At 45.0% G+C, this 234,238-nt stretch overlaps 3 protein-coding genes and 2 long non-coding RNA genes across 11 annotated transcripts; 2 read left to right on the top strand and 3 right to left on the bottom strand.

Moving 5' to 3' along the window:
* The first annotated feature begins 68,655 nt into the window (after positions 1 to 68,655).
* Positions 68,656 to 70,173, top strand: LOC101793554 (inositol 1,4,5-trisphosphate receptor-interacting protein-like 1). The gene has a single exon (XM_038179466.2). The coding sequence runs from the start codon at positions 68,656 to 68,658 to the stop codon at positions 70,171 to 70,173; it is 1,518 nt and encodes a 505-aa protein (XP_038035394.2).
* A 2,232-nt stretch (positions 70,174 to 72,405) lies between these two features.
* Positions 72,406 to 76,308, top strand: LOC101793737 (inositol 1,4,5-trisphosphate receptor-interacting protein-like 1). The gene has a single exon (XM_021278907.4). It carries the CDS (start codon positions 74,791 to 74,793, stop codon positions 76,306 to 76,308), a length of 1,518 nt encoding a protein of 505 aa, XP_021134582.4. The 5' UTR covers positions 72,406 to 74,790.
* A 13,305-nt stretch (positions 76,309 to 89,613) lies between these two features.
* Positions 89,614 to 97,817, bottom strand: LOC119717178 (uncharacterized). 2 transcript variants are annotated; one of them, XR_011809983.1, is made up of 5 exons: positions 97,517 to 97,817; positions 95,985 to 96,081; positions 94,389 to 94,448; positions 93,208 to 93,419; positions 89,614 to 92,225 (listed from the first exon to the last, which is right to left on the bottom strand). It is a non-coding gene; the product is annotated as an uncharacterized lncRNA (long non-coding RNA). The 2 variants fall into 2 exon arrangements; XR_005266309.2 differs by lacking the exon at positions 93,208 to 93,419.
* Positions 97,818 to 112,113: 14,296 nt separating this feature from the next.
* LOC101792402 (uncharacterized) lies at positions 112,114 to 123,534 on the bottom strand. The gene is made up of 4 exons (XR_003497624.3): positions 123,354 to 123,534; positions 122,026 to 122,147; positions 117,203 to 117,319; positions 112,114 to 117,115 (listed from the first exon to the last, which is right to left on the bottom strand). It is a non-coding gene; the product is annotated as an uncharacterized lncRNA (long non-coding RNA).
* Positions 123,535 to 134,167: 10,633 nt separating this feature from the next.
* Positions 134,168 to 229,964, bottom strand: SYT16 (synaptotagmin 16). 6 transcript variants are annotated; one of them, XM_072038177.1, is made up of 14 exons: positions 229,830 to 229,964; positions 229,167 to 229,268; positions 225,119 to 225,248; positions 223,796 to 223,971; positions 195,920 to 195,996; positions 195,564 to 195,813; positions 192,014 to 192,170; positions 183,437 to 183,613; positions 172,247 to 172,289; positions 171,390 to 172,016; positions 153,031 to 153,287; positions 148,725 to 149,168; positions 147,483 to 147,672; positions 134,168 to 136,851 (listed from the first exon to the last, which is right to left on the bottom strand). In XM_072038177.1, the coding sequence occupies exons 10-14, from the start codon at positions 171,943 to 171,945 to the stop codon at positions 136,538 to 136,540; spliced, it is 1,761 nt and encodes a 586-aa protein (XP_071894278.1). In that variant the 5' UTR covers positions 171,946 to 172,016; positions 172,247 to 172,289; positions 183,437 to 183,613; positions 192,014 to 192,170; positions 195,564 to 195,813; positions 195,920 to 195,996; positions 223,796 to 223,971; positions 225,119 to 225,248; positions 229,167 to 229,268; positions 229,830 to 229,964; the 3' UTR covers positions 134,168 to 136,537. The 6 variants fall into 6 exon arrangements, with proteins under 6 accessions (XP_071894278.1, XP_071894280.1, XP_071894279.1 ...); XM_072038179.1 differs by lacking the exons at positions 192,014 to 192,170; positions 195,564 to 195,813; XM_072038178.1 differs by lacking the exons at positions 192,014 to 192,170; positions 195,564 to 195,813; positions 195,920 to 195,996.
* Between the last annotated feature and the right edge of the window lie 4,274 nt (positions 229,965 to 234,238).

The raw sequence follows: 234,238 nt of genomic DNA, 5'->3' as shown, positions 1-234,238 counted from the left end.
TGTCACCCCACGACTACATCAACCCAAGCATCAGTGCACAAAGATGCCACCATTTCAGACTGTTTTGCCACATTGACTTGGCTGTCTGCAGCAGTAGCTTCTAGTTTTAGCATCCTTTTTCAGGCCTTGTCTCTCTGAAACATTAAAACCAAAAAGGAAAGCAAAAATGCCTGAGATTATTTTCTCAGTTTGTCTTACATGCAAGAAAATATCCAACAAGTACTGTTGGATATGTACTGTATCCAACAAGTACATAAAATGTCTTCCAAGAGACCTAGATTCTGGTTTCTGTGAATCCTCAGATGAGCTAGGGCAAATGGTTTGGTGGCACTCAGGTACAAGCACACCACAGCTTCTCTGCTCATGCTCCACTTGGCCACGTAAAAGCCCCAGGCAGCAACAAGCCCATACTGACTGTAGTGGTGTGCCTAAACTAATAAACTCTGACTTATGAAGTCAGCATCCCCATGCAGTGCCCTACATCCAAATCCACTGGCATGAGTTCAAGATACAGGTATTTATTCACATAAAACATACATCCATGGTGACATGTTATAGCATTCTTTGCCTTGATTTCTTATGTTCCCTTATCTGGAGCTGTGCTGTATATATATGATAACTAAGATCAGAGAAACCTCCAACAGTTTCTGAAGTGCTTCTTTAGTAATACTATCCCTATCTTATTGACAGAAGTTCCATATATAAAATGAGATGTTAAAAATAAAAGTAAAATCAGAAGTTTTTCTTAAATATGTCACCTCCGGTATCATTTACCCAAACACAGCCTAGGAACAACATTACTATAGTGGTAAGAAATGCAAAATACATTAAACAAGGCGTCAGCACAGAGAAAGGACAAGGTGTTGCCAAATATCTTGAGAGCTGATATGGTCCCATTTTGATCCCCACATCAGAAAGTCACGTGTCTAACTTCACACGTGAAATCTTATCTGAAGATGCTTTACTGAAGATATGGTATGATCCCAATTATAAATTCTCCAGACTCTTCTGGGGCCAATTTACAAAGGTTTATGTGCAAACCTAACGCTAGGAGATAAGAACACAATGTTCTTTAATACGCAAAGAAAACCTGACCAGAGTACTATGATCAGATGACTTCAGTTTCAGCAAAGATAAAACATCTGCTGAGTTTGGAGTGAGCAGCTCTTAGAGAGATGTCTTAAGAAAAATTGCTTTTCACGGCTACCTTACACACTACAGCAGACAGCTTGTTACTGAAGCTGATCAAAACCTTTTTCAGCAGAAATCTAGGGAGAGAGGATGTCTTAAAAAGAGAAGATCTGCTTTCCTTGAAAAATTTCCACTTTTTGGAGAAAATAGAAAACCAAAGCACTAGTATTCTGAAAAGTTTTAAGATTTCAGCCAAAAAAATGACATGTGACTGGCAAGGTGTTAAAATGCCACATGCTCTCTCCATTTCTCTGGTCTTTGTTTCCTATGGGAAGTACGGAGGCAGGATTAGGGAGGCTCAGGGAGGGGGACTTTGGAAAGAGGGGGGATGATGCACAAGGCATTGAACTAGAGCTCCCACATTGTGGCTCAGCAGAATTTCTCACCAGACTGGGGGAGTTGGGAAGAAAGTATGCAGGGTGTGGTTGCTTTTTTTGGACAGAAATTTAAAAAAATAGCCCCAGAATTGACAGTTTCTAGTTTTATTGTCTGAAAAGTCAAAAATCTTCCATAGGGAACCCTTCCGCCCCCTCTCTGATCCCTGACCATATTTGTTTGACCAGATTTGCTGGGTACTGGCATACTGGTTCAGTGTTTCTTTTTAGGGAAAAGGAGGAGACCGTAGTCTGTCATATCTTGGGGAACTGGGTTAGAGACTAGAGATGGATGACAAGGGTGATTGGGCATGGTGTTGGCAGGGTGTCAAGGGGAGCTGAGAGGGGGTGGCAACCATCTGCCTGGAGAAGGAGGTTGCTGAGACGGAGGTAAAGGAGGTGGCAGAAAGAGAACAAGTTTGTGGTGTATTGCAGAAAGACTTTTGGTTTAGTTTGAGAGTAGGGTGAGTGTGGACCCACTTCTCATCCAGCAGAGGGAAGTTATTAATGCCACTCAATATGAGCTTGCTTTCATTGAACAAAAGGTGGGTGAACTCACTCTCAGGAAGTTAGCGTTTGCCTTGCCTCACAAAGCTGTGGAAATATTGAATAAAGCTGCAGGGAAGTGAATTTCAGCTACAAAAAGCCTAAAGTAGATGACTCATGCTCTTTCTAGGTATTCCTGCCAGAGGGTCTAATTGTAGGAATCTGAATTGCAACCAAAGATTCATTCCCAGGTTGAAGTTATTCCTTCCCTGTATGCATCATTCATCCCAGTATAAGCAGTGCCAGAGAGAATAGCATCAAATACCCTTGCATCTATAACCCAAAAGGGGAAGGCTGGTAAGAATCACATCTTTGTAAGTTTTCTGGCCTTACAGCAATAGCCTCCAGACAGTCAGCACTCAGAGAATACCAAATATAACATAAGCTTGAGGAATGCACAATTACAGACCATGCAGGAACAAGAGCAGAGTGAAGAGGAAGCCAAATTCACAGAAGCAGCCGATGGAGAAAGTGATGTTTCCAATGACTGTCCAAAATATTCAATGGAATATTAGTGTTCTAATACAAAACTAATATATTAGTGTCATAAAAACATCAATGATAGCAAAAACAACAACAACGAACCATTGTGGAGCTGCAGGACATTCAGCATTATAAAAAAAATGACAATTCCCAGACAAGGACTTAGCAGTGTTGTGACAGAAGCCTCAGGTGGGCCTGCCACAATCCTTCCCACATGGTGAAAAACGGGAAAGCAAAAAAATGAGAAGTTTTATTTATTTATTGCCTCCCTCCAGATGGCATCCAAGCTGACAATTCAGAGAGACATAATACACAGACCAAACCCCATTCCATCAGACTCTGCTCCTTGCATGTTTAGGAACAGAGCAGTTCTTGTTTCAAGTTGAGCTCTGCTTCTACCTATACAGAAACTTCAATGAGCCATGAAATAGTTATGAACACATCTTCTGTCCTGGCACTTCACAGAGCCACTAAGGTGATACCTAGGCCTGTGCCACTCATCTTCGTGGATAAAGGACAATGATAAAGACAGACCCATAGGGGAATTTTTCCGAATGCAAGTGTAGCCACAGAAATACAGGTTTGCTTATTTATCCTTCTCAAGCAAGGATGAAAAAATATTGAGGTTCAACACTCTGAGTCCACCTGGTTCTCAGCCAAGCTTCTCCCATCAGAGATCTCTGACTCGGATAGAGCACAGACCTGGTCCTTTCCAGCCCAGCCAGAGTCCCAACTACTTTTTGTGGAGTCTTAGTCCTTCCTTCCCTTTCTGCCTCTCAGAAGAAAATATCATTATAAATACCTCACCTCCATGGTATGCTGTAGTTATGAAGACATACCATTTAATCAAAATGTTCAAAATTAACTCTATTTGTGAACTTCAAATCAGCATAACGTTCAATTAGATGCTGAAATCCTATTGAGGTCAAACTACTCAGTACAGCCTACTCTGTTGCATGAAATACCTTAAGTATTTGCATTAAATAAAATTAGACTAAGGGTGACAAGCTTATATGTGTGGCAACTCATTTCTCCTCTTTCTGAAATCTGTAAAACACTTCCCCATTCAGCATTCATGCTTTTAAACAGATATGACTTTTCACATTTTGCTCAAGAAAAAGACCAAGTGAGAATGACAGAGAAGGAAGACATAATTTTCATGTGATATGAGTTCAAATGTATGTTATTATGCTAGGTTATATAACAAACATTTGGACTATCTCAGCTTTAAAATAGTGAACTTCTTTTTACTTTTATCAGAATCTGAAATATACTATGGGAAGGGGAGAGAGGGAATAACTAGAAGTCTCATCAAATCCCCAAAGATAAGATCTACCAAAAACTATCTTTGTTCCACTGAGAACTAACAATGATTCCAGGACACCAGCTGGATATAGACATGTTGGATGGTGTGAGCAGGTCTACCTGGAGAAGACAAGCTAATTGCTGTCATGAAGGCAAACACAAAATTTCATTGTAAGAATAAATCCAAGCACCCACTATGTACGTTTTAATTTAATAGGTCCAGATCCTGTCAGTATATCTATACACCTTTCTGGCTGTTGAACAGAATCTGACCTCTCCTGCAGTAATCCAGTAAGGTAAATGCATTTTCAGGGCTGGTGTCTGAAGCATGCAGATTTGGAAAGAACTGGGGCTGCTGGTATACACCAGCATCAAAACAAAGAAGTAACCCCAGCTTATTGCTTGTAGCGTAATAAAAAGTAGTATGTTTCAGTTTGGGTAAATCATTTGATCAACACGTACAGAAATGAACACTTCCTCTTGCATAAGGGGAAGCAATTAAAAAAGAAAAGATTAAATTTGTCAGGTAATTTGCTCTCAATGATTAATTCAACTAACTCCAAACAATTCCATTATTTAGTCTTCCAGAGTCCTACTAATCTGGATCTCTTTCCCTCATCTCCCAAGAAACTCTATGCAAAAAAAGCAGAGGAATTATTAATTTTTTAGCATTAGACAGCCTGACCTTGCTCTCCATTAAGCAGAGTGTTTCCATAGTTTCCATGTAATTTGTCATGGACGAGTTCACCTACGTATCAAGCAGGCTCTTTATATTACCAGACTTGCACAGGAAATAAAATCTGAATTGCTGCAGTTTAATGAAAATAAAAAAACCCAAAGCAAAACTGTAATAAATAAATAAATAAATAAATAAATAAACAAACATTCATATTTTCTGCAGAAGGTCAAATGCCCACTATGTTTTTAGGCATGTCCCTGTGAACTTGCAGTGCTTTTAAACCAGAGGACAGAACACCATGGAGTCCTTAGCATTTCTGAGAACGCAAATGAAGCAAAAGGACCTTAGGTCAAAGCCCAGATCCACTGCAATCAACAAGATTCAGGCCACTGATTTCAAAGGATCACAAGGCTTCTTGGCAACTTGTTAAATTTTTATTTCAGACCTTTAATTAGGGGCTTAGTACCAGAGGTCCCATTGCTCAAGGCAGATGCTGAAAGCTGCAGCTCGCCTAAGGATTTACAACCATGTTTGCACTTCTCCTTTCTGCTATTGTGAAGGCAAAAGCTCTCCTGAAGATGCCAGGACAGCCCAGATCAGCAAGCTCCAGCATCCCACCCCACTGAGGTGCGGCAGATGGCTGGAGCAAGCTGATGCAGAAACGGAGCAAAGGAAAAAAGCTGCAGCAACATGGGTTTGCTCAGGTGAGGCACTGCGTGCTGAGCACAAGCTGTTTGCTTTCATAACATGGACAACAGACCTGATAAGCTGTGGTACACTGCACTTGCCAGCATCAGCTGGCAGCAATCCAGAGGTGTCACAGGAGGATTAGAGAGTGGCTTTGGGATGTGTTCCCCTCCCCCCCCCCCCAAGTGCAAATGAGAGATGCTGGCAAGCAGGATAAAATGTTAACTCAAAAACTTTCCACTCTCTTGGCAGCTAAAAAGGCTTAATACAGTTTGCTGAAAAGGTTTTCTAAATTGGCCAAAGGACCTGGCTGTGAAAAAGTGAGCAAGAGAAGTTTTTGATCTAAAATAAAATAGCTCTTTCTTGTGCCGCAGTCCACACTTAAAGAGAGGGGTTAGGGTTTTCTCCCTTATACTTTTTATATCTACTTATATACTTTTTAAATACACTAATCTACTGAAGAAGAACAGTTCATGGTGAAATACAGATGAATACAAGCAAAAGCAGAAAGAAGTTTCTGTGCAACCATTTTCATATATCCAGGTGTGTTCTTCCCATATCTCCGTGTATGAAACTTGAATGGTCTTGCCTGAGCAACCTGCCTGAAAGTACACAGCAGCAGTGAGAACATCTGAACTCCCAACATTGTAAGTTTCAAAGGAAAGGATTAGATCATATTTGTAAAGATAACAGAACACATTCTGACACCCTTTCTTTATGTACTGTTAGTGGATGTAAAAGACATAAGTTTACTACAGTCTTCAGGTGCAGCTCCAAGCTAGATGAAAACCCCACTGAAACTTGCAGAGCTGATGGCAAAGGAAGTATTTCTGCATTAGAATCATTCCTCAGGCAGTGTAAAATGCCTTCATTTCATTGATTTCAAAAGAGCAATGTCACTCTAATCGGACAAAGATTGGTACCGAGCAGAATGCTGCAGGTCCCCTAGGTAGGTGCTTAGCTGGAATTGCCCCAGCGGGGTGTCAACACCATTTGGAAAAGTCATAAACAAGAAATTGCTATTGCTATACTTGGGAAAGAATAACTGTGACTGTTTTCTTCTCTCAAATCTATTCGTCTTTAGGGACAAGCAGTAACTAATTTTCTGCTGTCCTTGAAAAAACAGTGCTTGTTATGCTAATTCAAAGGCAGAACCCACCACAATGTACATGTTTATCAGCACTCTTAAAAAAAAAAAAAAAAAAAGAAAGAAAAGAAAAAAAGCCATCCTGCAAAGAACTAACTTCATAGAAACTGAATTAAGAGAAATATCCCCCCCGCAAATTGTAAGACCTTATCACCAGTTTTGATGTGATAAACTTACACAGATGAAATAAATCTGTGCTGTGAGAGTGCATGTGTTCACCTCTCTCACTTTATTCTGGTTATAGGTCCTGCATGCCATGGTGGGGAAATGATTGATATCAGTGATGGTAACTCAATTCTGCATCTGCATAGTCGTCAGTCTTTTGGTGCTCTTTAAAAAAAAAAAAGAAAAAAAAAAAAGCCTGCGTAATGTTCTATTGATGTTCTGTAGAGTTTCTCCTTTCTGATATTATGTATTATTGCTGCAGCTTCCAAAATTGTAAAGATTTTCATTGTTTACAAAGTGAATTATGCTCTCATATCTTTTGCCTCACTGTTTCCTCGATTGCTTAGCAACAAATCTCCAGAAAGAAAGAGGAAAAAAAATTGCATTTTTTCTCTTTCATGTTATGCATCAGATGCATCTCTGGTGCAACCCCAGCATCAGCCAGCTTAACACCCAGGGCGCGTTTGGTCCATGTTAATCCTGATGTTCTGTAAAGTCTCTACACGTCAGTATTTAAGTACTGCCTCTCTGCATCTGTGACTGTTCTAGCCCTGGGGCTACAGCTTCATAAACACTATCTTCCACATTCAACTTTTCTAAGACCGCTACCGATTTCCAGTTGTTCCTTTTCAACTGAAATCAGCGCAGTTCAGAACCTCAGGTACATCAGACTTGTGCTGGGTTGAACAAAAAATGATCCATCCAGTCCTTATGCACAATACTGGAAACAGACTTCTGCAGCTTTCACAGACATGGTTTTTACAAAATGAGTGTCACTGACATTATTTTAGACTTAAACAGCCTCAGCGATGTTTACCACGTAAGAAATATCTATTTGTACCTCAACAGCTACCTCTCCTTTCTTTGGCTTAGTATATGGAGTTAAATGATTGAGTCCAATACTCTGAATTGACTATTGTCATATGCTAGGTAGAAGATCAATAGGTATAAAACTATTTATGTAGGTAATCCATGCTCCCAAAGGAATGAGGAAAGAGATACTGAGTGATGACTGTGTACAAGAATCACAGGGAGCAATCAGAGAAAACATCCCAATAGCACCTAAAAACAAATTACTGCTTTGCATAACAGCATAGAGGGTCACACTGGTACACAAAGGAGGTGCCAGTCCTGCATTGCCAGGGGGGAAGCACTGCATTACCTAATGCTATTTTCTGTCTTTAATTTTAATGAACTTCAAGCTGCTGTATCCAATGAAATGCGTTCCCAAATGGGAAAGTTAAATAGGTTTACAGAGTTATATTAGTTTTATAGTGCACTGAGTCAGATGACTTCCAGGAGAGGGTAGTGCAACTCAATCAACCTTTATTATAATTCAGGAGATGCACAATAAAACCACAACAAACACGCAGTGTGTGCACAGAGGCCAGATCACCTGTGCATTGCTTTAATAAGCTTGCAAGTTGCTGGAAGTTATAGCTGTAGTCTGCTATGGTATTTCTGCTTAATGAATAGCTTCTGCTACTTAGGTGACAAAAGATGCACAGTTTCCATGCTGAAATCTCCTGCCTCTACTGCCCTGACTCCTTGGTGTCTGTATTCAGCACTGCTTCATTCCACATCCAGACAATAGGGAAAATCCTAAGTTGATTTTCCCTATCGTGGAGAAATAAAGCCATTTCCCTGAAAACCTATAAACATTTTCAAGGCAAGAGAGGTCCTAGAAGGCTGTCTATATTACTAAGAAGCCCAGATTTCCAGTTTGTAAAGCCTTTGACTCAACATTTTGGTTACAGATATCCCATCCCTGCTGAATTAGCATTTTGGTGCCTTTCCAGCATCTGACAGACAGCATTTAAATGGCTTTTGGGAGTGGGTGCATTTTCCAGATGAGCTGCTACTGAGTCCATTTGTCCATTTTCACAGCTCACACTTTACATTTCCAGGTGCTTTTAGTTTGTTTATGCATTGTGAAACTTGCCTAGAAAAAGGGAATGTCCAAGCATGCCAGTGGAATTTGGGTATCCTCACAGGAAGGTTTGAATGTCTTGTGTGCAGGCAAGATACTGAGGAACTAGAAAGATAAAACCTTTTAAACCAAGGAAAGATTTTCAAATCCATTGGGACTTAATCTAAAAAGCAGAACCCATATTTCTTTACCTTGAAATCTGAGCCAATCTCCCCTGAATTCATTCAAAGTGCACAGCACACTGAACGCACAATACATTCTTTGCCACAGTGTAAAAAAATGAAAAATAATTGTAAGGGGTTCTGATGCAAGACTCCGGGACATAATTAATTGCCATTAGTCAGCCCTACTATTGGTTCTTCAGTGCAGAGACTGAAATTTACTTCCCCTGCCTTTTTATGAGTACTATTACTCATATTCACAGATTAACTCATGCTTCAGCTTTGCAGAGTGAAACAGCTATCAAGTCACCCATGTTATTCTATACAGTTCAACTCCAGGATGTTTGATTAAAGGTTGGACAGAGTAGCAGCTCTGGGATATGCTGTTATGCGTTAACAAGCCTCATGTAAGAAACACCCTCAGGTTCTGTCCCTTCAGAAATGCGGCAGAAAACACATTGAACCTTGGAGTCATTACCTCACTCCAGATTTCACCCCCCATTGATGTGCAGAGCATCGCTAATTATTACATTGAGCAATGGCAGCCAAGACTTCACCTGTCACTGCTCAAGGCTCACCCATTCAAAGGCTGGGAGAGCAAGCAAGCAGCCCTGATGAGGCCATGACTCAGTAGGAGAATGAGCACCTAACAAAACAGGAAAGGAGGAGTGCCATGCAGAGCAGACAGGGGAGCATGAAAAAGGTCAGCTCAAGATCATGCAGTGATGCTATGCTGTTTGGCACAGGTAAAAGTCGTGCTTCGTCTGAACTTCCACAGCCTGAATTTCAGTTGGAGAAAGGTCTAGAGCACAGAGGTGGCAGGTGGAAAGTGCTCTGTATTCTGGCAAGTGAAGATGATATAAACCTGGAAACAGATGTGGCCAGTCCAGAAGAACAGCTTTCAGCACGGTAGCTGTTCTCTGCATTATAAAAGATTCTTGAACTATGAAAGACTTCACTGGTGTCAAGAGAACCAAACGCTTTTGGAGGCCTAGTTCAAATCACCGTTCAGCTGTGGATGGGCTGCACAAACTCACAGAAATTGTCTGGATCTGACTGGGATCTCGGCTTCCCTGACTGGAATTGAAGGTAATCACTCACTCCACTTCTCTTCCTTGCAGGACTTCGCAAGGCTGAACTCCACAGAAGAGTGCAAGGTGCTACCAGGCAAATGAGGGCCAAAAAAGCCTCTAGACAGATGGACCTCTCAACTCCTATGAAGAGCTAGCAAGAGCATTTGAGTACACACAGTGCAGTTTGCCCCTGCCCATTCTTGTTTCTGAAAAGGTCTCTAGTTATTTATGGAAAGATATATGACAATCAAGGATGTCTTTCAGAAGTACATTAGAGCAAGCCTGGGCACAAGGAGCTCTTCACAGTAGCAAATGCATTTCTAAATTAAGAGAGACATCCCTGCACACCTCATGTACAAGGTAAAGTAAAACAGCATCCTATGCAAACAGGTCATACTCTCCAATCTTTTTCCATATTCTTGAGTACAGGTAAAGGACAGGAGGACTTATTCCAATAGATTGCTTTAGCGATGAAACATTCTTTCAGACCAAAACCTGGAAGAACTGCCACCCCAGGCACATAATACACAGCAGCATTTATGCAGCAATATGAAAGCCAATATCCTTATTTGCAAAGTAATCACAGCTAAAGAAAATATACCTGAAGGGCATGGGCAAGACAGCATGTGAAGATGAATTACTCCCCAAAGGAACATTGAATTCCATGTATATTACTTCTACATGAAGTTGATTACTTTCAATACCATGTACGGAGACCAGCAGAATACCTCAGTGGCTGTTATCAGCGATGATTTACAAGAAATCTAAATTAATTTTTAAGTATTGCAGGTTAAGAAGAAGACAGTGAAGTGCAGCCATCTGCACACAAGGATAGACTTCAAACAAAACAAAACATGGAATTGAGAGCCGCAGCTCCCCCTTGAATTGATCCACCTGATAAACAACTTTGGGTTTTGCTGCGTTCAATAATTCAGCCCTGTTTTTTCTCACTTCTGTATGCAAGCGCAATAAGCCTGTGTAGATTCCTGACAGACTAACTGATCAGTCATTGCATATATAGTAGGCCAGGGTCACGGCTAGTCCTTTCTTCCTCAAGCCAAGAACTCCTTGTTGTCTTTAATGTTTCTTCAGCATGATAAACAAACCTTGACTTACTACAGAATAAGGCTTCCTATCCTGAAAGATCAAAAGATGGTTAGCAGAACAACAAACAGAAGAAAACCCACACCCAACAAGTATTTCAGGTACCCAATAATTGCTCGCTCATGTTGAAACACCGACTCCTGCAGGGCATACACAGCACTGTACGAATTTAACAGAAAGTGAGGAGTTTTACATCAAACTGAAGACTTGGAAGAAATGTACTGAGAAAAATGAAGGCATACTGAGACAGCAAAGCATGGTCTGTCATAGGCAAGATCCCCTCACCCATTGAGCCATTGGGCTGCAATGCAGCTCCAGGATGGAAGTAGTCTAAAGACGGTAGCAAATCACTACAACAGCACTAATAAGTCACGCATCATAGCTGGGCTTCCTAATGCAGGTAGGAGTCCCGCAAACTCAACTCCGTGATCTCTGAGCAGATGAATAAGGTCCTGCCAGCTGCCAAGGTGAGGTGTGACTGGCTGCATCTGATGGTATCAGCAGGATGTGTTACCCAAACTGGGTCACCTTCAGACTGCCTGAGACAACATCTAGAGGCACGTAGAGCAACATAATTTTTATGGTTATGGGTTTGCCACCTCCTTTGGTCCGCGACTTCTTCAGGAACATGCTGACCACAGGGATGCCATTCCTAGAGCACTAACTCAGTGAGGAGATGCATTACCTGTTTCAACAGAGCTTTCTGGGTTAACCACAGTTTTTCACCCAAGGCTCCCAGGGTGCAAGTTCAATTCTGCTTGGGTATGGAAAACTGAGAACATGAAGAAATAGCAAAGGTGTTGCTAACCTGAAAACCACTCAGTGTGGCGGGACTGAAGAGAAGCTGGACAAATTTTGGAGAGACATTAAGTTATACCACTTCTGTCCTAGCAGTACTTTGGATAGTTTGTATTTCAGCTTGATGGAGGGAGAAAAATCAGTTGTTGTCCTGATTCTTTGCTTCAGACTGTACTCCACTATAAGTATTAAAGCTGGGTGAGTCATTCAGAAGAAATATTTAATTTGTTTATTTTGACCCATTTCTATTTCACAAATCACTTTTTCTTTTACAGTTCTACAACAGTCTTTCTCAACTTCTGTCAGGGTGAAGTCTGCTCATGAATTATTTACTGTTCAGTACATAGCGTACTGATTTGTCACCAAATCTAGAAGGTGATGCGGAGGTTCATGGGTCAATTACAAAACGAAAGGCAAGTCAAATTCATTGCATGATCTTTTACCTAAAAACTTCCACATGAGACTTTCAGATAGTTAGCTACTTTGTTCTAACCAAAAGGTCTGGTTTATCCGTAAATATAGAAAATTAATTATAAGGTTTGTAAAAACTACAGGAGCAAGCTCCAAGACACATTTGCTGAAATATTCCTTCATGAGGATTTCTACTGTAGATGTGATTGGTAGTCCTTGTCAATCAGCAATTGTATATGTGCTTAGAAATAAAAAAGGATGGCAATAATTCTACATCTGATTTTGTTGTATTTGTATCCAAAATATGAAAGTAATTTTCCAACAATACTGCAAAATACATACCCCTCAAAAGCCTTTATTTTTTTATAACCTATAAAGGGTACAGCCATCAATTTTAACACTTATTTGGTACATTACATTTTTGCCATGTTGCTATCATAATCATAAAATGTGATTGATGTACTGCTATTCACTGTTTCATTTAGACAGGTTTATAGACTAAACCACAAATGCTCAAATTCAAAGACTTTATTTTTTTACAGGGAGATATTCTGTTAGCACATGGTTTAAAATGAAAAATCTATTACAATCTCATTTCTAATCTGAATGTGGCTTTAGAATTAGCCTTCAGACAAAACTTCTATAGCAGTGCATGTGTTGAGTTGTGCTTCAAACTTGTTTCATACTTACACCTTTTAAGAACCCATCATCTGCAGAGTTGATTTATTTTTTATTTTTTACAGCTGTGCCAAAATTCAGGAATAATCTTTCATAAATTATTTATTCTTCTGTTGGCAAGACAATAGATCACGTACCCAGTTTTTATTGCGTATGTAAATATAACTGTATGAGATAATTTGCAGATTCAAAGCAGAACAGCAAATAATTATAATAAAATAATGTTGAGAAAGGAATTTATCAAAGCCAGCTTACTGCTCATGATAACAGCAAGTGATTAGAATCTGGGCTAAAGCAACACTGCAACTTCTGCTTATGGTAATAATTATGCCCTGGTTTTATGGCCATTCATGTAAATGGCAAGATTTCCATAGACAGCAACTGGGAGAAGTAGTAAACTCGGCCTTTTTTTTTTTTTGTGGCAGCAGTGGCAGACAGAGGAGATGGTGATGAGAAGCACACATGGGCATTTCAGGAAGACTCGTGCAGAGGGTGGAAGGAAGAATTCTGCACAGGACAGGAAGCAGGAGATAAAGAAAAGCAGTACTGTGCAGATTGACAGGAGGAACAGCACTGAACTACAAGGTGGACTGGAGAAGCATACTTCTCCTGTGGTGCAATGAGACTGGGGTCAAGATGTACAATCCCAAATTCTCTATATTAAACCACTGGCAAACCCTCTAGACAGCATGAGCTATTCTGGGTGTTACAATTCAGTGGGACTGAATCAGCCCTACCCCCAACCAGTGGGATCAGCTCTCCATCAGAGCAAGCCAGCCTTGCTCCAGGCACCACAGGAGCCTTCTGTTTCACTCTAGCTGGGAATCCAAACCCCAATGCCTATTAGTTCATGCTACATAAAACCAATCTAGTCTGCTGATCAAAGCTTTAGAAGGCTGAGCTCGATTTAAATCTCACCTTTGTATTTTTAGAGGCCAATGAATGCAACCAGAAGCAGCCAGAGGAGAATTAACCACTGTTTTATTAAATTAGAGAGAATACTCGATACATTTCAGTCTCTCAAGTTAATACTGTGCAGAAGCATGCAGGCGAAGGCCCATCTTTCATTAAAAACACCGCACCAAAGTGGAGCTTGATCTATTATTCAATCAATGCTCTTTTGAAGCAAATGGTCATTTTACATCAAACCCTTTTTTCTTCTTTGTTTTCTTTTTAATGCCAAGTCTACTGGGATGTGGGGGCACTCACTACCCTGGACTGTATTCATTCAGCTGCAACAAGAAAGCAGGGAAAGGAAGGGAAAAGTATTTATAAAGCCACAGAAAGCACTGTAGTGGAGCCTTTTGCACTTTCTATGGGTGCAGAGACAGATAAAAGGGCTTTGTTTAAATATATAAGTTTGGATGAGACTGCAAGGAAGTTATTTATTCTTCTCGCCCCACTGGAAGTCCACTGTATTTTAGGTGGGGGTGGCCATTCCCTAATAAAATTACAAAACTCTGCCTCTGCTCTCTGCCCACTATTTTTGCTGACAATAGAGGCCTTGCAGGTGCATCCACCTGCACCTTTACAAGAAGAGAAAAGCTGCAGGAAGCGAACAGCCAGAGCCCCTGACAGTGCAGATACCGAGCAGGGAGAGCCAACAGGACAAATCAATAAGGAGTTTGCAGGTGTCTACAAGACAAAGGCTGCTGCAAAACAAATCGCTGTTGGAAAGGAACAGCATGTTGCGCTTGGATATGTATTAAAGAAATTGGCTGGTGACAACATAAACTGGAAGTCTGTCTTTGAAATGGAAAGGCAAAGAGCTGCCCGTGATGGTGAGGATGGTGGAGTGGGATTAAACGCAAAGCAGTTTTATATGAGGGGGAAAATCTTCCTGACTATGAAAGTATGAAAGGGAGAGATGGCATCAGCGAGAGATTCACATGAGCAAAGACAGGAAAGCAGGAGACAAAACAGAAGGCAGCTTTTTAAAAATAGCTGCCAGTCAGAGATGATGGGCTGGCAGGAATGTGTGTGCATGCATGCACATGCAGTGGGGGAGCTTTCCGTGACAGCACTGCAGTAGTTTTTGCAGACAAACCACTCTGAAGGAGGATTAATGTTCATCCCAAGCAACACCACCAGCTGCCCCAGTACTGGGGAGATTTAGGTCCTTCCTTTGGGGAGACCAAGAACAGCAGTTCAGACCAGATCCTGCCCTAGAGTAGCCCAGGTGGCAGCATCACATCCTTTGCCACTAGCCAGGAAAATGCCTTCTCTTTAATGATCCACCTTTGCCACCAGCAGAGAACAAAGCTAGATTAGGAACTGAAGCCCTGTCTGCAAAAGTCAGTGGGAAGTAACACTTCTGCTGGTTTTAGATAAGGCCTTGATAAAGCACTAGATGGAACATACTGGTGTGCTGGGAGGTGGGGCCCAGATGTGCTGGTTAAAGAGCAGATTCAAAAGTCTTTGGCAGAAAATAATGCTTAACATCATATCTATGGCAATTATTCGTGCGTGCTCAGGCTCGTGCCACTCCACCTGGCTGGTACCAGTCACACACAGCGGACTGGCCCTGCCTGGGCTGGGAAGGCTTCTGACAGCAGAATGGCTGAGGCTGGAAGACACAGCTGGAGATGGCCATGCCCAACGCCTGCTCAAAGCAAGGGCAGCAAAAGCAGGTTGTTCAGGACTGTGGCCAGCTGGGTTTTGAGCAGCTCCAAGTATGGAGACTTTACAACCTCTGTGGGAAACCTGTTTCACTCTTTGACCACTTTCATGGTAAAATTAGATAATAAAATAAAGTATTTTCACTTGTTTAAGTGGAATTTTCTGCCCATTTGTGCCCATAGCCTTTTGCCACCCATGAGAAGAGTGTAGCTCCATCTTCTATACACCACCCTATAAAGCATTCGTATACATTGATAAGTTCCTTTTGAGCCTTCTCTTCTCCAGACTAAGTCTCACTTCTCAAATTCCCCTCATACAAGAGATGCTGCCTACTTTTTCCTTTACTTCAACATTGAATTGCTTGAATTATATGTTCAGATATATTAAATGTGCTTTGGATTTCTAAACCTGAATAAGATCTTTCTTTGCAGGATAAGATTTTTTCAAAACACCACTGAATTTTGCCTTAATATTTCCTGGCCCTCCAGGTGAACTTTCTTTGTTTCCATATACATTTAACTTGGGCTCTTGTAGTCAAAGGTCTAGCCCATATTTTTTTCCTTATTTTTGGGGGGAAGATGTGAGGAGTTACATTTGCAAAAAGCTGTTATTTCAAAGTTTTGAGGTTTAAGTCCCACCAGAAAGCAACTTTCAGTTATTTTTTATGCAAGCCTCCCCCTTTTTGACTTTGTAATTGGGTAAAGGAGACACACTGAAGAAGGGAAAAATTTGCAAAATGCTGCTGAAACAATAGTACCAAAGGTCAATCCACCCAATGAATTAGCTGTAGCATTTTCCTCACATTCTGTAGAAACCTCTTACCAGTCTGCTCCAACTTGTTCCAGATACAAAATCAAGCTGATAAACAGGTCTTTTTGATTTTATTCCCCTACCTTTAATAACGTTTTATTAAAGCATTGACAAGCTTGTGCCTAGTAATTATTTAGAAGCTGCCTCATGGTCAGGTTGTACAGCTTATTGTTGCTGTATGTTTTTCAGTTGTCAACAATTGAAAAAGGGCCAATATTAAAATACCTCATCTAGAGTCTCTTTTCTTATCATGCATTGTGATATAAAAAGAACTGAAAAAAAAATAAAGATTTCATCGCATATTTATGCCTTTCAAGTTCGCAGATTATTGAAGTACGGGAATGGATGAACGAAATGGCATCCTCATTGTGCTGCTTCCTTTTATCATCTGGATGTTCAAGTCAGACAGTGGGATGCATACGTACATCTCTTTTTAATAATGGCTGCTCATTGTATTTTACCACATTACGTAGCGTCTGCTTTAGAAGACTGGCACTTCTTACCTGTCGCAACATAACTGGGGACAAGATTTCAGATACAGTTTAGTTCAGGACTGGAACAAAGCAGCATAACAAGAGTTAGAGACTGGAAGCTGATGTTCGAATATATTCAGGGAAAGAGAAAAGAGCGAAGTGAGGCATGTTAAATCATAGCCCACGATGAAGTGTGCCGGGTGCTACCCTCTATTCTTTTGAAATAGTTCAGTCAAGATCAGGTATCTTTTCTAAAAGATACATTTATCTTTAGAACTCTGGGAGAAAAATGTAGAGGATTTTTTCAGAGTGAATCCTAGTCACAATTTCAAAAGCCTTAAACATCCTAGCTGAACTCAAACATTGCAGAGTCCTAGCATTTTGAGGCCAGAACCCAAAAGGACACAGGCATTATATCAAGGTCTCCAGCATGTGAAAACTAGACATTTTGTTCAAAGAGTAAAAATCGCACGACTTTGTTACACATTGTGCAAGAATTCACACTTCAGTATGCTGAATAAGTGACACTCAGAAGTCAACAGGACATGTCTCAAACTGCCACCCTCTTGGACATAGGCCTGTGTTCTGGGACTGCAGAAGAAAGCATAAGGGAAATCAAAATTGAGGCTGAAGCCTCCTGAACTTAGTGGCTTGCATGTCCATTCTGATTTCTCACTTCTGTACAACAGTATGCAGGTTAAATACCGAAGTCCTCCTACAGCCAAGAACCTACATGTATGAGTTGTAAGGTTGTAAGAACAGCAAAGAGACAAACGGCTCAGTTGTTGTTTGGTAGATACCAGGGAGTCAAAAGATAACAGGAAGATCTGCATAGCAAGTTCTACCTCCTTGGGGAAAATGTTACAGCTCCTCAAAGATATGCCAGACTGAATCGTAAGAAACATTTCAATGCCTTTTTTTTTTTTTTTTTTTTTTTTAAACCTTCAGCGTTTTCTCAGAGTTCACAAAGAATGTTCTTTTATGAGTCTGTTCTCCCCTGAATTTCTGCTATAAGGTGAAAATCTGATGAGTGCTTGACTTCCTGAGCTACCATCCAGCCTGCTTATTGGCTACTTTTTACACTTTGACCAATGCCATTTTTCTCCTGTTTGAAGATCTCTTTGACAAAACACCAAGAGTAGAAAACAAACAAACACACACACACACACCACAAGCCCCTCAATGCATTGCTTGCCTCACCTCCTGACAAGTTCTTAATGTTCTGTGCAAATTTCCTGTTTGCTATTTGCCTGCAGTTTTCCCAGCTCAGGACTGCTTTGATGTTTCTCCTCTCTTTTTAGGGTGTTTCTCCCCAGACTTGCCCTCCAGTTGGGGAGTTCCACTGATGGTGATTCTCCTCTTTGCCTTTTCCTTTGTTGGAGTTCATTGTTGATGCTTTCTAGTATTACACCAAGTAAGCTAACTAACACTGTTGATAGCTTATTTTCTCCTCTTCCTCCCACCATAATTCAAGAAACATCTTATTTTAAAGAAAAACAACAAATCCTTCCTTTTGGAATAGAGGGAACCTTAAAGATGAAAGTAGTGTTGGCTGCATTATGACTGACAGCAACTTTCCTTTGAAAGCAACTTTGAAAAGACAAGTAATACTACTGCATACCCAAACATGCAATGCTTCAGCTGTCCGTCTAAAACACTTTGTCAGCAAAAAGCCATTACCAAATCCTTTTTCCAGGGAGTTCAAAATTATAATCAGTATGTTTAACACCTGCACAGCTGTTGTTGCTGCAGCAACCTTTTTTTCCTCTCCTTTTTCCATCCCTTTCTTATTTTTATCACAAGTTTTACTACTTAGTACAGGCTTCTCACAGTTCTCTCTTGCATAACAAAGTTTTCACCGTAACTCATCACTTCCATCCATCATGGACTTCACCAACCCTGTAGGGTACAGGCCCACGGAAGATTTGCGAAGTTGACCAAGAATCAAGTCTGGGAAGCTGAGCAACTACAGTTCACAGAGGAAAGAAAGGAAGATACATCTTCTTTTGTTAATATTTGAGATCCCCATAAACGCTCATGGAGGCTTTAATAGCAATGTGGGAGATAGCTGGAATGTGGCAAAGTGATAGCTTAGGCAGAAGAAAAAAAAAAAAAAAAAAAGAAAAAGAAAAAACTGAAGACTTCCTGTTTATAATCTGGATCTAAAGACACATTCTTATTCTTGCCTCTCCTTAGCCTGAACTCTACCCACTGCCAAGTCGAGACTGTGCTACTTTATGTGGTGGTGCCCAGGGACCAGGCCAAAGATAGGTGCTGGAAATCAAAGGTGGAGAAGGACTCCTACTCACTCACTGGGTAGAGTCTGTGCCTGGCAACCTTCCAGTACTTCCCCATTCAGAACCACACCTTTTGAAAGGGCCTAGAAATAAGTTCTTGTCCTACGAAAACCTCCAAGAAATAGGATCCGAGAGACTGCTTTTTCTCCCCCCAAAGCACAGCAGAGCTGGTTGGGTTTGCCTTGCCAGAACAACATGTTGCTGGCAAGAGTCTCCAAAGGGCCCCACAGCTTTGTGAGCCTTCCTTCCCCAGCATCAGAAATAGGTCTGGTCCAAGCACCTGCAGCAAGCAAAGCCTATCTTTGCAAGCAGACATTCACTCAAGGCTGGAACCTGACGTTTCTTTGGGGAAACAAAACTTTGAGAAGCTTTTGCAGTAACACAAATGTGTCAGCAAGCTTTGTAACACGGGAAAGCAGACGCTGCTATTTCTGTCTTATAGCTTCAAACAGTAGCCAAGATTTTCCCGAGGTTGGGCAGGGGGGTAGATTTGCCTCCCTTTTGGAAGACCTCTCAAATAAATGAAACCTTAAGAGGATATGGTAGGCACTCCTTTGCAGAAAGGCAACAGCATTTATCCCAACACACATGGGAGGGATCCCAGAAACAAGAGTACTTTATCTTCTACTTTAAATGGCAGTTATAGATGGCAAAGCTCAAACATATATTTTGATTCAGGGTATGGAAAGATCAAAAGCTCTTATAGATCCATCGCTTAAAGCATTGGATATTTAGGAAGTATACTGATATATTAAATAGAAAAGGACGATTGCTTCATAATAATTACTGATACTTTATGTGGAACATCCTTTCAGTTTACCTAACTATTCCAGGTACAAGCACAACTGTGAGGAAAATTTACCCAAATGTTAACTGAGAACTTTGTATAGCACATTACTGCGTTAAACATCCCTCATGTTTTCTAAACATATTTTCAGAGGTGTGAAGTCTGTAACAGAGTACAATTAACTTAATGAGATTTAAATTACACTAATGCAACTCATTAAGAGAAAAAGGTTGTAACGTCTTCAGCAGTTATTTAAAGGCTCATGTTAACAAAGGGAGACAAGTCTCCCAAGATTCCTGTGTAGTCAGTTAAAAGGAGTAGTTTCTCCTAGAGAGGAAGATTCGGTCTAGAAACTTTATTCAGGTGTTCTTATTTAGCCTCAGAGGATCCTGTCTCTCTTCATCAACTCTTAATGATGACTAGAGGTCACCATCCCCAAAAGAGAAGATACATTGCTCTGAACCTGCTGTAGCATTTTAGGATCTACACTGTTATTTGAAAACCTGGTATCTTCAGGTATCTGAAGATATCTGAAATATCTGTTATTATCTTCACTATTATTTGAAAACCTGGTATGGAGAGACATTGTGATGAACTGGATGAAATCCACTGACATATAATCATTTTCCATAGAGCAGTAGTGATCAAAAAAATTAGAAATTCCATTTACCATACTTTATAAGTAGACTGTGAGCCTTATGAAATCCAATAACTGAACTTTTTGTAAAACAAAAGACTGAGTCTTGAGCCAGATTGCTTCTTGAATCTACACAGATAAGGCATAAAGCGAGCCCATTATACCCAGTCTGTAACAGGATTAGCAAAATTAAGCCAAAGCAGGAATCACAATACCCAACTCAAAGTCTTTTGAGTTATTTTAAGAAAGATTTTTTTTCTATTTTCTCTTCTTTACAACCAGAAAACACTTCAGAAGTGAGTAGGGAATTACTTTAATGATGGAAGGTTTTGAAAAGTGGTTCTGTAATGACGAATTTCCCACTACACAGAGAGCAAAGCACAACTTAAAGACTGTAAGCGGGCAGAGTTTGGTATTTAAATATCTATCATCATATGACTGTACATCTATCAGCACTTGAAGCTTTCAAAATTCACGTGGAACATAGCTCCTTATATTTTAATGGCAGTTGTGAAGGACTAAATGTTCTTATGTTCTTTTCTTAATGGCTGCCTTACACTCCCCTCCTCTGAACCGCACCTAAAGACCAAGATCACTCTGTGGGATTTGGTAGCTAGGTGTTACTGTTCTATCGACTTCAGCAAACAATGTTTTTGGACTCTTGTCCCACAGTTTTGGAGGGGGGACGGTGGTGGTTGCTTGTGGTTCCTTCCACCCCATCCCCTGCCACATTGGTCTAGCTTATAGTCTACTATCAAAGCAAAGACAACTCTCAGAACCATGTCACCTCTCCTTCCGCAGACATCCAAAAAGCAATAGTGCCTCATTCCTCTACTGGTGAATGCTTTTTCCACACTAGCCCTTCTTCTGGCCATTGCATTGCTGGCAAGGACTTGCAACCTGAATACAAGCAAGTGTCCAACATCCCATTTCAAAGACCAATATAGCACCTCCACTTACCAAAGGGGAAAAAAAAAAAAAAAAAAAAAAAAAAACATTAGTTCTTTGGTACTATTTAGAGCTTTCCCACCCATTTTGCACTTGAATATCTCCTTACAGTAAAAGACCACGAATCTTCACATCATCTCCTCTGATGGTTGTGCTGCTTCTGAAGTTTCCTATAGCACCCTCCAACTCATCTCTCCATATGACCTTGGTGTACTTACATGCAGTACAAATGAAAATGTCTTTCTGCTGTTATTGTAGCAGCTCACATTTACTCAATCACTCTATATACTCTTCTTTACCATCCAATACCAGACCTAGATCCTAAGAATGATGACCTTCAATGGCTTAGTTTTTGAAAGGAGTTGTCACAACCCAGAAAAAAATATATATGGTTTATACATATAATTTTTAATAGCCCACTATTATTCTGTTGGGCTTGTGTTTAGTATCTCCTTAGTCAAGCTTTACATCATGACACAAATGTTGCTATAGCAAAGACTATCTATGGATGAAAGAACAAGGCTCACAGGGTTTTGTTTTGTTTATAATTAGACTAAACAATCTAACTGGAAGAAATAGACAAGCTCTTTGGCATCCTTAGTATCAAAGGACATGATCCTGTCATCTATCTGATTAGTAACTTCTAATTATTTCTTCAGTTTATTAGCTTATTTCTCAGACTGATAACCCTTTGACTGTTAGGAGGGACCAAAGCTGTAATAGAGAAGTGTGTTAACATAAAACCAAACAGACTGAGCTAATCACCGCCACAAGAATTTTGTTTAAATTAGGTTCAACCTAATCCACAGTGTGTTAGAAACAAGATTAGTAGCAGGCAAGATGCCACATCATCTTTACAAACAGTCCCAAAAGCCCTTTTTCATTTTTGTGTATTCTTATTAACTATGTATTATGCATATAATCTGACAAATATTGAATAGTTAATTGGTAAAGATAAGTGCACTAGTTAGCATCACAATAGCATTGCATTATATTTGATGAATTATGGCAATATTCTACAATAAAAACATTTCTCAATAGTGTGTACATTACCATGGTCCTTTATCTATTAAAATGGACTAGTTTAAAAACACTTGTCCATTGTAAAATTTATCTGCATTCCAGACCTATCACTTCATAGTCTCTTTCCTTCTATTCTTCTATTTTCTTCTATTCAGACATATATTAACAGACATTAGCCATGTCAATGGTAACATCCTTTTCCCATGTATTCTATGTCACACCAATATTAGGCCTCTGCTTTGCTTTAGACTGTAAAGATTGGGGAGTTAAAGCCAGTAATCCATGGCTAACTTCCTATTTCTCACCCGTAAGCTATAAGAAATACTTACGACTCAAATGCTTTGCCATTTTTAAATTAGATTTCTCAGCCTCCAGTGGGTAAGGCTAGCCTTCTGAAATTTTCATAAACAATCCCTTCTTCATGCATTACCCACACAGCAACCTGAAGCTACAACTATAAGCTCAGCCTTTGATTTCCTCTTGATAAGAGAAAAATCTAGATGCTCCCAAATTTCAGTTCTATTCTGCCTAAAATACTGCTATGTGATTTTCCCCAGTATTTATAATTTGTACTCAAGGAAACAACACAAAGGATAAGCAGAAAGAAAAACAGACAAACAAAAAAGAAACCCCAAAATTACACACACACAGACAACAATACCATGAAAGTATCTCCAGAGTGTAAAAGTATCTGGATTGCTCTCTGGAAGCAAGGCTCCTGTGTCCGTTTTGGATTTTAGAGCAGAGAGTCTAAAATCAGTCCCCCGGGATTGGACAGGTCATGTTTCAATTAAAGTCACTCCCTGTTTCTTATATCTAGTCATGTCTGCACGTTCTACAGACAACAAACCTGAAACTTCAACAAAAGGTGAGAAACCTTTGCAACGCTTGCATCATAACACATTTGGCAAAGCTGGAGATGGCAATGGGGTATTGCCATGCATACAAAGTCAATTAAAATAGCATTATGGAAAATGCAGAAGTAAGAAAACACGAGACAAAAACTTAACCTGTACAAGATCCTAAAAGCACTGTCTGAAAAGCTTCCAATTTTTCCAGGTTTAAAAAGATTTATAAAGCAGAACAGCATTTGCAACATAAACAATTAACATGTATATTAGTAACTGAAGAAAAGCACAAGTTTCCAAAACGTTATTTCAGGCTCAGATCACTATCTTTTCATTGGCAATTCTCTGAAGTTGTACAATGAGGAGAATTTTACCAATGTCAGAAGTTGGAGAAGCACAGAGAATGTAAAGATCCAGTCCCCTTCAAGCTTGTGGTGCCAGAAATATTTAGTCAAGAGATTCCCTACAAGCAGGGAAGAAGGACAAAAAAAAAAAAAAAAAAAAAGCTTTGCGTCTCAAAATGCATTGCATCAGCTGGAAATTTATCAAGACATGGGCCAGCAAGTGAGACAAATAGAAGACAGATGCAAATTGTCCCAGGGAATCAGCTGTCATGTTGCAAATAGATTGGGAAAGAAATGCAACAATCAGGTATCTGAGAACACAAACATAATAGATTTCATTGTTTCCAGTGCTGACACTGAACCTTCAGCCAAACACATCCAGATGCAGACAGCAGTTAGTCTGAGAGCCACTGCTGAAGGAATTAACACTTCTACAGTGTATGCAATGACTCAAGCACACTTTACTATGTAGTTATTTGAAGGATTAATTAGTTCCTACTGAAAACCCAGAGAGAAGCTTTTTGTCAGCATGAGACCAAGCACAAAAAAGGTCCCAGAAGGACTGAACCAGCCAAGCTCCAAAGAGCTTCACATTAATAGAGCACCTGTGCACAGGTGACATCTTCCCCATTAGAGGGTTTGCCTGAAGAGGTTGGACAGACTTCTGCAGAGTCTTGACCAAGGTTAGCTGCCCAGCAGGTCTTTCCAGCTCTAGAGTTTTGATTCTTCAGGAATGAAGTCAGTGTTACACTGTCATTGCCATCACGATCATTCTTCCCCAAGGGTCATGCTATTAATTCATCTGCCTGTCTTTACTTCTCTTTAGTAGACTAGAGACCAGGAGGTTTACCTGTAAAACAAAGCCAAGCTCAGGAAGCATTGGAGTGCAAAAGTAGACTCAGAGGTGGCTCTGTGCATGTAGGATCTTGGGGAGAGTTAAGGCAGCAGACACAAAGTCATCTTCCTGTGAGATGAGACCCAAGACAAGGACATTGGACTTCAGTTGACCAGCCTGAGAAAAGTCTTCCCTCATGCTTTAGCAGTAAGATGATTCCATGTACGTTCCAGGAACATGAAGAGTTTGGAGCTAACCAAGATAGCAATCAAATGCAAACATCCAAATTAGAGAGAACAAGTGACAGAGCTGCTAACTGGCAGATCCCCGTAGCTTGTTATGTTAACAGGAGTTCAGCTATTGCTATAACAAGGATAACGTTACTGACAGATCCCCCGCATACAGGGTACTGAAAGCTTGACCCCTGTGAAGTCAGTGGGTGTCTGTCATTATGTTAAATGGGGACGTGACTCCATCAGAACGTGATAATGTTTCTTTTTTTACTCCTCACACATGAATATGTACCCCTTCCCTCAGAAATACTAGAGCCTCAACATAACCATCCTTTTCTGGATCAGTCTTGCGTAGATAACTGAGAGCAAGAAACGTCCTTCAGCAACCCACTTTCTATGTAGGGCTTACAGAAATAGGGCAGCCCAGCCTCTTCAGACAGCAGCACATACCCCCAAGGTTTGCTGAAGGGCTTTTCAGGTGGCTGAAGAAAACTACTGAACAAGCACATCACAGCAAATGGAGCTGCGGTCTTGTCTGCCAGCTTGGGCAAGCAATATGCACAAAGAGAAGACAGGAGTCCAGCACACAGGAGATGACAGGACTGGGGCATCTCACAGAAGTCTCTCTGCTGTCTCTCTTCACCCAGAGGTCCCATCCTTCGTGTACTTCTGCCAGTAACATCACCCTTCCCCGCTTCTCAAGTCATACAGACAGCCCTGAGTGATAACCCAGATCACATAGCTCCAGGGGATGGTAATTGCACACAATTGCCAAAAGTCGTATGGATTCAAGGCCTGCAGTGCCAGACCATGAATCCACATGACTCAGAGCTAGCACAGGGGAACAAAGAGGATCCAGAAGACCCAAGAGTAGATCTGTGGCCTGTCAGGTCTCCTGGGTGCTCCAGAAATTTCTCCTTTCCCCTTCCTTGAATCCACCTATGCTCCCACTGCCAGGGCTCTGGCCTGCTCCAGGAGCTGCTGCTCCTCCAAGTCACACCTGACATGCCCTTAGTACCACCAGTACTGACTTTCTCAGGAGACTCTGAGCAGAACCACAGTACAGAAAATGAGACTTACTACATTTAATGAAATATGCATATTTCCCTGTTGGTTCTATACCAGGTTCTGCTACCAGGAACCAGTTAAAGACACAAAACTGCCTGCCACCCTAGCAGAGAAGCATGGGTAAACTTCTGCTTGTTGTACCTGTACGTGCTGCTCTCTTCTCTTTGTGCCTTTAATCTAAGCCTTGCATAAGAGCAACACGCAGAAGAAATGCCTGCTGTTCGGGCTGTGCTGCCGTCAGTAGTTCTAAAGCATTTGAAATCTGTGGGGGGAAACAAAAGGATGTTTAATTTCTGTCATTCCCATGTAGAGTGATGCCAGAAAGGCCATTCCAGAAGCGCAGTGAAGTCAAAGTGGACTATAAATTTTAAAAACAACTCTGATCCCAGCACCCCGAAGCTGAGCTGGAGACAGCAGCCTTCTAAAACTACTTTTCAAATACACAAACTATCATTTATACCACAGGAAGTTACTACGAAAAAGCATGGCGTTTTTGTCTGGCAGATTCCAGGAGGAAGCTTTACATGGCTGCGTTATTACATGAACCATATAGAGAAGTCCCCAGAGTGTTACACAATTCCAGCCCTCAGCTATGGTTGGAAGCTCTGGTCAGATGCTGAGCAGATTTTTGGGAAAAGAATATTCTTAGCTTTTGAAAACTGAATTTAAGCTCAGATCCTCCTGTGCTCAGGCAAGATAACAGGTAAATTAATACATCTCTCCCCCCTACACCACCCCCAGCTCCCGGAAGGGATCTATGTGTAGAGTATTGTATTAATCACTAAATGCAATCCTCTGCCTTTTGAAGCTAACAGGAAGCTTTCTATTACTTATAGACTCTGTAGCATATTGGTTGTAATAAAGAAATGCAGAACCAGGCAACTGCACAGCTGATTTTTCTAATCCTCCGCTTTTCCAACAGTGTGACACTGACAGCATAGCAATGAAGGTTATTAGTAAATGTTAGTAAATTAGCAAATATTAGTAAATATGCCAGATGGCACACAGTGGAGGGGGCACACCTGAACTTTCTGGCTGTGAACAGGCTAGGGTCCTGTGCCATTCCCTCTCCAGTCTCAGAGATTTTGTCATTCCCAAAGCATAGCCTGTAAAGGAGTTCAATTCATCTATGAGACTGGATTAGTTAACACGAGGCAGGGATTCACAAAAAAGTGCCATTTTTTTTCTTGACATGGTCCCAAAGCATATGCTTTTGACAGCAACGTCTTCTGCACCCCAGCAGTGATTCTGATTTTCATATATCAAATTCAAGCCTTATCATTCAATCTTTTTCTCAGCCTCCACTGCCATTTTTGCCTTCCAATCAGAATTAAACTTACACAGCAGATGCCACCTGGCAGCATGAATACATACATAACTCTCAAAAAAGCTTTGAGCCCCTTGGCCAACTTGTCACAGGATTAAGAGGTCTCAAAAAAGACACTAAGACACCTACAGTTTCAATCATGACATTGCTGAATATAGAAGAAAGACCCCAAAATAGTACCGCCTTCTTATTAGACACCAGAGAACTGACAGAGACCCGCTGAGTTCAGGGAATATCAGGAATGTTTCCTAACACATGAAACATTTCACTTGCTTTTCACACTGTTAGCCACCAAAGCAATCCCCATAAGACAGCAGGCATTAAGGTATAGCCACAGGGGATGAGGAGGGAGCCAGCTAGCTGTCCACTGGAAGTCAATTCCTTCCTTTCCTTACTATTGTGGCTCTTCATCTGTGATACTTTTTCCACACCAGAAATTCATCAACTCTGACAAAAGTCACTGCATACCTGTTTGATTCATTAGTGTATTTAAAGATCAACACAGGTGAAAGTTCAGCTTCTGGAAAACATCAATACAACCAACGCTATCTGTGGTTTGACCAGCCGATGCCCAGCTGGGTCTAGTCTTTCCAAATGGTAGTCCTAAAGTTCAGAGCTTCTCCACTGTTAAATCATAACCTAAATGAAGAGACAATTGTTTGTCTGTCTGTTGTGAACCTCTGATGTTTTCTCCATTCTGATGCCACCCAGGTGTGCAGACACAGTAACCTAAGCAAAATAAAATGCTGGTGCCCAGACCACTCTGAGACCACAGGTAATGTAGGACTTGGCCAATTGAAATGTAATTCTGCACAGATGGGGATAAAATCACTAGAAGCCAGTAAGAAAACTAATTTTAAAAGGCCCATTACCTTAATGATACTTTGACGAACCAGGTCTAAACTTGTCTTCAGTAAGGGACGTAAACAAAGAAAGATGAGCACCTCCTGGACACATGTTCCAAACCCTGACCTATTTGAAGAGGTAGGACTGCTTCTATCAACGCATCCACACATCCAGAGGAAAAGCGCTTTTGTTCTTACTGACCCTCACTCCACATTCGACTTTTTGACTTCTGAAGAGAGACTGGTGTTTCTTTGCAACCCAGAGTAAAACCCCGGCCTTCCCAAGGGCAGTGAAGTGGCAGGAAGCACTAAGAAGGGCGATGTGCTTTGCTTCAGACCGCACGCTCTGCCCAACCACAAGGAGCACAGAAGGCAAGCACTGCTCACCACCACTCTCAATCTCAGAGCCGAAGGGCATCAAAGGGACCTCACCAGCATTAGGCTCAGAGGCAAACAGACAGAAGCAGTTCTCAACACAGCTTAAAATTAAGCTGCATAATGCCCTGTCCCTGGAGCTGCAGACATCAGAAAGATGCAGAGTTCAAAAAGCCACTAGACAGTTTCACGGGAGGGAAATCCATCCTGGGCTGTTAAAGATGAAGACATCACTGATGGCTAAGGGCCAGCAAGCACACAGGGGCCCTTTCTCCTGAGCACTTGTTGCCAGAGGCAGCATAATGTGCCTTTGGTCCAGCACAGCCACTCTTCTGTTCTTTTCCTGGCCTTCACTGTTAATTTTCTGATTCTTTTCCTAAACTGGGTATGGAGTAAATGGGAATAAGAGCTCAGGTACCTGCCTCAGCCACTGATGTTGCTAGGCAACAGGACATCCAAAATTTGGCCATCACAGCCAGGGCCTCGAGCCCTGACGGGGAATTTAGGCCTGGGTTTTAAAGGTGGCCCCCTACAAGCAATCAGCAGAAATGAAGTGCCCGAATACCTTTCCACACGTCAGTCCTAACCGCTGATTTTGCTATGTGTTAGTAATCTTCACAAACCACAGTGAGCTCCTCTGATGTAAGCAAGCAGCTGGGTGGTGCCTTCTGTCAAAGAATGGTATTTTCGGTCCATCTAGGCTCATAACCTGCTCTGCGCTATTCCATCAGCAGCCTGAATAAAAAATAGCATTGCTATCTCCCACTGGATTAATTGCTACTCTGGCCATAAGTCAAGGAAAGAAAACGTCAAAGGTTTAACATGAAGTTTGCAAAGCTAAAACAGGCAGGCAGGAGCAGGGAAAGGCAGAAAATTTGTCTTGACAAAGCAACAAAAGACCACAGAAACTGCCAGGACAGAGAGGGGCAGGCAGCCTGGCTGCAGCTATCGTCACTGGCAGGGCCTGGTGCGACACTGCAGCCATACCCAACTAATTGCAGCACAAACACCAAGATACAGCCAAAATGTTCACTGGAAGGTGCCAATTCCTGGAGGGTGCTCTGCTACATTATTCCACCTTAGGTTTGATGTACTGACAAGGCCATGCATGCAGCAGAGTCCCCACAGATGTTCCTGTTGACTCACGTCCAAGTTTTGACAGGATGAAAGGTGCTTGCTTTGTAGGGCCAAACTGTGAGCCAAACTCATGAGCCAAGAAGACCCTGAGATGCTCACTGTTCCTGTGTCAGCATGAGGCACTGCCTTGCTTTCTCTGCGATAGCCTCCTGGCCGTTCAATAAGCAGCCTCCCCCTCTCAGTGATAATTGCTCTGCTAAGACAAAGCCTAACTAAGAAAAAAAGACAAATGAATGTCTTGTGATTCCAGGTATTGAGTGTCAGTTAGATCCAAACAGTAAAATTCACTTGGCAAACTATCACCTCTCCTCCACACTACCAAGCTCAGCTCTCAGAAGTTTCCCTGTCAGATCACTGGGCTGAACAGCCTCGGATAAGGGCTGTGTTGCTTAGGAGAAGCCCTGTCCTCTGGCTTCTATCCCTCATGGATGCCCATGCCTCCCCAAACCAGAAGACGGGATATGGGGGGTCATCTACAGGGAAGAAGTTACCTAACGGATTTCTGTATTCAAAAGCATGTTTTCGTAATGCGGCTTAACAGAACATCCCAGACTAAATACCACCAGCACTGAGCTGTGCTTGACGCCAGTCCATATTCACTGGATATGGATCTGTTTTCTTTTTCTAAAAAGTTCCACATCTAAAACAGTGCTCCTTTGCTGTTCTGTTTGATCTTGCTCGAATATTTATAACATTCCTGAGCAAAAATGCATACCAATAGTACATGTTCTTTAGATTTCCACAGTGGCAAGAGAACTTTAGAAGCAGATTTCTTTTGTAGCTAGGGCCTTTTTTTCCCCTCATTTAATACAAACAGTGTCTTCAAGTCCTCTCCCTTAATAAAGCTTGTTTCAGGATGAATGTGAAATAAATAATTGCATTGCACTCTTTTTTAAATATTATATCTAGATGGCCAAAATCTGAACTAGCTAATAATGCTCTTGGCAGATAAATTTTTATGCTATTATGAAATAAAAGCAAATTGATACAAGATTAAGGTACTAGCCTACATTTCTTTTAAGGTCTTAATTATTACTTCATTGATTTTTTCTATAATGATATAGAATCATACAATAAAAAAAGGCTCCACAAGCAATACACTCCTGGAATTTTCAGCACCAATGAGAAATGCAACTGTGATGCATGCTCCATTATGCTAAGTGGAAATTAATATATGAGGTCTTTTTGACATTAAACATTTAAAATAAAGGCAGGTAAAAGATGGGCAAGAGAAAAGGATCATCATATCCATTTTAAGAGCAAAAATGTAAAGGGGTAAGTTTAGAACAAGGTGACCAGCTTTTCTGTGTCTCACCAAACCTTAAGTCCTCTCCACCATGCTCCTTCCCACACCACTGGAGCTATGTGTGTGCCAAAGAATTGCTCTTTCTCCATGCTCCATCACCTAGACAGGGTCTCAGAAGACTGCAACAAGCACTTACAACCCTGTCTGTCTGTACCCATTCAGTGTCTCAGCTCAGTTCACAGAGATTTTGAGAAAGGAATGCTCTTTTTTCTCCATGTCATAGTAAAGAGTGAGCCGTGCTGTTGTTTGGTGCTTACCCAAGTCTGGTAATGAGCTTTTTCACCCCCTCACCACACTGTAAAGCAACATATACAAAGTTTATACTTGCAGACAAAAGCATTTTCTGTAATTTGCAGCATGTTTACCAAGAGAACATACATATGCTTTGCACAAGTTTTCTCGATACATCAACTGATGACTCAGCCTGTCTGTCCCAAAAAATGTTTCAAAAGCATCTCAGACTAAAAGTTACTGCTCCAGCAGACAGCTGTGCACTAGCTTGCAATTTATACCACTTATGATATAAACTTGACAAAAGTCCTGGCATTTGGGAAATCCCAAGGTGCACATCCACATTCAGGTGAGTTGATATTGGGTTCCTAAGGAAAAAGTGCTGCCTCACTCACCAAATAAAAAGTGGCCTCTAACACCTGCTGTATCTTCACCCCCCCCACATTTTCCAAGCCTAGCACCTAGTTTGTTGAACTTTATGGTTTAGAAGAGAAAAGCTCACATTGCAGGATTGGGATGGATTTCAGGGTGACCTAGCACGTAGTGAGGTGTTTTTTTCCTGGTGCGTCTTTATCTCAAAAGTATTACACATGGCTTATGTGGCTGAAAAGAAGAGAAGCAGAGACTTGGGGATTTGTCTAGAATAAAACAAAGTTGAGTCACAAAACAAGATCCACAAGCTGCTACTCTATAAACAAAGTAGACCTCTGGGTTGGACTTCCAGCTTTTTCCTCACACCTCCTGGATCCAGGTAAACATACAAGAGCTAGATGAGTTATTTGATATCTTAATTTAGGCAATCAAGGCATTGGCTCCACCCATCCTGAAATGCTTGAACTACTTGAAAACTGCCAGAAGTCCATCTGAGAGACCATCAAATGAAGCATTACATCTCTCTCTGCTGTGTGATTCTGGAGAACATCCATGCCATGCCAAACAGCTGTTTCCCTGGAGCAGTTCGCTTATTCTCTTTCTGGTCACCAGAAGAGTTCCCTGCACATAGCAAGAGCAGCATTCATCACTGCTCTTCCACTACCACAATGCTGCTGGAGGAAAGAGGTGAAATTAGATGCTTCCAGCTGCAGAAAGAAGAGGAAGCAGACCCCAGCTGATAGAGAAGTGCTCACAAACAGCCACTAGGAGGGACCTGGGACGGCTTCAAGCAGTGAGAAGCAACAAAAAGCAGAAAGGAACCTTCTCACAGTCTGTCTCCAAATCTTAAAAGCTGGTAACCAGGAAAGGAGTACAAATCAGTAAGTAGAACACAAGTCACCCCAATATTGAATAAAAACTCCAATACCCAAGAATTACAGCCTAATCACATCTCCCTACTTGAAGGATCTGAACCATGCTCTCTGGGGGCTGGCACAGGCAGGACACATGTCAGACAGCCCCAGCATGCAGTCAGTAGCACTTCTCAACACAAGGGCACAGATCATTCAACCCACACATAGAGATGCGAATATCAGGCTCAATAACACTTCTAAGTCCATACCAACTAAGTTCCATAATGACTGTCTCCTAGCAGATATGGGAACAGCAGAATCAGATATGAAATCACATATTTGGTTAAATGTAAATTCTTGATCTGAATGCCAACGAAAGACTGTTATATGGCACATTCCCTGGAAGATGTGAGGTTGGCACAGGTCCATTACTGTTTAACCACAGCCCACCAGGAGAGAGCTCACAGCAGACACAAAGTTGTGTGAGCTGTGTTCCTGAAGCAGCTTTATTTCTGCCTCCCACATCAGCTTTTGTGAGACTCCTGCCTTCATTTCTGATGATTCCCTGTTTGGCAGTGAGCAGGGGGGTGGAAGAAGGGAGAGGTGGTAGGGAGGGTTATAATTCTGCTAGTTCTCACCAACACAGGCACCCCGTGATAGCCTCAGGTTTGGAAACACTCCTGCCATTAGGAGATGAACCCTTCATGAAATATTCAAGTGCTTGCTTACTGCATGCACAGTCCTCCCATGCAAAGTAAAAGTGCTTTCACCATTCACATCCCAGCATCTTTCCAAGCAACACATTTGGGGGGCAAAAAAGGGAATGTTACTAATGAGCACACACTTTGCATTATTTGCAATGTAGAAACTCTTTTCATATTCCAGATCCCATCAGCACAAACTGATTTGGGACAGACAGGAAGGCTCCAGTCTTCCCTTGTCAAGGAGAGCTGGTCTTGGAGAGAGGGAGCTAATGAATAAAAGGGAAGATTCAGAGGATGTAAGCCTGACTGCTGTCAGCTGAGCCTTGCGGAGGGATGAAGGCATCCTCAGCAATCATTCAATGGACACTAATACTTGGGATAGGCACATCTCTAGTGCTGAGCAGCATTTTGCTAATCCAGCCAGGAAATAAACAGTCGCTCTCCATCACATCTCTCTCAGCTGTATGTTGCTGCAGGCCAAACTGAGTTGGAAATTACACCAGACCAAACATCTGAGCTGTCTTTTGTCACCATAAATGCAACGTAAAATTATGAGCTTTTGTTCTTTTGCCCATGCCCAGCAGCAGAGAAGCACGACCACCTCCGAGGTGCTGGCTGCAGCACTCTGCTGCTCTGGGCACAACCTACACACTTTGCTTTCCCCATGGCAAGCAAGCAGCACGTGAATGCTGCCAGTGTCGCAGATATTCAGAGCAGGAGCACATTCCCTCACATAGGAGCACACACCCCAGCTATTGGCTTATATTCGTATTTACTAGTTTTAGTCCTGAGCATAAGTATGACTGGAAAGACACATGAAGCAAAGAGAGCTTAAACAAACAAAAAAAAAAAAAAGAGATGGGAGCCCAGATAACCTTAGAGCTGATGCGGAGACAGCCTTTGGGCATGCAGGTGAGGCCTGTGCTATGGTTGGTTCAACACATTTCCTGCTTCTTCAGCTGTAGCAGAGAACTGACAGCTCTACCTTGGAAAACCAGACTCCAGGACAGAATAATTACACAAAAGCCTGACAGCTTTTGTCTAGGAAACTGCAGTCCAGCTCTTTCCCTCTGTGTCTCATGGGAAGTGCATTTTGGATCCTTCATAACCCTCTGACTCACGTTCCTACATAGACTGGACTCTTCAGCTACACTCAAAATACATGAACTACAGCCTCTTCTGCCCCAACTCTGCTTATAACTCATTGATATTTCTGCAAGTGCCAGATCAGAGTCTCTGGGCAAGAAGTTGAATGTGTGGTAGTCTTCCCCATCTCCCTCTCCCCAGCCCTCCTTCCCCCCATTTTATTAATATAATAAAGGGGAAGGGGCAGCATTCTGCAGAATAACCTTCATTTAATAAAAACTCATTTGCTGTCAAAATCCTTTTTAATGGATTTTTTTTTTTTAAACAAGCTCTAAGGGTAGCATAATTAACCTCTTGCCTGTAACCTTCTACATTCACATTTACAGCAGTGTTGTGTTGGTGTTTGCTCCAATACAGATCACATCTGCAGCTTTCAATCCTTCAAGTCCAAGACTTATGGCAAAGTGTCCTCTCCCATGCAAACTTCACTTTGTGAAGATTCTTGTAGCTTTTTATTTCCTCAGTGGCTAGTTTCTAAGAAATATCCACATTTTGTACAAAAAATAATGCTGAAGGTTAAGTCAGATTAAAAATAACTCTGTCTTTCCCTTTCTAGAAAGATATTTTTACCTGGATCATTTCTGTAACACAGCATAGCTCCAAAAGACCATATTGGCACAACTAAGGGAATGGGAAAAAGAAACAAGAGAGACAATAAGGTCTTAAGTTGTCTCCATCCTTGCAGCCAGCATCTTAAGAGCCTCCAGTGATAATTTTGCTCTAAAAATCAGGTGAAAACTATTTCCAGCAACTTGAGTCCTCCCAGGAAGAGCCAGACTAGAAAAAAAAAGTGTATTGAACTTCCATAAGCATCCCCCATCTGTATACCTGTTTGGCAGAAGAATGGTATTTCTATTCACCACCATTAAAAACCAATCTGAGTATATTTAATATTAAAGATCACTTCTAAATATTTCTTTGAGCCGCCAGCCAGTTTTTACCTCCATGCACATGCCAAACAACAGGAAGCACGGATACTTTCCCAGCTCTCAGAAGCCTCACTGGACAGCTAATTCAATTGGCTTCTTCACTGCAACACAGTTAATGTCAGCAAGCTGAAAATCCAAAGATATCATGCCTGTATATAAGTACTAAGATAATCCATCTCAGGGTTGTAACTGAGTCATATAATCGATTTCTGCTGAAAGAAGTGCCTGCCACAAGACATCTAGCTTCTCACAGCTATTTCTAAGCATAGCTTGAATAAAGGTCCTGGAGGTATAAGAGATCCATTCAAGGAGAGTAAAACATTAGGAGGAGTACTTTCCTATTTCAAGCATAGCAAGCACTGTAAAACTGGCTGAAATAAAACTAAAGACTAGGAATTGTAATGATGTTAGCATCACGTGGTAACAGGAGACCAATAAACAACACTGTGGTGTTCAAATACCAGGGCTCATATTGAGACATGAAAAAAGCTTGCCCACTTTATCAAAGATGGTGGGGAGGGCACTTTTTTTTTTTGGTTTGCTGCACAAAGCAGCAAGAGCAAAGCACCACAGCATCCCATGCTCCAAAGAAGAGTCCTGAAGGCAGGATTGAATTGAGACTTTAGAATAAAGTTCCTATTCTCGCTCATAGTTGAGGGAAACCTCCTCATTTTTCAAGGTTTCGCTTGCAATAAGCCTCACTAAAGGAAGAAAAAAAAAAAAAAAAAAAAAAAAGAAACACACAAAACAGCACCCTGTTTTGTCTTTCCACAAGTCGCTGAGAGCGGAGACTACTCATTTCTAATACTTGCCCTGTCCTTTGGGTGCTCTAATCTTTACTTAGGCTTCAAGGCAGGCGTTTAATAGAGAATGAGTCATTGATTTTTCACAGGCATGCTAATGTTTATCTAAAATACTGCTAAATTATCAGCTAGTGATACATTCAATTAAACGGACCTTAACACTCCCCCCTTACACCACCACCCATAAGTAGTTGACAAAGCTGCAGATATCAGCTAGGAGTTCCCACCACCCACACAGCACATCTCTGGTCTGCAGGTGGCTATTCAATACAATTCTGTGTAGCACCCTGGGCACTGGAGATGGAGAAACACAAGGTGCTTGAACAAAGAGCCAAATTGAGATCAGAAATACAAGAGAAATTGACTGAAGGATCTAAAGCTCCATTATCCATCTTGGCAGATGTGTAGGATGTTTTCCCTCTGCACATTCACCCTCTTTAATGCAATGAGCATGTAGAACGTTCTCCAGAGAGCTCAGCGTGCACAATTCAGTCCACGCACAACTCATTAGTATGTGGGATCTCCCACTATCTGCCAGAACTGGCCGGAGATTTTTGGATGGAAGAGATTTGCCAGAAAAAGTGCTCCTACAGAAGGATCAAGAGTGTTGCACAGCAAAGCATTGATGCCACTCGTCTTTTGGCAGGCAGCTTTGTCATCAGTTCCAGCTACCCAGGGCCCTCCTGCAGACACTGCCAGCCCAGGCAGCCCACCCACCCACCCACCCTCCTGAGGCTAGAGACAATCCAGTATCTCAGAGTTTCTGAGGGAAGCAAAAGGTTTGAGAAGTGAGCTGTATCTTTGTCTTCTCTGAGTTCTTTGGTAAGAAAAGCACACTGTTTGGTGCCAAACACTAAAACTTGCCATGGCTGAGATTTTCCAAAGCTTCTTAAAGCGTTTGGACACTTAATTCTCATAGCAATCTCAAAGGGGCTTTCAGGAGCCCAGCTGACCTATGCAAGTATTCACAGGCAAGACCACGTTGTCTGTAGAACCAGAAAAGTAAAGGGCAACTGTTTCAGAGCAAGAATCCATAGCCAGTAAGTTTTGTGCCAATAGTGATGAGGGAGAGTGGCGATCCTACTGCCAGGTGTTAGCATCCTTTGAACCAAAATATTGGTTAGAAAACAGAGAATACAAACTTGGGATCCCAGAGCTGGAATTCCAGCAGACAAAATATAAGCAGACAAACTAAGATAGCTGCCTGGGTTCATTTCTAACCAATGAAGAAACAGAAACTTCTAAGTTTCAGTACATCTGACTGATTTTGGAGAGCTGTCATGGCATGAAACAAATCACATCTTAAGAAAAGCCATTTCTCTCCATCAACTTTGAAGAGAGCCCAGACAAGCTGTCAGATGGGCCGCTTGCAGTGCAGATGTCTACTCATTGAAGAAGATGAATCCCAGCTCAGAATGTCACCCCGGCCCCAGGCACTCATCTACAGTACTGGTGGTAAAAGCTGTATTAATCAAACTGGGAGAGATGAGGTATTTGTTTCACTTACAGACAAAGGAAGCTTCCAGTCAATAGCAGTTGTAATTTCTAGTAACGTAAAGCAATCTCACAGTTGGTGGCTTGTTTCCTTGTGAATCTTAAGAGTTGTGGTTTTGCAGACAAGACGTATGGTAAGATGGACATTTGCTCAGCCTCAGCACTGTTATTTTTTTAAACAAAATCAGAACAAGTGTTTGCTGCTGCTTCTAGGAGAACCCTATGATTACTTCAAGTCCTCTAGGGTGGCAAAATTATTACATGCTCCAAAGAAAACCCCACACAAGTGAGAAACTTTCTATTGCAGGCATGACCAACACAGTAAAACCCAACAAGGGGCAGCTTCTATTAGTCTGCTACCAAATCAAGCAAGGATGTGAGAGACAGTTGAGGGATGACATCCTCATCTGGCCAAATGCATCATGTGGTCTAGAACAGCAGTGCTCAGAGTGGATGCCCTAGGACATACAAGCCTTGAATGCACTGTCTCATGCCTCTTGGCCAGCATAATTCTCAGAGCCCCTCTCATTCCCTACCATACCCCTCCCCTTACACACTTTCAATGGAGCCCTACAACCCCCTTAGAAATAGGAGGTGGTCTGCTGAATGGTCATCACACATGCTCACAATCAGGTAAAGCCTATTTTCCCCTCCTGCCTCACACAAAGACTTCAGAAAATCAACAGGTCTCAAGAGATGAATACAAAACCAGCCCGTGGAAAGGTCTCCAGCTATTTCATGAACCACCAGAGAGTGGAACCACCATAAGACTCAAGCTGTATTCCGAAAAATCTCTTACAAACCCAGCTTCAATGCAATTGGACGTATTTTTTTTTAGCTCACATATCAATACCAGGTAATTAAAATCAGCTATGCAATAGTTGCTTTGGGATTTTTGTTACGTGATTTTGTTCCTTAACATTACATTTCCAATGCAAAATATGAAAGCTGAAAAACTGCAAGAATTCCCCCAGCAATGGTCTCATTGAAAGAAAGTGATATGCTTAAAACACTATTGATTTAACCTCTGAGGGATCTATACATCAAAGAAAGCTGACACTCCCAACTCACTGCCAAATTGAAATGAAACTCAGCAAGCCACGTAATGATGGAAGGACAAGGGCAATAAACTCCAGAGGAGTTAGTTAGCCTCTAACAGAGTTGACGTTTTCATAAGGCACCTCCCCGGAGAAGAGAACAAATCCCACATGTTACCCACCCATTAAACCAATAAATATAAATATTTAAACTGAAGACCTGTATATTTGCTTGCTTGATTTTCATTATTGCCCAAAGATGAAGGGCACATGGGATACAGAACAAAGGTTCTGTTGCTTCAGCAGTTACCTACAAGAGATCAACAACTGAAGTACAGTTAATGTTAATCAAAGTAAATAAAGGATTTCTGCCTGAATGAAATTTAATGCCATAAAACTGAAGAAACTCACCCCCTGCCTGATGTAGTTTAAGCTCCACAGGCAAGTGCACCCAGCACTAAACACCCTAGACACCACATTCCCAGGAAGATACAGGTGTACAGATTTCTCCAAAGCATTCACTTTTGCACAGTTTTGGGAAAAAAAAAAAAAAGATGATTAAAAGAAAAATCTCACTTTCAATTGATATTTACTATGCCTGCTATAGTCACTGAACAGATGGTAAGTATACAGTGGCAGTAATAACATTATCTGCAGCAGAAATATGGAAGCAAATATCATCAGCATTGATGCTTCAAGTATCTGTCCAGAAACATACATAGTCATTTATTTAAATAATATATTGACCATACAGACCCTCAAATGTTCTCAAAGATTTATCTGCCTCAATCCTTTGTCTGATTTTTTTTTTTCCCTAAATCAAAGTTACTATTGGATCTTAAGATGTGCATTCTAATTGCTATAAATAAATCATGAATGATTGGCTCAATGTATTTTTCCATGGCAACTCCTGCGTCACAGGCAGTGTTACACTTTTGAAAGAGAGATGTGTTTTTTGAGAGAGGCAGAGATTCACATTTAGGATAGAACTCAGTCCAGTTTTGCAGTTTGACTAGCCATATATTAGTAATGAAATAAAACAGTTTTAGACTAATTCTAAATAGTTTAATTATGCACCCATGCATATGGTAACCTCCACCAGTAGAGAGAGATGCATGGTGAATTCAATATAAAATAAGGTTACTTGATTATTTAGGCACAGATGCTGTGCAACGTCTCCTCAAATATGCAAGAAAAAAAAATCACACACAAACAAAACCCTGTTTTGTTTGTCTTGCATTTAAGAAACCTGTCTCCTGAAGCTTCCAGCATGAAGGGGAAAGAAATTATTTTCCTGAGGTCTATGACCTGGTCCATAGTAAATGGACCAAGCAAAGCATAAGGACCACCTTGCAACACACAGTTTGACCCTGGTAATGCAAAACAAGCAAAACATGAGCAACATAAATTTTGTTTTGTTTGTTGTTTTGTTTTTTGTTGTTGTTTTCTTTTGTTTTGTTTTTAAAGGAAAAAGGAAAACTCAAAGTGCACTTTTCCAACTATTTCCTGAATTGAATATTCAGTAATTTACAGTGCCAACATCAATTTCTGCTTAAGGCAAGATTTGCACACCGAGTTAAAAGTTTTGCTATCTGAAGTCCAGCAAGCTTCCACTATTCACTAAAAAGAAAAGTTTAGAGGAGCCATTCCCACGAGACTGTAACCAACCAATAGCTCATGGGTATGGCTGATATCCCAGGCATCCTGTCCCCTTTCTGAGCTTGATCCAGAGCATCCCAAGCACTTAAGTTTTCAACCTCTCTCTAACCAAACCTGGTCTGGCTTTAAACTTATGCAGATACAAGTACTGTTATCTTGGAGAAACATTAAAAGCATACTTAAAACAGAAGGTAGAGAATCCTATATAGAAGGCAGAGAATCCTGTTTTGAAAATTAGCTGTCAGGACTCTTAATCAAGAAGTAAAGCCCTTCATACAGTTTCCCTCTGAGCAGAGGTTTTTACATTGGTTATTTACTCTGCATTTTCTAAGCAGTGTATATTTATGACATCTACTGCTTACATTACAGAGTGTAATTTCCATTTATTCAGCAGCATTCATGTTTACATTCAGTAACCTGCAGGAGACAATGCATACCTTTGTTAAACACCCATGTGTGGAGTAAAATCTACAGTGATGTACAAACAGGCTCTGTTATTTCCAGTTCATGATGAGCATCAGGAGAGCAGAGTGAATTATCCGTGCTGGGTAACAATTCTGCCTAAACTTTTTCCTAGTAGGAAGCAGAGTTTTCACTCTTATGAACACTTATTATTGTCTGTTTTCCAGAGAAAATGTTGAGCTGTCATTGTATATTTTAGTCAAAACTTTGATGCTTTCATTTTAAAAAGTTTTCAATTTGTTTGAAGAAGAAATCTGAACTTTCAATGCATATGTTTTCATCAACTGTTTCCAAAAGGGAAAAACAAAGATAAATATCTGCCTCTGACAAATTGCACCAGACAGCATGTTCCTTGATATTATCAGTAAAAAAAAAAAGTTCTATTTGACAGGAGGGATTTTTTTCATTATAATAGCCTATGTGGTTTCTAAAGGAACTGAAATCCTGGAATCTCTGAACTGTTCAGTCTTAACTTAGCCCAACTAACAATGCAGTTCCAGAGGTAAAATTCAGATCTTGCATGGATTATATAAAGTCACTTAATAACTACAAGTGATTGTTAACAGCAATAAAGCTATCTGAATAACAACAATCTGGTTAATGGTAATTATTACAGCTATCCTGCTAAGGTACCTTACTGTCTCAGAGCTTCTAGACATAAGGCCAAGTGAGAATGGCTTGTACTTCATCATACCAGTAAATCAAAATCACTTTAATTATTCTCCAGTGGGACTCTAAAGATTTCAAGTCAGCATGGCACGAGCCATATGTTTCCTTCCATTCGGGCAACATTGCTAATTAGCAAAGTTGGGGAAATCCTATCTCAAAGTGATAAACTACAAAGCTCAGCATATGTTTACCTGAGAAAGAGAAGTAATTTTAATTACAATGAGTACATTTGCTGCTGTACTAACAAGGAGGCTTCTAGGTTAAAGTATGAAATGACTTGATTACATCCTCAGCTGGTGCAATGTCGTTTCACAAAGCAGCTTCGCTGAATTAAGCCTTGTCAGGTTGTAGCCAATTGTGTTGTTCATCATTAAGTGCTTATAATGATGTGAATAGCTCAGACCCAATACCATTCTTTCACAGGGGACAGCCTGAAGAGGGACTTGCAAGAGCACCACTTTTAAAGGCTTGATGATGCCTGTTTTCTTTGAGGCATAGCTTCCCTCTCCCCAAGGGAAAAGAAAACATTTCAGAAATCAGAAGATTCCTGTCACAAAGGGGTCGTTCACCACAGCAGACTTTAAGACAAAATTTGTTGACGGTCAGCTTACAAGAGTCTGTTCAAAAAGGGCTACAAATCAAATTATTGACACCAAAGTTTCTAACTTAGTACAAGCTCAAGCAACTTTGGATTGTCCCAGGTCCCCTCATCTTGTGATTAGCACAACTTCACCACCAAGGACGTGAATCTAAACATAGTTCATCTCAGGTAGATTTTTCCAGCCAGTTGCAATATACTGAACTCCTTAATAAATTCAGCTTCAAGATCATGTTTAGAGAGCACCAAGGGAAAGGCCTAACCACACTAAAGCTGTGAGGTTGAACGTTAAGACTGCAAATCAGTAACACCACCACAGTATTCTGTCATGTTATTGTGCAAAGAAAAAGAGGGCACAAGTAGTAAAAACCATCCGTACGGGTTGGAACTGGACAGAACTGACACTCTCTTGCCTGATTTTCTTGATCTCTGTCTCATACTTCAGCTGCCACAAAGGGGTATTTGCAGTTCTGTCCCCTTGTTTCTATTCAAGAACAAAAGCAGAACAAATGAAAGGAGGACAGGGCTTTGCTATTAGCACTGTTGCTTCAGCAACTTCAGAAAGAAGGGGTAAAAAGTTTCAAGGATTTTGAAAGAGCAAATCTAATTTACTCACTCAGATGGAGACTTGTTTTACTTCCAGAAACACCTATGCATGCTAAGGGGCTGGGAGGCTTCACCCATGAGTCCTCTCTTAGCAACTGCATCCCTGTTCCCCAAACCATCAAGATTTCATTGAATTGATGTTTTTGCATGGAAAGCTGTTCCAGCAAGGTCATTGTTCAAAAGCCAAAGCATGATTCCTCCAACATTTTTTGCCTCTAGATTTGCTAGAGCTATGAATGAATACTTTGTTTTCTCCTTTTTGAGATATGAACGAATACTCTTGTTTTGTTTAAATAAATAAATAAATACATCTATTAACACCAGATAATTGCTTGCTTAACTCAAAGTACAACAGATACACAACATAACACTTTCTCAAATTGCAGTCATCAGTACCACTTACCAGAGTGACCTCCTCAATTTATCTTTGCAGTCAGTTCCACCGTGAATGCATCCAAGTATACACAATTTCCCACAAAGCTGCTATTTCCCTGCCTTATGTTCCCTCTAACACCTCCCTGTAGGTAATTCTTCACCTGTAATCTCTCTTGGGATTTTTCCAAACATGTATCTCATGTCCTGCATCTTCTCTCAGAAGCTGGCTGCAAATACCCTACTTTTATCAAGCTTCAAATGAGTGGAAGGGGAGGAGAAAGTGATTTTAAGGAAAGAAAAAAAAACAAACATATCCTTCAGGTTTTTCAGGGCGTTAATTGTAAATTAAAATATAATTTAAAGAAGTTCATATCTGCACTTAGAGCTTGGTACATCTAAATTATGTAGTTATGAACACTACATTAGCATAATTAACAACCTACGCTACAATTGCATTGAAATTGTATGCCAACATATAGCAGATACTATATAGTCACTTTTTTTCTTCAAAGGAACTTTAAACAGGTCTTTCAAAGTTATTGATGTGAAATTGGAATGATTTAAGTCTAGAAAATACTAGGTTATTTTGCAAAACTAAGACTGACCCAATTTAAAACGGGTAAAATAACGATATCTCAACAAGGGTGAAGGAAAATTGCTTCCCACTTAGGTACATTCACCAATGCACTTGCAAGGCCAACTTTCCCCACACATGCTATATTTGCTTTGTTCTTTTTTAAATAAACGCATACATGGGCCAATGCTATAGTCTGAAATGAGCTGCTCTAGCTGAAGTCTCCATCCTAGGAGATATACAGAAGTGAAAGGACCATGTAGACAGGGCTCTACAAGTTTCAACAGTCATTAAAACATGGTTTAAGGTTCTTTCAAAGTCTATCCCTACAACTCTCCACCCCAAAAAAAAAAAAAAAAAAAAATACATATTTGGCTCAAGAACATAACAAAAAACAGGTTTAACAGACTGTGACTCAGTGAGAACACACAATTCTAATGACACTTTATGAGAGTCTGTTACTGTATAGCTAACAAAAATGAAATTGAAGCACTCTTAACAAAACTACATTGTGGCAAACATCAAAGTCTAAGAAAAAACATTAAAAAATGGTTAAAACAAAAGTGGAGAAAGAGAGAAGATGCTTCAAAGAAGCCACAAAGCGTAGCCTTACCTTGTTTGTGGGAACTCTGTTGAAGACACGACATAAGACCCTTGTAGTAAGCTGGTGTATCTTCAGCACAGTATCTTCCACACACCTCTAAGATGTTGTGATGCGAATATATAATCATTTTGCTGTGGTCCTTGCAAGCAAGCAAAAGAAAAATTCATTACTTCCCTATCTCTCTGTTCCAAAGAACCCTCTAGCAAGTATTGTAGCCAACGTATTTTGACCTACATATAAATACTCAGTAACCAATCTACAAAGCATCACTTTACACCAGTTTTTCAGAATGCTATCAGAAAGATTTTAAAAAGGATTTTACAGATTGTATACAAAACTTTCTCTTTTCCTCACTCTTTAAAGTCACTATTTTTGTGCCTGCAGTCTATCTTCATATTTAGTAGCCCTCCCAAACCCATTATAAGCCCTGTTTTCCTTCATAATTTGCATGCATAATTTATTTACGAGGCACAGTCATTTCAGCCCCTCTAAATATTTATTTCCAGAAAGAACAGGTTCTGCTGAGCCATTATTAGTTGCAGTCTTACCTTCATGCTAACCTTCCTGCCTCCACCATGACCCGACAGTAACAGCATCCAATTATCTATGCCCATCTTTTCCTTCATTCTGTGGAAAATGTGTCTTTTAAATTCAGAAGTCTAGCTCTTTCCTTCACCTCTACAGCTTAACATACAAGGTCAAATCTAACATTTAAGCAATTTCTGTTCCCCAAAGTCTATGGTCCTTACTACTTCTTTTCTCCAGAACCTGCCATCTCTAGCATTGCCTATCTAGTTTTTTCTTTTGCAACTTTCATCTGAATTCCAGTATCCCTAGTTTATTGAAATCTTCCATTTTCTAGCCAATTATAACCCGATAGGGCAAGGTACTTATTAGTTCTCTAAATTTGTATACTGCTTCCTGCCTGCTTCAAGTAAAGCATGAATTTTTTACCTTGCTTAAAAAGGATGTATTTCATGATAAGGGATTTGCTTTCTATCTGTGACTTTATAATAATAAACTGATTAGTTACATACTCTCATTTTGGTCAAAATAAAGGACACCAAAATGATGCTGCTCTTCCAAGCTCATCAGCCTCCCTTCAGGGAAATAAGCTGCAGAATTAACCACAGGTGGAGCCCATCCTTATTCTAATTGTTAACTCCCCACACAAGTTTGTGAAAAAGAAGCAGGGATGAGTCTAATGCTTTGGCAGAAGTTACATGATTTGCAACATTTCCTATAATATAGAGAGAAATCAGACAATATGTTTTTCCCAATTTTCTGCAAGCAATATTCTCTCTTTCGCATATGTATGCACACGTTTGCAAGAGAAATAAACACCACTGATCAGCCAGCCAACTCTCCAGATAATGGACCTTGTTCTACCTTCAGACTCTGAACTACCAGAGTCATTGCTGAAAGGTCAGCATTTAAACAGTCACAGCAATGTTATTTAAAGATTCCTTCTTGCACTTGGAAGAGTAATTAATTATTGTAACATGGTTTATTAGCTGCCACCCTTGGAGACCACCTGCTTTATTGCTTTGCCAGCAAAGCTCTGTTGGTAGTAGAATACTCTCCAGCCGGCTGGAGAGTCTCAGACAAACAGCACAAGAAGAAACACAGCCTGACCTGGACTGGCAGGATACCCACCTCCTGTTCCTAGCTCTGTTCTCGATCTCCTCCGTGACTGGAGAGAAGCAGCCTCACTCTGCACTGATTCTGTCTTGTATCAGGGCAGAGACCACAGCCCTGGGAGGTGTCTGTATAGCACCTACCAAAAACAAGGCTCTAAGTCTTAGTATCCAGAACAATGGGTGACAAAATGGTACAGCATATCAAATAAAGTGTCAGATACTGATGTTTTATAGAATATAAGAACTTACTATAAGGGAAAATCATGGCGATCATTTAAAGTCCCATAAAAAAAAAAAAAAAAAAAAAAAAGGATAAAGTTTTCTCATGGAGAATTAGCAGTATTAAATACAAAGCAGTTATTACATTAAAAATACAAATGGATAGATACGAACAAACTGTGAATATACATTTGCTTCCAATGAGGAGCACTATATTCAAATTCTGGATGAATTGCAAGGTGTTTAATGCAGGGATCAAACTCAAACCAAACAAAATACCATGTGTTGATTCTTAGCGTCCAGGAACAACACGTTTGAATACCAACCTCAGCATTTTATGGCGAAGAAAGGGAATGGATACATTTTTCTATAGAAATACAAAACTTGAAGAGCTTTAATATTTTTTGGCATTTATATTCAGTCTGCAATTCATCTACATCAATCACCACCCACACGTGCTTTGAAGACTGAAAGTAGATAGTAAGTCTAGCAGAACTTCATGGTGGGAGTTGCGGGTTTTTTCTATCAAACCTTAAAGTAGGCTTGTATGAGGTAACTTCAAAAATCCTGTTTAATCCCAAGGTCGTTAAAATTTGGAACTGACTACTAATCTTCCAAGCCCTGCCTATAAACAAAATTGCTGGATTCACCATTTTAAGTAATTCTTAACTCAAGACTGTATTATTGTTACTGTTGTTTTAAATAATGGTTTCCTTTACTTCATGTACGTATTTAGATTGGGAAGCATTATGGACTTCATTAAAGAGCAAGTCAGAATAGATGGCCAGTAATTATGCTTTCTAGCCTTGCAGATTTACAAAACCACTGCTGATTTAGAGCAGAGAGAGAGGATGAGAAATTGGTTCTAATTAGACCTTGGATAGAGCTCCATCCAGATAAAGCAAAGACCGACCCTTCAGCTTAGCCACCTGGATGACACCCCATAGAAGTTCATCCAATCACTCATATGATAACCATCAGGCTTTTATTTAACACACAACTTTCAGAAAAAATTACAGTCCCAATTGTTCTACTTCAAATGTTGGAGAATACATCATAGACAATTGCTATTTTTGCTCAGTTGTAGCTAGGGGAGAAAAAAAAAAAAGTAAAAAAAAAAAATTAAAATTAGAAGAATGTGACCAGCACTTAATTTTGGCTGATCTGAATTTCAGAACAAGATGAGAATCAGTTCTTTTTTTTCTACATGGACCTGTACACTAACACCTGATGTGAAAGTTTACACGGCTTAGATTCTAATTAAATTAGTTGTCTTCACACATATACCATTTTGGCAGGCAAAGATCCAAGAAGGCCTTTTGCTGGCATATCTAAGCATCCAAGTCTGAAGAGAGGGCTTTTAGCAAGTCATAGCCATCTACTTAGTATTTTCATTCAGCAGCAATGCATTAGGCAACCCATATTGCCTTCTTAGAGCAACACTGCGAGAAGCCTTCTCTAACTTACACAGAATTAAGTAAGGCAGCCAACTCCCTTGAGAAGTAATCCAAGACAATAAATTCACCCACATTATTGCTGTGAGGCCCCATGACTGCTACAGGCTACAACAAGAGCACACATTGCCGGCAGGTGGTGGATCTTTATGCTTCTACTTATGGAGCTCTTCTGCCTGGGGATGCCTTTGAAGAAGATTTTCCATGTTCACAGTCAGTTGCTAGCCATAAAGCACAAGGTCAATCATCCAAGCAAAAATCTTGATCTGTCTCAGAGCTGGATCCTGAAGATAAATAGTCAAAAATCCCTGAGCTTCTCATTTATATATCGCATATGTGCTCAGATATAACAGTCTACTTCCTTTTTGCTAAACAACAACAAAAGAGCCAAGCAAGGCTGCAGTCTTCTCTAATTCAAACCTCATCCTGCCCCTTCCTGCCAGTGAGCTCTGGACTCTTGTTTCAGACTCATTCTTCAGCCCTGCTGGGGTGGGAACAACTGCTGGAAGTGGCTGCACTGCCTCCCCTCCCCTCTAGGAAGGGCTTTGCTATGGCCCTCACCAGCACCAGCCTGCAGGGAGTTGAGCTTGATTCTAACAATTGCCCAGATTTTCAGATTCCAGTTTTAGTTCCTGGCTGTTGTTTTTATTGGTGTTTTTGTTTCAAGGTGCTTATATACATACATAAAAACACTGCCAAGGTATTGTCATAATAATCTTATGGGAAATAATGCTTCAGAAGCTGGAAGGTATTCTTCTTGCACTCCCACATGCTCTTCTTTTAAAAGGCAAAAGAAGAAAGAAACAAGCAATATACTAGGCACTTCCTCTATTGAGAAGAGATTAGAGGACAAGTTTCAAACTAATGTGAATAAAATGACTGGTTATAAACTCCTTTTTTTTATTGAGGACTTTATCATTAAAATCTATTATTGAATTCACTTGTTTTGGTTTTGAACAAACGAAATTCATCTAATGTGTTTCAGTTTTTGCTTAGGTTTCACCTGCTTAGGTGCCCCAGTAGGTGTGTGAGCCTTCTGTGGGCTTTGCATAGCACAGTAATGCTGTTTTCACTCTCTGATCTCCAATATATTTCTCTGAAAACGTAGACAAACTGAATTATCAAGTTTTGTGTTTATTTGCAGGGAATAATAAAAACATCAAGCACCAGTAACTTTGCAGTGCTTTCCTTGTGTTTTCACTGTTTCCGAACTATACTGTTTTAATCTCTCTCATTGATTCACGATGGAATTAACAGGTGACATTTCTAGTCCTAAATTGCTTACTGTCTCTAGCTATGCAAGACCATTAGGCATGGAAGCAAGCAACACAAGCTGCTTCTCAGCTCAGATAGTAGGAGGTGGAGGAACGATTCTGCTCCAACCCCCCCCTGAAGTTTTTGTCAGCCTGAGAACAGCTCCAGTTCCAGCTTCAAGTGAGGCAGTGCATTGATGAGCTTCGGGACAGCAACAAAAACAGTCAACAACCTTCTGGAGCATACATACCATCTAGTAGTGATGCTCACAAAACCAAGATGAAACGCTGGTAACATTTAGTGGAGTCTGGATTAGGTGGACACAAGAGGAGGGGTGGGTTTTGGAAATTATACTTTAAAAACAAAACAAAAAACTATCAAACACAAACAAACAAGGGATGTGAATTTCTGGCTTTAAAATCTCTATCTTACAGAATATTTCAAAATGGGAGACAGTTTTTATAGCAGCCATACCACAGGAGGAAAGCCTGCACTCCACACTAAAACCCTAAGAGGTATTACAAACTGTGAAGTTTATCCACTACAGAACAGAAGGACAAAGACAAGGTCATTCATTGCGTGTGAGTGAAAGAACAGGACTCTAAAATCTCCAAACAAACAGGGGCAGAAAATAATCTCCTCGGCAAAGTTCTGCAGTATTTGAGCATCGGGAGAGTCAGAAGAAATCTTATTGACTAACGAAGCTGACATTTGGCTACTGGAGTGTTTAATTCTTTTAGTTCCTACTAGACAAAAGGACACCATGTCCATCTCCTAGTGATGGTCTGGCACAGGCAAACAGAATGCAGGCTATCAACATTTTTTTTCCTTAGTGGGTTGAGAAGGAGAGAACAGACCTAAAAGTTTCTCAGTTGCTCATAGCACTTTATCTTGACAAGTTGACTTTGAGCAACACCTGAGGTCAGGTTATGCTAATTGACCATTCCCAGGCATCAAGCAAGAGGCTGCAATGCTGGCTGAACACAGCCTACAAGGCTTATCCAACGCCCATCAACAGTTCAAGTCAAACCAGCCCAGTCTGGAAGAAAAGGATCCAACACGTCTCAGTCTCATGGCACAAGCTGCTAAGAGAACACCAGACAAGTGTGAACCACTTACAGAGAGGCAGCACAGATCAGTCAGCACCTAATAACCGTGGGATGTCTTTGTTGACACGATCAAGGCCCAAAGACTAAGGACTCTAACTAATTATATCCAGTTTTTGATAAAGCTCCAGCTGGGTGGCAATTCATTCTTGGCTATCTGTATTTTATTGGCATAGCTGCATCAGTCTTTCATAATGTTCAGCCACAGACAGCATACCACATCCCAGTGGATCCTTCATAGTAAACTGTTTGAGTCATTCTCCATCCCTCTGCTTTTCTTCTTTGCAAGCTACCTACAAGCAGAATATTTATTTTTTTTTCATTTTATTCTGGGTGTGTTTGTGAAGATTCCCATGCATAATCTTTGATCTGTGGAGTGCTGCACATAATCTGAAGTTCAAAATTTGATCTGCATCAATTGCTGGCAGGGCAATTTTAGCCCTAGGACTAAAATTGCAACTCTCAAGATCAGATTTATGGTGCAAATATTGAAAAAGTGCAGTAAACATTTAAGAAACAGTAATAACTTTTGAAAATTGTGGCATAAAAGTCCCTGGGTCTATTCCTTGGACTCAGTTATTAAAGATCAGTAACTTACATGAGAGAATTCATTCTAGTACTCACTTTTTTACTTTTATTCATTAGCTTTCTGCTCCACCTACCATCTCCCTTTTTTAGAAATTAAGGAAATAGGTAAACTTGGTCAATTTTCTTATGATTTATGACTTCATGCCTTCTTTCCCTGTTCTTCTTAAAACACTCTCTCCTCTCAGTGCTAAACAGCCTCCCTCCAGGCCACCTCCCCCATGGGAAGCTTCTTTGCCTGTAAGACACACTCATTGCCCAGCACTCATTTCCCTTGGTTGGTCCCTTGCACTGGGCCATATTTCCAAAGGGCACAGCATCTCATTAACGAGCATCACATTAGCTGTCTTAGTCCATCTGCCTGTGGATGAGCATCTACATTACAAGCTGTGCTGGCAGTTTCCCAAATGAGCAGCCAGGATGCTGGTGTGACCCTCAGGACCATACGGCCCTGAAAATGGCTCAGGAGGGAGATAGGACAGGTAGGCAGCAGCCAGCCTCTGTACTCACCGGACTGCAGTCCCTGGGCTGTCAGGCTCAGCACCTTTCAGGAAAACTGAATTTACACCCATGTACTTCTCCTTCCCCCCCTCCCAACTCCAGACATTATAAAAAACGCTCCATTCCCTGATGATTCACCAACACCTGGGAGCAAGTTCTGCTTTCTTCATCTCCAACTAAAATCTTTTCTTCCCCTTGGCAACCGAACAACAAGCCTCCAAGATTTAAAAGAAATGAGAACGAGTGTATAAGTGTACACTTGTTTCCTTGGAGCGCATGAAAGGCTAATTACAGAAATTAAATGCTAATTTCTCAAGATTAATATAGGCAAGTAAAAGGCTTTTTGCATTGTTTGCATAAGAGGCTACTTCAAAAGCCTTCCTCCTTTTGCTCCTCACCTGTAGTTTCTACCATTCCTCCCTATGCTAGGTTATTCCAGGTCAGGTTTTTAATTGGTGCTCGTTAGCCAAGCTGGGTTTGCTCCCCTCTGGTCAGTCCCTTTGCCCACAGGCAACTGCTGGCTGCATCTCTGCAGGTTAGGAAAAGGAAAGGAGGACCCCCTAGCCCAGCAACAATGGCACTTTGAGCTCTGGCACCAGCGGGTTTCCTGACACCCTGTGGAGAAATTTAAAGGGGAAAAATATATAATAAAAAAATATAAAATATATTTTAAATATATTTAAATATAAAATATATAATAAAAATATATAAAACATTTTGAAACAGCAAAATTTTGTAATCCAGCTCCTGTGTCTGCCAAGAAGCCCCTTACAAAAAAAAAAAAAAAAAAAAAAACACAGAACACATGCATTCCTGAAGTCCTCATTATTTTAATTATTAGTAAGCCCTGACTTCTACATTTTATTGTCACATTTGACCACGCTCAGTACACCCCAGTTCAACATACCCTTTGTACTGCCCCTTAAAGCTTAGCACCACAAATGCCTCTCTAAGTTGGGGCATTAATACATACATATACATATATATATATATACACACATACATATAAATATATATTTTGTCATACATGCTTTGTCCAACACTAGAGGTCTTCGCATATTGCACTATAATTATAGGTCAGACTGATGAACACATGTAAGTGTAGTTAACTAACATTGTCAAACATAAGAAAAAAAAAAAGTTGAAACTACATTATTTCATTTGATTATCTTGGTAAGCTTTCAGAATATCCATGACCCATTGCAAACTACCACCTGACCATGCTTGAGTAGGGATGATGGCCCTACCAAAAGTAGCAAACCCACATCACAGCACAAGCTGTGTATTTGATTAATGTCCAGGTTATTTTCATCTCTTTCTCAAGCAAGAATAGAGAGGCCCCAAATATATTTGATGGTTGGACCAGATGATGTTGGAGGTCTTTTCCAACCTTAATGATTCTGTAAATGAACCCACTCCATTCTGTGCCAATGGGAAAACAGGTAGTAGGATGAATGTAAAATATATGTTGTGCTGTTCCTAAACCACCTTATTTTTTGATGCACCAATAAAAGTCAGCATTAAGGTTATGTTTATAGTCTTCATGCAGTAAAGGCTATATAAGTACTCCCAGGAACCTCATCTGAGAAAGAATAACAGAACTGCCCCTACTGAAAAGCTGTAATAAGGGAAGGAAAGAAAATGAAGTAATTTGGCATACCTAGTTGCACATATTAATTAAAGATAACAATAATAATTATACACTTGGGAAAGGCAGACAGGTCCTCACAGCAGATCAAGAGGCCTATAAAAGTTCTAGTGAAAAGAACCAAAATCTAAGTAAGAAGGGGTGCAATTATTCCCCACCACCCACCTCTGCTGAGGGTGGGAAGGGACAAAAATCACAAGCAAGAGAAAGTAAATGTCACAGATGGGTAACAGGGACAGCAACTGAGAAATTCTCTGTAAGGTCCTCCAACACTGAACAACTGAACTAAGAGGATACAGCAACAGCACTTAATTGCAGGACTCAGGCAAAGTCCAGGGGCATTTCACACCTCTCCCTCAGCCATAGGAAATGGTCAGGCAGCTCCTGACAAATAACTGGAAAGGGTTAAGGTGGGCAAAAACTGGGATGGATTTTTAGCAGGTTGGTGGTGTTTATATTTCACTTCTTTCAAGATCAGGACAAGAAAACAGAGAGAATCCCCTATATTCCTCACCCTGTTAATGAGCATAATACATCCTCCCTGCAGTATTTCCGCAGCAGATACCATGTTAGAGCTAGGCACGAGAACAGGAAAATACCATAGAGTAAGAGGATTGCATGCTAACATCTTTTGCCTACAGCATAAATGCACGAAACTCAGTAGACCCTAGCCAATAAGCAACACAGCAAGAATAGTTTTAGTGAACTGATATCCTACACATGCCTTTCTACATTAATTGTCCAGTAAGTGCAGCTGGCTGCACAGGGATAGTGAGGAAGCCAGCATCAATCAGAAAGGAAGATGTTTATAAGAAGATACCCTCTGAACTAGGTACAGAACATTTCAGCAATTACTTCAAACCCAACCATATGCATACACCAGGTTTAATTAATGAATAATATATATTGGTATCAATGTAGAACCACCTCAATTGATGTGAACAGTATATAGCTGCTCGAGATATTTCAGAGAGCAAGGAGAGGTAACACAGCCACTGTAAGTGTTTTGGGGACTGCTGTTGTAGCAGAGCAGACCATATACCCCAGCAGTTCTAAAGCACAACGCCTTGAGCTATTGAAGCTGTCATTGAAAGGTGCATCTATTCCCGTACCTCAGGTGTGAGCAAAAGGAAATCAACCCTTAGAATATGAACCTGGGATGTCGAATTGCTCTAATCAAATTTCTGAATAAATTGCCTAATTCCTTGGTGACAAACCTATACACAACGAGCTCCAGCATTTTAATCTTCTTGAAATAGCAGAACACAATTTATAGCTCATGGTTTAATTGAAGAATAGCCTAAACCAATATGAATTGGCCCCAAATATTGCAGAGCAATTCTAAATCTAGAACAAAGTTTGCAACAAAGCAGCAGCACATATTTCTGCTGTTAGACAATCTCCAGTTAGTTACCCAGAGATATTCACTGCAACTTTTGGGCCTGGGCGAACCTCGTGAGGCTCAACAAGGCCAAATGCAAGGTCCTGCACCTGGGGCAGGGCAATCCCAAACTCACAGACTGGGCAGAGAATGGATTGAGAGCAGCCCTGAGGAGAAGGGCCTGGGGGTGGAGGTGGATGAGAAGCTCGACATGAGCTGGCAGTGTGTGCCTGCTGCCCATAAAGCCACCCGTGTCCAGGGCTGCACCAGCAGCAGCGTGGGCAGCAGGGTGAGGGAGGGGATTGTCCCCCTCTGCTCAGCTCTCCTGAGACCCCACCTGGAGCCCTGCACCCAGCTCTGGGGCCCCAGCACAAGAAGGATGTGGAAGTATTAGAACGAGTACAGAGGAGGCCACGAGGATGTTCGGAGGTTGGAGCCCCTCTGCTGTGGGGACAGGCTGAGGGAGCTGGGGGTGTTCAGCCTGGAGAGGAGAAGGCTCCAGGAAGACCTCACAGCGGCCTGTCAGGGCCTAAAGGGGGCCTAAAGGGCAGCTGGGGAGGGACTGTAGTGTCAAGTATCTGGCTGAAGCTATGGCTCAACAGACACTTCCCTGAGAGATGCCAATTAATAATAAACACCCTAAGAACTTTTGGATGCAGGGCACCATGGTGACACATTATACTTTCACAATAGAGACAGATACTTCCAACCAGCTGAATAATACTTAGGAAACTAGATTCTGCATTTAAACATATATGCTGGATCTCCTTAGTTTCCATAGGACCTATTTCAAAACAAACAGGGGAATATGATGCTGGTGTTCAATTGCTCAGAGAATGCTAAAAACCAGAGAGTTCTGAGAAGGATTTCTGCCAGATTACTGAATTGCTCCGCTTCAGATAGTAACTTAGAATCCTTTTTGGCAGTAATTATATGGCATAATGTGCAGATGAGATGTGGCACACATTCTACCATATGGGCTGGAAAAAAGCAGATGTCTAGGGAATATCTTCAACTAAAAATATTGTGTCTTATCTGACTAACAGAATTGTAAATATTTTAAATGATAGTCAGAATATTTAATTGCACTCCTTGGAGTACTGGAATTTACATGCAAAATAAACTGACAATTAAATGCAACACCTTGAAAATGTACTTTCCAGCTCTCTTCTGTGATTGTGTTATGATAAAGATATACTCAACGTGTTAAAAAAAAAAAAAAAAAAAGAGAGAGAGAGAGAGAGAGAACAGAGGCAAAGGGAAATTCTAACTTCTTCCAAGACAAATTTTGGTTGTCTTCAGAAAGGCAGCAGGAAAGGTCTGATGACCCTAAAGGCCAGTGTTCACAAGTGTCTAAGCTAAAATTAGTTTCCCTTGAAAGACAGATGCAGAATATTTGAGATTCCATGACTTAATGCTCATCACCCATATGTTAATTTAGCAGACAAGAAAGATCTTCATGGAGGATATTAGAGTGAGTCACACTGGAAACTAAAAATCACTTTCTACGTGATGGTGCCTCACAGAAACTGACTTCTGCCAGCAGAGTGCCTGGGGAGACAAGGCTTGGTGTACATTATACAGCTCCAAATTTTTGACATGCCAAGTGATATTTGTGCAAACAAGAGAATTAGGAATCTTAGTCATTATTTGCTCAGGCAATGATCTGATTTGCATGTGAAAGCCAATCCTTGTAGATAAAGACATAGGACCAAAGATATTAGTAGACTTCAAAAGCAATTGTAAATGCTTCTGTTATTTCAACAAACAAGCTGGCTGGGAAGGACATTAAGATACATACCAAAATTCAACACTAACTGAACACAACACCCCCAGATCCACACTCTTCCTGTGTACAGTGGCACTGGAATTGTTTCAACCACAAATTAAGTAAAATCATCCCAGCTACCCATCTGCACCATCTTCCCTCTCTAGGGAACCTCAGCAGCGCAAACACATCTATACATTATCATTCTGAAATTATTTTAGCCAGAAGACTTTCTCTTTCCACATGGAACTCCACACTAAACAGCTCAGTATATATCATCGTGTAAAGACTCAGATTTATCCAAACTGAGAAGAATCTTTCCATCACTTTGCCTTTTTTCAAAGCAGACTCCTCATGCGGGAATCCCAACTATGAGCTTTATCTTCTTGAGCTCAGAAGTTTCAGAACAGTGAAGTTAACAGTGAATTAACAGTTATTACTACTTCAGCATGTTAAAATAAAGTCTGTAATATGAAATATATACGCATGTTGGCTAAAAGAATTTAACAGCACATGACTGTAGTTTAAGAAATGCTGTCATAAAAGTACAGCAGCTGTACAAAATACTAAATGAATACCAGAGACTCAGGACAGCAAAAAATGGGATTTAGCATGAAATTCACCCCCTCGTTAGAGTGAGAAATTTCTGTATCACCTATGCTTCCTGCTTATCTTCTGGAATTAATCTGGTTTGTTCGATTCAGGAAGCAGAGACAAAATTTAATTTTGCACTGTGGTTACAAGGCACTCACACCTTTAACTCCAAGAGGTTCACTTGGTCAGACTTTTAACTGAGGACTTTGTAAACAATTTGTTTCCCTCTCTCACCCACCCCCAAACATAATCACCCCACCAGTCAAAAACACAGTTTTCTAGGGAACCAAACCACATTTTTCTTCCTGAACTTTGTGAAAAGCCTGCAGTTTGCTACCAGAAAGGACGAAGCACAGGGCATTTAAAACATTTTAGGCCCTCTCACCTCTTGCATTTCATGATAATGGACTTAATGAACACTCACATTTTCTTCAACAAAATACTCACAAACACATACTTCAGCATTTAGAGATGACTCCACAATTTCATCTTAAAATTCAGAGCAAGTTGGCAAGGCTGTCTGGAGACAGTTCACCCCACATATTGATGAAGGAATATGTGATTTCATAAATTATTCTGGTTTTCATTTTCCTCCTCACAATTCCTGATAAGATTTGCCACCTATTTAAGTGATGTTTCTGAGATTTTTCTGGGATTGGTTTATTTTTTTTTCTAGGTTTCTTGTAGTCTCTGTCTTATGCTGCCATTTTCTGTTCTCTACATTTTTTTTTTATTTTTTTTTCTCCTGCCCCATTAAACTTGAAGGAAAGGCTCTGTTTCTCAAGAAAAAAGTTCTCACTGAAAAATGTTTTGTTATTTAAAAGTTCGGCAGTTCCCAAGGAGGCTTGTCAGCTCTTCAGAGTAAGACTGGACTTCTCTGTCTCTCTCATACTCTAGTGTATAATGCCAAATTCAAGCAGAATCTTAGACCTATTTCTGTGTTGCATGATGCAACAAGCAATGTCATTCTGTACAGCAACAAAGGGGAAATTAATCTCTTTCGATTTCCACTGCAGATCACTGAGTCATTACTTCTCTATTAGGTTTTCATGGCACTAAATTAATGCAATTTAAAGTCATTATATATGAAGTCCAAGAAAACATGTCAGTTGCCTATGTCATTTCTTACTGTATTGGAAAAATCTCAAAAGGCAACTGTATGGAAAAAAGGCTAAGACTGGAGAAAGGAAAAAAAAAAAAAAAGAAGAAAAAGAAAACATCAGATTTCTTTAAGCAGTAGTTGCATGCTTAGCTTCTGGGTTTTCAGTGGCATTTCCATGTTTATGATCAAACGGATGGTTTAATATACTGTGTAAGTCACTTCTGCTGCTGTTACAGAACCACAGAGCCACAGAATGATGAGGCTGGATGGTTCAGGTACTCTTTGTAATTTCAACAAGTCCCTCATCCCATCTTAAGCCAATACAATTATGTTGTTTTTTATTGTTTTGTTTTTCTTGACAGATTAAGAGTGAGAGATCTTAGCACAGGACACTCATCACTTGCTATCGCTACCTGAGATTCATCCATGTGGGATTTGATCACAGATCGCTGAAATCCTTCCTAACCCCTATGGGACTTCTCTTTCACAAAACCTCTTATGTACTTGGTGTCCAGGAGTACTGCAGAACCAAGCTCCTCCTGTAATGGTAATTGCCCTTGTTTCTACATACTACAGGAAGGCAATGCGATCTTGGAGTGTTAGTGGTGCTGGCCTTCTTTAACCATAGGAAGCTGAACCTTAGCATCCACAAATTTTCAGCCAGGAGAAAGAACAATATTTCTACTGGGACAAGATGTATTCATATCTTACTGTTTTCTTCCAAAACTCTCAGTTTCTCTATGTGAGGTAAAATAAGAGGCTCATATTGACTTATTGCTTTCATAGTAAGTACTGAATTTAAATTTATTTATTTATTTATTTATTTTAAAGTGCATTAACTCTCTTGGAAGCAGATTAGGGAGACCTTGAACACACTGCTAACACTTTAAGAAACTGTTTACCTTTGGTAAAAAGCCAAACACTCTCAGTTAGAAGTACCTTTAGCCAGACCACTTTTTGCACTAAATGAGAAGTGATACACACCATTAGCTTTCATTTCAATTATTTGGCAAACTGAAAACTTCCTCTAAAATGCACTTGCTGAGGAAGTTCCTGGCAGGAGACCTTCAGCACTGTATACAGTGTCCCTAAAAAAGGAGTAACTGAAACTAACAGAGCTGGTGGATAGATCATACAATGCCTGTCCAAGAGCATACTGTACCACTGTAGTGCTCCATGTACCCAACACAGCATTTATGTGCTGGCCATCAGTGAATTGAAAAATCACTACGGGTCCTTCCACCACAAGCAATCCGATCATTTGTAATCACAGATCTGGCTTCTATTCCCAGCACGCTTTACCACGTAATTACACCAAAAATCTGCAGCCAGACTTGAGATGCTGTGGGTTTCCAAGTCTTTTCAGAGCTGGCAGTTGGCTGCTCCTTCCTATAAAGGAACAATCGGTCAAACACAGAAGAGTTAATGTACGTCTGCGTTTGAACTTCAAGTCTACCCGAAGCTTGAAGGTGTTCAGATCCAAAGCAATGACTTTATTTGCAAGTGAACAATTAGCCTGGCATTTGTGAGGATCTGATTGATGGAAGAATGTGCACACATGCAGCCACTTTTTGCTAGCTACAAGTTCTTACTGACATCACTTTTCCATGCATTGCAGATAAAGGTATGGATTGTGTTGCCACTGGCCCAGACAGAAAAAAAGGGGCTTTAATCCCTTCACCAACAAGTCATCCTCCTTCCACCGGGAATCTTGTTGCAAAATTTCTGGTGGGAATCAGGCAAGGAAAGTTTTGAATCCTTCCCTGTTCTTAAATCATTAATACTCTTAAGCAAGATATTGAAAGTGTCCTTCTCAGCCATGTGGTATGCAAAAGCTGTATAACATTGCCACAGCTACTACATCCTCTACCTCCTCAATGCTCTGCTGCCAGCTATACCCTGAAAACCAGGGCAAATTTGGCCCCAGCTATGGTCGAGCACAGTATTCACTAGAGGTGGGGGCGGGGGAAGAGCTGAGGAGTTCTGCGTTTTCCATTTTTTCCTGCACTTCTCATTGCAGCAAGAAAGGTTATCAAGAGCTTTAATCACTACATCTTAAAACACATGAAGATAGTACTTTTCCGTACTTCCAGACAATAGATTAGTGCAGCCTGGCTGCCAAACGTGATTAATAACTCTGCAAGGGCCTTTGGACTGTATGCACTATTTGCCAAAAATGGCAGAAATCAGAAGAGAGGAGGGTGCACTGCAATGGCAGTTATTTCAGATCTAGATGACTGTCTGTTTGTTCCTGTGATTAAAGAAAAAAAAAAATACATGAAGAAAACACCATGACATAAGCTCTTCTCTAGTTCCCTCCTCCCCAGGCCCCATCACCCCTTCTTCTTTAAAGTGTTTCTTGGCATTCCTGAGATTAATTTCATGGCTATAAAATAAACACTTCCAAAAATAGTAAGAGGAAATGGTAATCTTCCAAAGTGGAGTTTGTTAGCTTATTTTCCAGAAACCAGGAGCCCAGCCTGCTTGAAACCCTTATTGCTCTGCACAGCAAGGCGCAAGAAGATAAATGACTTTCGGTATCAGCAAAGACCAAACATGCTGCTGTTCTGGTGCAGAGTCTCAGGCTTTAGCGTAGGTGCAAAACAATCAAGTAACACAGGGCTGGAGGGGCTGGGGCAAACCCCAGCAGAGATGGCAAACTCAAGCCTACCAAACCGAGTTCTTCTTGATGACCAGGCTGGCTGTTGCAAAGCTAGTCCATTTTTCACCAGAAGTGGTCTCGCGGCCACACGTTCCCATCAGCATCGACTTCACCAGAAACATCTCCTTGAAGTACACCCTCACTCCCTACCACATCTGACCATTTAAAGTAAGTAAGCACAATCCTAGCACTGCCTGTCACCCCCAACATGAGGTTTTTTTATGTCTAATTTGGGAAAAGGACTTGGTGTGTGATGTCAATCGCTCTGTCCTCCAGGATATTCAGCAATGAGACAGCCACCACTGTGGAAAATGTGAAGGGTGGTATTGAAGAAAGTATGGTGACACTCCTGGGGAGAAGTGCAGCTTCCTGACACCCACAGCCAGCTGCAGCAGCCACCACCCATCACACAACTCCTTCACTCAGAATAGAGGAAGGATAGATAGATAGATAGATAGATAGATAGATAGATAGATAGATAGATAGATAGATAGATAGATAGATGGATGGATGGATGAACAAAAGGGGAAAGGAGAAGGAGAAGAAGGGAGGGAAAAGAAAAAAAAGTGCTACTCTAGGCTGTGATTTCTAAATTGCCTTGTTTCTGTCTCAAAGCACACACAGCAGAGCTTCAGATAAGTTGGGACAATACTTGATAAGCATCAGATTCTTTGGGATGGGGGCTTACATTTTTGTCCAAAGTCTGAATTAAATAACAGTAGAATTACTTCTTCATGGTATTTTGAGGCAGTAGAGAGGATCTGTTCTGCCAATAGAGCATCCCCATCTACTGTTGGAGAGTGGAAAGAGAGCACAAGGAAGCAATGCAACAGAAGAAGAATCTGCCACCCAGCAGGACTGCCAGGAGCCCATCTCAAACACATGGAGGAGCAAGTGCCAGGTACCACTTCGCTTCTCAGCACTGCTGTGGCCTTCAGTGGACCTCTACTCCAGGACCTATCTAGGAAAAAACATTTTTTTGATGTCATTTTAAAAAAAGGAAAATTTTAGAAAACTAATTTTCATGCAAGCCAAGAAAAAAGCATCGGTTTTCTAATCTTGCAAACAGCCTCAAATAATTGCCTAAGTAAATTTGAAGTCTATAAAGGGGAAAAGCTGATAGTGACATTTTAGCTGCTAAAATCCATTTAGATCTTTCACTGCTGCTGATGAAATAGCCAATAAACCTGCAATAGCCAATAAACTGTAGCCAGCTTTTTTTTTTTTTACAGCACTTGTCAAATTTCAAGTATTTCTGGGGGGAAAAAAACAAAAACAAACAAACAAAAAAAACCCTCTTATTTCTTATTTTCCAAAGGATTTCCAAAATGTATCTATACTGAGATTAAAGATTTTAACCTTTTCAGGGTACTGAAGTTTATTGAACTCACGTGCTTATCTTTGGTCATCTCCTAATTGACAAGGAGAACAGAAAATGATCAGACTAACAACTGCACTGTAAGGCATGGATTTAGCAAGGGGCAATCACAAAGCTAAAATTAAGATATTAACAAGCCTGCCTGTCAAAGAAGATGTGGAATGATTCCAGACTAAAGCCTTCAACACAGCTCTCTAATTACAGATTACTCTTCATAGAGGCATGATGAAAACAATCTTGATAAAGTTACCCATTCATCAGTTACTGTCATTTTCCCATAATAATAATTCTGCTTATAACATAGAAAGCAAGAACTCAAGATCTATCACTGGTACAGAAATGAACAGCTCCATAAACTCAAGGGATGTATTCTGAGAAAGCAAGCTATTCATCACTTTTCTATAACCCCTTTTTGTGTGTGTGTGTGAAGTAGAAGTGGGCTAAAAATTAATGAGACAAGACTACTCCCATGCTGCAGAAGTTAAGCACCCACTTTAAACAGCTTCCAAAAAAGAAACGGAATTACTTGCACACTTGAAAAAACTTGCTGAATTCAGGATTTTGATGCTGAGGGATGGTTGAAAGCATCCCCAGAAGATGCCATATTTTTATGATTGATTTAATTCAGAAAAGAATCTTTTTGTCTTTAAAGTGATCCACTTTAGCACTAGGCTTGCAATAGATGTGCATGTGTACACAGACACAGCTTGCAAAGGAATGAGGAGAAATCCAAGCACTATTTTTACTATACAAGTACCACTTAACTTGTTCCAAGGCTATGTTTGGAGGTTTGTGTTTGGAAAGCACTAATATTTTCTTTCTCCTGTTTTATCATGCACTCATGCATTTCCCTTTGGAAAAATAATAATAAAGAGGGAAAAAAAAAAAAAGGCAAAAAAAAAAAGCAGACCTATATATAGTCATCTCGAGGCCAGAAGATGACAGAGACATGTGGGCCAGATTCTTTACTCATTGCTCCTCTTTCTCAAGGATGGAGAGCTTAACTCTGTCCAGGTGATCAAGGAACTAAGTTGTCACTCGTATAGTAAAACAGAAAGCAACTGGCATCTCCTTCTATGTGTAAAATAGAGAAATAAATAACTTTCAGCTCTCCTGAGCAAGAGCATTGCACACCAGTGTCTCTTTGGGCTAGAACAAACAGGAGAACATGTAACCACAGCCTGCTCAGACCTCTTTCCCCTTTAATTATTAGAAAGTGTCCAATGGAGGACCACAAGATGCTGAATGGAGTTGAACACCTTTCCTATGGGGAAAGGCTGAGACATCTGGGACTGGTCAGCCTGGAGAAGAGGAGCTGTGCTTTTATCAGTGGTGCCCAGTGCCAGGACAAGAGGCAATGGGCACAAACTGGAACACAAGAGTTTCAGCAGGTCCTTACTGTGTGTGTGACAGAGCACTGGCACAGGTTGCCCAGAGAGGCTGGGGGGTCTCCTCCTTGGAGGAGACACATCACAAAGTCCCACATGTCACAAACACGTCACAAACATGTCACAAAATTCCACATTCCAATGTGGCCACCTAGAAAGCCAAAAGGCCCACCTCTGCTCCTCAGAGACCTCAAGAGAGAGTCTTTTCAGATGTCTGTTCTGTAGCACACTTTAAATGGCTGCAAGGGCTGCACTGCTCTCCACAAAGACTTTACTAGACCTTGTAGTAGAAAGAAATTGAATAAAATGAAGGACACAACATCAGAAATCTGGTTAACACTTTGACTCCTCAAATGCTTATGCAGGGGTTGTCCCAGTGAAATCAATTAGTAAAATTAAACACATGCATAAATGCTTGCAGAATTTAGGCCTAAGAGAGAGCAAGTACTCACATAGCCTGGGAGATGCATATTCAGCAAAGGATATTTTAGTTTTGAGTTGAAATACATTTCAATAAACTTTCCAATTCCATATAAACATTCTTAAAAGACCATATCCATTTTCTGCTTGAAGGATATAAAAGGAACAAAATAGAATTGAAAATGATTAGTGTATCTTTTTGCCTTAAAATGCATTGTTAAGGGCATCCAAGGAGTTGAGAAAATATTAAGCTCTAAGTTTTATTAAACCCTGAGGGAAAGTCAGGAGACCAGGAGAGACCAAAACAATAGCACTGAGGCAATGACAAATTCCGGGAAATACAGGCACTGGAGATCCGAACGAGCAAGTGTTGGGTTAAAGTAATCTCTCTCCACTGTCAAATCGTGAGGGTTGGAGTAAGGGTGCTGGGGATTTCCAAGGTTTCCTGAAAACGGAAGCCTTTTTGTCCAGAAATGGTGAAACATTGGAAGCATTTCACTCAGGAAAGGGAAAAGAGAAGACCCTGAATCTATAGTGGAGCAAAATTCCCAAGTGATGATAACTTTAGCCCCAGAAAGAGGGCTTCAAAACCAAGGAATATATCTCAGCAAGCTTAGACCAGTATAACTTTGACAAGTAGATGATACTAGTTCAGCGAGATACAAACCATAGTGGAAGTGGGGACCAGGGACAGGGAATGGTCCTAGGCATAAGGCTGCATACAGGGATGTTATGAAGGATAGCATTTACACCAGGCATCCGATGCTTCAAGCACCATGGGAGGTGCCTTACACAGCATAAAAGTCTCAGCAAGGAGTTGCCTTGTGCACTTATGAACTCCACAGAAAACAAAGTCATCACTCTCAAACGTTAACCACTATCACATGTGTTTGCTTTGTGCGAGCAAACTGGTAAAGCAGAAAGGAGACATTGTTCTTTGAAGAAAAATACCATACAGACTGCTTAAAACATAAGATATCAGCAAAGAACTCAAAACAGCTGGGGTGCAATTACCTCCAAATAACAGGAGAAAACTGCACGCAGGCAGATGACGATCTCCTTACTGCAGCAGTTTAGCAGATTGCTTAACCAAGAGTGCTATTTCAATAACTTTGCCCATTAATCCCAACCACAAACACTTCCCAAATCTAAACAGTTTTACTAATGAATAATTAATTAATTTTCATCACATTCTGAATATTCTTAGGGGAATTCTTAATAAATCTTTAACTTGTTAGATACACACTGTATTTCTTGATGAGGAACTCAGTCTCCTAAGGAGAGAAAAAAAGAGGAAAAAAAAAAAAAAGCACAGCGGTCCTATTCTCCTTAAGCCTCATTCAGACCATGAACCATCCCCCACCCAAGGCCACCCTCATCCCAACAAATTCCCACATGAAGTTTAGCCTGGCGAACAAGTATCAGAATTTTCTTCACTCCAGCAACAGCCTTCTTTGGTAAAATCTACCATTTTGATGCAAACGATTTTCTCATGGACAAAGAACCTTTAATACGTAACAAATTCTTGTCCTATCTCCTAAAAGGTAGGAATGAGAGTCGGAGCAATTAGGAGCATGGATGCGGCAGTGTGAATTAAGTCACCATTAATAACAGCCCTCATGCTTGTCTTCTTGCACACTTCCATTTGAAATATGCTTGTCCCCTAAAGAGCAGAGCTGCCACTACAAAGGTCCACATGTGACAGTAACAGCCACAATGGAGCATATGTTTATTTCCAAGAAGAATATTTTTAGGAATGAGAGAAAACCGGACCAAAACCAGAGGATTATTTCTTCCAGCATCCTGTTGCTACTAATGGCAAGTACCAGCTGGTTCAACAGTCAATGCAACAGTGCTAAAGTCTTAGAATAACCAAAGAAAGAAAGGAAGACTTGATATATAAACAAGTTCTATTATATTTTTGCCCTATCCACTGTAATTCTGGTGGTCTCTACAAATGATGTAGCTGTCCAGCATGACTCAGAAAAAGATTAAGACATTATCTTGTCTGCATCCAGGAATATATGGAGTTTGATATATTAGGTGTGCTGTGTAATACAGCCGATGTTCTCAATAACTATGGTATTGTGTCAAACATGATTTCTCTGTAGGTAATGAAAGCCTTGAAAACCAAAGCTTCAGCAGCAGCACAAGATTATTCTTCTAAACTACCAGAGAGAAAAGGCTTTAGATTGTTATGGATTCTGCAGAGTAATTCACCTTTAGGGAGCTCTGCTGGGCACATTAAAATTCACGAATGACACAACCTGTGGTATTACAAACATTAATATTTATTGCTGCCAGAGAGGTAGCAACACTCATATTCAACATAACAATGGTGACTACTATGACCTCTAACAACTTCCACTGACATTAAATGGGAACTGGGGCTTTTCTTCCCCACATTGAGCCAGACCCCACACAGATCTTGCCATTATTTTCAGGGGAAAAGACTTTTATCAGCGATGTTGTAAGTGATGGGGAGTGGAAGTTAGAACGGGACACAGACAGGTCCTCACTCATGTTGATGTTAAGTATTCTAATATTAATCTCTACAAACTGAATTTTGAAAGACAGGCAAAGTGTGGCTTAAGCTGTGTAACTGCAAGGAAGCAGGGGATAGAAATCACTCTTCCCTTTCAACTTGAAATCTCTCTTCAAGCAAGCAGGAGAGCTGGAGGAATGGGGCAGGCTTCGTAAAGCTTTCCAGTCCCCACTGAGATAGACAATGGCAGAAACCATCTGGGGACAAGGCATTTAAGCATGACTCTGGTCATGCTTCATTTTGGTCCTTGCACCCTGGGCTCATGGCAACAGTATGGTCAGGCCCCCACTCTCTGAAGAGCTGGCACTGACATCAGCATGGAAAAAACATAATACAAACCAGCAAGAGAACAGCCACAGCAAGTACTGCTGGCAGTGATGCAGATCATTATTATCAGTTGTGTTTCCCAAAGCACACATGTGCCAGTCCTGTCAGGCTGAGAAACACATACCTGAACCTGCCTTAGGGCAGGGTAAGCCCAGCCCCTTCCAGTTCGGTTCCCTCCCATTTATGAGAAGCTCTGTTAGCACATAAGCAAAAGCAAAACAACTAAAGGATGCCAGCAAGGCCAAAGACAGTAACTGCTCCAGTGCTTTTACTCCCCTTCCCTCTCCAGATAAAGACAGGGTTAATCTGCAAGCCAAAGCAACCCCCATTTCTTCCTTCTTGATAAAGACCCTCAGATGTGCAACTACTGCTTTCATGGTAAGAGTGCCAGTTCTGGTGTGGCTTAATGAAGGGAAGTCATCCAGAAAGGGACGTGGACTCCTGTCAGCCTCATTACTTTTGGATTTCACATGGCATTCAGTAGCCTTTAGGAAAATGAATGTACAATACTCAGTAGCACAGGTTCAGAATACATGGTTTATTTAGTATATTTTCACTGAAGCATCAAAAATAAGCATAGTGTCACCTCATCTAATTAACATTTTTTCTCTTGCCTGTTAAGATCTTCCTTTTTTTAAAGTATTGCTCCTGAACAGAGAAGGGACCACTTCAATGCTCTTTTTTCTTTTTTCCCCTTATATCTTTCTTTTCCAAGACCATAAATCATCTCCAGTAAGGTTTTCAGGCGTCTGTAGACATTTTTCAACATAACTATGATTGGTCCATCTTGTACTACTCAGAGGTTTTAAAGGAAAATTCAATTTCTAGAAAAAGCTTTGCATTTGAAGACACACTAACATCAACCTGACAGTAGTAACTATTCCTTAAATCCATCGGGGATGATGTCACAACATCAGCTGAGAAACTGACTCACTTCTCTTACAAACCTGACCTCAGAAACAAACTGTTTTTCCACTTCTTCCATTCAGGTATCTTAATGCATGCTTTAAATCTGTATTCACTCCAAGTTAGGTACTGCTCCAGTCTGGGTCCCCCACGGGCAGCAGCTCCTGCCCCATCACCTGCTCCTGCGTGGACTCCTCTCCACGGGCTACAGGTCCAGCCAGGAATCTGCTCCAGAAGGGGTCTTCCACAGGTTCTGTCAGTGCAGGACCACCTGCTCCACCGTGGTCTCCTCCACGGGCCGCAGCAAGGAACCCTGCTCCACCATGGTACTCCATGGGCTGCAGGGGGACAGCCTGCTTCACCATGGGCCTCACCACAGGCCGCAGGGGACTTCTGCTCCGGCGCCTGCAGCACCTCTCCCCCTCCTTCTGCACTGACCTTGGCGGCTGCAAGGCTGTTCCTCACTCCTCTCACTCTCCCAGCTTCTGTGTGGCACAGCGTTTTTTTCCCTGTCTTAAATATGCTCTCACAGAGGCGCAAAATAACATTGTTGGCTCGGCTTACTGGCTCAGCTCAGGTCAGCAGTGGGGCCCTTACCAAACATGGGGCAGCTCCTTCTCCCAGAAGCCATCCCTGTAGCCCCCTGCTACCAAAACCTTGCCACGTAAACCCACTGCAACACATTAAATTAAAGATGGTGTGATAATCAAATACACATCTCTTACAAACCAATTTCTCAGTGTTTTGCATTATCTACCTTCCCTGTGTTAAGAATGAAAAGGATGCAAAATTACAGTAAAGGCAGTATGACTGCACGTGCACACCCAAAAAATTCAAGTTTGAAATAGGTCAAAAGTGTCAGTTCTCTTTCTAAGCATTACCACCATATCTAGAAGCCGTGCTGTCATTAGGTGGACTTTTCACCAGATAGTAGTATTGGCTTGTTTCCTTTTGGGCAGATAATGAACTAATCAATATAGCTGTTAGGTAAATTCCATAACAACAAAGTGTTTTCAACAAAGTGTTTTCTTAGATATCAGGTTCCGGTTTTGTTTCATTATCAGGTCTTGGAAAATTAAGAACACACACTTTTTTCTTTTTTTTTTCCTGCATTGGTATGTTATTATTTTACTTTCACTGGAGACTGGGAAAATACTCATTTGGCTGTATCTCCAGGAATACTTGATTAACTACCTTTCTCTTCCTCCAACAAGATTAGTTCAGTTCTTGCTGAGAACATAATGAAAGTTTAATTAACTAGAACATCAGACAAGGCCTCATCAACATCAAACTTTTCACTTTGTTTTTTCTTTAGGTAATAAGATTTATTGTGCTCTCTCTTCTATACACACTTCCACTCCTGCAGACATGTCCTTTTCAACACTTTCCACTTGAAATTCTATTTTGGGAGCTGCTCTAGCACTTTTCACATCCATTTTCAGTCCTGAAATTTCTACCTTTGGACCTTTCAGCTTAGCTGCAGAGGCATCGTTTTCTAATCCCTGGTACAGATCAGAAGGCTGGAGCACCTCTACTGTGAAGAAAGGCTGAGAGATCTGGTGATGTTCAGCCTGGAGAAGAGAAGGCTCCAGGAAGACTTCATTGCAGCCTTTCAATACTTGGTCTTATAAAAAGGAGAAAGACTCTTTACTTGGGTAAACAATGATAAGACAAGGGGGAATGGTTTTAAACTAAGAGATGATAGATTTAAATTAGACATTCGGAAGAAATTCTTCACTGTAAGGGTAGTGAGGCACTGGAACAAGCTGCCCAGAAAAGTTATGGATGCCCAATCGCTGGAGGTGTTCAAGCTGGATGGGGCCTTGGGCAACCTGATCTAACGGGTGGCATCCCTGCTTAAGGCAGGGAGGGGTTGGAACTAGTTTATCTCTAAGGTCCCTGCTGCCTCCTCCCAGCTCCTTCGCCCCTTTCCTACCTGACCCTAGGGGTCTGCAGCTCCTGCTGTAGCTCCCACCCAGCCCCACTGACCTGCTTCTCTCTCACCTCTTTCAGACCATGGCTTTGGCACTTCTTTTCGTCCTGACGTTCCTGGGTTTTGGCCCGCAGAAGGTCAGCGATGAATTAGATGCAGATACAAAGGAGCGCATGCGGCAGCACATGGAGATGCTGCAGGAGCACATGACGCTGTTCCTGTTGGAAATTGAGAAGATGGAGCGGGAGCGCCCCTGGCACAGCAGCATACAAACCGTGCTCTTATCTGTGTTGCTGCGCTGGCAGTTCTGGTTCTGCATTGGCATTCTTGTCTTTTCCTTTTGGTACCTGTGGCGGGTTCTTAAAAGCATCCAAGAGCCTGACAGTAGTAGTGATGAGGAAAGCTCTAGCAGTGACAGCTCCAGTAGTGATGATGACGACCAAGGAAGAGCACTACCAAACCCCAATGATGCAAACGATCTGGCTGATTATGTAGCTCAGCGCATCTACTGGCCACTTCCAAATCCAACCATCATACGCCATCAGGTGTTAGAGGTGGTAGAAGGCCTCCTGGATATTTACGGCTCGGTCATTCAAAAGACTTTCTTTCCGGAGCTGCAGTCAGCCATCGGGGTGGGCAGTGCCTTTGAAGGTTGGAGTCCCCATGAGGAAAACATTGTCTACTGCTTACTTATTCCCATGACGGCCCCCCGTGGGCACTCCTTCCACACAGAGCTGGGCAATGAAGGCGATCTGCTGGCAAGGAACTCCTCTATCCGTGTTGAGCTGGAGTGCACGTGTGAGATAAAGCAGGCCTCTGAGGACATGCTGTGCTTCCTCCACCATTCTGAAGAGGAACTGGAAAAGCAGAAGCGGAGCCTCCTAGACACCCTCTGCACCGACTCCTACCTAGATGCGGAGAAGACTGCAAAGTGGTTCCAGAATTTCGTGAAATCAGCCTGGGTGCTTACGCCTCAGTCGCAGGTTTACAATGTAAAAGTGCTACCTTCCACCCGCTCCTGCAAGTTCCAGATGACAAGTGCTACCAAGAGAAACATCACCATTGAGATAATATTTGGGGTTCAGCAAGGCGATTCAGACATCTTCTTGAGCAGCCAGAGGACGGAGGCCATCTTGACCCCCAGCACAACATGGCCACAGAGCTGTGCTGTTGCAGAAATGAAGTTCATCCAGCACATGACCACCGAAGCCTGGTTCCACACCTTACACCTCAAGTGCATGCAGGTCTTCGCCCGTATGCTGGTGGGCACAAGCATTTCCACTTATTTCATCAAGACTGTTATCATGCACCTCCTGACCATCATCCCCTTGGAAATGTGGCACAGGGATGATTTTCTTCTGCGGCTGGATGATATCGTTCGGTACCTGCAATGCTGCCTGGAAGAGAAACGCCTCAACCACTTCTTCTTTGGCAATGAGATGATACCCGATGTGATTGTCCTGCCACCAGCCTTCCAATTTTCTGGACCAGTCAACCTTTTCGAATACCTGGAGGAGGACACATATGCTTACACCCGCATGCTGGAAGAGCTTCAGGAGCTGCACTGTCGGCTCGCAAGACTGATGATCTTTGGACAATAAAAGAGGTTTTCATGCACAGACAGGGCACTCGGCTGACAGCAGGTGATCTGTCGCGTTAAGGGGTGTAGCTGATTAACCGTTATGGGACCAGTTGGATTCAGGGTACTGAACCAGCTGGATACACCAATAACGCGTTAACCGTCTGGGGTCCAGGTGGATATTCACCAGTAACGGGTTAACCGTCTGGGGTCCGGTCACAATCACAGATTTCACCAATAACACATTAATCATCTGGAGTCCAGTCGGATTCACCAATAACACATTAACCGTCTGGGGGTCCAGTCGGACATTCACCAGTAATGGATTATCCACCTGGGGGTCTGATCGGATATTCACCAATAACGTATTAACCATCTGGGATCCAGTCGGATTCACCAATAACGCATTAACCGTCTGGGGTCTGGCTGGATTCAGAACACTGAACTATCATGGTCACAGATAACCACCCTTACCCTAGTTGCACTTAATGAGAGCTATAACTTAGTTTCCAAAATTTTTTGTTAGTTTTTAAAGCACTTATTTCTGTTTTAGGCAATGTTGCTGAAGACTCTATATTCTGAAACATGCATTTTTATCTTTCAGCAACATGTTTAAATCTACACAGGTTTCATGTCTGGGAAAATTCACTCTGCTCCCTGTTCTCTCCACAGATAATAAAATATCTCCTCCTAAATTTGGCAAGCTCTTGTCAGAACTCTTCACACATTCTCCTAACTTTGGAACCCCTCCATTTTGAATTTCAGTGAAAGTAAAATTTCAGAAATTTCAGTGGCTGCATATGGCAATGGAAAGGTATATTCAGGAATATTTTTCCAGTTTCTGTTTTGGCAAAAGGAATGCCTACCTGAGGCTTCTCCAGACTTCAACATCAGAGAGATTCCAAACGTTCGCTTCTGGAATTTAAGCATTTTAATCTTCATCTGAAGACTTTCCAATTTTACTTTTCTTCCTTCCACAAATCACAGAATCACAGAATTTCTAGGTTGGAAGAGACCTCAAGATCATCGAGTCCAACCTCTAACCTAACACTAACAGTCCCCACTAAACCATATCCCTAAGCTCTACATCTAAACGTCTTTTAAAGACTTCCAGGGATGGTGACTCCACCACCTCCCTGGGCAGCCTGTTCCAGTGCCTAACAACCCTTTCAGTAAAGAAGTTCTTCCTAACATCTAACCTAAAACTCCCCTGGCGCAACTTAAGCCCATTCCCCCTCGTCCTGTCACCAGGCACGTGGGAGAACAGGCCAACACCCACCTCACTACAGCCTCCTTTAAGGTATCTGTAGAGAGCGATAAGGTCGCCCCTGAGCCTCCTCTTCTCCAGGCTGAACAAGCCCAGCTCCTTCAGCCGCTCCTCATAGGACTTGTTCTCCAGGCCCCTCACCAGCTTCGTCGCCCTTCTTTGGACCCGCTCAAGCACCAATGAGCACTAGTTTAGGGCTCCTCATTTAAATTGAAGCTTCTCCTTTGGGATATTTAATACCTTTTTCTTGAATTTTATTTTCATTAGTAAAAAATGACTTTTTTTTCACTAGGAACTTTCTGATTCCACATCGGAATCAAAGTCACTTTCTGACAGTTTTCTTACTACAGCATGAAATTCTAAGTTCTGTTTTTCATGATTTAGTTATCTAGGTATTTTAACTGTAAATTCCTTGTCACCCACACATTTCAGGAGCTAGTGTTTTCCTTCTTGGTTTCAGACTTCTTTTCTCCAAAGAAAAATCTTTATCTAAATTTTCAAAATGTGTTGCAGAAAGATTCACTTCAGCAAGAGATTACATTTTGATTCAGATCCTGGAATATTCACTGGTATTTAGTAAGACTTTCATATCCTTCTGGCAACCCCTGTGTCCTTGCACCTCCCATTCCAAACTGAGAGATCTCAAGCATCATAATCTTCATTTTCAGGCCCAATGCTTCCAGCTTAGCTCTATCCAGAGAGCCTTCAGGAGAGTGCACCTTCAGAACGACAGAGGCTGACAGAGCCATCAGCAAAAAGCAGCTTGATATCAGATGCTGCAAAACTGACATGAATAGCACTGGGCTTGAGATCTAACTTTTCACGTGTCATTTCAGCACTACAAAGCACTTTGTGTGACTGATAACTTTTATTTTGGATGCTTTATATCTTATGTTTAAAAAAAATAAAAATAAAAAACACAAACAGGTTAGATACCATAAGATTTTCCTTTTGAAACAGTGTTTGTCCCTTCATCTTTACCTGGTGTAGTTTCACGGTTATTTTTCTTCCTGCAACACCATGCTCATTCTCAACATTATTTCAATATCAGGTTTGGGAATTGCAGTTTATCCTTTCACAGAATTATCTAGGTTGGAAGAGACCTCCACGATCATCTAGTCCAACCTCTGACCTTTTTAAATTCAGACAGGCTTGGTGCAGTGACTACGTCCCTGGGGAGCCTGTTCCAGTGTGAAACCAAGGGGGGCTAGGACTGGGACACCTCCAGGTGGTGTGGACTGAGCGTGTGGCCAGCTTGAGCAGCAGGAGGCTGCAGGAATGGGCATGAGGGAGTGGGAGCCCCAGTAGGGAGTGGGTGTGGGGGGAGGCGGAACCAGCACACACCCACAGCACAAGAGGGGCCGTCAGGGGGCGGCCTGGACCGTTCTGCTTCACCAACAGGCATAGGCCACAGCCCCAACGGCAACGTGCATTCTGTCAAGTGTGTGGAAGCAAGAAGGCACAGGCTTGGGAACTGCTCATCAGAAAGCCATCCCCTCCACTGCTGTTCCTCCAGCACACCCAGTCAGACCGACACAGCCATCCAGATGGAGCACCAGGCAGCTCACAAAACCAACCAGCCCTCAGGCTACAGGATGCACACTGTGCCATTCCCTGAGATGGAAAACCAGAGCAAGCACACCAGTGCGAGGTGAGCCTCCTTTTCTCCAGGCTAAACAAGCCCAGCTCCCTCAGCCGCTCCTTGTAGGACTTGTTCTCCAGGCCCCTCACCAGCTTCGTTGCCCTTCTCTGGACTCACTCCAGCACCTCCATGTCCTTCTTGTAGCGAGGGGCCCAAAACTGAACACAGTACTCGAGGTGCGGCCTCACCAGAGCCGAGTACAGGGGGACGATCACTTCCCTAGCCCTGCTGGCCACACTGCTTCTTATACAAGCCAGGATGTTGTTGGCCTTCTTGGCCACCTGAGCACACTGATGGCTCATATTCAGCCAACTATCAACCATCACTCCCAGGTCCTTCTCCGCCAGGCAGCTCTCCAACCACTCATCTCCCAGCCTGTAGCTCTGCTTGGGGTTATTGCGCCCCAGGTGCAGGACCCGGCACTTGGCCTTGTTGAACTTCATGCAGTTGGGCTCAGCCCATCAGCCCAGCCTATCCAGATCCTCCTGCAGAGCCTTCCTGCCCTCGAGCAGATCGACACACGCACCTAACTTGGTGTCATCTGCAAACTTAATGAGGGTGCTACTCAATCCCCTCATCCAGATCATCTATAAAGATATTAAAGAGGACTGGCCCCAGTACTGAGCCCTGTGGGACTCCACTAGTGACCAGCCTCCAGCTGGATTTGACTCCATTCAGCACAACTCTTTGGGCCTGGCTACCCAGACAGTTTCTAACCCAACGAAGCGTATGCCAGACCAAGCCAAGAGCAGCCAGTTTCTTGAGGAGAATGCTGTGGGAAATAGTGGAACTATAAACATACACTTTTTTTTTTTTTAATTATTTCATGTAATTACATGTATTTCAACACGTGAGTGAATTCCTGCCTGGCTCAATGCAAGAGCTGCTGCCCAGGCATTTGCCAGGACCCATGACAGCCTGGTCTTTGCCCCACTCTTCTCTGGGCCAGGCCAATTCCCTGATGGGTCCAAACTTCAGCCACTACAATAAATCACACAGCCTTGGGGGACCAGTGTAACTTGACGAGCTACAAGAACAAACCTCGAGATCCAACCCAGTGGGAGCAGAGGACCCGTCTCTCCTTTCCTCCCACAGCCCTCCTGTTCCAGTGATTGTCTATGGGTTACTTTTCCAGAATTTAACATGGAATGGCACACGAGGAGCACAGCCTCCATGGGCTACATCACCCAAATTTCTTTCTGCAGACGGCCCTGAGGGCTCCCATGAGAGGTGCAAAGAGAGCCCAGGGAACTCCTTCCAGATAAGTACCTCTGCATTCAGGTGACACCAGGGCCTGGGCTGCCCAGGGCAGCTGGGAGTCGCTGTGCCACGGTGGGGACCAAGGGCAGGGCAGGGGTCCTGTGACGCAGTGTGGGCGCAGGTGACATCAGAGGACGTGGCACAATGGGGGGGAGGCTTTAACAGCAGCTGCAGGCAGCGCTGCTTCACTTTGGTCTTAGCCATCGGTGAGTACAGTACCCAGGGGGAAGACTGGGCTGGGCCAGGGCTGGGGCACAAAAGCTGGCCCCACGAGGTCTTGCTAAGCCTGCAGCCAGGGCCCAGCTGCTCAGGGCAGGGCTCACGGCTGTCGCCATCAGCACTGCCCACAGTCCCTGCTGCCTCCTCCCAGCTCCTTCGCCCCTTTCCTACCTGACCCTAGGGGTCTGCAGCTCCTGCTGTAGCTCCCACCCAGCCCCACTGACCTGCTTCTCTCTCACCTCTTTCAGATCATGGCTCGGGCACTTCTTTTTGTCCTGACGTTCCTGGGTTTTGGCCCGCAGAAGGTCGGCGATGAATTAGATGCAGATACAAAGGAGCGCATGCGGCAGCACATGGAGATGCTGCAGGAGCACATGACGCTGTTCCTGTTGGAAATTGAGAAGATGGAGCGGGAGCGCCCCTGGCACAGCAGCATACAAACCGTGCTCTTATCTGTGTTGCTGCGCTGGCAGTTCTGGTTCTGCATTGGCATTCTTGTCTTTTCCTTTTGGTACCTGTGGCGGGTTCTTAAAAGCATCCAAGAGCCTGACAGTAGTAGTGATGAGGAAAGCTCTAGCAGTGACAGCTCCAGTAGTGATGATGACAACCAAGGAAGAGCACTACCAAACCCCAATGATGCAAACGATCTGGCTGATTATGTAGCTCAGCGCATCTACTGGCCACTTCCAAATCCAACCATCATACGCCATCAGGTGTTAGACGTGGTAGAAGGCCTCCTGGATATTTACGGCTCGGTCATTCAAAAGACTTTCTTTCCGGAGCTGCAGTCAGCCATCGGGGTGGGCAGTGCCTTTGAAGGTTGGAGTCCCCATGAGGAAAACATTGTCTACTGCTTACTTATTCCCATGACGGCCCCCCGTGGGCACTCCTTCCACACAGAGCTGGGCAATGAAGGCGATCTGCTGGCAAGGAACTCCTCTATCCGTGTCGAGCTGGAGTGCACGTGTGAGATAAAGCAGGCCTCTGAGGACATGCTGTGCTTCCTCCACCATTCTGAAGAGGAACTGGAAAAGCAGAAGCGGAGCCTCCTAGACACCCTCTGCACCGACTCCTACCTAGATGCGGAGAAGACTGCAAAGTGGTTCCAGAATTTCGTGAAATCAGCCTGGGTGCTTACGCCTCAGTCGCAGGTTTACAATGTAAAAGTGCTACCTTCCACCCGCTCCTGCAAGTTCCAGATGACAAGTGCTACCAAGAGAAACATCACCATTGAGATAATATTTGGGGTTCAGCAAGGCGATTCAGACATCTTCTTGAGCAGCCAGAGGACGGAGGCCATCTTGACCCCCAGCACAACGTGGCCACAGAGCTGTGCTGTTGCAGAAATGAAGTTCATCCAGCACATAACCACCGAAGCCTGGTTCCACACCTTACACCTCAAGTGCATGCAGGTCTTCGCCCGTATGCTGGTGGGCACAAGCATTTCCACTTATTTCATCAAGACTGTTATCATGCACCTCCTGACCATCATCCCCTTGGAAATGTGGCACAGGGATGATTTTCTTCTGCGGCTGGATGATATCGTTCGGTACCTGCAATGCTGCCTGGAAGAGAAACGCCTCAACCACTTCTTCTTTGGCAATGAGATGATACCCGATGTGATTGTCCTGCCACCAGCCTTCCAATTTTCTGGACCAGTCAACCTTTTCGAATACCTGGAGGAGGACACATATGCTTACACCCGCATGCTGGAAGAGCTTCAGGAGCTGCACTGTCGGCTCGCAAGACTGATGATCTTTGGACAATAAAAGAGGTTTTCATGCACAGACAGGGCACTCGGCTGACAGCAGGTGATCTGTCGCGTTAAGGGGTGTAGCTGATTAACCGTTATGGGACCAGTTGGATTCAGGGTACTGAACCAGCTGGATACACCAATAACGCGTTAACCGTCTGGGGTCCAGGTGGATATTCACCAGTAACGGGTTAACCGTCTGGGGTCCGGTCACAATCACAGATTTCACCAATAACACATTAATCATCTGGAGTCCAGTCGGATTCACCAATAACACATTAACCGTCTGGGGGTCCAGTCGGACATTCACCAGTAATGGATTATCCACCTGGGGGTCTGATCGGATATTCACCAATAACGCATTAACCGTCTGGGGTCTGGCTGGATTCAGAACACTGAACTATCATGGTCACAGATAACCACCCTTACCCTAGTTGCACTTAATGAGAGCTATAACAATGCAATCTAGTATGGTTTATTACAGCAACAGATAACCAGGTTCTTTGGATTGCCCGCGATAGTGACTGTCTGCAAAAGCAAGCTAGCATGCATGAAATACACAGGTGTTATAGGTGTTACAGGTGTGCAGCCTAGAAACAAACGCGTTAAAAGGATCAAAGATTCTAGAGAGATTTATAAGCAAGTATTCATATCTCACCCAAAGGCATCCCAATGGGGGCAGGGGGGAAAGAGAGGCTCAGCCTGTCGACTGATCCCAGGAGTCAGGAGGTCCTAAGGATGTTGTGTTTCCTTGGGGTGGTATCTCCCCTAACATCCCCTCTCTCTTGGGCCAATTTATATGATTTTCTATCTTTAAAGGTGGAGCTTGAGTGACTCTAGTCAAGCATATCTTAGTTATGATTGGTGAAAAGTTCTCCCATCTCCATTTAAAGTAATAGGCTCCGAGAAATTCAGAGTGCATGCTCGGTGAGGGGTGGTCGCACTTTGTAGGCGGGTAGCTTTTGGGATAGAGGTGTTTGGTATTATAATGATATTATAACAAGCAAAAAGTACACTAGGATACAGTATTTGTCAAAACATGACAGGTCCTTGGCTCAGGGTGGCAAAAAGTGCAGCTTATCGGTCTCAGTGTGCACAAGAACAATAGAGTCCCCACCTGGTTACAGAGCCTAACCGTGGTGTCTCCACTCCACTCTACACTCCATACTGTTCCTTAGGGCTAGCACACCAAGTTTCCCCAGCACAACAGCACCTAAGGTTGGAAGCCTGGGGAATGCTCAGGTAATGCAGCTATGCCCTACCCTGAAAGCTTCTTCAATGCCGTACATTTTCTTTAAAATGTGAATGTTAGTTTTATTTCCCTAGTTACCTCAAGCAATTACACCACATGATCAACTCTTACCACTCTGAGGGGAGCCAAACCTCATACAGCTCAAGAGGCTGCTTCATGGACGTTTGACGCAGAGACTCCTGATACCAACTGGACAGGGACTGCCTGTCAGCTTGGAGAGTCCGTTCCATTGGGAGCTTTGGCCTTGGCAATAAATACCTTGCTTGAACAAACACTTTGTCTGTGAGCATCCTCCTTGAGCAGGGCTACCTACAGTCAGTTGCCCAGTACCATGTTGAGATGGCTCTAGAATACCGCCAAGGTGGGAGACTCCACAATCTCTCTGGGCAAACTGTACGTGCTTTACCTTTTGGTTAGCCCTGAAGTGGTCAGGCAGTTGGACTACGTGATCTGTAAAGGTCCCTTCCAACTGAACTATTCTAAAAGCTGATGCTTTTCCTCTACTGTTAACACTGACCATTAACTGTGCTCTCACATCCTATAACTGGAGATTGCATTTGATTTTTTTAATGTGTTATTATTAAATCTTTAGTTACACAAATCAGCCCCAGCTGATTTGGTTACACAAATAACCCCAGCTCTGCTTGGGGTTATTGCACCCCAGGTGCAGGACCCGGCACTAGGCCTTGTTGAACCTCATACAGTTGGCCTCAGCCCATCAGCCCAGCCTATCCAGATCCTGCTGCCTGCCCTCCATACAGAATCTCACTTCTCTGTTAGTGCCAAGTTTTTTCCCTGTAGCAGTAGTTTTCATTCTAGTGTTTGGCTTTAAAAAGGTAAAGTCAGAAGTGTTGTCTTCTAAAAGCGCCTAGAGTCAGGTTCTGAGGATTTTCTTGGTGATGGGGAAGAGACTGAAACAAAGGAGTCACAGGGTGTCGTCATATTCTGAAAAGAAAAAAAAAAAACAACTGTACATAAGCTTATAGAAACGTCATGGAATGAATTAATTAATGGATTTGCACAATGACAGACCAACTAAGAAAGGAAATACTTCAGCACTTGTTTGTAGGGGCTCAGCCCATCCAGCTTTGTGTGCACTCCCAATCTCAGCTTCATCATTGCTCAAAGCTTCAGTGCCAGGGAAAATAGATGCTAATACCACAAACAGACTGACATTACAAATTCAGGATCAGACCAACACTTCTCCAGGCTAAACAGCTCTTCCTATTGCCACTTTCCAAGATAATCCACATGTCCCTAGGTAGAATTTTGAATCAATGATAACGCATGTGTGTTTGTGTGTGTGTGTGTGTTTTTAAGAGGTACCTTCTACTTCAGTACTTCAGGGTCTGAAAGCTCTTGACACAGCGTGTCCCTGGGTCTGTACTTTTGCTCAGCAGTGGTACTGTGCTAAAAAGGGTAGTAATAATAATAACAGAGCATTGCTTGGAGCTTTCAGTCCCTGAAAGGGGATTCTGCGGACTATCAGGTGGAAATGAATAGAATGCCAGAAATGCAAGTATAAACTAGTGCTTTACTGTAAAAAAATACTGTGAGCATCTTTAACACAGATTAACAAGACCGACTGTATTGGTCTATGCATAAGCTACATTGGGGAATAATTCCAGCCCAGGGTTCAGCTGCCTGCCCTGTGCTCATTTTGCGCAGTACAGCTGTGCAAAAAATAATTGACTCTTTTCCTGGAAAACTGTTGATGAGCTGCAGTAGTTTGTAAGCTAATATCATGCAAGGAAAGGGGTGCGGGGGAAAGAGGAAGGGACAGGACAGAAGTGATGTTGCTGAGATGGTAACAGTTAGTAACTCAAGGACAAAAAACCACCAGGTGAAAAGGAAAAAAAAACAACTAAGGACACACCCAAAGATAGAAATCAAGCAAGGTCAGGTATCTGCCATTCTAAAGAGCGATACATCCCCCCCATCAGACAGCCTGCCTAGCTCATCAGGCATCTGCACATCTAGCATGTCATTGCCATGGATGTCCTACCTGCAGAGTCTGTGATGACTGATGCCATCATAAACACCAGCAGAGGAAGGTGTGTCCGTCAGAGGAGTACAGGTTTGCTCCAGCACAGAGATCCCTGCAGTGATGCCATACCCCATTCAGGGGACAGCACTTCCCAAAACAAAGTCACTCAGCTGCTTGCTAACAGCTCAAAACCACTGCACTGGAAGGCAAACACACTGTACAGCCTGCTGTATGCCTATGCCTAACAAGCTCTCCTCAGCAAGCACCTAGGTGGCACAAAACCTTGGGCTCATGTGAGTGCACCTCTGTGCCTTATTTCTGTTAGTTCAGTTTGCTCTGTTCATTTTTTTCCGAGCTCTTTAACCACATTATTACTGTATTTCATCTGGGAAGCACTGTCCGGGAGCCTTTAGTATTTGAATGATATTGGCGATCCCAGGTCTTGAAAAAGGAATATTGCTGCCTGTTGCACCAGCACCAAGTGGTCAGGCATGACTGTGAGTATTAGGGGTTGTACAGAGAAGAAATAGCCCTTGCCACTACGAAAGTACAACCTCACAGGCTCCCTTCTGCTCTTTTCTCTGAAGGGTAAGGTTTACTGTCCTCACCTTCATGTTTTAATGCATATTAGAGTTACTCAAGATAACATAGGAAGCCTGCAGCAGAACCAAGAACGAGTTTCATGTGTTCATTAAATATAAGGCAATCTTTTTTTTTTTTTTCCATTTATTATAAGGAAGTTTTAAATACTGGCTGCCAAAATGAAAGACCCCAAATATTTACAGTTTCTCCCTAAATAAATAATCCTTTTCCTCCATCGAAGACTGTCATATCAGAGCACAACCCCACCTAAATTAGAGCTGATATGAGCATGTACAAGGTAGCAAAACTGAATTTCACTCTTCAAAAGGAAAGAAAAAAAAAAAAAAAAAAAACAGATAAAAATAGCTTGCTTCTGTCCTACAAGCCCCCAGCAAAAAATAAGGTTGGGGAGAAAAAGTAACTCTGCCTAAGCCATCCTCAACTGATTTCTGCTTAAATTATTTAAGGACAGGTTGAATAACAGAGGCTCCACCTTCTATTCCAGTTTTTTGCTATTCTTAGAGTCAAAATTCTTATGCTAATTTAAACCTCCCTTGTTTTAATTTAAATTCATTATTACTGATTCTACCCACCATGTACTTGAACAGATTATTCCACTGCTCTTTTAAGCCACTTACACCCCTAACACTGAGGATAGTTTTCCTTCTTTAGCCTTCTCTTTTCAGGAGACACCATTCCTGTTATCTTCCCACGTAACAAGTCCATTTTCCAGCTTCATGCTCAGCACCACGCTTCCCACCGAGGCCGTCTCTCACCGACCACATCCCTCTTGAAAGTCAGTGCCCACCCCCAGGACTCCCAGAGGAGGCCAAGCAGAGTGTAAAGGGTTCAGGTATCCAACAGTCTCATTCGTTCATCCCGAGATGACAAGGTCTTTTGTGTTAAACCCTATTCCGCTGTTGCCCTGATGATGTGCCCCACAGGGCATCAGCACCCTGTTAACACTTGCATTTTTCCCACCATGCCAACACACTTCACTGATCCTGACAGTTCTGGTGTGTTCTTTTATGATCCACACCTGAGCACCTCTAGCACTGAGAGTCTTTTACACCTTAACTGAGAGTTACAAGCCAAGTTCACCACCTCCTTGGTCCCAGTGCCAACTTGGAAGGGTGACATCCCCAGAAGGAGACATGAACACTTCAGGCTCTGGATTGCAGCTTTAGGTAAAACTGGTTTTAATTTCAAGACGTTGGCACATTTGGGGGATGCTGCTAACACTCTCCAGCTGTCAGCTCTTTGGCAGGGGCACCACTTGACTTTCGGTGCCAATCTGTCTTTAGATATTGCAGCCTATAAACCTGCAGATGGAGTTTTGCACAAGCAGAAACTAACATGTCAGTTTGATCGTAGGATCAACTGGCCACAATCCAGCACTGTCTTTCCCTCTCTGTGCCTGTGGGATGTGTGCTGAGTGAACAGGGCGCTAAAGGTACCTCTTTTCAGGATTCGGGCACAGGCCAGCAATCTCTTGCTTCTGCTCCTCCCGAGAGGAAATGTAACAGACTGACCAGAAAAGCTAAAAAACAGAGGTGTTTGTCAGCATACGTTTACTGGTAACATAGGGAAACAGCATTAAGATTACACCATAGCCTTATAGATGCATTCCAGTCTGTTGCTTTACTACACCAGCTAATAAAACCAAGCTTGGCATGTTTGTTCGTATTTAGGGTTTTTTAATTGACTTTATAGAAGTTCAGCCTAAACACCTTCATTACTAAGTGTTTCACTCTGCCCACATTTTGTGCTTTTCTGAGGGTGATCAGATTATGTTGTACAAGTCCCCTCGGCTCTAAGTCCAGGGATGCATGAAAACAGTGTGCACAAAATATGGAGCCTGCTCTGTAACCCAGAGCTGATACCCAGCACTGCACAGACTAAACATTAAACCTGATAAAGAAATAAAGGACATACAACAGTTTGGAATAAAGACTGCCTAGACAAGCCAATACATTTTGAGACTTATTCTGAGAACTGCTAGTAGGATAGTGACTGAGAAGCACATTTATTTCTATCCCAAGCTGCTTAGTACTGAAGCCAAGCTTAGTACAGGCCAAGCTGTACAAGAGAGGACTGAGGGATATATCAGTGTTTTTCCAGCAAGCCAGAAAATTAATTTAGAAAATGTTTACAAGCATTGCTTTAAGTGTGTATTATTCATTTGACTTTTGAAAATAATTCAGATCATTTTAAACTACTACATTGCAGCCAGCAAGTAAAAACACCTTTCTAGCAAGTATCTCTACAATAATAGCTTTTCAGGACACTCACTTATATCTATTCTTTCTAGGTACCAAATATACATTCGTGTCTAAATAGTCAGCATATAATTTAATGCTTCTGGATGCGACATTATGAACAGTATTCCTCTGAAAGTGGTGGGAATATATTATGACTCACACGTAACATTTATCTTCATCCTAAAGAGTAATTTAAACTGGAGTATTTTATCAGGAGATTATTAATTTTGGAACATAAATTAATGAGGAGTGAATATCTAGAAAATATTACAAATGGGTGGGAGGGAAGAAAATCTACTGCATGACTCAGAAAAGTTTAAAACACCATTTAAGGAGGGTGTAAGTACAGTAACAAAAAAATGGCAGTTGAAAAATTGAGACAGATTATGTCTGAGGTAAAAGTCTACTAAGGACAACAGCAGTTTCCCCCATCACTGCAACAGGTCTTCTACCAGGTCACCATGAAGAAAAAACAAAAAGCACCTGTTTCTTGTGGGATTAATGTCATGGGGGTCAACAAGCCAAGTGGTTGGTGATAACATCAGACTGATAATGAAGCTATGAGGAATGTAAACAAGTTAGAAGGAACAAAGAAGTGGTGATCCACGAGACGCTTTGCTGTCTCCAACCGCTTGTTCTCCAACCGTTAAGACATGGAAGTTGCTGGGTGTTTGCTGGTGCTGGGCCAATTGTTGGTAACCAATGAATAGCTAGTGGGAAACTACCACCTGCAGAGCTAATGGTATAAGGGAGCCTGTCCTCAATAAGGTCGAGGAAGTTATTGAACCCTAAACTTACCATGGTGTCTGTGCGGTCATTTCGCCACAAATGGCGCCCGAACAGGGGCAGGCCAACGGAACAGGGGCAGGGACGCTGATTGCCTCACAAAGATAGGTTCGGCCAAACCCAGCAAGCTGAAAGGAAATGCACCCAAGCTGAAAGAAGCTCAAGCTGAAAGAAGCATTGCTAAAAGAGACATACCCCCACACACAATTACGTCTCTCTGGCCACAGGTATGCAGTTGTGCATCACAGGGAATCATATGTCCTTAAGTAACAAAGAATGTCATAGGAAGCTTCCAGATTATACCCTCTATTACGTATCAGACAGTTTACGATCCTGAAACATGGGACCAAATAGGGGTCAAGCCTTGGGACTCTGCTACTAAAAATGACAAGGTTGCAGCTGGACTGCTCAGCACCTAGAGAGCCATCTTTGAGGCCTTAAAGAGCCATGTGAGATCACAATCAAAAGCATCTTGCTTGGCACATACATGTAGCAAGGGATAATTCTTGGTAGATGAGGTCACAGCTTTTGTGACATTAGAAATCTCCAAAACAAAATAGATAATGGGCCAGGATATGACCCATGTAACCCACTTTTTTTCAACAGTGGGGCATTCAGCATCTGACAGGTATAGCCTATTCTCCCACAGGTCAAGCAATTATTAAACGAGCCCATGGTACCTTAAAAGCTATGCTTTAAAAACAAAAGGGGGAATATGGGTATGACCTCCCAGGAAAGGATAGCTGAAGTGGGTTTACATGGCAAGGTTTTGGTAGCAGGGGGCCATAGGGGTGGCTTCTGTGAGAAGGATCTAGAAGCTGCCCCATGTTTGATAAGGGCCCCACCTGAGCCGAGCCAGTAAGCCGAGCCAACAATGTTATTTTGCACCTCTGTGAGAGCATATTTAAGACAGGGAAAAAAACGCTGCGCCACACAGCAGCTGGGAGAGTGAGAGGAGTGAGGAACAGCCTTGCAGGCGCCAAGGTCAGTGCAGAAGGAGGGGAAGAGGTGCTCCAGGCGCCGGAGCAGAAGTCCCCTGCGGCCTGTGGTGAGGCCCATGGTGAAGCAGGCTGTCCCCCTGCAGCCCATGGAGTACCACAGTGGAGCAGGTGGCTCTGCACTGACGGAGCCTGTGGAAGACCCCTGCAGAGCAGATTCCAGGCCGGACCTGTAGCCTGTGGAGAGGAGCCCACGCAGGAGCAGGTGATGGGGCAGGAGCTGCTGCCCGTGGGGGAGCCAGGTTGGAGCAGTTTGCTCCTGAGGGATGGACCCTGTGGTAAGGACCCATATCTGGAGCAGCTCTGGAAGAGCTGCTGCCTGTGGGAAGCCCACGCCGGATCAGTTCACCAAGGACTGCATCCTGTGGGAGGGACCCCACAGCACAGGGGATGGGAGTGACCGAGAAGGAGCGGCAGAGAAGTGCTGTAGACTGACCATAACCCCCATTCCCCCATCCGCCTGCACCGCTTGGTAGGAGGAGGTGGAAGAGTCAACACAAATTGCTTTAGTCTAGAAGACTCCATGTCCAGCTATAAAAGAAACTGGAATCAGTTGCATCTCACTGACACTTCCCAAACCATTCGCCAGTGACAAAGCCCAGGCAGCATTTTCCCATCTGTAGCACTACAGCACATTCAGGATGTCTCCTGGGTGACAAGAGTCTAGAAGATACCACAGCGTGTGGATGCAAACATCTAGAAAATGTCTGAAGAAACACAGAAACTGCTTAGCCTTGAAAAGAGAAAAGTTATCTTCACGTATATGAGGGCAGCTGAAAGGAGAGTGGAAATAAGCCCTTCTCCACATCCTGGATGTGGAGGGCAAGGAGGAGTAAGTATAAGTTGTAGCAGGGGAAAATTCAGATTGGAGTGGCTTTAACATTTCTAAGACTCAGAACAGCAAAGCAACAGATGGGATAGGGAGGAAGTTTTGGGGATCCCCTTGTGAAAGGAGTTCAAGCACAGCATCAGGGAATCAACATGTCAGGGATGGCAAAAGTAGCATTACTTATGTCTTGGGGCAGGAGGATGCCCTTGGTAGCTATTTGCTAATAATGGGAGATAAGGACCTTAAGCAGCCATTTCCCATGATTAGCAAATGGGCAGAGTTGAGTTCCTACTTGTACCAAAACCATTTCATTTGGCAGCATAAAGAGACCTAAAAGAACATCTGGGGGAAAAAAAATTAAAAAAATCAAGCATGCAGCTTGGCAGGTGGTAATAGTCAGAAAGCGTTCCCCATAGTCTTTAGAGGATTTATGAAGTACATCATCAGAGGGTGATTGTCTGTGTCACATATGGGAATACATCTACTTAGAAATGTTTAACTTTTCCATTTTGCAGTTGGAATAGCCCACCCAGCGCTCAAAGCATAGGCACCATCTGACAAGCTTTTAATGGGAACCCAGTGAGCCCTCGGTTGTTTGGAAGCATGAATACTAAACTGAATTTCCCCAACTACATTTCTTGTCCTTTATGAAAAAATAATGAAATTTTTCAGTGAGTATTTATAGTACTTCATGAATTTGGGATGAGTACTAGCAAATGGTTTAAGAGCTAGCAGAACAATAGTAAATAAATGCATAAAGACTTGGACTTAACCTTTTGATGTGATAGTTTCTCCTCCCTTGATTCTAATTAGCAAGGGCAACTCACTTGCTGGGCCTTGAAATGGTGTGGTCTTTCATAGGACACAACCATTAACTTCTTAGGGACTAGATTTAGTCTGACCTTTTGCTTAAGGCACCTGGCACTGGAAACCCCAAAATACACAGGCTGTGGGGAATGTGTGCTCAGAGACCATTTCTACAGAAATTTCAGGACTATCTCCTCTGTGCCAACCAGTGAGTAATTGTTTCCCATCTTTTCTAACATAATAGCAGATACCAGATGAAGCAGCTCCAGGCAGCCACTTACACAAATTCGTGCATGGAAAGGTCAGTCTCTTTGAGGCAGCGTTACCTCCTACCCAGAGCTTCTTGAGGAAAAACACTGTGCAGAGAATGTGTATTGTAGGTTTTGTGTGTCTGCCTCTGTGATGCAGAGAAGGAACCACTCTGTGCTGTATTTATCAAGAGCCACCAAACACAGAAAGCAAAGTTAGTTCAGGTATCTGGCAAAGAAAACTTTTAATTTCCCCAGCATTTACATGCTTCTTATCCCTGTCAGAAAGCTATGGGAGAAGATGTGCCGCCATCTGACTCAAAGAGGGCTGGTTACCTTTGTACAAACACTTTGAGGAAGGAAATTCAGGGCTCCAACCACTGCACACAAGACACTGAGACTCTAAAGCAATTCCTCCAATGTAGGAATAGACACAGGTGGTGCTTACTTTATGCTGTCCTCCTGAATGTTTCCTTCGTTGGCACAGAAACATCAACAGGTTATTTGTTTAATATAAGGTTCATTTGCAATATCAGTGGTGATTCAAAGCTTCCATACAGTCTTGTTTCATTTAGGAAAAAAATATTGTTTAGGTTTAGCTATATTTTTTCCCATGAGTCATATATTTGAGGGTCTTCATGAAAATAGCATGAGCAACAGCAAATCTCTCAAACCAGGGAAAGGAAAGCAACTGAAGCATGAGCCTGTCGCAGCAACAAAATTTTGCTATGATGCTTTGTCAAACAATTGTGGAGTGTTAAGCCTTTCTTGAGAAAAGAAGGTCTATGGAAGTGTATTTTTAAAAGTGCCCATATACCTTCATGAAAGAAGCAATAAGCACACAAAGCAAGAACACACACAACACATTTTCCTCATGCACTTGCACATGAATGTCAGAGCTCCTGGGGGAAACTGTTACCAAGCCATCGACCTTCCTCCAAAAACACCCAAAGTTACCTGCATTGTGACCATGCGATGATTTCGCTGAGAAGAGGGCAGGCTCCTCCAAGCTACCTGCTGTGCAAGGCTGAACACTCGGACTCCGTTTTGTAGATCAGCTGACAGCTGAGGGGTGGAGGAACAAACTTCTGAGCCTCAAGTCCTTTCTCCAAAACATGTAGGAAGGAGCTCTGCCTGTGTGGAAAGCTGCAGTTTTGGACATTCACCAACCAGCACACAAAAAAGGTACAGGATTTCCCTTTCTGTTATAACACAAAGGGACCTCAGCCAGGTGAAAAGTGACAATTACAAGAATGGCAAGCAGCTCTCGCACCCACGTTGTATTTGCAGCTAGCATACCAAAGGAGAAAAGCACAAGTCTGCTCCATGACAAGAGGGGATTAGCAATATCCACAAGATCACTTAATAAGCACCGCTGGTATTTTGCCAGCCTCGCTGCCTGCTTTCCAACCAACAGCCATGTTAACAGCTGCTCCCTGATTTCATAGTGCTGCTGGTGGCAGGAAGGGCAACTGGCAGAGCTTTTCCCTGGTTAGAAAGGTTGAGCATTGGTAAAGCTCTGACTCTCCTCTTTGCATAGCTGTGGTCAGACTAACAGATCATTTTCAGCCACCCATTAATATTTTATCTAAAAGATGTATAGCAGTCCTTTCCTAGTACACAAGCAGGCATTTTACAACTTGTGAAATAGCGGATGACTGAGAAAGTTGGGCTGAGAGCCAAGTGTTACAGAGATGCTGCTGGCCATGCTCTCCTGGCAAGATCAAGCAGCCTGAGCAACTTTGGAAGGGAGCTCTGGAAACCCAGGGGCCAGAACAAGTGTGTTTTCAATGGCTTAAAGACATTAAAAATACTAATAACCTCTTCTCTCCATGCTGACCTAAGAGAAATCTGTGAGTGGCAAGGCCTGGGTCTGGGGACCTACTGTACCACTTCAGATCCTAACAGTATTGACAGAAACACACGAAGCCTTGACACAACTCCAGTCTGGGCTCAATATGTAGTATAAGCACACATCCAATTACTAGTTCGTCTGGTAATGACTAATTTCTGGAAACTGGGAAGTCTAAGTAATAGGAGGATTAGAGAAGAAGGGAAAAAAATATACTGCATAGAAGAGATTTTCCTCAAACACCACGTGCCACCCATCCAGCACTTCTGCACAGCCAAGTCCCGTTACCGTAAAGGAGCAGTCCAGAGAAGCCGAGCCAAGCAAAGAGAAGCCAAGCAAAGCAAAAGGAGCTGGCAGCAGTGCTGACAGAGGCAGGTGAATCCCAGCGCTGTCAGCGCAATGCTGTGCTTCAGTCTGTGTTCTAAGAGCAAGTGCTAGGCTTGCACTAATTTTTCCTTTTTCCTTCCCCCCTCATCGCCTGGCCTGATTTGTTAAGCAGTGTCCTGCCCAGAAGGAGAATTAATGAGGTTTCATCTTTTCATTTTTTTTTTTAATATTTTTTTTTGAGACAGGCTAAATTGCAAAGCTCAGCTGATCCCCTCCATCCTACCCACCTCTCCCCTTCCCCAGCTTAAGCAGCAGAGATGTGTGCCATCAGCCATTATCCTGTTAAGAGCCTGCGACTGCCACTATAAATACCCAGTATTCTAATGCTGGCATCGAGCTCCCAGAGAATAAACTACCTTGGTACCTTGATTGAAGAATGGGCTCATTAAGGTAACAAAGTGACAGTTTTGAGCAAGCTCCCTTTGCAGTTTCTAAATGCATCTTCTCTGATGGGATTAAAGATGTGCTACCAACTGGGAAGAAAGAATGTCCTTAATGTCAGCTCTGCCTCTGGCTACATCATTAAGCAATAAGACATGACAGGCAGTACGCTGCCAGATTTTTTGCATGCTTAGGTATGCAGTGAGGTATAATGGTCAGAGCAAAGCGATTTTAGCCCCCAAGAGCTGTGGTCATTGCACCAGTACCTCTTACACACACACCCCAGCTAGCCAAGCCCAATGCATTTCCAAGGCAATAACACAAGGAAGCAGTCAGAGCACTTCTTATTTTATTTTTTCCTATATCCCTAATTAATTGGAGAAAAATAAGGAAAGCAAAAGATTTGCTCTCCCCCCATTTAAAATATTTCTATTTCTTATATTTGGCTTTGTGCTACAGGTTCCTTCAGCAATGAAATATCAGTTACATGCTGAGATAGATTCTCTTTCATCAAATGTAAAGTAGGCTTCCTTGATAGAAATTACAGCCCATCCTGCTATCGTCCCTTCTATAAAGATGTACATTTCAGGAACCAGGCAATGGAGAGAACCTGACTCATCCCACAGGCAAACTGCCTTACTCCTCTGAATGCCAGTTTGTTGTTAGACAGGATGAAGTACTCTTTGGGAAGAGGTCATTGTCAAAGAGAGCGATGTAAGAAGATAGATATGTATTTAACAATAGCATATGATTGTCCTAAGATGAGAACCCTCTTGTCCAAGGATCTTTGGCCATAAGAAGCTGATAAACTTTCAAAGCTGTCAGATTACAGAAGATGAGGGGATTAATACCATCTGAAACAGATCGTTTTTAATGGAGCATTTATAAAGGCAGAACATATTGACATGGCAGACAGTGGGAACTTGCAAAGCCAACTTTATTTTGGTTTACTTTAGCTTTCTTTACAGAGTTACTGGTGCTACTCATTTTCCTCCTTGTCTCCTACATGCTTTCTGCTTATCTCATCTCACCCCTTCACTGTCTCCTTCCCTGGGGGACTCTTCTGAACCACCTCGAGTCTGTACAGCTCACAGCACAGTGGGGCTCTGTTCTTGATTTGTCCATAGATATTACCAGAAGGTAATAAAATATAGCATCCTTGTTAGCACAGGATTTATTCCTGGAAGGCTCAGAGGTTTTCCCATCAAGCTGGAATTGTTTTAAAGGCTTCAGAAATGTTATTCTGCCAGCTTTTCCCCAACCCAGTAATAACTTATTAAATGAGACTGCAAATTTACTTTAATCATTGTTCCTTCCCCTCATCTCCTCTTTCTTACAGAGTTTCAGAGGAGTCATAAATTTGTTTTGCTCCTGTTTAAAGGCTTAACTTTGTTTTCTCCTTTCCTGACATCAGAAGTCCAGATAAGCACAACCAGCCTTCTGGAAATCATCTGAGATGAATATAACTCACTTGGGTCTGTAGACAATAGAGCAGGTACACGGCTTGCATACGATAAGAAATACCCTCTGTGGGCAACCTACAGGTGAACCTGAACAGATGTGAAACAGTGTCCTCTGGCCACAGCTGTCTTCTCCCCTTTACAAAAAGATTACCTAGTATATCAAAGGGATTCCTTGAAGGCCCTGTGATAGAAAACAAAGAGAACACACACACACACCCCAATAACAATCAGTCCTGAAGTAGTGTACAGATGTGTGGCCTATCTGAATATAAGGGCACATATGAGGACTCGGAAAACAGTACCTTACAAGAAGAAATACCTGGCATTCTAAGACTGCATGGCAGTTATGAATAGGGCAGCAGTTTTACAAATCTGTTAAAGCCTTGTTATCACAGCCCATCTCAGTGCTGTTAAAGACTGCCTACCAGAATGCAATCTAGGTGTAGCATTTGATGCGAGTGGACATCGAAGCATACAGCTGCTGGTGACTGTCACTACCATTACATCAGGAAGGCACCAGTCTCCAGATCAGGCTGGAAATTTCAAGAGACAGGACTATTTCATGACTTGCAACGCATCTGGACTGTGCTAGGAGACAGCCTTCTCCATTTACTCCCACAGGTGCTGGCAGACTTCAATGTAAAGGTCTTGTTCCATCTTTAGATTTCCTGTGCTCAGAAATTCAGGCTATGTGCAACTGGAGCTGGGCTGGAGCTCAGTTGGTTACAACTAAGCCTGGTAGTCAGGAACCACAGAGTTTTGACCAATGCTACCATGCTTGAACACACACATATAGGCTCATGCCTATATTCCAGGTTTAGACCCAATTGCACATGCATTAACTGGAATTCATTAAAAATAATTGACACAATTCTGAGATTTGTGTACTTCCCATTTCAAGCACATATACAAGGTCTCTTCATCTGAAGAAAGAAGAGAGAGGTCTCTTTGCTCAGACCCAGTCTCCAAACACAGAACTCTTCTGGGATCTCAGTGTGTCCAGGTGTCAAACTGCCAGACAACAGAGAAAGGTCTCCAACTGCTCTATTTTGCTGCCTGATGTCATGCTAGAACAGTGGTAGCAAAGACCAGACAATTATCTCAGAGACACTGACCAGGAATCCAGGGACATAATGAAGCATGTATCTGAAATATACACACATGAATAGATTTAAGCAATTTGAGATCCTTCACAATCCTTACTTTTCAGCATGTATTGCTTGTAACCAGCGTATGTTCTTCCCATCAGTGATTTCTCAACCAAGAAACGCAACTAAAAATACTAACTCCCACCATGTTGCGGGAGCACAGCACAGCCTTGGGCACCAGGAGCTTCCCAGAACATCCCCTAGCAGATGGCATACACTCAGTGAACCATGGATGGGAAAAGGAATCCCCAAGAGATGTGGTGACAGCAGAGACGCTGTGAAGGAGATTATTTCCGTGTCCTCACAATCCATTTCCATACAGCTCTAGACTTTTCTCCCCATAGCGTTCAAGGCTTGAGCATCTTTAATGACTCACACTTCTGAGACTGGGATGAGGCAGGGAGGAATAAAAAGCACTTAGTAAGTTTGCAGAGAAATCCCTCAGACAAGGGCCTGCCCAATCTCTAGGATGTGAGATGAACAGGACTAGTTCCAGAACAACATGTAGATGCACCAGCACTGTTATATGAACTGCAGCAAATAAATGTCTAACAGACAATTTTCTGCCTCCAGGATCCCTGCTGTTTACTTGCCTAGCTCTGTGCTCTGCAGCATAGACGTACCACCTGTCTCTGAATCCCCAGGCTCTGCACACCATGTTGCACCAAATAATGGTCATAAAGTACTTTTCAAGTATAAGATCATAAAGCAGAACCACAGCCACTGAAGAAAATTTTTTTTTTTTGCCCAGAAAACAGTAGCTGGACCACATCCAACAACCTAGCCATGGTAATGTTTGCTGCCTCTTTTCTCAGCTCCACCTTCTCACAGCTCCATGCACATGAGCACCAGAACCCCCGGGACACGAGATATGTGAGTGACCTGCTGGACAGCAGGATTGGGCTGACTCCAGTGCCTTCCAGGGCTCCCCAGCTCTGCCCATCTTGGCAATCTGCACAACACAAACACACACCAAGTTATTTCATAATTTAACAGATACAACAAAGCGGGAGGCAATCTGATAAGAAACAACATAGCTCTCAGGGTGAACAAAAGGGGCTTTCTCACGTTAGAAATGCCTGTGCTTTGGTTACTAGACCAGCTTTGTGAATTATAACTTTAAGATTTTCCACTGTAATCAAATGCTTAGGTGTTCCACAGCATCAGTAACCCCATCCGAAGTGAGACTTAGACAAATTAGAAAGAAGTTTTGACATTAAAAATGATACACTGCAGTGAGTCACTCTATTAGCAACCTTTGTGCAATGTTTGGTAGACAGAGAAGGGCTGTCCTATCTGGTAAGTGACTCACAAAATAAAAGAACGTAATACAGTAGTGATCAATCACAGAGGTGAATAAGCAGCAGTGGTTTTGTCCAGAGGCTGAGTAACATACTCAGCTACACATCAATGATCCATGCTCCTGCTTCTTTCCACTCATTTAACTGAGTGCTACATTGCCTAAGCTCATTGTATCATGCAGTGCCTTATCTAAAAGGTGGAGATCAAAGGACAGAAGGAGAGGACTTCAGACAGTCCACATAACTCTTCTTGCCAAACCCCTTTGCCTGACTCCAGACAACCCTGCAGAAGATCACAGAAACAGAATTGTACAAATTCCACCTGAGCAGAAACTACTGGCAAAGTCAATAAAAAATAAATTTAACACAAAGTAGCAGCTCCTATCATCTCTTCTAAGAGATAATGGACAGAAAGTCTGTCCTTTCACTTACTTGTGGATTCCCAGCCCTATCCACATCCCAAAGTTCATAATTTCCTCAGCTGTGCTGAATGCTGAAGCATTCACTGTCTTCTTCAGCTCAGAGATCCGGTCAGAGCCCAGCTTCCACAAACTGACCGGCAACAGGGCCAAGTCAGTTTTGCTACCATAGAAGAATTAGGTACTCTCTGCTGGGGAGGGAATATGCTTTTACCTATTAAATGCTGTTGCACAGTGGATTGGAAAGATGCTGTCAAAATAGAAGTTACATCAAGTAGAATGTAGTAACTGCAGCCATTCACCATCACAGCAGGTAAAGCATAGTCAAGAAGTCAATGTTGATGGGCGTCCTGCCAAGAACCTGTTGTTTGGGTCCCCACAAGCCATGCTGCTTGCTGCCCTGGCACCTGCTCTGTGAAAGCTCTTCTGAAAGAAAGACATTGAGAAACACACCTCATAACTGGAAAGGAGAGAGGTGGCTGGGCAGGTGGGCACTGCTTTGAGAAATTGACAGATTCCTTTCATGGTGCTCACACACTGCAGGTATTTAATGGCTCCATGCAACACAGGAAGACTCACCCAGGGAAAAGGTGAAATCAAAGATTTTTACCTATTTCTTTGGTCTTTCCTAAAGGAAAACTCACCATTATATACCACATCAAAGCAACATCCAAACACCAAAAAAAAAAAAGAAAATTTCAGGACCCAGAGCCAAATTCTTTAGCTCTGAAAGGCTGACTCTTCAACCTTAGTAATTTTTTTTCTTCCTTTTAAGCCATGCAAATACAGATAAAATATCCTAACAATACTTATAAAACCTTTGCAATGCTTGTGTCTGGGGTGATCACATTATTCATACATTAGCTAGCTGTAAGTGAATAGTGCAGCTCATTCAACTGATTTCTTATTCAACTTTCATACAGGACTACATAATGGCACAGTGTGTCGTAAACCCTCTAGAATACTATTTTAATGTCTTCCCCAAATATTTCTAACCTAGCATTACAACAGTTTCCTACAACTATAGAGCTAAATTTCTTGGAATGCATGAACCCAAATGTGCTGAACTCAGAAAAAGTCTGAAGATAACCTAAGAAGCAAGAAAAAGCCTTTTTTCACACTTAAAGACTGCATTCACTTCAGAATTTCCAAGGATAATGATGTTTTCTCCCTTCAGTAGAACACGACAGCCAGACCCAGCTATGGTGATGCTGTAATGCATAACATCTGATGTTGCAGTGGGATATCCTGGGGGAGACACCTTGAGGTCTCTTCCATCCCATTTTCCACCCTCTCCATCCCCTAAATCCATTCTGGTGTGAAGGTGTAGGATAAGGGTTTATTAAGCTTTTTTTTTTTTCTTTTTTTTTTAATTCTAACACTACAGAGCAATACCTTAGTTTTGAAGTTAGCCAGTTAGCCCAAGCTCTTCCACTGCACATCAGTGCCTTCAATCTGTTAATTAGACAAAAAAAAAAAAAAGTCTCCTTTACCTGGACACTCGCACTTTGGTAGACACCTGAGCTACCTTTAAAGAGTTGAAAGAGTTGCACAAAAGGCAGTTCCAAATGAGGTTCCTGTCTATCTCAAGAACCGTCAGCAGTACATGCTCCAGACAACATCTCAAAGACAGGCAAAAGTCTGGATTCCAAAAGAACTGCCATGACCCAATTTTATTTCAACCTTCAAGAAACCCCAGCATGCACATTATTTCTACATTTTGACTTAATTCAGAGAAATCCACCCCTTCATTTCCAACTGAAGTTTATAGGTCAGAGCAGTTTCATCTTGTGGCCACATCCTTGAGGATGCTGTGATATAATCTCCTTGCCAAGTGATGATCTGAGTTCAAAAGTTGTTGGCCTACAGGCAGTATTTCCATTACTAGAGCACGGAAGGAGTCACATCTATATAACACTACAACCTCTCCTGGGCCTGTATTGCTCTAACCCAGATTACGTGCAGCCTTTGAAACCAATCAAATTATCTTCTGACTTTTCTCAACATAATAGAATCAAGTCCCAGAGACTTTCAGCAGGCCAAGACTGAAGAACACCTGTGTCATCTTAGGATCTCCAGAGTTTAACTATTCAAACCACATTTTTTTCAGCTCTTATGTAGTAGCAGCACATTTGCTCCATCACAAAACTTGAGTACACCTTTCAGTCAATTATTTTAGGATACTGAAGCAGGTTAACAGAAAGTATACATTAGCATATCATCTTCAGGTAGAAATTCTCTTTTATTCAATTTTTGTGGGCAACTGTCTGCAAAATTATTAAGCCCCCTTCCCTTCCAATTCTTTCAGCTAAAAACAAGATCATTTGGATGCTGCATGGCATTAGTCTGAACAGCAATAATCCCAAATGAGGTTAGCATAATACCCCCAAAAGAAGAGTCAGACCAGTTATGTATCAACTGCTCTTTCAGCTAACTAAAAGTAAAGGCTTACTAAAGGTAAGCCTACGGGTCTTTAATGCTTTGGTTGTAATAATTCTGCCTTCAAAAGATCATTAAACTACAAGGAAGAGCACAGGATACTTCAGTGTAATGTTGTAGTAGGAATCCTTTTATCTTTTACCTAACGCAGGCAACATAATCATTAGAATGCAGTTGCACTTCAAAAAAATGGCTTAAAGAAAATCTTTAAAACATTAGCGACCTCAACACAAGTGTACAAAATTTACAGGAAAAACTTCAGTTAAAGAAGTTTTTGCTTAGCCAACCCCAAAAGATCCCAAATTTACAGCCAAATCCACCATCACTTCATCAAACACTTAGTTCCTTATACCTCAGATCTTACAATAAATGTTCATAATTGCTTTTAATTTTTTTCAAGAATTTAATAGTGAAAATAAGCATCAAAGTCTGAAGACCAGTCTGAATGTGTTTTAGCAATTTAGTTCCCACTAAAGGAAGATAAAATACAGAGAGGAATTTGAGTCTGTACATCTCCAAAATAATCTGCCATCATTTACAAACTATCGTTACCTTGGTCGTAGACTTCAAAGGACTTCTGGAGTTTTCACCAGATTTTGAGTTGCTGCTTTATTCTAATTCATTAGATAGGATGATACCTTTGAGTCATCTAAAAAGTCAAACAGACAGAAAGAAAAGGTGAATTTCAGCTCTCTACAAGTGTGATTGTTGAACATTTTCAGCTGGTCTTATTACCTCGTAGCCTAAGCCAACTAATTGCTTTGAGTCAGCTGAACAGTAATTGGTTTGTTGTCCATAGCTGTGGATCAATGCTGTAGCATTGTATTGATAATACAATAAAAGCCTATGAAATCCATGGCCTTATTGTGGTAAAAAGTACCATTGAAACAGATACTTGCTTCCATTATATATTATTTTTTTTAATATATTTTTTCTTTCTTACATCATTGTAAGTGCATTAAAAATACTTAGTAAGCTGCAGCAGAGTCAACGAGCAGAAACTGAGCAATGGTTCCCTTCCAGGCAGTGATTTTTAGAAAACACTTCTTCTAAAGTTTATCTACTGAAAAGTCTCAAAGACACTGTAGTTTCTTTGTCTGAAATCTTGTATTTAAGGGATTCCATCACTATTTTGTTTCTAATTTAAGACAACAGCCAAAGTTACAGAAGACAGAACAGCTCTCCGCAGATTGTTTACCAAGAAAACAGAGGCTTCCATAAGCACTTGTATGGAGCCATGTCTGAGTCTGAGCTGTACTCCAGGTGGACATTGTTACTAGAGAGCCTTCTCTGGTGAAGGAGGTGAAACTTTTCCAGATGATGCTAAGTCTTGATTTTGCCATGAGCAGCAATTACAGACTGTGGTTACAGGGCTGAGCATTGCCCTCATCAGGGTGTCAGGAGCATTTCTCTCTGTGCACACAGGTGAGGGAGGAAAACCCATGGAGAAGATGTGCCTCAGCTCCATGAGATATCTCTCACCTTGCATTCAGCAGAAAACTCCAATGAAAAAACACTTCTGGCCTTAATGCACTTAATACACAGGCTGCATCTCCTTGGCAAGAGGTTAAATTGCCCAAAAAGGGGGCTGAAGCACATTTATCTCACAACCATGCTTTGTCCTGAAAAGGCAACATCAATTCTAGCAGAGTATTTCTCAGATACAGATAACTTGTGTCAGAAAGAGCTTCAGGTATCTGTAAGGCTGCGGGGCCATGGCCTTTGCCTTAGAGTTTCCTGTAAATTTAGCTAGAAGAAGGCTCTGTTGTTTTATCGTTCTCAAGATACAGGAATGCCTGGGCTCCTTTCATGGCTGACAAGGACTTGCTTCTGTAATAAACAAGATTTCCAAACCCTCCTGCATCACCTGATATGAAACCCTTCTTGTCTCTGCACTCCTCCTGACCCCTGTTAGCTTGCTGCAGTAGGACCATACCCATGACAAGAAACCAGGATTTATTCCTCCCAGCACTGCCACCCTTTCTGCTCAGGACAGCAGCACAAAGCACACAGAAAGCACTCCCTTGTTGGTGATCAGTTTTGCATTCCCCAGTGCTAACAAAACACAGTCTGAGCACACCCACCTGGGGCTGGCCTCCAAAAGAGAGAGCCTGGAAAGCACTGAGCTATATAATGAAACCTTGGCATATCCTGTTCACACCTGGCACCTGCTCCAAGAGCAAGGACTCAAGGTCTCTAAATCCCCTGCCTGAGGTGATTAATTAGGTGATTATTCACACACAAAGCTTAATCCCCAAGCCATGGAGACCTGTGGGAGTTCACTGACTAACGACTGGCAAGTTGCTACCCAGAGCGTCCCCAGAGATTAATTATATACCAGATCTGCTCAGATTATAGACCTGATTTACAACACTGCTTGGTATTAAGCATGCCTAACACTTTCTATTATACAGCTTAATGTTGAGTGTTTGTGCTAAGTATTTACATGGCTACTTCAGGAGGCATCTTTGGAGAGCATTTAAAGTCAGGCATGTTAGTGGCTTTCATGGGGTGAGGAAAAAAAAAAAATCAAAACAAAACAAGATAAAATAAAATAAAATAAAATAAAATAAAATAAAATAAAATAAAATAAAATAAAATAAAATAAAATAAAATAAAATAAAATAAAATACTGCAATGATATTGGCTCGGTCTTTGGTGCCAGATCTGAGGTGTGTTTGTGTAGGATTAAGCTTTTATTTGAAGACCTCTAGCACACCCATGCTGTGGGATGTCAGCAACTAGAAAGCAGCCAGCTTTCTCCATAAGTGTGTTCTTTGCATCACTACGTGAAGATCCACATTTGTGATTTTGGGCATTTCATCTGCTACAATATCCCAATGACCCTGTTCTCAGGTAGTCCTCTTGGTAACTCCCTGCTGGATCTGTGCATGCTGGAGGAAGCACCTCCTCCTCTTTCAATGCAAAGTGACATAGAAGTGAAGGGAAAAATTGACTCCAACCTCTCTACTCAGGAAAAGCCTTATTTTGTCAGTAGCCATCCCCTTCCACCTGTGGAAGAATAGTGAAGAAGACACAAGCAGATGTTTCATGCTTGTATCAGTACCCATGCCTCACATAAGTGCTGTCCTTCTGCCAGCACAGCATGGCAGGAATGAAGTGTTGTCTGTGCAGCCCAAGGCAACCCATCAGGTCAATGCCACCTCCTGCCACATGGATGTGGAAGGCATGAACATCAGGAGATGATCCACAGCAGTAAGCCTCCTCTGCATGGGTTAGCCTCCGGGTCCAGAAACCACAGTACGAGCCCTCATCAGACACTCTGAAGGAGTTTCACTTCTCGACTTGCCCAAATCAATACACCAGGAGCAGGATCAAGGCATTTGCTGGACTGTAACAGAAATTTGGGCATGGCAGAATGGGTCCACACTGCCTGGCAATTCTGTTTCAGGCTATGCTTGGCTTGTGTCCACGTCGGTGCACAAAATACTTGCAAAGAGAGAAGAGCCCAAGCTGCTAGTGTGATCCATTAGGCTGAGACTTGTAAGCAAGTATTGCCACAAGACTATTCGGAAAGGTAAGATAACATCTGTAGCACAGAGGCTGTTTCACTGATAATGTGGATTACAGACTGCGGTGCAGTCGTCTTATCACTTAGAAGTTATGAGTCTGCAGAAGGGAGCAGTCTGAAAAGCCAGACCTATACGTCAGGGATTTCCCCAATAATAGGATTACTCATCAAAACAGCACAAAGGAGCTGAGCTGAATATCTTCTCCCAGGCAGGAAAAAAAGTGACACAGAGTTAGTGAGCATGCACAGGTTCAAAACTGCAGCTTCATTAAAGCCATGTCTTCCAGTTTCCTGGGGATCTGGATTTCCTCAGGCCTCTGCTGTGCTCTTTAACCACAGCCACCACCTCTGAAAAGCTAATGAAGGTGAGGGGGACATCCAGGGGACAGAAAAGTGTTCACAAACAAGGCATCATCCATCTGTGGTGCAAGGCAGAGATAAACGTCTTCATGTAGAAGACGATTTATTCCATGAAAAGGACTCATTGAGCTGTATGGAATGGCTGTATTGAAAAAAAATCCTGCCACCAGTCCCAAAAGGTGTCACAAGCCAAAGCATACTCAACTTACTAAACAGAAGAGGCCACTCCACACAGAGCTATGGTTATACATACAGTCCACATCAAATGCAGCAGGCAAATACAAGGGCCCTACATTTCTTTGATCTTCTAAATTGAACATAAACTCCTTCAGTCAGGAAGGACAGGTTCCCAGAAATACACTGCAACATCAACATCACTCACTCAAGTGTTTTACATCTTCTGGTATTGGTTTTTGTCCTCTGTTGATGGCAGATCACAGGAATGGGCAGGCCACCCTTCTCATCCAGTAACAGGAGCAAGTCAGCAAATTAGAAATTGGATTTGGGGGAAGCTGGCTCTATTGGATTGTCTTGCTGATAGTCTCCCTGGCTTCAAAGCTCACATCTGTCTCGTGAGCTGGGGGACTGTTTCTAACTTTAGTTGACCCAAATTACTCACAGCCTTTCTATGTAGCACGCAGCAAAGCTGAATCTGTGCATTGTGTCTTTGATCACTGCACCACTTAAATAGGCTGACCTGCACGTCTGTGCAAAAACAGCTTTACAGGCGAACACATTGGTGATTCAGCTGTCCCTAACACAATTATTCTCTGATTTAGAGTGGCAGAGGAGGAAGATGAGCACAAAACTAGTTTTATTTGTTTGTTTGTTTGCAAGATGCTGAGTTTCTGTGCATTCCTATCACATCTAAGAGCAATTCCTCACCTAAAGGAAGAATTGCCCAGGCCATATTCTGTTTTTCCATAAGATGGTCCTGTAGGTAGCAGAAAGAAGCTTTCCTGAAGTCTTATTTTATTTATATATGTATATCTATATATATATACACACATGCCCCGCAGTCTACTCCAGCCCTTGACTAACCATTAACTTCATCAGGGACAGGAGACTGGGCCACTTTTCCTTTGTATCCTAAAATACTTCATAAAATCTCTCTGTGTCTCTTATTCCCTCAACAAACATGCACACTCTGTAAATGCCAAATCAACATTAAGTTACATGCAAAAAAAAAAAAAAAGATGGTTAGGATTGGAGAATTTATGCTGGGAGTCAGGATTTTAGTATACGCATTAGGTGTATACTGCAGTTGTATTCTTGCTGGGCATAGCAAATGTAGCTCTTCTTCAGTACTGGATGATTTTTGGTCATTATACTTGCAACACCACTAACTTAGCTGTAATGGTAGGAAGATAACTGTAAAATTCTTGGGAGGACTTGGGACTTTCACTTTTCTTATTGCAAAGAAAAGTGAAACTCAAGCAAAAAAAAAAATACAGCATCTGAGAAAAGGGTAGGGCCATTTTTAACCACCACAAATTAGCAGAATATGGCACCATTTGAGCTCCCGCCTATTCATAGATGTGACCCTTCTTAAAAGTAAGAACAGGGAGAAGAGGTGTTTTGGATTTTTGTTAAAAAAAAAAAAAAAAAAAGGAAAAATTAAAAACCCTTAAACAGCAGGATATTATGTACCTGCTATTAAATTCCATCTGGCACTAACCCTTCAGGCAAGTAACAAGCCAAGACGACCATTTTTGGGAGAGAAAAAAAAAAAAAAAAGACTGATTTTAGCAGAAGCTGTAGAAGCCAAATTTGTTTGAACTGTCTCTGCACATCTTTACATCATGCACTTGCAATTTTTAAAACTATTTTAAAACAGGGTGGTAAACGTGTTAAATAGGTCACTCCCTGTGTCCAGCGCAGAGATAAGAGGCTGTTTATATCTCCAACTGCAGAACTTTGGCTCTCGAGCTCAACTGGTAACTGCTTACACGGCAGGTCTCCAGTGCTTGCCCAGAAGGCAAATGCTACAGTCAGAGGAAATAAATAAATCTGACTGCTCTCGTGTTTAGTCCTGCTGCAGCACACCAATACTGCTATATATGGCAGCCCTGCAGCTCTGGCACAGGGACCATGGAGGAGCACGTGATGAGTTGGAGAAGCAGTCCAAAAAAGTTAATGCATCAGACAAAGAGGCAGACTGGGTGGTTTTGCAAGAGTAAGCTGGGAGAAAGAAGGTGACATTTCTGCTGAAGAGGACTTGGGTCCTGCTGCTGCTCACAGACATGACACATCGTGACACATTTTGACTCAGCTTGGGGTAGAAACAGCCTTAGTATCCACCAAATAAAATATTCAGGCAAATGCATGTGATCAAGGAGCAAGCAGGAACTGAACAAATGCTGCCCTGAGTCTGCCTCCCCTTGTCCTTGAGGAGACAAGAGGGATGTCGTATCACTGATATCACAGCCCAGGCTGTGACATGGTAAAGACTTCAGGTGACCCAAGGCCACAGGATTTTCTCTACATTATGGTTTTATAACACAGGGGAGTGAGGCAAATGAACCCAAATGTGCTCTGACACTGTTTTGCAGGACACGTGTCCTTCTTCCTTGGGGAGCCACAGGAGTTTTTGATGGGAGATGCAGGGAAAATACTCAGGGGGTTGGGCCTCTACCTGCAGGCTACAAGGAACTGCTCCAGGGTGGTTTGGCCCCTCTGGGCCTCAGAGAGCCTTGGAGGTAAAGCACAGCCTCTCAACAAGCAGGCAGTGTGCCCACACTGTGTGCATCCTGCCAGTGCCACCAGAGCAGGGACGGCCAGAGCTTCAACACTGCTGAGGTGCCAAAGAGTAGTGCTGGAGCTCCTCCAGTGCAAGTGGTAATTCAGTTCAATTAAGCGTAGGTAAACTCCATTTAGGCTGAATTTCCCCCTGAGCAGTGGTTCTGTAAGAGCCAGAGGGAGTGAGGGAGACCTTTCCAAGGTCTGAGGCCTGCCTGCTGAGAAACAGATTTACAGCTCCGGCTTCTGCAGTCTGGAGAGAATAAAAAAAGATGGGAAGAGGGGGAGGGAAGAGCTTTCCAACATGTGAAAGATAATAGGAAAATGAAGATTGTAAAACTCTTCTATCTACTGGGAATAGACTAATAGGCTTAAAGTGCATTAAGGCCTAATGCAGGCCTCCCTAGGGACAGCTTTCATGTGCTCAGGAAAATGAAGGCACTGGGATACACCACCTGGAGAAGGCAGTGGAGCCTCCACCTTCTGCATGAGCAATGAGTCAAATGCTGTTGAGCCCAAGATAAGGGATTAGATTAGATTAGATGTGTAGAGTCCCATATACCGTTCCCAAGAGCTGTATTTCATAACAGTCCAGAGCCACATTTCAGCAGTGTTTACTATCCTGCAGAAGTGTTTTTATATCCATTTGAGACTGCTCCTACCTCTAAGCTGTACTAAGGGCTCAGGAAGATTGACCAAGACCAAAGAGATTCTGAGCCCTACAAAGAGAGCGGATTGTAAAACAAGCTCTCTTCTTTCTCTTCCCTTGTACCTCCCAGAGGCACAATTTAAAACCTGATCCCTAAGCCCAAGTCTGTCCTCAAAGGATCCAGAACTCACATGGATTTTGAAACCTCTTAGACTTCACTGGAGCAGCTACATTTCAGAGAAGAATAGCATTGCATCAGCCTTTCTGCAAACTCCTTGGCGTCTCCTTTGCCAGCCAAGAGATAATTCTTCCTTAGGACATACTGCAGCAAGGAGTTCAAAACATCTCTGATTACATGGAGGTTGCCTAAATTACTACCTACCTCCTTTGTGGGCCACCTGCATCAAAAGCCAAAAGCTCTGAAAGCAACAAAGTGTCTGGTCCAGAAATCTCTCTTTTTATTAACAAATGTAGCATGGGCAGAAGCAGCTCCAACCTGGAGACTGAAGGGTTCCAGGTGATGGCTGAAATGAGCCTGAGAGATACTTTGGGGAGAAGCAGGAAATCAAAGGATATGGTAACTAAGTAGGAACAAGGAGTTAGATCAATAAATCCTCTCATCACATGCAGCCCTGCCCAGCATAAAAATATTAGCAAAAAAGTAAAACAAAAAAAAACAGGAAGGCCTGTGGGTGGTGAATGCTGTTCTTGGTCTTCACATCTCTTCTGTTCCTCTGCCCTTTTGTTCCTGCTTTTGGGCACAGCAAGAGAAGTGTGGAAACAAATCAAGAAGCAGTCGCACACAGGAGGAGCGAAACCTCAGACAGCAGCTAGCAGAGAGCAGAACATATGTTTACTGTCATCTTCCTCCTCGCGTTTGAAAAGCCACCTTACTTCCAAGGGGGAGAAAAATCCTTTTGCCAGTCTCTCGGAAGAGAGGAGAGCACCTCCTCAGCCGGGTGCTGGCTCAGCTCACAGCAGGAGTTCATTTTCCTTCGTCTGCTCAATCCTCCCAGCGCCCTGATGGAGCTGGGATTAATTCAGCTCTTTGCTCGAGTTCAGCACTGTTCCACTCTCATTTTGTGGAAGTTGTTCCTCTCCCTTAGCGGAAAGCAGCACATTTTGCATGTGCTCCTGTGTGCTGTTGTTTCAGAGTGGTGGCTTGTATCCTTGTATCGCTGGTGTTCACGGGGACATCCCTTCCAAGGTCTGCACCCTGCCACCAGCCAGGGCAAGCATCGGTCCCCATGCCAGAGGGATCAGGGGTCCGTCAGAGGGACAGGGCTGACCCAGGATAGCACTGGGATGCTGGAGCAGCACAGTGCCCTGAACCCAGCCAGAGCATGGCTTGAAAATATGAGGCCCATGGAGAGAGAGGGAAGCCAAAGGAGGAATGGAGAAAAGAGGTAATGAACATCACTCCTGACACCCCCATTTAAGCACAGAAGGCTATATAATTGCTTTATTCCACCATCAAATCTTCATCAGTAACCCTCAGGTTAGCTCCCAGAAGTGGCTTTTCCTGCCCAAATGCAGGTTCTGCACACAGCAGGTTCTGCACACAGCCCTCCCAGCTCACTGGGAGACCCTGGGGTTGTTCCTATCTGGAGCTGGACCCAACAGGAACACATCACAGGCTGCAGGACAGGGAGGATTAAAATCGGACCATGCACAAGCTACAAGAGAATGACAAATTGCAGTTGTAGGGCTCCTGTGTATAACACAGCACTGGAGACACAACCCAAAGCAAGGAGCACTTTTATGCACTTAATTCCTTCACCAAAAATATAATAAACAGACCCTGTAGGTTTCTACCACTTAATTCTCTGTTTTGTTTCATTCTTCCCAAAAAGTTCGCTCGGCCCCAAGCTGAAGTTATCTGTGAATTTATTACCACGGTGGTTCCTCAGATTAGGCGGCAGCATTGAAACAGAAATGCAGAGCTCTAAAGTGCTCCAAAAATAGGCGAGCACTAAATCAATTAAAATTAAAAAATCCAGCGTGTAATATTGCTTATTAAGACAAGGGTCACCCTGCTCACCGTCACACACCAGACACCCTGGAGAAGAATTTATTCCCATGAATGGCAGGAGCCAATTTTTCCCAAATGCAATCCATCTGTGTTTTCCCCAGCCTACTCCAAAGAGGCTGAAGGTTTCACCTTTGGGACAGGCAGTTTTTACGTTGTGTCCTGGGCCCTGTTGGCTCTTGGACGGTCACCCAGCAGCTCCGCAGCACAGCCACTGCCACAGTCATGTCTGGGAGCAGAACATACCGGGAGTGTTCAGCATCATCAGGGTGAAGCAAATTTTCACACCTGGAAATTTGCCTCCGGTGATGATTCCAGCTGGGATATGAGCAACCAGCTCATCCTTTCACTGTCACGGGAGGATTTCAAGGCACAGCTTTCTGGCAAAGGTTTTTCTGCTGGCTGAGATTAGACAGGTAGGAAGAAGCTTCTCAGAGAGAGCAAGAACAAAGTGGAAAGAGAAAAGTCTCGAGCTGACAAATTAATGAGAATCAGACAGAAAGTAGAAAATAATACTTAATGAGTCGTTAAGGGACATTTTGTTTTGCAAAACAGTCATGGCCACATGCTAACTGTGACATGCAACGGCCAACACATTTGCTTGTTATAAATGTTTGACTGCACTTGCCCACCAGGAAGCTGCAAGGTATTCTCATTAGAAGAGCTATCGCTAGGAAATCAAAGCTTGCTAATTAACATAACTCACCAAAACAGACAATGAGTTAGAATTGTAGACAGTGATATTTACACATGTATTTCTGAAGTGCTCTCTTCTGTTTCATAATTTGCATCACTTTAATGGTCTCCAGAAAGAAAACTCTCTATTTCATTGACCCTGTCAGAGAGGTGAAGTATGCCTGACTTTATTCTTCTAAATTGGTGAGCATATATTCTTCCTTCCCCCTCAAAAAGCCAGACCCAAAGCTTTACCTTTGGCTTCGTTTATAGTCATCATATTTCTGGGTCTTGTTCTTCAGTCCTAGGCCTCTCTTTAATTTGGAGCTAGAAAAATAATTTGGCAACAACAGAGAGTTGGATGTTTTTTAACTCACAAACAAGGAAAGCTTGAGAGCTTGTATATGTGTTTTTTTGTTTGTTTTGTTTTGTTTTTCCCAAGGCAGGGAAAGGAAGGCAGGGGAGCTACTAGGTAAAAAGAGACTTTGCCTGTTATGTTCTTGATACAGTAATTAATAATCTTGGAGCTTTATTCTTACCGTGTTTGATAAAAGATACACAGGATTATAAGCCATCAACTAACCAGGATGGGAAAGGAGCTACTGGTAATACGAGGGTATGAGATATGCTGCTTTGCACACTTAGATGCTGTTGAGAGCATAACTAGACATACAGCAATACCACTGTAATTCTTATTGCACAGGGCAATATTTTGGTTTTACTTCCTCTCTGCATTTCTCCTTCATCCCCAGGAACGAGTCAGCCAGTAGCAATGCCACCTGCACAAACTCACTTGTGTGACAAGTCACCACTCCAACATTCCTGGTCTTAATTTACTCCTCCGTTCCCAATCCCCATCACATCGCACAAACTTTTAAGCCTGCTCTGAGCCAGCAGAAGTTTGCTTCAACAGAAGGATCCAACACGCTTTAGTGACCACTTGAAGTCACCTGAATTTTACATGCAGGAGTTTTACAATATGGGAATTTTGTAGCGCAGATGAGTTCTGGACAGCGTTGTTGTAAAGCAGGGTGTTGCAGGGGAGCAGATCCAGCCTCTGTGACAGGGATCAGGATGGGTTTTCAGTATCAGTGTAAAGGCAGACCATCTCCTTGTCAGTTACAGCACTACAAATATTAATCTAATCTTGATTTAACTATTTCTCCTGTTCTTCCTCTGCAGTGGCAGCTTCTGGCATTGATGACAAAAGGGCTCAGAGTTTCTGAAGTTCAGATTACAGCGGCAGGGTACGATTTCCCAGGCTTAGGATTTCCTGATTAACACTGGTGCCCAACACCTTTGCTGCCTGGAAGAGCCCTGCACAGGCTGCAAGAACTGAGGCACCAGGAATTTGCACAATCCATGGAGCTCCAGAGATCTCAATACACAGGGGTGGCTTACATGCAATGGCTTGAGCAGCTCACAAGCTGGGATATTTCTCCTGTCAATTTTCTTTAAAAGGTTTGATGCTTTGTTGTTGTTGTTGTAAATATGCAGCATTTTTCTATACCCTTGGGATAGGGAAAAAAATCAGATATCTTGCCAATGGAGAATTTCATGTCAGAGTACAGGATACTGTTTTCTTCGCAGAGGTAAGGCAATGAGAAAGGCACTGTTATCCCCAGTAGGGAACCAATATAACCTTCTGTCTAATACCTTCTGCCCTGTAGCAATCACTCTGGCTTGCAGCAGCCAGGCTGAGCACTAGGCTTTCCTGAGTTCAAAGCTGAACTTGCTGCCTCCCCACCCCTACCAGCAGGCATATCTGTCTTCATCTCTTTTCTCCAGTGTGGCCTGAAATTTGTGAGAACATTTAATATTCTGGTCTTGACGAAGGGATCCACAGCCCCAGCCAACACACCTGTCGCCTGGTGTTGTAGGGTGATGGATCCAGAACCAATTTTGCATCTTAGTGTCTAAAACACTGAGACAAACATAAAAAGACAAGAGTAAAGAAACTGGATAAAGGAGACTTCACTCTGTATTGGCCACGAAATCCTTAATGCTTCGTGTCATGCTTTAGAAAATCACTTTAGCCTAAGACTCACTTAGTGATTACAGTCCCATTTCAGCCCCAGATGCCCAAGTGAAGCTCTGATGGAAGGTTTAGAAAAGGCCTTTTAGCCACAGACGGGGAGCTCAATCTGTTTAGTCTCAAAAGGCAGAGACTGGGAGGCAACTTGATTACACTGTCTTCACATGGGGGAGATAACAGGCACTTAAAAGGGATTCTTAATCTAGAAGAAAGGTTTAACAAAATGCCTGTGGCTAGAAGCTGAGTCCAGACCAGTTCCAATTAGAAACGAGACACTTAAAGAGATTTAAAGGAAAAAAAAAAAAAAAAAGGCACCCATACCAGTGGTGGTGGCCACTGGGACAGACTTGGAAAGGGCAGAGCCTCCACACCAAGACTGGATGCTTTCTGGGAGGTGTCCTGCATTGCCCCCTGACATGGTGCCAAAGAGGGAACCCCATCAGGAATTTACCAAAACATCTCACCCAGCAGCTCCTGCTGAGCTTAGCTAAGCCCCCAGAATAATCACATAAAAAGGATGAAATAAACTTTCCTAGCAATCACGCTGCTCTGCTATTCCAGTCCAAGTCTACCTGGGCTTCAGTAGTTTGTGCAGTGAACCTGTGTTAAACAGCAAGCGCTACTGGCCTCCTTCCTACCAGTATCAGTCATTACTTGGTACACAGAGAGACGCTACCACCAGTAACAGGACTGGAGAAGCTCTAGAAGATCCAGAAGAGGTTTAGGAGAAACCAACAGAGCTGCAAGGCTGCTTCTCCTAGCACATACACACCCAGCTTCTGCTTATGCAGAAGAAAATAGTTCCATGAATTCCCAGAAAGAAAAAAATAAAAATAAAAATGAAGTTTATTCAAAAATATAAATGCCACCAAGACACGAGGCACATAACATAACTGGTTCCCTTTCTGCCAAGGTTTCAAAGGAAGCGCTGCGTTCGCTGACCAGCAGCAGGTCCCATTAGTGATGCTGAAGTGCGGTGCTGTCTGATTTATTTATCAAAGCTGCTATTTTTCAAAGGAGCTTAAAGGCAACACGGTCATTTGGGAGGGGAGGGAGAGAGAGATGAAGTGCACGGCACAAAAAGCTCTGATCTAAAATGGCCTTTTCCAAAATGTGAAGTTCTGTGAAAGATTCCTTTAAGAAGTCCCCAAAAGCTTTTATGGAAACAGTTGCACAGCTTCCTACCCTACACCTAGGCAGGAACACCGAGCACGCAGGTGCAGAGGGCTTGCAGGCACTTGCAACCCACTGCTGGAGGCTTTACCGAGGATGAAAATCAGCCTGCCAGCCCCAGCTTGCCCGCAGCTCTGCCTGCTGCTCGCTCCTTGCCCTGCAGAGCTGTGCCTGCTCCCAGCACCCCTCCCCAGCACCCCTGCACCTGCTCAAACCAGCTCGGGATGAAGGCTGCTTCGTTCAGAGCAACTTGCTGCCCTCTGCAGACCAAGCAGAGCTCTCGTTAGTCAGCCTGAGGAACTGAGGGCTGAAATAGAAATCTGCAAAGGATGTGTGAGGCTGAAATAAAAAACAAAGCAGCCTGAGCAGGGACCCCGGGGAGGCCCAGCTGTTTAGCATACCTTAAAGCATCTGCAGGTATGACATTTCCTTTGCCAAGCCAGAGCTGCTCGCCCACCGTGTTTCTCTCCGGTGAGTTAACCAGAAAAACAGCTGAGGGAAACCTGAGCCCATGGGGGGAAACAGGGACGGGGCTCAGAGACCCACCAAAAAGCACGGGCACGGCATTTAAATATGTGTCTGTCTCAGGAGAGCCAGGACTCTGCCTCTGATGGGCCCAGGATTATGTATGACAGAGGGAGCACAGCCCCAAATACTCTAAAGCTCCTATTTTCACAGCCCCACTATCCTGAAACAATTTCTCTCCTTCACTCCCAACCCACTGCCTTTCTGAAAACTAACCCCAAAGCTTCCAGCAGGGAGAGGAGCTCTTTCACCACAGCATGTCAAAGGTCTCAACCAGGCTGTTCCCCGAAGGAAACAGTTCCTGCTTTTTAGCCCTCCCCAGTTACATTTGTACAACACAGTTCAGGAGGTGACAGGTGCCCTGGGTTTGATGTAACCTACTTAAAGTCTGCAGGTAGATGCAGCCCTCCAGTGGTGAAAATATACACAAGCAGCTATGCTTTTTTTCCTCTTTTTTTCCTCTTTTTTTTTTTTTTCCCTTGCTTTTTTTTTTTTTTTTTCCTTTTTTTTCCTTTTGCATGTCCCTGCTCAGTCCCCATCCCCACCATTTCACGTGCTGTGCTTGCAGTTGTTCTCCCATCGCCCCTGCACTGAAGAGGAGCCAGCAATGATGCTCAAACAGACCTACGACATTTTGGCCAGCAAGGGGCTTTTTCCCCCAGAATAGACCAATTCCTTTCTGCACAGCACAGGGATTATTTGCTGCTACTTCAGGTCCTTCAAGAAGACGGCGGAGGAGGAAGAGGGTGGGGGGGCAGGGCACAGGACAGCCAACTTCATTCAGTCCCTGTGGCTCTGGCCACCCTGTTTTAAACCATGTGAACGCCTGGGCAGAGCATCAAAATGTACCTGGGGCATGTTCCCATCCATCCTTTTACTGCTAGCACATGAAGGTGCAGATAAATTGGAGCAGCTCCTTGCATTTTGTTACAGTGTTCAGCATCACCTATTCAGCACACCTCCATAAGAAATCAAGGAGAAGGAGCTTGCAAAGAAATAACAAAGTTTGGGCACTGGGTCTAAAAGCTAGGGAAACAGAAAGAGCTTGCTCCAAAAGCAGTCTGGGTTTGGGGCTGCCTGTCCATGGATTTGGGGGTCCTTCAAGCTGAGGCTGACAGCCCCCGTGGCTGCCCCCAAACCGGGGCAGGAGCCACCAGGCCGGCTCTAGCTTGGCACAGGGAGATTACAGCAACTTTCCTGCCATCCTTCAATGCAGCAGTGCCATCTTCAGGCAAAAAGCCTGAAATTAAAAGTGTTTTTTTTTTTTTTTTTAAAAAAAAAATAAAAAAGCAAATGGTATTGCTCTCTGGACCTGGCCACGCAGGACTTGCAGTGATGCACACCGTGCCCTGCAGGACACCTAAGTCATTGTGGCACTCACAGGGGTTGTGCTCGCCCCCAAACCCAGGGCCGGGCATTTCCCTCACCTCTGCCCGGGCAGGAGCTGATGTCCCTGTCCTGGCTGCATCTCCCTCAGCGATCTCAGCGTTGACATGATCATGATATGGTTTTCCTCTGAAATTACACATTTTTCCACCTGTGCTTAGACCATGCAGAGGCTCTGGGGGGACGGCTGTGGAGCTGAGACCACTCCGGCCCTATTATCAACAGGGGACTGCAGCCCCTCTCTGTGCTGCTGAATTTGGGATAAACCCCATCCACGTGGGGCAGGGCGCAGCCTCCTTTGGGAATGCTCTCTGGTACAGTACCGGTGACCCCAGCAGCATCTGGGGACATGCTAAAAAAAAACCATAGCTCGCACCAGCATCACAAAAAGATGAGAGTGAGGGAGGGGGAAAGCAGCCATCCTGCTGGGGAAGCTGGCACCTTACAGGGTCTTCTCCTCCCTCCTCTTCCCCGCCAGCAGATGTTACACGCAGCCCTTCTTGCTGCGAAATGGCAACGATTTCCACCAAGCAGTTTGTTTCAGCACGGTCTCCCTGCCCTGCTAAGAGCTGTGATTTGGCACCACTCAGCCCAGCTGGGGATAATCAGCCATCAGCAGCACAGCAGCTTGTAGGCAGTGAGGACTGTCCCGCCGTGCCCCAAAAACCAGGAGGATGCTCTGGAGCAGGCCCCAGCTAGGAGCTCAAAGCATCACCTAGCCTGAGGGATGGAGCTGCTGATCTTAGGGCCTGAATTAATTAAGCCCTGAAATGCATGGAGCCCGGGATGTAATGGTGATAAAGAAAACCCCGTGTTCTGGGTGGTCGCTGCTACCCCCTGGTAGCATCCAGCTCAAACAAGGTACGCAGGGGGCTCGGCACAGGTGGTTTCAGGGCAGTCACCAGGCTGACAACACGCAGCTGTAGCTGCTGGCTCCTCAGGCAGCACAGCTGGAGCAGGAGGATGATTTACAGCTGTGCCTAAGGCCAGTGGTTGCAATGCTCAGGTCCCAGAAAATTGCCAGCCCCCGACGGTACCCAAGCCCTGGCTGAAGCACCCGGCCCTGCAGCTGCTTTGAGGGGCTCCTCCCAGGTTCCCATCCTGCACAGGAGGAAAGTTCATCCTTTTATAAACATTTCTCCTTATCAGTAACACTAAAATAGTTCCATAATTTTGTTTCAGCTTCTTCAGGGGAAAAGAAAATCCCAAAGAAAAGCTGGGAGGACAAGGGAGAGGGGATCTTTCCATTATAATCAGGATTTTTAGTTAAAAAATCCCTTATTCCTGAACTGCTCCAGTAGCCGCCTATCTTATCTTTGACCCTTCTTCAGCATCATTCAGCATCCTGTAGAATGTTATTAGAAAAATGGGTCCTTGCACATTTTTAAATAAAGTAAATAAAGATAATGAGAAGGGTCTCTCCAGCCCATGGGCAAGCTGGCATGCAGGTCCCTCAAGGAAATTGTAGGTTTAAAAACTTTCAGGGTGTTGACGGTGTTAGAATGGTGTTAGTTCTTCAGTAATTCTGCATGTTTTCCTGTAAACCAAAGAGCATATATTCAATGAGAGCCCATCAGATTCAATAGAAATAGATCTTTATTAATAACATGCACATTATATGTATATTTAAAATACATTTACATTTTTCTACTATTCACTTTAGAAAACAATTTCATAAAAACCTTTAGTCAGGTCCCAAGTAATTTTAAACATTAAAAAGCCATTTTTAATCATAGAACCAGTCGGTATTATTCCAATTAAGTGGTGTATAATCACCATGTATTTACCATAATGCAGGCTCATGCATTCTAGCAGAAATAGGTGTTCCCTTTCCTGCTTTGTTAACCATGTCAAATATACGACGATATACTTGACAACATCGTTATCTGCATTTCTGATTCCCTGCTGAGAGAGCGCTGTACAGATGGCATTGAAAAGCTGGAGACAACTTTTTTTTTTTTTTTTTTTTTTTTTTTTTTACAACTTTTTGAGTTTGCGGGAGGGGCGCTGGCATTGCAGGTAACGCAGAACCCGGTTATGGCAGAAACTGGAAAAGGAGAAATTTCGTGAACCACAAGGAGGAATGCAGTCTAACAAAAAAAAAAGACGAGAAGAGGGAATTGCCAAACGCCCTCTGTGTTCATGGCAAACTTTGGGGTCAGGGTCGTGCTTCCCAAGGCCCTGCTGAGTACGGAGCCAGATCTGCATGGAGTGCACAGAGTTATCAGCTAAACATGGGCTGCGGTTTTTACAGGACATGTACAAAGGCTCGTATGAGGATGGGACTTTAAGGCACGATAGTCCGTATGTATATTCAACACATTCATCGAAAACAAAAGTTCCATTTACAGTGCAATATAAACGTATCCAAGAACTCAAGCGGCAGCTCTATAATCACTTTTCACTGATAATTAGGCAACTGAGGAGCACGTCTGTGGTGCAGGGCAGCCCCAGCCCCGCTCGCCCGTACACATGCTGAGCGTTGAGCACACGAGGAGCCTCCCTGGCTGCAGCTGGAGGATGCGCGCCGAGAGACTCGGGCAAGACCCGAAGTGTTAGCAGGATCAAGGGCCTAATATCCTGGGATGTCTGCACCAAAGCTGATTTCCTGCTGGGCCAGGCTGCCTCCTGCCACAGCCGCTGCTGCTCCGGGTGGCACCGGCGCTGCTTGGGTCCGGCATTCCCAGCCAGGTTGGGGAAAGCGGCACAGAGAAAGCTCTTTGAAACTCTTTGAAACGCTACTTACAGCCAGGTGTGCTGCTGTTCCGAGATGACAAGAGGTTGTCCTAAGCCAGTCCTTGGCAAAGTTACCAGCTCTCTGTTACCAGCTCTGTCCGCGTCGCCCCGCATCGTCTCTGATGAACGCGCTATCTCCAAGGCAACTGAGTCGAAGGGAAGGAAGGACTTTTCTTTACATCCAGTGCAAACATAGCCCATGTGTGGGAGCTCCTACCGCAGTCATAGTAGAATATATAAATATATCTATCACCGAAATTTGACCACCTACAGACAGATTCACACATCAGAAGCTAGAAGAGCTGAATTGCAGCTACAAACCCCAGAACAGGAAAATCACTGTAGGAAGCTGTATTAAAAACGCCGGTACCTGGTAGCTTGGCAACTAAATGATAAAATCAGCACATAATTCAAAAAAGTGTCAAATTAAATATTTTGGGAGCAACTTGCAATGTTACTGCACCTTTCTACTTTTTTATCACTCCGAAAATTATGTTTCTTAAGCACTGAAGTTGAATGTTTCAGAACCACTTTTCAAGAGCACAAATCACGGGGTGAAGCAGAAGGCAACAAAAACTTGTGTAGACTCAAAATAAGTTAGAATTGTGGACCTTTAACTCAATTTCATATCAAAAAGTCAACCAGAGTTTTCTAGAAATAAATGATCTCTTTTAACAGCTCCTAGAGCAAGTAGAAATAAATAAAATTAAAAATCAGACAATGTATTTTGTTCAAGAAAACAACACATGAGAAAAACACGAGTAAAACATTACCCTCTTTCATGGGTAGCCCAAGCAGTTTTGTTATCTGATCCAGATCTGCATCTGTTGTACCTGTTCAGTAGACAGCGTGTTATCAGAGAAGCTTTCCATAGGCAAGAAAGTACCTGCCCCTTTCAGCGGGCAAGGAAATCAGTGTTCAGAGCTGAATCTGACAGGGGCATTGCTATTTTTTCAGGTGAGGTTAAAGGCTTTAACCCTACTGAGCTTTTTTACTCCATTGCAACATTTTTTTATGTAAAAAGTTTGTTTTTCAGGCCAGGACCATCGTATGAATATAATAAAGCAGGTCAGAGGTAAAACAAAAGCATTTTAGCATTTCACGTAGTAGCTAGATCACTATGAGTACAGGCAGAAGCACACAAAGAACAAAAAAGTGTATAAATTGCATCACTTCAGAGCAGCAAGTTACATATTTTGAAACACCAGACAAGAGGAATAGCTGCTCTGTAACACCCAGCAGGCCTGGCCTCTGTGTCCCCAGGAGGATCCCAGGGGCCAGGAGCTCCCCTGGAGACTCACAGCACCTCTCATGGCACCCATCAGCCCCCTCCTGTGCAGCATGGGGTTGGCTTCCAGCTTCTGCTTGTGGTAGGAGGACTGATGCACCCAGCTGGCAATTAGCAATTAGCCAGCCTCTCTCAGCTGGCCCCTGTCGAGCTGGACACAGATCCTCATAGCTGGAGACTCCCTGAACAGGGCCCAGCATGAGTTTTTTGGGAGGGAGGCAAAGCCCCCTGTGCTGCACAGCAAGGGGCTGACGACACCTTTTGGAAGAGGCAAAGAAATACACCCTGCCTCAACACAAAAACAAAAGCTGCTTCTCACAGCCTGAACATTCATAACAACCTCCCAAAAACAGCGCTGCCCTGTTTTTCCAGCCTCACTGCAATACCTGTGCTGTTCGTGTTCCCCATTTTGCAGGTTATCCTTGTTTTGAAATAAGCTGTTGCATTTTTTTCTCATTAAAAAGTTGTGTTTAACTGCTCCTTTCTATCCCCTAAACCTGTCCTGCTTCCAACTGCTGATGTAGGAGTTGACTTTGCTCTTCACACCTTCTGCTCTTGCCTTCCTATCTTTCTTCCTGCTCTATGAACACGTGCCTGACAGCTGTGATGATATGTGCAACACACACAACTAAGATGCTCCGGGCAGGGTTACAGGAGGAATCCTACACTAAACACATCCCTGTCGAGCAATGGTATTTGTTCGTACTCCATAATGCTTCAGAAATAGCATTGGCCAGACCTGCATGAGACAAGCCTTTCAAAATAATAATAAAAATAAAAAAAATCAGGTTCTTAGATACATATCTGCCTCCAGCTGAGTGTGTGCTGTTACCTACTTTGCTTTAAAGCTGCGGGGGTGATAGCCAGCCAGGCAAAGCCAATTTCTTCACTGGAAACCAACAGCCCTCTAGGACAGGCTTTGGCCCATTTTGCGTATTTGTTCAGTGATTCTGGGTTGCGAGCCACCCTCTGGTGAACAGCAGGTGTATCAGTAACTGATAATTTAGAGGCTCATCAATCACATTTCCACAGGTTATAGTGCAATCTTTGCTTTTGACCCCATTGCTGGAGCATCATCTTTTCCCTTATATTACTCTTTGGTATTTTCATGATATAGCTTTGGCAGCTATAAAACTTTCCACTTGTAGTCATCGATTTGCTGAACGCCTCTCATGTCATTTCATAGCTTGCGAAATATATATTTACATATCCTAAAGTTAATTCCCAGATTGAAATTAGACATTTCACTTGACCTGAAACACTATTACGAATGCTGAGTAGCTTCATCAGGAGAATCTCTGAGGCTTTACTAGCATCTGTCACGTACATTCATTCTCTATCGATAGGAGTTATGGTTGTTTTTCTGCCTTGTTTATTCCACGTAAAAATAAATGACTGTCTATTCCCTAGCACCAATGTGAACCTCCGGCCAAACAGCAAATTAGCATGCAGAAAAGTATCAGGGAAACAACTAGGGGAAGAATCAAATGAAGCTAAGGAAACACTGATGGCGGGCTGAAGAAACAATTTTTCCTGTGAGTCATTCTGTTCTGCATTAAAATAGCAAAATAGATACCAGCTAAGAGATAATAATATGTAAAAAGGTGAATGCAATTATTCTAAAAAAAAAAAATAATAACCTTGTAGATCTCAGTATAGAGTGTCTTGTAAGTAGCAGGCGAGTTAGTCTCTGAAAATCCTAAGCAAAAGGCTGTTTCCTTTGGCACTGACTCCTTCATATTCCAAACATTTCCTCAAAGAAACTTTCTATCTATGCCTTGATGTAAATAACTTGCTTTTTACTCCTCACTGTTAGACTATTCTGTTACTCTGGGGGCTCCCCTTCCGCCAGGGATGGCAGAATTTAACTGCAAAGTGATTTTCAATGTCTGTATCTACACACAGAGAACTCAAATGCGGCTTTGCTTCTACACAACACGCTGCACACAGCCTCGGCGGGTAAGGACCTGTGTATTGCACCAACTCTGTGTGTGTGCCAAGGTACTTCATAGCCACGGGGTTAACACCGGGGCTGCTGAGTGGGTTTCAAAGTGCCACCCGCTCAGCTCCTACCGCACCCGGCTTGATCATTAAGTATCTCTGCAATTAGTGCCTCATCTCAACACCTCAATAAGCAGTTCAAGCATTCAGAAACAAACATAGGTGGGTCTAACAGCTACTTTAATTCATTTTATAAATAAGCAGTTGAGAATTTTGCTCCAAGTGGCTGCTTGTGTAGCCCATTCCGTAAACGGCGTTCTCTGCAGAATAAGGCACGATACGATACGAATGCAGCTCTTCATAATAGAGCGACTGGGAACAGCACTCGTGTACCATAAACTTCAGCCGTTTTCGTGCGTCAGAGTAAGCAGTCCTATAACACGGAGCCTCCTTAAAGTATTCATAGCTCTCCCTCTCTGTCTCTAGGTGAATCTTCCTCAACAGATTGTTAATTAATACAGACCTACGGAGGTAGGCTTCAGGGTCTTCCAGGAATCGGAGTTTCTGGAGAGAAAGTTTTAGAATACAAGTCCGGTCCTCGGGTAGTATCAGGTGCTGGGGAGCAAAGAGCATCAGAGGGGTCTTTAGTATGGAGGAATGACACCGAGGGAGGACGGGAGCTGGAAGGAGAAAGCTACTCACTTTTGGACAATACTCATGGCAATCTTGATGTAAATGTTCTTCTTCTGCATATTTCCTCTTAAAGTAGGCTACTTTCGACGTCGTTAATGTGTTTGGTAGGCCCCGATGAGATCAGCTCTGCGCAAAACAAGAAGGAGAAGAGGCTCGGTCACGCTGCCGCCATGCCTGTGGCAGCACAGCCTGGGCTGCACAGGGGGTCCAGAGACGGGACCGTGCTCTCCCCGACCCCACAGCCCCCTCTCCACACCCCAAAGGCAAAACCTGAGGGGGGGTCTCCAAGCCTGCAGCCCTCCAGCCCCGCAGACCCTGCCCTGGCAGCGCTGCCCCCGCGGGCTAACGGGGCGTAGCTGGGGGGCTCGGGGGGCTGCAGGAGGGTTCCCTCGTCACAGAGGGGGGTCCCTGTGGAGGGGAGAGGCCGGCTGGGGGTCACCATTACCCAGGCAGCTCCTGAGGCCCCCCTGTCACGGCACGGCCCCGCTAGGGGGTGGTGTTGGCCCGGAGGAGCCGCCGGGCCCGGCCGGTGGAGCTGTGGCGGTTACCGCAGTGTGGGGGGTGCGGGGGCCCAGGCTCGGTGCCCCCCTTTGGGGTCGGGGCTCTCTGCTCGCCCTGCTCCCAGCTGTGCTTCTCCGAGGGGGAGATGTGGGGTTAAAGCACCTCGTCGAGACCAAACCTCTGGTGCTGGGCAGCTCAGGACCCCCGGGAGAGCCAGGGCCCGGTTGTGGTGCCCGGTTTGTGACGCGATCCCGGGAGGCATGTGCCGGTGGGGCACCAAAACCCGCTCTGATTGCTGTGGTTTGCATTTAAATGGGCGCATTTTTGAGATCTTGCTGTGGTGGATTTTAAAGACAGTCCCCAAAAGTTAGGATCTGGAGTCACTCAGGTCTTAGGGCATACATTTCTTTCCCACACTGAGATCTTTTACAGGGGCACGCAAAGCCCGGCTTTCTGAGGCAATAAAGGGTTTGGTTCTGGGCTGCGTCTCTACCCCATAGCCCAAGGCGTTGTGCAGCCAAACCAGACCTCATCGTACAGGGTGGGCTTGGGGAGCTCCTGGAGTCCTTGCTGCAGGTGGGAGGGAAAGGATATCGGTGCAGGTCTCGCAGGGGAGGAGGCGATGTGCTCCGCCATCCTCCCTCTGCACCAAAACCACACGGAGGTGGCCGCAGAGGACAGACCCCCCCACAGGAGGTTCTTCTTGTGTTTTCTCCCTGAATCTCAAGTCAGCGAGGATGGAGGTTTGCTGTAAAAGAACATTACAAACCGGGGCAAAAAACCCTTGACTGATGGATTAGCACCTGATTTGGAGCCAAGTCCCCCAGCCCTGGGACTGGCCTGACGTGGATCCCACAAAGCAGCACCGTTCCCACCACGGAGGTATCAGAAGGGGTCTGCCACCCGTGCAACAGGACAACGCCGTGTTTTAGTCACGCTGGACCCACTGCATACAGCAGAGATGCTCCCTGCACTGCCCTCAGCTCTTGGGACCAGGACACAGCTGCAGTAAGCAGCCACGAACACTCATTCAAACACACGTGCAGCAGCCTTCAGCGCTGTTAGGTTTTATCCTAGTATTTGAATTACACTAGAGACCGGGCACCCCGAGCACTTAACTACTCTGGTAGTAGATTCTCCTAGGTTAAAGCCCCTCTGCTGTGTTTTCTGAGTGCAGTCCCAAAGCATTTACCCTCCCTACACTGTGGGGTAGGAGAACATTACGTTTTTCCTCCGACTACTCTGAGGACAGAGGTATGAAAGACGAAGTGGCGTTCCCATGGCCACCCGGGCCATCAGGGATGGGAAAGGAGCCAAACTCAGCGTACAGGCTGATGAGCCAACCAGGGGCTCGTTGTTCTCCTTCAAACCGGGCTTCTAAATGCTAAAACTCGCTCCCTGGTGGTTTTCAGCGAAAAGGCAGAAGCACAGACCCAGCTCTGCCTGTGTGCTCTGCAAGCAGAAAATGAGCAGAGGCAGAATAGACAAGCACAGCATGCAGAGCATCACTGCTGCTATGTGCAGAGCCCTCGGTCTCCTTCAGCTCCGTGCAAACCTCTCCTTTGCTGTCACTGGCAGCAGGAATGTCTCTTCCCCCAGAGATAGAGGGTGACAGTGGGACAGTCATTGCCCCTCGCATGTGTGGTCCTGAAGAAAAACTGGCAAACAGCTTGGAGTGGCCATGCCAGATGCAGTTTCCTGGGACCCAGACCCCCTCCAGACATAATTGTCTTGCATGAGGGTGAGCCACGGTGCAGGAGAGCCTGCAGCTGTCCCCACCACGCTGCCCTGTCCCCACTGGTCCCCGGGGTGCTCTTAGAGGGAGAGGATTGTGTCCTGAGAGGGATGCAAATCACCGTCCTGGCAGTGGGTTGGGCGAGCATCCAGCTGGCACCAGCCCTCTGCCTGCCAAGTCTGCAGGGTACGGACAGCACCAGCTCAGGACATAGCCCTCGGGTGCGAACCGCAGTCAGTTCCCAAAGATCTCACAACATCAGGCAAAGCAGTGGAGCTATCACAACCCCCAGCACTTGCTTTAGGAGCAAGGAAGGGCAGCAACCAGCAGCTGAACACCAAACGCACCTCTGGGCTACAAGGCTGATGTTAAGAGGACGTGTTCCCACTTGAAAGTGCAAAGCCACTCAAAAGACACAGAGAGCAAAGCAGACACAAGCTGCTCACCGCGATGCTCGCTGCTGGCAAAGCCCAGAAACTCCAGGGCAGGAGGCTCGCGAGCTGCCAGCCTTGCTCTAATCCTTCTCTGAAAGTCAGAGCGGACGGCCTCTGTGCGTGCCTCGGGGCTGCTTGGCCGGGGCTGCAGGCACGCACGGCGGTAGTAATGCCGCAGTGAATCAGCCCCTCAGCGTTTTGTTTAAATATAAACATATTGAATCAGTGCTTTTTGTGTAGAAGGCTATTCTCGCCAGCCAAGTGTTTTGACAGTTACAGCAAGGTGGTATGAGTCACTGCCTCCGCCTCACTCAAGCTTGGAGACAGATACATCTTAATCACATTACATTTCTTCAGCGCCACACCACAACGGCACAGAGCCAAGTTTCCCCCTCCAGGGGCTAACCAGTGGGTCCTGAGCCTGATATTTGTCCTCCCAGCCTGGAACAGACCTCGGGAAGCACGTTGAGCCCCCCGCCGCCCGCCCGCCGCCGCTGCCTGCTCGGCATGCGCGGCACACAGGAGCGCGGCGGCTCCGGCTGCCATTAGCACTAATGGAAGTTCGGAGCATAAATCCCACGCGCGGCAGCGAGGGAATAGACGCCTCCGTCTCTCCAGCCTGCATCACTCCAGCACAGCTTCGCGAGGCCTTTAATTGCGCTTTCAAAAAAAAAAAAAAAAAAAAAGAGCAAAAATCTGCCCGTTCCTATTCATTTCTCCGGGAATAATTACAGTGCTGCGTGGACCCGCAGAGTTATTAGGCGTGTTTGGGCAGAGGGCTATCTTATCTAAATTGAAATGGAAATCGATTTATAACACGGCAACTTCGCGGTCTAGCTGCAAATTGCAAGAAATTGTCTTCATCTGGCCCCGGGCTCCCCCATCTCCCAGCGACAGGAGCCCCTCTGCGGCATGAATTAGTGCTGGGTGATTTCGAGAGGGCTGCAAGTCAAACCGGAGAGGGGGCAAAGTGGGGCTTAATGAACGATCAAACAGCCAGGAGAAAGCAAAGCTCGTGGCTCCCCACCTGGGGCAAGGGAGAGGGACATGCCAGACCCAGCTCTGCCCCAAACATTATGCGTGAGAGCTGGGGAGAGCTCCTACACTCGGTGTCTCCTCCTTTCCTCGGAGGAAAACCCATCCCTGCCTCATGGTGCTGCAGTGTCAGGGCTGTAGGAGCTGCTACTATCAGCACGTCGATGCAGATGTCTGCAGGGGGCAAGCAGAGGGGCTCGCTGGCCAAGCTGCCGACACTGCACGTGGAAGGCAGTTGGTAAAATGTGCCCGTGCCCTGTGGGGTTTCCTAACACGGGAGAAGATGATCAATGTGCGAGGTGGAAACCGTTTCTGAGCATCTCTCGCATGCACAAATAGAAAACCCGAGGGAGGCTTCTAAGCACGCAGAACCGGGCATTTATTACCAGCAGGAGCTGTGACTTTGACATGGCTGGAGATATCGTAACGTCCTTGCAACCGCCGTCAAACTGCAGTGATAAATTCCCCCGTCTCTAACCTTAGCAGCGCTCGCAATTAAGGAGTGCTCGGCTGAAACCCTGCTCTGATTTCTCATGCCATGCCGCTGCATTTCTCCTCCGCCACTGGCAGGACAAGCAGCTGGTCCCACCGGGGGCTTTCCGGTTGATAACTCAAAGCTACCAAGCCACAGGCAGGCGAACATGTGGATCGAAAACACATGCCAGCCCCAGGATTTCACACAGACTGCCGATCGATTGCAGCTCTTCCAAACAGGGACAGATTTCCTACTCCTTGCTCAGGCAGAGAAAGCCCCTTTAATTCACCTGTGGGCAGGTAAAAGCCTTGCTGCTGTCTGCTGGCGGGAGCTGCTGGCTTTGCAACTTAAACCTGCCTTCCTTTTAGTTTGCTAATTGCTTTGCAGAGCTCCCTAACTCATTTCTGGGCAAGGCACAAGCATCCGAATAGCTCTGACGAGTGCATGAAAACCGGGGGACTTCTCCTCTCCCTGTCCTTGCAGTCCCACTGCCTGCACCCCTCTGACTAAGGGGCTGGCTAAAGCTCAGGCCACATGCAGCAAAGAATAAAACCCCATCCCCAGCTTGATCTCCTGTGAGCACTCCTCCAAACCATTCCCCTCACCCCGAAGGCAAGCCCGACCGGCTGGAGTCTGCAAACTTGGTGGTTACCTGAGGCCGTGGAGTCAGTCTGCAGAGGGTCTTTCTGGGGTAACGCCAGCAGCTCCGGTGAGATTTCCTCCTCGCACGGGCTCAGCGAGCATTTCTGGCAGCACGGCACTGCTGAACGGTACCTGCCACAGGGGAGCAAGGAGAAACACACATGGCTCAGGTGGCAAAGCCGGGACGTACGCGGCACGAAGCTGGGCTGTAAGAGAGGGGAGCGCTATCTCAGGAGCCCCGTGGGGCTCGCTAGCAGGGCAAGCAGAGCTCTGGTGTCACATCCAGTGCTCTAACTCTGACCTGGCTGCCTGGACACCCTCTTGAGCATCAGGAAAGTGAAATCAAACATTAAGGAAATTTGCTTCGGTCTCTCGGTGGTATGGCTGCAATCCTCCCAGAACAAACGCTGCAAGAATACAGCTTGCTCCCTGAATCTCCGGAAGTTTCCTCAGCTAGAGTGTGATCGCTGCCTTGATCACTGCCCTTTAGAACTGCACGTTATTTCCTCGGTCAGCTCTTGTCAGCCTGGGAGGAGAGCTGGAGGGAGGCTATTAAAACCACAGCATCGTTTCGAGTAGTAGCGCTAATTTCCTATCCCATACGCGCGCACACCCACACTCCTGCAGAGTCGCACGGCTCGGGGGAAGGCAGATTACCAGCTTTATTCAACAGAGCGATTGCAGCGTGCACGTTTCAGTGTTTGCCTTGTGCAGCGGCCAGTTCCTGGGCTGCAAGGAGACGTGGCAGCACCCAGCTGATGCTTTGCCTCCTGGGGGGAGCATTTAGCAAGGGGCAGTGAGAACACCTCCTGCTCCAGGTGGGGAGCATAAACAGCTCTGTGCGTGCATCCCCAGCTCTGCACGCTCACATGCGTGTGCAGCCACTCACACTTTTAGGTGTGTGAAGGAAAAACAAACAGCTCGAAGCCCTGCAAAAGAGAGAAAAGCAGAGCGTGTGCGTGCGTGCCTGTCTCGCAGCTGTAAGGCGTCTATATTTGGATGGTTGCCTCATCCCAGGAGATGACACTCAGCTCACAGGCACCAAACGAGCAGCTACGGACACTTCCCAGAGTCCTGCTTTGGCTACACCGAGGTGCCTCGGATGCCAGCCGCCTTCCCCAGAGCCCCACGCAGCCCGGCCGAGCCGCAGACACCTCTGCAGGACGACCAGCCGAGCCTCCCGCTGGGCTCCTCACCCCTTGCCGAGGCTCAGCAGATCCCAGCTCTCACCCCACAAACCTCCTCCGTGCCGACACCCCCCTGCCACCCCCCCCCCGGGGAAGCAGAACCAGCAAAACCCCGCTCCTCCCTCCGCCACGCTCCTCCACGGCCACTCACCCGCCCGGCTGCAGCAGGGGGGCTGCTCCCCGTCCTCCCCTGGCCCCTGCGAGCCGCCGGCTGCTCCTGCGGGCGGTGCTGGCGGTGCTGGCGGTGCTGGCAGCTCCCGGGTCCCCGCAGCACTGAGCCCAGCATCACCCCCGGCCGCAGCGCCGAGATGGGGCCCAGCTGCGCCCCGCGCCGATTGGTCCAGCGGGAGCAGGTGCGGGGCCGTCGCTAGGGGCGTTGCTAGGGGCGTTGCTAGGGGCGTTGCTAGGGGCGTCGCTAGGAGACCGTGACGCTCTGCCCATCACTGGCGGGGCGCGGGGGTGCGGGGATGGGATGGGGTGGGATGGGATGGGATGGGACATAGGGATGGGATGGGATGGGACGGGACATGGGGATGGGGATGCGATGGGATGGAGTGGGACATAGGGATGGAATGGGATGGGATGGGACGTGGGGATGAGGATGGGATGGGGTGGAACAAGATGGGATGGGGTGGGATGGGACATGGGGATGGGATGGAACAGGATGGGATGGGAAGGGACATGGGGATGGGATGGGATGGGATGGGATGGGATGGGATGGGACATAGGGATGGGATGGGATGAAACATGGGGATGGGATGGGATGGGGTGGAACGAGGTGGGATGGGATGGAACAGGATGGAATGGGATGGGACAGGACGTGGGGATGGGATGGGATGGGACATAGGGATGGGATGGGACAGGACGTGGGGATGGGATGGGACATAGGGAGGGGATGGGACAGGATGGAATGGGACATGGGGATGGGATGGAACAGGATGGGATGGGATGGGATATGGGGAGCAGATGGGGTAGGATGGGACGTGGGGATGGGGTGGAACAAGGTGGGATGGGATGGGATGGGGTGGGATGGGATGGGACATGGGGATGGGATGGGATGGGATGGGATGGGATGGGATGGAACAGGATGGGATGGAATGGGATGGGATGGGATATGGGGAGCAGATGGGGTGGGATGGGACGTGGGGATGGGGTGGAATGACGTGGGATGGGATGGGACAGGACATGGGGATGGGATGGGATGAGATGGCACGGGATGGGATGGGACATGGGGATGGGATGGGATGGAACAGGGTGGAATGGGATGGGACATGGTGGGGTGGGGTAAGCACTGATCTATTCGTTTTAGTGACCTGCAATAGGACCCAAGGGAATGGGGTCAAGCTGTGGCTGGATATCAGGAAGAGGTTCTTCACCAAGAGGGTGGCCGCGCACTGGAACAAGCTCCCCAGTGATGGAGTCATGGCACCTGGCCTGTTGGAGTTTAAGAAGCCTTTGGACTGTGCTCTTGGTCATATGGTCTGAATTTTTGGGTAGACCTGTGTGGTGCCAGGATTTGGACTCAATGATCCTTGTGGGTCCCTTCCAACTTGGGATATTCTATGATTCTATTCTATGGGATGGGATGGGATGCCACAACTCAGAGCTGGAAAAAGGGGTGAGGAGTTGCCCGGGACATCATGGCAGGGCAGAGGATGGGGATGAGAAATGTCAGAGCTAGGAGGGGACAGCTCTGCTCCAGGCTTCAGGGGTGGAAAGGCAGAAAGTGTCCTGTCTGGGCAGGATGGAGGATGTATGGAGCAGAGAGGCAGCTGCAGGGGAAAAGGAGAAGGGTGCTGGGTGTCTGCCCCAGGATGGGGAGAGGGAAAAAATGGGGAGAAATGTAATCTGGTGCCTGGAAGGAGCTGAGGAAGTGGAGGGTCCAATTTGGGGCTGCTAGCAGTATGAGCTGGGAGCCGAGCTCTGCTGCTCTCCTTCTGGGTCTTTCCTCCTCCCCCATGCCCACCACCCCCTCTGGGCACACTGGCATTTGGGATGCCCCATCACAACACCCTGCTTTGACACACACACTAGTGACCCCAAAAAGAGTTCCCCCACAGCACCCTGAAATCCCATGGGCAGGAATATGGGCTGCTGCAGGAGCAGACACCACACAGAAAGACAGCCCAAACCTCCTCTTAGATCAGCCCAGTACCCTGGGATCTGCTCAGCACCCTTCCCAAGGAGAAGGGTGCTCCTTGGGAAGGGTGCCACGAAGACCAGCCCTGTCTTTGTGGCAGGCCCAAGTCCCAGTTAAGAGCAGCCTCAAAACAGCCACTCCCTCGTCTTTGGGCATCTGGTTGCACCGACACACGGTGCATGCACACATCTCTGGTCCTTGCAGCCTGAGAAAAGATCAGTCACGGCCACATACTTACTTCAATTATCTCTCAAGTTCTGCTCCTTTTATTGAAAAGTCAAACGAACTCAAACTAATTTCAAATTTGAATTTTCCAGGACAATAGGAAGGCACTGGAATTTAATTGATTTTGATTACCTGCCTTATTATTATGCTGCCAGTAGCGATAGTTCAGGTTGGTGTAATTTTAAATTTACTGTGAGATGAATTTGACATTTCTCTGCTGCTGAATAGAGGACTTGAGCGATGCTTCAGCTCTTCACAAAGATGTCATAATTAATTCAGTAATATCACTTCTGGATACGGAGATAGAAAAGGAAGACACGGCAGCACCTACTCTGCATCTAGGAGCTGAGCGAATGACAGAGTGCGTTACTCCAGCGTTCCCGAAACTGACTGTGATTTTTTTTTAACATTCAACACAATTTCTGCTGCAAAGGCACATCTTCCCCTCCCCTGTCAGCAAACAAGTGGGACTTACTAGCTGGCAGTAACTCGCAGCCGAGAGGTCAGCTCATCTTCCCCCAGCTGGCTCCAAGAAGAGTTGCCATCCCCTGAGGAGCCCAGAGCAAATTCTTCCGAAATCCAAACCTCGCTGCTGTTCTTTGACCCCTTTCTGAGGGGGCAGAGAGCACAGGGAAACAGAGTCCCTGCTAAGTGGTCATACGGCCTGAAGGGAGATGCACAGCAGCTGCTCCATCCCATCCCATCCCATCCCATCCCATCCCATCCCATCCCATCCCATCCCATCCCATCCCATCCCATCCCATCCCATCCCATCCCATCCCCTGCATTGCCATGGGATTTGAGCTGCCCCCCTCTCCCAGGGGAAGGAGCTTTCCCCCCCTTCCAGGGATGCCCGCTCAGGAGTCGCTGCCCAGCTGAAGCGCACGTTGTTTTCGTGCAGTGGAAATTAAACAGACCCGTGAACTGGGACCAAAGTCTCTATTGACAGTGATATTATTTGAAAAGATAAGACTTCAAATGCGCACTGCACGAGATAAAACCCGGGCAAGCAGACAATAGAAGAGTAGCTTTTTCTTTTTTTTTTTTTTTTTAATTCTTTGGAAAGCAAGATTGCCTAGCACAGTCAGCGCTGTAATAAAATAATAAACATATTTTAAAATGGTTTAGGGCAATTGGGAACATAAAAAGAAAGAAAAACGAAAAACAAACAAAACCATTAGCATTTACTTTACTCTAACTGCCTCACAGAATTAGAAAAGATTGGTTTCTTCATCTCCAAAGAGTTACATCTCCTCCAGCCAGCTGTTGAGGGCCAGTGCATGAAATGAATGTGCTGCCTGACCTGAAGCACCACGCACCCAAAGGACGGGTGCAGGAGCAGCAGCCCTGCCAGGTGCCGGGCACCTGCAGACACGCCGTGTGTCTGAACACAGCCCGAGCCCCACTGGCACAAAGCTTTAGGCATGCAAAAAGTGTTTTAAAATGATAAAATGTACCTGAAACGCTTGACATCCACACCCAACACGCTGAGCAGTGTCCACCAGCAGTGTACCTGGTGTGCCTTGCTCTGGTTTCTCCCCCTGGCCTGGCCCGTTTGGCTGCCCCAGCCCACAAAATCCCCCAAATCTTCCCCTCATCCCAGCACATCGGGACATTCAGCTCCAGCTGCCGGAGCCCTGCAGCTGCTGGCCCACCGCGGAGGGGCTGAGCAGCCTGGGCCCAGCCCTGCCCGCAGCCTGCAAGGCCAGCTCCTTTTGGCTTTTCCAGCCTTAGAGCTCTGCCTTTCTGCCCTTTTCTGTCGGTATTTTGGGATCTGCTGGGGGCTGTTTTGTTTCGTCGCTCTGTTTACATTTAAAAAATCAATAGTGAGACAACAGAAGCCAGCTTGGGAGCAACAGAGTAAACGAACACCTTTCTTATACCCGTTTTCACTTTCCCCAAATCCCACCGCAGCCCCTCGGCCACCTCCAGCCCCACCAGGGGCAGCACACGGAGCGGGGCCAGGGCTGCACCCCATGGCCTCTGCCAGGTAACGCAAGTCGTAGACACGGAATCAGCTTTGAGACGTTCATCCTTCCCTCAGCTGTGCTTGAAATTGGCCAAACCGTTCAGAAACGGTGACGGTGGGGGAGAGACTGGCGAGGAGACAGATGGCAGACAGCTCAGCTTCCCCAGCCCAAACCGAGCTGATGGAGACGTGGGAATGCTTTCGCCCTCTCATGCAAAATGATATCACTCTTTCGTTGAAATTCAAAACTCGGCTTCCCGACATTAAAAATGTGACTTCTCCACCTGGCCAGAATGGGGATGACATCAGGGATATCTTGGCAAAACAGCACTTGGTGCTTTGCCAAGGAACGAAGCAGCTCCGAGCGGTGGATTAACATGCAGCTGGAGGAAGAGCAGAATAATGGGAACACAACAAAACAAAACAGAGCCTGGCGTTCGCAGGGGAGTCAAGGGTGGGAGACGGGCAGCATGAATTGTAAACGCGTTTCAGAAAAATGCATGGGGAAACAGTGTGCTGTCAGCCAGCCCAGATTTGCACCAGCAGGGTGAGTTTTTTTGGGCTGGGTTTGCCGCATGCCCAGGCTGGGCTCGTGCAGCCACTGCTGGAGGGAGAAGCCACCAGGAGAAGGAGATGTTTCTGGGCTGGCCTTGGAGAGCCAGCCCTGAAGGTACCAGCAGGGATTCAGAAATCCTGGTTCCTCCTAATAAATCACTGCTCTTGGTGCTCTCCTTCAAAATCAACCCCAGTTCAGAATCATTGATTCTGAATTATTATTTAACTTTCATCTTTTCCGAGCTTAACACAGCCGTGGATTACAGCTGCTACCTGATGGAAGCGTAGCACATGCAAGCAAAGCACGATTGAGGGTATTTGCAGGCCACGTGGCCACCAGACACGGACAGGTCCCTCACCACCATGGTGCTGTGCCCGGCACCACAACCACCGTGGTCCAGCCCAAGGGACCGAGCAAATGCAGAAGACACGGCTAACCAGGAGCAGCCCTCATGGGAAAGACGACTTTCAAGCTCTTGGCTCTATTTCCAAAGCAAAACACATCCTCCCCTTGGCCACCCCGGCCACAGGGGGCACCCAGAGCTCCCCTGTCCCCCTGTCCATCCGTGCAGACAGACAGGGGGACAGAGGGGGCACATTCCCATTCCCCCCAGCCATGCATTATGCACCAGCCACCTGCATCTTTGTTCTGAACACAACGCGTGCGCCTCTCCTAGATGCATATTCACTCGGATCTGCCACAACAAGAACGCCGCGCTGGTTCTTGCATGTCTACATGAGCCATCTGCCTCCAGTTTATTGATAAAAACCCAGAGCGGCATTGCTCACCGAAACAAAACAGGAGTGCTGGTGGGGTGTGGATGGTTGTGTGTGCGTGTGGGTAATTTCAGCCCAGAATTCTGCAGAAACTGAGTTTAATGCTTTTTTTTTTTTTTCTTTTTCCCCAGTCAGATATCATCTAGACATTAGTATTCCTAACACAGCATATAATTAGCGAGAGGCAATATATTGTATGATCATGCACGTTAACACTTAAGTAGAATAAAAATGTTTCATTGTCAAGTACATGAAAAGCTAAGAATAAACCCATATCACTCTTCCTGTTGAATATCCAAACATCTTTTCATCGTATTTTTCATCTTTTTTTTTTTTATCACAGTTTTGCACTTCAGCTTATCTCTTCCAGTCCCACACGTAGCAAGTGGAACGATGCTCATACCATTCCCGTGGCCTCACCAGTCAGCACCAGTCATCCACTAGCTAGAAAGGAGGTACAATTTTCAGTGCAATCTTTGAACTTTATGAAAGTGAAAAGGGTACATGAATTTGTTCCGTGTAACCTTCAGAGCAGAGCAGTTCTCCTTTTATAGACATATTTATAAATCGGCAATAAATCCAAGCTCTACAAGACCTGCTTTTATAGAGACAGGAGTTAGAGAGCTGGCATTTGTATTAATTTGTCCATATTGATGTGATGTTAAGTGATCGATTTATAGAGGATACATCGCGTTTCCTGGGAAAGGAGAGCTGAGACCCGTGTTACTCCTGACGCACGCTCAGCCACAGGTCGCTCCGCATTTCTCGGTGTACCAACCAGCCCAAGGACATGACGGCAGAGAAGGAAGGAAAATCACCCAGGGGATTATTCCAAGCACCAGAGGGAGGTGCAGGGACTGAGCTTGCTGTGCTGCCTGGTGCCAAGGCACCCCAAAAGCTCTAGCATCCACCCACCAAGCAGCTGGAGATGCAACACTGTCACATCCCAGGGCACGTGCAAGAGAGGCCATGCACACCTTGGCCGGAGAATCCACCAAGGCCAGCAGTAAATACAGCCAAGGGGCTACGAAGACCCATCCCTGCCAGAAAAGTGCATTGTTCCAATAGAGAAAGAAGCCAATATGCACTAAAAATGACTTATTATGTACAGTGTGCTTAAATCAACAGTCGAACGTACGTTGAAATGTGCTTCATGCAAATGCCCGGGGGCACTCTACCATAAAAAACGTTTTTATATACACATGTATAAATGCCACGCAATATTTAAATGCTAAGTCTACCAAATGATTACTCCACTTACTCTTCATGACAAGCAGGAGGCAAAACTCTCTGCTGGGAAAAAGTTGATGGAGTTACAACAGGGAATAGAGCCCAGCAAGACAAAAAACACAGCCGCGCCAGCAGAGGCCAACAGGAGGGATGTGGGACTGGCTTAATTGGAAACCTTGTGCTTGAGATGCCACATAGTGACAGCAAGAGATCGGAGAACAGGTTTTATCCTGAGCACCATGAATGTAAAATATTGCTGCCAGGCACGGCCCTGACTTGGAGCAGATCTCTACTGATATTAATGAAAGGCTGAGAGATGGCACGGTGGAGGTGGTGTGAAGGAAAGCACCTGGAAAGTGTTAACAAGACACAACAGGGATGAGGAAAACTGGCAAAATTATATGATTTTTCCCAGCTGTTAATGAGAAGAGAAGTTTGCAATGTTCTCGCAAGTCTGAGAAATGAAGGGAGAGGGAATCATTTGGCACGGTAAGATGCCTTCCCTGGAGGTGAAGGGTAATTAATGGTCGTGGGACTCAGCAAAGAATTCAGTTTGTGTCTGAATCCTTCTCGTTCTTCACCCATGGCCAGAACAGCTTTTGGTCTCACTCCTCTAGTTCAGATCCAACCACAATGGGTTCGAAGTTACAGGGGCTCCTCCGGAGCATTTGGTACCCCCGTGGTGCTGGTCTGCCACAGTCAGCAGGGGCTGGGAGGTCACCACGTCCTAACCTCCTCACACCTGCAGCTCCCCTAGGAGCTGAGATTCCTGTTAAACCATACTTGTGATGAGCATGGCCCAAGACTCTGCTCTCAAATTTTCTGAAGAGATGAGCATCATTGGGTCTCCATGGTTCCCATCTGGCTCTCGGGTCTCCTCTTGAACTTTTTCCAGACTCAGCCGCCCACTGCTCCATGCTGGTGATGGAGGGGACACGTGGCTGTGTGCTGTGCAAGACAGCACTGAGCACCACAACCACCTGCATCGCTCCCTCTGGCCCCAGCTGCAGCCCCTCAACTGGGCCCAGGCCCAAATGATGATCGAACACATCTCAAGTGGCCTTTTACCTGCCGTATCCAGATGCCGTGTTTTCCCTGATTTTCCTTCCTTTGAGAATTGGGGGAGCAGAGGGAAGCAACCTGGCCTTCAGCCATCTGATTTGGGGAGCAGAGGGTGCACAGCCTGCAGCTCTCCTGCTGCACCCTCTTCCGACGGGGTGGTTTGCGTGGAAAAGAGAGGGATTGTAACGCTAGAGGAGATGAATTTTAACACTAGAAGAGATGAATGGTAGCTACCAAGTTTGTTATCCAGGCTATCCAGTATTGACCTATATCTGCTTCATAAAGGTGAAAAAACACGGATAGCTGCGTGGGTTGAGCAGGAACATCTTCCTGCTGCCAGCTGGCAAACAGCTTGGGGATTACAGCATGAGGATTAATAGCCTTTGTCATTTGTAAGTGCAGATGCTAACCTTACTCACATGACGGACTGATCTTCTTTGGATTCGGTGCCTGTTTGCTGTTCCAGAAAGATGACCTTGGGCTGCTGTGAGAGACAAAATATTTACACTTCCATTTCTTAAGGCCCACAGCGCAGGCTGCGGGAAGACACGCGCTCACTCTGGGCAGGAGGAGGAGGAGGAAAAAAAAAAAAAAAAAAGCTGTGTGCCTTGTGGATGCCTTCAGCAGCTCTGGGGCTAAGGGGTCGTGGTGAGAAACACCAAACCCACAGGTCCACAGCAGCGCGAGCACCCAGCCTTCCCTCCCCCTGTCCCGGCCACTGCTGGGGGTTTTCCCTTCTTGCACAACTTCTTACACGTCGTGCCTGCTAAATCCGCACCAGATCCCAAATAAACACTTAAATCAGCCACACTGAACTCCAAGCTCTAAGACCCGCCAGCATCTGGCTGTGTTTATTGCTGAAGAAGACCAGCCGGACACCAGCGGCCTACCTCCAGCCTGGCCCCTCAGGCAGCCGCTCGCCCCGCCGCCATGCCCCGCGGCAGGCCGCAGGCTTTGCTTGGCCTCCATGTCCACCTTTGTGGCAGAGGGCAGGAGGCAGCCGAGAGATGAAATGCAGCGATCACACAGATTAAAGACGATGATAAATTTGGGAGTGGAAGGAAAGCTCTGCAGGCATGCTAGCTGCAAGGTCAGCACCAGCCGAAGGAGAAAGCGAACCGCCACCAGAGGAAGCGCCCGCTCCTCTGCCAGGCTGCCGCCGTCGGCTTTGTGCTGGAGAAATGATCAATAGCAACTGGCAGCCCCTGGCTCTGCGAGTCCAAGAACATCTGAAGACGTTCACAATTGAAGATCAGTCGATTATGTAAAGCACCCGGCAACTCCTCGGGATCTGCAGCCGCTAAAAATACCCGCAGGCATTGTCCGCGCGCCCCAGGAACCGCGCACCCCGCGCCACCCCGCGAGGGAAACGCAGGCAAGCCGAAGCGAGCAGGACACAGCAGGGCCCAAGTAATTAAAGACAGCGGCAGAAAGGAAACCCAGGCTCATCAGACGGCCCAGCAGACAGCCCAGAGGAAGGCTTTACAAAGGGGCACTTCAGTTAGCTGTCGCTGCAGCGCTGCGGGCTAAAAGAGGTTCTCGTTTCTGCGGGCATCAGTTGAAAGTCAGCATTACTGCAGAGAATACAAACGCGGTGAGATCACTCTGCTCTGCTGTCGATACACATTAAAAACAAAACAAAATGTAAAATAACAGCAGAGTGCTGAGCAGGACAGGGGCGTGCTGGCTGGAGGGAGACCAAGGAGGGAGCAGACTGCAGCTAGCCAAATGATGCTGCTGGAGGTACAGAGAGGTACCCAGAGCACTTGCCCACAGCACTCTGGGCTTACGCCAGTGCTGTTAGCTCCTTCCCACACAATGGTTTTGTGGGTTTGGGAGCTTTTTTTTTCCACCACTCCCCAAGAGAAGAAAATTCAAACAAGCTCTTAGGGGATTCCAGACAAGAGAATCAAAAGGAGATGGATTACCTTAGAAAACGTGTCAGGAAACTTGCACAGGGAGGATGTGCAAGTGCCCAAGCACTCCCAGAAAACAGGTCAGCCTCTGATCGCCCCATGGCCTCCCTCCTCTCCAGGAGCCCCACAGGAGCAGAGAATGGCTGTCAGCATCCATGTGGACGGAGGCTGGCAGAGCACTGGGCTCCAGGTCCAATGCCAACGGAGAGCTAAGTGCATGGCCAGATTCCCAAGGAATGGAAGTACTTCTGGAAATTCAGTCTTCTCAGCCCCTTCTAAAAGAAACAAGGGGTTAAGACAGTGACTGAAAGGGCAGTGGTATTTACATGAGAAAGACCGGGAGCACAAGGCCAGCCTGTATCAATATTAGCAATGACTAATTCGAACTGTCAATAGGAAGAATTACGGGAGCTCTGGTATAAAGGGGAGCTGCTGCAAAGCCTTCTTCATTTCACAGATACTCAATACTGCAAAGAGAAATACACCAAAAAAGCAACAAACCCCCCAAACTAGAGCTCATAAGCATGAGCACCTCCAACACTGTTCATCCCAAGATTCCTAAATCCCTCTGGGCTTCACGAGGAATTTAATGAACCTCACAAGTGTACTGCTCAAGGCATGGATGTGCCAGCGGGTTTAGCAGCAGCTCCAAAATAATAAAAATAAAAATAAAAAAATCAGTGCTTCCCTTGCCTCATCCCTTTTTCCTTCCCTCCAAGTTCTTCTTGTAAAACATCAGGCCAAAATGCCGTTGCAATGATGCAGGAAGCTACTGCATCTGAGAGAGAAGTTTTAACATGCTCAGATATTAGCTGACTCCAAGTATCCTGCCTCCCACTATTCTACAGTGGAAATATATCTTAAAATTCAATTTCCCTTCAGAGAAGATGTAGATATGAAAACAGTGTGGAAGTCCAAAACCAGTTTACTTCATTGCTTTTTAAAATGGTCTTTTCCAAGATTTCTTTTTAATCAGACAATTAAAAACCTGGGTTATCTCCAGTTCAGTTCTGAAACATACTTTCGAGTTATGCTTTCCCCTTAGCTAATCATTAAATTAAGCATAAGCAATACTTTGCAGGTTCAAGAAGTAACGAAGAGAATCTCAGTAAGTTTATTATACACACACATTTCAGATAATAAAACTGCTTATAAACACTTGCATATATATACATTTTGTGCAGTTCAGGAAAAACAGATGCAGAGATTGGAAAACATCTGAAATCAGCAAATGCACCTTTTGAATTGGGCTGTTTCCTGTGCTTTTTTTTTCCAGAAGAAAAGTACATGGTAAAAGAAACACAGTCAGACCTGTTCTGCTCATTACCACTCATACGCTCATTTTCTCTCCTATTGGTAATACAGCAGTGTTAACAGTGCAGTCAAAAACGTAGTTGTGTTTGGGTTAGATCCTGCTTTGTGATACAAAGCTCCAGTAGTGCAAAGCAGATATTATGCCAGCTTATCAAGGCAGTGGAGGACAGCCCTCCTGCATAGGACACCCACCAGTCTCACTGGAAATGGTGCTCAGACAGGTAAGTGTAAGATTTTCTGTAACCATGACCTGTAGGATAATTTGTCTCACCTATACCTGAAGTCCTTCTCCCTACAGATTATTCTGTCTTGTTGGACTGCCCCGTGAGGGCGAACAAAGCCTGTTTGCACCACACCAAGTGATAACCGAGGTCTAGCACTTCACTGGGTGTGAGGCAAACCAGCACCCAGGCTCAGTTTTGGTTAAAAAGCCAGTGCCCAAAGTTGCACTGGTTAGATCTGCACAGCACCATCGAAGGGAAGGAGCCAATTGTGGTGCAGGAGGCAGAGTTTGGTGCCAGGTCTCAGTAAACAATAAAAACAAAACATGAGGTGATTCAGGACTGAGAAACCTTTTCAGCAAAATATTTCCCATCTTGCTACCATCAGCAGGAATGAAGAAATGCCAGTCCTCTCCTAAAGAGAGCAGGGAATCGAAATCAGGCCGCTGACAGCGTTTGAATGTCTTGGCACATTACTGTCTATGTACCATCACTGCACGAGAGGATGAACATCCTCTGCTGTGCCACACGCAGCTTTGCAACAGCAAACGACTGCTAAACGTTCAATAGTGAGGCAGCAGACGAAGACGTGTCCCTATCCATTGACTCCACGACTTTAACTCACAGAGACAGGAAAAAAGATTAAAATGGAAAATGACAAAACTGAATCTGAAGAGTAACTACATAAAAGTGTCATCACCTCATCCAGCAAGCCTGCTCCTTGCACTGGTTTCAGTCAGAGGCAGGAAACGTAAAACTTTTCTCCGGTGTTGGTTCGGCAGAGCCAGCACCCCCTCTACGAGGGGTCCCCCGGATCCTGTTTCTTGCCTGTAGGAGAGCTTGCCCCAGCGATGAGGTGATGTGGTCTGGCATTCCCTGCTGCTCAGCATGCCAAAAATGGTCCCTTTTCAGATCCCCAGAAGACATTACAGGATAGAACATTTGAACAAGAGCCCCCAGAGAACTTGAATTGTGCTTAACTGAATGAGAGAAACCACGGCCAGAAAGCCATTCTGCACACTGCTCACAGGAATGCTTTTCTGAATGAACCTCACTTCTACAGAGCAAAGTAACACATGGCCAAAACGATGCAGGAAAGTGTGATTCAGGCACAAAGGTGGATGTGCAGCTTGTTCTGGTCTTTTTTTTTTTTTTTTTTTGGTATCCATGATGACAGAAGCCATGAACTTCAAGTAAGCATCTAAACATGCGCTGTATAACTGCGATATAAAACTGATGCCAGTTACCTCTCATGCACACCTATGGCAATACAGGCTAACAAGTGCACAGGGTGCCTTGTTAAAAATATTTGTGGTATTAAGTCCTAATGAATAATATCAACTGTTAGTACAGGAAACAGTAGTAATGCCTAGGCACTTAAAAGTTGACAGAGAATTCAACAGTGCTTTCCCATGCTGCCTGAAAAATCCAGTCCATAGTGGTACCAAATGCTTATTTCTAGGACTCAAAAACGTGGTAATAAGAGAGAGAACGTGATCTGCATGCAGTTTAGCCTGTCTGAGCTATCTGCCTGTCAAGAATGTTTGCAAACTTCATTAATATAAATAAGGGAAGGAAGAGAGAATTTACCCCAGAAGAAAACAGCATCAAAATCAGACTGCAATGGTTAGGCCTGTGACAAAATGAGCAAGACAAGGCCCAAAGAGAGGATTCTGTAGGCTTGCCCTTTGCTTTTCCCTTGGGATAATTATTTGGATAAGGAAAATGCAGGGCAACCTGCAAAAACAAGAAGTAAACTTGCTTCCCAGGCCTTGCCACTTGCAATGCTCATGACAGATGACATTGACAGTCAAGTTGAAGCGTACAAGACCTGGCAGAGCACAGTGCTTGCTGTGGGATAGCTGCTTCCCGCTGACTGGGATCACAACCCATGGGTCCCAGGACCTGCAGGCTGCCCCGTAACCATTAGGACTCGAGCAGCGTGTGCCACCTGCAGATCTGCGTCCCCTTCGATTCCTTCATTTCCTGCCAGTGACTTTGCTCTTCCTGCCCGCTGCTGTTCTGCCCCATGGAGATCCAGCCGACCATCTCCTTGCGCTTCATGCTGCGCTTGTTGTATATGGAGATCATGAGCGTGACGTCGGAGAGCTGGAAGAGGGCAACCTGGAAGATGAAAGTTTCCTTGTAGACGGGGTTGGGCTGTCCTCGGCGGATGGAGGTCTTGCAGCGAGACATCTCCTGGCCCATGGAGTTGAGCAGGCAGAGCTTTCCATAGGTGTCTAGGACAAAACAGAGGGAAGAAAATGTTTGGAATGGTTAACAGACTAAACAAAAGCCCCAAGTCATCAAAAAGAAGCCAAAACACTCAAATTAGCGCAGCTTTGCACTGCAAAACAGATGAGTTCTGGGATGATCTCCATAGTAAAATCCATGGGATGAGAAGCAGCAGATGACAGCACCCCTTGGACTTCCTCATATTCAGCTGGGGAGAAGAAAGGAAAAAAACAGTCCTTCAGCCCATTCTCCTGGAAAATGCAGGAAATCTGGGTCCCAAGCCTAGGAAACCTGTCTAAAACTAACTGAAACCATGAGCATCTCTGGATACTCCACGTCAAACAGTGCATCTGCACCTTCCCTTCCTCTCCCTCACAACAAAGCTTCTTTGGAGCTGTCCTACCACGGCTTCCCTTGGCTTCACTGTCACTATCATTTGGGGAAAAAAAAAAAAAAGCCTCTACAAAAAGCCTCTATGACCTATTATTTGAAAGAGCAAATGAAAAGGATGCTGAAAAAGAAGGAAAAGAAACCTGCATGTGCAGTGAAATGACTTCATCTCACACAATGGTTTCAAAGCCTGTTCCAAATTTTTGTCTTATTTTTTTTGGTGGCCTCAATTTTATTCACTATTTAAGCCAATGTAAGGAGTAAAAAATGATCAGTAAATAAAGGGAAGGGATGGTTTAATTCGATGTTCCTATAATCCACCCTTCAAACTCTTGCTGCCTCCTGTATTAACTGTTTCACCTTGGTACGTGGTGGTCTCAGGCAGAGCTCTGCAGCCCCACAGCCCCACCTCTGTGCAATCTTTCGCCTCGCTCTGCAGGCGATGGTAGCAGATCACTTGGCCAGAAAAAGCCTCTCCTAACCCCTCTGTAAATCTGTGCCTGGGTTTCTGCAAGCGATTATTATTTCAGAGTGTGCTGAAGATAGGAAATAAATAACAAGCCGCGGTCTCTTGTCTACAGCATGTCTATCCTCTTCTGTTCCCGTTTGATGTGCTATTTTACGCACTTATCTGCTGAGCGACACAAGGTGTGAAATTACACTTCAGGTGTGAAAACACTTCTGTGTCTCCAAAGCAGGGCTCGCCGCTCCTCAAACTGTTCCGCTGAAAAAGCTGTCAGGAGACTGACAATCGAGGAGCAATTTGTGAGCCTGCACAGCTGTACAGCTATCGAGTTACTGCGGGGAAAGTTCAGCCCAATCATTAGCTAGCGGGGCCAACTTGGCTCCCAACACAACGCTGGAGATGAGTAAACCGTGCCAGCAAAGACCTACTCGTTAGACAGAAAAGCGGAGCTCTGACGTAAAAAGAGTTTGCTGATTGTAGCTGGGAAGGAAAGAGCTGCTTCACCGCGAGCTGATTTCCCAAGAGGAGGGCTGATTCCCACAGGAACATTCGACTCGAATCCCTCGGGTGATGCTGAGGGGCTGAGATCTGGAACGACTTCAGACCCATCAGAAATGAAATGCGCAGGAGAGGACTCTGCTCAAGCTCAACTCAACGTGAAACCAAGCCAGATAACCACCAGGCACAATTTCTTGCCATACTCACAGAGATGTCACTTTATTTGGCTCTAACAAACCAGAACGTGCACTGAAGCACCAGGATCACCAAGGTTGGAAAGACCTCCACGATCATTTAATCCCTCACCTAGACGTCCTGGCTGCAGGGAGCTCCCCTGAATTCAAGATAAATGGGGAGTAAGGTGGTTTTTTTCTTTATTTTTTTTCTTTTTTCATTGTGAGGACAAATTTCAAAGCAGCCAGAAACTCAGCCAGGCTGAATTTTGGACACAAACAAGCAGCTAAGTAGGACAATTCCCTGCTTAAATTCCAAACTGCCTTTCCTTTAAAAATCGAAATCTCACATCTTCTGCATAACTTCAGTACATTTTCCAAACTAATCCCACGTGCAGGCAGAAAGCTGAAAAGGCTCCTTTCTGCTGGCATGTAAGCGAGGCGAGTGTTGGGACACGGGAATTCATTTCAGCAGAGCCCTACAGAGCCAACCAAGTTGCAGTCACTACAGCCAAAGCAGCACGTGGCATAACTGGGCAGCCGTCTAGTAGGCAATGCTGCCACTGGAGATGAGCTCTGTTTCAACACTAAACAAGTGCCACAGCTTAAACCTCACAGGTGTTCCACACATCCCAATTTTCCAGGTATTTAATGGATGCGTTTCTTGCAGCGTGTCACATCCCTTAGTGAGGCCTCAAGTTTTGCAAGCGTGAAGTAACAGAGCTGGCTTTAAAGACAACCCAGCACTGCACAGCTGATGACTTAAACCAAGAATCAAAACCAGAAAATTAGGCTTTTTCCTTAACACACATCAGGATCTGTTAGGTAATTCTCTGGCACTGTCCTGCCTGCACGGTACCAAGGTCTGAGGGAGTTTTGCACACATCATCTGGCTAAGGTGAGAACGTGCAGGCTGGGAGGAGAAGCAGCTCACTGCAGAGCTAATACCAGGAGCCTTACTCACCTCCGTGTAAACACAGGCACAAAACCAGAGCAAGTGACATCAGGCTGCTAATTCTTCTCAGATTTATTCCACTGGGTGTATTTTACCAGCCAAAAGAATCGAGCTTGCCTGAACAGAAATAAAGGAGTAGGTGTGGATAATATATTTAGCATATGAAATTTGCTTTGCAGAGCTGGTGTGTACGAAGCAGAGCTGTTATTCTGCTTCACTAACCACATTTGTGGCTCGCTCACCCGTACCGCATTGTGCTCCTTTCAGCACCTTTTTAGGTGTCTGATCGGAAAACACTTCCCAGCTCTTCTTGCAGTCCAGTCTGCTTCTCTGAGATGGAAAGCTCTCCTCTTGGCTTGGCTTTGCCAAATAAAATCCACCCCTGGGTGCTCGGTGAGATTAGTGGAAGTAGAGCAAGGATGAACTTGCCGGTTTGCTGAGGAATGTATGTGTGAGAGCATCTATTCATTATGAAGGCAAACATTTTCCATCTAATTACATGCTCAGATTCAGTAATGGCCTCATTACTGTGGTATCTCAGCACTTTACACTCCTCAGTGTATTTACTTTCATGTCACCTCTGTCAAGCACAAAAGGAGAAGAAAGATTAAGGCTTACATTCCTCAAAATGCCTTAGAGCTCACCTTCTCTTGAGGCACCTATCTCACTGATGTGAAGAGCCAGACCTCTTAATACCTAGGATTGTGTGGCACTGAAGCTTGCCTCCAGTTACACAAAAGTCTGTGAAGATGCAGGAACAACGTCAGATTTTGCCAAGACCAATTTCAGCACCACATCCACCAGGCTCTCCTTTCCATACAGACTTTGGACCAGAAGCTCTTGCCACAGATCGTTTTTATGTTGAACTCATCATTCATCCCTGGGATGAGTGGAGCGAACAACGTTCACAGACACGAAATATCAACACCTCTGCATTTAATACCAGAGTGAAAAGCACTAAATCAAGGAACGCTGCAAGCAGCCAGACACATTTTGGGCTGGCGCTGCGTATTACTCCAGAGGTTTGGCCAAACGTCTTCTCCTGCAGACTGCTCTGTCTCCATCAGCAGTGCCCCAACCATAAAACACCTCTTGAGAGCTCATCTGCAAAGGCAATCAGTTTATCCGTGATTCTTCTAATGACCCATTTCTGTCATCATCCTTCCAAGGGAACTAACTGATAATGACAACTCAGGGGAATAATCAACTATAATTTATACGTTCCTGGTTTTGGAGCACGGAGCGTAGCGTGAGCTCTGCTTTCACTTACCCTAAGCCCCACCATTATTAAAAACACTGACCTGTGAACAAAAACACTGCAATACAAAAGGGTCCAGCTCCCTGCTTGAATTTATATTTAGAAAGGAAATAAACAACCAAAGACTTCTGACCTCTCGGGCTGTGGACTGCAGGGCATAACGCAGCGCTGTGTGGACTCTCCCTCCCTCGCTCCAGGCAAGCTAGCTCGTTTCCAAAAGCAGTACAACCATGCCAGCATGCTGCAATCCAGACTAATAAGACCCATGGTAAAATAAAGCCTAGGGCCTTGAGCTTAATTTCCCCCAGCTGGCATGGCCACACTCCCAGCCCACAAAATAAACAGCAGCAAAGCAGCCTTGGGGGCAGCATCCCTGCTACTCTGCACAGCTCAGCGTGAAGATCTCTTCCCTGGTACCCCCACTAACTCAGACTGACCTGTCCCAGTAGGCTGCTGCTCCATCAGCCCGTGGCTTTACCTCCCCATGAAACCAGCACCGGGGCAGCAATCCCCGAACCTGGCTCACTGCAGCTGTAGGGGGGAAAAGAGCTCAGAGGAAAATTAGACTCAAGCTTTTGCGGCCAGCCCCATGTCGTGAAAATCTGCAGTGGGCCAGAGGCAGCTTGTGGCCTACTCTGTTTACTATACAAGCTGAGAGCTGCCTACTATGTCGCTGAGGAGCCAAATTTCTTTCCCTGCTTCCACCGAGCCTCTGCTGCTGCGGTCCCCCTCCTGCGGCTGGCAGCTCTCCTGCGGGGAGAGGCTGAGATCTGGCAGCCTCCGCGGCGTCTGAGTCACTGGGGAACGGACCAGCACTGCCTTTCGTTTGAAAGGCAGCAGAGAAGGGTGCTGTGCTCCCTGGAAGCACCTCTTGACCTCAGCAGGGGGAATTGCCAGTACGGACAGCTTGTTTCCTGCAAGTCGAGGGGCAGGAGGTGAGGGGTCTCTCCAGCTGCACGAGGTCTGTCCTCCAGTAAGGGCAATTTCAGTGCTTCCTACAACGTGTAGTGTGCTTTATGCTGCCTCAGAGATGCATGAAGGCACAGCTTCTCAGCAATGGCAGCAGTAGCTCTGCTGCAGCATGATGTGAGGGCACTTAGGTTTGGTTCTCATCTCCAGCGACGGTGCCCACAGGCACGGCTCTATCAGACCACCTGCCATCAGGCCTCCTGCGAACGCTGCTCCGTGCACTCGCTGCGGGCTTGCATTAAACATTTGGCTCCAGAGGAAATTTGGAATTAGCAGGGAGCAATTCCTTTGTCTTCTGCTTGTGTTTGGAGGGGAAAAAAGAAAAAATGAAAGATTTTTTCTTTCTTTTTCACAGCTATGGGACTGGGAGAAGCATCGCCAGGCACTCTGCTTCAGATGCACTCTTCTGGTTCTGAAATACCTTCACATTATCCACAGCAAGTGTACCATGGTCACAGAAATACAAAACCGTTGAAAATGTTAACAGATAACTGCAAGTGCAAGCTATCACTGGATTCTGTCACTGGATTTAATTATTATGGAACATCCTCACCAAAATCTCCCAATTGCTCCTTGAAAGTGCCTTGGGTTTCAGTGCCAAGTCTCACGTGTCTCACATGGAAGAGCTGCACCAAGTCAGTCCATCCACCCAACAGTGCCCAACGGCACTTGCCTCAGAAAATCTATAAAAACAGAGCATATACTGGCTGCATATAATGGAGGGAGCCAGAGCTGTATATGGCATTCATTGTGCAGGTGCTTGGATATTTACAATCAAACAGAATTTTCTTTTTTTTTTTTCTCTGTATAATACATATTTGATTGATTTTTTTTTCAGAAGGTATTTACTATAAGCTTAATACCTCACTCCCAAGAGGCTCTGAGTCCACCCATGTTGAGTTTGAATCCCACCACCATACCTTGCATTTATCCACGCTTCATCTTCCACACCAGTGCCCAGCTGCTCACTACTGAGACGTCCTTCTGGGACTCCCTGCAGCTGGCCACATCTCTTCTACCCTGAACAAAGCTTCCTCAGCTTATTTAAGTTGATGCAAGATATATCCAAGGACAGGCAATGAAAGATGTCGAAGGAGAAGTGGTCTTGTACAAGCCCACTGTGACCAGCTGGCAAGTAGTCAGCACTGAGCAGTTGCCCAACACCTCTACTGCTGTTTACCAAGCTCTCTGGGCTGACGCCATCCCAGCTGCCTGGTAAAAATCGCCCTTTTATTACTGATGAGATGGGAGCAGGAATTACAGAGCTTTAGGAGCTCAAGTAAGCTCCCTGTTCAGTGCCAAATATGCTGGTTAAAAGTTACCTTTTTATTCAGCTTCCTGGTCTAAGTGGGATCAATTAAAGAAATTAACCCGTGTCTTAGTCCTCTAGGAATGAAACAAGGATAATAACTTTCCTTCCCCCACAAAGAATTTGATAAAATAAAATCCACTAATGACTTTCAGGCACTCTGATGCCAGACCAACAAATACCATCTGAGGACCCTAATTTTTCTACATGAGCAGCTTCTGCACTTCTTGGCAGTGTTATCCGGGGCTCAGGTAGATGTTTGTTTTCAGACAAGTCCTTACTTCAAGAATTTCTCCTGTTCCCAATAGAAACTCTGATAGCTTGTTCGCTCCCTCCTGTCTTTCCCAGAGTTAGTGCTATTGTATTTGCTTAATGGGGTTAATATGCTGCTGGTATAATAATGATCATGTACGGATGTAATTACTATGTGTGATTAATTCTGCAGCTGCTGAAAAGCTAGGAGGACTTTTCTTAGACATGGGAATATCTTTACAATAGTCCTTCTCAAATTGCACTACACCCAGACGTAAACCCCAAAAGCAATGTGAAAGAGGAAAAGCGAAGGCTGGATTAGAGGAGGGAGAGCTGCACCCTGCAGAGCTGCTGATGGAGGTTAAATATCTTGTGGGCAGAAACCATCCTTCTGCTGCCTGTTCACACACTGACAAGGGCAAACGATCCCCGGTCCATCACTACAATCCCAAGGTACTACTATCCCATACAAATAGCACGTAACCAGTTATAAATTTTTAAAGATGTGTCTGCCAGCGTTGTGTGCTTCTCTTGTTACTTTCCTTACAGTAAACATCCTTTAAGTGAACACGCTGAGCTTTGTTCTTCTAAGAAAACCCAATACCGCAGACCGAAATATGAACCCCTATGAAATGCTAACTTGTTAATGTTGGCATAACTAACATTACTGATTTTTACAAGAACCGAAGAGGAGGAGGTGCACAGGACACGTCTCATTAGTGCTAAAACACCTGGGGTGCCCACATCTGACAAAGCTGTAAATGCGTTTGTGCACGAGGCTTTTTGGCAGACACTGCCAATTTACAGTCCAGTGCTGCAGCCCTGCTCCTGAGTGCTCTTAAGTGCTCTGAGTGATAATGGACCTGTTTGTGTGCTCAGGGATTGTGAACTCAGCTCTTTAAGTCTGCATATTCCCCAGAACAATGCCTGGATGCTTACTCTTGATCAAACGATCCTTACATTCCACATATGTGACCTGAAGAGAAGACACTGCCTGGTAGATTTAAGTCTCTGCGGGCTACCCAGCTGTTTCCTAACCCAGCTATTACCCATGTAAGCACCCATGACTTTGATATTGAAGTGACTCAGTTCAACTCTGCATCCCATTTAAAGGTTTAAGTGAAGCATAAGATGTTCCCAGGAAAAAAAACTGAGAGATGTGCACAATCCTCCAGCTCTAATCTTCCTCTCCTTCTCCAGAAATTACCTGCTGTAGCTTCTGTGGTTTTTAACACCTGAAATCAGCAGTGCCTGAGTCCAGTTCCCTCATCTGCACACTGAAATCCCTGTGCAGAGAGGCCAAGAAGGGAGCACACATGCTGCAGGAGATGTTGAGATCAGCTGTGCAGGACCCCAGGTAGCAGGTAAGGTGGGAAAAGAGCACAACTGGAGAATTTGCTTTCTTGTAGGAGTCTCCGGCCACTCCCCACAGCTGCAGCTGGCAGCAGCAGACAATACTAAAGCCACTGGGTTGCGACAGGACCACAAAAGGGTACTGCAGAGACTGTGTGTGCAGGGGTGGGAAACGGAGGTGGATTCTGCCCACTGAGTTCTCCCAGTCTTACCACATGTAACTGCCCCGCAGAGCAGTTTGGTCTTGATATTTATGTGTTTTGAAGCACTATTATGTCTGAAATCCCCGTGACAGTGTCAAGAAATAAATCGCTCTCTCCAAGCCTCAAAGAGCAGAGCCATGGATAGGCTGTACCTGAGGAAACACAAGGGCTATTTCCTCGCCCTCCAGAAAGGGAGGCAGCAGCTTTAGTTTTCACCTAGTGAAGGACTTATTGAGCTTCTCATTCAGCCACCAGCATGTTTCAGACAGCAACAATCCCACCTCACAGCACTCCTCTGCAGCGTCTGCAGGAGCTATCAGTGAAAAGCTACTCCAGCATCTGAGACAAGTGCTGGTTTTCTTCCTGCTTCTACTTAGCTTCTTTTGATTTCTGCTTCACAGGATTTTCCTCTTCTCAGCACACTACTGGGCACTTTACAGGTGCAGAAAAAAATGAGGTAAGTTTGAGTAAAAGCAGCAGATAGTGATAGGTTCAGAACTTCCTTGTAATGAACTTCGCCTGATAGCAAATCTAACATCGAGACCTAGCTGGCTGGATAATGCTAAAGTCGATCTGGATATAGAAAGGGTGCAAAGGGACAATGGGACAATGCAAGATAGCCTTAATAGCACAGACAGGGAGAACCATTATGAACCAGTGTCAGGAATATTAGTTTGCACGGCCAGCTTATCGAATTGATTTCACTAGGTTTATCTGAAGCCCCACAAACACAGAAAGCAGAAAATTCAGGCAGAATTTAAAATAAAAGCTCCCTCAAAGAATGCCTTCTTTTCTCGTGCTGTTCTCTTCACATCAACAAACATGCAAAATGCTTATCAGGTTTAAAGATGCTGCCAGCCAAGCTACTGCTTTCCTGTGTGCCCATCAGCTAAAAAGCTTAATGGGACGTCTAATCAAGGCAGCTAAACTTTTCCATCCTGAAAGCAAATTTGTGCACACACGGCTAATCTGCCAAACCCCATCCCTTGAGAGGCCCAGGACAGACACAATTATACAGCACTCAGACGATGAATTCAAGGGTTGCTCAGCTTACTGCAACACCAGGAGCGAGACACCACACACCCAGAGAGACGCTCATCAGAAGCATACCAACAAATGTCAGCAATCTGATCATGATATCGCAGGTAGTAAATTGGAGGCCAATTATTTGAGTTCTTTGCAATGCAAACATTTCATTTATGGGGAAAAGGGTGGGGCAGTACAGCTGCCTGACTGAGCCAGATGCAAGGCTTGCGCAGGGCCTGATTTAAGAACAGAAGTGCTGCAGAATCCTGCCCTTCAGGCAGTAAAGTGACAAAACTCCAAGACCACAGATAGAAAACACACCAGAAAAACTGCAGCAAATTAACTTGGACTTATACTGGGACTACTTTCATTCAATGTCTGAGGATTAAACTTCAGGAATATGTTCGTTTTGCATAAACACATGTTACCTTGCTTGCTAGCGAATGTGGTAAGTAAGAACCTAGTCTTAATCTACCTTTGCTTTAAATCAACTAAAAATGCCCTGATTTGAAACTTTTAATGAAGCATAAATGCAAACAATAGCATGCCTTTAAGTAACTGCCATGGAGATCTTTGTTGTCACAGCTAATGCAAGACGAGCTAGGGCTACACAGACTGAAGTCATGTGTTTTACTGTTGCAGAGACTTGTACTTAATTCTTGAAGGATTGATTGCTCACACAGTCGGGTTTATTTATGTAATGAATTGAAGTACTGAAGTAGTTTAGTAGAAACTTAAGTTTTCATGTCTGTACACCAAAATATCAGATAAATGCTTTGCTAGCTCTAGGATAAAGAGCACAGCATCTTGCAAATGCAGTCTTAGCATTTTGCAAGCTGGAGATACAGCATCAAATCCAGTGAATGCAAAGAGCTGTCAAAGGTTCTTACCTTCTGTACCATTGACAGAAAGACAACCAAATCACAAAACCCAAACACGACAGCAAACAAAAAATGCTATTCCACATTGCCATTAGCTGCTGGTTTCAGCCAGCAGGCAAAAGGATAATATGGGATGAATACAGAGCTGCCATTCAAATCCTGAATAAGGGGCACAAGCAACAAAGCAGATAACACCATGCACTATGGTTGCCCGGCCCCATCTGTATCACAGACATTAGCACCATCCATCCACTGTCCTCCTCAAGGACTAACTATAGCTCAAGCACTAACCAAACCTACTGAAAGGCAATTTCCATTTTTTCCTTTAGGTATTGGAGGAAGGGAACTCAGCTATTGAGACTCAATAGAACATCTTTCAAATCCTCTTTCTACAAAAGACTTTTTTGTGTGGCTACAAAGAAATCACAGCAGGAAGATCCCCCAAGGGCCAAAAGCACCAGGTCACCCAGAGCTCAGCAGCACAGAAGGGGACTAAAAGTATAGCCCTAGGAAATATTGAATGGCACTAGGCAGGGCCTCTGCGTGTCACATGGGAACATATAATCACTCAAAAAGTGCTTCTTTTTTTCTGTGGATTTGCTGAAAATTACTCTGTGCTCTGGATGTAATAGCACTTCTGCCATAATCAGCTGTTGGAAAGGTACATGCAAGAAAAGGAGCATTCTGGTATTGCTGTCCTGTCAGCTGCGTCTTCATATGATTGCCTCCATTTACACTGCAAAGTTTCCCAGCACACATATTTGCAATAATGCTCTTAATTTTCAATCAGATGCTCTGCACGGAAAGCTAACTCAGAAATGGCATAATTGAATATCTCGAGGAGGAAAATAAAACACAAATTTTGACTCTGTGGTGTTATTTAATAGCAGTGAAAGTACTTACCAGGTGGCCTATTAATTGCGAGGTTTCGGAAATGACTGCCTTTGATCATCTCCACTGACAGCCGCCCTGTAGTGGCATTGTACGACAAGCCCACGAGCAGCTCTGGCACCCCTCCATGCGACAGGGACTGTGTTGAAGAAGCGCTATCACTGTGAGAGATTGCTGACAGACTAAGCTGAGAGTCTGCACTCTGCAGGGAAAGAGCACTGAAAGTCTCATCAGATTTTTCACCGCCACCCTCCCTTTAATTTATATCTTGTAGCCTTGCTTAGTAAGATCTCCCGTAAGAAATGGCAATGACTAAGAATGAATTATGATAAGGCACCAAAAGAATAAGAGCATTACTTTTACAAAAACACCATTTAGCTTTCTCTTTAAAGATGAGGAACGCTATGTAATGTGTAAATCTAGTGTAAATCAAAGCCTCTGAGATAAGCATACATCCTAGCTCATTAAATGCACAGAAAATCTTAAAAAAAAAAAAAAAAAAAGACTTTTGGATGGAATGCATTTTGGTTTTTTTTAGTCATGTACTGCGTATTTTCTTAATTTCTTTCCTTGCACCATGACATTTTCTCTATCCCCTTCTCACCCAGCCTGTGATGTTTCATTCATTTTGTGTGCCTAACATCTTACTGAGCTTCTTGTAGACAATGAATCATGTCAGAGCTCATCTACACAAACTGATTGGCATAGCCAGGGCTGGATACAACGGTGATATGCATGGAAGGCTATGAAGCAGCACTGCCAGTTCCTCCTCCCATGACCTACCACTCCAATCTGCCACGAAAAGAAACATTTTCTGAGTATTTCTGGTAATGTGGAAACGGCTCAATGCAGAGATCCACAGGCCAGGAGCTAGTGCCAAATGAGGTAGCTCTTGAACTGGCAGTAGTACAGCTCCACCAACATAACGGTGCACAAGAACTACTGTTCTCGTTGAAATGAAGGTAATTAGCCTTTGTGGCTCCAGGACCCAAGCTATTAATCCTGCATGGCACGGTGTTTGATGAGTTGTATAGAAGTACAAGCTTGCTAGGTGAGCCATGATTAACGAGGCACAGCTTTCTGTGTGGAAGATGTGCCCTGTGCTTCCCCTTACTGCTACCTGTGGTAAATGACAGTAGGACAGACCCACCAGTTGCATCCTAATGGCCCTGAATTGAAGGTATTAAGAACAGCTGGTCCCCATTCACCAAAGGAACAATTTTACAGACTCCAAATTTCCTTCATCAGACTTACAGTCAAATTACTCCTTGGCTCCAAGACCAGCGTCACCTTCACGTCCCTCTCTTGGCTGATGTTGCTCAGGTAGAACAGCTGTTCTCCCATCATCTTCTCTCCAACCATCTTGTGCACAGCATAGAGGCGGAAACGGATGGCGTAGCCACTCAACTCATGTGGCTCCAGCTTACTGAAAGTAATTTTATCCTTGAACATGGGGACGGGTCCTCTCTGAACGCTTGTCTTACCCCTCTGTTTCTTGCTCGGCATCAGGACTGTGTGCACTTGCCAGGTGTTCACACCGCTGCGGTCTTTGTCTGGGATGTCCCTGGCCTCCAAGACAGTAACCACCAGTTTTTGACTTGAGGCTTTATAAGTGAAGATGACATCTAGATCACCGCATCTACAGACGGGCTGATGGGCACTCTCATGAGCTGGTACACTGTTTACTTCATCATGCTCCTGCAAAGAGAAGGAAGAAATAAAACCTCCATCAGAGCTGAACTGCCTTTGTGATTCCAACTCTACTTAAAAACTTTTCATCTCCTCGCTTGTGTTTGCAAATGTGGACAGTTTCTCTGCAAAACAAGGGTCCCACTTTCTTTTGAGATGCCAATGCTCGTTAACTGCCTGATCCTGTGTAATATTCCCCATACAATCTAGTAAGCAACAGCACTCGTTGAAACATTTCCAACAAAAGGTTCCATCAATATTTGAATGTTTTGCAGAAGACTGTTAACTTGGCAAAAATTGTACATAGGGGAAAAATGTTTTGGTTTGGTTAAAAAAAAAAAAAAAAAGACAACCTATTACTTTGAATATACACTGAATTTTTTTCAAGATGGCTTTTTTTCATATTACTGAAATCAAACAATTTCATCGAACCTGCTACCTTTTTGGATATTTTATTCTGTAGGAAACTAAGAAAATTAAGCACTGTGTTCAGTTTGATCGAAGGGGAAAATCATAATGTCAGAACTTGTGGCAGAATGGAAATTCCATTTCTAGATGCTACCCTATAACTCAATAACTTTCCTACTGCTAAAGCAATGATAATCAAGAAAAACGGTCTGATTAAATACATATTGATTCTTTATTCACTTTTTAAATCTCCCAAGAGATGCATCTGTTCCTTCTGTTCAGTGTGGGTACTAATACGTTTGGAATAAGAATTCAAAATACAAAATCAAAATGTGCAGATGAATTCACATGCCATCTTTTACCTTCTTCTAAAGCAAAAATCGTCTTGATAAAATAAAAAATGGATGCTCACCTTACCTTTTGATGAGTGGGCGTGTGCGTTTCTGTTCAAAAGTGCTTGTTATCTTAGAGCTAGAATGTGCTTCATGTGATAAAGGGGTTGCTATAGTGATCAATGATTTGTATTTAAACATGAGTATACACTGTACTCGGGAAAGATTTTCAGTTAATAGCCAGAAGGTGAATTAAGGCCTGTCACTAGCAGTCTGAGTCACCCTCCTCCTCAAACATTTATCTTCTTTCGCATTTCAAGTAACACTTCTTTTCAACAGAGGGATCTTATTGTTTAGAGCGCAGATGATGGGCCAGAAGACTTCTGATGTAATTCCCTTGAGAAGTTTCTAGGGCGGCCTGTGTCTCAACCAAGATCTCAGACAAATCTCAAAATTTCCATCTACTTCCTGTCGATCAGCTTTTCAAGTGTTCAGGCTCATCTGCAGAGCTCCAACTTTCCTTATTTTTACAAGTGTTTGAGGCATTCATACCTGTGGCTACAGATGTCCATCTGTGTACATTAGTGATGAAGACCTGCTATCATATATTTTGCATTAGTGGTATCAAAGAGAGAAAAATCACCTCTTGGTCAGCGCACAAAATGACTCAGTTGCTCATAAAAACGCCTTTCTGTATGAGCAGCAGGTTTCAAAGACAAAGATGCCAGGCAGGCCGGGCTGCCGGGAGAGAACGTGATGTTATGCAAATGCAAGTGCTGCTGTGTAGCTGTCAAGTTATTTCTGTCTGGCTGCTGAAATAATATTTAAGAAGGAAACGTAAAGGGATTGCACTTGATTCATGCTTCCCCCCACATGTTCATCCCTCCCCACTTTCATCCGTGCATTTGCTGTTGAGGAGATGGGATCAAGGCACATTTGATTATTGCTGCTGGAGTACAGAGCAAACTCTGCTTGCAGCACTGCTGCTTTCATCGACATGCCTGAGCTGGGAACGTGAGTACCTGTGCGTCATCGTCTTGTACAGAAAGCCAAGAGGCACTTTCCTACCAACAGAGCTGAGCGTCTCATCTTCTGGCTGCCTGAAGGGCAGGCTGAAGGTCAGATATCTGGTCTTTGACAGAGTAGTTAAAATAGATCTGGATATTAGGAAATCTCAAACTGTGCTACAATAGCTGTGGCCACATCCACTGCAGAGAAAACTGCATGCGTTGGAGGAAAGGAGGGAAAGAGAATGCCAGACTCCATGCCAGTGACCTTTCTGTGGACAACCAAGCTGTCAGGATACCATGGGCTGGTGCTTTCAGAGAGAGCTGTGCAATCTGGGACTCACCTATCTACAGGTGTTCAGCCCACGAAGCTTATAGATGCTTGGTCTTCTTTCTGTGGAAGTCTTGACAAAATTCCCATTGCCTTTTGGGGCTTAGCTGGGGCTGTGAGTGCTTTGTCAATGTATTGGCTAAACAAACTATATAAACAGTGAAACTGAAATCCAAGGAAAGTGTGGGGTCTAGACACTTCATCTGAATTTATTTATTTCCCTCTTCCCAGCTCAGCTGTGGTGGCGTCAAGCTAAGTAGACTGATTGATACTGTATGTCTAACCCAGTCACTCAGGACAGAGCCAACATCCATTTCCCTAGGTAAAATAAGTCCATTTCTGCCAGAGAAACCTGTGAGAGCAGCTAATTATGGACTAGGCTTGAAATGGTACTCGTGGTTCCATGGTAGGGGCATAAAATTATCATTTTTGTCTCTAAAGAGAGGAGCTCTGAATGAAGCATAATAGAGCTTGGACATTCCTGGCATGTCAGAACATTTAGTTCCCGTAATAAAAAGTCTTTCATTAATCCACACAATACCTTTGGATGAGTAGCTGCTCGTAGTAGACAAACCAGGACGCGGGGATATCTGCCACCTGATGCTATAACCATTGTTTGCATTTTTTAACTGTACATGCCAGGAGCGAAACGAGAGATGGATTCCAAAGAAATACAAGTGGAGGACAGCTGAGACATTGCAACACGGGCGTACCACGGCAATGCACATCAGATAAAGAGGAGGAGGAACGAGCCTCAGATGGGCAGACAAACACTGCGTGTCAGGCACGCAGCAGAGGCCTGGGCTGCTGTTGCATGGAGTTCCCATGTGTTGTATGGTGCTTTGTGGGACAGCTTTGTGCAGCAAACCAAAATGCTCCTTTAAGGCTGGAGCGTACGCACCGAGGAGTGGCTCTCCCATCACTTTAACCAGCTGCAGGCAGCATGCTCGGAGGAAAGGAAGCTTGCCCTCAAAGCCTCGTTGCTCGGAGTACAGAGGTATTAATTTCCACAGCTGAAGAACCGTCTCCTTTAAGTCAGGCAGAAGACGTGACCTTTGTGTGATTCTTTTAATATGTCTGATGCAGGCTGATATTTTTTCAGAAATTCAATCTCGTGGTAAAATAATAATGAAACCAAACACATCACGCAGAAAGAATATAAGAGAAAAGAGGGATGCTAAGTCATCAGGCATTTACAAGTCCTAAAATCTGTAACGGTTTCCTGAGGCTTCAAAATAAAGGTGCAGAACCAAGGGAAAGCAAAGCAGCTCTAACCCCATTCCCTCTCCTTCCCTGGAAAGATGCCTGCTATCAGTGGGGACCCTGGTTCTGGTCACTTTGCCAAGTCACAGGCACCAGTCGCCTCCAGCTTTCCAGATGCTTCCCGTTGCCTAAGCCATAAAAACCTTGTGGAAAAAGAGGCAGAGCTCTGACCCAGGGACAACACCATATCTCCAGGCCCACACACTGCACATGCAGCCAGTTGTAAAGCCCTGGGCCACCACAGGGTGCTCTTTGCTAACTGACGGTAAATGCTGGTTGCAATTTCAGTTCAAAGACCGAAAGTCAGCCATCAAGCAAGAAAGCAGCTTCCCTGAATGAGCGTTAGTAGCAAGAGGTACAATACAAGGAACGGGGGAACACAGAGAGAGGTGTGTGCTCATGCACACAGGAGAACCATTACCTTCTGCTGTGCCGATCAATTTTTCACTTCATTTCTCCCCTAACGTTCTTTGGCCCCCAGTATCCTTCAAAATCTTACACCACATGTAACAAAAGGCAATTCACTGTACCTCAGGGCTCCACGCTGATGAGCTGTCAGTAGCATCATTTCCTTCAAATCCCTGGTTGGAAAATGCTGTCTCCAGTTCCAAACATCCGTCGGTGGCTTGCTGGCTAATGCCATCAGCAACGCTGGACTCCATCCTAGGCCCTTTATGCTGCCCAGCACCCCTACTCTCCATTGTTCTTCTTGAATCAACAGATCCGTGGTCATCTTCACGATAGGGTAGGTTGTCTTGGTAACTCAGTTGGCTTAGTCCATCCAGATCTAACAATTTTTCAGCAAGAAATTAATTTCAGAGGGATTACAGTGAAATCACTTCCCCTCTCCCTCCCAAAATGTGTCTTCCAAACATTATTTTTTTTTATTTTCTTTTTTGACCTTGTCTCCACGAGGCATTGGGAGGGGTTTCTCAGGAAGGTAGTGGCGTCACCGCCCCTGGAGGTGTTCAAGGAAAGGTTGGATGTGGTGCTTAGGGACATGGTTTAGTGGTGACAGTGGTGGTAGGGGGACAGTTGGACCAGATGATCCTGGAGGGCTTTTCCAAACTAATGATTCTAGGATTCCCCTGTATGCCAGAGGCAGTTTCTACTTAGGAGCACTGCAACACTGGACTTGCAACAAATCTTGTATACGTCAGCTTTTGGTGGGGTGGAGATGGCTGTTCCTTACTTTCCACATCCTGAATGGAGAAGCTGGTTTCCCTTAGTTGAAGGAGCTCACCGCCACATGCAGTATGGGGTATTCAGGAGCCTTGGGGTTGCTTTGTAGCCCCAAAGCAAACACTGCCATGAAAATTTAGATCAGATCAATTACAGAAGAGCACAGCTTGGCCCTGATGAACAGATATTAAGGCCGGGTTGGATGGGGCTTTGCACAACCTGGTCTAGTTGGGAGGTGTCCCTGCCCATGGGGTTGGAACCAGGTGGTCTTTGAGGTCCCTTCCAACCCAAACCATCCTGTGATTCTGTGATATCAGCAACTTCCTTTTATGAAGGAGGAGGAAAAGACAAGAGTCAGCATGGCCAAGGGGATGGAGCGAGTAAGGAAAGGAGTTTCACATGGGTGAGAGTGCCACCACGACCCCATCACCCATCCCTGAGGGCATGGGTACACATTATCAGCCCCACAAGCCAACCAGAAATTTCCAAACTCCATGTTTGGGCTAATTTGTTCCATGGGTGGCTGAAGGGAGATGTATTCCCCAACTTCTTTGACTTACATTGATTTTAATTCATCTGGTCCTTAGACATCTACTTCATTGGCTAAAGAAAGGTTCATTAACAAGAACAAAACAATCTCCTTTGGCTCACCACCACAGATTCCTCCTCTATGCCATCAAAGGCTCTATTTTGAACACAGGACGCTTCACTCCAAGGCATCAGTGAGAGCACTCTGCATGGAGTGACACAAGTAATTACATGGGCAGGAACGTCGATGAAAATAACGTCGTGATCTGGCCTTGAATACGCTCTGAAACACCTGCAGAAGAAAACCAAGGGCCTTCCTCCTTCCAATGAATCTGATGCCAGGCCTCGCTTTATGAACACAGAGAGCCAGGCTCTGCCTCCATCACTTCCAAGTAAGCAAGGAGCAATTACAGTGAACACAAAAAAACCGCACCTCCAAACAGCTGATGAAAGTAACAAAAGCAGATTCAGAAACACAGACACTCGGGATGCAAAGGTTTGTTCTCATGAAGGTCATTACCATAAAACAACAACAAAAATCAGATTTGGCCTCCAACTCAAACAACAGCAATAATCACTGTGTTAAATAGAAAACAATGTCTTTGCTTTGGTTTAGATGAATCAGTATCTCCATTCTCTCCACATCCCACTGCCTTGAGCAAAAAGCCCAAATCCTTCTGAGCAGAAGACATTCTGTGCTTGGTCCTAGGAGCAAATACGCTGTTTCTGAGTCACATCTGCCCCACATAACCAAACCAAAAGCACAAAGGGAATGGGAACGGCACTCAGGAGCTATTTCTTGGAGGTGGGCAGAAGCTCTTGTCCCCCTCCTTGGCTGCTCTTTCAATCAATGACCAGGAGAACCACCTTGTCCCCTTCCCTCTGCCCACGAAGGGCCTCCCATGAAGGGCTCTCCCTGTGGGGAAGCACCCCACAGCTTCCCAGTTATGGAGCTGTTCTGAGGTGTGGGAGATGGTCCTTCAGGAGAATGAGGGATCCCAATCCTGATCTCTCAAACACCAGGTGAGTGCTCTTCTCGCTCTCTTCTAACATCCAACAGCCACCCCATCTTCTCCTCCTCCTCCCAGCTGGCACACCTGGTCCTGAAATCAGGAGCCCTCATCCTCTCCCCTCTGCCCCGAGCTGAAATCAAGCGAGGGTAGGAAGTCATTTGATTCTTTGCCATTACTCCCACTCTTCCCTACAACGTCAGAAAACAGAAACGAGTAAACATGAGAACACAGGCAAGAAACAAAATAACCGAAATTCCACATACACAAATTTACTTAGAGTGAATGGGTACAGGCGCTCCTTAAGGCATTCAATTAGCAAGCCAACGTCTAATACACATTTTAAACAGTGGGTCATCCATCAAAGCACACACCACACAGCAGGCTTTCAGAATAAAACGCTACTGTAGTAAGAAATTATCCTCACACAATTGTCTTGTGGTTTTGACTCCTGCTGGGATAATATCTAGATCAATAATAGAGGAATTTTCAAAAACTACATTAAAGCCATAAAAGGCTATTCATAACAGGAAAACTCCAGAAATGTATTAATAGAGCAAGCCATTTCCCTAAGACTCAGGGAAAATTAATGTGTTAGGAAAGCAAATGTAGTATTCAGGGAAAGGAAGGGAAAAGGTGATTCACCAAAACCATTTAGAGAAACAGGCTGGCTTTTTCTTTAAATTTAAAGCAGTTTGGTAAGTGATAATCACTTACAAACACCAGTATTAGGGGATCATTACAGGTAATAGCCCAGCTACGCAGACTGGAACAACTATACATCTCCAATTACATCCGTTCTGGTGTTATATTCACAAAAAAATGGTCAAAACAGAAGTTCTTCATGTAAGGGAAAAGGTCATAGCAGTAAAATGCCTGTAATTTACTTGAGAGAACTTTAAGGAAGAAAATGTCAACTGTCTTATGAATGCCTGACATGAATAAACAGCAGAGCATCACAGATATATGTTGAGACAGCCTTACCTAACTATCTGAACTTTAATTAGCCAGGAGTCCCCTCAGAGGAGCAGCAGCAAATTCTAAACTTAAGGGCTCTGTACACTAAAAGAGTATGTGGATTTTTTTTCCAGTCCTGCCCCACAGCCTTTCCCTGTTGTGTCATGTGTCACAAGTCACGATGAAGGCCAGGTGAACACCAGGGAACATAAATCACCAAAAAATCAGGAAAGTCTTCATTCAAGGTTGCAGAACTGGCTGTAAAGAAACTGAATTCTGCCAGATGAAAGGACGAGCCTCACCTGCAACACAACGGGAGCAGAACTCCAGCAGGTACAGGGATGCAGAAGCATCTCTCCAAGGATACAGGGAAAGCTCAACACATCCAATACTGAAAGTCAGGCTGGAAAAAACTGTGAAGACTCCTCTTGAATTAGCAAGCAAATGGTTTGTCTAACCTAGAATATCTTTTTCTTCTTCTTCAAAGAAATCTCCCAGTTCTATGAATTACAACGTGCTAAAGAAACATCCTGAGAGGCCTCAGCAGTCCCTAAAGTGCACTGCTAGAGTTAAGAGATGAAGCCCAGTAGATCTTGCTAATTTAACACCAAATAGTTTATTAACCAGCAAGAAACACTGAGATGAAGAGTTTAATGTGTCTCTCTTAGTTGTGCTGGCCAAGGTGACGTTTGCTACGTGGACTGCAGTGAATCACTGTTTTTTATGAGAAAAAGTCTTTTCTTTGTGATTTTCCAAAATGGCAGAAACTTGATCCCTTCTTCTAGACCGAACACAAACACGCGGAAAGTTACAAGCTTGTAGAGGTCAAGCATGGTCAAAAGAAAGAAAGGATTTTGGGATGGATCTTGACACTTCTGGACTGGGTGGTGATTTTGAAGTGCCTCTTCCTGAAAGACTGGCAAGGCACCGCAGCAGAGACATGAGGCAGTGGGACCGGAGCACTTTTGCCCTCATACAGCACTACTCCCCTGCTGGATTGCCTGTTCCAAGCCACTCTTCGGTGCCTCAGCACCGCGTGCTCCTGTACACCGAACCACAGCAGACACGGGGAGACTGAGCCCTGTTCTGCCCCTGGTTATTTTGAGATTAGCCATCAAAGTGCTAAAAAACTTCCCAGAAGAGCCTCAAAGAAGCAGAACCATTACCTAATTACTATAAATCTAAACAAAAATGGCTTGTAAATTTTAGGGGCTAAAGAGAAAAAGGATCTTAAATTTCAAGTGACATTATGCAATCAGGCCAAGATTGTTTAATTTACCACATGCTGGGTAATTGCATAAGAAGACTCCATGTTTCCAGAACTAAAACAGGCTCTTTATTAACAGGGTGATTTGCAGAGAGGCTGTGGGCAGAGCTGGCATCCAAGCCATTCAGCTCCCCAGAGCATCCTCCAAACACCTCCTTCCTGCAGAGCACACTCCTCTTCCCAGGCTCTATTCAGGTTACTACAACGCTTTTTAATGGTTGAAAAGTTCGGGCTAAACAAGTCCAAAGTGCCGACCGTGATGACATTCAGAAAGAGAGGGTCAAGGAAAATCTCATTTAAGAACAGGATGTGTGAAGACTTTGCTGTATGCCAAGGCTGAGTGGGAGAGAAGCTATTCAGGGCCCTCCAAGATGCTCAGCTTCTCTGGATGCCTAAGTCTGTTGTAGATTTCTGATTCTGTAAAAAAAAAAAAAAAAAAAAGAAAACTACCAGTTTGAAGAGACCCGGCATACCCGGGGACATGAGGTTATAGTAATTTGTTCATAACGAAGGGTCTGATTTTGAGTTTAATGAGGAATGAGGTGGTGAACCCAATGTCTTTGTTGAAAGTAGGTTCCAATATCTGGTTTAATCTAGTTCCTGAACAGCTATTTAAATCATATCAATATCACCTCTGAAAAGTTATACCAACTCTGCACCGTGTTGTGCCAGAAGAAGAGTTCAACAGAGAGCCATGTCTTGAAACGATCAGAGGGTGAATTAAAACCAAGCAATTGTATTTCAAAATTAAGGCATTCTATGGAACTGAAAACAGAGGGCACTTTCACAGCTCTTCCCTCTAATGAATTTCTCCAGATTTTAGAACGTGTTCAGGCCAATTTTCTAAGTAGCTACATTTTTAAATGCATTCCATCTTTGTTTGTATAAAAGAGTCATTACATTAGTCCGTAGAAGATCATAAAATTCTTCCCTTCTGTGCCATAAATTTTTAGTTTCTGTCATTGCCTGACATTTGGCGTATGCGCTGGCAAATGATCCAGCATAATTCATTCACTGTTCACCTTGTGTTTGCAAAGCTGCTGCAAAAGGAGACATGCAACTTTTGCTAAAAGGCTTGCTAAAGAAATGACTTAAATGGCACAGATCAAAAATATATTAGAACAAAGTCCTGCAGTCTTTATGCTGGCAAAATAATCCATAAAAACCCCTGGGGATTTGGAGCCAGAACTCAAAACCAATAGACAGTCAATGGAAAGATCTTCGTGGACTTCAGTAGGGCTTGGATCCAGACGCTTCCCTCTTTAAGTATTTTAGAAATGAGCTGCAGGTAATCAATAGGGAAAGCCAGTTTAGTAAGAGAGAAAGGAATACCACATTCAGATACCTCTGTACTGACTCCTCATGGCTGGAGAGAAGGGGATGAACATGGGTCTACGCTCCACACCTGCTTGCGTTGCTTTTTCAGATACTCCTGATCAAAAACTGTGAGCATGACATAGATCTCAAGCTGCTTAATCACCTCATTCATCGCTGAAGATGCCGTCAGTTCTTCATCCACCCCGTAACTATTTACGGGGAGAAAACGACGGCTTGGGCTTTAGACAGCCTGCTGCCCTTGGCCAAGAAGCCAGATGAAACGGCACACTTCCAGCTCCCAGAGGGACCTTCTGGGGACAGACAGCTGAGCAAGGGCTTGAGGAAGACTGGGGAATGAACCTGCCATGGACCTGCTTCTTCAAGCCTCAGGAAAGCCTCTGGATGGCATTTTGTATCAGCAGCAATTACAAGTTATTAGACCTTGCCCACCTCTGCGCTTCACCTTATTTTGTTAATGCATATATTTAACTGAGCAGAACAGAGCAGGACAAAACATACACAGGGAACCACTTGTAAAATCGTCAGCCCGTGCAAAGACAAAGCAATCAGCAGAGTGCTTGAAAACTTTCTTGTCCTTGCATTTGCCTTCAGCTCCTGCAAAGGAGGAGAGGGAACTTCTTTTGTGCAGAAAAAGCAACTCAGCCCCGACCTCCTCTGGGTAACGCCACGAGCGCAGCCACGGCACATGGCTAACAGGCACTGCTGACTCCATCTGCCAGCAGCAGAGGAACTCGGGAGACCAATGTAAATCGTAACCTTTAAAAGTGCAGATACACATTTGAGCACGTCCCCACGAATGCCCTTCCCCTCCTTCTCCCAGCACGTGCTCTGCCTACGAGATGACTGCACCCTCATTAGCGCGGAAATATCTGCCAGCTGGGGGAAGGAGGGCTCCATACGGACTATATATACTTGGCCTTGCCTTCTCAGGGTGAAAACGTAGCAGCATTTTGCCGATCTCCCTCCCAGCAGGAGGCTCTGACCCAGCAACACGCACGGAGAGGGAGCCCTGGGGACAACGGGCAGCCGGGGCGTGCGTGCAACGCTTGTGTACACGCATGTGAACGAGCCAGATGTCCACCGTGGACAACCTGCTGCTCGCTCTTGAGCACCAAGTGTACAATAATGGTTGCCAAGACTCGCTTTGATAATCGCCATGGCAAACCCAAGCAGCTGAACAAATGAGCGGGGCAGGCAAACGGGCAGAGGGCAGCTTTCTCAGGGAAAGCGCCTTTCCTCACCTCGAATCTCACTTACACTGACCACGTGGCTATCGGTGGGGAAACAGCATCCTGCCTTCGCTAGGTCACAGGTTTTTAATAGACCTCGATGACAACTGTGGCTGCTTCTCCATAAGCACATGGGTAGCGACGATGGGGCACTGGAGCTGACAGCACCAAAGCGACCTGCGCCCACCTCCAGCCAGCAGAAGGTGATTTTTTCCACGTCCCACTGGCAGACCAGAGCCCCTCTTGCTCTGATTTACCACTTATCTGACAACAAGGCTGCTGCACCTTCCAGAAAACTGCTCTCCGTTGGAGGAAAAAGCTAAACGCCCCTGTTGTGGTAAAAAAGGAAAAGGGTTTTAGGCATTGGTTTCTAAATGGGCAGTGCCCAGTCATCAGAAAATTTGATTATTTTTACATACGCCTTTAAAAGTAAGTTTCTTTGAAATTGCTTTAACTAAGAATTATTTCAAGTTGTAACAACCCTTCGGTCTAAACGCGCTATGATCTGTCCTAATAATTGAAACACATAAAACTAAATATTCCTTTTCCGCCAACTGTGCAGTCAACTCACTACCCACAGCTCATGCAACCTCCGCAAAATTAATTTCAAAGCTCAGCAAATACTGATAACCTCTACTTTACACGTATCTCCTGGGTATTCAAGGCACAAAATAAAAATTACTTCACTTTAAACAAAAGTGTGCTTTTCACTCAGTTTGCCAAAAATCTGGGGTAAAACACTATCTTTAGTAACTAAGCCATGTCTGTCAGCATTTGTTAATGAATATGTAACATTAAGATCCTGGGTCCACGGGCACGAGGCTGTACACTTAAACGGATGTGTACTGATGCTGTGTGTACATTAGGTTATTAAAAGAAATTTTACAGCAGCCACATGGATCCCATGTTCCTGGAGCGACCTGCAAACAGAGGGGATCCCCTTCTCCAAGACAGTCAGCTCAATTTGTGGTCATTTGAAAATTCAGTACTACTTCTGAGGGTGCATAACTGAGGAACACCTGATTAGGTTCATTTCAAAGCGTGGGGTGCAGGAGAGAAGACAGATACCAGTGCTCGCTTTGCAGCAACACTTATGGGATTCCTTTGTAAATCTGCAGCAAAAACCTAAAGTTAGCCATTCAGCTGCAGCCTTTAACGGGGCTGCTTCATCGTTTGTTTCCACAAAGCTCACAATTTTCTTTTTTTAAAGGAGTTTTTTAATGGCAGAATACATTGAGCCAAATTACATGTCTGTACCCTCCACTGAATTCAGCTACCGCGTCTTGCTTGGGCGAAGGGAGGAGTTTGGCCGGGTTTTAGGGATTATTGGCCTCTTGACTTTGACTCCAACTGCACAAATCCCCAAAGCATGACTGCATCACCACTTGTTATGACACGATGCTATTTCTTACTTGCATTCGGAAGCACACAGGCTAATTAAACAGAGGCACTGGGGAATCTGTAGCAAATGCTTGATACGTCTGCTGTTGAATCCGTGCCTGAGCAGCAGACAGCTCCATGTCAGCTTAATGTCTCCGTATTAATAAAACTAACTCTTCCCAGGGGAGGGAAAAATGTTCCCCATTCAAATATACAAGTGTCCTGATTAGGAAAGGACAAGGGGGAAACATTTGCTGTATCACCATGGAAACTTAAATAAAGGGCCCATAATTACAATCTACATTCTGGAAAGATAATGAATACATCTTGAGATCTGCAGATGTTGCGTAGCATGTGCATATTTCTAGCAACTTCAACTCAATTGCTTCTATGTATCATCTGCTTCACAAATCAGCTTCCCACCACTCTTAAGGAAGCATGTGAGTTGGTTTTTTTTTTGTTCTTTTTTTTTTTTCCAAGGATGACAGCATGGGAGGAAGGAGGCTGACCTCTTTTTCTTGCAAGGTATTCCAAACTACCACCGCTTACCCCGAAATTTCAAACACCCAATCAGTTACAAAGTGGGCTTACAGGCACCCAGCCACACTGAGCTAAAATGTAGGAAATAAATAATTCAAGGATTCTCTGCAGCATTACCAAGTATAAAGAATAACTTAGCATTCGTTCAAAGCTCATCCAAGAAAAAAAATTACCAAATAAAAAAACACAGCGTAAGTGTAAAATATAGATGTACTGCATCCTGTCTGCTTGCATGTTAAAAAATAATATATATATATATATATAGTGATTTTGGCTGAGCAACGAAAAGTTAGCAAATAACAAATTTCTGCTCTCCTATACGGTTAATGCTGCCCTTCACTTTCTTCCTAAAGATTTTGATTCTGCTTTACTGAAGCCAGTGAAAGCTTCCATGGGAGCAACCATCAAGCCCTGAAGGAAGTAGAAGTGTGATACCAAAAAAAAAAAAAAAAGTATTTGATCATATAAGCACAAACAATATCAGTCTATGCATGCATAATGCATACGCTTGGAGGATCCCAGGAGCTCTCGGCGCAGCGTTCTGTGCTATTGCACAGCCAGTCACATAGGCCTGGTCCTAAAATTTTCATGATGGGGATGACACAGAGAAACGGTGATCTGCGCTGGCTCCTAACTCAGCAAAACCCAGAGCTGCAGGCAGAATAAAGAGAAGGGTTTCTCTTTGGGAAAACTGGGCCTGCTGCAAGCAATGGGTTTGCTGGAGCTGCTCGGAAAGGAGGAGGAACGCTTTTTAAAGGAAACATATGGCAATGCACACGGAGCTGCTACTACCGATTTCTGTGCAACTACAGCTTTGATTTGCACAATGGCTTCAGTCTGGTGTCTTCTCACTCTTGCTGTCAACCAGTTGAACTGGGAGTGCAAATCAACGCACAGAGTAATGCAGCTACCGGCTGTGTAGCTTTGGCTAAGGAAGAGGCAACTTCTGCCCTCGTTTATGCTCAAAACTACTTGGAGATACAATTCCATCGCCAAAAACCTTCTTTTTATACAGCAGAAACCCAATCCTGAGCAACCACCCAGACCTCAAATGTATTTAAAATGGGTGGAGAATGCACTGAGACGCATAAAACCCCTATTTCTGCATATGCCTTAATGGACTGTGATCAACACAGCGCTTCACCTGTGCGTTTTCTTTGCACTCAGGCCTGAGTCGTTTTGTCCCTTTCCTATAGGAAAGGGATCCCATTGGGTGCCCGGTGTTAAACATAAGCCCCCTCTTTGCTCAAGGACAAGCAGCGGTGTCCTCTTTGTGCCACAAACCCACCTCTACCTCTCCATCTGTCCTCACCCCTGACCAAACCCGACGGGAAGCTCTGCGAGGAGAAGGCTCCAGGTGCGATGCAGGCAGGGAGAGTCGCAGCTCGGCAGCTTTCAGAGCAGGGGAAATTTCCAGCAGAAAGCGAAAAGCAAACAAAAAAAAGTCAAGGGGTAATCAGAAACAAGGCCAATTGTGGTATTTGGCGCTGGCCATCAGGCACTTGTAAAGCCGAACAATGCAGCAGTCAGAGCAATAAACTCCAATTCTGCACGCCGCTGTGCAAAGAAATAGAGACCTGCCCACAGAACACAGCGTGACAATCAACATCTTTTCCTACCGCTTTTTTCCTACTCTGAAATTGGGATTTTAAAAATAGGAACACGGGACTCGGCTTCGAACCGACTCCTGCATTGCTGCCCAGGGTTCTTCCACGGCGAGAGGCGATGGCAGCCAAGGAGCAGAAGCAAAAAACACCCCTGGCTTTCCCAGGCACCCACTTTGCATTTTACTTGCGGAGTAAGCGTGAGTCAGGCTTCATTTGTGCCACTGGCTTTTATCAGCACGGGCCTGGGATCTGCAGAAAAGTGGAAGACAAAGGGTGACAGAGCGCAGGGGATCCTGCTAAGCCAGAAAATCCCCTGGCGTGGGCAGGGCTGTACCCCACTGCCAGCTCCTTTCTCTTTAGGAGCATTATTTTCGTGACAGCTTTCCTGCTTGCCTTTTTACCACAAGGGGTCGAATCCCTCCAGGTTCCCTATCGCCCAGCTCTTCTGCCTGGCTTGGATACTCAGTTCTCCTACAACAAAAGTCACTTTGTGAGCTCTTTCCGCTAGACATAAGGGGCTTTGCCTGAACCAGCACTAGCTTCTTCCAGAAAATGGCCTTCTCCCCTCGCAGAAATCGAACTGGCCACGAAGACCCCATACACTGTCTCCTGCTCCTCCCGTGGTTTCGCTGTGCCACGCTCACAAGCAGCCAGACCCAGCAAACGCGGGCTGATTACAGCCACTCGTGGCGCTCAGCACCGTAACCACCAGCTTCACACCCCCGAGGCTTTGTTTGCTGATTAACAGGGTGGAAATCGCCTCCCTCGCACAGATATTTGTTTGGGGTTGCTACGGATAACTACCGCATTGCAACGAGGCAGATCTTTATTTTCCCGCTGGGTTTTCTAATTGAACCTTTCTGTTTGCTGCCACGGGGCTGATTCACCGCAGCCTCTTTTTGCCACTGCTGCAACACCACCCAGCACCCCTGGGGAAATCACAGCCCTCAGGGGCACAGGGGGCTGTGGATGTGGTGCAACAGGGCTCTGATGGGTTTGTGACCACTGCTGTCACCCAAAAGGGACAGTCCTGTCCTCCTTCTCCTCCCTGTTTCTCCCTGTTGCAGTTGGGGTCAACTCACCTGGTTTAAGAGCAATGAGGAAGGGGCATGTGACTCTCAGAGGAAGCAATGAGCAGGTTCAATCCCCCAGCCAATGGCACGCCTGTGATTCCAGGCATGGGGAGCAGCGCAACTCGTGAGCAGGGAAGGTCAGAGCTGCAGGTTCACATCACCTACCGACAGCTGCTAAACCACCCTCAGGCCCAGTGGTCTCAGCTACAGCACAGTATTTATGGTAAGAGGTCCAGGCCCTACGACACAGAGCTTCAGCAAACCTCGGTGTTGTCGTTAATCCAAACTCAAGGCTGTCTCTCCAGTGCCGCAACTCTCAAACTCTTTGCTGGGAAGTGCTCCCACACAGATTATGCTGCTACGTATAGGCTGCATGGGCTCGAATCTCCTCAGCCCGAGGAACGAAATGTCTCCGAGCACACGGCTTGCGTGGGCTCACACTCACCCGGTGCCATGAGTCCTTCCAGGGATGCTTCATCAGCAGCACTGCTCAGCTCTCTGGCGGGGGAGCACGTGCCTGCACGTCAGGGAGCTTCTGGGTGGGGTGAGGAGGCCAGGAGAGCAGCAGCTCTTCTCATGCTCACCTGAAGGGATCTTCTACAGATTCTGCTACAGATTGGTTTGAGATTCAGTCTAACTCATCCATGGTTGGTCTACAAATAGCTGCTGATGAAGCCTCCCTAAGCCACAGGTAACTGCAGGAGAACCATGAGAATGCATCGCAGAGGCAGAGCCCAACCACGTCTCCCTCATTGCCTGGAAGATGCACACAGGACAACACTGCCCCTCACCACCTGTAAAACTGCATGTTTTTCCCCCATGACTGCAATCTCCCTGTCTTCTTTCATCCCAGTATTTCCCCTCCGTTACTACCATTGTGTTTTGGGAGTCCACCAGGCCACTCATGATGACGATGGCTGCCAGCAGCTCATCACAAGAGCCAGAAATGAAGCCACGTCCTCACCCCTACCTCTGGCAGAAGGTGAGGAGCACCACTGATGCCATCTCAATCAGTTCACGAGTGCTCTTTGTGCTGGTAAGCAACACAAAGAGGGTAGGAAGAACCAGAGGAGGATCACCCACACTTCCAGCAGTTCTTACGGTCATTTCCTTCCACAAGCATCTGCCCACAGCCATGGGTTTGCACGAGCAGCCTCCTGCAAAGCAGGCTGAGCGAGCAACGACTGCAGCTGGGAAGAGAAAATGGGAAGAAGTACTACTGCTGGTGTCAGCTCGGGGAAATACTATGTCCTAGTGCTGCAGGGTGCTGCTAGTATGCCTGCACGTAACCTCCACCACGACGCAGTGAGATCATTCGCACCTGCCTCGCCTGTAGTAGGAGAAGGAAGGTGAGGAGGCAGGGTTTCTAGGAGAGAGGCAGCACTTCCCAGCTGCTGCCAAGATGCTGTTTATTGGCAAATGAAGCCTCCTGGGCCCCTAAACAACCTTCCCAGAGGAAGATAAAGTCGCAGCTGCCATATGGGGAGTGGGAAGAGGATGCCACTTAGCAAAAGCGGATCAGAAAATACATGCACAAACACACACGCTCACACACACAATTTGTTCTGCAACTGTGCTGAATGGCAACAGCCATTTCTTCCTCTTAAAAAAATCTTCCTGCACGCAGCTTATGCAACCTGCTGGATGGCCAGCACGGACGCCGAGTGCTCCTGGACACAGCTCCTAGGGAGCTGGGCAGGACGAAGCCTTGAGCACCAGACAAGGAGCTCGGTGAAAATCCAAACCACCGAGCCACTGCGGGCTGGCAGACTGCTTCTAAAACCATGAACTGGGGATGAACAGCAAATGTTGACGGGGATAAGACAGATCCCGCAATAGTAGCGCCTTTGAAAACTCTTTGCCTCCACTCCCCCAGCTGTACAGCTGGAAATATTGCCATCCGCCCCCTTTTCAGGGCCGCCACAGGCTCTCATCCACTTACTTGTGGCATTCTGGATGAAAATACCTCACAACTTGAAACTTTGCAAAGGCAGAACTGCAAAGGAGTATTTTGAACATACAAAGGAACACGGTGCCACCTTCGCAAGGACAAAAGTCTGCGCACAAATACTTCCTGAGTGGCTCTGAGTTTCCCAGAGAGAAAGCGCTGAATGCAACCTCGTGTCTGCGCTTCATCTCTCCCACTCGAGCAGCCAGGAGCATTTTCTGTGAAGTGCTTTTGTCCACCGCCTGTCTTTGCCTGCTTTCACTCGGTCCTGGCGGTGCTGCTGATTCAGTGTACCCTCTTCAGATGTCCTGCTTGGAGAGCAGGCGCTGATTTTTATAGGGCTACGTCCTGGCTGGAGCACGGGCTGGCTCTGTGGGCAGACAGGTGATAAAACACATCAACACTCAGGGTCTTTAAATGGAAACAGCCCAGCTGTCTATTTTAGTCCCAGGTGCAGGCAGAAGTTTGATTTATCACACGAGCAACAGCTTTTTGGTAGGGGTGGATCTCGCTACAGGACCTAATGAAAACTCACTTCTTGCCGAGGAATTCCTGGCCGTATAAAGGGTCATTTACCGAGGTCAGGAGCGCTTATATAGAGCAGGAAGAATAATTTCCTCCACTACAGCAATTACCGGCAAAAATCAATGACCCCTGTTAAGCTGGAGGCTAAGGTAAGTAAATGCAGCGGAGCTCTCTAGTTTTAAAAACTCCCAGGGCCTCCCGTTACACATGTGTGGAGGATGACTGCAGCCATCCAGACGAGATTCCCATCAGGACACCAGCCTTCCTGGTGTTCCAAGGTCAAACAATTTACCTCAGCGTGGCTGAGAGGCCGTCCTCAGCTAGCGCTGGGATTGCCTAATTGATGGGAGAAGTCTCCCCAGACTTGATGCAATTTCAGCGTAGCGCTCACCTATATATTACGCTGGTGTTATGAGCGCGGTGTCAGACAGCTCGGGAGGCTCCTCAATCACAGCGCCGGCTGTGCAAAAATAGCTCAGCTCTGATTCACAACCCCGGCTCTGCCAACGTGTGCCTCTCCCCGTGTCTTTGCAGAGCAGCCGCTGCCCAAACCGCTCTGCTTAATGGTCATTTTGACTTTCTGTTTGCAAAGGACGCAGGCCCCGAGGAAGAAGCGGGTTGAGCTCACTGCATTCAGAGCACGATTATCACTGCTCTCCGCTTTTTTCATCAGTACTGATTTTCTATAACAGCGCCAGGCTGGGAAAACAGACGGACCGGCCAGCTCTACCCCTCTGCTAGCAGCTCACTACTTTTGGAAGTGCCTTATTGCTCCACTGCATTTTATTTTATTTTTTTTGTTCTCCCCAACTCTTAAGCCAAATGTGCAATGATGGATTTGGCAGCCGCTCTCTCACCAGCCACCCCCAGTCAGCTGAGCCGCTCCGTCTCCGCCACAGGGGGATGCGAAAGCTTCTCTCTCCCCCTTCTGAGATGGGCGATGGTTCCTCTGTCAGAAACACTGAGGTTAGACAACAAGGAAGGTCTCGAGGAAGCTGCAGGAGCAAGTTCATCTCTATTTTCAAAGCATACAGGTGGTGGCAGAGACCTGCCTGCGCGAAGGGGCTGCAATCCCATCACCTCAAAACCAAGCACCGTGCTTCAATGAACTCCTTCCTCATTCTTATGCCGTGGACCAAAAGCATTCAAAGTGAAAAACTTTTCCCTGCGTTTGTTTTGAAACCTTGGCACGACATTACAAGCATCACTGAAGTACAAACCAGGACTCGGCAGCAGCCAGCCCTGCACCCCGCTGCTCAGCATGCCTCGCGGTACCCAGCAGACATTTGACTTAAGAACCCAAGAATCTCATTGCTCAAACGCTGTATTAAATCCCTAAGCCTAAAAATGGTTTTCAGTAATGCGTGAGCTGCTCTGGGGCGTCGGAAAAGCTACCCTGGGAGCTAGGACACATTTCCTAGGAGGCAGAAATGTGATCAGAAACGTATTTGATAAAAAGAAGGCGGCATAATGATGGGTTTTAACTGCAGTTCTATTTTATTTCATCTCAGAAGCATGATGTAAGTTTAAGAGAGGGGAACAACTGGATTTTGTTTTGAATTTTTTTTTTAAACTTTTCTTTTCTAGGGTGATTTTTTTCCCCCCTAAATCTAATAAACCATATATTGGAATGACCTTGTAACGGGTTTCTGTGGCTCTTTAATCACCAGTGGCTGCTAAATGAAGCATATCTATTTTCTCTGTTACATTACTATTGGCAACCAGGTCTTCAGTAAGTGCCCAGAAATATTTCCATGGCAACAAAAAGCATTCAGCATCGCAACTGTTTTGTGCCAATTTAGCTTTAAAATATTCTATTGTGGAGAGAAATATGGTACATTAAGTGAAATAAAGTCAAGATGCAATGTTCTGAAAAAATATAAGGATAAACAGGATACATGTATTTGGTGGAAACGAGGAAAAAATGCCAAATGCAAGGAAAAATGCTCCAAGCTAATAGCGATGCTACTGAACGCCTTTGCTGAATGTCAGCAAGTCCATATGCTCACTTACATTGTCACTTAGGGTTAGGTAACAAAATCAGCAGAAATACAGATACCTCAAACATCTTCTTTTGATCACTCTAATCCGTGAGTGAAATTTTAAGTTGCCAGGGCATTGCAGCCTCCCTGCATGTCTAGGTTACCGTCAGAAGAGTTCGCACTCTTGATGTTAGAGAATGAATCTAAAGGAAAAAGAGGAAATGCAAAGAAAGACGTGAAATACAAAGAGTATGTCTGTGTTTTGGAAGAGAAGGGTCGCTGGCAAGAGCAAAATGAGTCCTCCCACATCAGAGTTCGCACAGAGGGCATCTTCAAACCACAGTTCAGCACCTTCTCTCCTATTATACAACTTGGAGAGCTCTGAGAAGAAAGGTATCGGGTGCCAGCCCTCCAGCAGCCAGCTTCACGACTACCAGGTACCGAGAGCACCGGATGGCGCTTTGTGCAGGGCACTGCCGAGATTAGAAGATAAAAGACCATTTGGGAGCATTGGGGGTGACAATCCCTTTGGTGTAAAAAGCCTTGCAATGCCCTCTAAAGCGCTTCGTGAGGAAGCAGAGCACTCTAAGCTGCAGCGAGGTGGGTGCCAGGGAGATCTGTGAGGCCTCCTAGTCCTCTAGAAGGAAAACTAATAAGTAATGGGAGAGAGCCCAGCACCTACGTGGCCAGCATCTGCTGTCGGCTGGGAAAAGGCTCACAGCGACTCTCCCCTTCAGCTGGGGTGACAGGTTACCCGGGCACCTCTCGGTGTCACTCTGCCTTACATATCTCACCGGAAAATTCACATTGTCCATCCCAGTGCTCCTCAGAGCCGTCCTCCTCAGCTGTCCCTGCAGGTGAGGAATTGTTCTGACAGTGAGAGCAGCCCACTCCTGGCCCCCAGCTCCCCGAGAGCTCACCACCTTTTCTCCCATCCATTGCAAGCAAGGGTACGGTCCAGAGACAGGACAACCTGCCCTGTGTAGCACTTGTACAGGGGGGTCCGTGGCTCCAGCACGCCCTGGAAGGACCCTACAAGCCCTGCTCGAATCAGTATTCACTCAGTTGGAATATGACGCAAGCAGCCCCAGTTTGAGGGACAGAACAGTTAGACCAAAAGCTCATTTCAATTACAGAATCACAGAATCACACCTGGTTAAGGTTGGCAGGGACCTCTGGAGGGGAACTGGCCCAAGCCCCTTCTCAAGCAGGGCCATCCAGGTCTATGCCCAGATGGCTTTTGAAGATCTCCAAGGAGGAGACCCCACAGCATATCTGGGTAACCAGTGCCAGTGCTCCATCACCCACACACCACAGAAGTGCCTCCTGATGGTTAGGCAGAACCTCTTCTTAGATATTAGGTATTTGAAAATAGGCTCAGAAGAGATTCATGAAATCTCAAGTTCCCCACCAGCTTCATACTGTAAACCTCCCTGCCCTCCTCCCGTTAACCACCACCTTAGGAATTTGTTTCCGAGGAGCAGCTTTACCCCAGCAAGACCCCAAGGTGGTGCCAGCAGGACTGCAGCTTTCCTACATCTGGTTAGGACACAAATCTCCATCAGCCTTCTGGGCCCAGGGAAGCTCTGGCCACACCAACAGAGGTACCTACTGAGTACAGTTCCAGTGGCTGAGGTTCAGCCCTGAGCACGACCTGAGAAGCTGTTCATGTCACTTGATGATCAGAAGTCACAGCTAGGTCTATTTAAAACCGAAAATACCAAATTCATTTCTCCATCCCATAATCTCCTGCCTGCTGTCCTTTTCAGTTTTATTTCAAAAGCCTGTGGGGGTGGTGGGAGGGGAGGAAAATGATTTGGGAGCCTTTCATCCATAAAATCATGAGATATGGCTGGGACTTTTTAGTACAGCATTTCACAGCACATGGCACAGTAACATCTTGAGATTCCTGGCACAAAGAAACAAGGTTTGAGATTATATATATCTTTAATAGCAATGACGCAAAGGCAGATGGTTCTCAAAGCAAAGGCTTAAGGCTAAACACTCTCTTTGAAGGATCCTGCTACCTGAAACAAAACATGGTGGGGTGAGAAAACTACTCCATGCTACTGCAACAGGGCCTGAGTGGCACCTAACACATGGCATTTCATCCTGGAGATTTCCACTCATTTCAATTAGATCCATCTCATGAACAAGAAAAGAACTGGAAATGTAAGAGGGAATGGTTAGATTTTTCTGGTATTTTTGTTGGGGTTCTGTTTTATCTGTGAGAAACAAAGACAACACTGAACAAAACGAGCAGATTAGCGACTGCATCAAATCAACTGTGGAGAAGTTGTCTGGGTGTTTGAAAGGCGCTTACCTGCAAAACTTGCCTTGCCATTATGAATTTCTGTGGAGCCACTCACGCTGAGGTTGTTCTCATGGTCTCTGACCCTCACAGAGGGCTCACCTTCTTCCTCAGCAATAGTAGGAAGCCGATCATGTGGCTGGAAATCTTCATTCGTCCAGTGGGATCCATTGGCTGCCAAAGGCCTGGTGCTTTCAACACTTTGCTCTGGTAAGCTGGTGGCATTTTTGACCCATTTTTGCCTCTGGAGAGCCAGGTCAGAGCCACTAGTGAGGGGTTGTGAAGCAAGACCAGGACCCCCAATGTGACCGTCTTCTCTAGGATATGTGTATTCCTCATCCCACAGCTCCATGTGTATTTCATCTTCTGATTCCTCAGAATAATCCTCATAAACTCCTCCATTGTCCTCCAAGTCCCGGTTTCTCTCTTCCTCTGACTTACGACCCACCCCGCTCAAATTCAGCAACGAAGCTGATATCGAGTCTCCTGCTTGCTGGAGAGCTTCGTATATTTGAGACATCCAAGACGACAGTGGCTGGAGGAAATTTTGGGCAGCCTCAGAAGCCATGTTTAACACTATGCCGGTATCTGGTGATCAGTTGTTCGATTTTGCCAGCATGTCACTTATAATTCAGGGAGCTACAAGAATAAGCATCAGAAGAGATTACTGCAAATTGCTTGTCCATCAACACCTGCCAACACATTATCTACCTAAGGTGTCTAGATCTGAGAGGAGAAATGGAAAAATGACTTCCACCCATTGAGAATACCGCTAGAAATCCAGAAATGATGGACAAATCACACATATTCCTGCAGAGTTGCTAAACCTTATATAAAAGAACAAACATAGAACATGGGAGCAAAAGTACCTTTCCTGAAGCATACATATTCTGGTTACAGCCGTCAACAGACCTGGTAAAAGATAAAGCACAAAACAAAACAGTCAAAATATCTCAGATAATGTCCTGGTCCTGACTTCTACCACACCCTTAGCGTGTCCAGATGGGGAAAGGGAAGAATGGAAATTTTGGGGAGAATTATGTTTTGTTTGATTCAACTGATGGGCCCAAAGCTTGAAGAGCCAGCCTGTGGCAGAAAACTACCTCAAATGCTTTATTTCAGAAAGGTTTTACGGAAACCCTCTCTGCCCGATGCAGAGTAATTGTGCCCTTCACAGAAATGAACAAAAGACAGGAGGTGGGATGTTACAGATACAAAATCATGGGTAACAGGAGCAAGTTAACAACAGCATTGGTCTGTATCCCATTATAACCCTCAGTGGCTGGAATAAGCTACCTGCTTCAGCCACATCCTCACTATGAAGCTGTCCTAGACACAGCCCAGGTCCTTATAGCACTTCTTCAGTACAGAACAATCACGATAAGAGATTTATAAAAGTTGGTATATTTTTAACTGCTGTTTAAGCTCTGTCATACCCAGAATAACCACACATTTGGGGAACTGTAAATATTGACCTTTGGGTTGCGATGAACTCCGAGACATGATTTCTCTGAAGCTGGAGATGGAATCAGGCTTTCCATAGCTTGCTTTCCTAAAGCTCTCCTGAATACTAAATAAGAACATTGGTCTTTTTTTTCTGTCATAACTTGCAGAAAGCTAAGGTGCCTTTTTTTGCCCATTACACATTTTCCCAGATTATCACAAGACAGACATTCTTTGAGGGACTCGGGGAAGAAAAAGCCTACACACACAGCGTGATGGGTTTAGGAAGAAAGAATTAAATAGTTGCAGATCTGGGGCTAACAGAGAACTAAAAAGATGCAAGAAGAAGCTTCAAAAATGAAATAATCCCAGCAGTATTATTAATAATAATAATACCAGTATTAATTTGTCTTGCTGAACTTAGAGCCCCAGGAGTAATCAAACTATAAAAGGGTAAATACATGATGAGTAGCAAGAAAATAAGATCAGCAGCAATGTGCATTACCTTTTTAAACAATATTCAGAGAAATATCGTGGGAAGACGACAGTTTGGGATATTTAAATGGAGCATGGATGAAGGAGGTTACACTTTTATGGGGGGGGGAACTGCTTCTTTACGGATGAGATCAGTGACTTGAAAGGTCTTTTACATTTTGAAATGCCTCTACTGAATAATTCTCCTGAGTAATTTTGTCCAGTGATGTTGACTTACGGAGCAGACACTTCCAACAAGCTTATTATCTGCTTCAGTACGTACTTTAAATTGCAGTCCTACCAAGGACAGTAAATAAACAGGCCACTAAAGCCCCTTTAAAAGCTGATGGCTGTAACAAACTCCTCTGGCTCTGGGCACACTCCAGCACCTACCTGCCAGCTGCTGGCCTCTGACCCAGCCCTGGGGCACAGGCAATGCTCCCTGCCATGCATTAAACCTTTGGCAAAGAGCAGACAATGTCGTGACACAGGCTCCCAGGTGAGCTGCTCCCTTTCATTGACCCTCCGTGCCCAGCCCTGCCCTTGTCAAAGTCTCGCTGCTCTCTGCAACTCATTTTCTCGCAGAGCTGATCACACGCTCCAGGCATAATGCATGGCACTGGGAAGTCACAGCACCGCAGCAGTCACCGGGAAGCGATGGTAATTTAGACAGCGAGATTTCCTGACATGTGGAAGGAGGTAAATTTGGGTCAGTAAGTACTAGTTACAGGATACGTTTTTAGCCAGTCAATTATTTACAGGGAACGGCAAACGAGTCTCTGATTTTGATGAAAAGAGGACTTCACAAGGCTCTGCCTCCATCTCAGCAGCAAGGAACACGACAGCAGTAGCCCTCGGAGGGATGCAGGCATCCAGGAGCGACAGCTAACCAGTGCAGAGAAAGCATATGGCTGCGAAAACGAAGCTCTGATCTGTTCCAAAATACCAACGGAAGGCAGACCTGTGATATCCTCGCAGGGAATACCTTGCTTCTCTCCTTACTTATTTCCGAGCTGCTACCAGTTGGTCCCACATCTCCTGGATGCTGTGGCCGACTGCCCCACGGCTCAGGCAGCCAGCGCCGCGCCGCACAACAGATTCCCCGGCAGGGAGGCTGGCACCACAAACGTGAAGGCTGACGGGTTTTTTAAAGTGTGAATTTAATTCCGTCACAGAATTGAAGCGGTGATTTGCAATCACCTGCAGGGCCTGGATGCGGTCCCTCAGGCATCCCAAAGAGGCAGCTGAGGCTTGAACCTGCAGCTGTCATGCACCAGGCAGGCTGGGGCAAACACGGTGCACACACACATCCTCTGACTGCCACACAAGGCTGTTCAGATCCAAAAGTATGGGTAACAGAATCACAGAATTGTCTAGGTTGGATGAGACCTCTGAGATCACCTAGTCCAACCTCTGACCTAACACTAACAAGTCCTCCACTAAACCATATCCCTAAGCTCTACATCTAAACGTCTTTTAAAGACCTCCAGGGATGGTGACTCCACCACTTCCCTGGGCAGCCTATCCCAATGCCTCACAACCCTCTCAGGAAAGAAGTTCTCCTAATATCCAACCTAAACCTCCCCTGGCACAACTTTAGCCCATTCCCCCTCGTCCTGTCACCAGGCACGTGGGAGAACAGGCCAACCCCCACCTCTCTACAGCCTCCTTTAAGGTGTCTGTAAAGAGCAATAAGGTCGCCCCTGAGCCTCCTCTTCTCCAGGCTGAACAAGCCCAGCTCCCTCAGCCGCTCCTCATAGGACTTGTTCTCCAGGCCCCTCACCAGTTTCGTCGCCCTTCTCTGGACCCGCTCAAGCACCTCCATGTCCTTCTTGTAGCGAGGGGCCCAAAACTGAACACAGTACTCGAGGTGCGGCCTCACCAGAGCTGAGTACAGGGGGACGATCACCTCCCTAGCCCTGCTGGCCACACTGCTGCTTATACAAGCCAGTATGCTGTTGGTCTTCTTGGCCCCCTGAGCACATTGTCAAGGGAGGTGATTGTCTCACTCTACCCTGCGCTGGTGCAGCCTCACCTTGAGTACCGCGTGCAGTTTTGGGCACGACAGTACAAGAAGGACATTAAACTGTCAGAGTGCCCAGAGGAGGGCGATGAAGATGGTGAAGGGCCTAGAGGGGAAGACGTATGAGGAGTGGCTGAGGGCACTGGGCCTGTTCAGCCTGGAGAAGAGGAGGCTGAGGGGGTGCCTCATCACAGCCTACAACTTCCTCATGAGGGGGAGCAGAGGGGCAGGTGCTGACCTATTCTCCATAATCACCAGCAATAGGACCTGCAGGAATGGTGTCAAGCTGAGTCAGGGGAGGTTTAGGCTGGACATCAGGAAGAGGTTCTTCACCTAAACGGTGGTCGCACACTGGAACAGGCTCCCCAGGGAAGTAGTCATGGCACCAAGCCTGTCTGAATTAAGAAGCATTTGGACTGTGCACTTAGCCACATGGTCCAAAATTTCGGGTAGACCCGTGCAGTGCCAGGAGTTGGACTCGATGTTCCTTATGGATCCCTTCCAACTTGGGATATTCTATGATCCATTACTCTAACCAAGTCCTGGGAAATCCATCCAGATTAAAGCTGCAAACTCCCACAAATGTTCTGATCTCAATATATACACAACAGACAGACACTGAAGCGTGTTTCATTGGAAAAATCCGAGCTGCTTTGCAGCCACACCAGGGACACACCTGTACAACCACAACCCAGCGTAGTCCCTCTCTGCTCAGCCAGTGCTTGGCTTCTCTTCTGTCCTCTCTTCGTACTGAAGGCTCCTCAGTCTGTGATCTGCTGAACAACTGGAGTTCAGCTGAATTATAAATTGCTTATTTTTGGCCTTGCAGCAGATGGATAAAATATGTAACAAGCTGCAGACAAGTTTAGGCAGGCAAGGTTTTGACAAACTCTACAGAGGATCAAAGGGGGCTGATCTCTGTTACAGGCTTGCTGTTTCCCAGGAGCAATCTCCCTTAATTAGCAAGCACTGCTCTAACAGGGTGTTTATGATATATTTCACAACATGGCCTTTTCAATGTTACAGATTTTTACTTTTCAATTCTCTAACAATTTCGACTTGCATGGGGGGGGGGGGGGGGAGGAAGAACTGAGACGAGCATCTGAAATGTGTGGGAAAGAAAAATCCATTTCTTTTTAAAAGCATTCATCAATAAAGAGAGGAAAAAAAAAACAGTTTAGCAAATTCACTCCAAGTTCCATCTTCTAAAACTAACCATAAGAATTTTCTCATTGAACCGCCTGCTTAACTCAAAGTTGTTGTTTTTTTTTTCCTCTTGGAAAATCAGATAGCTGAAAGGATCAATGCTAAGCCTTTCGCAGAAACCATCATAACCTTTACTACAATCTATACTCCCTTGTCTTGATAGGATCATTACTCCTGAGCAGCGTTCCCATTGAGAGGTGCAATTACTGGATAGCTAAAAAAAGACTATTAGCAGAATTTCAAACACTACCACCATGCATAGGTTTTGTAATATTAGCAAAGTGTCTTTCAATCTTCTTGATATGCAGAGTTCTAAAACCTGCCATTAGATGTGCATTTGTTGTAGCAATTTCCCTTCAGATTGTTGTGCAGGCACAAACTTCCTTTTCTTCAGTCACTTTGTGTGAGTGCAAACCCCCCAAACTGCCCCCTTGCAGGGAGGCTGGTACAGCACAGGTTGAAAACAGCGTTCCAGCACATAACAAACTATTTTCCAGCAAGTGCTTGTTCCTGAAACACAGCCTCACCTCTCTGCCTGGGAAAACAGTGTCCTGTGCTGAGACACAAGAAGAGGAACTTGGCTCCAGCTTCCAAAGATCAGAAAACACTTTTGCTGCCCCAACACTGTTAATGAAGATGCGCCTTCTTTGCCACTGCCAAGGAGGTTGTACCAAAAAGCTCTGTTAGCACTTTGGACAGGTTGCTGAATTTAACTTTCCACAATTGAAACTTTGAGTACTGCTGCTCGGTTGCCAGTTTAGACAGGTCCACAGCACATACCCAGAAAAATGATTCACAGGCTACAAATCAACAGGTCCTAAACCCTCTGAAGCAAAGCACAGTTCCTGCAGCCCCCTAAAGGGCAAAGCAAAAACAAAGATGAGATCAGACAGACATTTAAATAGCCACTTGTCACCCTGCTGAACAGCACTTAGCCTGAGCAGGGGAAGCCTGCAGACTTATTTCTTACTCCCAGATCATCTCATGCCTTTGCAGGCAGCTCACTGCTACTGATGCTGTGCCAAATTAGTTGTAAAAAAGTGATACCCAAATGGCAGAAGTGGTTCTGGTCAGTATTTTTCGCCCCACGGTGTTTCCATTTTTCTTCCCAATCCTTTTGTCGCAAGCTCTCCTCTTGTTAAAAATAATGGCAACAACTAATTACGGATCCTCACAGTTCCAGCAGGTAGGTAGAAGAAGAAAGGGATAACAGAGAAACGCTATTATGCAAATGTGACATTAATTGCTGAAAACCACGGAGCCTTTTTCAAAAACCCAGATCTCTCCACAGTAGAGAGGAATGGTGACAAATTCAGACAAAAGTGCTCCCTGAAGTCCAGCATCCAGATACTAATTCTCAGAAGCTCCACCAGCAATGTGTCTGAGCCACTGCCAGTGGTTTCCTATGGTGACCTGTGAAATGTCCTGAAGTCAGAGGTGTGTCTGTTGCATCAAGAGCAGTGCTCACAAAACAGGGAACCTGTAACTGCGTGCACAGGGCTGTCAGCAAAATTGTAATGTCAACCCTGTGTGGATTTTCAGGAGGCAAGGATGGAAACACCTTCCTTGCCCATAATACTTGGCCTGGGTATACCAGGGAGCCAGATTGTGTCTCAGCACTGATGTAACCCCAGGGTTATTCTACGGAAGCGAGTCATGTCCTCCAAGTCAAAATCAGGTCCCTTGAAGTTAAATAACCACTTGTCACCACAGGCACACACAAAACAAACCCAACAAACAGTTCTGTGCTAAGCAGTAGTACAACAAATCAACAATGCATAAATTCCATTACTTTTATTTCTCAAACCAAGTGTTACAAAAAGGGCATAAAGGAAGTCACAGATTGTTGGGGTATTAGAAAATTGGTGTTAGTAGTGGCAACCGTGTTCTTTCAATGTAAAGGAGTGCAAAATGTCTGTAATTACTGGATTAGGGGAATGAAAGTAGAAACCTGCAGTCAGAAATCACAGCACATTCTGTAATTGAGCTGCTGTCATTCGTCGGCTTGCATGAAGACAGAAGATCCAAAAGGAAATCACAAGTTCAAAAGGCTGGAGAAACACCAGCTTACACCGCCACTCGAGCCCACCCACCTGTGCTGTCAAGCTGTTCTCGTAGAGCAGACCCAGCAGCCCGAGTCCCCACTCCGCCCGCACTCGTGCTACCCAGCCTGCAGGAACTGAACAAGCCGGGGTCAATCAGAGCAATTACTTGCATGGAAATCAGCAGTGGGAGAGCCTGTCTAGCTGCTTAACACAATTACGTTATTTCAGAAACATTTTGAGGAGTCACCCGGTTGCTGTTACTCCTCCTTCCCCCACGTTTGCCCCACGGTAGCACAGCCTATGGAAATTGCTGCACTGATGGTGTGGACCACCACAGGCAGCGCACAGTTTGGGAACCGCAGCCCTGGCTGCCAAAAGAAGTGGGTGACAACCCGCTCCTCATTACCATTTTGCATAAACTGATGGCTCAGTCCATACCTGCCATCTCCTGTCGCTTCTGCGAAGCCAAGCGCCGGTCCTGCTGGTCATATTGGGAGGCTGAGGGGTCGCTGGGAGAACTGGGTCTGGTTTCAGATGATTTAAAAGGATTCAGAGGCACAGATCCAAGCAGGCAGCTGTCCCTACTGACTCAGTAACTGCTCCCACAGCTACTCTACCCTTAATTCAGCCTTGTTGCAGGCCAGGCTTTCTGCTATCTAGGCAGGCATCAGTGGCCACATTCACACTTCCCCATGCACTCTTCTTAAGAGCCTCTATCCAGACGACTGAGAGAGAAAGCAATTTAGAAGAGCAGCTTCATTTCGGCACTGAGAAATTTCCCTTTCGAGAGCTCCTCTCCCTCCTGCCCCTGGCTGCTCAGGGAGCCTGGAGGATCCACGTGCCTCAACAAGGTGACATCTTCAGTCTGCACACAGCTCCTGGACCCGCAGTGTCAGGGTTACAAAGACCAGCCAGAGATTTATTCATTTTGGAAAAGCACATTTTTGTCTTCCACCACTTACCACTGGAAGAAGAAGGCCTACTGTGCATACCAGAGTGGTACCATCACGCCATATCCACGTTATCTGTTTTTAACCGTCAAGCTGAGCCTCTAACATACAAAGGCCTCACAAGCTGCACATGATGTTCTCAGCTCCAGGCTGGGCCCAGGCCATGCCGAAAAAGCAGGGCCAACAGGCAGTGCTGCTGCCCTTCCTGCTCCTGACTTTTACAGGTGTCAGTTCCTTAAAGCCTCAGCTACTGAAGACGAGTGGTTTATGTAAGAACTTCATCTCCATTTATTTATTTAAAGTATGTTTCTAGCCCCTGAGGCTGGAGCAGGGGCTGTGCAGAACAGCTTGAGAACATGAACTGAAAGCACTCTCAAGGCTGATGAGACAGAAAGAAAAATGGAGAAAGGTTTCTTCAAATCTCATGATGTTTAAGCAGATTTCACACATCAATAGTACAGGTTTAACACTGTGCCAAGTGTTCAAGGCAAGGTGCAACTGGAATATTTTTGTACAGAGCACAGTCAGAAAATCACAATTGTTTTCCTGGTCTCTGGTCACATCATTACATGAAGATCGCGGTACAGAACAAAGCTGGCCCTTTTCTTTTTTGAGTCATGGCACTGAAGCACATGATTCAATACAGCCCTTTACATAGGGTTTGCCCAGCATCGTTGCATGTTTCTGTGGGGAACTTCACACGTGAACTTTTGAAGTAAAGGGCTCAACAACACAGCAAACACCAACCATAAGAACACCATCACCACCTCTTAGCCATGAAATCCACACTACAAAATGGGACACTGAACTATCACAGCCCCAAAAGAGGCCTCACACAAGAACCCACTGACACATCAGGCCTCTGATCAAGGGAAGGTCCTCCCTCCTTGTTCAGGCCACCATCCACATGCTTGGGCATAGCCAAGCAAGCCTAATAAATCTGACTTCAGCTCTGTGCTACCCTTCTCTCACTTAAGCCTTTACCAAATTCTCTGTCCAGCTTTGCAGCCTGCTCTAAGCTCTCTCTTGCAGTGCCAAGCCCGTCCAAAATACAGGGTGATTACGTCCAGAAGAGCTCCAGCAGCAAATGGATTCCTGCAGCTGAGGATGAGGCCATCAGGGGCAGAGCATCCTTGTGCAAGAGATGGGCTCATTGCTAAGGTCAGCGAAGGAGTCAGGAGTAGCAGCCACAAAAGCCTCAAGTACCAGAAAAGTTATCTATTGTGTCCCAGCAATTAAGAGCCTTTGTCCTGGAGTCTTCTAAAAGGTTTTCAATTAAATCATCATTTTTACAAAGGTTTTTCCCTTCTCTTGTTCCTTTCATAAGGACACAAAGTATGCAATTACAATTAAATTAGCAACAAACCAGCCAGATGTATCATAAAGCCACGATGACGGAAACATCTCTTTCATTCTGACACCCCATTTTGAGGTCAGGCTCTTTATAGAAAAGCAAAAACAAAACAAAACAGACTCTGACACTTCACACTACATTTTCTGAATGTCAGCTCATGCACCTGCAAAGTGCAAAGCAGGCAGAATTGCTTATTTTTCAATACCAACTCTCTTTTTTTTTTTTACTGGTAGGTAAGTTAAAACTCAGCCAGACCCAAGGACAAGAGAAAAACATGCATCAAACCCAGAAACATCCAGAGGCTACAGCCTTTGTTTACATATGCTGTTGTAAATTTTGGTTTATCCTACTGCAGAAATTATGGTCATGCCAAACACAAAATGCCTTCTGACCTATTTAGATCTGTTATAATGCTGACAGTCACAGCAGACCAATATGTTCTAACCACTCCTGATTCCAGATGGGGAGAAGTGAAAGGATTTCCCCAGTCTGAGAGCTCAGAACTGGGAAGAACAATTACCAGCTTACATGTTAAAGAACAGCAGAGCCTGTAGAGTCAGGATCTCCTTGCAATAAACACAGCTCGCCAGAAGAAACAAGCTGAGAACAGGAAAAGTGAATGCTACCCATTAAATTACATGTCACAAACACTTCCATCCTGATCCTTTCTACCCAGCAAAGTAGGACTGAAACCAACTCTTGCTTGTCAACACTCCTCTTGGGAGAGCTCCCTCACCAGGCAATTGCTGTGCCAGAAACTGGCTTTCCTGGCTTCCCAGCCCAAGCTCAGGTTCCAGGTTTCTGCGTTTGCCATATGACATGTTATGTCAGCCCTGGGTTTAATCTATCTTCTCATGCTGCTGTCCTTTAAAAACATTAGCATTTCCTACACGTATATTCCATATTGGCCTTGCAAGTATCAAAACGCTATGGTAAAATTTAAACTAAATATAGAGACCTGATATTTTTAAATAGCTCTTAGCTCCAGCTCACCAGGCTGACTTTGTAGGAACAGGAAAAAAAAGAGGCTCCAACTCTAAGTTTCTATTGTAATTAATGATTACAACACATTCCTCCACCGAATCAGATTTAGCACCTCATTAATGTGTGTGGTATTTTGCTTGTACGGCACAGCTGTAGTTAAAGTTGAATTAGTGTTTCCATTATAAACCCATGTTTTCAAAGGTTTATTACTCAGACACATAAGATTTAGTCTGAAATGAAAATTGCCATCGAGTGTGTCAGCTGGGAAGCAATTTTTTGTCCTTCAAAATTCGGAAGGAACAAAACAAAAAAAGCAAGCCACCCTGTTTATTAATAATTCACATTTTAAAAGGCATTGCAAATACATGTTTACATGATAGCCTGTGACAGCTCCATAGAATGTCAACGCCTACACATTCCTGCGAGATGTGTCATCTTAAAAACTGAAATAAAAGCCACATTTTTACACTACTTGATGGGAGGGGAAGAGAAGGGAAGAAAGACTTAAATATAATCTTGATGAAGGAAACGGTTTTAAAAAAAAAAAAAAAACACAACACAATCTTTGCTTAGAAATGTCAAAGTCAAAAAATTTTAGCAGGGGAGACTTGGAAGCACCATTTGCTTTTGTAACTTGTGAGTGCCATCAGCCTGACCCTGGCTCACTTAATACATTTAGAAAGAACCAGAGAGTCCTACTGACTTCCTATCACACACAACATCCGAGCCTTTGCTTGCTCAAAAGTCCTGGACTCTTAAAGTATAATCAGAGACCAAGTCCCTTGCAAAAGCCATGCTGAACTCAATGTACAAGGCATAAAGTACATCAGAAAAGCTCCAGAGGCTCCAGGCTGTGCGATTGTGCCTTTCCACAATTACCTTTATGACTGAACCTCTAAGAAGACAACCTTTTAATTGTGAGGCTTCTGAGGCCACTTCCTGGCTAATTGTTTCAATGACTGTATGCTTAGGAAATGCAAATTTACAAATAAACGTCTGATGAAATTACCAAATTCTCACTTACCACCATTACCAGAATAGATGCCTTTCTGACAGCCAAGAAACATTAAAATGTTATTTTTGCAACACAGTAAGGTTCCCTGATGGGCACTCTTACAGTTATTTTGACTCCAGGACTCATGGGTTTACCCAAGACATAATGTTTCCAGACAAGAACAAATGCATGAAAAAGCATGTAATAGCTACTGCAGGAAAACCAGGACAGGCACATCCTTCAGGAGCAGAAAGGCAGTGCCGTTACTTAGAATTGTTCACATTTTGTTCTTCACTGGATTAACAGAACACTCCCATAACAGACAGAGAGCAGGGAGTGTTTTTTCCCCAGTGCAGCCCTCCATTTCTCAAGAGAATACTCCAGACAGCTAAGATAATAGGAGCCTGGTAGCAATTGCATATCCATTTGATCAAGTTTTGGAGGTTACTATAGTCTACCCCAAACCCTGCTGTTTTCCACGCAAATAACCCGAGACACAGCAAATGGCTCTATCTCTATCCTCTCTGCAATCAAAGCCTCGAGAAGATTCTGTACATCAAAGGCGGTATAATATTGTGATACTTACCAAGGCCCTCGTGAACTCTAGACTTTTCTTTGTAGTGTTTTCTTCTCCCTTGTTCAAGGCATGAGAGTCCACCTCTCTTTTCAAAGCAGAGCTTCTTGTTGATGAAGAGGAAGAGGATGGCAAGGAGGATAACGAAGTCTCCAACTACAGACAAAAACCCAGCGGCCTCAGGAGTAACTAGGAAGAAAATTTCAGAAAGAAAATATCAGCACAACTGGGAGAAATTGCCCAGAGAAAGACGGGTTCAACCACATCTGCATCCATAGCTCTGCCTCCTGTTCTCATCCCCGGAAGAAATAGCAACACATTTCAGCAGAATTTGGACTTGTGTTAGATGGTTACAACACCCATATTGGGCCAGACTTCTGAGGACATCAGCGATAGGGTTACGTTACGCAGCAAACCCCATTCTGATCGGGGTCTTCCTATCTGTCACGCAGTGAACTCCATCACAGAAGACTTACTGGTTTCAACAAATTTTCTATTCGTGCAGAAGTTCACTGGCTTCAAAAAGGGGACTCTCAATCTATACTGGCCCTAAGGACCTGGCCAAGGAAGTGCTGTTGGCCATAAACCATTCCTGGGCCTGCATTAAGTGCTGTGGGGAGGATTAGCTCCGGGGGAGAAGGCCCAACGCCTCCTTTGAAATTTGTATATTTTCTCTAAAACCAGCAGACAATGCTGGAACGGCACTCATTAACTTCACTACATTTACTAAGAAACAGGTTAATGTCCAGCCTGTGAGCCTCATTAACCTGTTACTTTACCCTGAAGGAGGTATATTACGGAGGCACAGCGTTCCCAGGCTCCTGCTGAGGCAATTCGGTTTAGCTCCCCCGCTATCAGTTTTGGGGACTTGCACCAGCTGACGACCCGGTGCTATACATCAACATCCCCACGTTACATTGTGGAGAAACAGTCTTCTTTCAATTCATCACATTCCACTGTGCCACCAGGTCTGCAAAAAACCGCAGGCGCCAGCAAAAAGCTTTTAAAGCCATTTCACCTCTCTCACACATATCAAAATGCCAAAACAAGGGACAAACACCGCATAGATCATCCAGTGTGGACGGCAAGGGCACACACATCAAAAACTGTAAGTGCCGTGGAGAAAAAAAAATAAAAACAGTAAATAAATTGGCTTGTTGTTCTGGTAATTACTTCACCAAGAAGAGGTGAGGTTCAGTTGTCCAATTCAAGTCAAAGATCCCATAAAAATGAAACATCAGCAGCATCAGTGGCACACCAGGGATGCCTGTGCTTGTAAAGCTACAGCTCATAGCTGAGATGAGCAGTTGGGAAGGATGTAAACAGAGCCAGCCCTGCCTGCAAAACAACCCACTGGGAGTTTACAAGGCTTGACTCAGCAAAAGGCTGGGGCTGGAAGAGCTGAACCATCTCCAGCTACAGCCCTGAGCACGCACTCTAGGACTACGATCTTGGGGATTTTAAAAAAACTGAATTACGACCAGGCAACGTGCCTTAACTGGAAACAAAACCCACAAACGCATAGCAGCAGCCCACATAAAAGCAGAGGAGCGCTGGGGGTTGAGCCCAGCCTATCAGGGGTTACACAAATCCCGGAGCTGGCTCCGACCTCGCTCACTGCAGCACAAGGAGGGGACGTAAACGTGAGCTGAATTGTGCCAGCACAAATGACAACACCATCAAACCTGCATTTGCCTTGCTCTCTTCTGTATGGGCACAGTCACTTCTCTGGTGGACACATCTACATCCCCTCGTGCCAGCCCAGTGAGCAGGGCCCGTGAAGGCAGCAGGTCTGCAGCTGGGGCTGAAACTTGCAGTCCCTTAGCGCCGGGCGCAGCTGAGTGATGCACCCAGCAGCTATTTTCAGCTGCTGAAGTCACCGTGAAGTGGCTGCAGGAGCCAAGTCTGAATCAAAGGAGCTGAGTATAAATCAAAGTAGCCATAAACCCAGGATATATATGACAGCCCAGCTGGGTCCCACTGCTGACTCTTCCTTTTCTTGAGCAAGCCACCAACAGTTTTGCACACCAGTTGTCCAGCCCCTTTCTCCAACAGAGCTGCACGGCACCTTGCAAAACCCCAAAGGACCACCGCAGCTCCAGCAGGACGTGGTACCCCCTGCACAGGTCACTCCTGCGCAGCACCCACCCAAGGAGGGTCTGCATGGCTGCAAGGAGGTGGCTGGGACTTCTGCAGCACGAGGCACAGGAGCTCATGCCTCCTGTCCCACAGCTTTAAGCAGAAGTTTCCTCTTCTCTCCCCCATATTATCCGTGCCAGATACTAGTGGTTTGTGCCACAGCATCTCTGAAGGAGGGCTGCGAGTTTGCACCTGAGCACTGTCTCGCATACGTGGGCAGAAACGTTACATCTCTGCACCTGGCTCCTGCTGGAGGCACGTATTCCTCTGGGACAGGAGCCACACTGGTGCTCGGCTCCTCTGTCATCAGGGAGAAAATGAGCTGCACCTGCACATGGCCCTGAGCACGGGGCCCAGCTCTGCTCTCAGCCCTCTTCAGAAGGGCTTTCTCTGCAGCCACAGAGCTCCAGGCTAAGCCTGGGAAATCATTTCAGGACTGATTTGGGGTAGAGCTGTGCTTGCTTGCTCAGAACTACACCTTACTTATGTTAAAGTATCACTGGAGTGTGCCAGAGCTTCTTGTCCAAGTTAAACATCCAGCCTCACAGCACTGGGTGATGCACTGTGCCCGAGGGCAAGCAGAGAAGGAGCAGCTGGCACTCAGTTCTTGGTCCACACTCTGGGCACCCAAGGCCAGGAAGGAGATGGCCACCATGTGCTTTGGGACATGAACAGCCCATTCAGCCAGGACTTTCTCCCACTCATTTACCCATTTTTAAGCCAAGCAATTAATGCTGTAGACGCCTTTGTGAAATGCCACAGAGAGTCCCCACGTTCTGCAGCCCCAGGTGAGAGTGCAAGCCAAGAAATGGTGTTAACACAGCTGGCAGGCTGAGGGCATGCAAACTGCACACCTTTGTGTACGCTGCTGCAGAACAAACACGAGGTGCAGTGTGAAGGGCCCCAGGCCAGGAAAGAGGAAATCAAAGAAGGGAGGTGAACAGGAGACATCTGGCAGAGGACACAAGGAAGCACAAGGCACCACAATGCTGCTTCTGCTCCTGAACTTCCCTCAAAGCTGCCTCCATGCTACCAGATGAGTGAAGGCAGAACCTGTCTGGAAGAGCAGTTGGGGAGTATTGGCCACGCCGTTACCTTCATGGAGTCTAGCTGGGTATTTGCCTTGCAGCAGGTTTCACAGGACTTCTGCTGGCTTTCTGGGCACCTCCAAACAGACCAGGTGAATGAATGCGATTGCCATAACAGATTCACTTGGAGAGTCTGCAATTAACAAACCCTTAATACAATTTGCTTTGCAAGGGTTAACTTTTTGCATAAAATGGTATTGCAGACAATAGCTCTTTAATTCCATTTGTTACCAAGCCTCCTGCAAAAGGAATGTTTACTGGTACTTTTTAATTACGAAAAAAAAACATAAATTGTCTGTTTTACTGTCTATGCTAATTACATTTCATTATATATTTGGAGTAAGCTATGATTTTCCTGCTGGTTCCCATGACATTTTTCATTATCAGCCACTAATTGTCTAGCATGCACACTGCATTGTGAACCAAGTAGGCTGATGTGTGGGCAGAAGTTCTAGCGCAAGCTGCAAGGCACAAGAAGCGCACGTTATTATTATTACTATGATGATGTATTAGAAAGTTTCCACCTACTTGCATACCTCCGTGTCCCCATCCCTATCAGCAGTGTCACAGCGCAGCAGAGCGCAGGAGTCCATCTGGAATCAGTCTCATGCTTGGCAACCATCAGCAGCTACTGTAGGAGAGTTATCTGGGGTGAAATGGTGACAGCAGCCCCACTGCAAGGACAAGTTTCTTGTTGGGGACAATGAGAACACCAGGAAGGTTTCTCGGTCACTTCCTCTGTTCATTGGGCAACGCACGTGGCTATCAGGATCTCAGGAGTCACTTTGCCCACCCTTAAGCTGAGGTCAGGGCTATAAAGGAAAACAGCACTGTATGTGGGCTCCTAGAGGGAGGAGAAGAGTAGCTAATGGGATCTTCCTGAGGGAGCATGAGAAAAAAGCTGAAGGGTTTTCATGAGCCACAGATAACACTGTTTGCATAACAGCAAAACCTGTAATGAACCTGTATCTATGCAAGCTCAGAAAGTGCCACAAAGGACAAAGCAACCCACTGCACTCAGCATTTCATAAATTCCGACTGAGGCAGAGTTGTAGGAGCAGCTTCCTCATATAGCAAAGTGCTGGAACAAGGAGCGCATGACCACTGCTCCCCGGATCGTCGTTATCAGCCTTGGACAGGTGGCAATTCTATTCATGTGCACCACGCACACAATACACAAACACTTCAGAAATAAATGTGTGTTTTCACAGGATTGCAGCTCTCCCCTGATACCTATTTCAAAGGAGACAAAGCCCGACCCTTCCTAGCGGCGCTGCGAGGGAACGGTTGTGCAACTCCTCCTCTTCTCCTCAAGGTGATCCACAAATACATTGTCAGGCCCGCGAGCAGGCGACGTGCAGCACCGTGGCAGGAGGGTGAAATTCCCACCCAAGGCACGAGGACTTGCCCTGCGCTGAGGCTCAACTTTCACACGCTTTATTTTTAATGTACCGATTCACAGCCGTGGAAGCTCTCCGGTCCTTTTATATAAGGAATATGAAAGACTGAAAGAAACTTTTGACCTGACTGTGCTTCTATTAAATTTGGCTGCGAAATTTAATTGATCAAAAGGTGGAAGAACGGGCCCGCTCGTAGCTGTTGCTGATGCCTTTGCAGGTCACCTCTAAAGATTTAAGCAGCCTGTAAGTCCTATGACATAGGCACGCAGTTTCAAAGGTCTCAGAGACAGTGCAGCAATTTCCTTTCCTTTTTTTCTACAAGCCACACAACCGCAGCATCCAAACACCTTGCGGGCTTCAATGTGCTTACGCCCCCAGCAACTCTGCAAGGCAGGGAAATGCTGATGCAGCCACTCCACGGAATGGGAGTCTCAGCACTGATTTTCTACAAAAAGTGGTGGAAGTTAAGCCCAAAAGAGCAATAAAAGAGAGTCCTGTTGATCTACACAGGTACTTAGCATCTAGAAATACCCCAGTTTTCACCCCGAGGCTGTGGCTCCCAAACAGAATACCTACAGCACCTTTCCATAGGTGATACCACATGAATAGCTGCTCGCCTCCGGGCATCTCCTCCGACACCTCAAATCACCTGAAAGCCACAGGACTGGCATCTCTTCCCCTAAATCCGATTCTTCTTAGGGACTCAGGTGCTCAGGTGAAGCCCAACACCTCCCAGAAACACTACGTTCAAGGGAAGGCACATCAGGCACAACTGGCGCACAGAGGCAGTAGCAATAAGTGAGAGCTAAGAAATAAAAGGCCTGAAACAAATTCTTCCATATACTCAGATTTTTCTTTTTCCTATACAACATCCCAGACCCACAATCAGAGGAGAGCACCCTCTAACCTTGCAGCTGAGCAGGGCTCACTGTGCAGCCAGGTTTGGGGCCAGCAGGAGAGCCAGCACTTGTACACCTTATTTTTTTTTTCCAACCTGCTTACTGATGTTCAAGGACAGACCCAGACTCACGTTCTCAGGATACAGCCTGGGCTTTACTGTGTATCTGCTGCTGCTAAGTGACCAGAACATAAAAACTTGGAGGTAAAAACTCCAGAACATCCAGCAGCTCACCTGGGAGAGCCATAAACCAGCAACTGGGAGAGCCAAGATCAAGCAGGCTTTGTCTGAGACCAGGTCTCCTACCTCACAAAGGCTGCTCTACAGCTTGCATACACTGCTCTGTGGCTTTCCCTGCAGCACAAACACCACCTTTGTTTTGAGCAATGTCCCTGACAATGTTTGCGAGCGAGCAAACAGCTCTGTAAAATATTCTGCCTTCACCAAAAGGCATCTTCCCATTAGAAAATATTAAGTATTCCTTTTGCTGGACGCGTTTCAAACAACTCTGGAGTACTAGGTCAAGGCAACAGCAAGTACACTGTGTTTGCATACGATGACGCCTGATGTTCTGTGGCTCGGAGAGTCCTGGCTCTCACCCATTTCTCCGGGTGGAAGCACACAGCGCAGGTACAGATGAGAAAAGGAGACAGAAGTGTGTCATAATGGGCAGGGGAGCACTCACGTTGTCGAACGGAGGTGACTCAAGTAACAGTCTAGGCTTCCAAAGGATGATCCAGAGACTAATTGTTAATCTTATTAATAATGTTAGACAAGGCCCCAGTTAAGCATGGTTTTTAAAATTCATTGAAGTTAACAGGGCTGTGGAGACTGAAAATGTGAGCAGCACAGCACTCGAATTGCCACTCACAGAATTCAAGTTGGTCAGGGCTGAAGAGGTTGAAGAGGAACAGCACGAAAAACCTCATGGCCCCAGCCAGGTACCAGTACCTCCTGTCCCACAGCTGCTCCCTGCCAGACCCCAAACCACCCTTCTGACCAGCTTCCCATATGTACGTGTCCTTCCCCAGACCTGTGGCTGTGGGAACACAGGGCACAAACCATTAGCAAGAAAACATCCTACTGTGCTAAAGGGTCAGAGATGAAAGCATCTGCAATACCCAGGTAATCCCACCTCTCATTTAGGTTTCTACAAGTCCAATGCTCAGGAGCATTTCAGGCTGGGCAGGGCAGCCTGAATCCTTCTGCCTGTGCCACTCCCCACAGTGGTCACGCTCCCTACCCCCATGGAGAAGCAGACTTAAGCTCTTTTTTTCTCTATGATCTGCTCTACTAAAATGCTACAGCCACCTTTTCCCTGACATTTTTTTCCCCAAATGAAAACTCACTATTGAGAAAAAATATTGTTCTCAAAACTGGGGCAACAACTGAGATAAACAGAGTGAAAACAGCAGCCTTCACAATGGTTTGTCTCAGTCCTTCCCCAGACCAGCAAAGAAAAATTAGAACAAGGCAGAAAATCATTTTCCTAGTCCCTGGGTACTTCTGAGATCTCCCGATCAGCACTTGGGCAAAACCAAGATCTTCAGAAAATGGTAACAGATTGAGACTGTAGGTGAGTCTTCTACTTGCTATGAGAAAACCCCAACACTCAAATATTCATTCTGTCATTTCACGGCTATCTCAATGCTCACCCTAATCTCAAATTCTGTTTGTATGCTCCAACTATTTCCCATTGTGAAAACTCCCATCAGACAACACAGCAAGAGGACTAATCTGGTGATCAAAGCTTTCATCTAAAATGCAGAAAACCAGCAAAAAACTGTAGTGAAAACTACATACACAATTTGGACTGGATCAAGTGGGAGAAGGAAACTAGTCCCTAAAAGCTAACCTCCTGTTGCCCAGAGCTCTCATGTTAGAGATGAGACCTGGATTCAAATGCAAGTGGGTACCAAACAGGACAGACTTCAACAGGCAGCTTCCGTGTGTTCTTTGACTCTTGCCACCAGAAAAACTACTGCTGTGGCAAGGGACAGCTGCTTTCTCCTGCTGTCACCATGCTTTGCTCAGAGAGGAATTCCATCCTGAGCAAGGACACAACTTGCATTTAGGAAAGGTTTTTCAAGATGGTTGTGTGTTTTTTGTTTGGTTGTTTGTTGTTGTTGTTTTAATAGAAAAATCATACGTTTTAACCAAATTGAAATGTCTGACAAGAGTATGTTTTCTCAGACATTCCCAACTGACTTACTGTGGTAGGTTTGTCTTTGATGGTGTCCCAGGCTTGATTTCAGTCACAGTACAACACAGAGTTCATAATCGGATACATTTTGTCATAGCTGACACCGCCACTGCCTTCCTGGTAGAAAGGGAAGGCTCGGGCTGTCAGTCTGCCACCTTTCTTGAATGCTTAAGTCACGCTTCCTTTTTTTCCTTTTTCCTTTTCCTTTAAAGACAACTTCTTTGTTGCCATGGTATCACTAATGCAGTATTTTGAGACAGGGAAAGAAGATAACCATGCATCATCACAGTGACACATCTATCAACTGCCATCCTCTCAAAAAAGGGTAAATAAATAAGGACGCCAATGTAGACTTTTAAAGGCTCCTCTCTACCCTTTTTAATTTCTCCCTTTCATACACAAATTGTAGTCTCCAAAGGCCATGCCTTGGCTTTATGACAGAGAAGGTCAGGATTTGTCTCTCAGCAAGCAGTGTTTAGGTTTATTTTTTGATTCCTTCTCTACTCCCCATGCTACATGACACCGGCTGAGGGGCACGGACACAAGAGAACCGGAGCACTGGCACATCCACAAAATGCCAGCCTGTTTCCCTGTGTTAGACCACACAGTGAGCATGTTTTGTGGTGTTTCCCACATACCACCTTCAACTCACCAGTGGTCCTGTTAACACTGTAGCATATCCTTCCTATCAACTCCAGAATTACTTTGAAAGGACCTTGATTAACCTAGCACATCAAGGGCTTGCACTCAACATGATGGCATTCCCCTCCTTGACATTGCATCAGGTTCCTTCCAAAACTTCAGAGAAAGCTCTGCACAGCACTGCCCAACCCTTCTATCTCATCAAAATCAGGAAGATACCTGTGACCCAGTGCTCTCCCTGACTTTGAGTCCAGATCAATGAACCAGCAGCAGACCAGAGTGACACTGAGCATACCAGCTCCCCACGCACACTTCAGCTGCACCATCACAGCGGTGTTCACAGTGGTGGCACGCTGAGCACTTCAGCTCCCAGGTCCTGCAAAATGAGAAATAATGTAATGAAATGAAAACCTATACAAGCTTGATTCATCAAGGCTTCTGCAACAGCGGAGGGAATGGAGAACAGCAAGCAAAACACTGATGGGAAGTCAAACTGGAAGGATCCTGGTCAAGAATTCATCAATAAACAGAGAGTCCTCTTGCAAATTAAAAGAATATTTTACATTTGGGAGAGAGAGAAAGAAGGAGCAGAGGGAGGAGAAAGGAGGATCTCAGCTAATGCTTCTCTGTTATTTGGGGAGAAAAAGAATAAGTTGTCTCCACTCAGAACTGAAGTGCTCTTACCTCTTCAAAGAGGAATCTAATTGGGATCTTTATGCTGTCATGTACTTGTTTTTCTCATCCACAAAACCTTGTTCTTAGTTCCACCGATGTGACCCAAGGCAGAATGACTCACCACAGCAAAAGGCCGGACAGCAGCTTTTTTTTTTTTTCCAAAGACCTAAATAAACCCCTCTCCATCAATTGACCAAGGACGATGCAGCAGTAAACCTCTCGCTGAAGGCTGCGCGTTGCCTTGGCAACCTGTCTGATCTCCATTGCTCCAGGGACTGGAAATGTGCTGCCAACAGGAGATTTCAGCTAATCGAACCAAATCTCCTAATACTTAGACCTTTTCCCATCTGCGGAGTGCAGGCCATGTGCCCATGGGAAGCAGGGCACCCTGGCTCCTCCTTGCCCCATTGTTTCTTGGCTCCTGGTAGGCCATGGACACCTCCTGACAGCTATGGAAGGGGATGAAGGGGGGTAGGAGGCCACGATGTGCTGGGTATCTCTGTGTATACCTGGAGAGCCTCTTGGGAGGCTGAGGAGAGGGGCAGGCAGCGAAGAGACCACCTGGACCCTGAAAAGGACCTGATAATGTCCATGCTTTCTCCACGCCTCAGCCCCCTCTTGAAAGAAACGCCATTTTTGAGGATTGGGAACAAGCCTGGTGCCACCTGTTACAAGTGTGGCCTTCTCAATCCACCTCGTCCCTTTTTCAGCCCCCATTAAACACATCCAGGCAACAGCAGCCGTGGCAACCTGCTGACCCGAGAGAAAAATTGGGACAGCCACGTACCGCTGGCTCCTGACCTTCCTAGCCCGGGCAGTGCTGTCAAACCACCGTGCCAAACAGCTGCTTTATTACAAAACTCCTAATTGGAAATGCTAAAGGGGCAGCTTCGGTGGCTAATTTTGCCTTGAAAGCACAACCAGTAATTGATTTTTATAAAACTAAAACAAGGCCTTTCTCTCTGCCATTCCACCAAACGCTCCTGCCCCACGCATTTAAGGCCAGCCACAAAGGCAGCCGATTAGCCTGGCATTTAGGCAAACCAACATGAAAAGAGGCCAAAATGGCAGACGGGAGGGAAATTTCTCACAGAAGAAACTGTGCCTCAGAAAGAAAGTGTACTTGGCGGTGAAGAGGTTCGTGTCAGTGAAAAGCCCCCAGTTACCATCTAACAGCCCGCAGCCCTCCATCACCTAGCACGGTGCTGACCGTGACCTTTCCACACAATTACTGAAGGAAATTGGGGCTTTGAACAGCACGGCCACCCCCAGCATTCAGGCTCTCCTTCCCCTGCTGGGCCATTCTGTATTGTACCACAGAAGACATTAACCCACCACTCTCTGAACCTGAAAGCCACAGGCCATAGACTGGGTTTTGTGGGGACATTTAGGTATGTTTTTGGCCCGGTATAGAGGCTGTCTTCCCAGGAGAGGCTGCCTCTGCACAGCTCGCTGGGTCCTGGGCTAGCTGCTGAGGAATGGGATGGATGAATTGTTGGTATTTAAGAAGGATCCCTGAAGCGGAAGAAGGCTGCTCATAAAGCAGGGTGTGGTTTCCAAGAAAGATCATATTATGGAGGATTTCTAGGCCTCTAGTATCGACCAAGTGACCTACGCCCTGAGAAAATATGTCCTAACAATAACAAAAGCCATTAACACAAATGCTCGGGGAAAAATGCCAGTGGTTTCCAGATTCATGTATTTAATAGAGTGAAGAGCTTAGCGAGTACCGCCACCTTTCACAGCGTCACTGTGAAATTTTCTCTACACACTTTAGCGTAACAAACCAATTAACTTGTTACTAGGGCTGCAAGGAGAAGGGCATGAACTGAAGTCATCATTCCGTTAACCAAGGGCTCCGTGACAAGGGAGAGGAAATCAGGTCCCACAGGCATAAGGAAGCACGAACCAGAGCTGGTTTTAACAGTCAGGAGAAGAGCTGGGTCCCTACACATGCCTTCCCCCCTTATTCTTCCCTGTACCATGCCTTCTGTCCATTCTAGGCACTCCTTGGACCAGATTAATCTCACTCAGCCAAACTGCATCAGGGATGGACCCTGGGACTTATGCCCAAAATATCTGTCCCTGCCATGGCAGACAGCCATGGAAATCAAAAGCAGGCTTCTCACTGACCTAATGGGGACCAAGACTGATCTCAGAGAAAACAAATGTTGATGATGCCAGACATCCCCCGTAATTCCTTTGAAAAAACAACTCACAGAGCAGGACTCCAGTGCTGTGAAAGCTGCGAGAATGGCCCCCTCCAGATGAAGGTCACCACAGCTCTGCCTCAGAGGCAATAACAAGTTTCAAAGCATCTGTTCAAAGTTTCTTTCAAGCAAAATCAGTGACGTTGGACCAGTCTCAAGGCCAGAATGGAGAGCCACAGGAAGAGTGAGAAGGTGAGTGTCAGACAAAACAAACGTGATGGAGACAGACTGAAAGAGATTCTGCATATTTCAAGGGGTTTTGCAGTTCCAATGCTCCAGTCAAGCCCACGTGAACTCCTGCACACGTTCTACAAAACACTGGACACAGAGGACCACAAGAATGAAGCACATCATTCCTTAGATGTGTTCAGACACATGCAGCCAAGCTACAGAGCCTGCTGGCTATTTTATTTGGATCTCTTCAGCTATTTTCTCCCACAAGCACCAAGCTACACTTAGGCCCTTTTCCTAACCTACCTCAGTCACAAGTACCTACGAGGATCCACGGCTTCCCCTGCACAGGGATCAGGTGCACCCTCTGCTTAACAGGAATGCAAGTTCTCTGCACTTGTGTTACTCATTCTGTGGCTGTAATTACGGTCTTAGCACTGCTCTCCAGCAAAACCTGAAGTGACAGCAGGAAGCAGCACAATGTCAAAGCAGAAAAGGGATGAAAAGACTTAACTCCTATTTCATTATTTGCAATTTCCAAGATCTTTGTACTTCCACTTCAAGAAAACCAAGAAAGCATGCAAATCCACAGTAACGAGTGCTGCTAACACAAGATTTGCTTTTAAAACCATAATTGTCACAGACATAACAAAATAGGAAAGTTATCCTCCCACTGAGAAATAGCCACAAATCACTGAAAACACTAGACTTACCTAATTGTTGTTACATAAAGCAGCAAAACAAGTCAAACCAGCAACGAAATCCCCCCAGAAACACTCTTCTCACAAATAATACGTTTCACAGCTTTCTTTCCGCGGCAGGTTGCCAAATCCTCAGGACCTGTGGTGTACGCACACGCTGGGCAAAGCTGCAGAGCCCCAAGTTTCAGGAACAGGAGTGGTGCTCTTGCTCTTTCTCTGCATGTACTTGTTGACTTAAAGTCCCAAGGAACGAGGAAGGCTGCTGGTTGGTAAACACGTGACAGCCACCAAAGGAATGTTAGCCAGAGAAATGAGATAAAGCAGCCTAAGCCACTTTGATGGGCTTTGTTTTGAAACTACCACCTTACCTGTAGCTTTCCTGGCCACTCTGCAACTTCTGAGTGCTAGGTCTTTATTTGGACAATTATCTTGCTGACAAATTTGCCTAAAACAGAGCAAATTGCCTCTCGGTTATCACAAAATTGCAAGTAATTGTTCCCTCCCATACAGAGATATAATTTATTGTGCTGCTTAAATTCACGCTGTGGCCATAAATATTTTGGGTCTACTTTAGAAATGCAGCTTTTCCATCCTGGAATCCCACAGATTTGCTGGGAAGAGCAAAGTGAGGATCAGAGCTGGCATTCAGTTGAAAATGAAGTGTTTTATCCCCATGGCACAGCCCACCCCTTGCCTTTGCCAGGCCTCATCCAGTCCTTGCTCCCCAGCCAGCTCTGCCCAAGGAAGCTGGAAGAGCAAAGCAGCACCAGCCGCTCTGCCCCTGCTGTTGGGGTTTGGGTACCCACAGGTAAAAGCTGTTCTTAGAGCAAAAAGTGAGAGACTGCATTGCTGTATGTGCAGCACAGCGCTGAACCTAACGCAAAGCAGGTCACATACCTACTACACACCTGTGACTAGTGGGGATTTTATCTTGGAGACCACCTCTTATAAAGTATTGCCTCACTGAAGGAAGAAAAAAAAAAAAAAAAAAAAAGAGAATGGCCTTCACCTTGTGATTTGCTTGGGTTTTGGTTTTAGACCTTAATGCATATTTTAAGGAAAGCGTTGTGATGCTTGCTGTGAGATCACATCCAGTTCTCGCTATCCACACAACTGCTGCTTTGAACGTGGATTCGGGATGTAGATCTGATCCCCAGTAGAAGGGTTAGCTTTCCCCATCGTTCAGGTCAAATCCATCCCCACTGCCTCTTCTCCCTGCAGAGAAGCTGAAGATCTTCCCGGCAACTTATTAATTACTGCAAAATTTTGTTTCTGGTTTCCGTAATATCCCATCCTCCTTGCAAACAGCATGGCAAAGCTGTAGAATAAAATCACATCAGCTGAACCCAGCTACTCCCAATGCTCAAAGCAGGAGGGTTCATGGGGAAGGCAGACCAAAAATGTGGGGAAGGAAGGGAGTACGCCCCCAGGAGCTTGCAGACCTGGCCTCTTATCACCAAAACCAGCTTCTGGCCCTGCTGCCTGTAGCAATTTTTAAGTTGGCTCTAATCAGCTATCAGCAATGTCTTGCCTCTCTAAAGCAAACTGCTCCCTCAGGCAATTTTTCACTCACCCCCACCAAAAAAGAAAAAGAAAAAAAAAAAAAAAAGGGCATTCTGACGAAATTGTTTTTAAAAGTTGCTGCCTGGCAGATCCCTGAAGAATAGTCCAGCCTGGGAGCTTCAAAATAAAAGCTACTTAGAAAGAGCTGAAGAAGGATGGAAAAAAAAAATAAAAAAATCCTCTCTGAGCAGATGCCAAGCCCCTTGATTTACCCGAGCCTTGCCACCCTGGGTGTCCCATGCACTGGGCAGGCGATGCACTGTCTGGTTCCCCGGGCTGGGTGATACCTGCAACTTTCACTGTGGCCCTTACCATTTTTTTTCCTGCAGTAATAAACGTATCGATCCACTTTTATTTAATTTTCTCCAGAATTCATCAGGACTGTCATATTTCTGAAGGAAAATGGGAGACAATTTAAGTCTCCCAACTCGCATGCACTCAGCTGCTTTCTTTGCTCTCTGGCATTAACCTCTCACTCTAAACTTTATTCTTGAATATATCATTTGTTATGTTGCAATGAAAAAAGTACTACAGGAACATTGCTACAATAACACTAGGAGAATAAAGCTCCTATCCTTGTCTACTTGACACTTCTCTTTTTTCTACCACTTCCCCCCCCTCCCCAAACTGTTGCTAGAAGAGCTGTGGCAGAGCTGGCAGGAATTCAAGCACCCTTTCAAACAGACACAGTTTTTATTATTATTTGTCAGCCACCAGCTAAACTGCAAAAATATTCCTTTTATACCCCGCTAAATGTCAAGCTGTTATTTTAAAGGCCCGGACAATGCGTCTCACACGAACCTTTACACTGCTGTTTCCAAGGCCAAGCATCCCCTCGCCGGGGAGAAGGTGCCAGAGAGGGATTTGTAAAAGCTGGGAGGAGGAGGAAGCTGTGGGGTCCCAGAGAGGTGTCAGGAGGTCTTCTTGAAGCCACAACCCCGCTGCAGCCCCAGCCCCAAACCTCCCCACGTGCCGCTGGCTGTGTTTCAGCCCGTGCTGATGCTCTCCTCCCAGGACGTTTTGATGCTGCCATGATTTCTGAATACAACTCACCACTAATGCCTGTCCTTTTCAACCTACTTTAAGTGCCCACAACTTGCTTTTAAAGAGTTCCCCAGAGTCTCTACCCATGCTCAACGTAGCACGGCACTGTCATTTTGGTCCTGTTGTGACCAAGAGTCACTGAACACAGCATTTGCCAGAGGTAAACTCACCCAAACAAAACCATTCGTGTGCAGAGGAAGCAGGATCGCAGTATTACCTGCATGCAAGCAGCAGCAGCTCGCACGGTCACTTTGAGGAAGGTTTAGTGTAAAAAAGTTTAGTGTAAAGTTTGCAAAAACAAACAGGCTTCCTGTTTGTCAAAATACAACTACGCTTCCCCCTGCTTCCCCCAAGCTTTATTCAAAAGAAATATGAGACAAAAAGGGAAAATTGTGTAAAACAGCCAGGCTTTTTAAGAGATGGGGAGTCAGCAAGCCCCCAGAATGGAAACCCTTATGAAAAGGGCAGCAGGTCAGTGCACTTCTCAGCTCTCTTAGTGAGGTGTGTGTATGGGATTGAAGAACCCCAGGCACGTCTCAGTGCCCGCTGTCTAGCTGGTACCTCCCTCCCCTGGGCTAGCAGAGCACGGGAGCTGCCTACACTGCAAGGAAGGTGCCTGTACTAGATGAGTGTGAACTCAGAAATATTTACACAACACATTTCTGCCCAAGCCATGTTCACCTGCTGCTCGCTAGCAGGTGTAGATGACAAGGTTCCCAATTCGGGAGCAGGAGCTGCCCTGGCAGACCCAGCGTACAAATTACAGACATGCCTGGACTCCACTGCTTTTCCCCAGCAAATTGCTACAAACGGCCTTGTTTACCTGAAACCACACTTGAAAACTACCTGAAATGTGATCCGAAGTCATTAACCACAAACAAAAAGATTCGTTTCACCTATACACGGAAATATCAACAAAATCAACGTGTCTCATAAACCTGCAGAAGAGAAATCCGACCTGATTTGCAGAAGTATGCAAAGAAATTGTGTCTGTTTAGATTATTAAGTCAGCAGTAATTTGATGAAACAGTTTCCCTGTGGCTGTTCCAGCATGTGCTCTTTGATGGCCGGGCTCGCTACAATCCCGAGTACCTGCACGCTTCACACTGTTCTCAGATCCAAGCCTGACTTCTGCCCCGAGCTTGGACTGGGGGGGTCATGTATTCCACTGAAATCCCTCCCACTACTTCAATGGGTTTTGAAGGGAATCTGAGCAGTCCAGCTCATGGATATTTGCAGAATTTTGGGGGCAGAACCAAGGGGCTCTGCTCTTCCTTGCACATTTTTTATTCTGCCAGTGAAGGTGGGAAGAAGGAAAGCAGCGCTGAGTCCAGCAGGACACCCGCCAAAGAAGCTGGTGGGCAAATCCACCCCTAAAAGCAAAACCAGCAGCCAGGCCGTCCAGAACTCCACAAGAAGTGGATTTCCAAAGGAAGTCTGTTGTGTATGTGCGGATGGAAGAAAGATCAAATCAATTTAGAGACCTGAAAATCAATGGTAAAGACTTTCTTTTTCTAATTAGAGGTGGGTGGTTTATTTAATAACATCTGAGCATGAGAAGAAGGATAAACATTGAAAGACAGTGGTGCTAGAAATACAACCCAAAGCCTGACAACTACGGATAAGATGAATGGAGGCTGGAATTCCCCAGAAAAATGGCAGATTTTCCATCAGAAATTAAGAAACAGATGATCAGTGTTTTTCACCTTGCAGCTGAGCCCACAACACACCTTGGAAAGAGCGGTCTAATTAGAGAGCTTGGGGGTTACACGAATCCTGTCTGCAAGCAAGTGAATGGAAAAGAGAAGAGGTAAATCTCCAAAAGTGCCCGCAGAGAGCTGCAGACAAACGTGCTGTGCAGCGAGGGAACCAAAACAAGAACACGAACACCAAGCAGCACATGGGCTCCTACCAAAGCAAGGCAGCAGGGCAGGGAAGGCAAACAGACCCAGAACAGAGGCAACACCAAGCAGCCTACCAAGGGAAGGGATACGAGAGGCAGAGAGGAAGATAGCTGCACTATCAGCAGTCTTGGCAGGACTGGAAGAGACAGGACCAACCAGCTCAGGATGGGGGAAAAAAGCAAACAGTAACACGTGCACTGACTGAGAACGCTGCTGAAGAAGAGGAAGATGCATGCAGAGTGGCTTTAACTAATTCAAACACTTGCCATGTACAAACACTGCAATCTAATCCCGGTGACACTGATAAGCAGCAATATCAGGCTGAAGGAAAGGAACCAGCTGCTCGCGATGCACACTAAAACCATTTAGAGATGCGTAAGCAAACGCAGGCAGCCAGTAAGGAGCCCGAAGCACCAGGAATGTTATCACAGAACCTTCACAGTACCTGACACGCACAAGGTCTGTCATCTGCCCGTGCTCAGCGTCTGTGAATGACAGCCAGGGCCCTGCTGGGAGTGCACCACGGCACGCAGGAGAAGGGAGGACACCAGGGCCATGCGGCCAACCCAGCCCAGCCCTGAAACAAAGATTTGTCTGAATGCAGAGCAGGGAAAAACCAAACCCTTCTGCAGAGCCTGTGTGTGGTCCTCAAAAATCTCAGCTTTTGACAAACTCGAAAGCCAGGAGGAAATACCCAGGCCCCAGCACACACAGGGAATCCCACACTGTAAACAGATCAGCCGTGCTTCCAGATGCAACTGCACGTGGATGTCATATGGTTACCTACCAGCAACGAAAAGAAAATGAGTGAAAAGACAGTCAGCAGGCTAACGGTGCAGGGGGCACTCCCCTACCAGTAATGACACAGCTGCCAGGGTAGCCCAGCTCAGGATTTGACTGAAAGGCAAAAAAAAAAAAAAAAAAAAAAAAAGAATGTATTTTCAGTGACAACGGGCTGGTTTAGGACATAGAAATAACAGGAAGGACACAAAAGTCATTAAGAGAAACTTAATGGGTTGGTCAGAGGAAAGTAGTGTTACATTAAGAGAACCCCTTCGCAATTGCCCACAACAATTTAGTTTATTTAATTAATTGTATTTACTCTGGTAAATCTGGGATTTCAACATTTGTTGCCAGGAAGGGAACACGTGATTTTCAGGAACATCACAGCAAAGCTCAGCACCAGCTTACCCCTTTCTGCAGGAAAAAAAAAAAAAGTCAGAATAGGGCATGGAGGACCAGCTGGGAGCTCATACATAGACCTGGATGGAAAAAAAACAAAATCATCCTTCTCATCATTCATGACAAGGATGTCAAGCAGCTTGCTCCCCTCCAGACAACACTATGGGGCCCCTCGGGATGGTGCCACAGCTGCCAAGCAGATCCCTTCGCTGCCCTTTGCTTCAGCCCTGGCACAGGCTGCACCAGCATAAATCAGTCTGCCTGGGGGGGAAGGCTAAGCGTTTCTAGATTTAATTCTAGTTTCTTTAATTTTTACCTTATTTCATGGTGCATCTTCAATCTAAAACTCCTAATACGTTGAAAAAAAATAAGAAATAAATAAAAGTGATTATTAACTACCAAATCTTAGTAAGTAAGAACCTTAGCTTAGAAGTCAAGCTCTAGATTTCAACAGTGCCAAATTTTAACTTAGGCAAGTATCTAGATGAAAATTAAGACCTTTGAGTAAAACTACCTTTAAACGTTAAAGAGTAATTTTAGACTCTAGTGCTCAGATACTCAGGTTTTGGGTATTTACTCTTAGGAAGAGGTAAAACTGCTGAGTGTGATCCCTTAAAGAATCTACAGAAGTTAGTTTTTATACCCACGTAAGTTAGCATAGTGAAGTAACCTTCACTACATTTCAGAGCTTACAATAATTAAATAATTAAAGTTTACAGTAAATCCACAGAATTCAATAGAATTAGCTGGCTATAAATCCTGGAGCATAAAACAGGTTTGTGGAGGTAGCAGGCAAGCGATTCTCAGCCTTCCTGCAAGGTGCCAGCCATTGAGAGAGCTGATTAGTCAATCTTTGATTAATTGCCTGCTGTGTAAGAGCCAGGGTCAATCTACTCAATTAGGTGAAGGTCTGGTGGAGATCAGAGATGTAAATCAAAACCTACTGCAAAAGCTCCAGCACAAGATGAGAACATAGCAGCAGCCCTCCTTCCCTGCAAGGCGCAGCAGCCTGCTCTCCATCCGCTGCCCTCGGTGGATGCTGTAGGAAAGAGCACGAGCAGGACATCCACATGTGCCCTCGTCTCCTGAGTAACCTTCCCACCTCCAGCCACGATCATTTCCGAGGAGATCTTGAGTCTGACATGGTTTGTCTTCTCCAGCTTCTCATTGAACCCACAGAAACCTTTTGCAGCCTTTGGCGGAGATCTCTGCAGGCTGCCTACCCACTGCCACCTCCTTCTGATCCTCCTGAGCCTGATCCTGCTCCCTTTGATGCCCCCCAGGTTTTGTGAGGCTGTGAACTGCCCAATTCCTCCGCTGCAGGTCTGCAGACCTCAAATCCCCCAAATTCAACCTCTTTTCCTGCTTTATGAGTCTGTCAACCAGTCCTGCCCAGTACCAGGACTTCCACGCCTCTGGCCCAGCCGCCTGTCCTGGACTTCTTCCATCTCAGCTGCTTGCTTTGGGGAACGTGCACAATACTCATGGCTAACTCCAGGCTTACACAGTGGTGTAAGTGGCAGTTGGCTTCCAAGTGGATTTCAGCCACGATATTCCACCTCCCTAATACTTGGAAAAACATTTATATGGAAACCAACAAATAACTTCAGTACCTTGCAGATAAGAGGTGTGGAAAGAAAGGGCAGCTTATGCTGTCACAGCCCAGTCCCACGCGTGGTTGGCTCTGAAATCTGGGGTGCCAGCAGCTCCTGACCTTCAAGGCTGACAAAAGCCATCAGGAGACTGCAGATCCCCAGATTTGTGGAGCAGTGAGGCATCAGCAAGCGAGGCCAGTGGGGAAGTGGTGTGATGTGATAAAAAAAAAAAAAAAGCAGAGATTATGATTAGTAAAACCAAACGGACTGTGACACTGTCCACTGGGCAAAGGGAGGTTGGGTGTGCAGACAGAAAGCAGAAGTGATCTGAAACCACAGTTATCCCACAGGGACGGGGAAATATCTTGACAGGGCGATGAAAAGGCTGCCTGCTTACACGTCACAAGTAAGTAGTGAAAAGCCTGTAAGCAGCCAGTCCTCAGACACACAAGGAAGGCAATTCTTCAACAGCCCTGCAAAGAGAAGCCCCCAGGAATCCAACCCAATCTGAAAAAGAGGAACTATATGAAAATCCTCGTAGCTGAAAAGGTGGGGACGCTTTCAGGAGAGCGTGTAGAGGTACTAGAAAAAAAGCATCAGGCTACCTGTATCACCAATTCAAAGCACTCTGAAAGGACAAGAAGAAAATCAATTTGTTGTTTGGGGTTACACAGCAGATTGAGATGGCTTCTGGCAGTAAAGAAGAAAGGGAAAAAAAAAAATCCTTCAAAATCTGAGCGTCGTGTTCAAAGGAGGAAGGAAAAAAAAAAAGACCATGAACTTCTGGCAAGTTAAATGTAGGATCATAAGAGGGCAGACCAAGAAACAACTGTGGTAAGCAACTTCCTAACGGCATAAAAATTTAATTACAATTCTTTTTCAAGTGTTGCAGAAATAGGACACCTTCCAGAGAGCTGGCAGGGTCAAAGATGATGAAGGTGCACAAGAAACAACCATGATTATAGGCCTAGAACAAGAGAGCTGAATTTTGCATCAGTGCTACTTGCAGAGAAGCTGGAGGACCCAATTCAACTGGTTTTGCTCAGAAAAGGGGATGTCGGCGACTCTCCAAACACTTCTTTGGAAATAAGATCAGTGTTGAGCAAAGAGGCAAATAAAGAGGTAAGAAAATAGGAACTCCCTGCTGCAGGGAAGCACAAATGGGTTCAAAAAGCAAATGGATAAACAGAGCATGGGTTCATCAGGGGATACCAACCACAGATGTGGGACTGAAAGCCCTGGGTTAAGGTGCTGGCTGCCAGAAGCGGGGAATTCATCACCCAAATCTGTTTTTTAACATCCCTTAACCTGCTCCCCAGGTACCTGCTACCAGGCAGAGTCAGGGCTCTCTGCCTTGACACAGCACAGCCCTTCTGGCAGCACACCACAGTTTGCCTTTTTTTTTTTTTTTTTTTTTAAAAAAAAATTTTTAAAAATGTTCTCTCCTCTGCCACAGGGATCAACGCCACCTGCCCAAGGGCTACAGCGTGGCCACGCAGCTTCCCCTCCCAGCCCCAGGCGTAACCAGTGCCCGTGTGTGTAATGAGGGACACCCCAGGGATGCTGAGAGCTCCTCACGTGGGCTCTGCTGCCTGATGGAGAGCTCTGGGAACCACACGCTCTCATTGCCCCGATGGGCAAGGACACCGGAGGAGCCTCAGCCCACCTGAGGCAGAAAACAAGAATAAGTGTTACTTTTGGGGGAAAGGAGGTAGAAGATCACCTATTTATTTCTTTGAATGAAAAACACTCAACTTGGAGAGGAAACCTTCACATCCGTTAACATTCCCTCGACCTTCCTGGCAATTTTTATACAGCCAAGCAGGGGAAAAAGGAAAAAAAGAGATGGGGTGGGAGAGCAGAGGTGGAAGGAAAAATGGGGAGGGGAGGAAGCAGGAAGGGAAAAAGCAATAGAAAAGGTCCCCCCAAGCTGGGTGACAAAACGGCACAACTTCTAACTTTGAAAATGAAAATGTATTCCCCAATTTCTTCCAGCAAAATGACAGTATCTTTTTATGCACCTTTTCCTGAGATGCTGCCAAGCTCGGCTGCCAAGAAAATAAGTTTTGAATAAAATGTTTTGACCAGCTTTGCCTGAAACACTCAATTAGTGGCGACAGGAAGAGCTTGGGGGGGGGAGAGGCCAGCATCAGCAGGGCAGCAGGCAAAGCCAGCCTGCCGGGGAGGTGATGCCAGCACCAGGCCACCAAGCAGCTCACACCACTGGGGTCAGGACGATGTGTCCGTCCTCTCCTTCACGCAGAGCTCATCCTCTGAAGGTCCTGTTGCTCTGCACCATGTTCCCCAGCCCAGCCGGGTGCCTCATACCCTGCAGCTCCCCGCAGTGAGGTCTGCGGCAGCTCTGGGATGCCTGGAGCTACCAACGCCCACGGCTGGCGCTGAGAATAAATCCCGAGGCTCTTCAGGAACTCATCGCCACACAGTGACAGTCACCAAGCTGGGTTAATGCAACTCCAACCACGCTTCGTGCGCTCGAGTAACTGCTCAAATAGAGCTGGTAAGCCGGGCTCCTTTCGCTGCTCGGATTCATGTTCCTCCTTCCCTTTCCTCTCCTCTCCTTTATTAATATAGCACATCTCTCCGGCGTCTCTTTAACTTAATGCTCCACTTGCTGGCTGGCTGACAGGTCTCAGAAAAGCACATCTTTCTCCTGCCAGCGCGATTCTGTTTAATCTTGTATGGAGAAGGTGTACCACTTAAGGAACTTTTTCTCCCCCCCCCCCCTTCTAGAGGAAAAGGGAACAAAGTTTGAAAAAAAAAAAAAGAAAGTGACAGCAAGTTAGTTTTAACCTAAACAGCAGCAATTTGCATACAAATCAGATTTTTCAGGTGCCACAGAAGATGTGGGGGCCCTGCCAATCCAGAGGAAGAAGATAAAAGGCAGGAAGAGTTTGACACAGATACTGCCAAGAGGTGAACCCACAATTTACAGTTTCTTCCCCCTGAGCGAAGTGCCCCGCAGAGAGAGGCTCTTCCATACCCCATTTATTTTCATTCTCATTGACACCACCCTTGTAAGACAAAGCACCTGTTCCTTCTTTTATTTACACTCCTTCTCCCAGCCCCTTGCACGCGAGCCCTACAAAACGCAGTCAATACACGAGTAGGTGCAGCTGGATGCAAACCCAGGTGGGAAGTGGTTTCCTTGCCCAACTTGATGAGAAAATGAGTCCTGCGATCAATAAAGCAGCACCAGGCTGCAGAGGAAGAGAGCCAGAGGATGTGCTAACAGCACCCAAACATTATCACGAATAAATCACTGCTCTGGGGAGCCAGCAGGGGGGTCAGGGCTGTGGCAGGCAGCTCAGGAAGGCAGCAGCCTGTCACACCTCTCAGAGTAACACCTTTCAGGCAATGATTCCTGCAGATATTTCTGTCCTCTGGCCAGCACTGAAGCGATCTTTTTTGGGAAATTGAGAGCAGCAAGCCCCGTGGTGGGGGATGCCACAGCCCTGCATGCTCAGGACCTTGCAGCACGCAACACAGAAGAAACAGATCCGTTCAAACCGAACCCACAGCACCGCACAGTGTGTGCAGACAACACTTGGACAAGATCCTCGACATCAGATTGACCAGTTTTATCTCATACTGAAGAGGCAGAATGATGAACTGGAGGAAAATATCCTGCCTCTGCCTTCCCTTGGATACTGCAAAGCAGCCCAGGAGAAAGTCTTCAGCAACCAGGCTACCGAATAATCTACAGCTGCTGCTTCCTGACACAAGCATGCGTTTGGCCTGGGAAAGTGGTGCTGAGCACAAGTTTCACAAGTATTCGCTTTTCTACTTTCTCCTTCGCCATCCCCAGCATGCTAGTACCACTTGCCACGACTGTTCTTACAGAAGTGTTACACCCTTTCTAAAATAAAACGGGGCTACGTGACAGATCTAAAGCAGCAGAACGCATCGGAGCAATTAGCAGTTCTGCTGCTTTTGGGGCTCTGATTGGAATTCTGATCCAAGGAGCAAAGTGAGCTCTCCAGAGAGCTGCGGTGGCTTTGCATAAGGGCTCCATCTGCTGGCACGCCGCTCCCCTGGCTCAGTTCACCATATAGTAAACTGAAACAAAACCTACACAGCCATCAATTACATTTTTTTTTTCTGCTCGCAGCCTATGAATTTCAATAAATACACCATCTGTTCATCTTCTGTGTGGGAGTTCAGTCATCTTCTTGGCAGCAATATTATTCTAGAGCAATTACCTGTGTCTTTATCACCTATCATTGTGCTTCATCATCTTTTCATCATGTGTAAAAACCAACCACTTTATTACTACAATTTCTGTAGGCAGCCCGGGCCTGTTAGTTACCATGGCGATGATCTGTCAAAAGAAGTCTACATTTAAAGAAGTAAAAGCTGAGAAAAGGAGGAGGAGAGAAACACAAAGAGCCTGGAATGAACTTGTTTCTCCAAGTCAGAGTTTAAGCACAAAAGGCACAGCTCAGGCAGCAACACGGAGATGCCACCACCAACCTCGTTAGGAATCCATCAGCCTGCCAATACGGGGGATGAGGCAATGATTCACAGGCATTACGATGCGCTCGGAGGTCAGCGGCTCGGCTTTAATCCCTCAGCTGAGTCTCATGATCTGCTCTTAGGAAGGACAATTCGTATTGCTATAAATCAAAAGATAAAAGGGGGGGAGAGAGGAAGGGCAGGCTGGAATGACAGGCAGCAGCAATTTCCCCTCCCTGGTGGTCGCTAGCAAGACTGAATGTTACATCAGGTGCCCTGTAGTTTATATCCATCCCCGAGACTGCTTCGGATTCATCTCTTTCTTCACCACTTTTACCTTGTTAGTGCTCTGCTTTCTCTCACTCCTGCCTACCTCTGCTCTTCTGCTTTCTTCCCAATCTGCACACCCATTGCTCTCCCCTTCCTGCAAAGCAAACGCACTTGCAAGTGTTTTACCTGAGTCTTTCCGAATCCCTACACATTCCTAAAGCAGCCGGTAGTGCCAACGCTTTCTAGCTGCTTGTTCCCCCACCAACCCACAGACGCCCCCTGACTTCGCCTCGTGAAATCCTCTTTTTCTCTTCAAATTCCTTCATCTCCTCCAGTCTTTCAGCTCCCACCCTTCCGAGCTGTAACTGCGCTCGTGCTACTGCAGGAAAAATATCAGCGAGGTACCAGAGGACTTGCTGATGCTCTGTGTTTCTGGGATGCGTCATTAGCAGCCTTCAGCTGAAACACGCCGGGCTGCAGACTGCCTTGCTTCAATTCATCCTCGTATCCCTGGAAGAAATAAGCAATCTCAAGGCTATCCAATTTGTTTAATATCAAGCACACACGCGCCGGGTTTTAATGAGGTGGGCTGTCATTCGGAATTGCGGGAGGACAGGAGATAACCACTGACGAGCAGGAAAATTAATTCACCATCTCCACGACTACCTTCCAAGGCAAAACTACCCCAGCCTACAAAGTTAGGGGAGGGAGGAAGCATTTTCCAATAGTTCTCTAGGATTTTAAGCACTTTAATTCCTGGTCGTCCACCTTCAGACACAAGGTGCCCAATATTCCCAAGTGTCTGTTTTCCGTGAGTTTCTGCCTGCAAAGCATCTTAGGCAACGGTGGCTAAAGGATACCAAACCTAGGTACTGCAAAAGAGACAGGAGTCTAGGAGTCTGAAACTAAGCAGCTGCTGGGTATTCAGAAATAAATAAAAAAAATAAAGTATTGCAGCAGTGAAAAAATCCAGGGCTTAAGTTCTGAGCAAAGGAGGAGGGCACATAAACCAGGAGGGTGGGCTATAAAACGACAGATTATCAGAAACACGCTGCGATCAGTGTTCAAAGCAGAAATTTCATTGATATTTACAGACGTACCAAATCTGAAAAACTCTGGATTTGCTGAGAAAATACAAATTAAACCAGAAAAATCCCGTGCTGATCTCAGACCTCATCTCCCCTGAAAGTTTATTATGGAGCAAAAGTTCTTCCCGTAGGTCCCATTAGGAGGAGGGCTGTTGGAGAGGCTGAAACCACAGCGAGATCAGACCCTGCAGCAGAATCACAGAATCACAGAATTTCTAGGTTGGAAGAGACCTCAAGATCATCGAGTCCAACCTCTGACCTAACGCTAACAGTCCCCACTAAACCATATCCCTAAGCTCTACATCTAAACGTCTTTTAAAGACCTCCAGGGATGGTGACTCCACCACTTCCCTAGGCAGCCTGTTTCAATGTCTAACAACCCTTTCGGTAAAGAAGTTCTTCGTAACACCCAACCTAAAAGGTTGCAGCTTAAGGATGAGGAAATGGCACCCACGCACCCTCCTTTATCTGTCAAGGTGTGGGCCCTGCGTTTCCTCTCTCTGCAGACACCTCACGCAGCCAGGCCGTGCCACCGACTTGCAGACGGTATTTACCTGCCACGAGACAGGCCCAGGGACAGCCACTTCCCTGCTCTTTAGCAGGACTCGTGCTGCACAGATTGGATGGAGATGGAGCCGTGCCCAGGCTAGAAGATGGTTTCCAGCACCCTGGGCCAACGCAAGCCGCCTCTCGGCGGGCGTGCTGGAGAAACCTTCTGCTTCTGCCAAGCCCGTTTCCTCCAGCCAAGCCTTGAGGCGGGCTCAGTGATGTCGAATCTGTGCCCTTTCAAGTTTGCTGCCCCCACCCAGCAGCATCGGTGCTGCCTCTGCCCTCGGGGGGTGCTGGGTCTGTGAGGGGAGCAGCCCCCCAGGGAACACTGCCTGCCTGTGCGGGGCTGCTCTGCTGGACAGCGTGCCCCCTACATGGCCCAGCTCTGGGATTTGGACAGCAAAGGTCTCGTCCATCACCCCAACTCTTCAAAGCCCTCAGCAGCTTTGCAAAATCACCAGTTCTGCTTGGTTTGAGCAGATGTTCCCAGCCGCTGCTGTGTGCTGGCACAGCCATCCTCCCTCTGCAGGGCTCTAGGAGGAGAAGACAAAGCACTACAGGGCTTGTGGCTCTCCTAGCCAGGCTACCCACAGCTTGCAAAAAGATGGGAGAAGAGGAATAAAACCACAGCCTTCTCCTTCCCAGAGCATCCTGCCACAGCCTGCAGCACCACAGGGTCAGGCCCCTCCTGCTGAGCAGGCCAAGACAGCACCTGCTCGTGCCCATGCCATGGGGGAAGTAAAATCAGGGAATACTGACCTCGTGCTGGGTGAGCCTGTGCTAAACATGTGGTTGGGCCACCTGAATTGTGCCTTAAAGCCTCACAAGGTCATTCCACTCAGCGACCCAGCACCACCCCTCATCAGACCACAAACTGGGGCAGTAGGAAAGGCAGAGGAAGAAGAGGAGCGCAAAGGAGGAAGAAAGACACATTTAATCACTTAACAAAAGGCATCGGGAGCTCTTTGTTCACCACTGCTCTCTTCCAAACTACCAAACTAAAGGCACTCCTGCACCTCTCATGGCTTTGCAGGAACAAGCAAGTCAACGTGGCCCATGCAGCCATCTTATCAGCAGGAGTTTCCCACCAGTAACCCAGAAACCAGGGTACTCCCTCAACAGCACGCAGCCCTTGGAGAGAAACACGTAGCCAAAAAGCCACAATCCCCTTTGGGGATGGAGAGGGCAGCCTTCCTCCTCACTGACAGACCCGCTTCCCTCACCTGGAGCTCTGGGACAGCATCCCTGTACACCTGGATAACCCCAGATCTGCTAACGTGAGACTTGCGTTATATATTATATGCATTATATTATTATTTATTACTTGCACTTTCCAGATGTCAACCAGCACTCAGATGTTGCAGCAGCCGCTCAGTAAAAGGACCAGAGCCCAGAAGAGTTTGCAGGCACAACGGGGAAGGGGTAAAACGCAAATCATGCAGCAGGGAGAGAAAACAGGACTCAAACCCTGAAACACCAACCCGAAGGATTAGGTTAATGAGGAGGGATCATTAACACCTTTCCCTCTCTTCCTTTAAACTCCGTGATACTCAATGCACACACAAAGCAGTGCCTATTTCTGCGATCAAAGCAGCACTAATTATTTCAGCTCACAGCGTGTTTCTGTCCTCAGTTCAGCAGTAGCTTCCACTTGCTCTGTAAAAACTTAGCAGTCAAAGTGTTCCTGGCCTGCCCCTCGGGCAGCAGCTTCCTGGCAGTGCTGGATGCGTACAGGCAGCGCCTCCCACCCCAGGCTGCCTGGCAGAGGAGCTGGGCTGCATCCAAAGGCAGCCCGGGGCTGGGGAGATGCTGAGACGCCAGAGCTGATGCTCCTTCAGCAGGCACAAGGAAAAACAGGAGCTTCCTCAGAGCTTTTGGAGGGAAAAAAAAAAGTTGAAAGAACTTACAAGATCACATCCTCAACTGTTCTCAAGCCATTTGGGGACCATACATACTTTTTAAAATTTTTCTATACGTATTACTGATGTAGTGGTTATTCCACAGGCTTTTTATAGCTTTTTCATTGAACGGCAATTAAAGCAAGCAGCCAAAGTCAAACCTGACCTGTGCAGCGGTGAGACAAAGTCTGGAGAGAACAGTTTTTCCTTCCCCAGTATGGATTTGAGGAAGACAGATGGAGACATTAGATCTATTCATGCTTTGCCTTGTGTCTGCAGGTAGCGGCGTGCGGTCACAATGGAAATTCTTGAAGGCAATTCCCTTCGGCTCGTTTCCTGCCCTCATTACCTGCAGGTATTTGAAGAACAGAATCAAGCCTTATGCTGCCATTTCCTTGTACTGATGCACAACGCCAGCACAGTGCTCTGGGACCAAGGGACATCCCGTTTGTACCCCTCACATAAATGCTAGCACACAGCCTCTGACTTCCAGCTGAGCAGACCACTTGCACTCATCATCATATGGACTCCTGCTCCTGTAGCAGTCCAATCTGGGATCCTCCATCCCTGTATTGCCATTTTTAATTCTAGTTTAAAACCCAAACTCAAGTTGAGATTCTCAGTCACGGGATTGCAAGAAGCTCAAAGCATTCATCCTCTACAAGGAACAGCTACTCATAGAAGTTGCTGTCAGCAAGGAAAGGCAGTTAGCATTTTCCTGATTAATATAAATATATATAAATATATATATATAAATACTTGCAGAACAAACCATTGCTCCACTCTCATTCTCCAGTCTCTCATTCTACAGCCCTGGAGGAACCAAACTCATATGAAAATAAGGTTGAAGTAAGAAGATCGCAGGGAAGAAGGAAAAAAAAAAAGAGCCCCAAGATCTCACAAAAAGTTTGGGATGCTCTTCTGTAAACTCTTGGGGCAGAACTGGGAATCAGAGGCTCAGCAAAAGCCTTCAGCTGTGGCAGCGCTCCCCTGGCCTGACACAGAACGAACTCTGCAGAAGAACGTAAAGGCTGCCCTGTTGTCTGTCTGCTTCACACGCTGCATTTCATTACATGATGCAGCAGAAACTTAAGTTAGCTTCAGGCTGGTTTGCACAAGTAGTAGAGACAGACAACTGACGGCAGAAACACACAGCCTAATTAACCTTGCCAACGATTAGCTTGCAGGATAGACACAGAAAAGCCTGTAAGCTTCTCTGGGATCAAGCCCTTTCACCTGCAAAGAGACCTCAACAACTGTGGTGAGCTTACAGCCATGAGACACCAGCCCCACACTTTCTGGCAGTACGGACTGACCCTGCATGAGGCACGAGAAGCAAGTCCTCCCTTCTCAGTACATCTCCCTTCAGTGGTACTGCATCTCGTGTCCAGGAGCACACTGGGGGTGAAGAAAGGGACAATTAAATGGCCATTAAATGAATGCATAAAAAAAGATCATCAAAAACATGACACACGAGGAGTGGGCAAAGAAAGGGGGACCATCTAGGCTGGAAAGAGGATTAGAGGAGGGAGAAAACAAAATTACTGTGTGAAGTAAGGGAACTGTCTGATCTCTGTGTTTATTAAATATGATACAAGAAAACTTGTCAGGAGAGATTTAGATACAGCTCACCTATACACGGGGCAAGTGAATGGACCCGTGGTCCTTCCCACCATTATTTTCTATGATTATGTGTGCTCCTCAGAGCCCATGGGTCAAGACACCCCCTTCCCGACATGCACACAAAGCCAGTCAAAACAGGATTTGGCTCCCATTTGTTCAAGCTGGAGAGTTTCCTCCCAAAACAATAATGTCTGTGTTTAGCCTCAGGTCCTACACATCCAAACAAACAACAACAAAATAATAAAAAAACAGTAAGAAATAACCACATCCAAACAACAAAAATGAAAGTAATTCTACAAACGGGATGTCAGTATTAAAATCCATTAGGTAGGGAAAGGCAGACTCTATTAAATTTATTGCTTGACTCCAGGACTTGGGAAGAGTCTCTTCATTTCCTGTACCTCTCGAGTATTTACTATGTCTCCTATGAGCTAAGTCTTCCAGAGTCATTTTAATGTCATGTTCTGAGCACTTCTGCATTGTAATTCATCGATTTTTATCTCCTTCTCCCAATCAATGCAAAGATATTTATGCTGAACACATAAAAGCTCTTGACACTATAGAAAAACCAATTACACCCTGCAAGCCGTTTGCTGTTGGTCGTTGACATCACGGAATTATCCGTTCCACTTTGCACAGGCCTGCCGCTTACAGGAAGGCGGCGTGACCTTGCCTCCTGCACTTTGCATCTGTGCAGCTCGGGGGAGCGAGGCACGGGGACCTGGGGAAGCTCCAAAGACACCCATCTCTGCCTCGAGGAGCGCCCTTGCTGCAAATCATGGAAGCTGGGAGAATCCTGCCCTGGAATAATGCTGCACCCCCTCTGGATGCAATCAGGACATGGCACAAGAGCACAGCACGTGCTGGGATGGCTCCCCCACACCATGCTACTGGTGAGAGAGGTTCACGAGACGAGCCAGGCACCTGCCCTTTTATCTTGGCCAAGCTGCTACGGATTTGTCAAGCCTCTGAGCAGTTCGTGGTCATGACTCACCCAACAGTCCCTGTCTTGCATTTTCTCCTTCTAGCAGCAGCAATTCCCTTCTTCCTAGCAAAGCACCGAGGACTCTGTGCTCCCTGGAAAGGTCCCACTGGAACAGACCCTCGGGAGGTGCAGCCTCTCCAGCCCCAGCTTCTCCCATGCCACCAGCTCAGCAATGAAGAGGAGTTTTCCTGCCGTGCTACTGGCAGCCAGATGGATGTGTCCTGCCCATCACACAACTCAGTGCTTGCTTTCTCACCTATTAGACGGGAAATGCTTCACCCAGCACCGAACCTGAGGAACCAGCACGTTGAAGAAGGATGCCCAAGAGGACGGTGCACCTTCCCAGCACTGCTCATCCACGCAGCCATTTCATTTCAGGTGCCTGTCTGGATTTTATCCAACGTGGCCACCTTGCCTGCAGCCCCAGCAGGTGAGGACATCTCCACTACTAGCTAAAGAGAACTACACTTCATTTCAAAGCCTTCCTCGGATCATCTAGTGCGGCAGACTCATTCCAGGGAAGTTAGGGAGCTGCGATGATTGCATCAGCTCCAGCCCTGCAAGCCATGAACGCACCTTTAATAAGAGCATATAAAGACAGAGGGTATTAAAAACCCAGTGGTCATCATTCAAGAGCAAGAATTACAACAGCAGTAACACCAGCGTAAGCTTTAAGGCCCAGACTCATCCTGTTTAATTCTCCAAGATCCCCGCTGACCCAGCTGAGAGAGGCAGAAGTTCCTGTCATTGGGAGGATAATTCATTTTTTGTGTAGCTGGTAGACATAGGTTCCTGGCACAGCACAGCAGATTTATATATTCTCAGCCAAACTGCTTACACTGAATCTCCTTCTACATTTTTGGGTGATTAGAGGGGCTTTTTGTGTTTATTTTGTTGTTTTGTGGTTTTTTTCCCCCATCTTTTGTTGTCAAAACAGGCAGAACTCAGCCAAGTTCACTGCCTAGTGGTGGATCAGCCCCCATTAATAGAAGACCAAATCACCTGGGGGAAAAGAGCACTAAAAAGCCCTACTGTGTTTAAAAACTGACACTCTCACTTTGACTCTCAAATTGCTGGGAAAAACATTGATTTTTTCCTCTGTTATTCATAAGCTTCTGAACACCTGGAGCAGCAGGCAGCCAAAGGAACGGCCTGAGAATGCCAAGCAGATACCGAGGGCAGAAGGGGGAGCAGGAAAGAGGTCCCACACTTTAACGGGGCTGACAGAGATGTGCCCTCAAACGAAATGCTAAAGACGAGAACTTGCAGCCTATCAGCTCACCAGCATCAAGCCCTTTTGCAATCTCTCCTCTTCGAAAAGTCAAAGCAGCCTTAAATAACACCACCGTACAATTAAGCCAATTTCAGGCACTTCAAGTCAGACAGCGCACGCGGCTCAGTTTTAAACCACAGAGAAATAACAAACTTCATTCACACAGAGTGCATACACAGAGATTTATCATCATTCTGTTAACCCACTTTGAAGTCACACCTTCGCTAATTAGGAAACACAGAGGGAAATTAATTGGTGCAAACATAAATTAGCCGTGATTTCTATGCAATACCTACGCAACGCGTCACCCAGCAGTCAGCCGGATTCAAAAAGTCTCTTACTGACAGGTGACGTGCTTGAGGACAACTTGTTTTGGGTGTTTGAAGAGCAGGGCAGTCCAGCAGGCAGTCTCAATTCACCTGGCCAATTAAACAAACAGAGGCCACTGTCAGCCCCCAAAAATGCTCTGTAGTTCCTAAGGGGGAATCGGTCAGGCTGATGCACAGCTGCTGGGCTGCAACACCTGCCCCTGGCTCTGGCAGACCTGGAACTGGAAACCTAATGGAAGCCCCCTAGGGCAGGTCCCATACCAGGATTTGCCACAGAAGTATGAGCAAAGGCACCTTCACATTGCTCTCTGCACACCCCAGGTGTCGCCGTGCAGCTCACTCACCAGCCTGCAGGCAGCCAGCGTGCCCTGCAGGACACGTCCTTCCCAGCTACAGCGTTATCCCTACAGCAGCTCAGGCAGGATGCTCTTGACTTTGTTTTTTAATGCAAAACTGAGTAAAATAAAAGATAAACCAGATAGAACCGAGAGGGAACATACTACTGCTTTTTGTTGTTGTTTGGTTGTTTTTTTAATTCTTTAAGTATGTATAAATGTATAAGCAATTTTCCTTTACTCAGGTTGAAATTAGATCATGTTGTATCTTATTTTTCAGCTCAGTAAAGTCACGTCTCTGATACCCCCTGCTCTCCTTGTCCTGTCATCGCTTGTAATTTGCACAGACTGACAAGGGGCGCTCTACTTAGAAAACAAATTCATGTTTCAAGAGCATCAAGTATTAAAAACATTTTGCATAGAGATGTGCACTTCATATTTTGTATAACATACAGAAGTCAGTGGCTGCATTTCATGCCATTAATAGAAGAAAGAGCCCCTGAACAGAAGCAATGCATGGCAAAGAGTCTGTTGTTTAACGCTGAGTCCACTCAGAGACTTTTGCACACACCCAGAGTAACTATTTAGGAAGACGCTCCTTTCCCTGCTGTGCAAAGGAGTCAATTTCAATTTGGAAGAAGCATTGCTACGGTGAAAGTTAACAGAAATCTATCATCCACTGACTCTCAGAGAGATGCTGGTAGCACACTCCTAGCTCGAGCCCCTGCCTGTTGGATTTCAGCACAGGCTGAAATCACCGAACGTGCCTGCAATGGCAACGACGCCCTGACTCTGCACGTCCCTGGTCTGTGCATCTGTGTGAGCAGCGTGCAGGTGCTGCACGAGCGTGCGGTGCCTCCCCTGAGGGAGAGGCACCTCCAGAAGGACGGCGAGCACAAAGCACTGACCCTTGCTGACGGCTGTAAAACAGCAGGTGCTGCTGCGTGCACCTATTATTAGATATCAGGAGAAGAGGGTCGCGGATGCCAAGCGTGCCCTCCAGAACATCCTTCCAGATAATTGCGTGCACGTGTTCTGAACAGATCTGGAGGCATCTGAGTGTGACTCCTGTGCTTTAACTCACCGTGAGCAGATGCCTGGAGGACGACAGGCTCCACAGCCCCCGTGTGCTGTGAGACCTGGGCTCTGCTCCACTTTGCAGAGACACAGAAGGTCACCGGCTGGGGATGTGAACTCTCCCACAAAGCCAAAACCCACAGCAAATGCCCAGTAGATAATCAGCCAGCTGCACACACAAACTCTTTATTGAGTAGAAAGCAGCTACTGACCCCTTCTGACAGCTTGAGCAGCCTCGAGGTTGTGGCTCAATTTCCTTCAGAGCAGCTTGCCATACTGAATCAACGCCCTACCGCTCCCAACGCAGCCTTGTAGTGTTATCTGAGATGTGTGCATGGCACATTTGAGCTCCCATCTGAAATTAATTTGAAACCTTCCAGTACAGGGAAATGTGGTTTCAAGCTGTGCTCTGCTGACACGATGATTTATTGATTTACCTGTATACAAGGAACGCACACAGCAGCACCTCCAGCCGAAGGATACGCTGCATTAGGCTGCCCTGCAGGAGGAGGAAAGCAACGTGGAAGCAAATAGCTCATTTGTGGAGTCTGCAAGATGCACAGGAATGCTGAATTTATGTCGGTTGGTTTGGTTGCTTAAATCATACCCAAATATCCTACAAGTGATTAAAAATTTAAACCAAAATCAGTATAGTTAGTCTAATGCTCACAGTTCTTCTAAAAAGAGGGACAAGTCATCTTGGTACAAAAATTATCACTAGTCAAAGCTTTCTCTGAAATAAACTCCCAATTACTTTTAACTAGTTTAAGCAATCATCCTAAAGCATAAGATTACAAAAAAAAAAAAAAAAAAAAAAAAGAAAACAAAGCTACTTGTATTACAAGGATGCTGCAGTGCCCTCTAGAGTCTTCATCACTTTCTCATTCCAGCATCTAGATGCAGAGATTCAAAAATGGCTCTACAGATATCACAGAGGCAAGTGGATATAAAGCGGGGCTAATAAGTTGAGAGTTCAACTCATTCTTAGTGCTACGTGGACAACACCTCTCCCCCCGCCTCTATTCAGAAGGGCATACCTATAAAATAAGGCATAGCATTTTAGGAGGGACTTTCAATATCAGTATTTTATGTCCTATTAATAAAATAAGATGCTAACAAAGGTGAAAGCAAATATTGTGGTTTTATTACTTGCTCCCTTCCCAAAAGCCACACGTATTCCAATAAATCGTATCACAGGGCAGAATCTAACTGGATCCTTCCAAGACAGGCAATTGCTGCACTCAGATCTGCTGCATTCAAACTCGGTGCAGGGCTACAGAAAGAAGGATACTGCTCCCACTAGTGCTTTGTTTTGTTTTTATGAGTTTCAGTTCCTTTTCCTCAAATTTATAAATTAAAGATTCCTCACCACAGCTCCCTACTATACATATCCGTCTGTATGTATCTAACCACCATCATTTTTTTCCCTTTTATAAACTGGCAAGGGGAGGACAAAACATACTTTAAACATATCATAGCAAATCTTTATGAAGTACCTTCTGCTGATAGCACATCCTAACAACTACAGGCACAAATCCCCACTGCCCTTGCTGCAGGAACATGAACCAGATGGGAGAAAGGGAGCAGGAGCAAAGAGCACAGGAGCAGGTGGGTTGGGAAAGACTGACAAAAACACTGTGAGAGACAAAACCAGAACCCCAGAGGCCCCTCTTAAACAGCCTGGAGATGATCTGAAGTCTTGTGCAGCCGTGGGAAATGGACCCTCAGCAATGACGTGGAGGTGTCTGGTCTTTGGGAAGCCACACGCCTTGCTCAGAAGTTGGTGCATGCTAAATTAGCCTAAATTAGAGTAGTGCAAGCTTTATGCCTGGACACGCCATAAGCACACGTTCCCCATTTGCATCTTTCTTTAAAATGTTTTGGGTTTTGTCTCTTTGTTTTGGGGGTTTTGTTTTGTTATAAAAAATGTATATTCCCTCTGCTAATTTAGTAGTGTCCCTTCAATGTTTCATTACTCCTTGGGCAATGTTTTTAGGAGGTACTGAGCACTGCTGCAAACACGGAGATGCTGTTATCTCCATCCAAGACTAAAGTTGGAAAGCTTTTAAGTTGGCCAAATGTACATCACATTGAATCACACTCAATTAACCTAATCAAGTATTTCTCTAATGAAAACATACGTTTCTGTGCTGGCAGTTTCTGACTCAACCACAATTCATTCAACGTTAAAGAAAAAAACATTAGAAAAACCATCTGTTCTCTTTAAATAGAGAAGCTATTTTTACCTTCATGATGAGCCCAAGTAATTACAAAACAAGTGGAGTGGGTTTCAAAAAGAAAAAAGAAAAAGACAAGGCAAGACAGCTGCTACTTTGCGATTATCCCAGCACAAACATGATACTAACCGTGTGGTTTTGGCCTTACACTGCTCACCCTGCTATGCATCATGCAACCTATTGCCACCCCGTTTGCTGAAGCTCTACAGCATATGTCACAGGGAGACACAAAGGTTAGAGTGCAGCACAGGAAGATTTGGTGAATGAATTGCTACGTACTAGAATTGAATGTCAACAGAATCCCAAAGTTAAAGGTCTTAGAAAAGGGTTGAGTCTTGCAGGAAATCAGTGACAGAAGTCCCACACAAGTTCTTTTTTTAGGTGACAAATTCCAAACTGCAGTGCTCAAAAATTGTCAGTCAGGTGGCACCTAGCCCCAGGGGAGCTGACATTTGCTGCGTTACAATTCTCCAGGCACCCACATGCTCCCAGAAACTGCGACGGCATTAACCCAGTCAGCACAACGCCCTCACACTTAATCCTGTCTGTAACCCACAACGCAAACATCTGCCTGTGCTTCCCGACGAGCTTCTCTCTCACCCGAGAGGCAAAGTAATGTGTAAGATCAAGCAGGCAGCACCCTCCTCCAGCAGATGTGTGGTGATGGCTGCAAGACGGGACAGTCCTCAGCTGCTGTCCCTGGTTGCCTGGAAGGAGCACAAAGGCTCCTCTTTTCAGTTTCAGAGGGGAAAACTTCTTCCCAGTATTATGTATTGACTGCCTTGAAGCAATTCACCCTCAGGCCGCTGGCTGTAGGTTTTCCCATGTGGCTGATGACAGGATCCCTGTGACTGTTGTGTTAATGGTCTGCCAGGAGCTCATCCTGCACCTCACTGCAACGTCTAGAAGAGAAACATTCCTCCGCTGTCCCCAGCCTGTGAGTGATCATGCCAAGCATAACTCTTAATTTCCCACTGACCCCGTTCCAGAGCCATCTAGTTATGGATTTCATACTCCAATAAACTCCACAAATCCCAGGCTGCCTGACTCACCTCCTCCTTTCAGCAAGGGACATTCACAAACGGTGCTCAGTGACTCCAGGCAGGCACAGGCTGCTGAGCAACACCGTATGAGCAAGTGTTCCTTCCCTCTCCCGAGGGGCCAGCTCCACACAACTCCCCTTTCCCCGGTCTAAAAGAACAAAACACAAGCCGAGGTGACAGCAGAAGCTCTGACTGCGTCCCTCTGCCAGGCAGGAAACAGGAGAAATTCAGAGAGAGTAAAGAACAGAAGCAGGGAGAGGCAAGAAAGCATCAGGAAAGCAAACAAGAAGAACAGCAACTCTGGAGGTCTGTCCTTGTGCCTTCAGCCAGCCAAATACACGACCATTTGTCCTTCATGCTTCTTGCTGAGGAACGCTGAAAACAACTGTGTATAAAAGAATCACTCCTCACTTATCAAACTGCCTATTTGGAAACCTCTAATCCACTCCTTTGCCCCAGAAAAAGGCTACCCTGCAGCTCTGTTATCAGAACTGCTATCAAATGGAAGTTACTTGGTGTTTTTCTTAAATCTACAGATGTAAGAACAATGGAACGATGTAATTACAAAAGAGTGACTCAGATTTGATACATATTTTTGTTTCTCTCTCTCACACTTGCAGAAGAAATAACCAAAAATCAGACATATGCTGAGTAAAGGCTGAAGAGTCGGTCAGAACGTGTGCTCTGTTTGAGACTTGAAACTGCTGCTTTTTAATGTCAGGTTACAGGCTTGGGAGCCCTGGGCCATTGCTGTTGAGCACACGGCAACGCTGCCACCTCGACTGCTCACAGAACCTAAACCATATCATCTGGACATACCTACACCAATTTTCAGTGAAAACACAGCAGCTACAGGAAACAGCACATCTGTCTCCATAGCATCGCAGCACGTACTACAGCAAGTGCCACTGATAAAGACTAAATTAATTAGCAACATCAAGCTGGGGTGTGCTGAGTTGTATCAGCACAGCCAGTAAACCAACAGCTTGAGGACTCCTTCAACTTAAATCACTTTATTCTTGTCTTTATTAAATTACAACTCTTTTTGCATTTCAAACTAGGTCACACGGACAGTCATACAGCTCCTGGGTAGTCAAAAAGGTGAGAGTTCCCCAGAACTGGGGCTAACACGAGAGCGTCATCAGATGCAAATACCTGAGGATCTGTAACTGAGGAGTGGGATCCCAAAGAAGCCAGTCTTCTCCCACCCACAAAGTGCTGTAGAAGTGCTACAGCTCTCCATGACATCAGGTGCACATCCATCTCATTCTCTACTGCATGAAAATGTTGGAGACAAGCAGGGTGAGCACCCTTGACACACAGCAGCACAGACACGCTGTGGGACCCTTCGTGAGGGGCTGCCTTAAAGAACACAGTGGGCAGCTTAAGTTTTGGCAACATGAATATATCTTAACTTGCTTCCAGGCTGTCTTCTGACTTCAGCATCATGAAATGTACTTCACATAAGAAGCCTGTGACAAACATCCAACCATATAAACTCCAAGGGTGTGCAAGGGGGTAACAAAGCAAGTACTTGAAATCACAGAGGAGAAAAACGAACAACAAAAAAAAACAACAAAGCACCACTGCAAAATGCTGTCAACACTTTATGCAGCTCACCTAATAGGGCTTCAGCAAAACCTTACCAAGCACTTACCTTGGTGTGCAGTGACAGAACCACCTGGCCTCGTGTCCCAGCAGGGCTGTGCACATGGGGACCGATGAATACAATTGCAGGATCCAGGCACTGAACTTCTAAAGAAAAGTAACTTGGAACTACACCTACCTTCATGGAGCTTGTATGCTTGGTCAAAGAGCTCTTTGAATACAATTATCACAACCTCACCAACTAAGATATCAGTCTTCATTGAGCACTAACAGGTGGTGGTGAGGTGGGTGGGAGGTGGTAAGGTGTTATAACTCAGCTGTTATAACAATTAACTTCCTAGTTTTAGTGGCAATGAAAAAATAAATCCCTTCTTTCTGTTCACCTGCTTCCCAAAAAGAAACTCAGAGAATTTAAACTGCTGCAAAACAAGAAAGAAGACAAAAAACCTCCCGCACATTAAACATGGTGTGTGTGATTGTAGTGGTGACTGCATCGTTCTTCGGGGTTGACTCAAAGCTTTTAAAGCACAAAGTGTAACCACAGCACAGGTATGCAAAATGGGCTTCAAAGAGCAAAGCTTCTTAAAAATTCTCAACAAAAGTTCTTGGTAGCAAATGTTGGTTCCAAAGATTCACTAGGAAACAAAAAAGAGGCAGAAATATCCACCCTGAACAGACAGTTTCAGCCCCCTCTGCTACTGTCTGATAAATAGTTTTAGGTTGCTTTTGCCCAATGACAAAAGAATTAAAAAGTAAACCACCCACAATATCACAATATAGAAAAAAAAAAAAAAAAACCACTACATTTTGTAAAAACTCATTTGAAACTCCCGAGATCCAGACACTACACAGTTCTGACACGTGCCAAAAAATATTCCAACTAGTGCTGGTCATCAAAAGACACCTGCCTCAAACACAAGTCCTGCACTCCCACCTCCCAGATCAGTGCGAGCAGTGGTTTTGCTGCTGTGTGGGCATTTTTCAACTTTCCCAGGATGGTTTGTGCAGAGAATCCCACTGATTTGAGGGCTCACCCTGTCCTTGGGATGGCAAGTGGTGTGACTGAGTCCTGTGAAATAATTCTCACAAACTGGGCCAATGGAATCATGTCAGTTATTTAATACAACATTAAACAACAATTACTTAGTTTGAAGACGTGTAAGGATATCGTGGAAAACCACGCTTGGTTTTACTCCAGCTGCAAGAAAATCTTTCATTTCATCCAGATCAAAAGGTGCCAGGGCAGCCTGCAGGCAGGACACTCACCCTGCTTTATCTGAAGACCTTTGCTGGCAGAGGCAACTCTCTTTTTCTCCATAGGTCTCTGTTCAGCTCAATTTCTGTCCTCTCTCTCTCGCGCTCTTCTTCCAACGCTTTTCTCCAGTTCATTACCTCAGACCTTCAGAAACCAGGTTCTGATGCTTTTCCCAAAGGGGAACTCACTATCTGCACTTTATTAGTACTTGTGTTTCTTTGGCATGACCAGTCAGTCTCCTACTAACGACTGTCTTGGCTCTCAGCTGCCGATAGCTTCTTAACCCATTGTGAAAATAAAACTCTCTCCCCCTCACTCATCAGGCCAGAAGCATCTCTGCCTGAATTCCTGCTGCCCTGCAAAGCACATTTCATCACAACACCTCACGCACAAGCATCAGTTTATGCCAAGAGCTAGGGGAGACTGCCTGCTGCTCGGTGCTAACTCCCAGGAGAGATGAACACAACACCGACCACGGCTTCAGGGACAACTCGCTGCAGAACAGCAAAGCACCTGGCGTCTTTGAGACACGGGTGGTAAGGAAGCAGATACACCTACCTGCAGCCAGCACAGGCACTGCAGGCTACGATATCTTAACCACACTTTTGATTCTTAAACAGCCCATTAAAAATGAAGGGTCTCCGTATCTCAGCACAACACAGACCCTGCAAAGCTCTTTGCATCAGGAACTGCAATCCCACCTGAAATCACAGAGCAAAGGCTGCAGCATCCCTTGGTTTGCTGCAACCTCCTCCAGCAGCAGCAGCATGACAGGACACTGCCCCCCTCCACGTGCCAGCAGAGCCGTGCATGCCCAGCACACTAATACCTGAGGCATGCACACATCTGAGCCGTGGCTGCGTGCTGGTTAGTTAATTACCATTAATTAATTAATTCCCTGCAGCAGTTTTACCTGCACAGCCTATTGGAGCAGCCTGCAGCGAGCAGATCAGGCGAACGCTGCTGAAAGGGAGAGCCTGCTCCCAGGTCTGTGTTTCCTAGCAGGGCTTCTTGCCTCGGTCAGCCACGGCTGAGCTTCGGGCTTTGCTGCAGGGCTCACTTCCTCGTCTCTCTGAGCAAAATTAAATACTGGAAAAGAGAAAAACCTATTGCAATTGTTTGCTGCAGACGACAACCCAAGATCCTGAAAATCACCTTTTGGAAGTGGCTCAAATGCTTCTCTTCTGAACAAATTAACAGCAATGCCACTAGGAATTAGCAGGGTGCCGATGCCCTCTACCTGCAGAATCCTGTTGAAGAGCTAATGGTTAGGGAAAGAGCAAGTGCCACACCAAGGAGTAATGAACCCTTTCAGAAAGCTCTTTTCTTTCAGTCACAGTGAGATATCACAAAGGGCTGAGCAGATCTGTAGGAAAATTACTGGGTTCAGGCACCAAACACTTTTGTTTCAACTGCATAAGCACTTGGTCCCCAGGAGCAGGTGATGGGAGAGGTTTGGTGGATTTTTTTAAATACTTTTGTATACAACACGTTGCCTGAGTATGCTCTCTTGACACTTGTGAGATGTAAACCACGTTCTGATTTTCCACATTTTCACAAGAAGTGTTTAAGAGTCTCTAAAATTTGACTGAACTAAGAAGTTCCAGTATCCATAAAATTATATTATTTTTCTTAATAATTAGCCAACTGAACACATCAGCCAGCTGCAGAAGTTTTGCACTATCTTGCAAGGTCCCAGGTGCTTTCAGACCCTATTAAAACCAATGAAGGCTAATTATGACTGAACCCCACTCCTTGGAGGCCCCAGTGTTGTGCACATTTGACCCAGAGAGGCTCGATAACACTGCCTAGCTCAGTAATACCTCAGGAATTCAGAAGCAGAACAAGGACTGAAGCCCAGACACAAATCCCAGCCGTGCCTTCTGCATGGGGCCAAGACACCACTTGTGAAAAGGAGTAGTCAGAACAGTCAAAAGATTCTCAAAATTCTCAGAGAATTCAAAAGATTCTTCTTTCAAAAGGAATTTTTTGTATATGTGCAAGTATTGATTAAGGGGTACCATTAGAAACTAAATAAACCAGCCCTACTCCATCTTCTCCAGTGCAGCTCGGGCTCCCTGCTCCCCTCTCACAAGGAGGTTTCACCAGGGACCATCTCAGGATTGCTCTTTGCAGTCCCTACGTACTCTTTTAATTCCCTTCCAAGTTTTCCACTTTGACTACCGTAAGCTGCTCTCCTCAGGACTTCGTGAACATCACCTTGTCCCCATCATACCTGTTCAGAAGGCTGCTGCAACCATCACTCTTTCAACCTATCGCTTAACCAACTCCTGCAGCTGGTCACACTGCTGTCGGCAATTTTAGCCACCTGTTTATCCATTCTTTTAACCCATCAACACCAAAACCTAAAATAAAATAAAGAAAAACTGAAATAGGAAGATATCCAAGAAGCTCCTTCTGGATAGCACAGCTAACATAAACTCTCTGACTGATTAAGACGTGTCTGATTGGATTTGTTTACAGCCACTGCAGTAAGTTGAGCACAGACTTATCAGATGAACAGCCGATAGCTGTACCCTCCCCGAGCGGGAATTCATTTCCTAAAACTCCCCCAAGAACAGTCAGTACAGAGCCCGTGTGCCCAATGAGCAGCTCACAGACCCAATTTGTAGAGTCGGTGTGTTCCCAGCCCCTAGACAGACTGGACTGAAGCCCTTGCTGAATAATTGATCGAACCTGCTCAGCGCACGAGAGCAATAAGCACGAGATGGTACAAATGGGCAGGGAACATGAGGTCTCCTTAACCCCACTGACCATGATGTCAGCCTCTCCGAGGCATGAAGAGGCTGCTTGTGGAAATAATCCTGCCCAATGTTTTCAGATAACCTCCCCTGGTAATTATGACTGCTCCTGTTGAGAGGAGAGGCGTCTCTGCTGCAGCTGAGCAGCGCCGTGGCTTAGCCAGGCCAGATGGCATGCGCTTGTCTGCCATGTGCAGGGGGACCAGAAGAACACTTCAAGAAAGGAACACGCCATAAACGTTACGGGCTGCTGCAGATGGGTCCCCGAGGAAGCGCTGGCATCATTACTTAGGGCGAAGACAAGCCGCAGACCTCCATTTCCCAGCCCCGTGCACAGCTAACAGCTCTCCTGCTGCCGCAGCGCTTCCAGCACGGGGCCCCAGCGCATCCGCAGATTCACCACCACATCGCAGGGCTTCCTCCTTAATGGCCTGCCCGCCCCGAAAGGAACCCATTTCACCATGACCTAAGCATACTAAATTAGGGCTACGGTCATTACCAGCAAGGCTCTGGGACCAGCTTTGATTTAAGGTGCCCTACATGCCTGAGAACGCTCGGTTTGGTACCTCACTTGTGTCTTCAAACCTCTAAAAATATTTTTTAAGAGCCTGGCTTCTGGGCCCACAAGCCCAGTGGTCCTTTAGCTCTTCTTTTATCAGAGAAGGAACATTGCCTGCACCCCTAAAACTGCATCCCAGGTCCCCATCCTCTCCTCAGAGAGAGAGTTGCCTGTCTTCCTGAATAACAATGCCCCAAAAAAAACTCGTCAGAGGCAGCTCCCTTGGAGAACACCCTCCACTTCCACGCTCATCAAAACAGGAAGGAAACAGAAGATTTAAAATGTTCTCCCATTTATTTTGCAAGCCATTTTCCAGCCTGAATATGTACTTCTCTTTCAAAGTTGTCTCCTGGGGACAGCGCGTAAGCACAAACAGAGGCTCTTTATGAAATTAACTGTGTTTCAAGTATTCAGCAAAGAACACACAACTGCAATCAATATTTCACACAAAGCAGGCGTTTTCCGAGACTTGCTTTCAGAACAACCAGATGCGGTGCAGGTCTATTATTAGCAGGAATTTAAGCAGCCTTGTGTCAAAATGAAACAAGAGAGGTAACAAAGAAATCAAGGCATCTAACAGCCCTGATTACTTTCAAATGGGAGGTTTTTCATACGCACCAGCGAGGCAGTACTCAGCAAAGCCTTCCACAGCTGAATACAGGCAGCTACCAAGCATACAGGTGCAGGGGTTGGCTCTGCGCTGGCATTTCCTAGGGCAAGCAGCTCATGGTGGCAGTGAAGTCACTGCCATCATGAGGGGAGGGACGCAGACCACCAGGGCTTGCTGGCAGAGCTCCTCCAGGCTCCTTCCTTGCTGAGCAGCTCAGGACCCAGGAGCCAAGGCCCTCTCTGCCAGTGCTTTCAGGCATGTTAATTCCTAACACCACCATAAAAACCTCAAGACCCACATCTTTATGCCATCCATCCAGACAACACAAGCTAATCAATAAGGCTCTGAAATGTTGTTGACAATTTATTTGCTTATTTTTTTAAAGAAGCACCTAACAGCCTTGCCTGTATTTTCTAAGCTTTTTAACAAGGATCTTAGCCAAGGAAACAAGTGCACCCTCCTCTAGATTGCTATACCAGACCCACATCCCCTTCCTAGCATCTTCGTTAAGGGGGAATAATTCATCCAGGACTCAGGTACCCTGCCCAGGATCTTATTACTGCACTAATAAATATTAATGATACATTGCTGCACTGTGAAACCCGTGAGCGTGAAGTAACGCAAATACACAGGCGCAGATTGTTTAATTAAAATCTTGTTCAAATGACCAACAGCCCTTTAGCAGCGTGAAGCTGCCTTTGGGTGGAACACAGCCAGCACACTCATCTGTGCAACAAACAGGGCTGCTAATGCAAAACGTGGTTAAGCCCTGATGCCACAGACCCAGCAGCAGAAAACGTGCCCATCCCCATAACACTGATGGTTTCTCTATGCATCACAGGTTCCTAAGTCAGGAAAAAGAGAACTCACCTACAATAAAATGGACTTTCAAATTAAAACTAATTCATTCTCTAGTATTTAAAGTCTACTCTGAATAGTCATTTCTGTCTCCATTTAACTCATCTTTTCGATATATCCCCTTGGGAGATTTTTCATTTAAAATGTCTGGAACACGCTTACTGCTGTGAGGACACCACATTTGTTACCATTAGAAGCGCATTCAAATGATGCACAGTATTTTCTCTAGCACTGATCTGAACTGTGCCCAAGCTGTATGCATTTCAAATTGGGCAGAAGCCAAAGCTACTGGAGACCAAACCTGCCTCACTTCTGATCCTTCAGCCATCAGGAACAATGAATTATTTAATGATAAAAACCAGAGCAGACTGTTCTAACACGCATCTGTGATCACCTCAAGTCATCACCGCCACCTCTTCTGGCAGCCCAGGACCACAGAGAGACGCTCTGGCTATTATGCCTTTCCCTGAGGAACAGCTCTGATCCAAGGACAGAATTTGGTAGCACCTAGGCTACAGGATGGCCCTGTGCCTCTCAAAGTTCCCTGATCAGCACAAACTCTATGTTCTGCCCTTGTTATCACTGCTCCATGCAAGTACTGGCAGAGCTGACAACTGCTAAGGCACCTGTTAGACAGAAAGCTGAACAGAACAATCCAAGTTTGCCCACTTGAATAAAAATCACGGTTTATATATGAATGAAATTTAATACAAGGACACCATCTTACCAAGCCCAAGGAACACAACCTCTTTCATTCTAATATTGGGCACCCCTCAGGTCTTTGTTCCTTCAGGTATTATTTCCCAATTGCTATATTGAATAATTGTTAACTGGATCAGGAATTAACTGTTGGATGTGCTTACCAAGATTAGATATTGCAAACCACTGAGGAACCTTGTGTATGCAAAGCACATGGGTAGCTTTGAAAGCAGTACACTGGTGCCTGGAGCAAGTATCTCACCTCTAAAGGAGAAGAGGACTAAGGCTGAGATAGAGAGCGGTGAGGAAAAAAGGAACTTCTGCCTGGCACCCAAAACAAGCACAAGACAGTAGGCAGTACGAGATACTCTGGTTGCTCCTGACCAAGCAAGATGAGTTTAGCAGGGTTTATTGGCTTGGTCTCTCATCGCAGTGCTAGTGAAAGGCAGAGGCAGCCCCAGGAGAACAACACACGGCAGGAACTACAAGGAACAGCACCCAACGGAGCACAAACGCTTCCAACTTAATGCAAAGCTCAGCTAAAAGCAGATTGGGACACGAAGATCCACACCAAAGCTTCAGCAGCTGAACCAAAGGGCAACGTAAACGTCTCCAGGCTACCTTCATATACCTACAGCCAGTGTAACAAGACTTCAACACTGCACTGATCCATGTGCTGATCACAGTGCATGGCAAATCCCACTCCTGGCACTTGTTAGGCTTACGAGGGGCTAATTTACAGCCTCACAAGTAACTGCTCCATGTCGTGCTTGCTGATCTAGCTCAGTCTACTCACGTTGACTGGCAGCGTTCTCCACAAGCCGCGCTGAAACATGGAATGACGTCCACATCGTGTCAGCCTGGGCCTTGCCCGAGGTCACCCTTCCTTAGGGACACTCTTGAAAGACAAGGAGGAACAGCAAAGAAGTGAGCACAGCTGAACGACAAAGGGAGGAGAGAAATCAGGCTCCCCATTAAGTCTCATCTTTATAAAAAAACTCAAGCCTAGGATGAGACGGGGAGGCGATGGACCATTTTACACCATCCTGACACCCTTTAAAGGCTTCTGTGATTATTTATCCCCCAAATATTCTGGTAAAAGACACAGGAAAACCAGCCCAGCCATCTCCAGCACAACCCATGGCCGTGCTTCTGCAGCACGCCGGGGGCTCCCCGGGACCTCAGCAGCACCCAGCCAGGTTTCACCCCCCGGTGCTGTGGCCTGGCACACCACCAGGAATTTCTGCCCTCCCTGAAGCCCAGGCTCATGGCTTAGGATCAGACAACAGAAAGCGATTTTTCCTCAAAACCACTGCAGCAGCCACAGCCCCCCCTCCCCACCCCCAGCCGGCAGGTGCCGAGACCCCCCCCGCTCCTCGTCCTCCCACGACCACCAAACGCCGTGAGGGAAGCCCCGGCGAGAGGCAGCGCCCCTCGGGCACCTTCCTCCCGCACTCACCGTCCATCGCCGTGGCGGCACGGCCCGGCACAGCCCGGCTGGGCTCGGCTCGGCCCGATGGCGGAGCCCGGCAGCCGCCGCTATAGCAGGGAGGGGACGCGGTGACCCGCACGGCGCCTCCCCGCCGCGGGGGGAGCCCCCGGGCCGCGGCCGCCATGAGGGGAGGGAGGGAGAAATAGGGGGTGTGAGGGGGGACCGGTGAGAAGCCGGGCTCTGTGAGGGGAAAGGGAGAGGTGTCCTCGGCACCGGTGTGTTTGTGTGGTGAATAGCGGGGGATGAGGCTACACCTGCTCTTCAGGTCTCTTCAGAGATGGTGCACCAGTCCCAAAGCCTCTTTCCACATGCAGGTGCCTCAGGTGTTGCAATAAAGCACCAGTAAAGCATCATCTCCACCATCCCCATCGCAGCACCCAGCCCCTGTCAGAAACTGATCCAGACACACAGCAGGCTGTAGGTTAGCTTGTATCTGAGCTCATGATGCCTCACATGTCATTGCGTGTACAAAACTTTTCTAAAGAAGTTAAGCCCAATAACCCCAACAGCTGACAACCTGCCCTTATATCCACCATTCTCCACATCCAAGTTTGTATTTCTATGACTGAAGAGGTACCAGGTTGGGGCCCGTTACATTAAACTCAAGCTTTTGCAAGAGAATTTTCCTTTACATCTGTTTCTAATGCAGTCTACCTACCGTGTACCAGAGAAAAGACTGACCCAAGCCCTTAAGCGCGGAGTACGATGGATCTTCAGCACATTGCTCAGCAGCTTGGCACAGTCCTGTGTCCCCTGTCCACAGGTAGGCTCACATACAGCTGAAGGACACAAGTATTCACTTACCAGGCTTAGTCTGGGGCCCATATTTGAGGACACGGCTGAACACAGGGTGAGAAAACCAGTACCTCACTCAGCTCCATGCGGCAAGCTTCATAAAATGTGAGTGGATGATTCCAGAAATTATACGAACTTTAGAATGAAACATTCCAGAAAGTGAGGGATAAAATAGCCACGACAGATTAAGAACTTTATTTCTATGAATGTGTGATAATATAAACCATCTGCACAGGGTCACATTATTTAAAATATTAAAGTACACGACTAGATGAAACCTGAAGGTATGCTCTAGTTCTCCAAAGGTTCTCCATCAGGTCTACCTCAGACAACCATCTACTATTTTTTCAATAGTGTTTTGAACTCCTACAGTAAAAGTGACTCACTTTGCTACAAGGCCAAGCTAGCTTCTTCACTGCAAAAATCTCTCATTATTTTAATAACTTCATATTGCTGTGAGTTGTATAGCTCTACCTCAGTGAACACGGAGAACAATTAATCACCACTTGCATAAACACATTATGTAGTTATGAAGACTATTACATTCACTCTCAAACCTTTTCTTTTCCACACTAAACTCTCCCAGGGCTTGTTTTCTCTTTGTTGCCCCCCATTTTTAATTTTTTTTAAGATTCTTCTAGAGGTGTCTACGTACTCCCCAAACTGCAGACAAACATACCGCCACTGCCATCCGTAACACTTGGAATTTTTCACGTTAGCACCACACTGCTGATCCACCTTCAGTTTGAGAGCTGCAAAACCCTCCAGACCGAGAACAGCTACTTAGTCAAGCATTCCCTACCTGGTATTTGCATTTAATTTGTCCTTCCAAGTGCAGCCTTTCGCATTTACCTTTACCTGTTTACACCTTGTTGATTTCTCCCATTAATAGAGTAAAAATTGTATTGGAAAATGTCTTCCACTTAAGCTGTTTCTAAACTGATGTCACCTCAAAGTGTTTTAAAGTATATTCTGCTTTTCATCATCCACGTTATACTTGTAAACATGGCATACCACACATTCAAACACCCACTTAGAAGATCCTTCAGCTTTGCTAAACACAAGGTGATTACTACTGTATGAATGTTATTCTTTAGCCATTTGTATATCCATCTTAGAGAAGTTTCAGCCAAACCGTATTTCTCTAATTTATATAGAAAAGCCATAATAGCATCTAGATACATGCTGTCATGCTGCTTCACCCTTATCTAGCAGGCCAGTTGGAAGTTAGACTGGAGTTACAGAGATGAAGTTATATTGAGGTCTTTCACTACTGTATTAGCTGAGGCTATAAGCAGGAGAGAAGTTGGATATTAGAAAACAGTATTCATGGAAATCTAGATTTACTGATTTTGTTGTTGTTTTTAAATGCTTTACTGAAGCATCTTAGGAATTCCTTCTCTTGTTTTTAATAGCCTGTGATTGCTCACCAGACTACAGCAAGGGAATTTATATATTTAAGAGATCACACCAGCATTATGAAATGTTGTTTACAGTTGCCTCAAAATTCTAAAGATTACTCTTTAGAAAAATTACCACTGCATATAGCCATCAGTCAAGTTTATCCTTAAGCATAACTTTCTTTTTACGTCTTTTATTTTATAAGCAAATTAAAGAGCACACTTCTTTCCATAATTATAATAGTAAAATAACTGCTACTTGAGTGCACCCGTCTTTGTGTGTATTCAAGCCTTTGCATGCATCAGATGTTGATCTGCAAATTGTTTTCGGAAGTCTGCAGGAGAACTCATGTCAAAAACTGAAAAATGCTCCTACTCAGTTCTTGGGATGGTTCAAAGATACAAAATGAGGCAAACAAGATGGTCACATAAAAAACTGCCACTTCAGGGAAGCATAAACAACACATGCTTGACAGAATAATAATCATATAGCTGAAAGGAGCATGTCAAGAAAGTGAAAAGTAAGTTCTTGTACACGTGTTTAGTCTTTAGTCTCCTTGAGAAAGAAACCTGCAAGTTAGAGGGAAATAGAGAAACCACCTTCAAGTTTTCCTTCAAGAACTTAAAATCCCATGTCTGGAAGACCTGGTTTAACCTTAGAGCCTAAGAACAGCAGAAGGGAACTGGTGCTGCAAAGTTCATCCTTAAACAACCTCCCAAGTGAAAAAACTATTAAGTGGTGAATTCGAAGCCATAAACCCAGTATCTGCTAGGAAGAGTTCTGCATCTTTTTTAATAGTCCTGGGGTTTCCCAAGAGATTCAAGTTCTGTACTTCGCTGCATCTCATTTTCAAACTGTTCCTCTATTACACCTATACTGTTGTCCTGCAATGTCAGGATACCAGAGGCTTCTCAGTCAGCCTCCATATGCAAAGCCAGAGCATTAGCTGGAGTTGACAAAATAGACAAAGGCAGCATTGCCCACAGAATCCTAACAGCATTACAACGAGCAGAAAATATTAACCAAAAAAGGTCTAGTTGTTTTCCTTAAGAAGTTTCTTTACATCTCTTGTATTTGCTCATTAAAAATTAGGGGCAGAATAAGTTTGTGCTGGTAACAGAAAAGCACAGCCTTTATTAACATCAGAAAATCCAGATAAAACCACATCATTCAAAATTAACAGGTATGATACCTGCCCACATTTATAACTACAGATGAGTCTTTTTTTAACAAAAGACACATCTGTGGTACATTTTATGAACAGACTAAACCTAACAAACTCAGCACCAGAAGATCAATGGAAGCGGGCGTGTCACATCAGGAAAAAGGAATAGACACTGTTTATATGATAAATTTAACTGTAAATTACTTCTATGGAGATTTTGTTTTTCCTGTATAGAAGTACTCTTTTTCTGTAATGACCACATCTGGACAATTAATGACTTTTGGATTAAACAATAAAGTTGTTTGGTTGAATATTCAATTGTTCACTTAATTATACAATACATTCTTGGCTCTATTAAAAAGTATTTCCTCTTTGCCCATAAACAAAGTTTCCAGTGTAATACTAGTACTTAATTAGTAGTTTTTCCAGTATCCATCCTGTTCATCACTTAGGCCCATTCCTCCTTACCAACTAATGCATTTAATACATGCCTCTTTTATATTCAGACCCTTTATATTTACACTTCACAGCTTCTTCTAGATAAAGGCACTTCAATTCCTTTGGCCTTTGAGAAACCTGCTGAATTAATTCATTCAGCTTAGGCTCCTTTTACATTGAAAATCTTTCATATTTCTATTTTGTACTTCTTATTGTAGAAAAGGACACCCAAATTCCATTTGCCTTTCTTGACAGGTTGTATTTTTTTCAGCTCTGTTCAACTGGAGAAAAATACCAAGGAGAATAATTATCCACATTCTTCTTGAATTGTCATTGTCGTAGGGGGGTATTTAAGGCTATAGCCTCACAGGGATGAATTATGACAAATTCTAGTGCTTGTTGTTTACAGAAAATACACACGTACAGCTTATGATTCTCAGTCTTTCTGCTTTTTCTGCAGTACTGTTGCCTAGCAATCGTTTCTCTGTTCCATACCTGTCCTTAATACCAAGCTTCAAGTTTATTCCCACACCTATTTCCAAACCTATTTCTTCCACATCAGCATTCCAATTTATAA

Source organism: Anas platyrhynchos, chromosome 5 (assembly GCF_047663525.1).
Source record: "Anas platyrhynchos isolate ZD024472 breed Pekin duck chromosome 5, IASCAAS_PekinDuck_T2T, whole genome shotgun sequence".
In the NCBI taxonomy this organism is placed as follows: Eukaryota; Metazoa; Chordata; class Aves; order Anseriformes; family Anatidae; genus Anas; species Anas platyrhynchos.
The sequence above is the reverse complement of the archived record's forward strand: the minus strand, read 5'-3'. Positions and strand labels throughout refer to the sequence as shown.

Bases quoted from the DNA above. Each gene is read 5' to 3' on its own strand.
- LOC101793554 (XM_038179466.2), top strand. From the start codon at position 68,656: ATGGCTTTGGCACTTCTTTTCGTCCTGACGTTCCTGGGTTTTGGCCCG.
- LOC101793737 (XM_021278907.4), top strand. From the start codon at position 74,791: ATGGCTCGGGCACTTCTTTTTGTCCTGACGTTCCTGGGTTTTGGCCCG.
- SYT16 (XM_072038177.1), bottom strand. From the start codon at position 171,945: ATGGCTTCTGAGGCTGCCCAAAATTTCCTCCAGCCACTGTCGTCTTGG. The intron at 149,169-153,030 runs GTACAGTGAATT...TTCTCTTTGCAG, and splicing joins CATCAGCGTGGAGCCCTGAG to GAGCATGATGAAGTAAACAG. The intron at 147,673-148,724 runs GTAAGTCTGATG...CTTTCCCTGCAG, and splicing joins AGCCAAGGAGTAATTTGACT to AGTGCAGACTCTCAGCTTAG.